We start from the raw sequence: 248577 nt of genomic DNA on the forward strand, positions 1-248577 counted from the left end.
TATGTTTAATACTTCATTGTCGTAGTTTATTACTTCATTTCTGTAGTTTATTACTTCATTCCAGTAATTTATTAGTGTGCGTGAACTAAAATCGTTTGAATTTTCTCTAAAATAGCCAACAATTTCCACAGTAGGAGAAAGTTGGTAAACCACACCATGCTCACTATATAAATCCCATAACCAAATGAAAACTCTCTATTACAAAAAAGAAAAATACAAACTTTTAAAATACAATAAATCATCAAAAAATGACACACCAACGCATCTCAATGGGATGAGCCACGATTCTGGCCACCATCCATTTGTTAGGCATGGGGAAAGCCCATTCAGCACCTGCACAAATGTCCGCATCAATAGTGCCTCAACTACGTCTCCAGAAACTCTTCATCCCCTCCTCCGATTTGATTTCTCATTCAGGTGTGAGTTAGAGGATTTTTCCCAACATTTTGTTTACCTATATACAAGAAACACATAACAACAACTCAGCATTTGAAACATAGTTTATATTACCTTATTAAAATAGTTTGTAACTTCATCATTTAGGTTCTTTAGTTCATTACAAACATCAAAATATGAATATAAAATAGGCCAGTTTATATTACTTCATTCCATGGGGTTATTACTTCACCAATTAAGTTATTTAGTTCATTCAATGTAATTTCTTATCAGTTAAAGATGTTACTTCATTATAATGTTTTATTACTTCATTTTTAGAGTCATTTACTTCACTATAATGTTTTATTACTTCATTTTAGTAATAAAATCTACTGTATAAACAGATTATTTATATTACTTCATTATCATAACTTATTACTTCATTATATGGATTCTATACTTCACATCAACTAGATTATAGTTAAATAGGAAAACAAATCAGTTGCATTACCTCATCACGGTAAATATGTAATTCATTTGAATATGCAAACAATGCAACGGTTAATTTTAATTCTAAAATCCTAAACTCATACAAAACAGTAAACATATAGTTCATATTTATAGACTATTACTTCATTATCATGTTTTATTACTTCATTTTGGTAATAAACCTTACTGTATAAACAAATCATTTATATTACTTCATTATCATAATTTATTACTTCATCTTATCAATTTACTACTTCATTAAAAGAATATGTAGTTCATTTTAATGTGCAAACAAGTCATCAGCTGAGTTAAATCCTAAAACCCTAAACTCATGCAACACAGTAAATAGATAGTTCATATTTAGTGTCTATTACTTCATTACAATGCTTTATTACCTCATTTTACGAATTTACTACTCCATAGGATAATATATTAGGGCTTTAACTTCATTTTATCAAATTACTACTTCATAACAAATAGTTTTTATACCTTATTCCTCAGTAATTTTTCTTTCAGTAGCTGCATCTTGTTATTTAGTTGTCTTCTTACAATGATATTTGAGTTCTATTTTGACTAAAATAAGAAACAAATTTAAGAATTAGATGAAGTAAATTAAGAATAAAAATCTAGAAGAATTTTACGTGCAGTCCTCCAGTGCACGACCCAAGTTCGCTGATTTCTTTGTTGGACTAAATATGTATAGCTCAACACCAAAGAGCAATAAGCCGAGAGCAATAATACCTTGTTTGTATAGATGTACCAAAATAGATGTTGGAGCTTAACTTAATAAAAATGATACAATGACATGAGATTTGACTGATACCTTCATTTTTCTGCTATTTTATTTAGAAACAAAAAGTACTCCACCATGAATTATTTAGAAACAGAATGTATGCAATTATTCAACGCAGACTGATTAGGGTTCCAGCCATTTTCGTCGCCCCACAATTTCTCGCGCATTTCTCCTCTCGAAAATTACCTTTTAATTTCGGTAACGGCAACGCCACATTTACCATCAGTTATCTCACAAATTCATGTGGACTCTCCCTGAATGACGCCTTCTCCGTCTCCAACAAATTGCGCATCAAATCGCGACACACTTCCGATGCAGTTTTGCAATTACTCAAAACCTACGGCTTCACAGATGCTCAAATCAGCGTCGATTTGTAGAAGAAGATCTGTCGATTTGTAGAGGAAATTCATCGATTTTGGAGAAGAAGATAAAGAGAGAATTGAAATTGAAGAAAACCACGTGAATTAAATGAAGGTTGCTGCGAAAATTTTACCATCAATGTATTTTGGCCAAAATACCCCTGGATTGAAGTAAATTATTTACCTAATGAAGGAGTGAAATTAATAAAGCATGCTCTAATCTCATCCATTAAAAACTAGATCCAAGAGCCTATATTTGGTCTCTAGTTCGGTCATTAAGAGAGGATTTGTGGATAATGGGACTCTCTCTCTCTATATATATATGGTCTTGTTAGGTTGAGATTATTTAGCTAAATTGAGAAATGAGATGCAATATGGACCACTTATTCAAAATATTTGTGAAATGTCAACAACATGTAGTTTATGTCAACAGAGGGGCATAATTGTAATTTTATTAATTTTTTTTAATTTTTTTTAATTTTTTTAATTTTTTTTTATTATTTAAAAAAAATTCAACTATATGTACAATTCATGTCAACTACACATCAAATGTCAACAACTTTATTCAATAAATATTATTTGACATGAATTGTACATGTAGTTGACATTATATTGTGCAGTTAACATGAATTGTATATGTAGTTGACATGGATTGTACACATAGTTGACATTATATGTGTGTAGTTGACATGAATTGTGTGTGGTTGACATGGATTGTACACATAGTTGACATTATATGTGTGTAGTTGACATGAATTGTGTGTGGTTGACATGGATTGTACACATAGTTGACATTATATGTGTGTAGTTGACATGAATTGTGTGTGTGGTTGACATGGATTGTACACATAGTTGACATTATATGTGTGTAGTTGACATGAATTGTACATGTAGTTGAAAAATAAAAAATAAAAAAAATAAAAAAATAAAAAACGAAAAAAAAAATAAAAAATAATTTTAAAAAATTAATAAAAAATTCAAATTAAAAATTAAAAAAAATATTTATTGAATAAAATTTACTATGATATTACCATTTTGCCCTTTCATAATTAATTAATCTAAAGATATGTTCCATGTGGAAAAATCTGGACCACTCATATAATAAAAATAAGTGGCTGATATTGCATCTCATTTACCAATTAGCATAAATAATCTCAATTGATCACAATCCTATATATATATATATATATATATATATATATATATAGGTGTGTGTTAAAATGACAACTCCTCTTAAAATGACAACGTGACAACGCTTATACAGCAATATTATTAACGCTACACAGCAATATTCAATACGGTAGACAGCAATCTATAGATTGCTGTATAGTGTGTCGGATATTGCTGTTCAAGAAAAATTGCTGTTTAAAGAACAGCAGATTGCTGCCCGTCTTTTTCCAGAATTTTTTTTTTGCCACGTGGCAGCTTATTATTCGTCCACGTGTACAAATGATTGGCTAGAAATGGTGGTATGGTGTTATTTTAAGGGGTGGTGGCACCCTAACATGCCCATATATATATATATATATATATATATATATATTATAGAGTTGTGATCAATGTCGAACCAATTTTAAAGACCGAACTAGAGACCAAATCTGGGCCATTAGATCTAGTTTTTTTGATGAGATGTGCTGCTGTGAAAATTTTTTTGTGCTTCATTACTAGTCCATTTTACTTCATTGTATAGGTTTATTACTTCATTCTGTACGTAATACCTTAAAACTACAACATGTTTTTACTTGCTTCCAGTAGGTTTTGAAATGATTCAACATATGCTTCATTCAAATTCATTGATGTGAGTTTTTGCTTGATTAACATTTAAATATGCAATTTATTCAAGTAAGTTTATTACTTCATTCAGAAACGTTATTACTTCATTCGATAAGATTTTTACTTCAGTAGGACTTCAAATGCTTCTACACATACTTCATTCCAATAATATAATATATTATTCCATGTGTTTATTAAACCATATTAGTGCCATGGCGGTGGTGATAGATATTGTAGAGAGAAAGAACGGCACGCGACGGCGAAACCACATTTACGTACTGGAATGAAGTAAAAACCTACTAGAATGAGAATGAAGTAAAAAACTACTAGAATGAAGTAATATATTCTGGACGAAGTTAAATCTTCGTAACATGTTAGTATGACTTATTTACCTTCGAATGAATTAAAATAGGCTCGTGATGAAGGCGAAAATAATTTATAAATTTCGGTATCTTATCCATAAAAAACTAGATCTAAAAGCCCTAATTTGGTAGGGTTCAGTGGTTCGGTCTTTAAGAGTGGATTTGTGGATAATGGGACTCTATATATATATATAGGGGTGCACTATGGTGCCACCATAGATAGGATAACACCATACCACCAATATAGTCGTTAGATCTCATTTATGGACGCCTAGGATTAAGTTTCGTGAAAAAACACGGGTTTGCAGTCTACTGTATTAGATATTGCAGTCGTGGTAAACTGCAATATTGTTGTGGTAAGACTGCAATATTCAATGAACAACACTGCAATCTGGTAACGCAAAATTAGAAATTTCCTATTTTACCCCTCCGTGTTTTTACACGTGGCAGCATGACAATCACACGATTTTCAGATCCAATGGCCTAAAATGGTGGTATGGTGTTACAATAAAGAGGGTTGTCATCTTAGTACGTCCATATATATATATATATATAAGGAGTGATCAAGGTTAAGTGTATAACTAGAGAATAAATCTCAGCCACACATCTTGTTACTCCAATTTAATCTTAAAGGTTAAACAAATTTTCAGATTTTTGTTAAAAATAATAGCCCAAGGGCATTTTTGGAAATTGAATATCAACATCTCAAACTCAAGCAACGATTTCTCCCAAATTCAAAGTGCAATTTCTTCCAAAATTCAAGCTTAGATTCCTCCAGAATTCAAGCGCCGATTTCTTCCAATCTTCACCAAATTTGTTCGCAAAATTAACGTGAATTGTGTTGCGTGATTTCTAAACCAAATTCAGCTTCCTGTCCAAATTCATTCACGTTTGATCGCGACGTCACTTCCCGGTCGAATCACGATGTTTGGAGTCGGGACTGACGGCGGGCATCATCCAATGGCCGAAGCAAGAAGGACAGGATGGCGTACCGGCGGCTGGCTCAAATGCCACAACCAAGCTTCGTCTCTGATTCGCAATGAGGCAGGAGACCAACACCGTGCGCTGCCGCTCACCGACGACGGTGACGGTGTCGACTAGGCCTGCGGTGAGGTCGAGAGAGAAATAGTGATAGAGTGAGAGAGAGGGCAGTCGGGGAAAGAGGAGGGAGACGCCCGCATCGCCACACGCCGGTGACTGCGGTGGTCCTCTGCGACCAGGCGAAAGAGAAAAGAGGCGTTGCTGTTGTGAGAGAGAGAGATAAAAGTTTGGGCACATTGTTCAGGGTTTAGGAATATACTTCACTATATGAACAATATACTTCACTGAAATGAAAAAACGGTACATTATAAGACATGCAAAATACACTTCACTATAATCATAATATACATCACTATATAAAAAATATACTTACTTCACTGAAATGAAAAAAAGGTACATTATAAGACATGCAGAATATACTTCACTATAAAACACAATATACATCACTATATGCTCAATATACTTCACTGAAATGAAAAAATTGTACACTGTAAATTATATTCTTCGCTGAAATATCAAACATCATATTTTTAGTTCACTTCTTACTTATTTTTAGTTCACTGTGTGCATATTTTAGTCCACTAAACGTGAGTTTTATTTCATTGTCAGCTTATTTTTAATTCACTTTTTACTGGTTTTTAGTTCAATGCGTACATGTTATGTACGTGAGTTTTATTTTGTTGCAAACTTGTTTTTTGTTCACTTCTTACATATGTATAGTTCACTGCGTACTTGTTTTAGTTCACTACTATAGTTGTTCACTTCGTACCAAAACTTATCAGATTACAATTTTAAGTTGTGAACTATATTTTAAATAATTAACAAGTATTCATACGTGAACTAAATAGATTGGACATAAAGTGAAGTATATTGAGCATAAAGTGAAGTAAATTGAACATGCCTTATAGTTTACTATTTTTTCACTACAGTGAAGTATATTATGCATATAGTGAAGTATAATAATTTTACAGTGAATTACAATGAAATAAATATGTTTTATAGTGATGCAAATATGCTCTACAGGAACTATATAGTCTAACATAATATTGAATTTAATTGAATATGATGAGCTTTATATTGAACTAAATGACGCATATTATGAACTATATCAGTTTCATACAAATGGTCATGAACGCTTGAAGTTTACAATCATTTTTCCACATCTATCTCCATGTTGTTGCTACATTCTCGATAATGTTTTGATGTTTTCGTCAAGATATTCAATGACTCATGGTTTGTTTCCAACAACATTAATGCGCTGCAATTCTTTGCTCTTAGCCTTTGGATATTTCCTTGCTGCCTATTTTAGGCAATACATTTCTAATCTTGTTCCCGCTCACCATAGTAACAATCATCATATACTTCACTGAAATAAGAAAACACAAAAAAATGTAAGACATACATCGTATACTTCACTCTAAGCATAAACTGAATCACTGCAAAGGTAAAACACTTCACTCTTAACATTTATTAGTTCACTTTAAGCTCTATACACTCTAATCATGAAATACTTCACTCTATGCACGTTTTTACTTCACTGAGATTAAAAAATAGTGCACAATAAGCATGGATCACAAACACTTCACTCTAACCATGGAATACTTCACTTAATGCACGTTTTACTTCACTGAGATGAAAAAATAGTGCACTTTAAGCAAGGATCACAAACACTTCACTCTAACCATGGAATACTTCACTCTATGCACGTTTTACTTCATTGAGATGAAAAAATAGTCCACTGTAAGCAAAGATCATAAACACTTCACTCTAAGCATGAAATACTTCACTCTATGCACGTTTTACTTCACTGAGATGAAAAAATAGTTCACTATAAGCAAGGATCACAAACACTTCACTCTAACCATGGAATACTTCACTCTAAGCAAGTTTTACTTCACTGAAATGGAAAAACAAAGCACTATAAGCATGGATCACAAACACTTCACTCTAACACTAGAATACTTCACTCTAAGCAAGTTTTACTTCACTGAAATGGAAAAACAAAACACTATAAGCATGGATCACAAACACTTCACTCTAACACTAGAATACTTCACTTTAATCATGTTTTACTTCATTGAAATGGAAAAACAAAGCACTATAAACAAGGATCACAAACATTTCACTCTAACACTAGAATACTTCACTCTAAGCAAGTTTTACTTCACTGAAATGGAAAAACAAATCACTATAAGCATGGATCACAAACACTTCACTCTAACACTAGAATACTTCATTTTAATCATGTTTTACTTCACTGAAATAGAAAAAAAAGCACTATAAGCATAGATGACAAACATTTCACTCTAACACTAGAATACTTCACTCTAAGCAAGTTTTACTTCACTGAAATGGAAAAACAAAGCACTATAAGCATGGATCACAAACACTTCACTCTAACACTAGAATACTTCACTTTAATCATGTTTTATTTCATTGAAATGGAAAAACAAAGCACTATAAGCATGGATCACAAACATTTCACTCTAACACTAGAATACTTCACTCTAAGCAAGTTTTACTTCACTGAAATGGAAAAACAAAACACTATAAGCATGGATCACAAACACTTCACTCTAACACTAGAATACTTCACTCTAAGCAAGTTTTACTTCACTGAAATGGAAAAACAAAGCACTATAAGCATGGATCACAAACACTTCACTCTAACACTAGAATACTTCACTTTAATCATGTTTTACGTCACTGAAATAGGAAAAAAAGCACTATAAGCATGGATGACAAACATTTCACTCTAACACTAGAATATTTCACTCTAAGCAAGTTTTACTTCACTGAAATGGAAAAACAAAACACTATAAGCATTGATCACAAACACTTCACTCTAACACTAGAATACTTCACTTTAATCATGTTTTACTTCATTGAAATGGAAAAACAAAGCACTATAAGCATGGATCACAAACACTTCACTCTAACACTAGAATACTTCATTTTAATCATGTTTTACTTCACTGAAATAGAAAAAAAAGCACTATAAGCATAGATGACAAACATTTCACTCTAACACTAGAATACTTCACTCTAAGCAAGTTTTACTTCACTGAAATGGAAAAACAAAACACTATAAGCATGGATCACAAACACTTCACTCTAACACTAGAATACTTCACTTTAATCATGTTTTATTTCATTGAAATGGAAAAACAAAGCACTATAAGCATGGATCACAAACATTTCACTCTAACACTAGAATACTTCACTCTAAGCAAGTTTTACTTCACTGAAATGGAAAAACAAAACACTATAAGCATGGATCACAAACACTTCACTCTAACACTAGAATACTTCACTCTAAGCAAGTTTTACTTCACTGAAATGGAAAAACAAAGCACTATAAGCATGGATCACAAACACTTCACTCTAACACTAGAATACTTCACTCTAATCATGTTTTACGTCACTGAAATGGAAAAACAAATCACTATAAGCATGGATCACAAACACTTCACTCTAACACTAGAATACTTCATTTTAATCATGTTTTACTTCACTGAAATGGAAAGAAAAGCACTATAAGCATGGATGACAAACATTTCACTCTAACACTAGAATATTTCACTCTAAGCAAGTTTTACTTCACTGAAATGGAAAAACAAAACACTAGAAGCATGGATCACAAACACTTCACTCTAACACTAGAATACTTCACTTTAATCATGTTTTACTTCATTGAAATGGAAAAACAAAGCACTATAAACAAGGATCACAAACATTTCACTCTAACACTAGAATACTTGACTCTAAGCAAGTTTTACTTCACTGAAATGGAAAAACAAAACACTATAAGCATGGATCACAAACACTTCACTCTAACACTAGAATACTTCACTTTAATCATGTTTTACTTCATTGAAATGGAAAAACAAAGCACTATAAGCATGGATCACAAACATTTCACTCTAACACTAGAATACTTCACTCTAAGCAAGTTTTACTTCACTGAAATGGAAAAACAAATCACTATAAGCATGGATCACAAACACTTCACTCTAACACTAGAATACTTCATTTTAATCATGTTTTACTTCACTGAAATGGAAAGAAAAGCACTATAAGCATGGATGACAAACATTTCACTCTAACACTAGAATATTTCACTCTAAGCAAGTTTTACTTCACTGAAATGGAAAAACAAAACACAATAAGCATGGATCACAAACACTTTACTCTAACCATGGAATACTTCACTCTATGCACGTTTTACTTCATTGAGATGAAAAAATAGTCCACTGTAAGCAAAGATCATAAACACTTCACTCTAAGCATGAAATACTTCACTCTATGCACGTTTTACTTCACTGAGATGAAAAAATAGTTCACTATAAGCAAGGATCACAAACACTTCACTCTAACCATGGAATACTTCACTCTAAGCAAGTTTTACTTCACTGAAATGGAAAAACAAAGCACTATAAGCATGGATCACAAACACTTCACTCTAACACTAGAATACTTCACTCGAATCAAGTTTTACTTCACTGAAATGGAAAAACAAAGCACTATAAGCATGGATCACAAACACTTCACTCTAACACTAGAATACTTCACTCTAAGCAAGTTTTACTTCACTGAAATGGAAAAACAAAACACTATAAGCATGGATCACAAACACTTCACTCTAACACTAGAATACTTCACTTTAATCATGTTTTACTTCATTGAAATGGAAAAACAAAGCACTATAAACAAGGATCACAAACATTTCACTCTAACACTAGAATACTTCACTCTAAGCAAGTTTTACTTCACTGAAATGGAAAAACAAATCACTATAAGCATGGATCACAAACACTTCACTCTAACACTAGAATACTTCATTTTAATCATGTTTTACTTCACTGAAATAGAAAAAAAAGCACTATAAGCATAGATGACAAACATTTCACTCTAACACTAGAATACTTCACTCTAAGCAAGTTTTACTTCACTGAAATGGAAAGAAAAGCACTATAAGCATGGATGACAAATATTTCACTCTAACACTAGAATATTTCACTCTAAGCAAGTTTTACTTCACTGAAATGGAAAAACAAAACACAATAAGCATGGATCACAAACACTTCACTCTAACCATGGAATACTTCACTCTATGCACGTTTTACTTCATTGAGATGAAAAAATAGTCCACTGTAAGCAAAGATCATAAACACTTCACTCTAAGCATGAAATACTTCACTCTATGCACGTTTTACTTCACTGAGATGAAAAAATAGTTCACTATAAGCAAGGATCACAAACACTTCACTCTAACCATGGAATACTTCACTCTAAGCAAGTTTTACTTCACTGAAATGGAAAAACAAAGCACTATAAGCATGGATGACAAACATTTCACTCTAACACTAGAATATTTCACTCTAAGCAAGTTTATTTCACTGAAATGGAAAAACAAAACATAATAAGCATGGATCACAAACACTCCACTCTAACCATGGAATACTTCACTCTATGCACGTTTTACTTCATTGAGATGAAAAAATAGTCCACTGTAAGCAAAGATCATAAACACTTCACTCTAAGCATGAAATACTTCACTCTATGCACGTTTTACTTCACTGAGATGAAAAAATAGTTCACTATAAGCAAGGATCACAAACACTTCACTCTAACCATGGAATACTTCACTCTAAGCAAGTTTTACTTCACTGAAATGGAAAAACAAAGCACTATAAGCATGGATCACAAACACTTCACTCTAACACTAGAATACTTTACTCTAATCAAGTTTTACTTCACTGAAATGGAAAAACAAAACACTATAAGCATGGATCTCAAACACTTCACTCTAACACTAGAATACTTCACTTTAATCATGTTTTATTTCATTGAAATGGAAAAACAAGGCACTATAAGCATGGATCACAAACATTTCACTCTAACACTAGAATACTTCACTCTAAGCAAGTTTTACTTCACTGAAATGGAAAAACAAAACACTATAAGCATGGATCACAAACACTTCACTCTAACACTAGAATACTTCACTCTAAGCAAGTTTTACTTCACTGAAATGGAAAAACAAAACACTAGAAGCATGGATCACAAACACTTCACTCTAACACTAGAATACTTCACTTTAATCATGTTTTACTTCATTGAAATGGAAAAACAAAGCACTATAAACAAGGATCACAAACATTTCACTCTAACACTAGAATACTTGACTCTAAGCAAGTTTTACTTCACTGAAATGGAAAAACAAAACACTATAAGCATGGATCACAAACACTTCACTCTAACACTAGAATACTTCACTTTAATCATGTTTTACTTCATTGAAATGGAAAAACAAAGCACTATAAGCATGGATCACAAACATTTCACTCTAACACTAGAATACTTCACTCTAAGCAAGTTTTACTTCACTGAAATGGAAAAACAAATCACTATAAGCATGGATCACAAACACTTCACTCTAACACTAGAATACTTCATTTTAATCATGTTTTACTTCACTGAAATGGAAAGAAAAGCACTATAAGCATGGATGACAAACATTTCACTCTAACACTAGAATATTTCACTCTAAGCAAGTTTTACTTCACTGAAATGGAAAAACAAAACACAATAAGCATGGATCACAAACACTTCACTCTAACCATGGAATACTTCACTCTATGCACGTTTTACTTCATTGAGATGAAAAAATAGTCCACTGTAAGCAAAGATCATAAACACTTCACTCTAAGCATGAAATACTTCACTCTATGCACGTTTTACTTCACTGAGATGAAAAAATAGTTCACTATAAGCAAGGATCACAAACACTTCACTCTAACCATGGAATACTTCACTCTAAGCAAGTTTTACTTCACTGAAATGGAAAAACAAAGCACTATAAGCATGGATCACAAACACTTCACTCTAACACTAGAATACTTCACTCTAATCAAGTTTTACTTCACTGAAATGGAAAAACAAAACACTATAAGCATGGATCACAAACACTTCACTCTAACACTAGAATACTTCACTCTAAGCAAGTTTTACTTCACTGAAATGGAAAAACAAAACACTATAAGCATGGATCACAAACACTTCACTCTAACACTAGAATACTTCACTTTAATCATGTTTTACTTCATTGAAATGGAAAAACAAAGCACTATAAACAAGGATCACAAACATTTCACTCTAACACTAGAATACTTCACTCTAAGCAAGTTTTACTTCACTGAAATGGAAAAACAAATCACTATAAGCATGGATCACAAACACTTCACTCTAACACTAGAATACTTCATTTTAATCATGTTTTACTTCACTGAAATAGAAAAAAAAGCACTATAAGCATAGATGACAAACATTTCACTCTAACACTAGAATACTTCACTCTAAGCAAGTTTTACTTCACTGAAATGGAAAAACAAAACACTATAAGCATGGATCACAAACACTTCACTCTAACACTAAAATACTTCACTTTAATCATGTTTTATTTCATTGAAATGGAAAAACAAAGCACTATAAGCATGGATCACAAACATTTCACTCTAACACTAGAATACTTCACTCTAAGCAAGTTTTACTTCACTGAAATGGAAAAACAAAACACTATAAGCATGGATCACAAACACTTCACTCTAACACTAGAATACTTCACTCTAAGCAAGTTTTACTTCACTGAAATGGAAAAACAAAGCACTATAAGCATGGATCACAAACACTTCACTCTAACACTAGAATACTTCACTCTAATCATGTTTTACGTCACTGAAATGGAAAAACAAATCACTATAAGCATGGATCACAAACACTTCACTCTAACACTAGAATACTTCATTTTAATCATGTTTTACTTCACTGAAATGGAAAGAAAAGCACTATAAGCATGGATGACAAACATTTCACTCTAACACTAGAATATTTCACTCTAAGCAAGTTTTACTTCACTGAAATGGAAAAACAAAACACTAGAAGCATGGATCACAAACACTTCACTCTAACACTAGAATACTTCACTTTAATCATGTTTTACTTCATTGAAATGGAAAAACAAAGCACTATAAACAAGGATCACAAACATTTCACTCTAACACTAGAATACTTGACTCTAAGCAAGTTTTACTTCACTGAAATGGAAAAACAAAACACTATAAGCATGGATCACAAACACTTCACTCTAACACTAGAATACTTCACTTTAATCATGTTTTACTTCATTGAAATGGAAAAACAAAGCACTATAAGCATGGATCACAAACATTTCACTCTAACACTAGAATACTTCACTCTAAGCAAGTTTTACTTCACTGAAATGGAAAAACAAATCACTATAAGCATGGATCACAAACACTTCACTCTAACACTAGAATACTTCATTTTAATCATGTTTTACTTCACTGAAATGGAAAGAAAAGCACTATAAGCATGGATGACAAACATTTCACTCTAACACTAGAATATTTCACTCTAAGCAAGTTTTACTTCACTGAAATGGAAAAACAAAACACAATAAGCATGGATCACAAACACTTCACTCTAACCATGGAATACTTCACTCTATGCACGTTTTACTTCATTGAGATGAAAAAATAGTCCACTGTAAGCAAAGATCATAAACACTTCACTCTAAGCATGAAATACTTCACTCTATGCACGTTTTACTTCACTGAGATGAAAAAATAGTTCACTATAAGCAAGGATCACAAACACTTCACTCTAACCATGGAATACTTCACTCTAAGCAAGTTTTACTTCACTGAAATGGAAAAACAAAGCACTATAAGCATGGATCACAAACACTTCACTCTAACACTAGAATACTTCACTCTAATCAAGTTTTACTTCACTGAAATGGAAAAACAAAACACTATAAGCATGGATCACAAACACTTCACTCTAACACTAGAATACTTCACTCTAAGCAAGTTTTACTTCACTGAAATGGAAAAACAAAACACTATAAGCATGGATCACAAACACTTCACTCTAACACTAGAATACTTCACTTTAATCATGTTTTACTTCATTGAAATGGAAAAACAAAGCACTATAAACAAGGATCACAAACATTTCACTCTAACACTAGAATACTTCACTCTAAGCAAGTTTTACTTCACTGAAATGGAAAAACAAATCACTATAAGCATGGATCACAAACACTTCACTCTAACACTAGAATACTTCATTTTAATCATGTTTTACTTCACTGAAATAGAAAAAAAAGCACTATAAGCATAGATGACAAACATTTCACTCTAACACTAGAATACTTCACTCTAAGCAAGTTTTACTTCACTGAAATGGAAAAACAAAACACTATAAGCATGGATCACAAACACTTCACTCTAACACTAGAATACTTCACTTTAATCATGTTTTATTTCATTGAAATGGAAAAACAAAGCACTATAAGCATGGATCACAAACATTTCACTCTAACACTAGAATACTTCACTCTAAGCAAGTTTTACTTCACTGAAATGGAAAAACAAAACACTATAAGCATGGATCACAAACACTTCACTCTAACACTAGAATACTTCACTCTAAGCAAGTTTTACTTCACTGAAATGGAAAAACAAAGCACTATAAGCATGGATCACAAACACTTCACTCTAACACTAGAATACTTCACTCTAATCATGTTTTACGTCACTGAAATGGAAAAACAAATCACTATAAGCATGGATCACAAACACTTCACTCTAACACTAGAATACTTCATTTTAATCATGTTTTACTTCACTGAAATGGAAAGAAAAGCACTATAAGCATGGATGACAAACATTTCACTCTAACACTAGAATATTTCACTCTAAGCAAGTTTTACTTCACTGAAATGGAAAAACAAAACACAATAAGCATGGATCACAAACACTTCACTCTAACACTAGAATACTTCACTTTAATCATGTTTTACTTCATTGAAATGGAAAAACAAAGCACTATAAGCATGGAACACAAACATTTCACTCTAACACTAGAATACTTCACTCTAAGCAAGTTTTACTTCACTGAAATGGAAAAACAAAACACTATAAGCATTGATCACAAACACTTCACTCTAACACTAGAATACTTCACTTTAATCATGTTTTACTTCATTGAAATGGAAAAACAAAGCACTATAAGCATGGATCACAAACATTTCACTCTAACACTAGAATACTTCACTCTAAGCAAGTTTTACTTCACTGAAATGGAAAAACAAATCACTATAAGCATGGATCACAAACACTTCACTCTAACACTAGAATACTTCATTTTAATCATGTTTTACTTCACTGAAATGGAAAGAAAAGCACTATAAGCATGGATGACAAATATTTCACTCTAACACTAGAATATTTCATTCTAAGCAAGTTTTACTTCACTGAAATGGAAAAACAAAACACAATAAGCATGGATCACAAACACTTCACTCTAACCATGGAATACTTCACTCTATGCACGTTTTACTTCATTGAGATGAAAAAATAGTCCACTGTAAGCAAAGATCATAAACACTTCACTCTAAGCATGAAATACTTCACTCTATGCACGTTTTACTTCACTGAGATGAAAAAATAGTTCACTATAAGCAAGGATCACAAACACTTCACTCTAACCATGGAATACTTCACTCTAAGCAAGTTTTACTTCACTGAAATGGAAAGAAAAGCACTATAAGCATGGATCACAAACACTTCACTCTAACACTAGAATACTTCACTCTAATCAAGTTTTACTTCACTGAAATGGAAAAACAAAACACTATAAGCATGGATCACAAACACTTCACTCTAACACTAGAATACTTCACTCTAAGCAAGTTTTACTTCACTGAAATGGAAAAACAAAACACTATAAGCATGGATCACAAACACTTCACTCTAACACTAGAATACTTCACTTTAATCATGTTTTACTTCATTGAAATGGAAAAACAAAGCACTATAAGCATAGATGACAAACATTTCACTCTAACACTAGAATACTTCACTCTAAGCAAGTTTTACTTCACTGAAATGGAAAAACAAAGCACTATAAGCATGGATCACAAACACTTCACTCTAACACTAGAATACTTCACTTTAATCATGTTTTATTTCATTGAAATGGAAAAACAAAGCACTATAAGCATGAATCACAAACATTTCACTCTAACATTAGAATACTTCACTCTAAGCAAGTTTTACTTCACTGAAATGGAAAAACAAAACACTATAAGCATGGATCACAAACACTTCACTCTAACACTAGAATACTTCACTCTAAGCAAGTTTTACTTCACTGAAATGGAAAAACAAAGCACTATAAGCATGGATCACAAACACTTCACTCTAACACTAGAATACTTCACTTTAATCATGTTTTACGTCACTGAAATAGGAAAAAAAGCACTATAAGCATGGATGACAAACATTTCACTCTAACACTAGAATATTTCACTCTAAGCAAGTTTTACTTCACTGAAATGGAAAAACAAAACACTATAAGCATTGATCACAAACACTTCACTCTAACACTAGAATACTTCACTTTAATCATGTTTTACTTCATTGAAATGGAAAAACAAAGCACTATAAGCATGGATCACAAACACTTCACTCTAACACTAGAATACTTCATTTTAATCATGTTTTACTTCACTGAAATGGAAAGAAAAGCACTATAAGCATGGATGACAAACATTTCACTCTAACACTAGAATATTTCACTCTAAGCAAGTTTTACTTCACTGAAATGGAAAAACAAAACACAATAAGCATGGATCACAAACACTTCACTCTAACACTAGAATACTTCACTTTAATCATGTTTTACTTCATTGAAATGGAAAAACAAAGCACTATAAGCATGGATCACAAACACTTCACTCTAACACTAGAATACTTCACTCTAATCAAGTTTTACTTCACTGAAATGGAAAAACAAAACACTATAAGCATGGATCACAAACACTTAACTCTAACATTAGAATACTTCATTTTAATCATGTTTTACTTCACTGAAATGGAAAGAAAAGCACTATAAGCATGGATGACAAACATTTCACTCTAACACTAGAATACTTCACTCTAAGCAAGTTTTACTTCACTGAAATGGAAAAACAAAGCACTATAAGCATGGATCACAAACACTTCACTCTAACACTAGAATACTTCACTTTAATCATGTTTTATTTCATTGAAATGGAAAAACAAAGCACTATAAGCATGGATCACAAACAATTCACTCTAACACTAGAATATTTCACTCTAAGCAAGTTTTTACTTCACTGAAATGGAAAAACAAATCACTATAAGCATGGATCACAAACACTTCACTCTAACACTAGAATACTTCACTTTAATCATGTTTTATTTCATTGAAATGGAAAAACAAAGCACTATAAGCATGGATCACAAACATTTCACTCTAACACTAGAATACTTCACTCTAAGCAAGTTTTACTTCACTGAAATGGAAAAACAAATCACTATAAGCATGGATCACAAACACTTCACTCTAACACTAGAATACTTCACTTTAATCATGTTTTATTTCATTGAAATGGAAAAACAAAGCACTATAAGCATGGATCACAAACATTTCACTCTAACACTAGAATACTTCACTCTAAGCAAGTTTTACTTCACTGAAATGGAAAAACAATACACTATAAGCATGGATCACAAACACTTCACTCTAACACTAGAATACTTCACTCTAAGCAAGTTTTACTTCACTGAAATGGAAAAACAAAGCACTATAAGCATGGATCACAAACACTTCACTCTAACACTAGAATACTTCACTTTAATCATGTTTTATTTCATTGAAATGGAAAAACAAAGCACTATAAGCATGGATCACAAACATTTCACTCTAACACTAGAATATTTCACTCTAAGCAAGTTTTTACTTCACTGAAATGGAAAAACAAATCACTATAAGCATGGATCACAAACACTTCACTCTAACACTAGAATACTTCACTTTAATCATGTTTTATTTCATTGAAATGGAAAAACAAAGCACTATAAGCATGGATCACAAACATTTCACTCTAACACTAGAATACTTCACTCTAAGCAAGTTTTACTTCACTGAAATGGAAAAACAAATCACTATAAGCATGGATCACAAACACTTCACTCTAACACTAGAATACTTCATTTTAATCATGTTTTACTTCACTGAAATGGAAAGAAAAGCACTATAAGCATGGATGACAAACATTTCACTCTAACACTAGAATACTTCACTTTAAGCAAGTTTTATTTCACTGAAATGGAAAAACAAAGCACTATAAGCATGGATCACAAACACTTCACTCTAACACTAGAATACTTCACTTTAATCATGTTTTACGTCACTGAAATGGAAAAAAAAAGCACTATAAGCATGGATGACAAACATTTCACTCTAACACTAGAATATTTCACTCTATGCAAGTTTTACTTCACTGAAATGGAAAAACAAAGCACTATAAGCATGGATCACAAACACTTCACTCTAACACTAGAATACTTCACTTTAATCATGTTTTACTTCACTTATATGGAAAAACAAAGCACTATAAGCATGGATGACAAACACTTCACTCTAACATTAGAATACTTCACTCTAAGCATGTTCAGATCAGAAACCCTAGATTCAATGATTCCTCATCCTATTTGCCGGTAAATAATTCAACTTAAGAATTAGAAGATGCTGTTCGATTTACGCAAACAGAAAAACCAGAGGAAAAAAAAGGAGAAATAGAATCAATGAAATAATAGTCGTTTAATTTAACGAAAAGCTTCGAAACTCAAAAATATCATTGAATGCTTGTTTATCAGAGTTTTACTGTATTAAAGAAATGGATTGAAATCGGAATGAGAAATATAAATCAGTTGAAGAAACCAGTTAAACAACTCACATTTTGAAAAAAAATTCTGATTTGAATCCACATGTTTGACGACAGATTGCAGCGACGGGAAGACGGCAGCGATTGCAGCGAAAAAATTTCGAGAATGAAAGAGAAGACGGGAAGAGGAGTGATGGCGGGAGATGAATTCTGCAAATGAGAAATTAATTCAAATGTTAACCCTATTTTTATTTGTGAAATGTCCATTATATCCCTGCCTTCTTATAGTGAAGTAAATTTGTGATAGAGTGAGGTGATTTCTCCTTCAAATTCAAAAATTACACGTGTTAATACTAGCTCTTGATTTTTTTGATCTTGTGGTTGTGATTTGTTCTCTAGTTATGTACTTAATGGGCACTTTCCCTATATCACTACTCTAATATATATATATATATATATATATATATATATATATATATATATATATATAGGGTCTTGTTAGGTTGAGATTATTTAGCTAAATTGAGAAATGAGATGCAATATGGGCCACTAATCCACAAGATTAACAAAATGTCAACAAATACCATATTATGTCAACAAGGGGGTATAATTGTCTTTTCATTAAATTGTGTTTGAAATCATTTTCTAAAATCTCTCTAAAACTCTAGCTGCAAAGTCTTCAAATCTTCAAATCTTCAACATTCAAATCTTCAAATCTTCAACATTCATATCTTCAAATCATCAACATTCAAATCTTCGAATCTTCAAATCTTCAACATTCAAATCTTCAAATCTCTTCAACATTCAAATCTTCAAATCTTCAAATCTTCAACATTCTTCAAATCTTCAACATTCAATAAAATAACACTTATTAAAATGCCAACAACTAAAAAATAACACTCACAATTCACATATCAATACGCAACAACTCGTATTAAAATGTCAACAACTAACAAATAACATTCACAATTCACATATCAATACCGAGAATATCGAATGTCAACAACTCGTATGAAAATGTCAACAACTAACAAATAACACTTACTATTCACATATCAATACCGAGAATATCGAATGTCAACAACTCGTATTAAAATGTCAACAACTAACAACAAACGTTATTTATGTCAACTAGGGGGTATAATTGTCATTTTCGCACGATGTCAACTACAGAGACATTATGTCAACTACGATGTCAACAACAAACGTTATTTATGTCAACTACGATGTCAACAACAAACTTTATTTATGTCAACTACGATGCCAACAACAAACTTTATTTATGTCAACTACGATGTCAACAACAAACTTTATTTATGTCAATTATTATGTCAACAATAACATTTTACAAATAATTAATGTAAAAAACAAATATTTTCATGTCAACGACGTATATTATTTATGTCAACAACAACGTTTTACATATAATTCATGTCAACAACAATGTTTTGCATATATGTGGTTGACATTATATGTGTGCTGTATATTTTCATGTCAACGACGTATATTATTTATGTCAACAACAACGTTTTACATATAATTCATGTCAACAACAATGTTTTGCATATATGTGGTTGACATTATATGTGTCCTGTTGACATGAATTAGTCAATTAATTGCAGGTGATTTTTGATTATGATAGAATTAAAAAAGTTGCAGCTGATTTTCGATTTCCCCCCAATTTGAAACCCTAACTAGTCAATTAATTAACAACATTTTCATTTTCCGATCAGAATCCGGGAACGTGATGGGGAGTATGACTGGAATCAACATCAGAATAGTCGTCGGAGTCCAAACAATCGGCGAAACACAGAAGATCTGGAGAAGCTTCCAAGCTCTCGGCGCCATAGCTTTCGCCTACTCCTACTCATTAATCCTAATCGAGATTCAGGTACTTGAATTTCAGCATTTCACCTTCTCCGATCCACGATTCAGTCATGAATTACTAAAAAATCATTGTTTAATTTGAATCAGGACACGATAAAATCGCCGCCGTCGGAGTACAAGATTAACTTCTCTCTTCATCGGAATCGCAGCTACGGAGGCCTCTCTCTTCAGATCTCGGTTCGTCGCAGCAGAAGCGAGCCTCCTCTCTGGCAGAAACGAGCTAGATCCGAAGGATTTCTCCAACAAAACGTGATTCAACGGCTTTGCCACGGCACCGACGGAGCTTGATGCCGCTGCGGTTGCGTTGAAACACTTCTGACAGAGATTATTAGCGTCGGAGGAGTTTCCAGCCATGCCGTACGACCTTGAACTCCGTCTCCTCCTTCTTTGTCCTCTGCGCCATTTTTAACTCAAAAAATTAAAATCTGAAAAACAAAGAACAAATTAATCCAGACAGAATCGTTGGCAGATTGATCTCTAGAGAGAGACACAGGGGCGTGTGGAGACCGGAGAGATAGAGGTGGAGAGAGTTGCGGGCTGGCTTTGGGAAGGGAGAAGAGAGTTGTTAGATAAAAAAAATTACCACCATGCCCTTTCATAATAAATTAATCTAAAAATATTTTTTGTGTGTCAAAATCTGGACGACTCATTTAATAAAAATGAGTGGCTGATATTGCATTTCATTTCTCAATTACTCTAAAAAATCTCAATTGATCATGGACCTATATATATATATATATATATATATATATATTAGAGTAGTGATATAGGGCAACTATCCCTTAAATGTATAACTAGAGAACAAATCTCAGTCACAAAATTAAAAAATCAAGGGCTGAGATTCAGCATAGGATTCAAAATTAATCCAAATTTTACTTCACTACAAGAGAGAATTAGTTCACCGCAACAATGTAGGGGTATAATAGACATTCAACAAATGAGTTAAGGTTAAAATCAATTACCCTATTATATTCATTTTCAAAATTTGTTTGAGCTTCTTCTTCTATTCTTCTTTACTCTCTAGAATTTAACCCAACGTCATTTCCTTAACCTCCATTCTTCGTTTCCTCCGCCTCCAGCTATCGTTTCTTCCATCTCCAACCGTTGAAGTGAATATTATCTACCAATTTACTCATTTTCATTGATTAATCTTCTAGCTATTTTTCTCAATTGTGTTTCTTAGTTCTTTATATACGTTTAAATTCACCGTCTCACGACCGCCAGACTCTCACGGCTGTCGCACCCCTTCAGCGTCGTCACCTCACCAGAGTCATTGTCGGTGTGCCATTGTTGCAGATTTGCCGCCGCGGCCACCGTCGGTTTGAGCTCGGAGTTTTCTAACTCCACCGCTGCCTATGTCCGCTCAAAGCTACATCATCTTCATCTCCTTCGCGCTGCCTCTGCTCACCGTGTTTTGTTTCTACTGCCGAGTCACCACCTTGGACAAATGCGTCTTGCCTTTGTTGCTTCATTAAAGACACAACTAACTTCATTATATCAATTTACTACTTCATCAAAAAGAATATGCAGTTTATTTTAATGTGCAAACAACACATCATTTAAAAATGTTACTTCATTATAATGTATTATTACTTCATTTTAAGAGTCATTTACTTCATTATAATGTTTTATTACTTCATTTTAGTAATAAAACCTACTGTATAAACAAATCGTTTATATTACTTCATTATCATAACTTATTAATTCATCATATGAATTCAATACTTCACAACAACTAGATTATAGTTAATAGGAAAATAGATCAGTTGCATTACTTCATCGCATAAAATATGTAGTTCATTTGAATATGCAAACAATGCAGCGGTTAATTTTAATTCTAAAATCCTAAACACATACAAAACAGTAAACATATAGTTCATATTTATAGACTATTACTTCATTACCATTTTTATTACTTCATTTTGGTAATAAACCTTACTGTATAAACAGATCATTTATATTACTACATTATCATAATTTATTACTCCATCTTATCAATTTACTACTTCATTAAAAAAATATGTAGTTCATTTTAATGTGCAAACAACACATCAGTTAAAGATGTTACTTCATTATAATATATTATTACTTCATTTTTAGAGTCATTTACTTTATTATAATGTTTTATTACTTCATTTTAATAATAAAATCTACTGTACAAATAGATCATTTATATTAATTCATTATCATAACTTATTATTTCATTATATGAATTCAATACTTCACAACAACTAGATTATAGTTAATAGGAAAATAGATCAGTTGCATTACTTCATCGCATAAAATATGTAGTTCATTTGAATATGCAAACAATGCGTCAGTTAATTTTAATTCTAAATCCTAAACTCATACAAAACAGTAAACATATAATTCATATTTATAGACTATTACTTCATTATCATTTTTAGTACTTCATTTTGGTTATAAACCTTACTGCATAAACAGATCATTTATATTACTTCAATATCATAATTTATTACTTCATCTTATCAATTTACTACTTCAATTTACTACTTCATTAAAAAGAATATGTAGTTCATTTTAATGTGCAAACAACACATCAGTTAAACATGTCACTTCATTATAATGTATTATTACTTCATTATTAGAGTCATTTACTTCATTATAATGTTTTATTACTTCATTTTAGTAATAAAACCTACCGTATAAACATATCATTTATATTATTTCATTATTATAATTTATTACTTCATTATATGAATTCAATACTTCACAACAACTAGGTTATAATTAATAGGAAAACAAATCAGTTGCATTACCTCATCACATAAAATATGTAGTTCATTTGAATAAAGCAGTTAAATAATTCGCACCTATAGTGTACCCAAAATAAGCATGCTGAACGAAAAAAAAAATTCAACAAAACAAAATTCATTAATAGTGAACTAAAACCATTGGAAAGTGAACTAAATACATGTAAGAAGTGAACTAAAACCACCACTTAGGACTATCAATTTTCTCTTGCATTTTCTTCAACATGAGCAGTCCTCACTTCGCCTCGTTACCCCAACAAACCTTTTGGAAGTCGTACAATGAAGACTCCATGCCACTCTTTCACCTTGACACCAAAATTAATCATAACTATCGACGATGATGAAGACGATGACAAGCCAGAGCTGCACCATCATAGCAAAGAGAAGGTAGACGAACCTAACGTGGAACTCATCTCAGATATCCAAGGACCTCAACATATGAAACTCATTATATTCACAATATACATCACTATATGCTCAATATACATCACTGAAAGCATATACTAGTTCACTATAGGCACAATTTACTCCACTGTAAGCATATACTAGTTCACTATATGCACAATATACTTCACTGTGAGCATATACTAGTTCACTATATGCACAATATACTTCACTGTGAGCATATACTAGTTCACTATATGCACAATATACATCACAATATTCACTTCACTATAAGAAATATTCACTTCACCATAAGAAATGTTTATTTCACTATAACAAATATTCACTTCAAATGGTCTCGGTTTAAGCCATATACCTATGCACCATTGTACTTCACTATAAGTCTTATTTATTTCACTATAAGATTTATTTACTTCATAGTGTCTCAGTATACGAGCTAACTGTTATACTTCACTTCATAATGTCTTAGTTACTGATATATGCCATACACCTAGGAACCGTTATACTTCACTGTGATTCAGATTTACTTCACTATAAGAAATATCCACTTCATACGAAGATGAATCAGATTCGAATTAGGCTTCTTATAGAATTGATACCGAGTCCATTTGATCAATTGAAGACATGTGGCCTGTGTGAAATAGCAAATTTGCAGATCGTGAAATTGACAGTTGACGATAGAGAAATCAGTTCTTGCGATGAAGAATTTGCACTTGATGATGGAGATTGTTGAACATGAGCGGAGCTATGTAGATTGTATAATTGGCTAGGGAGATCACATCAAATCAACGTGAGTGATGGAGATAGGGAAAATCTCAGCATGAGCGATAAAAATCTATAGAATCTGCGTGAGTATAGCGAATTTGCAGATTCTGAAATCGATAATTGACGATGGAGTAAATCAGTTCTTGCGATGAAGATTCTTCAATTGGCGATGGAGATTGTTAAGCATGAGTATGTGCAGTGGAGATTACAACAAATTAGTCGGGGAGCAGGAGGCGACGATGGCACAGGTGTAGAGATATTGCCAGTGCCTGCGAGAGGAGGTGAGCTGTACTCCGCGAGAGGCAGACCGGAGGAGGGGGCCACAGATAGGGAGGCAGCCGTGAGAGGCAGGCAAGCCGGAGGAGGGTGTCGCCGGAGAGGAGATGCAAGTGTGCTCCGCCACCTCCGTCGTGAGAGAAGGAGAGAGTGTCTGTCTGTGTGTGTAAGCGTGAATGGTGTGTGTATGTGAAAATATGAGAACAAAGTTGATTTCCTAAAATACCCCTATGCAATTTTGATTAACTAAAGCTATTTACTTATTTTAGTCATTGGATTAAGATAACATGTAGCTGAGATTTATTCTCTAGTTATACACTTAAAATTAGTTAGACCTTGATCACTCCTCTATATATATATATATATATTAAATATTTAAAGTTTATATATATTAGGTATATACCGAAGATTCGGTATACCACGGTATACCGCGGTATGGGATATTTGATACCGTTACCGTACTGAAAACTTTCGGTACGGTATCATACCGTATCGAAAACTACGGTATACCGAAAAATCGATATTTTTGGTATTTTTTCGGTATGATAAGTCCGGTATTTCGGTATGTCGGTATATTTTCCCACCCCTAAGCATATTTTGCCTCGCAAAATTTACAGTCACGTATTTTTACTACTCCTATATTAGGTTGTTTTGGTATTTTTATTCTATGGTAGAGACTAGAGACAGACAAAACATGAAAGACAAACTAATGAAGAAGCCGATGATATATTCTTGCGAATCTTCAATAGATCAAAAGTTGCCATATTCACGTAAATTCATGCTTTGTTTTATGTTTTATATACTTTAGGGATTCGAACCTTAATTAATTACTCCCTTACTACTATACAATGATACAGAGATTTAGTTATACTTATAAAAAGAAAACTTGATGAATAAGCAGTTACTGCTATGCTATAGGATTATAGGATGTAATCAATTGCTAATTAATTACCAATCTTAAATTAAAATCAATTTTCAACCATTAGATTAGAAGATCTTTTGGTTAATATGAGGTCAAGTGTAATATATTTTAAATTTAAATAATTATTAATTAAATAAAAAGGGTATTAATGTCAAATCCTATATGTAGTAATTATAACTAACTACTTTCTCTCTCCTCAAAATCATCTCAAATCTTTAAATTTACCTAACTCTCTCAATTTAAATTATTTTTTCGTAAAAAATATATCAAATTAAAGATAATTTAATAAGGATTCCAACGAGATCTCAATTGCATATGTTCCGACGATGTTCGGGTGATGAAATTTGATAAATTATATTTCAATTTTCGTACATGTTGATAAACAGCTATTTTCAACAAATGCAACAAAAAATCTCAATATATTGTAGGCAAAATCTCAATATTATGCATGTCCAATCTCAATAAAAATGTGTTGATATTCCAATGTCATATTGTTGATATTTGTAATACACAATGTTGATATAAAAAAACACTCACGAAAATTATCATATGATAACATAATGACGATATTACCCTTTTGTTGATATTTTGTCTACTATTTATTGAGATTTTGTGAGCTTTAATCTCATCCACTCATTTTAAAATCCAAGGATGGAGATTTAGTCTTGATTTTGAATTAGGGTGCTAAAAGTATTAGAATAGGACCCTACTGGTATATATTAAAATGAAACCAATTAATGCAATTTAAAATTAAAAATAAAAACTCCAGTTTCTATGATTTGACATGACACGTGCATAAATAATTAAGAATCATAAACTACATGATCATGAGGATGATAAATTTAAAAAATTAAATAAATTGATCGATTTTTAGAATGATGATTAATTTGTTTAAAATCTCGTTGGCTCATTAATGCGTCGACACTCATCTTTTTCAAGGTTGTTTGTGCGTGTGTTTATAAATAAATTGGCCTAATTAAGTGTCATTATCCCAAACTGGATTATTTGTTTAGTAGTCTCCTAATCATGTTAAAAGCAAACATACTTTACAAGAAAATGACACTTTGAAGCCATCTATTGAGTAATAATTCAAACTTTCTGCTAAAAGCCAACCCCCTCTGATTTTGTGTGTGCTTTCTCTCATTTTGATTAGTTTTACAACTATGAACTATTATATTAGTGCAATAAAATTTTTATCCGATAAACTATTGCTTAAGTTTTGGATACGTCAAAAAAAAGACAAAATTATCAAAACATTAAAAACTGGAGGGAGTACTTTTTTAATAGACAAATCGCTAGAAAAACTATTAATTCAATTAAACTATGGTATGTTATGCAAATTTAAAAGCAGCTTTTAAAACTATGAATTTTATATTTTATTTTATTCTTCTATGAAAAAATTATTCTGATTTTTCATTTGTAAATATGTTGTTGATTTGACGCACATGTAATTCAGATTGATGACGTAGTTGAGTTATTCGCAAAGTAGTATGTTGAGAAAATGACAAAATTAACACTAGGTCACGTTAGAATTTGACGCACTTCGTAGAATTTTTTGGATGCCACGTTAGATATAATTTCATCCAAATTATATCCTTCGGAAATTTAAGAAAAATGTTAAAATTCCCGATTGAGTGATGAACCAGAAATGACCAAAATTTACTATTTGCCTATTTTTGTAGTACTACCTTTGTCTATGAAAATTAGTCTTGGTAGTGAATGAGACGAATTTTAATGCAAAATTGATAAAATAAGATAAAAATAGAAAGAAAAATAAATTATTAAAGTTTTTTTTATATATATAGAAAAATGAAACTCAACCCGTTACAGAGGAAAAATTACTAGTTGTATAATTTTGATAATGGGCCAAAACAAATATGACTATTTTATGTGCAATGATCTATGATTTGATTGTGGAACATGTCATTTGCGTAGAAGCATCTATTTTTTTAGTAACCCTTAACGCATTGTATTATTGAATTAGAGCTACCATTGTTAAATTAAATCCTAACATTATTACTGTATGCAATGTTCAATCTATGGATATGGCCATATGGGTGACATAATCAACTAAATGTATAACTCTATATGACAGTAAACTCAGTTTAAATCCTGCCTAATTTCCTAAACATGGATGATGAAAGACATTGTCAAAACATTTTTACAAGTGAAATTTATACAATTAAGAATTTTTATTGTTTTATATACGTAACAGTCATCTCGAAAGAATAAAAATAATCCAGAAAACAGGGATTTTAACAACCTAATACTGCATTATGCTATAATAAACACACAGGTCAAACATTAATTAAACAATAAAACAGGGAAATTAAAAAAGGGTTTTGTAGCGTGTGACTGCATGAAGACGCGATCTTGCTTCCTTGTAGGGAGAAACGCTATTATACTACACGCAAGCCGCGGCGGGGGCGACGTGGCAGCAAAGCTCGGGATGAGGTGAGATTCCTCAGGATTACTTTGTTGGACGCGAGCGCAGAGAATCCGGCCGACAGCGGTGCTGACTTCTTTAAGGTGAAGGCACATCCGCAGCCGCCCGATTCTTTGATCGCTTCAAATCTACGCCTCTGATCTAATCATTAATCAGATTACGATTTAAACCTTGTTATTTACTCCAAACAAACGTTGGAATCTTTAATGTCTTAATATTATAGTGTTACTATTGTACCATGTTTAGTGGAGTAAATAATTTAGTATAATGTCAGAGAGATTATTATTTTGTGTGATCAATAGTACATTTCGGAAAATAATTTGTTAATGCATTGATAGATACTTATATAAGTGTGGGTTGGATCACAAATTTGTCATAGGTGCGGCTGCCTATATTATTTTGTATATTTAGCAATTATTATGTATATAATGGTATTTTGATTATATTTTTGGTTCAGATAGTAATTAAGGTAGTGGTGCTTTACTCTTCTTACGCCGAAGCTATATCTGGATTTGGAATTAGCATTTGATTATAGTCTATAAGAATAATAATCTTGAAGCTCATAAATCATAGTCATGCTAAATTATCTATAAAAAATTGGCTTATGAATTGGATGGATCTACTGCTTTTGCGGAAGCTAAGGCTCTTCTGCATTTGTCAGACGTTGTGGTATTTAAAATGTGTAAATTTATCTTTTAAATACATGCAATTTGTTATATTCGAAATCACAATAACTGATATGACCATGGTGTGGAAAGGAAAAAAAAAATAAATGACTATTATTTAATTAATAACAGTAAAATTTGGGGGAAAAAAAAGAGTTCAAAAGCTTTGAGCAAGTAGCAAGCCGGTACCTATTCTCTCGAAATATCGAAATTTCCCTTCGATATTTGGAAAATAAAAGATAGGACTATAGGTCTATTTAAATAAAATAAAAGATAGATGGAAGTACTATTTTTAACACTATAAATTTTTGTTTAAATTCTAAGAACAAATTAAAGCCTCTATGTTGATAAAAACGTTATTGAGCAAGCTTTGTGCAACGGGTTTAATTTATATAGTTTGGAATTTTTGTTGTATTTAGCGATAATGGGCATCATATTTACTGGTTTGAATAAACTGATTTTTCTAAACCCATCAAATAGACATTACAAAAAACTTTAAGTATTTTTTAAGGATAAAAAAATTGAAACGCAATTACTAGACTTGGAAATTTTTTTAAAATAACAATAATTAAGACGCAAAAGAAAGCGTTTTTAAATAAATGTTAAATTTACTTGATCTTTTATTTTTTTTTAGGATGATTTTGTTTGCGTTCTCTAATTTTTGTCGGACCACCAACAATAAGGATGCACTTTGCAGCGTTGGTGGTATATTATGAAACACAAATTAACGTCCTTAGATGCATTAAAAAACGTTCTTAACGGATTTTTTTTGTTATAGTGAGAGCTAGGATCTAATACTCCTAAATAAACCACATTAAAATGCAAGAATTAATTTTTTTCCACAGTACTCCAGAGATTAAAGATAAGATTATATGATTCTCCTTAAGAAACAAAATCCTTTTTGCCATATATTTTTTACTTTAACGATTTTTGTAGTAAAAGAAAAAAATATTAGCTTCCCTCGTCATAAACTTTTTAATTACTATAAGGTAACATTACATCCATAACTTACTTTATCATCTACTCCTTTAGTCCACCATTAAGCAATATAAGGTGACATTACATCCATAACTATTACTCACGTGAACACCTAATTATTGTATAACCATTCCTAATATGTGTATGTTTGTGACTTTCACTTTTTGTTGAAGGCACTTCGGAGTGAATGTTGGAGAAGGTTATGAAAAAAATATACTATTACTGTTTTAAAAATATGACGATTTTTGTCTTTTGTGAAGAAACTCAATGTGATCATCAGCTCATTGCTCTAGAATAGGTCTGAGTAAATGGTTTCTCGGTTATAGGTTAAATAACTGACATTAACAATGTTCGGATCGGTTTCAGTTTTATACTTTGAGTGAAGTCAGTTATAGGTTGAATTAGATTTAATTTAATTTCAATTTTGATTTTCAAGCACTGAATTACGCATTTTTTGTAACTTTTGTTGGATGCATTATAAACATATGCACATTCTATATGAATTTCAATTAATAGGTGGAAGCTTGGTCAATTCTTTTGGTCTTAATCTGTGACTAATTCTATTTTGATTATTGGACTTTGACCCCTTTTGTTTTGGTGTTTAATTTGATGTTCCCGCTAGACCTAGAATTGAATCACTCACGCCTTTTTTTAAATCGATATCAATTTAGATCGGTACCAGTTAATATAGCAACTGATCGGTTCCAACCGAGTTGGTTAGTAAAGTAACCGAATAAGAGTGTTTGTACCGATTAAATGAAACTTTGTGCGGTGAGCTTAAAGTAACAAATATAAAAGTTTGGCTTAATCAAGATTTGACTTTTTTTTTGTATTTTTATCTTTGCTCATTGATACACAAACTATTTTTTTTCAAAATAATTTTTTTTAATGTGTTATTTGAAAAAAAAAAGATTATTTTGAATGAGAATGAGTGAATGGTAACCAAATACAAAGTCTGAAGAAGAGAAAAAAGAAGCCGTGAAGGCCAAGCAACACTATTCATATTCATAACTCAAGCATTAAATTGGTTGAGACAAGAAATCCATTTAAGTAATGAAATAAAGTATTTGAGGCCTCAAAAATCAACTTTTGGAAAGCTGAAACCGCACTCAACGCTAATATGTGCTCACTACGAGTCTCATTCCCAATCAATCACTCATTCGATTCCTCTATAAATTCCCCAATCCCTCGCCTCTTCACCACCGCCGCAGCTCCCCAATTCCCTAATTTGTCAATTGCAATGGCGGAGGAGGAATTCCAGGAATCCGACGTCGTTTTCCGAGACTGCGACGAGGTCTCCGCCGCTTACGATCCACCGCCGAGGCGGAGGAGGACATCGCGATCGAGATCGAGATCTGCGCCGGTGAACATTCCAATGAACGCGTGGCGGCGATGCGCGGACGACGGCGGCGGGGAGGAGGGGGAGATGGTGCCGCCGCACGTGATTGTAGGGCGGCGCGTGGCGGGGAAGATGATGGCGCTGTCGATCTGCGGGATGATTCTGAGGAAGGGGAGGGATTTGAGTGAGTTCCGGAATTTGATCTTGCGGATGACTGGCTTTCTCGAAACGTGAACTCAAGCTTGGAGAAGAAGAAATATGTCAAATTAAAAATTACTAATTTTTTTTTATTTTTTTTCTGAATTAAATTAAGTTGCTTCTTAGTAGTATTTTTTTTTTCTTTTATTTTTCGCGGAAATGAATTTGAAAATTTATTCGCAGCGAGAAAACTAAATATCGGTACTAAAACGTACATATTCATTGTTATTATTGTGTTCTTGTTAATGTATATATTCATTGTTATTTATGGACTACTGTAAAACGTAAGTACATTGTCAATTCTTATTTTCACTAATTTATAACCTAAAGTGTCTAGGGTCGTGATTAAATTTGAGCATAGTATTAGTTATGTATTAGTTATGTATTAGTAGTTCATAACTAATACTATGCTCAAATTTGAATTAACATATAACAATCAACTAATAATATATTCAGGTGTTCAGTTTTTTAGATAAAATAGTAGCAATATATAATTTTTGATTAATTTGTGAGATTATTTAGTAAGAGTGAGTTGACTATAACTAATTATTACATGACTATCCATCATTAAGTTATGAGATTCAATCTCATGAATTAAATATTCTCTCCATCCACAAAAAATAGAGTAAGTGAGAAGTAGTGTTAATGGAATGATGTGTTAGGGCTGACAATTTTTGACATGACACGAACCCGCACGAAATTAATAGGTATGTGTCAAAGCTTATTGGTTCGACACGATAAGGACACGAAAACTTCGTGTCATGTTCGTGTTACACGTTTAGAAATAATATTAATATATTATAATATTATTATTATTTTATTTATTTTAAAATTTTAAAATTTAAAATTAAAATTTAAAATTTAATATTAGAAATAATATTTATATATTATAATATTATTAATTATAGTGTCGTTATTGTCTCGTGTCATATATGTGTTGTTATCGTGTCGTGTTGACCCGAAGTGGCTCGTGTCGTTAATGGGTCCGTGTCGTATTCGTGTCTGAGGGTAGCGGGTCGTGTTCGTGTTCGTGTTTGGAGTTTTCTTAACGGGTCGTGTTCGTGTTTATTGTTATCGTGTCGTGTCGTTATCGTGTCGACACGATAACGACACAACACGCCCGATTTGCCACCCCTATGTAGGGTTATTATTTGTTGAAAACTTTCCATAAATGAATGTGCTCTATTTTTTGTGGGCGGGAGGGGGGGTACGGTATAAATTTAATCATGAGATATAATCTTACAAACCGCACATTCTCGTATAGTGTTACTCTATTAGAGCAACGATCGGCTACCCGATCGACCTTCATGGGCTCCCATTGTGGAGAGGGAGCCCATCTCCACCCCAATTTGCCTCCACCCCAGCACCGAACAATAGCCTCAGCCAATACCTTATCGACTCCGCATCGGCCCTGCGATGGGCCTTTATTGCGAAGACTCGAGCCGATGGCGGAGCCAAATTTTTTTTTTTTTTTAAGTTAATATTTTGATTTTCTTCTCCTACTATAAATACCTTAATCTCCTCTTTTATAACACATCGAAAAATGAATTTATTATGTAATTTTATTTAGACATGTATGCTTTATTTAGTTTTTAAAATGAAATATGTTTTTTGCTGTATATTACATTGTCTTTTAATTTACATCAACAATTAAAAGTGAATAAAATAGTGATGATGTGGAAATGAGATGGGCCCTGAGATGGGTTCTGGGATGAGCTCTCGTTGCAGGGAGATAAGCTCTAAGATGGACCTGCTGACATGGCAGGAAAAAATGGAGATATGCTATGAGATGAGCTCCGAAGATAGGACACCATTGCTAATGCTCTTAGTTGTGAGTTATAGTCAGATAATAATTCAAAATCGAGCTCTAAATCAAAAGCAAAAATAATAATCCCTTTTACTTTACCATTTCTCCATTTTAACTATTTATTATCCATTTTATAAAATGAGTGCGCAAAAGTGACCGAGACTTCTAATAGTGGACGGAGAGAGTACTATTAATTCACTATTTGATATAGTTCTAGTTGTAAATTTTAAAGAGTCACTACTAATTTACAATCGAAAATATTCACACATTTACACGAAAAATTACCTTTTGCCTTAATGACTAAAAATAAAAATTCCAGCTATCGATGTCGGGCCAAGACACACGATGGGCCCGGTCATGACTATCCCATGATTGACCCATGCCCTCGTGGGCCGTATTATTAAATTGAAAAAAAAAAAAGTTCTGTTTATACACGAGTCAAACATGTGTTGACAGCCTTTGCTAGTAAGTAGACTATCAATTTGGTATCTGATTTAAGGAGATGGACTGTTTATTACTTAATTTTATACAATGAATTCAACGTCATATATATGAGACGCCAATAACAAACAAATTATAACAATGAACTGCGACATTTATAAAAATGGAATATTGAACTTATTATGAAAATACGCGGATAGTTAATTGATAAATTAGTAGGCTCACATTCAAAAGAGAAAAAAAAATCTCATGGATCTCTCTGCATGCCAAAACCCAACCTGAAGAACTCTTTTTCTTATTGATCTACCTTTGGCTCGTTTTTATCTTCTATTGTGTTATCGTGTGCAGAAGATTTAAAATTATTCCTCGCAGTTCAGAAGGAAATCCAAGTAATGAACTCAAAGAGTCAATCCGATGGAAGACTGACCTTCACAAATGCCTTAGATCGTATATCGATTTTTGGCACCTCTGTCGAGCCTCTTAGCATCAGCCTGCATCGGGAAAATCGTATCACTTGCTCTACCAACTAGAACATGCAAAACTAATATCGGAAGATGACTTACATGGAATATGAAACCGATTTGATCTTTGTAGTCCAAGAACTCCTTCCATTGTCTTCCTATGCACAACTGCAAAAGTAGAAGTCTCATACACTAACTATGATCACATGAATTATCTTTCAAAGTTTCCAATGAAAGATGATGAATGACTAAAGTACCCCTATACCATTCTATTATTATGAACATGAACTATTTTCATGTACCCTTCACACACAAAGAGAAATATACCTGAGCAGCTTCGTTGGTAGCATTCTTGGTCCATAACGCTATCTTATCCTGCCTAGCTCTGACATTTACAACAGCTCCACATATCTCATCACCATTATCAAATTGTTCTCCAATCAATGCCAACAACTACATCATTTAACAACAACATGTACCATCAATCGTGTGCTCGCTGGGACAAACACACATCACATAAATATATTACCGTGTAGAGCCAACAGGTATCAGATTTTCCCCTAGAGAAACTAACAGTCCACTTGCCACCATTGGCACAGACAGGGTCTTCCCATTTTGGCTCTATTTTCTCTTTGAAACAATGAAAGTCTGCTCCAACTGCTAGCTTGCTTGGATGATGGATGTTGTTGTAAAGTCTGCAATCAATAAACCAATAGAAAGTAAGACTCATGAAGTATTCTTTTGTACTTAGTGGAGATGTTCGGTTTGCAATATCATATCTCCGGATTAAATATGTACTATTGTGTTTGGTTCATGAGGTTGAATCTCACGACTCAATCCTAGATGGATAATCACATGATAATTAGTCATAGTCACTCATTTCAACTAAAATAATCTTATGCTCATCTTCGTGGAGTCAAAGGGAATACTCCTAAATTGGCCTTAACCTGTTCAGTTTCGTTAGGTTTCAAAACCACTAGTTATAATTAGGTAAAAGTTCCACTCTGATTAATGCACAAACTTTCATTTAAAGTAAAAAAATTGTTGCAAAACAAAAAATTTATCCAGTTGCCAAATTGCATTATACGATCTCAACAATTTTAATTTGACGATATTATTGAAATCACATAAATAAAATATTTACAAATCTCAGAGTTGACGAAAACGAAATTTGTAAGAAAACACAAATTGATGCAAATTAAAACGAAAAATACCGCCAGAAATCCTCGACGGAGGAGAAGGTGTAAACCGGACGAATGGAGCTTCCCCACGCAGCTTGTCTCGATTTGGCGGACGGATTATCGAACCAAAACGTCCACGAATTCTCCAGCGGATGCCGCGTCGGCGGCGCCACCACGCCGTCTACGATCTCCGCCTCCTTCACGTCGGATTCGTCTTCCTTCTTCATCGATCAATTTTCAATTTCTCTCTGATTTTCAATTTCTTCAATCAATTTTCGCAATTTTGTTATGTTGGTTACTATTTTATTGCCACGTTTGGTGTGATCGCTTCACTTTTCACTTTTTTCCTTGTTTATTTTTTGTATTTCAGTTTTTCTTGCCCATTTTATACGAAAGATTGCTCCACAAAATTGATTAAACTCCAAATTTTATTCCTTATATTTGCAACAAAAAACTTGTTGATCGTATACACATTTTCTCTTGATTTCAAACAATATATGGTTCTGAATTAAATTTAGATTAAAACTTAACGGTCAAGTGTATTTTGAACAAATTACTAACCTAGTTATAAATCTGATTAGTCTGATTAACCTAAATAATTTAATATTATAGTAAAATACTTTTACATTAAAGTAAACTAAATTTGATAAAATATTTTATTTATAATAAATATTAAATATTAAATATGTGAATATTTTATAAATTTTAATTCAATTTAAATTTTATTATAGGTAAAAGAATATTTATAAATATTTATATTTTCTATGGCATGTAAAAAATTTATTTTATGAAATATTTTTTGTCAGGTAATTTTATAAATTTTAATATTAAATTAATTAGATTAATCTAGTTAACTAAATTCAAAATTAAATCACTAATTTGGTCAAAATGCGTTTAACCAGTAAATATAATGAAAATGTTAATTCCGGATCAAAACATATTGTTTGAAATAAAAAGATAATATATTAAATGTATAACACCAAAATATTTTTCTCAAAAAATATAGGGGATCAAATTTGGACTTTAATCTAAAAAGTTCACTAAATACTAGTAGTACTAATTTACCAAAATTCGTCGAAAGAGATTTTCCTTCACAATTATCCAAATTTCTATATCAACTGACATTTTTTCTTATCTATGAACTTGGATGAAAAGGACTAGTCATAATAATTTTATTTTCACCGGATGATACCATTAATAGTTTTGTTCGCCACTATTTTTGTACTCCACACATTTTATACACAGTAATAATTTGCCAGCACGTGATAGGCAAATTAGTAATGCTATAAAATATTTAATGCGTATAATTATGAAAATTTGTCAAACCAAACTTTCGTATAGGGTACTTTTATTTTCTCAATGAAAAAGTAACATATCATTAACAAAAGTGGTTGAGACTAGTATAATTTAAATTAGGAGTACCGTCAGTTTAATTCTATCAAATCATAATCAATTAAAGAAACAATTTATATTTACAGATTTTCTTCTTTTTATGTTGGAAGTAGTTGCCTTGCTTATATTAGTATAGATTTTTTTTTTACTTTTTTTCCCACTTTGGCATTGAGTTTTTGCTTTTTGGTTTAATATTATTTTAGAATTTAGTGGACCAGTTTGTTATAGATTTTTTGCTTTATTGTGGATCAGTCTGCTAACCACTTTTTTGATTATTTGTGGCATACTTGGCTACTTGCTAAAAAACTGTGAAATATATGGGTAATCGATAGTTTTTATGTAATTTGCACGTGAATTTTAAATCATGATACTAAAGGAATAAATTTTACAAATATTTTTTCTTCTAATCATATTAATGCTTGACGTGGTCGTATTTACATCAAGATACGGAGAATCAAGAATGTGTAAAATATATACTCTTATTATGAGATTTGCATATAAATAGATGCAAATCGGGCATTTATGAAATAGAGATATACTAGTGTATTATAATTATACTAACAGTAATATAATAATTATAATAATAATTATATTCTCATGGAGTCTAGAAATTTGCCCTGAAGCCTCCTAGAAAAGAAGCCATTAACATACTCCTCCATTGACAAAGTTTTAAATATTGGCTTCTGATTAGCCAAGAGTGCTGGGGATGGGCCCACGTTTGCTTCAAAATTAGGGTTAAAAAACATTGCTATTGAAATTCTCTCTTTCTCTGAATTCACTGTTGCCCTATGCTCAATGCTCTTGTACAATCCATTGCTCAACACCTGCAAAACATGAAATGGGTTTATTAATGAACCAAGTAAATAAGATTGAAATAAAAACAAATAAAATATGTTCCAATGCTTAATAAATGTATCTTAGCGAATCTAGTCAATAAATAAAAAATAAATTGGACTGGAATTATTTTAATTCTTAATTAATGTGTATGAATGAGTCAAGTCAATAATTTAAGAATGACGCCAAATAGTATTGTTATACTTCTCAACTAAAATGGAGTAATATTATTCTCCCATTATATTAATTAGTTAGTTCAATTTCCATATTTTATGGAAATGAACAAAGCCTACTATTTTTTCGGGACTAGACAATACCCTCTTTCAGCTGGTTTGAAGCATATACATGCCACACATTTATATCCTTCTTGACCACAAAAATTATTTTAAAAAATAGTAGTATTTATGTTTTATTTCGAACTACCAAATTAAATCGCATTATTGATTAGAAATCAAATGAAGATGGTGCTAAAATTTTGGTGTGGTCAATCTCAATTATTAAGTGGTCCATATACCATTAATTATCAATAATAATCACATATTGGGATCACCTATATTTGCATGAGAATGGGCGACTTCCAAATAATAATGGCAAATTAAATTATGATGTTTTTTATATCATTCTTTTATATACATAGACAATATTACTTTATAAAAACCAGGCACGTTTTTAAAAATGTAGACATCTATTTTCTAACAAAAAGAATCACTATATATGTATCTATGACACGTAATTGCAATTTTCATAATATTAGTATAATATTCTCATGGATTAGTCAAGCCATCTTTGATTGAGTAATCAACTTTAAAGGTGGTCGTTGATAATTTATAGTAATTTAAGGCCGGGGTGATGAATATATACTCAGATGAAATAATCAAACCTTATATTTTATGTTATTGCCTAGAGTTAATGATAATGAAAGGAGATGAAAAAGCAAGAAAGCATTGACCTCAACAATGTCACCCAAATTGACCGCCAAAGCCTCCGGCAAGAACTTGACAGGCATCCAAACTCCATCTTTCTTGATTTGCAAACCTTCCACGCCGTTGACTTGGAGGAGGATGGTCACGCCACTCCCGTCCGAGTGTGGCATCAGCCCGATAACCTTGTCCGGCTCAGGGCAGGGCGGGTAGTAGTTCATCCTCACCGATTGCATCCCATCCTCAAACATCTCTTCAATCTCTTTCACGTCAATCTCCAGAGCTCCCGCGATCAATCCCAAAATCCATTTCGCCACCTTTTGCAGCTCCGTTATGAACCCCTCCAGGCTCTCCCTGTGCCACCACACCGCCTTAATAAAAATTCAGTGGTTCAGACATATATACTGAGCTTTGTTATTATTAATAAAAATTTATATATATTGACCTTATTTTTTCCTATTTAGTAAAAATTCAGTGGTCTGGACATATACTGACCTGAGAGGCTTGGGGAGCTCGGGGAAGAGATGAGGCTTTCTGCGACGGATGGGGTTGGTGATCATGTAGAAGCGATCGGTCCAATCCACCTTCTGATCGCCGCTATTCTGAAGCAAATTCTGGCCATAGCCCTCGAATTCTCCTGCCCTAATTTTGTACTTTAATCTCTCCTCCAATGGCATCGCGTAGAACTCATGAATTTCTCGCCTCAGCTTCTCCAGCAGCGAAGCGTCTAGGCCGTGATTCACTAGCTGCATTCAATGTCATGTATTTGGATTTAAAATTAATTAGTTTGTTTATTTAAAGGTTCGAGAATGTTCTAGAACCTGGAAAATGCCCCATTCTTTGCATGCGGAGTGAAATTTTTCGAGCTCCGAAGCCTTGGCTTCGGCGGCGGAGGAGAAGCTCTTCATGTCGATGATCGGAACGGAGAATTCTGACTGGATGGCGGGTTCTGGATCGATTACGTATTTTTGTGGGATTTCTTGGATTTTGGTTTTGATGAGTTCTTGGACGCTGATTTGCTGAGAAACTGCCATGTTTTATGAATGACAATTGATGCAATAGAAATGTGTTTGATTAAGGTTTTTCTATGTTTTTATTTATAGATGGGGAAGGGTGGGAGATGTGAATGCATTTACTCAATTTGATGGCTATATAACTCTATAACCTTTGGTGAAAATGAAATTTACAGCATAAGATTATTGAGGATATATCATATACGTGTCGAGCTTGTATGAATTGGGATTTCAAAAATGGTAGTACAATTAATTTGTGTTTATCTCGAGCAACCAGCACGGTTAGTGGCATTTTTGTTATTACAAATAGTTAAGTATTGTGTTTAGTGGTAAAATTGCAAATATGTCTTTGTAATATCGTATCGGTTTGGATGTGAAGCTTTACCCAACATGATTAAATTGTTTTTATCGTCTCAATTATAAATTTGGCCTTTTTTCATCGACTTCTTTAGGAAAATGTGCAAAAATATTTGTGGGTATTAAAAGTGGTAATAGATCTATTTTTTGAGAAACGTATAATTTAATTATTAAGTTTTCTTTTATGGTTAATTAAATTAACCATAAAATGTCCAACGGTCTGTTATTACTTAATTGTAAGGAGAAGCAAGATGATAAAAAGCGATTCAAATATCTCTTCTCTAATTTTGTTAACTTTTTATTCTAGTTAAGTTCTAACACTAGTTAAGTAGAGGGACACAAATACGACTGAGTTGCACGACCAAATTTTTTCATTTTTAAATTTCAAAAGATTTTATCAGTTGATGAAAAGCAACATTCAGTCTCCCAAATATACACATACTAATATACTATCCCATCAAATCTCTCTTGATTGAGTTAGTTGGTTTTATATTATTGGGAAATTATAAAGAAGAAAAAGCAGACGAAAAAGTCAACCAAAATACTAGTAATATACCACCATTGATAGTATATTATTTAAGGGATTAGATTTTTTCCATGAATTTTTAATTTGGAAAATAATATCGCAAACTTTATCAGAATTTATTTTTCCACTCAAACTAATATTTTGAACTTTATCAGCATCGGCGAAAAAAATCCAGCAAATGATATCATGATACAAGATCTTTTTCGTAACTTCTCGACAAATTCAAGAGCTTTAAGTTCGTCAATCTTTGAGGATAGTTTTTTGTGAAGTACACCCTCCAAAATTGTTTTTCAATCCATTAATATAGCTGGAAATTTTAGCTGGTGGGAAATAACAAACTCGGATAAAATTTGTGATAATATTTGTTAAGTTGAGAGTTCGTGGGAAAAAACTAACTTTTCAAAAGTTTCATGATATTAGAGACCAATATCCCATTGTTTAAAAGGTAATATCAAAACATATACCTAGCATAAAAAGTAAAAACAATGGCATTCAAAAATAAGATACAGATTTATAATCACTTTATTTCAAGTAAATTGGTTTATATTTTTTTATAAGAGATTCCAAATTAAATGAGTTAAATTCTTTGATGACAAAAATTTACACTTTTAATCCTTATTTTTTTATTTCATATTTTAACTATTCTCTTTTTATGTTCTTTCTTTAACTATAAATATTATCTACTAAACTTAGATCGTTTGTTATGGCAAAAGGCATAATATGGAATGTTGTAGATAAAATGCAGCATTTTAAGCATTGAACACATGCAATTTTCTTTTTCGACATTTCCATTCTTTCTCTATTTTCTTTATGTTTTATTTAGTATTCAAAAAATAAAAGTGTCCAAAAAGAAAAAGATTAAAGAAAAAAAAGTTGTAAAAGAAACGGTCTGTGCCTTCGATGCTTAAAATGCTGTGTTTTGTCTACGATGGATCCATTTTCATTCCCTCTGATTTATTACTAAATTTTTTCTCCACTTAAATTATTATACACTAAATTTGAAATTGCGTGTCGAAATGCATTAATTAACTTGTTATGAAATGAGTATTTCATTGAATGAGTTCTTCAAATAATATTATTAAGAGTGTTTTCATTGATATTCTCGCTTTCTCTTCGTGTTTGAACTGTGTGTATGAAGCTTCAAATTGAAATATTTCAACTTGAATAGACAACAATTGTACTTGTTCGCTTTGCAATCTAGGGTTTTTTTTTCATCTTTTTCTTTGTATGTTTTTTCTTTTTCCTTTCTTTCCTTTCTTTACGGTCATAAAGGGAATTTTGTAATTGTTAATTAAGAATGTTTCTCACTATTTAATCATTCAACGACTTATAACACTTACATTTTCTGCTTTGATTATGATTTCAACTTAATTGTTTTGTTCTAAATTTAGCAAAATATATGTAGATTAAATTTGTAAATTAGGTCTTTTTTTGTATAACTAAGAAAATAGTATGAGTAATCGGCAAATGATAATTAGTCGTCTAAATATTGAATTCTAGGTTGATATTAATTGGCTTTAATTATGAAAATGAAAATATAGACATAGCTGGCCTAGGCATCTCGCATTCAATTTCCTAATCAACATGTTTTCCAGTAACCTCTGCACATGCTTGCCGTCCATGACCAGATAAATAATAAATTCGGTTGTAGATTCATTAATTATATGTTAATTAGCTTCATATAATTACATTTTAATTAGAAAGAAAATCAAATGTAATATATAAAGTTAGTAAATATGGGAGTCATTATTTTGTAAAAATAAGTTGATGTACCTTCGTTTTTCATTGAGAAAGTTCATGTTTCAACAAACTAGGCACCTTTTTTTTTTGTTAAAGAAAATGGATAGTTGCTTCTAAAATTCCAATATTTGATTTTAAAAACGGTGTAGTTATGTGTCAAGCTTCAGTTTTATAGCAAAGTCGGCAACCTACCGATTTAATTTGGTGTATCATGCGGCTCGTGTGTTGTCCACATAACTAGGTCGTAGGGCTCCCAAAATTACTAATTTGAACAATTTAAGGAAATTGTAATTTACATGGTGGACAAGAAAACATCAAAATTGCTCATCAACAATGCGAATCAGACAATATATAAATCTAGTTTACTAAAAGTGGTAGGAGTATTAATTTTGGGGTGGAATCTAGAGCGATCAAAACCAAATGTGTTCGTGTTTAGAGCATCCGCAGCGGCGTCTCGCTGCGGTCTCGGTCTCGTCCCGGCGAGAGACCGCTGCGAGGCGGCGTTGTGGGTGCTCCATCTCGTCACTTAGCTCGAGGTTGAGGGACGGTTGGCGGGCTGTCTCGCCACGCACCAGCGCCACGTGGCGAGCTTTGGCGCAGTGTGATGTTGGATATTTTAGTGTAATTGGGTTAACTTGATTGATCAGTATTATCATAATGATACATCATATAAGTATGGAAGTGCGGAGTGCACGCTTATTTGAATTCATTATGATGGAGGGGGTCCGGGGGCAGCTCCCCCGAGTAGCGGGGTCTAAGGGGCAGAACCCCTGGCTGGGGTCCAGGCCAGCTTGGAAATTTTTTATTTCCAACGAAGTTGCTGTGTAAGAAATTCATCCGAAAATGTAATTTCTGAAAGTCAAAGGACTAGTTTGCAATTTCGGAAACCTTTTGAAAATTAGTTATTTTCGGTTTTCCCCCCAACAGATGCACTGGTTCATCTACAGATGCACTGGTTCATCTTGATAAATCTGGTCGATTCTTTTGGTTCTATATACTTCTCGAACATCAACATATAGAAGCTCTGATTTCTCTGAATTGTATCCGATCAAATATTTTGGTAGAACCACCGAAATTGATTTGATCTGAAAGTGATTTATCACGACTTTCAGATTATCCGTTTTTGTTCAATATTCAAAATCTCCCTAACACGTGACGCCCACTCACTGGCCCGCGAGTGGGTGTCGATTTTTTGCTATTTTAAAAATATTTTTTAAAAAATCTGAATTAAAAAAAAAATTGTAGTACCATTTTTTTCTGCCGTTTTTTTTACCCTTTCTTTGATTTTTTTTTTCTTTTTTTCCCACATTCATCTATAAATAATTTAAGGGTGCAAATTTTAATTTCTAGTATTTTAAATTGTTTTTTTTTATTTTTTTAGAATTTTAATTATGTGTTTTTTTTTTATTTTTTTAGAATTTTAAATTGTAATTTTCTTTTATTTAATGAAGTGTTTTTTATTAATTGAATATATTGGAAATAAAAATAAAAAATGAAAATTGAATGAATAGTACATGGATGAGATGGTTAAGAGATGAATGGATGCAAATGTTATTTCTTAGTTAAGAGATGGGGTAAAAAGTGGATTTCGATATCTAAGAGAAATACTTTTTGGTCGAATATATTTTTCAGGAAAGTAATGTCGTTGGAGATTATGATTCTTGAAATATAAGTCTATGTAATATGATTCCTAGATTACTTTTGTTTCAAATTACTAAGGTAAGTTGTTAAAATTTTAAAGTTATAGTATTAATAAATTACTCAGTTAATTAATTGGCATAAATTACTAACTTAATGAATTAATATAATAATTAGAGTAAGATTTGTAATTAAATTTAAATTGACAAAATATTAAGATAATTTATAATTTTGGTTTGCATACTAAGTTACTAATCAGGTACATAATAATATTCATTAAATTATTATTTTATTATTATGATATATAGTTTTGATAACATATTAGTAACAATAATATAACAATAAATCTGATTAATATTATAATTATAGGTATTTATTACTGTTATTATTCAATATGGTTCATAGTTTTAGAATTAGATTAAGATTTCCATAGTTATTAATAAAATTATTATTATTATTATTATTATTATTATTATTATTATTATTATATATTTAGAATTAAATAATTACGTTATAATTATCTTTATAAGGAGTACCGATTAACTATATAATAATAACACTAATAAATGATATAATAACAAAATTATTCCTAATGTAATTGGGTAAGATTAAAAAAAAGTGTATATTAAGAATCCTAAAACTGATAATGGATTCTGACCATTTGTCCTATCTGATTAAAATTCAAATAAACACTACATTATAAAATTTTAGACTACTTTTTAACATACTATCCTGGAAAAAAACCATGTTCTAAGCATTTCAAGTAACGTCAAAAAAACTTATTGGTGGCAAACCATTCACATGCTAGAAAGCTAAGTTTGTTTTCTTTTGAGTTCACAGCTAAGCGCTAATGTAGTATGCCAATTTTTCATGGGAATTCTACCCACTAGGCCACTACTAATGTATCCCTTGAAAAAAGAATTAGCATAAAATTTAAGACATTGATGTTTAGTACTTCTTCTATTCTTCGCTATTTGACACACTTATTTAAAATAAATAGAGAAAATAAAAAAAAATGAATAATATAAAGAGAATAAAATATGAATGAAAAAGTAAGTTAATCATTACCATATACTCCCTCCATCCAAAAATAGGAGTTCTATTTAGTAAAGACACGAGTTTTAAAAAATGTAAACAAAAGTGAGTTGAATAAGTTAGTGGAATATGAGGTTTACTTATATTAGTTTTATAACAAAATGTGAGTGGAATAAGTTGATAAAATGTGAGGTCTAATTACCATTTATAGTAAAAGTGAAATATGACTTTTATTGTGAGACAAACTGAAATGGCAAAACAAAACTGTTATTGTGGGATGGAGGGAGTATAAAATTATAACTCAAGGAACTTTCAAAACTGGAAAAACGACTCAACTATCAAAGAACACAGATACTAGCGGATTCAATTAAGAACAAGGGGTACCATTGTACCCCAAAATATGGAAGTATCCTAGCGGTGAATGCATCACCCTTCCACGTAGGGGTGGCGAAACGGGTTACCCGCGGGTATCCGCACCCGACAAGTCGGGTACCAGTACCCGATTTTAGCCAAATTTATTGTCCTAATACTTGCCCCGCGACATATCGGGATTACCCGATACCCGTGACGGGTATCCCGTGTTGTAACATATATACTAAAAAGCATTTTTCGAGTTTATTTTGAATTTGATAAATTGCTTGTATATTGTAAACACTCTTCATTTAATGAGAATAATAAATGTTTTCTTCATACTGTGTATTTTACTTTAATGGGTATTGACCGTATTTAATTATATATTAAATTATATAATTAAAGCGCCGGAAAGTAAAATCAGTCTATGTGATTAATTGCGCAATTATATGTTTCTACATGTTCAAGCATGAAATTGAATCGACCCACATAATCACCTAAATAGATTCTTTTGTGGATTTATTTAATTTGCAATTTCCGCTGTGCGATTATCCCCAACAACATCGTGGAACAGGTCATCACAGTAGGTGGCCCAACCGGTACCTTGTAGAAGTAAAACTTTTTCACAACCTAGATAGGCTTTGGCTACCTATCATGAAAGGTTGCAGTGTCCATCCGAAAAGTCGTCTTTACCTTGAGAATGACTAGTGACACTGGTGTGGTATAGCATTGAATGGATCTAAAGTATAGACACGTCTTTGTTGCTATCTACTGTAAGATGATGTCTTGGAGATTTAATATTTCCTAATCTTTGTAATAATATAGGACACACGTTATTTAATCATACGCTGCTTTGACTTATCAATAGGTGCGGGTTTTTCGTAACCCAATATTCCTGATATCTTGGGTAGTAGTAATTAATAACTAGTATGGTGTCAGTTTTATTATTACATTGAATCGTGTGCCTGCGTGGTTTGACTATATCCCCAAGAGGTGTTCGAGAGAAGTTCTATTATTCAGAAACCCGACCGGTTTGGATTTAATCCAAGAATAAATAGAAAAGGAAAAGTATATTTTGATATACATCTCGTACTAGACAAACTCTTGGAAATAAAAAGATATTAATTAATTTAAAGTCTATAGCAGACCACAAATTAATTAATGGATATAGAAAGTCTTAGACACGGGAAATAATATATTAAAGAGGTTAACCCGGATTGCTTGTAATCACGGATTGGATGGGCGGTCAATATTTCTTCTATAGTGGCACAAGAAATATTCCATTGGCCTTATATTAAATTATGGGTTATAATTTAATTAGTAAAGAAGGTCCAATAGGGGAGGCCCAATCCAAGCCCCATAGATCCCTAACCTAGCCCATCATAAACTCTATAAATAAAAATGTAAGGAGAGGAGACAAATATGTTATCACAAACCCTAGCCTCCACACTTGGCTTTCTTGTCTTCTCCTTCAAGATTCTTATAATTTTTAAGAGATTCCTCCCACAAGGAATTTGGATCTATAGAGTTAAGGGTCATAGGTTAGAAGATCTTTGGTCTTGCATTCACAATCAAGCTTCAAGATCTACACGTGGCGAAGTAGCAAGCCACTTCGATTCTTTGGAGAATCATTGTTGTAAGTATTCAACAACATAATTTAATTTAAATTATGTGATTAATTGCGCAATTATATGTTTCTACATGTTCAAGCATGAAATTTAATCGACCCACATAATCACCTAAATAGATTCTTTTGTGGATTTATTTAATTTGCAATTTCCGCTCTGCGATTATCCCCAACAACTGGTATCAGAGCCATTCTTTAGGCTCTGATTATGTGGATTTAATCTGGTTTTTTTTTCAAATGTTTATGGATCTGTGAAGAATATTTTAGATCCGTAAGTGAATATTCTAGATTTGCATTAGAATATTCTAGATCTATGAATTTTATTCTAGATCAGTAAAGAATATCTTGATCTACGAAAAGAATATTCCAAGATCTATAGAATATATTCTAGATCTTATTTTAATATAGTTGCAAGAAAGAATATTCTAGATCTATAAGAATACTCTAAATCTGAGAGAATATTCTAGATCTTTGAAATTTTATTCTAGATCCAAGAGAGAATATTCTAGATCAAGAATATTGTAGATCTGTGATAGTATATTCTAGATCTATATTGTTATGTTCTACATATGTGTTTTTAATTATGTAGATCTATGTTTGAAAAATGTGATGGATGATTGTTTTCATGCTTGCAATATTGCGTGATTGTTGAATCTTGTTGTTCTCGTTTTATTGTAAACCCACGGAGGTTAACCGTGGTAGATTAGGATTTGCTTTTCCCTTGTATTTTTCTTTTGTAAACAAATGTAATAGTTAGAATACAAAGAAATGTAATACAATGGAGCAAACAAGACGAAGACGAAGCCGACGAGGAGGAGGCCTAGGCGGCGGCCGAAACCCTAGCGGGCTCGGCCGCGCGCAGATCTGGTCGGCGACAGGCGGCGGCGGCGGCGGCAGGAGGCCAGGCGGCGGTGGCGGCTGCTTGGTGAAGCAGCGGCTGCGGCGCTGTAGTGGCGGCTCCAGGCTGGCGGCGTCGGCTGCGGCAGGGCAGGGGCGGTCGTCGGCAGGCGGCGGCTAGGCGGGCGGCGGCCGTGCAGGCGGCTTCGGCGGCGGCTGGAACCCCTAGGGTTTTCGGCCGCACGCAGATCGAGGCGGCGGCGCGGTGGCTGACGGCTGGCGGCAGCGGCGGCGGCTGCGGTTCCCGGAGCTTGCTCGGCGGGTGGGCAGTCCGATGAAGACGACGGCGGCGCGGATCCCTAGAAGGCTACGGCGGCTAGTTGCTTTTATTTTAGGGCAAAACCCTAATTAGGGTTTTAGATGGCCCGATTAATAGGCAAGGCCCAATGTGTGGTCTTGACCTAATTTTTATGCCCTAGATATTTGATTTATTCAAATGGGGTATATATTTTTTTTATTTAATCCTTTTTATCCGGAGTACCATGGTTCATGGAAAGGATAAATTGTGATTTATTTTAATTATTTGGTTTTAGACACTTAGTGGTTTAAAATCAAATGATCTATTTGATTATGTGTGATGTGACAAAGTGTGCAAAATTATTTGCTTATGTGATTTACATCTTATGTGAGTTAAATAATTATTTGCTTGCATGATAATCAAATGAAAACCATTTTATCTAAAATTGACTAAGCGATAATTACGAACAGTCTTGTTGTATATGGTCTCCATAAATGGTATTCAAATGTGAAGTAAATTAGATAACATTTCGACCTTTCTTTAGAGGAGTTATGTTATTAGTAATATTTACAGTTTTCATAAGATTTGAATAACTAAATGGTTCTTTTAAATGAAAGGCATATTTCTGAAGAAATATTGTATCCAGTGGGGGCGATATCATCATGAAGTGGCGTGCGACCTTTCTTTAGAGGAGTATTCAAAGCAAGATAAGATTCTTGAGGACTAGAATTATGGTACTAGCTTAGGCAATATTAGGCAGTCATGCCATTCTTATGGTCTCTGGACTATCTGTCGGTATTGTGACCAAGAAAAACTTTTTTTTAAATATCTAAATAATCCATGACATCTTTTGGTGCTTGTTTATTTAGCGTTTTAATAGCATATGTGATTCTCGAATGTTTTATGATTTTTACATTCTTTTATCATGTATGGTTGTGTGAGGGATACCTTTTATTTTTTCTCAGTCAATATCAATTATGTCGCTTTATCCATTATCTGTGATCTTGAAAGAAAACTCGAAGGCCAAAATTTAGTAGACTGGAAATGTAAATGGATACGATTCTCATTACTAAAAGCTTGAAATTTGTATTCACCAAATTTATGTCCTCCATTTCCTCGACAACGCTTCACAAAGAAAGTTTGAGAATGCATTTAATGCATATACTCAACAAGTTCTTTAAGGAAGAATGTCAAGCTACTTTCTTGGAAGTAGTAGGACAAGTCTTGGTTCATACCGATGTTAAAGGGATATCCAATGAGGACATTGTCCAGATTTTATTGGAAATCCAACAGAGATAGAATGTTTTGAAGAATCTTATGATTCGGTTACTCAAATAGTTCTATACTCAGTTCATCGACAATCGTAATAAGATGTGACTATAAGAAGGTTGTTACTGAAAAGTTGGAAACCTTCAGCATTATATTCACTTTATTACTGTTGGAGGAAGATAACATGATGGTTGACGAATTAATTAAAGCTACTGAAAGGCTTTAGTTTTGTCTCTGCGTGTTCAAATAGGAAATAGCAGGTTCCCTAGATCCAGCAAGTCCACCAGATCACTCGGTCTAGGAACTCGTGGGTCGCGAGGAATCCCGGTCGTCGGACAAACAGAGCACTTTTTCTTTCAAAAACCCTCAACCACTTTACTAAACCTAGTATAGGGAAGTAGGGATCGATCCCACAGAGAAGGATGCGTAATACTCATGTTCAAGGATTTGGGAGTGTTTTTGGTGTTGGCTGCTGCCACGCATTTTCTTGGGTTGAGGAAATCAAATTAACTTGACTTGGAAACTTTTAAAAATTCTTAAACTAACAGCTAGACCTAGGAAATAAAGCTACTGTGGGGACCATGTCTGAAAAAAAACAAGGTACGAATGAAAAGTTGGCAGAATAACTAACTCTCGTACTAACTGACAGTGACATCGTCTTCTACAACCAAAATTGCGTAAAACTTCTTAAGAAAAACAGCATAAGCAAAATTAAAACAGAGCAACTGACTTGAAATCAAATTAATGCATAATAAGCGAAGAACTTAACAGATCTGCATACCCTAGACGAAGTAAAATAGAAATCAAGAAGAAAAAACAGAATCTATAGAACAACTATCTTTCCACACGTCGAATCCAACCTCAGACGCTAAATCCACTCCGGATCCAAGCGTCCGACATGAACTCCAAACAACAGAAACCCTCCATCACGTCAGATTTAAGCCAGGAACTCCGAATACTCAAACAACCACAGATCTGTCACCAAATTCCACATCAAAACACCTCAACATCAAAATGAACAGAGATCGACATAACAATTGAAGAAATAAGCTAACAGCAGAGAGATCTATGCAAAATGACTTGAAATTTAACAGCTAAACGCAGATCCACGAACGATAAAACAATTAAACATCATCAACATCAAGGTCGACTCCCAAAGGTGAAGTTCGACGGTGAAAACAAGCAAACAACTGAAATTAAAGGTTATTGTATCTTCGCCCTCACTCGGACGGTGTTGCCAAACACGAGATTTTCTAGAAAGTACCCTACCGATCACGACTACCACAGATCCATTCCCAAGTGTGTGTGTAAAGTGTGTGAGCTAAGAAGAGTGAAAAAAACTGTGTCGAAGACTCCCTTTGCGTTGCATGCTCTTCTCTATATATAGGCGTTTGAGTGGGCCCAGCGAGGTATAGATAATGACTCTGTTGCCCTCAGTTGTAAACTCCTCTGTCACGCCAATTTTCCTTGTAAATCCTGCTCATTCCGTTCCTTTCTCTCGCTAGACCATCTCCTTCATTACTTCCTTGATCTAGTGATTTTCTTCACACACCTGGCTTAGGAAGCGTGTTAGACCCATCAAATTATAACATTTTTCGCACATTACCGATGCTTGAAATTAGCCTTATCAAACTGCTCACACTTAAACCATACTTGTCCTCAAGTATAAAGACAAGAAAATAAAAAGAATAAGGCAAATTTCAAGCAAGGTTATCTCTTGACCGACTCCTAGACCTAGACACAAGAAAAACTAAGAAAATATAAGAAAATCATACAAACACGTAAAACACATATACATGAGCTAGTTTCAATTTCAAGCATCTGTCCCCACAAGATTAAGGTCAATTCAATAGTTTGCACTCCTCCAAATAGGCCCTTTCCCTTCCTTTACCTAGCCAATCTGTCAGCTTGTCAAGATAGCTTTCTACTTACCCAATTGTTGGGTTCACTCGATCACTCATTCCTCACCAGGGATGTTAGGATCGATTCTCTCTTCAGTTAATGCTACACCACTGAAGCGTTGGGTTATGAGAGTTTCTCCTTCCTGGGTCAGGCTATTATCATTCCTGTTTTTAGACCATTTCCCCCCTCTGGACTTCGTCCAGCTTATTCCTCCTCTTTTCTATTATATATATTTTTTCTCTCTCTCTTTTTTTTTTTTTTTTTTTTTTCTGGACTTTGTCCAGCTTATTCCTCCATATCTCCTTCCTTCTGGACTTCGTCCAGCTTATAACGCCTTTCTCTGGACTTCGTCCAGCTTATACCTTCATAACCCAATTCCTAATTTTTTTCTCCTTCATAGCTCTTCTTCCCTAAGCATTCAGTGGTGGCCCTTAAACATGTGTTAGCTCAAAGTTATCTGAGGTTTATAACTCACTATATAGTAGGGCTTCACAACTAAGTAAGTAGAGGCATTCTCCGTCGTTCTCGCTTCATTCAAATTAACTAGGCTTATTTAAGGAAAAAGCTTCTAAGTTGAAATGCCTCCTATCTTCAATTACTTTCACTAAGGGGATCATGCCGTATTATATCCACTGGCTCATGTGACAACACTTAAGACTAACAGACTCTTAATATACGACACGGGTAATGCATTGACTCCTCTCCCCCTCCCACTTCACTCAAGCTTGTCCCTAAGCCATCGTCGTGAAGGGGGGAACAGAGAGATCAATGCAAAACAAAATAATAAAACTTTTCACACTTAGACTAAGCAATGGGCTAAGTGGAAGAAGAAACACAGAAAACATAGGAAAACAAACATAACAACAGAAAACACAAACTTCTCACACTTAGACCACGCAGTGGGCTAAGTGGGAGAAGATATAACAAATGTTAAACACATATATAACAGGTAAATAAAAAAAACGAAAAGAACGACAAATAAAAGTTACTTGGTCAAGAGATGATTGATCACTTCTGGGGCTGGCTCCCTCGAGAGCCAGACTGGGGTGGGATTCCGGGTCGGGTCACTTTCACTTTCTTCTTAGCTGGCTGCTCCAGCTCTCCTTCCTCTTGTGTTTTTTGTTCAGGTACTGGCTTTCTCACAATAGACTTTGATTTTGGTGGGGCTGGAACTTGCACGGGAATGGTCGGGGAGATCAACTGGAGCGACTGCTGTGGTCGCTTGACGGAGGGACTGCTCTGAGTGGGCTGCCTGACTTCACTGCTGGACCCAGGAGTTGTCCTCGACTGGGTCAAGGGGAGCATCTGCTGCATCCACTTCAACATTTTCATTGAAAGCTCCACCGCTTCCGTCATCCTATCATTCTTTTTGGCACACTTCACCGCCAAATCAGCAATATTTTCCCTCAGGGTCTGTACTTCCTCCCGATTCCCCATCAATTCCTTCCTTATCCCACCGAGCTCCTTTATCATCTCTCTCCTCATCATCTGCATCTCCTTTTTCACGTCCTGGACTTCCTTGCGCAGCTCTTCAACCTCTTCACTCGGCATGGCTTCCTCGGCTTCCTCCGGCTCTGCCTTCACCTTGTCTCCCAATGAATAGAAGAGAATTTTGGTGCCTTGAGTCTGCAGCAGCCCCTTGTTGAAGAAATAATCAACACTAAACACCTCTGGGGGTTCACACATGACTACTAGCGGAGCGGCCTTGGCAATTCTCATTTCTATATTTCTCTGGAGGTAAGCGCCGATGAGGTAGCAGGTGTACATATGACGCCCCGGGTTGCTTGTCATCTGGTGGCACGCCTGCGCCATCCAATATCCGAGGTGTACCTTAACACCCTTCGCCATGCACCATGTGAAGTAGAGATCGGTAGTAGTGAGAGCTGAATTCGCACTGCCCATCAAATTATAGCTGAGAAATGTTTGAGCAAAACGGAGGACCCGGTCTTCGATGTGGGAGGCTTTGGAGTAGCTGGATTTAAACGCCCCTGATTTAGAGTGCGTGACCAGCTCCCATGCTGTCTGTACTTTGAAACCAGGTGTGTTCTTTGGCATCCCGACCATCCTGTCGTTCCATGCCCCCTCTTCATCTTCTGCCTGGGTGAACAACTCCATCCGCAAAGACCACTCCCTAATGCTCAATTCGTACTCCTGATTGAAAAGCCTGAATGTGATAGAATCCGCGTCCAGGTCAGTGGTATTCTTCAAACGAAAAGTGGAGAAAAACTCCCTTGCTAAATCTACTGGTACCCTCTCCTGGCTGTGCTGCAGCAACCACTCAAACCCTATTGCTCGAATACAGGCGCGGAATTCTTTGTCACAAACGATCATTTTGAGCTCCCTTGAGCTGTACTGCTTCCCTGATTTCGCCATCTTCCCGGCGCTACACCTCTCCTTGTATACTGCGATCCTCTTTTGATCGTCGAACTGCCTCATCTCCTCTAGCAAACTTTTAGTCAGCCAAATTACCGGGCGTTCCAGAATCGGCTCTTCTGCAACCTCCTCAGAGTTATAGCTGGGCTCAGGGATGGGCTCGTCGTGCTCCTCGACAGAGGTTTCCTCGGTCACAGGGGAAAGGGTCTCCTCGACCTCCTGGACGGAGGGAGCTTTCCTTGACCGGGTGGATGTAGTCGCCAGCGCCTTTCCTTTTCTTGCCTTTCCCTTGGCCAAGCGCGCCTCTACCTCTGTTGCGTCAGGTATAAAGTCATCGACTTCATCAAGGAGGCTTCTCCTAGTGCGCCTCCTTTCTGCCCTCTCATCAACCTTGGGCTCACTTTCTTCCTGGTCATCAACCAGGTCCACGATCAGTTTCAGCCCTTCCTCGGGCTCTGGTACTTCCGTTGAATGTAGATCTGACTCCGCCAAAAGCTTTTCTGGGGTTTCCCCCTCTCCAACCAACATTGGGGTTGCCCCCTCGATATAAATGGGGTTTTCCCCCCTGACATCTCCTGGGGTTGCCCCCTCCTCCACGAACTGAGGGGTTGCACCCCTGAAATCAACCGGGGTCCCATCCCCCGTCTCCAGAATAGGGGTTTCCCCCTCAGCGATTCTCTCCAAAGTAGGGGTTTCCCCCTCAGTAGTCTTTTCAAACATAGGGATTTCCCCCTCAGCAGTCTTCTCAAACACAGGGGTTTCCCCCTCAGCAATTTCAACAGAAACAAGGGTTTCCCCCTCACGAACTTCAACAGAAATAGGGGTTTCCCCCTCACACATTTCCCTACCCTCAAGATTAGGGCTCTCAGTTTCTTTCCCTTCTGTCTCCACCAAGGTCTCGTCATGTGTCGGTTTACCATCCTCCGACTGTTTGTATAATGGCTCCTCTTCCTCCGCCTCTTGCGAAACGGTTTCTGCATGCGGTGGTGCAGCGACTCGCGATCCTTCCTCAGAGAAACTCGCCGATTGCGCAGCCGAATCTGCCGGAATTGTCAGTGACGGTGCAGTCGGCGCAGACGGCATTAGACTGACGGCGAATAGGGCATACACCTCCTTTGCTTTTTCTATACTTCCCACCTTCTGCGTCAACTCGGCCAACAAGGTTCCATCGGTGTAGATCTGAAAAAAAATGAAAAGAACTGGGCGATTTTTGGTTAGGGTTTCGTCCATTTTTAGAGAGAGAGAATGAATGAAGAGAGAAGGAAGAGCAAACACAAATTTCGTCTAATTAAGAATGACTGGAGAGAGAAGGACGACGGTTGCTTTTCTGGTGAAAAGATGGTGCGGTTGCAGGCGTGATGTAAGCAACCGTACGTCTCCCATAATTATCGGCCAGAATTTGAAATTCGAAATATCTTTTCCCTCCTTGACTCCTTCCTTCAGATTCTCCTCCTGGCTAATTCCCTCGACCATGCCCTACAAAATAAGGAAAATGAAGGTTCCAGACCCCTAGGTCGAGGTTAGGGCATAAAATATCGGTTCCCCTTGGAGTCTGGTGCCTCGAATATATATATATATATATATATATATATATATATATATATATATATATATATATATATATATATTTTAAAGGAAAACAATTAAACTATTTACATGTAGTATTCCCGAGATTCCCTGGTTCAGTTTTGAATTTTCAAAATCATTAACTTACTCCTTGACCCAGGAATTCATCGGAAATTACCTCCGTCTTTTTAGGCAATAATAGGGAGTGTGCGTAGTGGAATCTCGTCGACAACACACAACTCGGAATTATCCCTATAGACTTTCACTCTATGACCGTTTACAAGGAAAGGAACAGAGTTTGGAGCACTTCCCTAGATCTCCACTGCTCCATTTGCTCGGATGCCAACAATGGTGTATGGGCCGATCCATTTAGACTTCAGTTTCCCTGGCATTAGCTTAAGCCGAGACTGAAAAAGGAGCACCTTCTGTCCCACATGAAGTTCCTTGACCCGGAGGTTTTTATCATGCCATAACTTCGTTCTTTCTTTGTACCACATGGCAGACTCAAACGACTCCAGCCAAAGTTCCTCCAACTCTTGCAATTGTAACTTCCTCTCTTCTTCGCAAGCTATCGGCTTCATGTTCATCTCTTTCACTGCCCAGTACGCCTTGTGTTCAATACCCACAGGTAAGTAACACATCTTACCAAACACAAGTCTGTAAGGTGACATTCCAATAGGTGTTTTAAAACCAGTTCTGTAGGCCCACAATGCGTCCCCGAGTCTTTTGCTCCAGTCCTTCCTTGACGGATTAACTGTTTTCTCCAATATCGCCTTGATCTCGCGATTAGAATCTCTGCCTGGCCATTAGACTGAGGATGGTAAGGAGTTGACACTCGATGGTGTACATCATATTTTTTCATCAAAGTCTCGATGGTGCGATTACAGAAATGTTTTCCTTGGTCTGAGATGATGGCTCTAGGAACTCCGTATCTATTGAAAATATTATCCTTGAGAAATTTCGCCACCTCCTTCGATTCGCAAGTTGTGGTGGCCTTAGCTTCTATCCACTTAGATACATAATCCACTGCAACCAATATGTAAGTATTCCCACAGGATGACGGAAACGGTCCCATAAAGTCCATTCCCCACACATCAAAAATTTCGCACACGACCACTAGGATCAGAGGCATCTCATCTCTCCTTGAAATCCCCCCTGTCTGCTGGCATCTCTCACAACACTGGCAGAACTCGAAAGCATCCTTATTCAATGTTGGCCAATAAAATCCGCTGTGTAGAACCTTCCTCGCTGTTTTCCTTGGCCCAAAGTGGCCTCCACATGCTAACGTTTGGCAATGATTTAACACATCTCTTTGTTCCCATTCGGGAATGCAGCGCCTAATCACTTGATCTGAGCACATTTTCCACAGGTAAGGATCATCCCAAAAATAAAATTTGGATTCGCTTCTAATCTTCATCCTCTGGGCCCAGGAAACTTCTTCTGGAATTGGCATCTCTCCCGTGACCAAGTAGTTGGCTAGATCAGCAAACCACGGTTCTGCATTCAGCGTGCGCTTCCCCTTATCCGATTCCCCTAGACCGGTCAAGGCCAAAACTGCTTCCCAGTCAGGTGGTCTAGGAAATTTCTCCAAAAGGTACAAATGTTCCTCGGGAAAGGCATCGAGTATGGCCTCTTCTGTTTCTCCTTGGAAGATTCTGCTCAAATGATCTGCTACCCTATTCTCCGTTCCTCTTTTATCTCGTACTTCCCAATCAAACTCCTGTAAAAGTAACACCCAACGGATTAACCTTGGCTTCGACTCCTTCTTGGCCAGTAAGTACTTTATTGCTGCGTGATCTGTGAAGACTATAACCCTTGACCCAAGAAGGTAGGGTCGGAATTTTTCAAAGGAATACACGATGGCTAACATTTCCTTCTCCGTGGTGTCATAATTCTTCTGAGCTTGATTTAGTGTTTTGGAAGCATAGAAAATCACATAGCTTTTTCCATCAATTTTTTGTCCTAAGACGGCTCCCACAGCGAAATCGCTTGCATCACACATTATCTCGAAAGGATGGTTCCAGTCTGGTGCCCTGATTATTGGTGTTGATACTAACCTGTCCTTAAGCAGCTGGAATGCCCTCTCGCATCCTTCGTCAAAGACGAATTCCACATCATTTTGTAACAACCGAGTGAGTGGTTGAGCGATTTTTGCAAAATCCTTTATAAACCTCCTATAGAACCCTGCATGGCCTAGGAATCCTCTTACCTCTTTTTGGTTCGTGGGGTATGGTAGTTTTGATATCACATCCACCTTTGCCTTGTCTACCTGGATACCCCTCTCAGAAACCACATGACCCAGGACAATGCCTTCAGTCACCATGAAGTGGCACTTCTCGAAGTTCAACACTAAATGCTTTTCCTGGCATCTCTGCAACACTAGATCAAGGCTGGCTAAACAAGTATCAAATGAGTTCCCATAAACGGTGAAATCGTCCATGAATATCTCAATGCATACTTCCAACATATCCGAAAAAATGCTCATCATACATCGTTGAAATGTCCCCGATGCATTACACAATCCAAATGGCATTCTTCGGTATGCATATGTGCCAAAAGGGCACGTAAATGTGGTCTTCTCTTGATCCTCTAGATTAACGTAGATTTGGAAATAGCCGCTGTATCCGTCAAGAAAACAAAAATAATGTTTGCCTGACAATCTCTCCAACATCTGATCAATGAAAGGTAAAGGAAAATGATCCTTCTTTGTGGCTTCGTTCAACTTCCTGTAGTCGATGCACATCCTCTATCCTGTCACTAATCTGGTGGGTACCAATTCATTCTTCTCATTTTTGACAACTTGTATCCCAGACTTCTTTGGCACCATATGGACAGGGCTGGCCCACTCACTGTCAGGAATGGAGTAAATGATTCCTAGAGCAAGCAACTTCAATACTTCCTTCAGGACCTCCTCTCGCATGTTTGGGTTCAGCTTCCGTTGTGCATCTCGATGAGCCTTTGCACTTTCTTCTAAACGGATGTGGTGCATGCAAAGATCCGGACTTATTCCCACCAAACCTGAGAGAGTCCAGCCTATTGCCTTTTTGTTCCTTTTGATGACCTCCAGCAACTCCTTCTCTTGTTCCTTGGTCAAGTTGTTGTTGACTATTACTGGAAATGTCTCGTCCTCTTCCAAGTAAGCGTACTTAAGGCCTGGTGGAAGTGTTTTCAGCTCTTTTTTCGTTCCATTCGTCTCCTGGGGCAAGGGATTTTTTTCTGAAATTTCCGGTAAAGTTTCTTTCCCCGACCCAGGAGATTTTTCCAAGCTGGCCACATAAGCTGATCCCTTGGACCTAGCTGATTCCGGGCTTCTGCAGAATTCCATAATGGCCTCTGTGAGCTCTTCATCTGTCAATTCTTCTGTGTTCACTGCTGCACACCACCCCACAACTTCTTTGTCAATCGAATGGCTCAACTCCGAGTTGTCGATTTGTTCCTGTATCAATTCTGTCTCAAGATATTCTTGGACTAAAGGGTTAATAACATCAATAGCTTAGAGATTCTCAACATCTAAAGGCCTTTTCATCCCCTCATCTATGCTAAAGGTATATTTTTCTCCATTATAGTCCAAGCAAATTGTTCCATCAAACACATCGATAATGGTCTTAGCCGTACGCAAAAATGGCCTCCCTAAAAGTACCCCACTAGACTCAGCAGACTCACATGGCATGCTCAACTTTGATATCCCCTAAAGAGATGGGTAATGTGAACATACCTGGGTCGGTGCATTTCGAGGGCATCCTTCTTTTCTGTATCACAGCAGACACAGTTTCTCCAATCACAATCTTCCCATCTAGCTTGGTTTTCCCTGCAATAAACTCCTTGATGAACTTACTGAAGGCGGGCATTTTCAAGGCTTGCAAGAATGGCAAGTTGATTTCCAACTTGCTGAAAATCTCCATGAGATCCTTTGTATCATCCTTTTTCTTCTTCGCCCCCCCACGGTATGGAAATGGTTTTGCCCGCTTCACTGCATTTGTGGAAGTCCCAGCCTGGGTTTCATCAGCTCCCTTGTTTCCTTCCTTACTTACTTCTTCAGGTTCGGGGTCTAGGAAGAACGGGTCCCTTGATCGAGGTAGAGATCCCCCTAAATCTTCCTTCTGGAGGTCTCTCTGAACAATGATCTCCCTCGGTCCAGCGCCTTCCTCTTGCTGTTTCTGACTCTGTTTCCCTTCTTTAGCTTGCATAGGCACTTCCTCATCAGTTTCCAACGTCGGCCCTTCGTAACCCCGCCCAGATCTCAAAGTGATTTGACTAATGTTTGCTCGGTCTGGCGGTTTGACGGTAGCAGGAAGTTTGCCTTCATTCCCTCGCATCTCATTCAAGGAAACTGCGATCTGGGAAAGTTGTTTTGCCATCATGTCCATGGCGGCTTTATGTTCAGACTGAGCATCTTGTAACTTGTGCACCATGTCATTGTTGGAGTGTAGGTTACCTTGCATGAACTGCTGTGAATTTACCAGATCATGGACCATGTCATCCAAACTCCGCTGTGGTCTGAAGTGAAATTGACCAGAATTTTGTCCTTGACCTTGATTCTGTCGATAGTTGCCTTGATGATTGTTGTATTGGTTATTCGACCCCTGATTTCCCTGATGGTTATTGTACTGGCCACCCGACCCTTGATTCCCTTGATGGTTCTGTTGGGAATTCTGAAAGTTGCCTTGGTTATTCCTTTGGTGAGGTGGCACATAGGAGCTTCCTGGGTTGTTCTGACTTTTGTTCCCCCAATTAGCTTGGTCCTGATTCTTATACCCCAGCTGTAATTGTCCTTCTTGACCTTTCCCTGACCAGTTGGACTGCCTCTCCGGAGGGTGTGCTAAATTCGTGAGCTGCAAAGGAGGTGGCTGGCTTTGATCATGGTCAGTCCATCTAAAGTTTGGGTGAGTCCTCCATGGAGCGTCCCTCTGTCTTCCTTGATTCCAACTTCCATCGGGATTCCAACTTCCCATCGAATTTGCTTGAGCTTGGCACTCCCCTTCGCAGGGCTGACTGTAGTATGGTTGCAGTTGCCTTTCCTCTTGACCAGGGGATTTCTCAATTTCCACTGGAGCATGCGGATTGTATTTCTCGATTGCATTCAGCAAGGCCTTTTCCAGTTTATCGATCCTATCTTCCACCTTCTTGTCTTCTTGATCCATTACTGCATTAGCTGATCCTCTCCTCAATATGCTTCGCGGGTTATCATAGGCCTTCTTTGCCTCGATCAGCCTCCCCAAGGTTTCCCGAGCTTCGATTGCCTTATTCTTGGTAAAATTTCCCCCGCTCGAGGAGTTCATCAAGTCCTTCGATTCAGGGTTTGCACCTTCGTAGAACAGATAGTACGTCTCCGCTTCTATCATCCTGTGGTTTGGACAAGCATCCAGCAGCCCCTTGAAACGGGACCAATAAGAACTCAAAGACTCATCGTATTCTTGTTTGCACTCCTGAATCTCCTTCTTCAAGGCATTCGTCTTGTTGGATGGAAAAAAGTAATCCAGAGATTCCAGTTTAAAATCTTTCCACGTGTTGATCGAGTCCGGTGGAAGCCTCAGCAGCCAAGTGTTCGCCTCCCCTTTGAGAGCAAACGAAATTGCCCGAAGACGGTAGTCCTCTTCTGTTGCCTCGTTGGGTCGCTTCTGAATGCTGCATAGTTTACTGAACTCGTTCAAAAATTCATAGGGGCATTCGTTCCTACGCCCAGAGAAAGTAGGTAGAACTCCAAGTACATTCGTCTTGATGTCGATCGACCTCCGTCGTGGGTTCGAGACTATAGCATGAGCGGGTTCACCATCAAGATGTGCAGTGAGCGACCCTATTTCCGGATCGGGGTCTAGTAGATGAGCCATATCTGGGTCCTTCACCTCCTCGGTCTCGGAATGCTCTGGTTCGGTTGATGTCCCTGGGTTCTCCTCTGTCGATGAATTCCACTCCTTTTCACTCTCTGACTCGTACGGGAATGGATCCTCCGTTCTCAATCCTGATCTAGTGGTAATGGTAGATGTATATTCCTTGACTCGCCACTCGTACTGGCCACTCCCTGATCCAGATGAGCTTGCCCAACTTCCAGTTTGGAAGCCTGTTCTCATAAACTGTCAAGGGAAAAGGAAAATAACAGAAATTAAAATATTTACACCAAATCCTTAAATGAAATAACAACAAACGCCATCCATCCCCGGCAACGGCGCCACTTGAAAGGCTTTAGTTTTGTCTCTGCGTGTTCAAATAGGAAATAGCAGGTTCCCTAGATCCAGCAAGTCCACCAGATCACTCGGTCTAGGAACTCGTGGGTCGCGAGGAATCCCGGTCGTCGGACAAACAGAGCACTTTTTCTTTCAAAAACCCTCAACCACTTTACTAAACCTAGTATAGGGAAGTAGGGATCGATCCCACAGAGAAGGATGCGTAATACTCATGTTCAAGGATTTGGGAGTGTTTTTGGTGTTGGCTGCTGCCACGCATTTTCTTGGGTTGAGGAAATCAAATTAACTTGACTTGGAAACTTTTAAAAATTCTTAAACTAACAGCTAGACCTAGGAAATAAAGCTACTGTGGGGACCATGTCTGAAAAAAAACAAGGTACGAATGAAAAGTTGGCAGAATAACTAACTCTCGTACTAACTGACAGTGACATCGTCTTCTACAACCAAAATTGCGTAAAACTTCTTAAGAAAAACAGCATAAGCAAAATTAAAACAGAGCAACTGACTTGAAATCAAATTAATGCATACTAAGCGAAGAACTTAACAGATCTGCATACCCTAGACGAAGTAAAATAGAAATCAAGAAGAAAAAACAGAATCTATAGAACAACTATCTTTCCACACGTCGAATCCAACCTCAGACGCTAAATCCACTCCGGATCCAAGCGTCCGACATGAACTCCAAACAACAGAAACCCTCCATCACGTCAGATTTAAGCCAGGAACTCCGAATACTCAAACAACCACAGATCTGTCACCAAATTCCACATCAAAACACCTCAACATCAAAATGAACAGAGATCGACATAACAATTGAAGAAATAAGCTAACAGCAGAGAGATCTATGCAAAATGACTTGAAATTTAACAGCTAAACGCAGATCCACGAACGATAAAACAATTAAACATCATCAACATCAAGGTCGACTCCCAAAGGTGAAGTTCGACGGTGAAAACAAGCAAACAACTGAAATTAAAGGTTATTGTATCTTCGCCCTCACTCGGACGGTGTTGCCAAACACGAGATTTTCTAGAAAGTACCCTACCGATCACGACTACCCAGATCCATTCCCAAGTGTGTGTGTAAAGTGTGTGAGCTAAGAAGAGTGAAAAAAACTGTGTCGAAGACTCCCTTTGCGTTGCATGCTCTTCTCTATATATAGGCGTTTGAGTGGGCCCAGCGAGGTATAGATAATGACTTTGTTGCCCTCAGCTGTAAACTCCTCTGTCACGCCAATTTTTCTTGTAAATCCTGCTCATTCCGTTCCTTTCTCTCGCTAGACCATCTCCTTCATTACTTCCTTGATCTGGCGATTTTCTTCACACACCTGGCTTAGGAAGCGTGTTAGACCCAGCAAATTATAACATTTTTCGCACATTACCGATGCATGAAATTAGCCTTATCAGCTACATCTTTTCTATGTCTTAGTTTTATCAAACAGAAGACTATCAATGAAAAGAGAGAATAGTTGAATTGTCATTAATGTCTGCTAGAAAGCAAGAAAGACAAGAAATTTTTTTGGTGAAGAAGCTAAGAGGAGATGCATTATAAGTCGGATTGATCTCTTCATTAGAAGGACAATGACTTAGTTAGCAATGCAACTTCTAAAAGAGAGTTCCAAATCCAATTGGGCAGTTGTTGCAGTGGGAGCTATTTATTTATGCTCACTTTATTGTTTTGATTTGATAAGTAATATTTTGTTGGTACAATTCTGTTTAGAAAGAATTCAGTTTCAGTTTCTAAACTTGTATATGATTGAGCAATGTTCGATGTCATTTTATAATGCGTGCATTATTGAAAAATGTGATTCGAACATTTATCATATTACCATAGAAAAACATTATAGTATTTAATTTAAACAATATAAATGCAACAAAATTGAGCTTTACACAACCGTTCAACTTCTTAAACTATGAACGATAAAGTATTTGTGGCACTTAGACATAAGGCCAAGAAAGTACTTAGAGATTGTTCAAACTGATTTTATCTAACTCAAGTGAATTTAGTAGCTTGTTTGTTAAAAGCTTGAAAGTCAAGAAAGTCTAGTTGCACTATAAGTTAGAATCATTTGATTCAGAATACTTATAGAGATGCAACATAGAAAGACTAGCAAGTCTAATTGGTTTATACCATAAGAGACGAGCAATGAGTTAAGATCAGTAGTGGGAGTTAAATCCTAGTTGACTACTCCGAGCATTCTTCTAAAGAATGGGATTGTCATATAAGAAGATATCGAAGTCTCTCTATGATAAGTTCGATATATGAACAGTTTTACTCAATAACACCTTATCATTGATGGGATATACGTTGGAAACAACGAGTTATACCTTAAAGAAACTACCATGGCATCAGTACCTTCTACGACACACGAGTTGTGGACTAGAGGTAAGTCTAGTCCAACACATCTCAAGGTGTGGAGTCATTCCAACACATGTCTTGGAAAAGGTATCCAAGTAATTGGAGTTATGTACTGAGGTGTGTTTTAAGGTTATCCCAAATGATAGAAATGGTATAAGTTCTAAATTCTTCAGAACTAAAAGGTATTTGTTTATACGAATACTAGATTTGGATGAAGATTATGAGAAGAACTACAAGCCTAACAGACTTGATGATTCTCAAGATAATGAGAATATCGATTTTCCATCTTAACCAAGAAGTCATACCATTGGAAACCTGTGCACTAAGGAAAACAACGTTGTACCTATGATTGTAAGAGTCATGTCGTAGTGGGAGCGTTCTTTGCGAACATAATAAGTTCATGGGCCTAAGGGAGTCGTCAGACTCGGTCTTAGATCAACTTGAACCTAATCCCTATAACTACAAGGATACATTGGCTCATTCAGATAGACGTTGTACCTATGATTGTAAGAGTCATGTCGTAGTGGGAGCGTTCTTTGCGAACATGATAAGTTCATGGACCTAAGAGAGTTTTTAGACTCACTCTTAGATCAACTTGAACCTAATCCCTGTAACTACAAGAACGCATTGGCTTATTCCGATAATCGTTTTTTTTAAAAGACGATAGATTCAGAATAGTAATCATAGATACACAAAGAATGTCTACAAGACTTGCGACACTACCATAAACTGTTTAAGCCAGTGGGAGCTAGTGAATCGACAAGTGTAAACATGGATCTTAAAAGGCTAGAATAATGGTTAATGGGTTATGCCCAGAGAGAATCTTCTTCTTACCTGCCATTTTGCCTAAATCGATCTGTATTATATTGTCTATGGTAGCCTACATAAATTAGGATGTATGTGTTATGATTGTCAAGACAGTTCTCTTTGGTAGAAGTTTTGAGGAAATCATCTGCATAGAACATCTTAATGGTTATGTAATGAAGGGCAAGAAACACGTGATTTGGAAGCTTATGTAGATCATTAATGGTCTTAGGAAAGGATCTAAATCATAGAACATGTGTTTCATCATCGTTGTCAAATCTTTTGATTTTGACAAGTGCCCTTAAAATAGCCACAAGTACAAGAAAGTTGAAAGTGCACTATAATTGGTATTTTATTTTTTGGTACTCTACGATGATGACATCTATAAAAGTTGACAAACAACTAAGAGGGTTATCTAGCGTAGGAAACTGGTCGTCTACCCAGTTTAACGATGAAGGATTTGAGATAAACTAGTTACATTCTAATCATCTAAGTCCTTAGATTGCTAGAAAAGAATGTTATGTTTTCTTAACAAAATCCTACATCTATACAATACTTAGACACTTTTGCATTGAAAATTCCAAAGAAAATTTTTTCTCTAGATGGAATTATCTTGTCTCTAGTCAAGTGTTTTTGACACTGAATGAGATCAAGAAGAATGAGACAAGTTCCACAAGTGGAAGTCTCATGTATGCTATGATGTGTATTAAGTAAGATATTAGCTTTGCCGTTGGCATAGAAGTTTGATATCATGTTAACCATGGACAAGGACATTGGATTCGGTAAAGATCATACTATAGTACTTGAAGAAGACTAAACGGTATGCTCTAGTTTACCAGTCATCCATGTTATGTCCTTTAGGTTACATCGATTAGATTTAAATAATTGATCGATGTTCGAGCAAGTCATCCTCTGACTATGTGTTCCGTAAGGAGTTGAAAACTGAGTTATGAAGGAGTGTGATTACATCATAGACTCTAGCATGAAAATTACAAGTGTGGTTTCATCAGAAACTGCTAAGGTAGTTATTCAACTCGGTAATTTCCTAGTAGCTCTGACCGTGAATCCGAGTATGCAAATGAGTATTATATTTTATTATGATTACTCTAGCCTTGCGTCTAACTCAAGGGAAACACGACCTGATAAAGCTAAACAAACACATAGAGAGGAAGTATCATATCATTCGGGAGATTGTACAGAGATGAGACATATACGTAGTCAAAATTGCAATAGAAAACAATCTTGGTGATCCTTTCACGAAAGCCCTATCGGGCGGGACGTTTAATCGTCATATGAAAGGCATAGGTGTTAAGTGCATTAAAGACTCAGACCTGCTTTCTCTATAAGTGGGAGAAATTGAAGAAAATTGACAGTAGTATACTCGAAAGCATGTTTTGAGTATAAGTGCGAGATTGTTGGAACATATACTAAAAAGCATTTTTCGAGTTTATTTTGAATTTGATAAATTGTTTGTATATTGTAAACACTCTTCATTTAATGAGAATAATAAATGTTTTCTTCATACTGTGTATTTTACTTTAATGGGTATTGACCGTATTTAATTATATATTAAATTATATAATTAAAGCGCCGGAAAGTAAAATCAGTCTAAGTCTTCTACATTGAAGGTTGGGTCGTGGAACAGGTCATCACAGTAGGTGGCCCAACCGGTACCTTGTAGAAGTAAAACTTTTTCACAACCTAGATAGGCTTTGGCTACCTATCGTGAAAGGTTGCAGTGTCCATCCGAAAAGTCGTCTTTACCTTGAGAATGACTAGTGACATTGGTGTGGTATAGCATTGAATGGATCTAAAGTATAGACACGTCTTTGTTGCTATCTACTGTAAGATGATGTCTTGGAGATTTAATATTTCCTAATCTTTGTAATAATATAGGACACACATTATTTAATCATACGCTGCTTTGACTTATCAATAGGTGCGGATTTTTCGTAACCCAATATTCCTGATATCTTGGGTAGTAGTAATTAATAACTAGTATGGTGTCAGTTTTATTATTACATTGAATCGTGTGCCTGCGTGGTTTGACTATATCCCCAAGAGGTGTTCGAGAGAAGTTCTATTATTCGGAAACCCGGCCGGTTTGGATTTAATCCAAGAATAAATAGAAAAGGAAAAGTATATTTTGATATACATCTCGTACTAGACAAACTCTTGGAAATAAAAAGATATTAATTAATTTAAAGTCTATAGCAGACCACAAATTAATTAATGGATATAGAAAGTCTTAGACACGGGAAATAATATATTAAAGAGGTTAACCCGGATTGCTTGTAATCACGGATTGGATGGGCGGTCAATATTTCTTCTATAGTGGCACAAGAAATATTCCATTGGCCTCATATTAAATTATGGGTTATAATTTAATTAGTAAAGAAGGTCCAATAGGGGAGGCCCAATCTAAGCCCCATAGATCCCTAACCTAGCCCATCATAAACTCTATAAATAAGAATGTAAGGAGAGGAGACAAATATGTTATCACAAACCCTAGCCTCCACACTTGGCTTTCTTGTCTTCTCCTTCAAGATTCTTATAATTTCTAAGAGATTCCTCCCACAAGGAATTTGGATCTATAGAGTTAAGGGTCATAGGTTAGAAGATCTTTGGTCTTGCATTCACAATCAAGCTTCAAGATCTACACGTGGCGAAGTAGCAAGCCACTTCGATTCTTTGGAGAATCATTGTTGTAAGTATTCAACAACATAATTTAATTTAAATTATGTGATTAATTGCGCAATTATATGTTTCTACATGTTCAAGCATGAAATTTAATCGACCCACATAATCACCTAAATAGATTCTTTTGTGGATTTATTTAATGCAATTTCCGCTGTGCGATTATCCCCAACATCCCGTACCCGACATTGCGGGTACCCGTACCCGACCCGAAATCCTAATAAAAAAATTTGAAAACCATAATAACGGTCAATGTTCCCTAATTTACTTTATTAATATCGGTGGTAAACTTTGAATAGATTGAGAATAAAAGTGAAAGGACACTCCATAGCTAGTTCTGATGAGTTTCCCATTGTATGTTCGTTGGAATATAAAAATGTTTCAAAATAACTCTTAGATTATAAAGTATATTCCCACTATTGCATTTTATTTTCTTCACTCATTTTGGAAAATAATAATATAAATATTCTCTACATTATTATCTGTCTTACTTTATTTTTTCTCTATTCTAACTATTTATTTTTTATTTTTCAAAATGAGTGTGTATATGACTATTATTATTTACTTATTTACTTTTTTTCTCCACTTTAATTATTTGAAACGCCTCTATTAATTTGGAACGGAGAGAGTATTAGAAAATGGTATATGGCTAATACTAATAATAACGGGTATTATCGGGACTAACGGGTATACCCGCGCGGGTAATGGGTATACCCGCTACCCGCAAAACTCTAAAACACTCTACCCAATCCCGCCCCGTTTTCTGTTATCGTCGGATAGCGGGTACCCGATACCCGACGGGTAGCGGGTCAAGATGGGAATTACCTATTACCCGCTATCCATTTTGCCACCTCTACTTCCACGGCATTGACCCGAGATCGAATCCTCAAAAGTGCATTTCTTTACACTTATTATAGTTTCTAATAAGATTTGTTTAAATATAATTATTTATTAATTGTTTGCTCATTTACTTCATATACATATATTTGATTAAAGTATATATTATTTGTTTTCTCCTTACTTCATACTAGTACATAATAAAGCGGTTGAATATAATCTCTATTATGCTCATATTTTAGATTATATTGGAAATAATCAAATATGAACAATTTTATTTTTTGTTTAAATATTTCAAACTTTCTATAAACAAATATAAATTCTTTGTTATATAAATATGTAAGAATCCACAATTTAATAGTGAAAATTTTTCAAGTAATAACACTAAAAGTAATTTTTTTTATTTAATGAAATGACTTAATAGAACAAATGACATAATAGAAGAAAAAAGATTGATTTGATTTTATATTTTTTAGTCAATATAATTATTTATCGCATTTTCAATATGAAATTTTTGGATCCGTCATTAAATAGAGAGGATACTAATATAAGGAGACTATCTTTATAAAAATATTCAAATCAGTGGAGTGAATAAAAAAAGATTATAATTTTGCAATTCAACGAATTTTCTAGATCGAGCTCTTCTAAGCAGACAGAGTATATTACAAATTGTGAATTCCTGAAAATGACGTCCCTCAATGCACCAACAAATATCAATTGTAGATGTCCTCATCATTGACCAAAATTAAATCAAGGCTTAATAATATATTCGATGCCAAATTATCATTGCAAAAAACTTAATTCTTATAGAAACAAAAATCGAAACACAATTATTTGTATTTGAATTTTTCTTTAGAAAAACAAAAATTTAAGATACAAAAGAAAATGTTCTTAAATTAAAGATAAATTAACTTAATATTTTGCTCTTTTAGAATGCTTGCATTTACGTCCTCTAATTTTAATTGGGACATCAACAATATGGTTGGCTTTTTAAAGCGTTTATCATATATTTATAAATACAAGTTAGCATTCTTAATTACAATAAAAAAAATGTCTTAGCAAATTTTTTTTAGTGCATCTATATCATATACTCCCTATATACTTAAATCGATAAGTTAATTTGAACATGTAGCAGTTAGAATATTATTTTGGCTAAAATTTGTCGTAATAAAACTATGTTGTTTCATACAGTCATACTTTGATTAAAAACCTATGTGTGAAAACAACAATATTTTTGCTAAAACATTAAATAAAACAATACTAGTATATATGTTTAAGTAAAAAACAATATTTATTTGATATATAATATTTTAATATAGCAATCAAATCAATATTTCTAGAATCGACAATTAGTGTATATGGTTGAAAAATTTATGACCTTAATAAGCTAACTAGAAGAGATGAAGTCTCTGATGGGATTCTTTCAACGTCTCAATTGTGTAGGGGTCTCAAATATTTGTGTTTGATTTTAGAAGCATTTTAATTTAAAAATATTTTCCACAAAATTAGCGTGCACTTCTTTTGGCCCATCTGAATATAAAATGTGATGTTTGTGTTTGACAATCTTGAACTCTATACAATACCTCTATTAAGCACGTTTATAATCAAAAATACAATTAAATAGTTCAAATTGTTGACTTTTTGGTATCTATTTAATCGTCACGGATGATGAATAATTGAAAGTGGCGGTTGTCAAAGCAATCTAATTTTATATAGTTATTTGTCGCAATTATGCAAGAAAGTGATTTGAAAAGATATCCTTCATATTTATAACATGTTTTCTTTTGTTGAGAAATTTGGGACATTCATGAACACAAATAGATAAGGTTATCCATTTTACTCCATCCCAAATTTCAAGCTAACCAGGGTTTAAGTGTTTTATATATATATATATATAGTTAATTTAATTATTCTAGGTTATAATTCCATACCATTGGCGGCTAGAATGATTTTATAATATCTATGGACCGATTGAAAACGTACGGAGAATGAATGTACTGGAAAATAATTATTATTAAACCCAGTTTCTTAAAAATGAAAATATTATCACAAATGAAAAAACTATTGTTAAAATAAAATAAAATAAAATAAAACTGTTACTTATAAGTACTTAGAAAATCCTAAAAAAAATACCAGTTATTTATAAGCATATAGAAAATAGAAACTCAAAAGGAAATAAAATGAAAACTAGAAAGTTAAAAATAAATTCGAAAAAAAAATAGTAAATTTTCTTTTTCGTCCCTTAAATGATAGATGAACTAATCCATCGTCCATCATCGTGATTTCTAAACTCGATTCGCATGCACCGTGTGAATCAAGTCATTCTGCCCCAAAATGTTTTTTTAGCTCGTTTTCTGCATCATATACTTTCAAAATTATAAACTATAAAAAAGTTGAAAAATCAAACCGTGTTGGATTTGAACTTTCCTCGTTATCCATTTGACTTTTGTCTAATTGCAATTATTTTCGATAAGATTCTAGAGAGTTGGAATGTCTAACCAAATAAATTAGCAAGAGAATCAATTTTAACGAATAATCCATTTGCATGTACTATAATTTAATTGATCGACCCAATTGGATCGTTAGTTTGACTCTAAATTTGTTTATCACTAATATAGATGATTTATAATGAACTACTAATACACCGAACCATATATTACAAAAAATCATTAAAAATATAACGACACGTTATATCAATAAATAATGAAAAGTAGATTATAGAAAACGGAGGATAAAGTACATGAACATATGATAGTAGATTAGTAGTGTTTTAAATTTCATCTTCCCTATATGAATTTCCTTCTCGTTTTGAAAAACAATTTCCTTGGATCGCGAAATTAAGTAATTTCATAGTTGCACCAACGAAAATTATAGGTATTGAACTCGGCCCAATAAGAAAAGAGAACTGTTTTTGAGATATAAGGCCCATAAAGAATAGAGAAATCTCTCAATCTACCAAATGCAATGTAACCAAAAGAAGCCAAACCTACCAACAAACAACCTGCACCTAGAGAAATAATTCAAGAAATATTATTTCTTGGATGAGTCTCGGATAGCCACCATCTTCTCCGACCAATTAGGAAAAGAAAATTCTGGACACTGACCTTTAATCCAACAGCTAAGCCTCTGAAGTGATTATTTTGTCTCAAACTCTCAATCCAACTCAAACTATTGAATTTTTAATTTAAATATTATAGTAATTAATTTCAAATTCTTTGCTTAATAAAACTAAGTATTTGATATAAAATTATATTCAATTCCAAATTCAAATATTAACTAAAATTTAACATTAATTTTCATCTATATAAAAAAATATTTCTAAACATTATTAATCTCTATATTATTTGTCTATTGAGACTACAAAAAGTGTAAAGAAAGATAGTAGTAATTGAGAATTAAGAGAGAAACTACAAGAAAGATAGTAGCTTTCCTAAAACATGCGTGGGCTGAATTTGAAGCAATTAAGTTAGTTCATCTTATAATTGATAACAGTAAGAACGAATTTTGTGTTCATTTTGACTCCAAAACCATCAAATTGCCCTACAATTTGACTGAATTTATAATACTTTGGTTATATATTAAAAGTCAGCAATTTTTTAGATGCAATAATTGAATCAAATTGATGAATCGGTGAGCATGTGCGTATGTAATCCATCTGACCATATAATATTTTATATTATAGGATATTAATAGATTTGTAGATCATATTAACATTGCGAATTTAAAATAAGTTGCATATTGAATCCCAAAACATTCAATTTCATTTCCACTCTCCACGTGCACTATTCAGTCAATGTGTGACATCAATACAAAGAAGCACTCCTATACATATCCATACGCGTATACGGTATATCGTATATCTATATTAAATTACTCCCTCCGTCCCGCTTAAGATGAGACGTTTTCCTTTTTTGTTTGTCCCAACTAAAATGACACATTTCCTTTTTTGGTAACTTTATCTCTCCAATTAATACACTCAACCACTTTTTCTCACTCCTATTAAAATATTCATCTTTCTTTATCTCTATACTTTAATACTTACTCACACCTTCTCTCTCTCCAATTAAACACATTAACCAATAACTCCTAAAATCCCGTACCAACTAAGCAATGTGTCATTTTAGCCGGGACGGAGGGAGTACTATTAATCGTCATACTACGTATTCACCCACATATACACACGTACAAATTCAATTTTATCTAGTGCTTTATTTGGTATATTTAATAGTATTGTTTTTTATACCATGATCTATTTAATACTTTTATGTTACTGCTGCTGCTACTACTTTTTTATGACATGGTGCAGGGATGAATTATTTAGATATTAATTTTTATTATTTTTGAAAAAAAAAAGGTTCAAATCAAAAAATGGCGAGCAAGAGTTAGTTCAGCAACAATTTTCCAATAAAAAACAAACATACCAAGATCAACGAAAAAACTAAGCACCAATATTAAATCAAAAGTAAAAACAATCAAACGACTAAAGCTGACACCACAAGCAAAAAGCCACCGAGCAAGCAAGGCCAATAAAGAATTACATTAAACCGAGGGCAAAACGAACTTCATTAGTGGTCTTTGATTGCAACCTTAGCCTTATGCTTGATGTCATCATTCAGATATTAATGTCCATTCACAGTGGATAATTTTATCTATTTAAAGTATAATTTTCAAAATTGTGATAAACTTTTACTCCGTATTTCTGAATTTTCAATAATCATTGAATTTCGAAGAATCTATATGCATACATATATTATAAATTAATATTAATACTAAATTAATATACATACATATATTATAAATTAATAATATAAATAAATTAAAAAATATGAGTCTCATAAATTATGTACGTGAAGTAATGAGATGACTAGTAATATGCTTGTGATTATTTAAAAGAGAACCTAAATATCATAAATTGTGTAAGTGTATGACTAGTAATACGGTTATGGATATTTAAAATGGTCTAAATAGTAATTATATAATTTATTCATCCATTATCAAATACTCAAATAGTATAAGTTTTAATAAAAATAAAAAATGATTAAAAAATGCGATTAACGAGCTCATTAAGAGCATCCACAATAACGGACTAGTCGACGCCATGGCCACCGGCGTGCAGCTAGGGCGCTCGACTAGTCCGCTATTGCGTTAAAGCATCCGCGGCGGTTGGGAAAACCGCGTCCGTCCGTCCGTGCCAGCGGCAAGGACGAGCTCGTCCGCCGCTGCGAGTCGTCCGTGCCGCTGAGCAGCACACGTGGCGCTCTCTGATTCGCCAACGGCATAGCCGTTGCATATTCAAATTTTTTACTATTTTTTTTAAATTTTGAAATTAATTTTAAAAAAAGTTTTTAAATAAAAAAATATTTTCCCACTTCCCAAAAAATTATACTCCCTCCGCCCCACAAAAGATGTCACACTTGTGGGACGACACGAGATTTTATGAGGTTTTGTTTTGTGTGTTAAATGGAGAGAGAAAATATAATTTTTATATTCATGTAAGAGATAACTTTTTCCAAAAAGGAAAATGTGACATCTTTTGTGGGACGAACTAAAAAAGAAAGTGTGACATCTTTTGTGGGACGGAGGGAGTATCCGTTTTCTACCCACATTTAATTTATTTTTCAATTTTTTTCCCCCAAAATTCACATTTTCATCTATAAATACCCCCACTTCAACACAAAAAAATCACATTCTCATCTATTCTATCATCTACATTCTCTCATCTTTTTTCTCATATTCTCTCATCTAAATTCCCACCACACTAAACTACACAATGTCCGGCTTCGGCGATCACCCATCCGGCAATCGTGGTTGGAACCACGATTGGTTCAACTCCAACTCATTCCCTAGTCCGGAAACGCAATTTACGGCCCCTCCTCAAACCCAAGGTTCGCAAGTTGCAGGTGGCTACTCCCTTATCCGGTGGACGACCAAAATGCCTCCGGGTTTGGGTGGGCACCCGAACCCGGATCGGGAGGGAGCAGCAGCTCTACTCCCACTCCTACTTCTATTCCTACTCCTACTCCTCCTACTCGTGGCACCCGCACCCCGTACACTCCGGGTGAGATGATGGCGATGTTCAAAGCCTACTTGGCAGTCTCTGAAGATCCGGACGTTGGCACGAACCAAACCGAAGAAACGTATTGGTGGCGCATCACTCGTCTTTTACAATGAAACTCGGTCGGGGGGAACCATCTATCGCAATGATAGTATGGTGCGCAATTGCATCTTCAGATGCAACGAGGCAATTGGTAAGTTCCAGGGGTACTTCCAACAGGAAGAGCGGGCGGCGGGGAGCTGCAAGAGCGAGCTCGACATCATCAGTGCCGCCTTGGCGACCTACCAAAGCTTGGAGTTCAAAGCGTTCAAGTAACTCGCTTGTTGGCAGGAGGGGCGCCTTCATCCGAAGTATAGGGGCGGCGTAGTAGCATCCTCCTCCAGCTCCTATAGCAAACGGTCGAGGTCGATAGCCCTGTCCGACGGCGCCTCCGATGATGTGGCTACCCAGCTTGCCGGAACTAACTTGGGTAGCCCCGATGTTGGCTCGAGCAGTTCCCGTCGGTCGAAAGGAAAGAAGAAGGCGACGACCACCCGCCGTCGCGCCCCGACTCCATCCGCCCCCGCTCCCGCTCCCTTTGTGTCTCCTCCAGCCCCAAACAACTCGTTGTGGGCCCTCTTGGGTCAACTCTATATGAACGATTTGTCTAAGATGACTCCGGAGCAACTTGCAACACATGAGGGAATGATCTGGGGTCTCAAGAGGCAATTGGGGATAGAGGACTAGTCTTCCACGTATGTAATTTTTAATTTGCGGGATTTTAATTATGTATTTTTTTATTTTCTAGGATTTTAATTATGTTTATTTTTATTTTTTAAGATTTTAAATTATTTAACTTTTATTTTTTTAGGATTTTAATTATGTAATTTTTATTTTTTAATGTATTTTTATAATGTAAAAATGTTTTTAGTAATTGAAGTATTTAAATTAAATAGTGGAATGGTGGGACCCTTGAGCTTGTCCTTAGCTAAGAGCACGGATGTGAGTGTTGTGCTCTTAAAAGTGGGTCCGGGCCCACTTCCATGCTCATAGCGGATGGGGATGCTCTTAGGCTAGCCCGGCGGACGAAAAACCAATGCCCTAGAGCTAGGGCGTGGACTAACTGACTAGCCCGGCTAGCCGAATTTTATTTAATTTTTTTATTTATACTCTATATTTACAATTCATTGCACTTCTTTTATATATATATATATTTGATAAACACCAACAATTAAAATGAATTAATCGTATTTATTAATTTATTTGTTGGGCAAGGGCGTTGGCTAAGCTATTTCTAGCCTATTGCTAGGCTTTTGTTTGGTTAGGCTATTGCTAGGCTGTGGGAAGGGCATGATGATGTGAGAGAAGTTTTTGGTTAGACTATTGCTAGACTATTGGTTGCCTATGTCTATTGTGGATGCTTACCAAATACCATATAAAATAAGATTATTTATTAATGGATTAAAATTAAATAAAATAATACTATGTTCATTGGATTTTGACTAATGAAATATGCTTAGAGTCTAGAGGTACGTATGGAGAAAAATTGGCCTCTTATTGTCAATGGAGTACCTTAAACACCACTTTTTAAACTTTTAAACAAACAATCATAAGTATAACTGTAAGTCTAATCATAAGATTCATACGGTAACTGCGCGTGATATTTGATTGATTTCCACGGCGTAATATCGCCAATGTCCATTAGTTCTTTTCTAAAAATTAAAAGTTTCCTTTTCGTAATTTATCTATTTTTTCTCCTCTCATAATTTACCCATTTTTCTTTCATTTCTCTTTTACTTTATTTATTTTTTCTTCTTTTCTTTTAGGGCATCCGCAATGAGGCAGAAGATGCGACGGACGATGCATCGTCCGCCATTGTGGACGACGCGGACGATGGGTAACGGACGAAACGCATTTCGTTTTTTTTTTGAATTTTTTCAAAAAAATTTTCTTATTTAAACACTACTATTCACTGCCATTTCACACACTCCAATTTCACATCTCTTCAATTTCTCTTCAATTATTCTTCTCATCGTCTCAAAAATGAATCCCGACAACTACGATTTGAGTACATCGGATGGCTGCAGACGGGCCTTAACTCGAGCTTTGTTCGATGCCGTTAATGAAGCCAAGGCGGAATGCTTGGCACAAATGCAGCGGGAGCAGGCAGCGGCGGAGGAGGCGGCGGCGGCGGAGGCGCGGGTCCCTCGCCCGATACGATGTCGGACGTTTGTCCCCCGCGAGCATGACGTAGCGCACGAACGTTTGTTCGCAGATTATTTTGCCGAGAATCCAAGGTGGGGCCCGAATGTTTTTCACCGACGTTTTAGAATGAGCCGAGATCTTTTTCTCCGCATTGTGCACACGTTGGAGGGACGTGATGAGTACTTCCAGTATCGGGAAGACGGGATCGGCAGACCCGGACTTACGCCGTTGCAGAAGTGCACGGTTGCGATCCGCCAGTTGGCCTACGGCACAACAACGGATATGTTCGACAAGTACCTTCACGTTGGGGAGACAACTGGCCACGAATGTCTCAAGACTTTTTGTAAGTTAGTTGTGGAGGCTTTTGGCGACACATATTTGCGACGCCCGACTGCTGATGATTGCCAGAGTCTGATACGGATGCACGAGACGGTGCACGGCTTCCCTGGGATGCTAGGGAGCATCGACTGTATGCACTGGCAGTGGAAGAACTGCCCGATGGCCTGGAGAGGCCAATTTACTAGCGGCTACAAGGGCAGCTGATAAGGCTAATTTCATGCATCGGTTATAGGGGTGCGTTAAAATAACAACACTCTTAAAATGACACTGTGACACCACGCTAGACTGCAATATTATATATGCTAAACTGCAATAGTATATAGATTGCAGTCTAGCGTATTGGATATTGCAGTCGGGAAAAATTGCAGTCTAGTGTATTGGATATTGCAGTCCGTGAAAATTTACCCTTGAGCAATTTTTATGATTGCCACATGGCAGCTTATTATTCGTCCACATGTACAAATGATTGGCTAGGAATGGTGGTATGGTGTTACTTTAAGAGGTGTTGTCATTTTAACACAATCCTATATATATAGTGAAAAACATTACATTTTGCTGGGTCTAACACGATTTCTAAGCCAGATGTGTGACAGAATCGTTAGATCCAGGAGATGACCAGGAGGAAGCCGAACCCAAGATAGACGAGAGGGCAGAAAGGAGACGAACCAGGAGGAGTCTGCTCGATGAAGTTGATGACATAGTTCCTGATGCTGCGGAGGCAGAGGAACGTCGCCTGGCCAAGGAGAGGGCGAGAAAAGGAAAGGCGGCGGCGACCTCATCTACCCGGTCAAGGAAAGCTCCCTCCGTCAAGGAGGTTGAGGAGACCCTTTCCCCAGTGACCGAGGATCCCTCTGTCGAGGAACAAGACGAGCCTACCCCTGAGCCCAACTACGAATCTGAAGAAGCTGAAGAAGAGCCTATTCCAGGACGTCCGGAAGTCTGGCTGACTAAAGAGCTGCTAGAGGAGATGAGGCAGTTCGACGATCAGAAGAGGACCACGGTGTACAAGGAAAGATGTAGCGCCGGGAAGATGGCTAAGTCTGGGAAGCAGTACAGCCCCAGAGAGCTCAAAATGATTGCATGTGACAAGGACTTCCGCGCTTGTATCTATTCAATCGGATTTGAGTGGTTACTGAAGCACAACCAGGAGAGGGTGCCGGTGGACCTAGCAAGGGAGTTTTTCTCCACTGATCTTGACGCAGACTCCATAACATTCAGGCTTTTTAATGAAGAATATGAGATGAGCATCCGGGAATGGTCTTTGCGAATGAGATTGTTCACCCAAGCCGAGGATGATGAGGGGGCATGGAATGAGAGGATGATCGGTGTGCCGAAGAACACGCCGGGGTTCAAAGTGCAGACAGCATGGGAACTGATCACCCACTCCAAGGCGGGAACGTTTAAGTCCAGCTACTCCAAAGCCTCTCACATCGAAGACCGTATCCTCCGCTTTGCTCAGACGTTTATCAGCTACAACTTGATGGGAACCGCTAATTCAGCTCTTACAACTACCGACCTTTACTTCACTTGGTGCATGGCGAAGGGCGTGAAGGTGCACCTAGGTTATTGGCTGGCTCAGGCATGCCACCAAATGGCGAGCAACCCTGCACGTCATATGTATACCTGCCACCTCCTCGGCGCCTACCTCCAACGGAACATCGACATGAAGATTGCCAAGGCCGCTCCGTTGGTAGTCATGTGCGACCCCCCGGCAGAGCCTGAAGAAGCCGAGGAAGCCATGCCAAGTGAAGAGGTTGAAGAGCTACGTAAGGAAGTCCAGGATGTAAGGAAGGAGATGCAGTTGATGAGGAAGGAAATGGTGAAGGAACTTGGTGGGATCAGAAAGGAATTGAACGGGAATCGGGAGGAAGTGAAGACCCTGAGGGGCAATATTGCAGATTTGGCGGTGAAGTGCGCCAAACAAAATGAGCGAATGACGGAAGCGGTGGAGCTTTCAATGAAGATGTTGAAGTGGTTGCAGCAGACACTCCCCTTGACCCAGTCGAAGGTAACTCCTGGGTCCAGCAGTGAGGTCAAGCAGCCCACCCAGAGCAGTCCTTCCGTCAAGCGACCACAGCAATCGCTCAAGCAGCTGATCTCCCCACCCGTTCCCAAGCAAGTTTCAGCCCCAATCAAATCAAAGTCTCTAGTGAAGAAGCCAGTACCCGGACAGGAAGAAGAAGAGCTGGAGCAGCCAGCAAAGAAGAAAGTGAAGATGAACCGACCCGGAATCCCACCCCAGTCTGGCTCTAGAGGGAGCCAGCCCCAGAAGTGAATCACCCCCCATGACCAAGTAACTTTTATTTTTCTTGCTTTCAGTTATCTGTTTTTGTTTTGTTGCATATTTGTGTTTGTATTTTCTGTTTTGTTTGTGTCTTCTCCCACTTAGCCCACTGCGTGGTCTAAGTGTGAGAAGTTTGTATTTTCTGTTTTGTTTGTGTCTTCTCCCACTTAGCCCACTGTGTGGTCTAAGTGTGAGAAGTTTGTACTTGCTGTTTTGTTGTGTTTTTCTCCCACTTAGCCCAATGCTTGGTCAAAGTGTGAGAAGTTTTTGTTTTTATATAAACTGTTGTTGTTGTTGCATTGATCTCTCTGTTTTTCCCCTTCACGACGATGGCTTGGGGACAAGCTTAAGTGAAGTGGGTGGGGGAGAGGAGTCAATACATGAATTTGTCTGCATGATAAGAGTTTTTTTTTTAGGTCTAGTTTTGTTGTGTCGCATGAGCCAGTGAATATACTACGGCATGATCCCCTTAGTGAAAGTAATTGAAAATAGGAGGTATTTCAACTTAGAAGCCTTTTCCTTTAATAAGCCAAGTCAATCTGAGTGAAGCGAGAACGATAGAGGATGCCTTTACTTACTTAGTTGTGAAGCCCTACTATAATAGCGAGTTATAAGCCTTAAATAACTTCGAGCTAACACTTGTTAAAGGGCCGCCACTGAATGCTTAGGGAGAAGAGTTGTGAAGGAGAAAAAATAGGGGAATTGGGTTATGAAGGTATAAGCTGGACGAAGTCCAGGGTGAGGCGTTATAAGCTGGACGAAGTCCAGAAGAGAGGAGGAAAATGGAGGGATAAGCTGGACGAAGTCCAGAGGAAAAAAGAAAGAAGAAAAAATATATATAAAAAAAAGAGAAGAGAAGGAGGTATAAGCTGGACGAAGTCCAGGGGGAAGGTGTTTTAAGGGCAGAAGCAATAATAACATGACCCAGGAAAAGGAGGAACTCTCATAACCCGACGCTTCAGTGGTGTGACAATGACTTAAGAGAGAATCGATCCTAACATCCCTGGTGAGGAATGAGTGATCGAGTGAATCCAACAATTGGGTAAGTAAAAGGCTATCTTGACGAACTGACAGATTGGCTAGGTAGAGGAAGGGAAAGGGCCTATTTGGAGGAGTGCAGCCTGTTGGATTGACCTTAATCTTGTGGGGACGGTTGCCTAAAAGTTGAAGCTAGCTCATGCATATGTGTTACGTATTTATGTGTTTATATGTTTTTCTTTAAGTGTTTTAGTTTCAAATTGTGTCTAGGTCTAGGAGTCTGTCTAGAGTCTAAAGAGTCGGTCAGGGGATAACTTTGCTCGAAATTCGCCTTATTCTTTTCATGTCTTTATACTTGAGGATAAGTACAGTTTAAGTGTGAGCAGTTTGATAAGGCTAATTTCATGCATCGGTTATATAGTGAAAAACATTACATTTTGCTGGGTCTAACACGGTTTCTAAGCCAGGTGTGTGACAAAATCACTAGATCCAGGAGATGCTGGAGGAAATAGTCTAGCGAAGGAATGAAGTAGAAATGAGCAGAATCCAAGGAAAAAGAAGGCTTGAAGAAGGGAGTCAATAGCTGAGGGCAACAAAGTCTATCTATACCTCGCTGGGCCCCACTTCAACGCCTATAAATAGAGGAGCATGCAACACACAAGATATCACTCTTTTCGCTCACTCTTAGCTCACACACAACACACACTTGGGAAATGGAAGATCTGGGGTAGTTTCGGTTTCAAGGGGTAATTTCTTCAGAAAGTTTAGTCGTAACACCGTCCGCGTGAGGGCGAAGATGCAATCTCTTTATTTTCAGTTGGTTTTGCACTCTTTTCGTTCGAACTTCACTTTTGGAAGTCGATTTGGCTGTTGATGTTACTGATTATCTATGCACTTCTTTTAGTTTTCGTATTATTTGTGTTATTTCAAGTTGATTTACGTTGATCTTGCTGTTGAGAGTCTTTATTTCGGCAAGTTACATGTTGATCTCTGTTTTTGTTGCTCTGATGCTCGATCTGGGAATTTGGTTGTAGATCTGCGGTGTTGTTGTTGATCGGAGGTTGTTGGTTAAATTGAAGTTATGAAATGTTTCTTTGGGCTGGAGTATGTGTCGGACGCTTGGATCCGGAGTGGATTTAGCGTTCGAGGTTGGATCTGAATAGGGGAAGTCGAGTTATGCATGGATTTTGAGTTTTCCGCTTGCTGTCTGTTTTACTTCGTCTAGCATCCGTAGATCTGTTTAGTTCTAAATTGTTACTCATCAAAATTGTTTAAATCCAGTCTGCTCTGTTCTGATTTCGCTCATGCTGTTTTCTTCTGAGTTTTTACGCAATTTGGTTGGAGAAGATGATGTCGCTGTTAGTTAGTACCTTAGTTAGTTGTTTTTCCAGCTTTTCGTCCGTACTCTGCTTTTTCAGTTATGGTCCCCACCGTCAGTTTGTTTCCCAGATCTAGGTAATTAGAGTAGTTTCTTAGATCTAGTGATTGTTCGATTTAGCCTCCGTGCATGCTTTGTTGTTTCGCCTAGATCTAGCTGTTAGCGTAGCAGTTTAAAATTCCCAAGTTAAGTTTAATTTCCTCAACCCAAAAAAAATGCGTGGCAGCAGCCAACCCAAAAACAATCCCCAAATCTTTGAGCATGATTATTACGCATACATCTCTGTGGGATCGATCCCTACTTCCCTGTGCTAGGTTTAGTAAAGTGGTTGAGGGTTTTTTTTTAAGGAGTGCTATGTGTGTCCGACGACCAGGATTTTCCGACGACCAACGAGTTCCTAGACCGTGTGATCCAGCGGATTTGCTGGACCTAGGGAACCTGTTATTTTCTTTCTGTGCACACAGTGACTACCACCCATCTACTAGTCTGTCTAGCAGAACCTTCAAATGGCGCCGTTGCCGGGGAAGGATGGCGTTTATTGTTATTGTGTTTAAGGATTTGGTGTAAATATTTTAATTTCTGTTATTTTCTTTATCCTTGACAGTTTATGAACGCAGGCTTCCATTCTGGAAGTTGGGCGAGCTCATCTGGGTCAGGGAGCGGCCAATACAAGTGGCGAGTCAAGAAATCTACGTCTACCATCACCACCAGGTCAGGTTTAAGGACGAGAGACCCATTTCCGTTCGAATCAGAAAGTGAAAAGGAGTGGAACTCATCAGGAGAAGAGGACCCGAAGTCGTCCACCGAAACAGAGCAATCCGAGACTGAGGAAGAGGAGGACGTGAATATGGCACACGTAGTGGACCCCTATCCGGAAATAGGTTCGCTCACCGCGCATCTAGACGGCGAGCCGGCCCATGCCATAGTCTCAAACCTGCGTAGAAGGTCTATCGATATCAAGACAAATGTGCTCGGAGTTTTGCCCACATTCTCTGGACGAAGGAACGAATGTCCTTACGAATTCCTAAACGAGTTCAGTAAGTTGTGCAGCATTCAAAAGAGACCTAACGAGGCGACTGAGGAGGACTACCGTTTACGTGCAGTCCCGTTTGCCCTAAAAGGGGAAGCCAATACTTGGTTACTAAGGCTTCCACCAGACTCGATTAACACATGGAAAGATTTCAAGCTGGAATTCTTGGATTATTTTTCCCCTTCCAACAAGACGAATGCCTTGAAGAAGGAGATTCAGGAGTGCAAGCAGGAATATGATGAGTCTCTGAGTTCTTATTGGTCCTGGTTCAAGGGGTTGCTGGATGCTTGTCCGAACCACAGGATGATAGAAGCGGAGACCTACTATCTGTTCTTCGAAGGTGCAAATCCTGAATCAAAGGACTTGATGAATTCCTCGAGCGGGGGAAACTTTACCAAGAACAAAGCAAGTGAAGCCAGAGAAACTTTGGGAAGGCTGATCGAGGCGAAGAAAGCCTATGATAACCCGCGAAGCATATTGAGGAGAGGGTCAGCCAATGCAATAACGGAACAAGATGACAAGAAGGTGGAAGATAAGATCGATAAACTGGAGAAAGCATTGCTGAATGCAATTGAGAAATACAATCCACATGCTCCAGTAGAAATTGAGAAACCCCCTGGTTCAGAGGAAAGGCAACTTCAGCCGTATTACAGTCAGCCCTGCGAAGGGGAGTGCCAAGCTCAGGCAAATTCGATGGGAAGTTGGAATCCCGACGGAAGTTGGAACCAAGGAAGACAGAGGGATGCTCCATGGAGGACTCACCCAAACTTTAGGTGGACTGACCATGATCAAGGCCAGCCACCCCCACTTCAGCTCACGAATTATGCACACCCTCCGGAGAGGCAGTCCAACTGGTCAGGGAAAAGTCAAGAGGGGCAATTGCAACTGGGGTACAGGAATCAGGACCATACTAATTGGGGAAATAGGAATCAGAACAATCCAGGGAGCTCCTATGTGCCACCTCATCAGAGAAATAACCAGGGGAACTACCAGAATTCCCAACCGAGTCATCAAGGGAATCAAGGGTCTAGCAACCAATACAACAATTGGGAACTATCGTCAGAATCAAGGTCAAGGACCGAATTCTAATCAATTCAACTCCAGGCCACAAAGGAGTTTGGATGACATGGTCCATGACCTAGTAAATTCACAGCAGTTCATGCAGAATAACCTGCACTCCAACAATGACGTGGTGCACAAACTGCAAGACGCTCAGTCCGAACATAAAGCCGCCATGGATATGATGGCAAAGCAATTGTCCCAGATTGCAGTTTACCTGAATGAAATGCGGGGAAATGAAGGGAAACTTCCTGCAACTGTCAAACCACCAAACCGAGCAAACATTAGTCAAATCACCTTGAGATCTGGGCGGGGTTATGAAGGACCGACTTTGGAAATTGACGAGGAGGTACCTATGCAGGTTAGTGAAGGAAAAAAAAGTCAGATGCATCAAGGGGATAGCCCTAGACCCAGGGGAATCCTTGTTCAGGATAACCTCCAGAAGGGAGATTTAGGGGGATCCCTACCTCGACCAAGAGAACCATTCTTCCTAGACCCAGAACCTGAAGAAGTGAACAAGGAAGGAAACAAGGGAGTTGATGAAACCCAGGATGGGATTTCCACAAATGCAGTAAAGCGAACAAAGCCATTTCCATACCGAGGGGAAGCAAAGAAAAAGAAGGATGATACAGAGGATCTCATGGAGATTTTTAGCAAATTGGAAATCAACCTGCAATTCTTGCAAGCCCTAAAAATGCCTGCTTTCAGCAAGTTCATCAAGGAATTCATTGCAGGGAAGACCAAGCCAGACGGGAAGATTGTTATCGGGGAGAATGTGTCTGCTGTGATACAAAAGAGAAGGATGCCCTCAAAATGCACCGACCCAGGTATGTTCACATTACCCATCTCTCTAGGGGACATCATGGTCGAGCATGCTATGTGTGATCTAGGGGCGTCCATTAATGTTTTACAGCTTTCGATCTATAAGAAATTGACTGGAGTAAGGATGGTTGCTACCAAGGTAGTGATCCAGTTAGCAGATAGAACTTGCATTTGTCCTGAAGGGGTGTTGGAAAATGTCATAGTCAAAGTGCATGATTTTCTATATCCTGCTGATTTTTATGTGATCAAGATGAATGATAATGAGTCTGCTGAGTCTAGTGGCGTGCTTTTAGGGAGACCTTTTCTGCGTACTGCCAAGACCATTATCAATGTCTTCTATGGAACAATTTGCTTGGATTATAATGGGGAAAAATATACTTTTAGCATAGATGGGGGGATGGAAAGGCCTTTAAATGTTGAGAATCTCTATGCTATTGATGTTATTAACCCCCTGGTCCAAGAATATCTTGAGACGGAATTGATACAGGAACAAATTGACAACTCAGAGTTGAGCCATTCAATTGACAGAGAAGTTGTAGGATGGTGTGCAGCAATGAACACAACAGAATTGACAGATGAGGAACTCACGGAGGCCATCATGAAGTATTTAAATATTCAAATAATAGATAAAATGCTTAGGGCGGGCTATAGTCCGCCCCACTGCAGGTGGAATAGGAGGAGGATAAAATGCTGACGTGGCGATGCACAGGGCGTCGCTTAGAGCGTCCCATTGTGAATTTTATTGATTTTATTAAAACTTGCATTATTCACAAATAAGATTATTTTTTATGGACAAATGGACGTGGTACTTTTTAAATAATGTTATAGAAACGTTTTATCCACAAAAGATAAGATGCCCATTGTCAATAAATTTATAAGCCCAGGACTGTTTAAAACCATGTCGACCAGTTTTCTCTTTCAACTATTCATTAATCATAACGCTTATATTATAAATAATTAAGTAAAGAATTGAGATTTAGAATATTAATACGAAAAAATTTCAAAATTGAAAATACGAAATTACATGATGCTCTGTGTGGCGAATAGAGCACAACTGCACAATTGTGGAAATGAGTATTGAGTTATGCAATGGTTATATAAATAAAAATGTGTTAAATCGATGGTTAACCTATTCTCACTCTCTCTCTGCCATAACCAACCATCCCACACCACCAATCTGTGGGCCCAGTACTATTTTACAATAAAAAAAATCCCACCATTTTCAAACTCGCATCATCTCTCTCTCTCTCCCTCTCGCTATCTCCATTGAGATTCCGCTTTGGTGAGAGAGAGAATCGATAATTCGACTTCTCCAAACAATCATGCCTTCAGGCGCCAAGAAGCGTAAGGCTGCCAAAAGGAAGGGAACTCAGCCCAACACCAACAATTCCAATCCCTCCCCTGCTGCTTCTACGCATGGTATTTATTTCCATTAAATATTGTTTTCGATTTCTTTACTTGAACCTACACGCGTTCAATCATTGCTCCATCTCTTCTAGCTTTACACTTTCTATGCGTATCTTGTTTTGTGTTTTTTCGATTGCTTTCTCCATTAATCCGTCTCAATATATATTGTTTCCATTCAATTTTGTGTGTGCGCGTGTGTTTGGGGGTAGGGTAGATGGACAGGGATTTCTGAGCATTTTTCTGATTTTTATTGTTATGCTGCAAATGCTTTTCGGGGAAACTAATTTGGGAATAGTTTCGTGATTACATTGCTTGTGTCTTGAGACCACTGATTGCTTAGATTGGAATGTGCTATGAGAGTAGATCTTAGGTTGCATTTGTTTATTTGCATTGATTGATTTGAATCAACTTGGGTGAATTTCCTAGCTGTGAAGCACCAGAGCGATGTTGGCCCGGCTAGTTCAACCACTTCTCAGGATAAGGAGAAGGGGAACAGTGCTGTTCCAGTCGAAAGAGAATTCAAAAATGGGAGTGAATTAGGTGGCAAGTTTGACCACGATGAAACCGAGACGAAATCATATGATGGAGGGTCATCTGAGAGCTCAGGCACCAGCAGCAGCAGCTCAGATGATGAATCTCACGCTGACAAAATTGATGCTGTGCCTACCGTCGCAATTGTAGAGGCAAGTGAGGCCGTTGTGGATTGCGTGCCTCCTGTTGACTCGGATAAGGTTTCACTGTTGAGCGAAAGTTTGGGAGTGAACGCGAGCTCTCCGTTTGTATCTAAGGATAATGGCGAGAAAAAGGGCTCTGCAGAAGTATCCACTCCGTCTGTTGAGCATGTTGAGGCGGCTTCTGATCTGAAGACATCAGCAGAAGAAACTGATGAACGGTTAAGTCTGTCTTACAATGCCCCAATTGCTACCCATGATAATGGAGCGGATCTTGTGAAAGATTCAGGAGTCACTGAGGTGCTTATTCTGTGTTTGCAAATTCAACTTTGTTTTATGGTAAATTTTCCTTAATTTTTGCTCTTGTTTGATGTCTTTTTGCAGCCGTTGCTGGTTCCTCCTCCTCGTCCCGTGAAAACGACATCATGGAAGGGCTGTTGTGGACTATTTGAACTGTTTACGAGCTCGGATAGATAATTTACGGTTAGTTGACTGCTCATCGAATTCTTATACACAGTATGGCTTGAATTTTGATTCTTTTTTTTTACAATTATACTTTTATTAGTATAGTTGTTTTTTATCTCTCCATGAGTAATTCTACCGAAGAATTTTGCTAGGGACTGTGAACTGAAGTTGCTACATGTAGAATTAAGCTTCATTTTTTGCTCATTAAAAATTGAGTCTTGAAAACTCTAGCTTGATTTTCAAGAAAGTCTTCCTTATTAAGATCCCTTGTAATCTCTGTATAAAGAGATTAGGAGCAAATTTAATAGAAAGAGATTACAAGAAAATTATTCTTGCTCTATTAGATTTGATTCTCTCTCCACTGAGTTCTAAGGTAAAAGACCGATTAAATGAGCTTCTCTAAATCCTTTGCCACCCTAAGTTGATCTATGGATCGGTATAAAAGTCGGAAACCCCATCGAATTTCCAGTAAATAATTCCTGGCTATTTACTCGTGGTCCTAAATCCAGAACTAAGGTTTATTTGTTTCAGCTGATTGATGAATGGATGGCATGCATCAAATAAAAATACTTAAAGATTTCATTGGTAAATCGTGTGTTTGGATTTGATTTTGAAGTCATTATGAAGATGATGAATAGACCTTATGGCATCTAAAAACCACACACTTCTTATCTAAAACGCTATGCATGAATAGTTGGATTTGGAGAGCTTCTCTTGAAGGGGGCCATGAAAATAATGGACAGGCAATAATCTTCATGTCATGTATTGTTCATAATTGGCAAACACATGTTGCTTTCACTTCACATCGTGACAAAAATTGACAAGATTGTGAAAAGCCATCTAATCGTAAAGATGCAACGAAACAAAAACTCGATCACTCTCTCATTACATGTAAATTTGTTCATTTGGTTTATGTTTTCTGAATCCCATCATCTCACCATTGCAGTATAAAAGCATGACGAATACCCTTTTCCCTGTGCCTTGCTGGGTGAGATTTTTTCGTGAGCACGCCTCTTAGACTCTTTCGGATAGTAAAGAAGAAATAGCAGCGAGAAGGTGATTGCGACTTGTAAGTCTCACTAGTGTATAGGCATTATGCGAAAGGTAAGCTATAAACTAGTCTTCGTTTTTGCAGTGGATAGGCGAGTTTTCTCCTTGAGTTTCATGTAACGCAGTTTGGTATTGGTTGAGGAACCTCTGTAGTTGTGAAACTTGAAAAGGTTCGCTTTTCATTCTTGTTCGAGTCTGTGTAGTTGTCAGGTTTCTGACCTTGTTTCATCGTATGATCGTTGTTATTGATATGGTGATTGCTACATTATATTTATACATTTTGTTTTGAATTTTTGAATCTTTCGTTGCTCACTCTCGTAATAAGAAATAGTAGCATTAGTGTTAATAAATCGAATGAAGATAAATATACATCGGGTGTTCAATCTTGTTATATTTTGTTTTACAAAGTTTGATTTTTAGAATTCAAAGACAATAATACAAACCTTAAAAGGAATAATTACTAGATGGCTTACAAACCTTACAACAAGATGAATAACCCAAAAAAAGCTGATAAAATAATTTGCATCTTAGAAAATGAAATTATACGATTGACTCAAAGTCATAAACAGAAATTATTAGGGTCAAATTCTTGAGGTTGAAGCAGCTCCATGAATTGCAGCTATGTATAAGAGCTGAGTACCAGACAAAATAATCATGAAAGCCTCCATTGTTCTCTGCATATCAATACAAAAATAAATTCTTGAGCACAAAAACTAGTTGATTTTTCATTGGTAATTTAAAAAAAATGAAATAGTTGAATTGTGATTCAAAACTCACCAAACGTGAGTTTCTGATGTGCAGCTCAATCTCTTTGCATCCAAACCTTGAAAAAAATAAAAAAATGTTAAATGTCTAATGTTTATTTCCCAATAAATGCACACTTTTACTATTATTATTACCCCATGGCAAGGCATGTAATGGTCCAGGAAATGGTAGCGGCAGTGGCAGCGGCAGACAAGCTACCGGCATCCCAGTGGCGGAGGTGGTTGAGGCCCGAGATAGCAGCAGCAACGCCCACCACCCCAGCAAGCATGGCGAACGTCACAAAGAAGCCAGTCGCTGCGTTCCCCATCGGTAAGAAGATCGGTGAGAAATGTGCCGGGAGATCCAATCCAGGACCTGTTTGTACAAATCAAACATTCAGATGGCCATGCACCAAAATAGTTCCACAAACAGTACTACAATTATTTTGAGAGATTCAAATATAAGCATATGATGCATATAGTTATATACCAATGATGAAGCCATGATCAATAGCTCTATTGATGGCCCAGCTACCAATTCCCAACACTACAGCATACATGCAAAAATTGAGAAAAAGAAGAAGCCCTGCAACAGATCTAACGCCCATCCTATCCCAAATCGGACTGATTATTATATATAACAAGATCAAAGGAATATCAAGAAAATTTTGAGGCTTTTGTACATGTGATTTGTGCAGATTTGAAGGGTTTTATAAGTGCCATGAACGCTTAAATTAATATTGCGATAATTCTTTTCTTGTGAGGCTGAATGTTCTAGTTCTAGATTAAGATTTTTGGATAAAGTTGGAAGCTTTGTGTCAATGGAAGGAAAAGTTGAAGGCCGTGGATTCTTGCTTGCCTCACAATCTGCTACACCTCCCAACTTTTTATTTGAATATTGTTGTGAATCTATCTTTAGTTTCTCTTTTCTCCAAATCTTGCACTATAACCATAGTATCTAGCTGGATAATGTTGTAGTAATTCTGAAGCTTTACATAGATTTGTGAGTGTCGAGTTGAGCTTGATTCATTCGAAGTTTTGATTTTAGTCAAACTAGTAGTATTTCAATTAAAATGAGCATTTTGCCATTTTCAAAAAGGGTTATAAACCTTAAAAAAATATCTTCTGTATCATAAAAACAGAAATGATTTGTCAGAAGTATTTCTTATGACATAGTATAAACTAGTTAGATAATCAATATATTTACTATATAAGTACTACTCCACATCCTACTCAAAATATACTCCTACAATTAATCACTACTTAAATGCATAACTAAAGAATATGAATTTAGTTCACTATAATTAAGAGCGATTTATTCACTATAAAGATATTTTAGTTCACAACACGAATTTGAAAACACGGAATGAATTAAAATACCATTTCAGTGGAACTAAATATTTCACTATAAATTATAACGAACTAAATCACTCTTACAGTGAACTAAAATTATTTTTTGGTGAACTAAATTTGTATTCTCTAGTTATGCATTTAATATTAGTTATACTTTGATCATATCCCGGCGATATTATTCACTTATATTTAATTTGTTATGATTTCGATCTAAATAAAACTCAATTCATTTTGTTAGTGATTTAGTAAATTATTTACTATTTTAATTAAAAAAATATACAATTTTCTTGTGACTATTATTCCCTTGACTATATTCAGTTCATTTCTTCTCTTAGAATAAGTGGAGAGAAATAAAAATTTAAAGAGACTTGAATAAAATAAAATCACATATTTATTATTTTTATTTAAATTTATAAAAATATTGGTAAAATATATTGTGACTACTCACAACTGCATTTTTATAACGCCTTCGCCGGAAATGAGAGGATTTCTTCACAATGATTAGAAATGCTAAATTTTCGCGGCAAATTCAAAAGTTTTCCTTTATCCAGAAAAATTTATCCGATTCTAAAACGCCTTTGTTTTCATCAAAAATCCCCACAAAACCTAGCAATTCCATCAACTGGGGATTCAATCAATACCAAAAGTCCCCAAATGAAACGATTTCATCTCGAGATGTCTACTTACGAACAAAAATGATATCTTCCTGCGTGAACGACTTCAAATTGGACGAAGCCCTCAACCTGTTCGATGAAACGCCGCAAAGAGACTTAATCATGTGGAATCTGATGATCAAAGGCTGCATCAGCTGTGGAAGCCTCGATATGGCCCTGAAGTTGTTCGCTGAAATGCCTGAGAGGAACGTTGTATCTTGGACAACGATGATCAGCGCGTTTCTCAAGAACGGGATGGTCGAGCAGGCGAGAGGACTGTTCCAGGAGATGCCGGAGAGGGACACGGCTGCGTGGAACGCAATGATCCATGGGTTGTTTGTGAATGGGAGAGCAGAGGAGGCGAGTTCAATGTTTGAGTTAATGCCGGATAGGAATGTGATCTCGTGGACTACGATGATCAGCGGACTCGATCAGATGGGCAGGAATGAGGAGGCGCTCTCAATGTTCGTGAAGATGGTAGGGATCGGAGTGAAACTGACTTCAAGCACTTTATGCTCTGTTTTATCAAGCTGTGCTAAAACTGGGGAGCTCTGTTTAGGGATTCAACTCCATGGCCAAATTGCAAAGCTTGGATATGCTTTTGATACATATATTGTAGCATCATTGATCACATTTTACGCCAATTGCAAGAGAATTGAAGAATTTGTCAAGATTTACAATGAGAAATTGTTCAAGAATGTGGTGGTGTGGACCTCTGTTTTGACAGGGTACGGTGCCAACGATGAACATGAATCCGCATTGGAGGTTTTTCTAAAAATGATCCGATTAGGCGTACTTCCTAATCAATCAACCTTCACCAGCACCTTAAATTCAAGCAATGAGATTGAAACTCTTGATTTTGGGAGAGGGATTCATGGCGCGGCCGTTAAGCTAGGGTTTGAAACAGACGTGTTCGTGGGGAACGCCCTTGTGGTGCTGTACACCAAATGTGGGAGCATACACGATGGCATCCGCTCATTCAAAGCTATAGAAAAAAAGAATGTGGTTTCTTGGAACACGGTGATAGTTGGATGCGCACAACACGGGTGTGGGGAGTGGGCAGTCACGTTTCTGGGGCAGATGGTGAAGGCAGGGGTGAGGCCGGATGGGATCACCTTCACCGGGTTGCTTAGCGCGTGCAGCCACTCAGGGTTGTGGAGGAAGGGGAGGGGGTTGTTCGAGGGGCTGAGGAGGGGGAGCGGGGTTGAGGTGAAGCTCGAGCACTACGCATGTATGGTGGATATATTGTGTAGGAGTGGGGAGGTGGCGGAGGCGGAGGAGTTGGTGGAGGGGATGCCTGTAGAGGCGAATGTGTCAATATGGGTGGCGTTGTTGAGTGGGTGCAGAGGAGGGGAGGTGGAGGTGGCAGAGCGTGTGGCGGAGAGGATTTTGAGGTTGGATCCCGGGTGCACAGCGGGATACGTGCTTCTGTCGAATATTTACGCAGGTTGTGGGAGGTGGGAGGACGTTGCGAGGATGAGGACGAGGATGAAGGCGGCCGGAGCAGTCAAAGAAACTGCTGGGAGTACGTATTTAAACTAAAAGGGGATTCTTTTTAGAGAATTGTAAGTATAAATGTAGTATAGAGTAAAAATGTGACATCAAATTTATATTTATGAACAATTTTAACATCAAAATGAGTTTATGCAGAAAGTAAATACTAGTAGTAGCAAGGCTGATCGCCACGGAAAACTCCCCAGAGGTAGAGGCTGCCTTGGAATCTGGTGAAGAGCGGCGGAAGTGAAGAGCAGCAGCTCCGTCGGTCAGCGCCGCATCCTTGTGAATCAGATCAAACATGAGGGAGTCGTAGACCAGGAAATGCCCCGCCCACGCCGCGCGAATCAGAGGTTGTGCGTGTTGCTCAATTGGGTGGTGATTAGGGTGGCGGAGGCGCGTTTTCGTGCTTGATTTTTGTTGGAACTCTCCTCATCGGAAAAGTATGATGTTCTTTTCAATTGGCACTCAGAATCAGAAGAATTCTCCATTGTTTAATTTCCTCTAAGAATTTTGAATATAGAAGAAGATAACCTAGTTTTGACTCGACTTTCAAAGGAAAGTGATGTCCTTGGAATATGTCTACCGTCTACGTGTTTAATTAAGGCAACGGTAACCAGGATTTCATTTCGATAATCAAGAGCACCTTCTTTTCTTCTTTTTTTTAATTTCCGGTGTACTATAAGGTTTATCCCAACATTAAATCGTCATTTAAACCCATTAAATATATTCACATCTTTTTTAATTTGTATCAATATAATCAATCGTTTTTTAGATACTTTCCTAATAAATACTACAAGAGTCTAAATTAGCATTCTCATATACTACTAGTACAACTTACACCGTTTGAAGTGAAGTTTAAATCATAGAAAGTAACTTGGGATAAAATTACTACATTTATTTAATAAAATGTTATAAAATTTGGATAAATTTACTACATTTATAAAATAGAACACATATGGGCCGTGTTTGTTTGACGGGAAAGTAAAGTTGTTAAGGAAAATGATTTCCTGGATTATGATTTTCAGGAATATGATTTCTTGGATTATGGTTTTTAAAATTTATCATTCCTATGAATACGATTACTAGAAATATGAACCCCGAGGAATTAAAATACTGTGTTTGGAGATTTCAAAACTATAAATTTTTATTTCTTTGGAATAATCTAATAAATTGATAAAAATTATTAAATAAACTACTTTTAGTTGTACTATTAATTACTAATTAGAAATAACTGATGCAGTTGGAGAAGCAACGTGTCTTTTTAGAACCCTAATCTCTGCAAAACTCCAAAATCTGCACTTTTTGTTTCATTTGAATTGGAAAAAATTGAAACAACTAAGTGAGATATTATATAGACAACAATGTATGGAGAGCCCCAACAAGAAACAAAAGATATTAAACGCTAATTTGAAATCAACTAAAGATATCGATTGCGAGTTCAATTGACTTTGGGAAAACTTAATTTCTACAATATTAATAACAGATTATGAACACATAAGAAAAATAATTAAAGAAGTTTTAGAAAAAAGTTTGTACATTGAATACTAAATTTGTGTATATGTATATAATAGTCATCGAAACGGCGTTAGAAATACTAAGTTTGTACATTGAATACTAAATTTGCATGAGAATAATTTTCCTTGAGAACCATATTGAGGAAGAAAAGTTTAAGAATGATGAAGAAAAGTTTAAGAATGAAAAACCGTCGAAGAAGAAGAAGAATACGTAGTTCTACAATTTTGGTTTAGGGAAAAAGAATACTTGGGTTAGAGGGAGGAAAAAGAATCCCGGATTTTACATCAAATTTCCTTGATATTAGGAATATGATTACTTTCCCTATTTTATAAAAAATCATATCAAGCGTAGTAATTTAAAAATTAGGAACCAGATTACTTTCCTGATTTTCTTATTATCAAACCAAACACCGGAATTTAATAATTAGGATTCAGATTACTTTCTCATGGCACAATCCGTGCCAAACAAACATGGCCTTATATGGAGTATTTGTGATAAATTTTGAAAGTTGGGATAAAAATGATAAGACCAAAATGTTAGTAGTAGTAATAAATTCCATCATTAACACAATATCATTGATGTTATATTATTATACCTTCACAATTTCGATGGTGGTCAGTGGATAAAGAAATAGAAATGCAAATACAACTCAAGTATTCAAAAGTATTTACTGAAAAAGGCAAAATTAAGGAGATGATGGGGTATCATTAAAATAAAGACAAGTATGATGTGCTAAAACGATAAAAATGGGTTGGATACGATACGACCATAGGCCATAGCAATCTATTAAGATTAATGGGTTGGATACGATACGACCATAGGCCATAGCAATCTATTAAGATTAATTCGAGCTCCGTAAAAAACGAACAATAGATTTAAGGATAATAATCAATTAAATTATGAAGTTAGATCAAATTTTGGTTAGTTTTAGAATATTTGAAATTCAAATATTAAATCACGAAATTTTAATTTTTCTCCGTTGTACAATCCATGCACAAATCATAGTCTTTTAGCAATGTTAAAAACGAAAATATTTCAATAATATAAGAAAAGAAATACTAGTTAAAAAAATAAAAGAGTGTACAAGAAAAAATATTTATTTTAAAGAAATACTCCATGTCATTTCTAACCTCGTTAAAAATGATATTCTGTTCATTAATGGGACTATTAAAAAAATAGAAAGTTCATAAATTAAATTCCAATTTTAAAAGTTATAAGACAAATAAGATTAGACCAAACTTCACGATTTAATTGGCTATTATCCATAGATTCAAATACTGCATTGGTTTCCAAAAAATAAAAACTATTTCCATTTTAATCTAATTCCTAAAAATAAAGCGAAACTTTTTGGCATGAAGATTAAGAAAAAATGTGTTAGGTGAGTTAAGAGCATCCGCAATGGTCGGCTAGCCGATTCGTCGCGCTAGCCGAACCATTGCAATCGGCAAACACGAAATCGGCGAGCGGATCGGCGTGGGCTGGCCGATCGCTCGTCGCTGGCCGAAGCGCTGGCCGATCGGCTAGCCGCCATTGTGGCGGCCCGATCGGCCAGCGCCGATTTTTTTTTTTTTTTTTTTAAATCATATATAAACGCGATTTTCGTTTCATTTTCATTTGCACCACTTGTTTTAACGAGTTTTCTCTCTCTCTAACTTTCTGTACAATAGCATCATCGAGCGATGAGTAACGCGGGTGGTAGCGATAGTGGTAGTGGTGGGGATCCCGAGGAGTACGAACGGAGGATGAACGAGGCTATGGAGGCCTACATGAACCGCGGGATGGAGCGGTACATGCGTATGGTAGAACAGCAGGCGATACCTCGCCCTCCACGAGTTGTCCACCACCAAGCAGTGATTGATCGGGATCACGTAACTGCACATCAGCGGTTGTACGAGGACTACTTTGCAGAGTACCCGCGGTTTCCCGCCAACATGTTCCGGCGGCGTTTTAGAATGCGCAGGGAGTTGTTTATGCGCATCGTTGGGGCATTGGAGCGTCAATATCTGTGTTTCCGCTTCAGGCACGATGCGGCTGGCAGACCCGGCCACACCCCTATCCAAAAGTGCACGGCGGCAATCAGGCAGTTGGCCTACAGAGGCGCGGCAGACATGTGGGATGAGTACCTCCACATCGGTGAGTCGTCAGCCCTGAAATGTCTGAAGGAGTTCTGTGGGGGCGTGATCAGCATTTCCGGTGAGTAGTACCTTCAAAGCTCTACTCCCGAAGATTGTCAGAATTTGATGCAGATGCACGGGGAGAAGCATGGGTTCCCCGGGATGTTAGGCAGCATAGACTGTATGCATTGGGAGTGGAAGAACTGTCCGACTGCCTGGAAGGGGGCCTACACGACCGGCTACAAGTCAAAGAACCCCACGATAATCCTCGAGGCCATAGCTGATTACCGGCTGTGGATCTGGCATGCGTATTTTGGGGTAGCCGGGTCGAACAACGACCTCAACGTCCTGAACTCGTCTCCCCTCTTTAACGAGAAGTGTCAGGGCGTCGGTCCAGCCGTCTCTTTTGTGGCCAACGGCAACCGGCATGATATGGGCTACTACTTGGCGGATGGGATATACCCTCGGTGGCCGGTCTTTGTGAAGACGATCCGACAAACAAGTGATGAAAAGAAGGCTTACTTTGCGCAACGACAGGAGTCGGCGTGCAAGGACGTGGAGCGCGCATTTGGTGTGCTCCAGCCTCGATGGGCGGCAATTAAGGGCCCAACGCGTTTGTGGGATGTCGGATGCGTTTCCGAGATAATGTACGCCTGCATTATCCTGCACAACATGATCGTCGAAGACGAAGGCGTACAACTGACTAGTTGGGTCAGTGACGATGAAGCCGGTCCAAGCCACGGAACGGCCACCCCTAGTGTACGACAGGGGGTACCTCTCGATGAAGCCGACCGACTCAAGGAATTTGCCAACATGCGCCAAGTGGATGCTCATATTCAACTCCAAAAGGATATAATTGAAAAGTTGTGGGCACGGAGGATTGCACGGCGATAGTTTTTTTTTCTTTATTATGCATGTAATTTTTTTTTTATCTATGTAACTTTTTTAAATGCAATTAATGAATTTTCCCATATATGTGTCGTAAATTTAATTCCGTATTTTAATCTTAATTTTAATTCCGTAAATGTAGTATATTTTGAATTGTTTTTACTGCGACTGGCCTATGGCTGGCCTAAATCTGATGTGGCAGGTGGTTTTTTTAGTGTTGCTGACGTGGCGGGGAGAGAATGGCTGGCCTAAGCACCATTGCAGATGCTCTAAGTAAAGAGAGAATAAAGTGGAAAATGAAAAGAGAAAAAGATAAATGAGAGAAAAAAGTATAAAGTAGGTGTGAAAAAATGTGTTGACTTTTACTAGAAAGGGAAATGACTCTATTACCATGGAACATACCAAAATGGCAAAATGACTATTACTATGGAACGGAGGGAGTATTATAGAGCATTCAGTACTGGTATATAATATAATTGGTAACCGCCAACACAATTTTCCAGTTTTGCATACGCCAATGTTAAATAGGGTCAACAAAAGGGAAAATTAGAATGAATTGGATTCTAATAGATACAAAAAGGAATTATAAATAAATGAATGTCTTTGAATGAATATGTAGACAGGAAATTAGTAACAGAAAACTTATAGAGAAGTAATCTGTGTCGCAAGGTCTGTTCAAGTTGTTTTGTGCCCTCAAAAACGAAATATCAAGACATATAATTACAGTTCTTGATATTAGATACCAAGGGCATGAATCAAATAAACCTTAGTATTATTATAAATAATATTAAAAAAATAGTAGCAATCTCAGCCGAAAGATGGTGAATTTGTTTTTGTTAACCACAGGATATCAGTTAATTGACAACAAATTCGCTTGCATTTAAAATATGTCCTAATTAAAAAAATAAACTTGAGATATTGATAAGAGATCAGATGGTAGTGCATGAAAGTATTCATCATTCAAATGCAGATTATGTATCTATATGGGTAGATTATCATCATGTCTCTTATTGGAGTATATCTCAATGAATCAAAAAATAGAGGAAAAATTTATACAAAATTACAAGAGGAATCGGATTTAGAAGTGTCAATCACCACATTACAACTAAATTTTTAGATGCAAATTAAGCCTGAGGCGACGAAAATCAATAATCATATAATTAAAAAATTCTTAAATCAAACGCAGATCTAAAAAAATGACAAACTGTGAAAAGTTACGAGAGGCATCAGAATTTGAAAAGGTCAATCACCACGTTGCAACTAATGTTTAGATGCAAACTAAGCCTGGGGCGACAATTATCAATCATCATATTCCTCTCAAGAAAAATCCAAACAAATTCGAATAAATTGAAATAAAATTCGGAATAATAGAAACAGAAGTAGCTTTCGAAGCTGGACGGAGCTGAAAATCAGGACGGCGGCGGAAGGCTGTGCTGGCTTGTGCTTTGAGATCTGCTTTCCTCCGCCGCTGAGATATGGTAGAAATAAAATGCGAGAGGTTTATATAGAAATGATTTTGAATTGGGGTTTTAGGGTTTGAGTGTATAAGCTATTAGATCGCCGCAGATATAACGGTCGAACGTTTGAGTGCATTTTGTTTTACTTTATTTTTACTACTATATTTGGAAAGATAGATTTTATTTTATTATATAAATGGATTTAACTTTGAGTTTTTTTATAAGTTTTAATAATCATAATGATAATGATACACCCCAATGTGAGGAAATTGTTTAAAGGTTTATCATTTCTCTTTAATTCATCAAACTCCACTATTTCACTTATATTACATAGTAATTTATAACTTGGAATTACTCTTTCCGTCGCACCGGAGGAGTCTCATTTGAGACCGCACATATTATAAGAAAATGTAAATGAAAATTGATGAAAAAAAATAGTGGAATGCGAATTTAATTTACAACTTAGAAATACACTATCCGTCCCACTTTAAGAGTCTCATTTGAATCCGTCATGAATTTTAATAAATGTGAAAGAAAGTTGGTGCAAAAAATAGTGAAATGTGAGTCATACTTTTATGGAGTATATTAGTTTTATAGTAAAAAAATGTGAGTGAAATGAGGTTAGCGAGATGTTTGACTTATTACTACTCCCTCCGTCCCATAAAAGTTGATACAAAACTTTTGGGCACGGAGATTAAGAATTTATATTAAATTAATAGGAGAGATGAAAAAAGTAGGAAAGATAAGAGAGAGTAAAGTAAATGATGGAATAAAGTAAGAGTGATTAGATGTTTTGTCTTTTGTTAAAACAGGAAATGACTCAACTTTGTTGGGACGGACTAAAAAGGAATACGACTCAACTTTTATGGGACGGAGGGAGTATTTCTGAAATATTTTAAATGAGACTCCTAAATTGAGATTGACTAAAATAGAAACTACCTTTATGATTTTATTTGGAAATTCTTCTGTTTACTTTGACCGAATTCAAACAAAGTTTTTTTTTAACAAAAAAAAAACACAAGATACTCCGTTTAAATTTTCATATATTTTATTTCCAGGATGGGAGTCTTTTTTTTCCCATCAATTTAATATTTTTTTACAACTTTCTTACTTTTGAATTTCTAGAAATTCTTATATGGAGCCGATATATCTCTCACCATCAATTCACGCAAAAACACTTAAATGAAAATATTCTGGATATATATTCGTGAATTTTGAATAATCTAAAATATTTAAAACTTAAGGAACTTTTATAGGCTTCTAGCTTTCTTCAGATAGAGACACAAATATAGTTATCTATTTAAATTGAACTTTCACAATTTATTTAGTATTATGTTGATTTGCTTTTAAGTTTCACCATCATATTATTTTGGCCAAACTACTTTGATAATCCATAATATACCATAATATACATATATGTGCTGTGAGATACAACACTAGAATTCCTAAAAGTTTAGAACATTAAAAAATAAATGAGGCGAAATCATTTGTGTCGCAAATTTAACAATGAGGGTAACGAGTTGAAAAATAACTTCACAATCAAAGCTCATGCATACCAGATTTATTGTCAAGAAAATCGAAAAAGGGGATTGATGCTATTACAGTGTAAGGTTCAAATATAAAAGAAAGTAATTTTTAGTCAAAATTTCAAGAAAAAAAATGATATTTAGATAATTGATTTGAACAATACTGTCGCATCCAATCAAACTCAATACCAGACAGAGAAATTATACACACATACTAAAAAGAGAGAACAACATTGTCACCTCCAATCAAACTCACTACCAGAAAAACTATACACATATACTAAAAAGAGATGAACAACATCGAGGGAGGAGCAATGGTGGACTTTCAAATCAGAGGTGGCATAAATGATAGCCACGATGGTAATAAAAAAAAACAAGGTTCAAATTTAAGTATTTAAGAAAGTATTATATTGCTAACTCGACACTTAATTACTAACTAAATAATAATCATGAGATATTTAAATTAATGGCCTAGATCATCAATCCTAAAATGTAACAATAAAAAGTCAACAAAGAGTATTAAAGTTAATTTACAACATATTAGTTGTAACTAACTTTTGAAAAATTTCCCACAACTTTAAAACGCACATAACTTTCTCGATTTAAATTATTATTTCGGAAAACATATATCAAAATAAAGATAATTTCATAAGGATTCTAACGAGATCTCACTTGCATATGTTCCGACGTCAAAATCTGAAAATAAATTCAAATTTTTTTAATTTTTTTGTACAACACAAATATCGACACAATATATAAAAATATGACAATATAATACATGTAGAATATCAATATAAGCAATGTGTTAACATTCTCAAAGCATTATGTTAGATATTTTCAAAACACTATATTGACATTTTCATCTAAAACCCCAATTTGGTAGTTTTTTTTTTGTTTTTTTATTTAATTAATAAAAATAAAAATTACACGTGGCAAATTGCAGACCGCAAATTTTATAAAATCCTATGGTCTTAAATTAGTTGTAGTTAGTAATTAAATGATGAGTTAGCAATTGATCACCCCCTAAGTATATTTATGTTTTTTATACGCATATTATTTTTGTAATTTTATAGAGTTATGGAAAAATATTTATGCTATTATAAATTTAATTCAGTTTTGAAAATTTAGATCGAACGGAATTGAAATTTAAATTTCAATTTGGATGAGATCAAATAATAAATTTAGAGTTTTATCCCTGCCCCACCACCCACAAGCTACACCATCCCACGCACAGATAAAAGAAAAACAGAAATAAAAAAAGGGGCGAGTGAGGAAGATATACTCAAACTCAAGCTTAAATAGATAGAGGGCGAGGGAGAAGAGGGTTTCTGATAAATCTCGCAACCAGCTGCGGATGCTTCATCACACAACTACAATCCAATTCCAATAACTGCACCACTCACTCTATTTCGTGCTAGAGAGAGGGATTGATTGTTTTCTGCGTTGAGCCAAATTGGAGCAGAAGAAGAGGGGAAACTGACTGAACAAGGAGATAAGGCGAGGAGTAGCCCTAGATCTGTTGCCGGGAGGATGAGTACAACCAGGGGAAGCGGCGGCGCCGTGCAGCCCATTCCCGCGGGGGCAAGGAAGGTGGTGCTAAGCTTGAAGGAGATAGTTAACTGCTCCGACGCGGAGATCTACGCTGCTCTCAAGGACTGTAATATGGACCCTAACGAGGCAGTTGATCGTCTCATATGTCAGGGTATTTTCTTTACCCAGCCCTAATTTCTTTCTATGCAGTGTGTTTACTGTGAGTCACGCAAGGAAGAGATGCATTGGTGAGGATTTGAGATGTTTTAATTGAAAAGGAACACCTTTCTTACTTTTTAGTTAGTGAAGACATCGTGGCGCAAAAACCAGAAATCTTAATATTGTTTTGTGTCTGATAATTTTTTTTAAAAGTACTGGAGTAGGAGTTCTATATTAGGAAGAGATTCAAAGAAACGATTTTTACATTGTGTGGGTGTTTCGAAAAAAGTTTAGAGCTATATTGTGTTGAAAATCTGATAAGAACATTATTTTCAAAATGACGGCTTCCTCACTTCTTAACTAGATGATAGTTTCTGCAAAATTGACCATCTCAGGATTGGTACTGAACTTTATGTTTTTGTAAATTTATCATATGCATTGAACTGGGATTTTGCTGGTAAATGGTAGTAGTAATTAGCTGGAGGTGGTGTATGAAAGGCAACTTATGAGTTGATAAGAACAAGTTTGAGTGGAATATTTTTTTTCCGAAACCTTGGATACTGGTTTATTCACTTTTTGGCCATGTTATGCACAGATCTTTTTGGAGGTTCTGTTGTACTGGCCCGTTCTGGTACAGTATCATGCATCATGCCATTCTTTCTCGATATACAGTAGACATATTCGTTCTGGTTTTGTGGGGTTATTTTTTTGGAAAATGCATATACTATTAGTTGTAGCTCGTGTCTTTATTGACTGAATTGCTTTTCAATGGAGAATAAGTGTGTATACTTGTTTGCTGGCTCATCGGCTAAATGCAGCAGTATACTAACCTACTAATGGAATTGAAGCTGAAATCATTGTAATTATTTATTTGATTAAAATTTTCTCTGACATGTCTTTTACAATTGTGTAGTTCCTTTCCATGAGGTGAAGAGCAAACGAGAAAAGAAAAAAGAGGTTCGTTATTTATGGCATAGGTTCTGTATTGATAGCAGACTCTCCTTTTTTACAATACTATAAATGAAACAACTTTTATATTGGCATAATATCTTATTCATGAGGTCATGTGTCTGCTGGAATAATTTTATGACACGTTTATGGCTTGTGGTCTGCTACCTGGATTAATTGGTTTCTTTTTCTTGCATTACCCTTTATATGCATAATGGTTCTGCTTTAATGAGATACTGACCTAGTACGAAAACTTATGTTACAGCTTCGATATTATTTGAAACAAGCACAGTGACATCCTAATTTGTTTGTTACAACTGTTATGTTCCAGGGTAAAGATAGCTATGACTCGAGGTCGCATGGTGCTAATAGTTCAACTAGACGCAGCAGGAATGGCGCTGAGCGCCGTGGTGCTTCTGCAGCTTACAGTGCATCTGCAACATACAGTGCTTCTGGTATGGTAGCTTCGATTTAATTGCGTTTGGTCAATTAGAATGATCTTTGCAAATGTCTTTAAACAAGTTTTTTCTTATCAGAGTCAATGCATGGAAAGCCAACATATAAGAAAGACAATGGATCAGCTTCGTATAAAAGTAACTTTTCTTCAGCAGCTGGTGTTTCTGTAAATAATAGAAGCCAAGTACCTTCAGGCCTCAGGTTTGTTTTCACTGAATTCTTAGTTCTTACAGTTTGTCAAAAATCTGTACTTCAATGTTTAAATCAATGAATTGGTGTAAAGTCTGCTGCTTATTTGTGTTATCCTTGGTTTTCATTAGCCTTTCTAAGTTTATAGAGGCATGTCAAGGCCTGCTGTTATTACAATAGTACTCATATATTAACTTGCTCTTGAAGTTCAATGAAGAATGACATATCAGTGTTTTGGTTATTGCTTTTTCTGTGTTTCATAATAAACTTTTCTTAAGAATGGAATCCATGTTTCTATGTGGTCGGGATTCTTTAATACATACTACCCCCGTCCCATAACAATATGGACATTTTCCATTTTGGGCCATCTAAGCCCTTCTATTTTTGGTAACTTCTTTCTTAAGGTGGGCCCATTCTCCACTAACAATACTAAAATTACTTTTTCTTTCTATCTCTCTCTTTACCAATTGGGCATTAAAACCCACGGTGTCCCAAATGTCCATATTTTTATGGGATGGAGGGAGTATGTAATATAATGGGCCTTTTTTTGCCTTATATGTCTATGTTCTTTAGATCCTCATATTCTTTAATGTCATGAATAATAATGCATGTGTGTGATAGTGTTCAATTCAAATTTATGGATCCCTTGAAAGTATAATATTTAATCTTTCTGATGAAACCTTATTAATCTATCAGTGACAGTCATGAAGTAATTTATTTCTACCATACAGAAGCCTTGCTGTTATTAACGCTCTTTTCCTCTACTGATATGTTGTAGTGATAGTAGCGCTGCTGAGAGTAAGGGATCCTTGTTGGGAGCAGCTGATGGTATGCAATCTGTTGCAAAGACACCTTCTGGATACCAATCTGCCTGGGGGGGTGTTCCTGGTCAAGTTTCCATGGCTGATATTGTGAGGATGGGAAAGCCGCATAATAAAGCACCTCATGCTCCGAGTGCATCTCATCACCAATTTCAAGACGCCCCAGCAACTGAACCGTTTCCCCATTTAAGATCTACTTCAAATTATGCTTCTAAAGCTAATCAGGCAGAAGTTTCTTCAGTTCAGCATGCTCCCAATACTGATGAGTGGCCTGTAGAGAAGCCAGTTTCTACAAATGTTATTCCTGTCCCAGAATATACAGTTGATGGTGAGCTGTATCCAGATGCATCTGGTGTATCTGAAGAAATTGATAACCATTATGAGGAAGAAGTGGTTCAAGAAAGAGAAGATGATGATATTGGAAACTCTGGTGGAAATGATCTGAATTCTGTTCCTGTATCCGATAGGAAGATTCCAGAGAATGATTCAAGAAGTTCATCACTATTTGAGAATGAGCTGTATCAAAATATGGCTCCGTACCAGTCCAAGGATCCTGATTACGAGCTTCATGAAGGTATATTCTCTTTTGGATTTCATTTTTATTGAATTAAAGTATAACACCACCTAAAATTTGAAGAACGTTTAGTAGGCTACTTATCTTGTGAAACTAACATTTGATTCTGCTTTTGAAATTTTTTATGGTATTAATATTATTTATGATATATAAAAAGAAAATGACTTTAGAGCGTCAGTTTTTGAGGCTGGAAAATGTATGTTATAGATTGTTGGCTCCCGCACGGCAGTCACCTTGTCATACATGTGTATGGTTCAAAGAATCCTAGTCTTATGTTTATGTTGGTGCCTTGGTGGCTACCTCAGGTTCAAGTTGTCTATTGTTTGCAGGCGAAGAAGTTGGTGCTTCAGTGGCATCAGTCACCCGAAATATCCAACAGCTAAGTGTAGATAAGGATGATACAGAGTTTCCATCTGAAGAAGATACACCTTCGGTGGTAATTCCTGATCATTTGCAAGCTCAAGCAGCAGAATGTTCACACTTAAGCTTTGGTAGTTTTGGACCTAGCATGAACGCTTCATATCCTACTGGAGGTTTGACATCTGCGACCGTAAAAAGTAATTTGGATGAGGGGCATAATGAGACTGATACTTCATCAGCTGGGCATGCGGATACTAGGTACGATTATTAGTGATTTCCAGATATTGCTTATCTTCTTCAAAATTCTGAAATCTCTTGTTCCATTGCTGCAGACAGTCTGAATATTATATTGATGATTCTCTTAGAGATACATCTGATAGGTTCCATATCAATGGTCCTAATGGTGGCATTGCGGAGACATACGATGCACCTTCTGCTTCACAGCCAGAAGAATTAAAACCTGAGAGTACTGAAGTGGCTCATGGAAATCAATATCCTTTTCAGTCTGCGAATCCTAGTTATGCCTTAGATGATGCTCAAAGGCTGAATGCTGCTTTTAATGAGACAAGTCCTCAGATGCACAATCTTGCCCAATTTTCTAATGTCATGGTAATATATTTAGCCCCTTGCTTTAGTAAGAATATTATTTGATTTCTAAGATTGCACTGGAAATGGAAACAGTTGAATATATACCTGTTCTTACCTGAAGTGAGAATTTTCTAACAGCCTTCAAACTATATTCTCATCCGTTTTAGTCCAAAAAATGGGTATATTTCTATGTGATTGGAAATGGAAAGTGTAGAAGATCATCTTTGAGTGGGCATAATCACTTCCCTTCATGCACATGTCTTGGGAATGAGTAGGAAGAGGGGGATTAGGCTCAAATGATAGCCTCCTTACTTCTCACCTTATTTGGATAGCAGTTATTAGTACCAGTAAAAGGATAGTGCTCTTGATTTTTTGCGTTGATGCATGAATGTGATACATTAGTAACTTTTCTGTCCCCGAGTTGAGACAAACTTTGAAGAGTTACTCCTTGATCTTTAGATTCTTCACTCTAGTTTAACAACATATAATTTCTTATGCTGCTTTATTCCTATTTTTATTTGATCTCACATCTCTTTGGTGAGTGAATGTGTTCATTTATATGTGGATGTGAATTATTAAGGTCTTTGACTTTTGCTTATTCTTGTTTTGTAATTATTATTAGCAGCAGTCATACCCAAATTCACTGCAAAGCGCATTGTTGGCTGGAAATGTTCACTCTGCTAGAGATTCTGATCTTCAATACTCGCAGTTTCCTGTCTCGCATTCTATGGCTGCAAAATATGGGAACTCTGTTTCTTCTGTTGGTGCTTCAGCAATGTCTGAGGTACCCATCTTTCTTTGGTGCTGTATAAATTATGTTTCTCTCATGTATAATGTCTTCTTTATCTTTGTCTACTTATAAATGTAAACAATACTACCATATATATCACTTTTCACATATCTCTTTGCCTGGTGGCTGATTATGCTTATCGGGTGGTTCAGGCTTTGAAGAGTGCTAATTCATCATCTCAGCCTACTCCACAATCGCACTCAGGAACAAGTGTTGCCACTGGACCTCCTCTCCCCCAGCAACATATTGCTGTACATCCATATTCTCAGCCGACGCTTCCTCTGGGGCCATATGCCAACATGATTAGCTATCCCTTCATGCCTCAGAGCTATACATACATGCCTTCTGCTTTTCAGCAATCATTTGCTGGTAACAGCACGTATCATCAGTCCCTGGCCGCTCTACTCCCCCAGTATAAAAGTAGTGTTGCAGTTAGTAGTTTACCTCAGTCTGCAGCTGTCCCGTCTGGATATGGTGGCCTTGGGAATACTGCTACAGTCCCCGGAAATTATCAGATGAACCCTCCTGCCGCCTCATCTGGATCAGCTATTAACTATGAGGAAGTCTTGGCTCAGTACAAGGAAAGTAGTCACTTGCTCGCTCTTCAGCAGCAGCAGCAGCAGCAGCAGCAACAACAGCAGCAGGTAACCCTTCATTTATATGCTCTCCAATTGATTCCAGCTAATTTCTTTACGTCTCTGATAGAAGTCTTGTATTATAACGTCTGCCATTTTCCAGAATGAGTGGCTTCACGGGCAAGGTTCAAGAACCGTGCAAGCTGTTCCATCGAATGCTTATTACAATTATCAGGGACAAAGCCAGCAGCCTGGTGGTTTCAGGCAAGCTCAGCAGCAGTCGCAGAACTACGGAGCCCCTGGGTACCCGAATTTCTACCATTCGCAGGCTGGGATATCGCTCGACCAGCAACAGAACCCAAGAGACAGCACACTGGGTGCCCCTCAAGGACAGCCTAAGCAGTCCCAAATGTGGCCCAATGGTTACTAATCAGCTCTTGTGCTTCTTCAAGGAGCCTGCAACGAGTGCACAAGCAAACCCTCTCTAGGCGTCAAGATGACGGGCTGTGCCTGTGCACTTGCCTCGAAGGTCCACATGGCTTGCTCGTCCTCAGTTGATGTAACTTAAGAGAGATATGGCTGTTAACTTTTGTGTTAGTGGAGATGTGTTTTGCCTTTCCACTTGCACTTGATGATTTAGATCAACTTTTCTTTAGAGAGAGCTGCTGCTCAAGTTAAAGGTTTATTGTCTAACCATGTTTTTTTTCCTTTTTCTTGTTCTTTTTTCTCTTGCTTTTCTGTTGCATCACTGTATCATGGCTTTGTGTACAATAGGAACTGAGTTTTGGTTTATTGTCATGTCTTTATTTTAAGTCCAGGTAATTAATTTGAAATGCTTTTTTAGGTTCCTGTTTGATTGGCACTCACATGTGAAGCTATAATTGTTTCAAAGAACACCAATAAATAGAAAATTCAAATGTTTAATTGGCTAAATCTAGGCAATTTCCAAAGAACACTTTAGGCAAATTATGTGTTGCAACAATTTCGTGGTCACATTCAAGATGTTCATATTTTTGTCTCAATTAAAATGTATACTTTCTACATTTGTAAAGATATTTCTCTTTTCTCTCATTAAAATATTTAATTACTCCTAGTTTTTTGTTTCTATTTACTTTATTTAACAATTTTTTTTATAATTATGTGACTCAAGAATGTAGATATATTGAGTAGGAAAAAAAGGAATAGTAACTATGTGTTATGAAAATAGCATTTTGGAATGCTACAAGTTTTAATACGCACGATCGGTTAAAAAGATAGAATAAAAAAGCCCAATTACGTCTGCTTTCAAGCGTTTACAATTGAGGCCCATTTACATGGTTCTGGCCCATTTGTAACCGTTTTCCTGTGAATGACACTTCTCTCTTTTCATTCACCGCTAGCTCCAAATGGCACTTTACCCTCGTCTCTGCGTTCTCTCCTCCAACGCCCGTGTATATCTCTCTCTCTCTTCTTTCTCTCTCTCTCTCACACACACACACACACACACCAACAGCGTCTTTGATATTGAGATTTCCCGGTGATTATGTTCAGGTTGTAGTGACGCCGCTCTTGCAGGGAGTCTGGACTGGTTATGGACGGTAACTTTCTTCTGCTCCGATTTCTCTATTTCGCCGTTTTTTAATCAATTTATTCGTTTTCACATGTTAGTTTCCAGTGATCTGATCCAATTTTCAATAAGTTCGTATATACGAGAACCAGCGGCATGGCGATAAAATTGTGAGAGAAAAATATAGAAATAGAATCAATCATCAATGTGTGCCTAATTAATTAATTATTTTTATTATATAAGTTACCCGTAGGCCGTAGGAATCGCCATTAGTGCCAGCTGCATGCTCGGATTTCTATTGTTGATGTGAACTTTCTTAGCTTCTGCAGCTCGATGCTGTGAAATTTAGGCAGAGTGTGAATTGTTTATGCGCTTAGAATCGAAATGTCGCTTGAGCGTTGGATTTCTGTATTTAGGTTTTTGTGAATATACGATTTCAATGAGTGCGAAATACTTTTTTTTTCCTACCTTGGGCAGCTCGAGTATTCGTGTTGCTGATAGACCTCAAGGCCATGAAGGACGCTTGTTGAATAATAGCAGTCTTAATGGAATTAGGACTTTTTGTACTAACCAAGGTTAGTGGTCGCACTGGAGCTGCTACTATTGATTATAGATGTTCAGTTTTTTGTAGCACGGGTGATATACGTTTGCTAATATGGAATGCTCTATTTGTTTATGGTAGGGGGTGCTTTTATAGTATTTTGATAATTCAAAGTGATGGGAGTGATGTTGAGAGGAAGGGGTTATGTGGAGGATATACAGTTAGAAGAAAAGAAATCCTAAGGGATCAGAGATGAATAAGATATTGTCGTATTGATCACTAACCTTTAGAATATTAGAAGGCACAGTTACCGAAACACCCTCTGACTTGACGACGATTATGGTTGATTTTGAGGTTACAGTTTCAAAACCGAGTTCTCTTTGGATATGATGCTGATGTTCTTGAATCTGGTGTCCTTCTGAAAGCGTTCTTAATTCTACTTGCGATTAATGTAATTGACAATATTCTCCTGGTAATGGTTTCTTCTTTTTGTGCCAGATTTGGCTAGTAAGAAGTGTGTGCCATGCAGCTCCAAAGATTTGAGGCCTATGACTGAGGAGACAGCCAACATTTTGCTCAAAAGGGTATGGATGTTTATATTATAAGCTTTGTTTTATTTGCGTATTTTAATTGGTAATTTATGGCTCAGGTTCCTGGATGGAATCTAGTGAAGGAAAATGATTCATGGAAGCTGCATCAGTCCTGGAAAGTTAAGACTTTCGCCAAAGGAATGGACTTTCTCCGGCTCGTTGCTGATGTTGCAGAAGGTGAAGGTATACTTCTTAAACTTGTCTAGATTATTTTGGGTGGTTTCCTATATTCTAAAGTTCCTTCCCTACAAGTGTAAATGGACTTGGGTTGGGATGCCATTTATCAACCTCTTAATATACTTGAAGTTTTATAGATGAACTTCCTTGTATTGAAGTCCATTTGTGCACTTTAAACCAATTTCGAGCGATCTTGTATTTTCAATATTTCCCCTCCTTTGTAACTTAAATTAAAAATAACCTTAACCGTAAAAAAATTGTTGTTTGGTTTTTGGTTATGAAGAGTAGCCTCACATTGTAAGGAAGAGTTCTTTCTTTTCACCATTGAGATACACGCCGCCTGAATATGCACTTCTGCCTGAAAATTATTGTTATGTAAGTAAGGAATATGCACTCCTATATGTTTCTGTTTGGATAAGGAAAGCGAGACAAATATGCAGCTAATATTAGCATAGAAGTTTGGTTGGCTAGGGATTGATTCAAATTATCATCTGATTAGTGTTCTATATCTTTCTCAACATGTCTTTATTTGATACAGGCCATCACCCAGATCTTCACCTTGTCGGATGGAACAACATAAAGATTGATATTTGGACCCATGCAGTGGGTAAGATCACCTCGAATAAACTTTGCTCTCCATTCTTTTTGGTTACCATTGCAACGAAAGAATGAACTCCTTAACGTTCATTCAACCTGAAAATATATATCTATGAATTATCTGTAATGATACCTATCAAAAACCATTAGCTGATTCCATTAAGCTTTATCTTTGTATTTTTGCTCCATCAATTACCATGTCGCATTTGAGAATTACAGCAGTTTGATGTTTATTCGTAGCAAAACTCATCTTCTTCTGTACCATGTAGCTTTTCTTTGAATATCTGGAATCTAAACACCATTGATCTCCTTAATAAAGCTTACATGGATTTATTCTAATTATGGTACAAACACAAATCTAATCAGCATTGATCTTCTCATTGAATAATGAGATGTTCCTTATTTGATCGGACTAGCATGACTATTTCATTTTTGCCCTTTAGTTTGTGTATTTCAGTGAAGTTGTTTCACGAACAAACGCCTCTTGATGCACTCGATCTTTTTTTACGGTGCAGGTGGACTGACTGAGAATGATTTCATACTTGCTGCAAAGATCAATGGACTTAATCTTCACAACCTTCTAAGGATAACACCAACAGACAAGTAACAGCCCGACATTGATAGACATGCGTTCTTTATGTTTTTATTTTGGTTTTTGTGTTCCTGCACCCGGTCAAAGGTATGTTTTTGAACGGATGGATTATGGACATGGTTTTATCCAATGTCTGAATATGGTTCTATTGCAACTCCTCTTTTATTTTATGCTAAACAAAAAGTTTGTGTGATTTAAAATTAAATGCAGAAATAAATTTAGCAATCAAATCAGAAGAAAAGGTGTAACAAAAATAAAAGGCCAGGAACTTATATAGTGCTGGTACTCATTATCATTCTACAATCATCTAAAGTTATCCCAAACTTATTTATCACAAAATCAAAACTTTTGACATTTATATTTGTATTTTCGGGTAGGTTTTCAGGTATTTATCTTGAAAATTAGGACGGTCAATGCCTAATAAGTGATATGTTTACTGGTATAAAATACACGATGGGGCATCAACCCTAATTAAATGAAATTATAATTAAAGATTTAATGAACTCTAATTATAAACGACACTATACAAAGGCCAAACTAGGACGTCGGACCGCTTGGATGGTGAGGTTTGCGGCATCCTCATGTTGCAAGGGGGAGTTCATGGACGACTGACCATAAAATAGTTTATTTCTATTTTGGATAATATTTTTCTCTCTAATGAGGTAGACATCATTCTCCATTAATAATTCGTCAATTACTTTTCTTTCAGTTCTCTCATACTTTACTAATTATACATTAATCGATCATCTGACCGTTCAGTTTAAGGATCGATGTTCTCATCCCACTCAACCACATCAATTGTGTCTATTTTAATACACTACGAATGTATTTATCTCATTTTGGAATCTTGTTGGTTGACCTAACTAAAAGATCCGACACCGATTTGATTCAGAAGATGGATAAAACCCGGCCCGGTAGCGTAATTCGGACGCAGATGTGGGCCCGCGAGAACAAATGCTCAAATATACTTTCTCAATATATTGATATATATTATCAGCGTTCACTCATTCACTGAATTCAATTTCGCGGAAACAAAATGGTGAGAAATTTTCCTATCTATACTCGATTTCTTCATCTACTTCTCGATCACTTCTATTTCATTGTTCCAAGTTTTTTTTTTAATTTCTATCTTAATTTGGGTCGAATTGATTAAGGTTACGCAGTTACTCTTTCTCTCTGCATTCCGATTCAGTTAGTTTAAGCTTGTGTAGCAGCTGATTCCAGTGTTTTTTCTCTAATTTTCTTCTTCTTACTGTTAATTTGTTTTCTTATCGCATGGATTTTGATATCAAATTTAATTCTGGAGTAGGATATGATTTGTTTATGAAATTAGGGTTTTTGAGTTCTTAGGTGAAGCTAGATTAGTTTATGTTGAGAAATTGGTAGATAAAAGATTCCTTTTTTTTATTGTGTGTGTAGACTTTATTCAACATCTGTAATTGTACAGCTTTGCTTCGAGGTTTGTAAAATTTGAGCTCAGAAAATGTGTAGCTTCTAATGCCTTTAGTCTCAGTGATGATAGGGTTGGGCCTTATAAGTGTGCTTAAAATGAAATTAAAAGATCAGAATTCGTAAACCAGTAAAAGTATTTCGTGTTTGTGATCCGTTCTTGTCGTCCTTTGTGACTGGGGTGTCATCCACTTGAATCTGGTGAATGCGGGATTGTGTGCTGAATTATAATGCCCGAATATAGCTGGTTTTCCTGATTATAGCTTAACTATGACAATTGATTATCTGTTTCGTTGCAAATATGGCATATGATGCCCTACTGTTGTTGCTTAGTGGAGAAAATTGTACTCAGCAGAGTTTATTTATATGTTTTCAAAATTGTTAGTTATGGTGTCTTTGGAATACAAAAGGAAGCAATCACATTGATGTAAGAAATATCTAGTGTTGTAGCTGATAAATCTTAGAAAATGTCTCAATTGGTGGTTTAATATCACATAAAGCAACCTATATGTAGATGGGTATTGGTATGTGGACTCAGCAATGGACCCAAAGAAACCAGAAGGAGAGATGATCGGTTGCAGAATGTGGAATAAGAATGGAGTTGTGGAAATGAAAGACATAGATGAGGTTGGCATTGAGTTAGTTTCTCTAGACGCGAATGACCACCACTTGGTCTAGTGCCGAGACTTAGTGGCACTATTGTTGAGTGAGTACTGAGTATGCAAATGTTACTTATCTTTTTCTTGAACATTATTTGCATTAGTTTATTTGTTGTAGTTTGTTTGTAATCAAGAGGTGATGTCCGAGTTTTTGGTTTTGTTTTAATGATTTAATTGTATCTAGGCTGACCCGGAATTGGAAGCGATCAGACAAAGGAGAATACAGGAGCTAATGGCTCAACGTGGCGGGGTAGTTACTCCATTTTGTTCTATTTTACTTTTCAAAGTTTTTTTGTGCTCTTTGCTTGTTGTAGTTACGTATTTACTTATATACAGGGTAGTCATCAAGGTCCTGAGCAACAGAAAGCCCAGGAGGAAGCTAAAAGGTGGACTATCTCTTTCTTTATCTAATTTAACTGTAGTTTTTACTTTGAGTGTCTTAGAAGTTTTTTTGCAAAGCTTTTACTGATTCACTTAATATATTTTTTTACCTAGTGAGGCGGAGGAACAAAGACAACTGATGCTGACACGGATTTTGACATCTGAAGCACGTGCAAGACGTAAGTGGAACCTTCTGAGCTTAATCCAATTTTGTAACTTCTCATAAACTTCTCCCACACAAACTTCTCCAAACATATAAAGATGGACAGCAATAAAAGTGTAGAAACTAGAAACCATAGGTGCAAAAATGTGATGTTTTATCTATCATAGCTTAGATGTCAGTATTTAGATTCTCGTAGTGCAACCACCCACGTGCCTTACTCATGATGCATCTATTTGTGCAGTTGCTCGAATTGCGCTGGTAAAACCCGAGAAGGCCAGGGGAGTTGAGGATGTTATACTGAGAGCTGCCCAAACAGGTCAGATTGTTGAGAAGGTATCTTTGCTTCACTATGCTATCAATTTCTCAGGTTTCATTGTGTAGCTTTCTAAACGTTCAAAATGATTGCAAACGATTTCTTGCTTTCAACATAGGTATCTGAAGAGAGACTCATATCGCTGCTCGAACAAATCAACAATCAAACATCTAAAGAAACCAAAGTCACAGTAAGTAGTAGTAGTAGTTGATATTCAGTTGGCTTGCACTATCATTAGTTTTCAGTCTGTTGATTTTTCTACTGCTGCTTCCCAGATTCGGAGGCGTACGAGTGTTCTCGAGGACGATTAGACTATATGGGTTTGAGGTTTGTTTGATTTTATACTAAGCATGAATTAAAAGGGCATATTGTAAAATCCATCCTATGTTGTGTGGTTGGTTGGAATTGTTTTGAGTGTGATCGTCCAAATTTTAGCCCCTATTTGCGACTTGAATTTTAATAACTTCTATTTTTTTACTGGATACGGATAGTTATTGTATCGTGCAAGCATTGCTTGCTTGAAACAAAAATCCCAGTCATCTTGATGTGAAGTAAGGTTATTTTCTTAACGATGCTAGATTCTCGCATACACTCACTTCAACCTCAAGGGAATATGTCTATATCTTTGTGTTCTCATCTGCATATGACACTGAATGAGTCCTCAATATGATTATATTGTTTGTTTTGGGTTAAGTCCTTATAATTTTATTTTTGGGTTATTTAACACAAGGCCTCATACTAATGGAGTTGAGAAAATGTTTATATGACCAAAATCCTAACAAACCTCCCAACCAAGACAACACAGGTGAAGACCCTTTAACTAGAGCCACATTGGTGACCCAAACCTCAACAAATTGCTCCTCAAACCAAATACCACATAGGAGACCAAGACCAAGACATAGGTCACCAAGGTCTTGACCACGGTTGCACATATAGATGACTAAGACTATAAGCAAAGGTCCTTGACCAAGTTCAAACATGTCTTGCATATCGGGAACTTTATGTGCAAACCAGTCGAATAAGCTCGGTCAGATACCAATGCAAGGGTTCGACAATGCACACTTGAACTTATTCATTCATATTGTCTGATTTGTGTTAAACTCTCATAATTTTGTTTTTGGGTCATTTCCCAACCTCATACTAAAAAATTAGAAAAACACCACTTGTATTTCTTGCTTGCAATTTAACTCTTTCACTAGTGAAATTAGGGAAAAACTTCTATCTTTTGCGTACAGCTTTACTTTTTCACTAATATAAAAAGAGTTTACACCCTGTAATTTACTTTATCATCTTTTAACTTTGTACTTTTCATGTACGGCGATTGAGATTACAATTTACTTACAATAAAATAAAAATGAAATTTTATTGAATACATGCATGTCGGTTATTAAAACTAGTGTATGTGTGTAGAACATAGAAATTAATTTTATATGCCTGCAGGAGCTTAGCGCAGTTGGTTCCGGAGGAGCAGATATTGCTACAAGAAATTAATTTTATATGCAGATCGGAATCCCAATGAGTAGATCTGAATCCCATTGGTTAATTAAGATCGAATTTTCCAAACCAATGTCTCGGATAATGTTTTCTATTATTCTATCCCATTCCATTTCTCAAATTTTTATTTAGTTTTTGTTTTTATTTTAACTTGATTAAATAAATTTAAAGATGACTCAGATTCTTTATCTTTCAATGACAAAAGGTCAAACAAAATCTTCACTAATCCATTTTATCTTACGGAGTCATAAAAAATGAAACCATTTTTCTCTTTCAATCATTGCTACGTAACTACGGAGTACTACAATTAATTAATTTATACATTGAGAACGAAATTAAGTGAATGCAGAAACAATTTTATAATCAAACAAAATACTTACACATTTTAACATCAATTTATTGAATGAAGAAACAATTTATTAATTTAAAATTTTAATTTATTGCAATGCAGAAAAAATTAAGTAACGTAGAAACAATTTTATAATAAAATATTCACCTAAACTAGTGAAGCCAAGGTTCGATATCACGAAATTCTTTACGTATTCACTTTGCAAACAAAACAACGTCTAAAACTAATCAAATGCGACATGTTGTTAATGTTAACTAGATTAGCGAATACATATTCAGAATCGATTGACCTAAGTCGTCGCCGTCCTACTTATTTTTCATGTGAAAATGATTTTTGTAGTCCTATTTTAGAACATGTGCGTGAACAATGGGTTTTTAATTTTTTGGTATTCTCGATTGGTATTGACCTAATTCATATCATCGTTATTAAACCAGCGTGCAATGCGGAAGTCATATGTGTGCAAATTTGAATCTGACGAATTTACCAATTTCTAACCATTCTAGATCTAGAAATCACAATTACAAAAAGATGATTTAGACACAGAAGATGCCCGAAAATCTAATACCCAAAGTGAAATAAATACTCACTCACTCTATCCCATAAAAATCAAAACTGTTTTCATTTTGGTATATCCTATAAAAATTGTGCATTTTTATTTTTGATTACTTCTTTCTATTTAATAAGGTGATAACTAATTTTTTCTTTCTATCTCTATTCTACTTTGCTAGTTACTCCCCCCGTCCCAGATAATTTGGGACACTTTGACCCGGCACGGGTTTTAAGAAATGTAATAGAAAGTGAGTTGAAAAAGTTGGTGAGATGTGGGTCCTACTTTTAAAGTATTAGTTTTATAATAAAATGTGAGTAGGAATGAGTTAGTGGAATATGAGGTCCATTATCAAAAATGGTAAAAGTGAAATGAGACAAATTATGTGGGACGACCCGAAATGGAATATTGGGTCGAATTATCTGGGACAGAGGGAGTATGCATTAACATTCGTGTCATCCTAAAAGTTTTTATTTCAACAAGCCCTATAACAAAATCGAAGAATAGAAAATTTCAAAACCTAATTTTTCTGATGACATCGTCTAGTGAAGGAATCGAAGAGAGAGACCCAATGCATTTTGAAGAAAAAAATTGCAAACTTAAATTGATGCAGAACACTCCCTGCTGTGGTGGGAGCACAGCAGGGGATCCATCTCCTAAATTGATAGAGGCGAAGTGAAACTGAATCATGTCAAACTCGGTGTATTTCGATTTTTAAGTTTATGGCCAACTAATGAATTGATCGTTGAAATAGAGTCCTAATTAATGTTTCTATTTTGAGATGCAAACGTTCTTAAATGACACATAATTTTAGAAATAGTTGTTAATTAGAATACATAGAGAGAAAAATATAGTTAAATATTTTAATAAAAAAAGAGGGAAGATAAATTTATTTTCAAATATAAAAGATTAATATTTCAAATGAAATAAATTAAAAAGAAAAAAAAATGAACATATCAAATGAGTACATATTTTAGCACCGATCATGCAAGTTGTTACCAATTAAATATACATGGAGTGCAAGATAGTGGAGTACAACGCCTAACCAGCCACAGCTAAAATTTTGACAAGAATCTATGTGGTATAAATTACTTGTTTGATTAAATTAATAATCACAATAATGAGTAGACTACCTATGGGCCTACGTACCTAACCTCGTTTGGGATGAAAATTTCATAGATCTTCGTTACGTAAGTGTTCCCTCCGTCCGAAAATCCATTTGCGAATAGTAGTTCCGATTTATTTTTATTGTAAATAGTAATAATAAGGTTTTATTTTATACTAATTAATTCTACTCATATTTCATTTAAAACTAATATTTTATCCATTCCATAGAAATATACCATATTTCCTTTTTCATCTGTCCCATAAAAATAGTCTATATCTATTTATAATAACCTATTTTCTCCTTTTCTTTTACTTTATCATTTATAGATCCCACCATCTACTACACAATTTCAACTACTTGTTCTCTTTTTCTCTTACTTTACCAATTATACATTAAAACTCGTGTTAATTCTAAATGACCTATTTCTATGGGACTGATAGAATATATACAAGTGAGACCTCTGTTTCACTAACTTTTTTCCATCTATTTTTCTTAATGGAGTATTTCTAAATCCGTACCGCCAAGAAATGAGACGTCTAATGACGGAAGGAGGAACTACCAATTAATTCACACATGACAAAGACCTACACACAATATAGATAAAATCAAACATGAAATTATAAATAACTAAGAAGTTGTTGATTGATAATAAAAAAATGGAATCGACCAAAAGTTTAAAAATCGAATTCATACCCAACCGTTATATGAATCGAGTTTAATCAAAACACACACTTTTGAGCTCTAGCTTCTAATTTCTTCTAAAGTTAATAAATTGTGATTTTGTTTCGAATTAAAATGATCATGGTAATGGGATATTCGACATTATCATGGTAACTACATACCAAATATTCAAAGAACACGTGATTTAATTTTATTATACAGTTATTTTAACGATAATTACATTATTTTATGCAAGATGGTGTTTTTGATTTAAAATCAAACAATACTAAACAACGAATAATTGAATTATACCAACATATATATTTATTTGTGATATACTATGGTTGTTATAAAGACAATACCTGATTATCCATTTGTCTTTAATTTGCGATTAAATTAGTTATTAAAGTATTGGTAGATATACCTAGAAGCAACATCATCTCCAAAGTCCAAACAAATGCCAAAAGTTTATGGTGTAGTATTACTTAAATTTCAAGACCTTAATAAATTAACAATAATCTTTTGGCAAATGATGTATGCAAATTACAAACTATTGTTTACTAATTTTATGATACTTGCGACTGAATTTTCATAAGCAAACTTAGGATTCAAGTGTCCCATTAATCTATAACGTAACTCTCTTAATCCGACAAGATTATATTGTAAGTATCATCATGAAATAAACATTATAGTCGTTACAAGATTTTATTTTTCCAATTATACCCACCTAACAAAGATTGTTGCTTCATTTCCACTCATTGTCAACTAATCATTAAATGATAATTAGCTTCAAAAGGAGAGTTCTTAAGTCCTTCCCTACCTATGACTACATTCATAACTTAAACACGGCAGTTTAGATTCATGTACATATTTATCATCAAACGTGTATATCTGTTATACCATAATCATGCTGCATCGTGACATTATATTTGGCCTAATTGTGCAATCAAGCTTAAACATTAAAGCATTGTTTTAATTAGACAAAATAGATTAATAAATTCCTATTATGAAAAAGTTACTCTTACTCATACTAAATCTTTATCATACAAAAATATCACTTTCAAAGTAGTATTTACTAAAAACAGATATCTTACTAATATACGTTTCAAATTTGTCACAACAAAATAAGAAAATTTCCCGAAAATCAGATTTTATCCATTTTAGAAGAATGTCTTATTCAAATAAGAATATGGTGAAGAAAATAATTGAAGAAGTAAAATAGAAAAAAATGCATAATCATAAACCAAACTGCAACCACCATCTGCTTACGGTTGATTAGTTTGAGAGAGAGAGAGAGAGAGACATTTCGACCGAAGAAGTCGCCATTATCAATTCTTCAAGCAAACGAAGACGTCAATTTCTACCTACTGACTCCTGCTTTTGTTTTCCTGCAATTTTCTAAATTCGTTTGCTTCAGATCTCTGCATTCCCTCTCCCAATTTCTAGGGCATCCTTTCATATATATCGGCGCATTGTCCACTGTGTATCACTGATTCAGCCCTGTGTGTGGATGCACCTCAGCTCCGTGCATTCACTTGATCGATGAGATTTCTGTAGATTGGGGATTTGGTGCTTGATCGTTTCAATTTTCGATTCCTGAAATGGCTGTAGATGCTGGCCCTGTGACGCCTGGACAGGTGCGATTTCGATATCATGACTTCATTTATGCTTCGATTTAGTTGATTTAGAGTTCCTGAGAGAGTTGAAGATTTACTTGATTTTGGATTTGGATGTTCAGAGAAGTTTTATTTAGTGAGGTTCAAGATATTCCCTGCATGCTGTCTTAGCTGTAATGGTGACTCGGTTTTCTAGTTTGAAGCCTTGATTTGCCATTTTTTAAATTTAGCAGTTTAGTACTTGATAGCTTGGGTTTAACAGCGCCATTGACTTGAGTCTAGGTTTTAGGAGTTCTTTTATGCTGAATGATGTAAATCTACTTTGATTTTCTCTGCTTCGATTTATTCGAGTTTTTTGGCCTCTGAAGCTTTAGTTGACTCCTAGGTTGGTTTCATTTATTGAATGCAAAAATGGGGTAAAAGATTGATATGAGTATTAGCGATGGTGCTTGTCTGCTGTTATGCGTTTGTTTTCTGGATGAGCTTGTACATTCGCTGGGGACGATTCAACTTGTTTTGGGATGGTTTGAGGTATTCTATGATCTGGTTGATGTAATGATATAACTAGGATGAAAGAAAGTAGATCTTGTCTGATGCAAGTGTAATGTGAGAAATTTGATGACCTTTTTCACAAAATTTGAAAAGAGTATGAGGCAACGAAATTATTTCATCTAGCTTTATACTAGTTCATTTTTTCAGATAGTAATATGATTTGGTGGATTTCTACAATCTTGATTAGAAAAAAGGTTTCTAATATAAGCTTAATAATGCACTACATCAAAAGGTAGCAATAATTAAATTTAATGGCCCTGTTGCAGAGGAACTCTTATCTTTGAATATAAAATAAAGACTATATAAAGTGATTTTGCATTACAATTGAGGATGCTCTATTTCATAGGTTGTGCAACGATTTTTTGCCTCGTAAAGATGAGTCATTGGAAAATTGGAAATGTTATGCAACCTAAGCTTAATTAACAGTTTTTTTGGGACATGCCTAATGAGATCCTTTTTCATTCATAAACCGAAGTGATATCATTGGTGGGCTAGTTAGTCTGATCCATTGTTAGCTAGTATATTTGAGGATTGCCACTCCCTTTAACTATTCTTTTCGTTTGAAATCTTTACTTGTGATTTTCTAGGTGTCGTTTCTGCTTGGTGTAATCCCAATTTATATCTCATGGATCTATTCTGAGTGGTTGGAGCATAAGAAATCATCTTCTCCTTCTAAAGTGTAAGCTCCCTAATACTTCTCTTGTCAATACACTTAGGACCAACAGGGTGGTAGTAACCATTATTATCATCATATCTTCTTCTGTTAATCATCTTCTATGATGTATGACTTGCTTTTATGTCCAAAAGTCATTCAGATAATAACCTGGCTGAACTGGAAAGTGAAGCTATCAAAGAAGATGAGCGAGCACTATTAATGGAAGGCGGTCTCACTAAATCGGTGTCTACAAAAGTTTCTAGTCCATCCATTAAGACTAACATAATTAGGTATGTTTTCCTTGTGACTAGATGAGTAAACATAATTAGGTGACTTATTGAAATGTACATAATTTAATTGATGGATTCAGTCTTACCAGCTGTGTGTGATCTACAGGTTTCTAACCATGGACGATGCATTTTTACTTGAAAATCGGCTACTTTTAAGAGCAATGTGAGTTTTGTATGATGATTATTTTTTGATCTTGTGTTGTTTCATTTGTTAATGAAAAATAACTCATGCAGGGCTGAATTTGGGGGAATTTTGTTCTACTTTTATATATGCGATCGGACAGATATATTTTCAGATTCTACCAAGGTGCATTATCATTCTCTGTTATTATTGTTGATATATGTCAGAAATAGCTGATAGCAGTTATGCATACCTGTTCAAAGTTAAAGTTAGAAAATAGTAAACCTTACAAATATCTCATTCATATCTCCTGATACAATATAAAGATTAAAGACTGCAACGAGTATAACTTATTTTCTGTATGTTTTGCTATAATGTGAATAGAATGTTTCATGATTTTCTCATTTTTCTTTTGTTGGACAGAACTACAACCGCGATCTGTTTATTTTTCTGTATATCCTTCTCATCATAACTTCGGCAATGACTTCTCTTAAGAAGCACCATGATAAATCAGCTTTTTCTGGAAAAGCAATTCTATACCTTAATCGCCATCAGACTGAGGAGTGGAAAGGATGGATGCAGGCAAGTATTCTTTTTGTTTAATTTAGTGCTATACTCATGAGTAGGTTGTATAAGAAATAAAAATAGTCTTGTAGGTGCCCCATGACTTTTAGGTCTGACTTTCTCTTAGTTGATACTGGATGAATCTAACACTTATCAGATGCCAATCTCTTTCTGCTGGCTATGTGTCTGACAATGTACTATGTTTATTATAGGTGCTGTTTTTGATGTATCATTACTTTGCCGCAGCAGAGATATACAATGCAATTCGCATTTTTATTGCTGCATATGTTTGGATGACTGGCTTCGGAAACTTCTCTTATTATTATATTCGCAAAGATTTTAGTGTTGCTCGATTTGCTCAGGTGATGTTGCAATCTGTCATTGGTCTTTTGTTGTTTTTCTAACAATTGGTCTAATTTGACTGGGTTCTTAATGCAGATGATGTGGAGGCTCAACTTTTTTGTGGCATTTGCATGTATTGTTCTTAATAATGACTACATGCTGTACTATATCTGCCCAATGCATACCCTTTTCACTCTAATGGTGTACGGGGCTCTTGGTATTGGCCACAAGTATAATGAAATAAGATCAGTTATGGCTTTGAAGCTTTTGGTGTGCTTTCTGGTAGTTATCTTTGTATGGGAAGTTCCTGGAGTTTTTGAAGTTCTATGGAGTCCTTTCACCTTTCTTTTAGGTTTGTGATCCAGTTATTTTATGTTCCTTGAAAACCAATCTCATTCTGTCTTCTTTTAAGTGATATTCACATCTTCCTCTAAAGCTATTCAATGCCAGTTAGCTGTATTTGTTAACTGTGACAGTGCAATGATACCTTATTGTCATGTTGCTGACAGGATACAGTGATCCAGCAAAACCAGAACTTCCACGACTTCATGAGTGGCATTTTAGATCTGGACTTGATCGCTATATTTGGATCATCGGAATGATTTATGCCTATTTTCACCCAAATGTAATGCTCTATAATTGCAATTTTTGCTAATGTTCTATTTGCACGAATTAGGAACTAAGACCTTTTTGTCATTACAGGTTGAAAGGTTGATGGAGAAATTGGAGGAATCCGAGACCAAGAGGAGACGTACCATCAAGGGATCCATTATTACTGTTGCCTTAGTAGTAAGTCAATTTATTGATTCATGGTGTGTGGCATTTGATAATCTTCTTCAAGTTTTCTCATAACTAAAAGGCAAACATTGGGTTGTAGGTTGGCTACCTATGGTACGAATACATTTACAAGCTGGACAAAATTGCATATAACAAGCTGCATCCTTACACATCATGGATCCCCATAACGTATGTACCAAAGCATTGTTTCAATCTAACTAATGGCAGTTCTTGTAAATTTTGTTAGAGAAGAAAGATCTATTCTCATTTGCTTCAATCCATTTTTACAGTGTCTACATTTGTTTGCGGAATATCAGCCAGAACCTTCGGAACTTTTCCTTGACACTTTTTGCGTAAGTCATATTAAGATTTTCTTTAGATCTCGACAGTCAACAGATGTTGGCATATCACGTTACTTTTGCTGGATTAATATTTGATGCTTTCTTTCCAGGTGGCTTGGAAAAATTACTTTGGAGACCTATATTTCCCAGTTCCATATCTGGCTGAGGTGTGTGCTTATTTTTGTATTTAAATGCCATTTACATGGTGATACTCGAACACTTACCTTCAAATATACCCGTATATCTTGACAAATTGATAGTTCTTTATAAAATTCTGCTTGACTATGTTTGAGCAGTTTCGATGATATAGGAACTCAACGTGGCCAAACATAATGCGATTTACTACGGCTCACATGTTTCTCTTGATGTACTATAACAGATCTAATACGCCCAATGGACAGCCTAAATGGTTGCTATCCTTCATTCCAGATTATCCCATGCTTAACTTCATGCTGACAACTGCCATTTATATCTTGGTTAGTGACTTCGCCTAGCTTCGTGTTGAATCGATGTACTGCTACTAATCCAATTGGTGCTGCAGGTATCTTGCCGGATTTTTGAGCTCACCAATACACTCAAGTCAGCTTTTATACCCACAAGAGATGATAAGAAGCTGTTGCACAACTTTTTTGCTGCGGCTGTCATCTCCGTGTGTTTGTATTCCATTTCGTTCGTCCTGGTTCAGATTCCTCATTAATCAAGTAAGTTCTGTATCTGATTACTATAACATTAATGTTAGCTACTGATTGGCAAAAATGGACCTACTCTTTTTTCATTCCTGGCTGAGATTCGAAAAGCTCCAACCTATTAATTGGAATTCATGATCTGCGCTCGATGTTTTTGCACTATCCTGAAAGAAAGGGACTGACTGTTAGATACTAATATTATTTTTTAGACATTTCACATCTTTTGCTATTACTGTGTGATCTTTGATTTGAATATTGACTTGTTTGGTGCAGATTTGTGCATAAACAAGCTAAAGAAGGCGTGTTCAAGGCTCCGCCCAAAGGGAAATCTGGGACCTATAATTTCTTCTCTTGGGATTGGTTTGATGATTGCGATCGTTCATTCCCAGCAATTTTGAGAGATGTCGCTGCATTGCTGTTCTTGTCTCTAATTGAAGAAAGATAAAAATTTCTCTAAGTGTATTTTGTTACACGCACAACACACACATATATTCTTATTCTTTGATTTCTGTTATGCAAAAAAAGTGTTTATAGGGATTCAAACTGATGGCCTTAATGAATCCACATCTTAGAGCAAGAATAGTTCGCATTTTCATTTCATTAAATTGAGTAATTAATACATGTGAAGATTTTGTGCTGCGCTATTTCTCGCGAATTGCTTTATTTTCCGGGGACAAAGTTTGTAGCATAAGACCAAGCATTGTTGTTAACGGGGTCAGCCAGGTGGTCGGCGAGGTTCTCCAACGGCCCTTTTCCGGTGACGATTGCCTGAACAAAGAAACCGAACATTGAAAACATGGCGAGTCTACCGTTCTTGAGCTCCTTCACCTTTAGCTCAGCAAATGCTTCTGGGTCATCTGCTAGGCCCAACGGGTCGAAGCTTCCACCTGGGTACAATGGGTCCACCACTTCGCCGAGGGGCCCACCGGCAATTCTGTAGCCCTCAACTGCTCCCATGAGTAGCACTTGAGTAGCCCAGATGGCCAAGATGCTCTGAGCATGGACCAAATTTGGGTTGCCCAAATAATCAAGTCCGCCTATCCAATATAGTAGTATTAGTTATAATGAGAATGTGTTTGATCGAATAGTTTGATATCTATAATGAAATAAAATTAAATGGAAAGTATACCCTCGCTGAAGATTTGAGCGCCGGCCTTGAACCAGACTGCCTCTCCGAACTTGACGCCGTTGCGGGCCAAGAGCTCGGGGAAGACGCAGCCGAGGGCACCAAGCATGGCCCACCGGCTGTGGATGACCTCAAGCTCGCGGTTCTTGGCGAAAGTCTCGGGGTCAGCCGAAAGTCCGGCGGTATCCCAGCCGTAGTCGCCGGGGAATTCTCCGGTGAGATAGCTGGGGGCTTCGCCGGAGAATGGGCCTAAGTACTTAACACGGTCGGGGCCATACCAAGGGCTGCCGGAGGAGACAGCAGGCTTCTTGGTGGTGGTCTTCCTCATCGAGACTCTTCCGTTACCGGCTGTCTCTGAGGCGGCCGGAGAGAGCTTCACTGCCTGACCGGCGAAAGAAGAGGAAGAAAGAGCCATTGAAGTGGAAGCCATTGTATTGATTTGTAATTTGTATAGAGAGTTGGGATTGAGGATGGGAGAAATGTAGGTTAGTTGGTAGTTATATATAGAGGTAGTGACTAGTGATGTTGGTGATGATAGGGATATTCATATGAGAATATGTCTCTCTCTTTTGATTGGATGTGAAGATTTTATGTTGAGTTGGCATATTCTTAACCATCTACTTTTGAAATTTGACAAACACCCCAATTTCCCATCATGAAATCTATCCTTGATAGTAGTTTGGATGTTGTCATATTAGAGTTGAATCATCCAACGCCACACATCAATTTTTGAGGTAACGTTTCAAATATTTATTTTAATTAGTAATAAAATTTAACAGTGACAATAAAATAAAAATATAGTATTCTTTTGCAAAAATACTCTCGTAGTATTTTAATTTAGTAATAATAGTTATTTAAAGTTTTGAAATTTGAATTTGAAATATTTTTACAATAAGGGGTGAGCATTCAAATTCAACCCAAAATCGAACAAAAAAAATCTGAGAATTTCATAAAATGAAATCTAAACCAAATTATTCAAAAAATACTGAATTTTGAATTATTAAAACCAACCAAATTGAAATTTTTAAATTGCATGAAAATATTCAAAAACAAAAATATTAAAATCATTTTTATAGAAATATTGTAATACCAATTAATAGGAAAATAATCCGTATAACTAATATTAAGTGTATAACTAGAGAACAAATGTCAGTTTTTAGATCAAAACGATCTAGTTTATTACTATGTGAGTGTTTTAGTTCACACTATGAATTTGAAAGCAAATAGTGAACTAAAACACCATTATAGTGAAGTATTTACTCCGTGAAGTATGTAGTTAACTGTAATAGCGTTTTGGTTCATTCCTTCTTATAGTGAGCTAAATCACCCTTATAGTGAACCAAATCGCTCTTATAGTGAACTAAATTCGCGTTCTCTAGTTATGCATTTAAGTAGCAGTTTCCCTAGATCACTACTCCCAATTAACATATCTAAATAATTACTACAACCTTCATAAAATCTAAATTTAAACTCATATTTCCTTCGTCCCTGAAAATTTGTCATTAATTTTTATTTTTATCTATCTCCAAAAATTTGTCTAACTCTATTTTTACATTTTTCTAGTAGTGCCACATTTTATTAGTATAACACTAATACTAATACTAAAATATGTGACCTCTTTTTCATTAACTTTTTCAAGTCATTTTTTATTATATAAATTTTAAAATTCGTTTTAAATTAAATTGTGACAAATTATTAGAGATGAATGTTATTCTTCAACCTCAATAATATAATTAATCTATGTATCTATAAAACAATCATTCAACAGAATTGAACTTCTTTTATTTTTAGATAATAATAATAATAAATAAATAAATAATTAAAAAATCAATATTGAAAATCTAATTACGTCCACCGATGGCAGGAACGTGAAACCAGCTCTTTCCCTCTCAAATTAGGGATTTCAAATTGTTGCTGCGCTCCGTAAATCAATCAAATCAGCTTTGCAATCGTTGAATTTGGTTACCCGCGGATTCATTTCACTCTGCTTCAACACACTGATTCATCTTCATCATTCTTCCTTGCTCCTTCATTATACTTTTTCTCAAAAATCAGTTGTAAAACGGAGAGGAGGATAACAAAAAACTATATGAAACGAGAATCTGGAAGAAAAGAATTGAAAATTGGAAACCGACATTTTTTGATGTTAAAATTTTTGCAGAAACGGATTCAAGTTATCCAAACCAATTAAAATATCCCTTTGAAAACTCTGTAAATAAGGAAATTTTATAGTTAAACTGTGTTTGAGAATTAAATGGATAAAGTATCTAGAACTCAACTTTCCATATATATAAACTCAAGAGATTAATTAACTAACAAGCTACATAAATAAGGAAAGAAAATCAGATATTACTACATTTGCATTATATATTTCGATCAACATCATCTCATTTATATAAGCAAACATTCATCTCAAGAGCAAATTTAGGTTTATTACTAGTAATATGGCGTGCATTAATGGCTTCAACCCCTTCATCGTCTCAAAATTTCATCATCCAATCCCTTCAATTCCATTGATCGCAATTCCGATTCGACCTGCGTATCCGTTGATTAAAGAGTACGATACATGCCCCGAAAGTTTGAACGGCTTTAAATATAAGGTGACGGGGCAGATTGTTCTCAACGACGGGGAGGAGATGATTTCGCTCGCTGATCTCTGCGACGCGCTACACGCCATCTGGCAGCCGTCTCTCACTTGGCGGATTATCCCCGTGGGCGGCCAAGGCTACTGCTACTCCCTGCAATTTTCGAGCTATAAAGACTTAATGAAGGTAGCCATGAGCGGACCCAATAAATTATTTTTTTCTTTTTTTTCTTTTGATTGTATTCAAATTTAGCGTAAATTATAGCGTAAAAGTCTACAAATTATCTAAATTACTCAAATATATACTTTAAAACAAAATTTAGAAATCTCAGACCCTATCGATAAATATTTATGCGTCCGCCACTGTCCGCCACTGAAGGTAGCTTCTGCACCCGCGTACGCTCTGCGATGCGGCCGGATTAGGATCGTGCACGATCAACCCATGGTTGTCAACAGCACGGGCCCCACGGCCACTTTGGTTCGTTGGCGTCGCCCTCCGCCCTCGTGGCTCAAGGTCAACACTGACGGGTCATCATTTGGATCGTCATCGTCGTGTGGGGGTGTTTTTCGAGACCACGGAGGGAAGGCCATAGGCTGCTTCTCCAAGAACCTTGGAGAGGGGACTGCATTCGTGGCGGAACTCGCTGCGTGCATCAATGCGATCGGTATAGCGAGTGATAGAGGGTGGAAGAAATTGTGGCTGGAATCCGACTGCACGCGACTCGTTGATTTACTATATTCTCGATCTATGGACGTGCCTAAGAAGTATGAGGGGGCGTGGATGCGAGCGTTGGATCGTTTGCAACGCATGGAGTTTCGTGTTACACACATCTATCGGGAAGGGAATAGAGTTGCCGACGCGCTTGCAAGTCCGAACGTCCAGACGGAGCTCGTATCGGAGTTACTGTATCAAGACACAATTGGTTGTGTCAATCTTAGATTGCGGTAGTTAGTTTCAAAATCAACTCCAACTCCAACATTTGTCGGGGTTCTTGATAATCAATCATATATAGAAATTTTTTCACAATCGATATCACTACTAAACTTTCTTCTTGAATGTTAATATTGTGGCGTTTCTACAATTCTACTATAATTATTTACGTATGGCAAACATTTCTAGTTGAAATAATAATAATAATAATAATAATAATAATAATAATAATAATAATAATAATAATCCAGTAATATAATTGGACAAAATTCTAAGTTGATTATGAAACTAAGTTTAATATACTATGAAATTGAATATGTTTAACAATTAACACCTTTCTTACGTACATAAGCATGTGCTATGCTAAAAAACATGATCCAACAAAAATCTGCCAGCCTTGTAGCTAAGCCATGACACGAATCTTAGAGAGTGAAGCCAGCACTTGATCCATATTAGGCCGATTTTGGGGGTCCGGGGCAGTGCAGGAGAGGGCGAGACGGAGGAGTGCTTCCAACGCCTCGTGATTCTTGTCCGTGAGCTGAGGATGCGTGATCTGATCTAAGCCGTTGATTCCGAGCTCAAGTGCTTGATGAACTAGCTCTGATAGTGTGATTGCTGATCCTGATCCATCCTCTTGTAACATGAGGCCTGTTGGCCTCTTGTTGGTGATCATCTCCATCATCATAATCCCGTAGCTGAAAACATCTACTTTCGTCGTAACATTCCTCATGTATGCCACCTCTGATGCAAAATTAAACACGCAACTTTTTTTCAATTTTCAATTTTCAATTTTTCATCATCAACAATTACGAGTGAAGGTTGTTGTGATTATGAATTTACCTGGAGCCAAGTAGCCAATGGTGCCTTGAAAGGAAAAGGAAGCTGAGAGGTGGGCCCCCTCCCCGAGCATCCTAGCCGTGCCAAAATCGCTGACACGAGCCCTCATCCCTCCATCGAGAAGCACATTCGAAGGCTTCAAGTCACAATGCACGATTGGGAAATCATACCCTGAATGCAAATACACCAATCCCTCGCATACAGATACCAACGCCTCCACGCGCTCGCCTAAGCTCCAAGCACGTTGATGATTGCCGTGAATCATCTCCTCCAAGCTCCCATTCTCCATGAACTCGAGCACTAACGCCTTCATCTTGCCACTCTCCCACGCGTACCCAAGAACCTTCACAAGGTTCTTGTGCCGTAGTTGGCCTAATATGTTTGCTTCTCTGTAGAAGCATTTGTCGGATTCCTCTGCAAATTGCTCCAAATTCAGCCTTTTCACTGCTATTACCTTCCCATCTTGTAATCTGCCTTTGTAGACGCTGCTCAAATGAGTCGATCCGATCATGTTTTCGCTGCTGAACGAATCTGTAGCTATTTCCAGCTCTTTCGCTTCGAATCTCTTGAGACTCACTGCTGAAGCGATGGAGGGTTTGGGAGGGAGAGACTGTTTCTTCGTCTTCCTTTTCAAGGCGTAGAGCGTTGAGAGGAGAAGGATGAGTGTTGCAAAGGCCGAGGCTGAGGCCAGAGCTATCATTACCACTCTCTGTTTCTTCTTTTTCTTGCTTTTCTTGTTTGTACATTGTGGAAGAGGAGTTGTCCCGCAGAGAGATGGATTCCCTTCCAGATTGGCTATGCTTGTGAGGTTGGGAACGCGGCCTTCGAGTAGATTGAAGGAGAGATCGAGGTGTTTCAAGGTTGAGATATTGGAATATGATTGTGGGATTTCCCCTGTGAGCTTGTTATGTGAGAGATCAAGTGATGAGAGATGCTTTAAACTCCCAAGATTTTGAGGTAGATTGCCTTGTAACTGGTTTCTTGAGAGGTTTAGCCTCTCTAGCTGAGGGAGCATTGCGTCGTCTGCAATTTGGCCGGAGAGGTTGTTGCTTGAGAGGTCAAGTGTGATCAAGTTCTGGCAGCCTTTGATCGAGCGAGGGATGGCGTTTGAGAGTGCGTTGTTGGAGATGTCGATGGATTGGACCATTTGCAGGAGGCCTATCTCATCTGGGATTGCTCCTGTCAGGGAGTTGTGTGAGAGGTTGAGGTTGAGTTGTAGATTCTTGATTCCGGCAATGACCGGGCCCGGGATTGGGCCCGTGAGACGGTTGTCTGACAAGTCAAGATTCGTCAGACGGATCAGCAGGCCGAGGCTCGGGTGGATGGTGCCATTGAGGTTGTTGCCACTGAGGTCTAAGTTGGATAGATAGTTGATTTTGGAGAGAGAAGGTGGGATTGAGCCTATGAGTTGATTTCTCTGCAGTTGGAGATCAGTGAGGTGTTTGAGGAGAGAGATTTCTTGGGGGATTATTCCTTGGAGTTGGTTTTCATTCAATGCGAGGCCTTGAAGAAATGAGAGTCTAGAAAGTTCTGTTGGGATTAGGCCAGAGATTCTGTTTCTTGGAAGGTCTAAGTAAATGAGTGAGCTTAAATTGCCAATCTCTCTTGGGATTGGGCCGAAAATTCCCGAATCGATTGCTCTGAATGTATGGAGCCTTGAGAGCGATCCGATCCGGGGACTGATCGTCGTATTGAAGGCGTTTCGGCTCCAATCAAGCACCTCCAGCTTCGAGCAGTTGAAGAGGTCGCTGGGGATGTCTCCGGTGAGGGCATTGGAGCTCAAGGAGAGGAAGGTCAAGTTAGTTAGGCGCCCAAGCCCAAGTGGAACCCGCCCCGTGATCTGGTTTTTGGCCAATGAGATGGTGAGGAGGCGGGTACAGTTGGTGATGGAGGCGGGGATCGGGCCCTCTAGACCGTTGTTATTGGCCGTGAGGTTCATAAGGTTGTGGAGCAACCCGATCTCACGGGGGATGGGCCCCGTTAGCGAGTTGAAGCCAAGGGAGATGTAGGACAGGTTGCTCAGACGGGTTATGTTGGGAGGGACTACACCGCTCAAGTTGTTGGAGTGGAGCGTCAGCGTCTCTAGGGATGCTAGGGAGGCGATCTCCGGTGAAATCGGGCCAGAGAGCTCATTTTGGGAGAGGCCTAAGTGGATGAGTGACTTTAGTTGGTATAATGTGATCGGAATTGTCGATCTCAGCTTGTTTTCGTATAGGCGGAGGACTTGTAGGAGGGCTAGGCGCCCGAGCTCGGGTGGGATGGGGCCGGTGAGGTTGTTCGTGTAGAGGTTGAGGATGGCGAGCTTCGTGCATTGGCCGAGTTGGGGTGGGATCTCGTCGGAGAAGAGGTTTATATGGAGTTGGAGAATTTGTAAATTGAGCATAGATCCTATTTCTCGAGGGATTTTGCCGGTTAGGATGTTTTCACTGAGGTCAAAAACTTGCATTTGTGTCAATTCTCCTATGGAATTAGGTATTGAGCCCTCTAACTTGTTTTTATAAGCTAGAAACGTTTCTAAGTTAACAAGGTTGCCAATTTGTGGTGGGATTTTTCCTGTGAGGTTGTTGGTGTTTAGGCCTAGTGCTAGTAGCTCACTGCAGTTGCATAGGGCATCGGGGATGCTCCCGTTGAGGGCATTATTCCCGAGGTCCAGCAGCTGCAGGTTTCTTAAGCCTCCAAGCTCCGATGGGATGGGGCCCGAGACAGAGTTATGGTAGAGGATTAGCTGAGTGAGGTTCGCGCACGAGGCTAGTTGGGCGGGGATGGGGCCGGTGAACAAGTTTAGGGTTAAATCAAGTACCTCAAGACTCGAGAGATTCCCGAGAGACGGGGAGATCCGGCCTTGCAACTGCTTGTCCACCATGGAGATGGAGACGACATTGCCCGTGGAGGGGTTGCACGCCACTCCGGTCCAGTTGCAATAGTGGAGGGCGGTCTCATCCCAGTCAACGAGGGCACTCGTCGGGTCATCGGTGATCGAGTTCTTGAAGGCTTTCAAGGCTTGGAGTTCGGAGCTTTGGTGTAGTGAGAGAGCTCCGAGGAGGAAAGATGAGAGTAGAATGATCAGTTGAAAGAACATGTTTTCTTGGTTTCTTTAATCTTTATGGGATTCAAGGTATTTAAAGATATGATTTGGTAATATTGGACTTGGGTGTTGACTGTGGGAGTCAACGGTGGATTAGTTAGGTGTGCATTTTTCTGAGTTTGAGAATGAGTGAAACCAAACATGTAGGAGTATATATATTCTAGGACATGTATATGGTACTCCTACTTAGTACTACTATCGTTTACTGTGATTAAACAAAGTGTCGGTAGTGCTGGCAATAATGTGAACAGAATTTGGTATGGAAATTGTAAACAAAAAAAAATGCAGCAATGTGTACAGTACAGTAGCCGCATTTGTATCAAGTTAGGCAAGTTGATAGATAGTGGTAAATATGATGAGCTGGCCAAGTTGTAAGAGATTCTCATGCATGTATATAGATGTAGATATACATGGATTTTGGAAATCAAAATATGTTTTTGTAATTTGTCTGTCATTTTGCTTTGGCATTACTATATACATGTTACATCCTGTGCTAAACTATGAAAGCTGAATAGAAGTATGAGAATATGATGATTCGAATTAGTGGTGGATTTAAAATTTTTGATTTTACGGTACGATATATTATTACAGCCTTACAGGGTGTGTTATTCTTTTCAAGAAATCTTTTACTTCTACCAAATCACCTTATTTTTCAACTTTATTTTTCTACTTCTAGATACCATGATTAAGGGGTCAATTATTTTGACTTAGATGCATAAATTGAAATTTTCTATTCCAACCCAAGGAGGGTTGTAGAGTGGCATAGAACTCGTCCATCTTTAACATCAATAGATTTATAGAAAAAATAATCACGATTGTAAAATAACATCACGACCAAGATGGGGATAAAATGGTCGAAGAAAAAAATAATACTACAAAACCAGATAAACAAGCTGCAAGTTACCATTCTCTTCGTGGCTAATGTTATTGGTTTGATGGTATAACAGAAAATAGGATATACTATTTCATTCAAGCTGCTGTAAAATTTAGAAATTAATATGCGAAATTTCCGATGGAATTTAGCTTAAATTTACTAACGGAAGACATCTGTCGGAAAGAATTACCGATGAAATAAATGATAGCGGTAAGTACCAACCGATAATAGATTAACTTTAGCGACGGACTTTTTTTCCATCAGAGATTCCTTCGGAATATATGTCGTCGGTAACATTACCGACAAGCTTTTTACCAACGGAAAATTTCATTGGCAACACCGTTTACCGACGGAAAATTTTGTAGGTAAATGTGATGTTTTTGTAGTGTCATCAACATCTTTATACGTGTTCTCGGCATTTTTCAATCTAAAAGGAGAAATATCATATTCACAAGATATAAAAGTTGATAATTCAAATAAAAATATAGTAGTAGTAGTAGTATACAAGAAACTAAATTCATCCAAGTATTATTATCTCAAAATTCATCAAGTACAAGATAAGAGTGAATTAATATTGAGTAATGACAGAATACAAAAATTATTAAATATTTATTGTTGTTGAAGTAGTACGATTTTAAGCAAAATGGCTTAAGATTGTGAGCATTCTCAAAAATATGTTCATCTTCAACGCCACATTTATCCTCTGCCTTTGCTTCATTAGCCATGAGAGTTATACAATCATCACCAAGTTGCCCATAATAATAGCAACAATCTGACTCAGCCACTTGCCGGAAATTTGTCTTGGAACAAAACAAATAATAAATAAACTCCAAGCAAAGATTGCGAGTTACAATATCGTAGCAGGTGTCACTTATTTTGTTATTTGTTGGAACAATTTTGCGATTTGCAGCTTGCAATTCACCTACGAATACTCCACTCATAACCACCAATATAATTAGGATATGATTCATGATGTTCAATTCCGGATTACTTCCTCAAATTTGACTTCTTATATAACAATTCCTCAATTAATGCGTTTCAAAAATAAAATCACGAGGCAATCCGAATTAAGAAGAAATCATAGAATACATGAACGAAAATTAAAGAGGCAATCATGGTTATAGTTATAATTATATGTATCCATATTTTGTATTTACTCTCTCAATCTCAATCGTAGTAACAAAAATGTGGAAAACGTTGTGTAAAGATGATTTCTCCATCGGATCACCTATTTAAGAAATGCTTTCAACCCAAACAATGAAACAATTTCATCTTCTCATTTGCAAATCATTTTTCATATGAAAACAAAGCTGAGTCATGAATTCTGTAGTTTTTGTGTTTCACTTGCTATTTGTCACCACTTTCTCTCAAGCGCAAGCGCAGCTCAAAATAGGTTTCTACTCGAAGACATGCCCTAATGCGGAGTCCATTGTCAAATCCGTCGTGAAAGAAGCCACTCTCTCCTATCCACGAGCGCCGCCTATTCTTTTGCGTCTCCATTTCCACGACTGCTTCGTTGAGGTCTTAATTTTGTACTATTGGCATGCATTTGTAAGTTGATTTTAATTTTGGTCTAATTTTGTAGGGTTGCGACGGTTCCATCCTGATCGAAAACGGACCCGAGTCGGAGAATAAAGCTGCCGGACATCTAGGTATCAAAGGTTTTGATTATATTGCAAAAGCGAAGCAACTAATTGAGAAGGAGTGCCCCGGAGTTGTCTCGTGTTCCGACATCGTAGCCTTGGCCGCTAGAGATGCAGTTGCTCTCGTAAGTCACTTGAAAAAATACTAGAAATTATTTTCATTTTGATCCGTCTCTTAAAAATAATTTTTTTTTAAACAGGATCATTTTTAATTTGGTGAGACCTATTATCCACTTGCAATGTTTCAATCACTTTTTTTCTATCTTTTTTATACTTTACCAATTGTACATTAAGTCTGTATCGTTTCACAAGTTTTTATTTTCAAAAGACGGGGAGAGTCTAATATTGGCCACACATAAGGCTATTTATGTTCTTTTTCTATGAAAACAATTTTCCATATAGAAATTTATGTGTATGCATAGGTTGGAGGACCAGTTTATGAAGTTGAAACTGGAAGAAGAGATGGTAGAGTTTCAGACTCCAAGCTTGCTGTTTTTATGCCAAGAGTTGATGAGTCAGCTGATTCACTTAGAGCCAAATTCAAAAAGAAGGGTCTTTCAAATCAAGAACTTATCATACTCAGTGGTATAGTTATTTATTTTTGTCACAATTCATCTCTACGTAACAAATAATTAATATACGGTTGCACGTGTAGGGGCACATACGATTGGGACGGCCGCATGTTTCTTCATGCAAAAGAGACTATACTGTTATAACGCAACAAATAATTCCGACCCTGAGATCAATCCTAGCTTTCTACCGGAGTTGAAGCGGTTGTGCCCTAAGAACGGGGATGAAAATGTTAGGATCTCTATGGATCCAGTGACGGGAGACAGATTCGACAATCAACCCTTTCAAAATATCAAGAATGGATACGCCGTGTTAGCGTCTGATGCTAGATTCTACGATGATGGTCTGACTAAACCTGTGGTGGATTTCTACGCCAAAGGATCGCAATTTGGACAAGATTTTGCCAAGGCGCTTGTTAAAATGGGTCGGATTGACGTGAAGTCTGGGACAATTGGGGAGATTAGACGAATTTGTAATGCTTTCAATTAAGAATTTACACGAGCATAATCAAAAGAGATGAGAGAAGCATGAGACAATAATTGATAAAACTTTGCAACATTGCATTCAAAGTTTAACACTGAAAATACTTCTATTATTATTGTTATTTGGATTTGGCATGTGTTATTGCTGGATTGGGCTTTTTCCCCCTAATATATCATTGGGCCAGATTCATAATGTCATTGTTTGGACTATTGAGTTGTTCTCATTGTGAGATTTTCGTAATTTCTATGCCGAATTAGTTTTTTTATTTGAGTTCTCTAATTAGGGTGACTTTAAGATTCCGATCGTTTAATTTTCTGAGTAATTAAACTAATGTGAACAGATTTTAAGAATCAAATTAATTAATATACGTAATTAAGTTCTCAAACTTAATCAAACGTAAATTTATATACATGAAATGCGACAGTAAATTACTACTCCGTACTACAATTTTTTTGAGAAAAATATATCTGTCGATCTAAAAATACCTCATTATAAAAACTGGCATTGAATATGCAATTTTTACAGAATAAAAGGGCTATTTATAAATTTCGAATCAAAACTTTGAATAAAAGAAAAAAAATGGAAAATATGAATTAAACTACACAACTCTAGTTGAAAATGTAAGATTGAATAGGAGGCACAATATAATTATTAATTATAACAAAATAATTGACAGCTGTGGGATTTGAACCCACGCCCTTTCGGACCAGAGCCTAAATCTGGCGCCTTAGACCACTCGGCCAAACTGTCATGTATGTAGTTACTTAAGGTTTCATGGTATGGTCAATTAACGAATTATGCATGCAACTTTTGGTACATATCGGTAATATTTTATTTTATTTTTGTTTGACCACATGTGTATCGAATTTGTTTTTGGCGGAATCAAATTAATCCTGCTCGATCGGGTTTACGTTAAGACTGAAAGTCACTCATCAGGTGGCGGGGTTTAGACCCGTGACCCTTGGCTCCGAAATAGTATTTTATTTGAGATCACATGACACTTCTAAATCTTAGGTACCAATATTTAAACCTTAAAATTTGGAACAACAGGTATGGTGAGAGTATATATAGATTCATTCTTTTGTAAAGATGTGGGCAAGCAAAATGTCCCACATCATACACAGACGATTATTAATAACCGCTGAAAATCACGTAGCTATTAGTTTGGAAATTTCGTTTGTGCATGAAAAGTTCTATATGCCAAGTGAGACATAATATGTAGGAAAAATGAATCACAATATAGGTAAAAAAAAAATTAATACTAATAATAATAGCAAATTGCATGTAAAGTTATGAACCTTCAAAAATAGTTTGGTTTTTCCCGTGAACTTTAGATATTGCATGAAAAGTCATGAACTTTCCCGGACGGTGTAAATTTCTAATTCGAATTGTGGAATTAATGCTACTTTTATGTTGAATTCGATATGCGGAATTCGATTTGTATGCTGAAATCATTTGTGGAATTCGATTTGTATAATTTCGATTGTGTTAGTTGTATGTTTATAATAAGTTCGGAGTCGGATATTGCAGATATAGAAGAGAGACAATCAGAATTAGTGGAGTTGTCAAGTCATGCCCCCAACACGCCTAGGATAAGTTTGTATCAGAAATCTATCGAATCGAGTCGGATAGGAAATTTACATAGTCCGGTAAAAATACAATAAAGTTCATGACTTTTCATGCAATATTTAAATTTTACAAAAAAATCAAACTATTTTAAAAGTTCATGACTTTACAAGCAATTTTCCATAATAATACTAATAATAATAATAGAACATAAATGAAAAAGAATTAGTTCACGTTATTTTTGGAAGCTTAGTTCACATGATTTTTTGGAAGAGTATCCCATCAGTGACCTTCATGTATATATTAATAACAGCCGAAAATCATATAGACATTAGACTATCCTCAGACCTCATTAGTGTACTCAATCATGTAGATATAGTATAAAATTTAGACAATTCATATAAGTTGTGTGTATGTAGACTGATTCAAAGACTAAAATACAAGCAATTTGTATAAAAAACTCATAGTAATATTTGGATTTTAGAAGTTATGGAAATAACATCACAAGCAAGATGGGAAATAAAATGCAAATGCAAATTCAAATTCAAGATTACAGAGGAGTACTTCATTTTGAGTTACATTGCTACAGAAATAACATACTAATAAGAAATTTAAACATGGCATCATCAAAGACAAACTAGGCAATCATCAAACTTACTACACAATAAATATATTAAAACTACAAATATGGCAACAAATTTATAGGCAATCTTGCTAGCTGACCTGGCACAGTGGGCGTCGTCAATTAAGCTCTACTCGTTCAAGCTTCTTCACCTCCACACGGAGGGACTTCAGATAACGAACAGCTTCATCCAGCACTGCCACAGAGCTCATCCGGTTAGCACCAGGCACAATCCCTCTCAACGCCTTCACCATCTTCCTCACACTCTGCCGTTTCTTGCCGTTGCAGCGGGTCTCAGTTGACTTCTTGAACAGTGACCTGCTCCTCTTGGACACAGACTCAAAGTTCGAACATGAATCCGGGGAGCTGCACTCATAGGGAGCATTCGTTCGCGCTGTGCTCACTTCATCGCCAGATTCTTCCTCTTCTTCGTATTCCGTAGCGAGAAGAGCATCAATGTCATCCGAATCTTCTTTCAGTTGAGATGCTGTAGCTTCTCCTTCATCGTTAGCTTCCTTTAGACTGGCGGCCTCTTGGAAGAGAGCCGTCTCGGAACCAAAACCGGGATAGAACATTTTGGAGCTTATCTCTGGGTGGAGCATGATCTGGCTTCGGTTCTTGTTTTGGTCAAAGATAATGAAGTTTCTCGGGCAGGCATTGGTAGGTTGAATATCAATGTTGCCAAAAGGCATACATGGGTTGATAATGTTGGGGGCAACGAGCCCATCAAAGAGAGAGGGCATACGAGCATTTTGTGTGTGATAGCCCACATGATCAGCAAGCGGGGGCATCCAGTTTGGAGGCAAGTTTGGCTGGTGGCTATGCATGAAAGCTAGTTTAGAAAGTAGGTCTGGAACAAATAACAGTACACAGTTTGGGTTGGGTTTCGAATTTGGGCAGAGTATAGGGAAAGGAACAAATTCTTGACTAAAGGCTAATGGTAGAACTAAGTTGTATCCATCGAAGATAAATGGTGCAGACTATTTTTAACAAGTTCTCAGTTGATTTCAAACCAAATGATAACAAAGGTTGATCCCAATGGCCAGACTACGTAACAGGCTTAAGCAACTGACGGAAATACTCGGCCTGCAAGTAATAGATAAGCAAGAAAATAGTTTATAAGCCAATTAAGCAGAACATTGGCAGACTTAACCATGCAGGTTGTATGATTCATCTTGTGACATCGAGCAAAAGCAAAAAAACAAGCTCACAACGAAATTCACGTGCATAGATAAATACAATACTAAAACTCAATCATGAGACATTAAAGATAAATGATACACCGAAGATGCAAAATCAATCTAAAATATTGATCATAACGTTATCATATCATGTGAAACTGCAAAGGGAATTCTACACAAAATGATGTACAATACGAAAGAAGCACTAACCTGTCGAACTTGCATCAATTGGTAAAAAGCAATGCTTCCAATACTCATATTAATTTGTCCCAGTTGTTTTGCTTTCTGATTTTTCTTTCGATAAATAGCAATGCGCATTCTCACTTCCCCCACCACAACAAAATACAGCTAGTAGACAAGTCAACCAAAACAAGGCAGCTCAAGGAAACTTAACTGCAAGAAACAAACTCAAAAGAGGTTATCGGCATGAAGTAAATCAGATTACTCAAAAGAGGAAAACAACTAAATCAGCAGTGCATCCACAACAACTAAAAACATCCAAGGAAAGGAAATTTAAGGTTTATTGATCTCAATTAAGACTTAACCTTTTATGTTTACTACAAAAGCACATGAGACATCATGAACTAGAGCTTCAAACGAAGACACAGCATGCAAACAACTCTTCTGAAATCCAAAATCATGTTTCAGGCAAACCAAAATTTCAACGGGTTTAAAGATGCCACATATGACCACAACGAAGACACGTTTACGCATCATATGCACATTTATCAATTTATATAAAGCATTTAAGTATGCACAAATACAAAATATCAGTATGAAAACGGAGAAACTTACCAAATGCAAAGCAATTTATAGGATAACGAGAAAAAACATGACCAATCGCATACACTTCCCAAAATAATTCGGAGCCCACGGCATGTTGATCTACTTCTTCAGCTCAATAGGTTTAAATTGTATGGCACCTAACCCTCCTCTGGCACATGAGAAAACATAATCGAACACAAATCAATATCAGTTGTGGAATAGATATGTAAATACAAACATCATAACAATTGAATCGCAAAATCAACTAGAATTTGTTTAAAAGAATTCGGGAGATATAAAACAGTCAACAGTACTTCAGGCTTGAAACCATTGAATCTAAAATGTGAGAAAGAACTCATCACAATACTTAGATCTCAGGCTCAGAAACAAGAAACCAGAAACTTAACCACCGCAAAATCACATCGATAAAAAAGCCTAATTCTACATTAAAAGTTTATACAGTTCATAAAGGGGGAAAATCTGAAACATTTTAATATACAGGAACAAAATCAGATGAAAAGGTTACAGCTTGCAAGAATTAGAGGTTGATTAGCTAACATAAGCACCAATTAGAGACACCCATAACCCCAGATCGATTCAACCAATCACAATCCTAGAAAGTAGAAACCCCCAAATCCAAGTAAATCAAAAGGCTCACATATAGATTACAAACAACATACCCCAAAATCCAAAAAAAAAATCACCCAAAATTCAACAAATCAATTCATTCACAGTAACAATCAACAACCCTTAAAAACAAAATCACCAAAATCAAGGAGAAATCACATGAGCCGAGCTGAGCTGCGAAGATTACCCAAGAAAAAAAACAGAAATTAGAAAAACCCAGAGCAGAATCAGTTGTTCAGAAAGGATAATTAGCAAGCAGACTCAAGTGAGATGAGTATTTTTCTTGGGAGAGATGGGAGAAAAGTAGGGGTGGAGTGGCGTGTGAGGATTATTAAATGCAGTAAGTATGGGGATGAGTGAGAGTTGGGGGGTCAAAGTAGGAGAAGGAGGGCCGTGGGATGGGGGGTTTCCGTGCGATGCGGATGCGGCGGTGGCCGTCGGATGAGCAAGCACGCGTGATAAGAAAAAGGTAGGCGTCCAAGACTATGTGGTGTTTGACAAAATGCGTATCTATTGGAATTCGTAAAATTATTTAATTCCAACCTTTTGACATTTTTACTTTTTATTTTCCTTCGCTTGGTTTTACTTACTTACCCTTGCCCCATTCACCTCATGGTCTTCATAATTCTATGTGATTTAGTGATGGACGCATAAAAATACCCAATCTGTCTCGTTAGGCTATTTGCAATAGGACCGATAAATCCGCTCTGCGCATCGGCAGTTTTATCACCCCTATTGCAAGCCAACCGCCGATGAACCCGTCCTATGCATCAGGTGCGCCGATTATCTGCGGATTTCATGGGCAGAGTGATGGGCACTATTGCAATATCTTCAGGAGATAAAACTGATGATTTCTTCTTAGTTTTAAAAAAAAAATTCTACTATTTGTACTCTTTAAATACCATATTTTTCATTTTATTTATCATCCCTTCATTTCAATCTCTTCTCTATAAATATCATATTTTCTCTACTAATTTTTTTTCTTTGCAATTATTTAAAAATTAAGTATGTTTTGGTATTGCTTTTAATTTATTTTATTTTGCTATTTCATTTTATTTGATAACAAAAAAAAATTAAAAAAAAAAGTGGTGAAAATAGGGATAGACGGATTCTAAGGGCAGAATTTAAGGCGCTATTACATATGCTTGAGTTGAAAGATAAAATGCTAACGTGACAAGAGAAAAATAGAGAGAGGCGGATTTATAGGGCAATACTGTAAGTGCCCTTAGTTTTGTGCAGTACTCTGTATTTCTTTTAGTGTTGTCTCATATATAATTGAATCAATTTTTTATTTCAAAAAATCAACACATTTAATTTGTCTTATTTTATTATAGGGCAAATTGCCTAAGAAATCACAAACTTTGAGGAAAGTTTGGTTTTTCTCACAAACTATAAATGTTGCGCTTAAAGTCACGAACTTTATCAGATCGTGCAAATTTCCCTAACTACCCGACCTGACGACATATTTCCGTTAAAAACTTATCCCACGTGGTGTGACTTGGCAAAATTTCTGAACTCAGGTAATATAACATCTTTTTGGCTTATTTCAAAAGCGCAACCCCGATTCGATCGACGGAAAAAGTAATCGACAAGAGTGAAATCGTCGACTAACGGTTTAGGGATGAAATCGGCAACGTGTAAAGAAGATTCAATAAAAAAAAAAGCATAAAACGACACTGTATTGTGCCCAATCATAAATTTTGCCAAGTCACGCCTCCGGCATGCCACGTGGGATAAGTTTTTAACGGAAATATGTCATCAGGGCGGATAGTTTAGGAAGTTTGCACAATCCGATAAAGTTCGTGACTTTAGACGCAACTTTAATAGTTTGTGGAAAAAACTAAACTTTCCCAAAAATTTGTGACTTTTTAAGAAATTTGCTCTTTATTATACTATTATCTTTTATTTTGTTCTCTTTTACTTTATTTTTCTTATTCCAACTCTATCCCCTCAGCTTATCTCACTAAATATTTACTCCCTCCGTCCTAAAGAATATGCATTTTGTGTTCAATACGAGTGTTAATGCAAAATTGGGAAAATAAGAGAGAGGTAGAGAGAAAAAGTAATTAAAGTATTGTTAGTGGAGAATGGTTCTCACCTCATTAAAGTGAAAATAGTTTCTAAAATTGGAAAGTGCATATTCTTATGTGACAGATTCATAAAGAAAGATTGCATATTTTTGTAGGACAAGGAGGGTATTTTTTAATTTCTGTATCTAAAATAAATTCTTCAACACTAATGGGTTAGAAAGAATAGAATTTACTCTCTCAGTGCCAAGATAGTTAAGACATTTTTTTTTGCACGAGAATTAAGAAATTGAGGTGTTAAGGGCTATAGAGGAGAGAGTAAAATAGGAGAGAAAATAAAGTAAAAGATAGGAAAAAGAGAGTAAAATATGAGAGAAGATAAAGCTTTTGCCAATTGGGACAAAAAAAATCCAATACGACTCAACTATTTTGGGATAAATAATAAAGAAGTACGACTCAATTATCTTGGTACGAAAAGAGTACGTGCTATTAAATGGAGTAATATTCAGTATTCACAAATCACATGCTGATAATTTGAAATCATTTCAAAAACGAAGATTGTTTTCCAACATAAATAAGTATATTATGTACTATAAAATAAATAAGTTAAAATGTCTTTAACACTAAGCTAACATTATTGTTACACCCATATCAAGAAAGCATTCTGTAACGAAAAATTTAACGATTTTATATCTTTTAACTTTTCGTACGAAAAGGCAACTTGAATATTGTGTAAAAATAAATGCCAATAACTTAGGACTACTATAAAAATATGAAAAAGAAAGGTTCATATTGTAACTAGCCAAATTTTGCATAGTTCTATAGCATGAGGAGTGACCGAGTGAGGATTGATTAGTATTGATACGATTGATTATGGAATAAGTAAATTGAAATATAAATTAAATGGATATTATGGAATAAGTAAATTGAAATATAAATTAAATGGGTAGTGATAAAATGCAAACTTATATATTATACAAACTCAAAATTTCTCAACATAGCTTCAACACAGTTTCAATACAATATCAACACAGTGTAAAATTTCAAGATTTTAATGTCAACATAGTATCAACACAATATCAACACAACATCAATCATTGAATACCGTTGAAATTCAGTTGACATTTTTCTGTTGATGTTTTTTTGTGATCTGTTGACATTTTTCAATGGTCCAGATCATAGTTTTGAGTTTATACAATATTTAGAGTTTTCATTTGATCACGTCCCTAAATTAATATTATGAAATGTATAATCTTATTATCTATCCCCGCCATGAATTTTTTTAAATAAAACTGTATCATAATTTCGAATTATGGCTATTAACAATTGTAATTATATACTTATATTAATATGTCTACAGAACATACTTCGAGGAAAATAGCCAAATTTAAGTTACTTGTTAATTAAATAAAAAGTGCATTATGGTATATATTAGGATTTGACTAACTCCAAAATTGGTTTCTCGAGGTACACGCACTCACCCTGATTTTACGTAATTGTTGATTATATTTTACTAATATTCAAACCAAATAAAATTTCTTTTAGATAAAAGGTGGTCATTCAAACCTAGTAGTATTAAAATTTCACCAAACAACTAACCCCAGCTCAAACATTAAATAAATAAATCTTGAAATTTCTCGGTGTATTGTAACCTATATACATCACCTCATTTATAATTTATAGAAGTAATTTAATAAGGGCATTCACAATGGGACGGAGGATGCGACGCCCTAAGCCCTGCCCTATCCGCTGTCACATCAGCATTTTATCCTTCGTCCCTTCCACCTGCAATGGGGCGGACTATAACCCGCCCTAAGCCACGCCCTAAAGATTTTATCTATTATTTGAATATTTAAATACTTCAAAATTTGGAAGAAAAAAAACTTCATTTCATTAAAATTAAAACATTACACTACGAATGTGAAAAAACTACAAATTCTCAACGGCGGTTGCGGTTCAAAACTTCTTCAATCATGTCGGTCATGAGCTGAGTATGGTCTTGATGGCTGCGCATTGAGGTCTGTCGCTGTAGAACCTCACCGAAGCCCATTGGTAATCCTCGAGCGACAGGCGGGGTCGCCGTGCTGGAGCTAGATCCGGCTTCATCATCCACCCAATTGGTGACATGTCCAACTTCTTGTTCGACTATCATGTTATGCATGATGATGCACGCATACATGACGTCGGCGATGACTTCCTTGAACTAGAAACGAGCCGGACCTTTCACGATTGCCCACCGCGATTGGAGCACCCCAAAAGCCCGCTCCACATCCTTCCGCGCAGACTCCTGCTTTGCCGCAAACAATACTCTCCTGTCACCAATTGGGCAGCTGATCATCTTAAAAAAAAATAGGCCACCTTGGGTATATGTCATCGGCCAAGTGGTACCCCATATGATGTCTGCGGCCGTTGGCAGTGAACTCGATGGCCGGGCCGCGACCTCTGCACTGATCCGCGAAGAGGGTGGACGAGTTGAGGACGTTGATGTCGTTGTTCGACCCGGCTACACCGAAATAGGCATGCCAGATCTAGAGGTGGTGGTCAGCGACGGCTTCCAGGATCATCGTTGGGTGGCTGCCCTTGTAGCCACTAGTAAATTGGCCTCTCCACGCCGTCGGGCAGTTCTTCCACTGCCAGTGCATACAGTGGATGCTCCCTAGCATCCCAGAGAAGCCGTGCACCGTCTCGTGCATCCTCATCAGGCTCTGGCAATCATCAGCAGTCGGGCGTCGCAAATATGTGTCGCCAAAAGCCTCCACAACTACCTTACAAAAATTCTTTAGACATTCGCGGCCAGTTTTCTCTCCGACGTGAAGGTACTGGTCGAACATATCCGCTGTGGTGCCGTAGTCCAACTGCCGGATCGCAACTGTGCACTTCTGCAACGGCGTAAATCTGGGTCTGCCGATGTCGTCTTCCTGATACTGGAAGTACTCATCACGTCCCTCCAACGTGTGCACAATGTAGGGGTGAGCAAAATAACCGAAAACCGAATATCCGAACTGAACCAAACCGAAATTTTGAAATCCGGTTCGGTTATTTCGGTTTTTCGGTTTGGTTCGGTTTGGGAAAAAAAAAACCGAAAAACCAAAAAACCGAATTATATTTTAAATATATTATTATATATTTTTATCCTATTAATTTAGTATATTATATCATATATATAATATATATTCTTATAATATATTTTTATATAATAAATATTATATATATTATATTAATTTTATATTATATATATTTATATTCTATTAGTATATATAAAATAAAATAAATTAGATATATTAAAATATACTATTTTTTTCGGTTTTTCGGTTTTGTTTTGAAATTTCGGTTTTTTCGGTTTGATTCGGTTTTTTAAGTTCGGTTTTTGGTTTTTTGGTTTTTGGTTTTTCGGTTCGGTTCGGTTTCAATTTTAGCCTAAATTCGGTTTTTCGGGTTCGGTTCGGTTTGGGCGAAAAATCGAACCGAAACCCGAATGCACACCCCTAGCACAATGCGGAGAAAAAGATCTCGGCTCATTCTAAAACGACGATGAAAAACATTCGGGCCCCACCGTGGATGCTCGGCAAAATAATCTGCGAACAGACGTTCGTGAGCTACGTTGTGCTCATGGGGGACATACGTCCAACGTCGTATTGGCCGAGGGACCCGCGCCACCGCCGCCTCTGCCGCCTCTGCCTGCTCCCGCTGCATTTGTGCCAAGCATTCCGCCGCGGCTTCATTAACAGCATCGAACAAGGCTCGAGTCAAGGGCCGTCTGCAGCCATCTGATGTACTCAAATCGTAGTCGTCGGGATTCATTTTTGAGGAGATGAGAGAGAATAATTGAAGAGATGTGAAATTGGAGTGTGTGAAATGGTAGAGAATTGTGGTGTTTAAATAAGAACAAATTTTTGGAAAAAATTCAAAAAAAAAAAGGAAAACGCGTGAGCATCATCCGTCGCATCGTCCGCGATGCCACAGTGGCGAACGATGCGACGGACGATGAGCATCGTCCGTGCTTCGTCCGCGGACGATTGATCGGCGGACGATGGTTAAGCCATCGACCGCGAAGCCACAGTGGCGGACGATGCATCATTCGTCGCATCGTCCGCCCCATTATGGATGCTCTAAAAGTCGAGCTATCGAGAGCATACAAATGGTTTCAATGGAAACTTGCACATATAATGAGCTCCATTAACGTTAATTTAGTGGTATAATTATACCATACATATAAATTTTATTAATATTTCAAATCGGTACAAAAAAATTCACACAACATTATAAGAAAAGTTTCATTAATAATTCAAGTAAATGCATTGTTATAAAAAGTTTTATACAATAAACAAGAAGGAATGTATGAACTTAATCAGAACACTTGCGGAGCTTATGGGAGAACTTGCGTCGTACTCCCTCCGTTCCATAGTAATGGAGGCGAAACTTTTCGGCACGGAGATTAAGAAAAATTGTGTTAGGTGAGTTAAGTAAAGAGAGAATAAAATGAAAAATGAAAAAGGTAGAGAGATGAAGAGAGAAAAAAGTAAGAGAAATTAAAGTAGGTGTGGAAAAATGTGTTGACTTTTACTAAAAAGGGAAATGACTCTATTACTATGGAACGGACGAAAATGAAAAAACGCCCCTATTACTATGGAACGGAGGGAGTATGCAACAACGCCTTCGCCTTCAGGCCAACAAGCATGCTATCATACTCGTTGTTGCCATCGCCAAGCGACGTTGACATCATCAAGGGAGTTGATACGAACATACTGATGATGGCTCGAGACATGAGGACCTCGTCAAACCAAACTAATATTCTGTAAGAGATTGGTGCGAAGACTTGATACATGGATTAAAGTTTGGTGTTCAAACTTTTTATTATCATTGATGCATGGACTGATAGTCTAGAAGAGATGAGAAGTGGCTTGGAGTTTTCATATCCTCAAATTAGTAGGAATTGTTGAATGTGGTATTTTTTGCTGGTACGTTTTTACTTGCTTGTTTTTGTTTGTTGGGAGAAAGTAGCTGGGTGGTTGTGTGCGTGGCTTGGCGTGATAATGTAGCTAGTCTTATGTGATTTTTGCATTTTGGATCTGCATAGATTATATATAGATGTCGCTTCTCTTTTGTTTTTGTTTTTTTTGATGCTGTTGTGCTTGGTCGGTTGACAAACTCCTAACTCACTACTGATCTGGTTTGAGTACTTTTTTTTTCATAAAAAAATCCCACCACAAGACCAAGAAGGAATGGTACGTTGCTAAAAAAATGTATTTAGATTAGGTCAAATTAGTTATCTCTATTTTTTTTTTCCTTGTCTTAATTTAGTCCTTTAATCAATCATGTAATGAGTCAAGCATTATTATAAAACTCAATACCAGAGTTTCTATAATATACTCATGTAATTGTGTTGACATTTATACTTATGTGTGTTAATTGGTTAACAAGTAGCACATTAAATTAGTTAGTATTTGATTACACCCACAAATATGTAAGTCTCTCTAGTTACTTAACAAAATAGAATATGATAAACCTTAGTTAAATCTCTCATACTATTATAGAAGATAATAACATATATAAAACACTTTTAGTTGAATCTCTTTTTCATTTTTTCTTCAAAAACATTTCGAACCCCAACCCTAGGGACTCGAAATCTCGCACCCTTCCTCTCGGTCTACGTTTGGCCGGCCACCTCCATTAGTCTCTCTCGCCGATCACCGATCACAAGCCTATCATGGTCATTCAATATTTGAGGGGAAATGTGCATTTGAGAACTGAACATATTTATAAATAATCTGGAATGTCAACATACATTATCCCTAAAATATGTCACCTCCTTTGCCATGTAGTCATCTGGAAAATTGGCATTTTATCTAATAACATTATTACCATGCGTGAATATTTTAAAATCCGAGCTCCTAGATAACTTAAATTTTAATTTTTCTGAAACTATTTTAATAAAAGATTACGTAGCATAGCAACATCTGCTGAAGGGGCAACTATAGTTATAACGAACCGACCATGAATATTGTTTGATTGTTTTGTGAGTATTCATCAACTGGAGATCAATAGATAAATTGCTAATTTAAAACACAATAAAAATTAGCGGACCAAATTGATCTGGATCATTATAGACGACTCATCCAAATGAACTTTAAAAGGAAATACTACAGTTCAATTTTTCTTCAAAAGTTATGGTAAAAATATTTGGCATTCCTTCTAAAAGAAACCAACTAAATAGTTAAAATAGTACTACTATTAATATTTAAAAACCGAAAAGTAGAGAAAAGCATGCTTTGATAGCATTGTAAATGATTTCGGTGAGTGGTGAATTGTTGAAAATTGTAAAACCAAATATCACGCGGCTTCAACATTCAACCAATTCATTATTTATGGCTACCTATAAAAGTCAATCAACAATCAAACTCGTTACTGTCAAATCCAGTTAAAATAACCCCAATTTTACATATATGTATTGAAAAAATAAATATTTAAGCTAGTTTTTCGAACATAGTAATACTATATAACTACGCATCTCTCTTTATTTTGTTACTTCTATATGACAAGTAGATATTCACAATCACTAGCTAGAGACGTGCTTAAGATCATCACAACTTAAAAAGAAGTGGTGAAATTCATTGTCACGAGGCTTCTATAATATTATGCCCATTACACCATTTATATATGTCGAGATAAAGTTGGACTAAATTAATCTTGGGCCATAGTTTTTCTAAATAAATTCTTTGAATGATACTAGAACTTAACAATTTTAAAACAATATTTGTAGAAAAATGGTAAAATAAATTAAATTATCAATTTAAGTATTTACACAAAAAAGGGGGGCAAATTGATGTTATTATCCATATATAGTTATTGTTTTCCGATGCATTAACTAATTATATATTAGTGTAATTATATTAGATCAAGATAGACTAATTTGTGGAGATAATAAAACGATAAGTCGATAACCCATGCACAAAATAAAAGAAAATTATTTCACATTTTTCTAGATTTTTGAGACATCAGTGTCTAACGACCATTTATGTAGTTACTTATCTGATTGAAAAAAGAGGATATATATTGTGTTAATCTAATTAGTGAACCTAAATAGTTATAATTAGAAAATTAGGGAAATTTGGAGTGATATGAGTTGACGCGCATGCTAAGTGCACGCTTCTGTGGTGACAGCGCCAACCCAGTGTGATATCAACTTCTCCTCTTTCAAGGATCATTTTTTTTTTATCAAATCTATGGAGTATTACTTTTCTTTTTCTTGTTTTTATTCTTTCACGTGTGACAAGAATCAAGATTAATATATTAATTTCACTTTTTGCACAAATAATTACTCATCCTAACTTTAATCTGATGGTTGCTAACATGTTGTCAATTCTCATATTGACATATATATGGGCGATGGCTTGATAGTCTTATGCTTTGCATCATATTCTGAATTTTAGGAAAATTTTCTTTTCAGTGTAGAAAAAGTTATAATAGTGGACAACAAAGCATAACTCTGTGTCTGTGTATGTAAATCTAAAAAATTTATAACAGCGTCAAATTTATATATTTATTCGATCACAATGTCCAAAATTCAATTACAAGATTAAAAAAATACACCCAAAATGTATGTGCAACCACTTCTTTATTCCAAAACTATCATATAATACTAGGAAGATCTTTCCCGTGCGAGAGCGGATTCACATATCGAGATCTATATTATAAGATGATGATGATGAATTCCTTCCACCAACACTTAGAATCTTAGATTAATAGATTTTGATGCTCTGAGTCAACTCTCAGCCACTGACAACATTTTCATAACATAAATTTAAAAAAGTAGTAGTAGTAACAAAGAAATAGGTTATCTATACCATTTTCAATCAAAGTCTAACGTTTACACGTAGATAAGATAATTGCCACATCTCATTCGATATGGCTTTAAAATAGTTGAGCTAGGTCATAATCCTTATAACTATTTTCTACACCATTTAAAAAGTTTTGATACAAAATATTTAACTTTAAATATGTAGTTTTCCTTCCAATACCCCTTTTTCGTAATTTAAACCTACTAGATAGTTGTTACGATTATAAATTGAAGAGGAAGAGGAACGCAACGTAAGAGTGAGCTGGGATCGAGTGACACGTCACTTGATAAATGACAACAACTGGATCATCTTATCTAACAACCAAGAGAAAGAAAGAGGAGAGGAGAGGGGCTTGTGAGCTGGATATAAAGGATAGAATGAAACAACACGACCTCATTCATGCATATTGCGTGTATGCGTGAGATCTTGGGCTAGGATCCAGGATCCGTAGCATTTCTATCTTAGCTTAGTTTCGCATTTCATTATCGTACAATTCCTTACATAGGTTCTTATTTGATCATCTGAATCTGTCAAATTCTCTGTATTACATTCTGTAATTGGTGTCATTAGTTTATTACTTGTGCAATTGGTGTCATTATTTTATTACTGAACAAAATATAATTGTGTGAGAATTGCGGTATTGATATTGCTGATTTGGTGTTGCGGAGTGTAATTGTGAAGTTGAGCTTGCAAATACTCCCTCCGTCCGCCATTAGGAGTCTCATTCATGGGTGACGCGGGATTTAACAAATGTTAAGAAAAGTGGATGAAAAAACGTTAATTGAATAAGGATTTCACTTGTATATATTGGTTTTAAATGAAATGTGAATGAAATGAGTTAGTGGAAGATGGGACCCTATTCGCGGACGGAGGGAGTATAATGTAATCACTAAAATATTATCGACCAACATAATTTCTCTTTCAAGCCTGGAGCCCTGATATTATTGATAAAATAAAATATATTACAAATAAACTAACATGTATATAGTTCATAGAGAAAAAGAAAATAAAAAGAAGCACATAGATTGTATTAAAAAACCTGTAAGTATTTGTTTATGGAACATCTATTGCATCAGAAACCCTGATCCATCACAGGCAGAAATTATAAACTGAACAAAATATAGTACAGAATATTTAAAGAAGAAAATAGTAACAGCTAAAATGGTCTTCAATATGTAAGGAACTTTCTTTCATCAACCACTTCCATGTGTAGTTGCTATATACAACACCCAAAGCTGTTTAAAACTTAGGGCACAAAACACAGGTGAGTGTCGTAACCCCGGTTGCCTTCTAGAGCTTGTGATGGAGCTGCTATCATGCCCTGTCCCATTCAATTTCTTCCTCCCCTTAATTTACAACACTGTCTTCCCACAGTTCAGCGGCTGAGGGCTGTTCAGGCATGACATGGAGGGTGATGGTGCACAATGCAGTCTTTCATACCAGGCTCGCTCGAGAAATCTGCAATCGCGAAACCTCAAACCAACTGATGGCAAAGGTGGGGCTAGAAATTTAGTAAATTTGGGAGAGTGAAAAGAATTAAACAAGCGAACACAGCAAACAAATATAGTATCGAAACTAAATCTACGTGGCTAAATACACTCATTTAGCCCGAAAAATTGACATAGGGTCAATTTCAGCTCGAACTTCAACTATATCTACATTATTCAATCATGATAAATTCTTTCAGTGATAATCTTAGCTCCTTATGATTCTTGGCATCGGAAAGTTCAGTTGAAAGGCCAGATTTTACACGTGATATTTTGACCTGAATAAATTTAATGATATACTACTAGAAATTTAAGATTTTTCACGTCATTTATGTATCTTTTAAATAAAATAAAAACAAATCCATAAAACATCAATTTGGTGATTTGGAACATTTCAACTTTTCAATTTTAAAATTTTATACAGGAGGAAATGTCAATTGGAGTTTCTGACGTTGGAAATACTTCGAGCTAAAACTGTCACCAGTTCATTTATGAAAGCTTGAATAATGTAATAACTGAAGTTCAAGTTAAAACTGTCAGTAAATCAAATATAGCACGGCACAAATTATCATATAAAGTATATAAAACTATCATTTAAAGTCCGAATTTCTAAGGAAAATAAAAATTTGAGGGAGGAGAGCCGAACCTGACTCCGTGCATTGCTTTCATTCGTCCGGCGCTGTGGATGGACAGCCACAGATCGGTCACTAATGAAGGCTATTGTGGTCGATTCTCGTCGTGAATTGATCAGGGCCAGAGGCGGTAACTCTCTCATGACAAATAGGACAAAGGCCGAAGGGACTGACGAACCTGGACATCAGACAAATAGGTATCAAGAAAATCCAACAGGACTTTCAAATCGAGCAGTTTCCATATTAGATATACAGGACTGTAATGGAATGGGGAAGTTGGAAACAGTACCTATGAAATAATATAAAACCAGTAGAAGAGATGTATAAATGTCGCCTATCTGTTGCTCGTGCCAGTGATAAACTAGCTGCAGTAAGAATAAATTCGCTTGATTTGATTTCTCTGCTGAAATCTGAATCGGAGAAAATGTGTACGAAGAATAGTGAAAACTTACAGGTATGTTTGTTGCCATAGCGACAGCAGCACTTGATGTGAAACATATAACAGACACAATGGCCAAGCCAGCAACCTGTACATAGATGCAGGGCACGATAGAGATATTTTAGACAACAAAAATATTAATTGGCCAAACTTGATATTTCAGGCTAGATTGGAAAAAGGGTGATAATCTGGGACATAATACTTGAGCATTTTGGCTAAGATTAAATGACACAAAATAGTATGAAGTAGTTAACCTTCCACATTTCTGTTGAAGCTCGATCCGATCTAACTTTTCTCATTTTTAGGAACAATATAAGTCCTGAAACCAAAGATGATTGGTAAAGGAAAGCATGGATAAAGAAACATCAAGATAAGCTAAACTGAGGTATTCAAAGTACTAACACTGAGTTGAACTCCGTGGACTAAATACAATGAATGCTCATGGTATTTTATTGGGCTAATAGTAATTTATGACCTCGATGTTAGCATTTGTTTTGTTTATTACCTCAATTTTATTTTATTTTTAAACATACCTAACTTTGCAAATTTCACCGCACTCACCCGTAATTTTGTCCTGCTCCATATCCGATGCTGGAATATGATGCGAGATAAATTAAAAACTTTGCAAGGTTCAAGAGATTTCCAATGCAAATCATAGTTGAGGTCATTGATAAAAACGCCAAAACAGAGGTCATAAACTCCTATCATTGGAATTGTGGAACAAACTAGAGGTCATAAGCTACCATCGGGGATTGCTTATAGAACAAATTGGAGGCTATGAAGGAATGCTTATGGAACAAAAGATCTTTGGGCCCACGAGACTAGACACACATCTTAAGCTCCCTTGTTGAAGTTGTGTGACTCCAAGGCTCAAGGCACTAGACACATGAGTATCATAAGCCTTGCTTTAATAATTAGGACACTAATAAGGTAACCCATACGAGTACACCGCATGAAATTCAACAATTTTGTCATGGCACTTAAAAGTTGCTGAAGGAAAATATGAAAATTCACTAAGAGGGAAACAGGTATTCACCGTAGCAAGCCAAGGCTCCTCCGAGCAAAAGAACTGCTATTGCCATCAGATCTACATATACCTGCAAAAATGGTAACGAGCAGGCATAAAATTTTTGCTAGCTAGGCATAGGCATTACCGTATTAGCATTGTCTAAAGTTGATGTATCTTTTAACTCATAACAATGATGGTTATCCATTTGTGAAATTTCATGTATTCAAGATATTCTTAATTTTAAAATTCTAAAATATTGGTGAAAGTGTGAAACAAAATAACTAGATGAGACTAGAGAAGTAAGTAGTTAGATCTAATTTGAGAATAATTCTTTGGATTCAAACTCGCTAGAACCGAGGATAACGAAGAGGCAAGTATTCGTGCCTGAGCAACGACAGCTGAGTCAATAGGATTCTTCCCCATTCCAATCCATATAAGCACAGAAGCCACAACCATTATTGCAAAGATTAAGATAGAAACCTGCTCAAACAATTGTTATTAGATAAGAGACATGTATGATAATATTTTTTAAGATAAAGACAGTTGCAGAAGGATTAAGAAGTTGATATCATACCAGAATCACAACTTTTTGACGGCTTCCTATACGAATTGACATGAAGGAGAAACATCTAGACCGATTACTGGTGCTCGAGTCAGTTGTGTTTGTTTTCTCCAGCAAGGTATCTTGGGGGTTCCATCCATCATCTTCATCGTCATCATTTGAGTGATGGCAAAGGTCAACCCTGCAAGCCATCATATCAGCCCTTTAGCTTCAAACCATGATATTATTATTTTGAGTCAGCATTAAACACAAATGGGAATCTGAAAATCATTTACCCGTGAATTACAGACATAACTAAGATAGTAGGGTACACAAACTAAAAAAAGTATACTATCCTAATGTCTGAGATAGGAGTTTTATATCTAGGATAGTAGCCTGGCGCACAGCAAAAAGATTCTGTACCTTACTTCCTTTTTAATGGTTCCGATGTTGCAACTGAGATCTGTTTACCCCCAAATTAATGCTGACATGTCTGGAAACCATCTAAATACTTTGCCATGATATAGTAATCACTGAAAAATTTTGTAGTGAGTTGCTTGCATGAACTTTTGGGATTAAACTGATCTCAGTAAGTTCATAATCAAATTATAAATATAGAGTGGGCAGAACTTTTGTAGTGAACAAAACTAGAATTTGGCTAGAAGTTCAGTAACTTACAAGCTACTACTATTTCTAGTGCATATAATCATCTTATCTTAGTTCGAAATGGTATATTTAGAACTTAGAAGTACTGTCATATTCACCCTAGCAACACTCTAGTAGTGTACAGAGGGTGGCATAAAGGATCTTCATCTATGTAGCCTCTCCCCCTAGACATTTCAAATCTACTTTAAATATAAATATAGGTGCCTAACATATCAACAGACAAGATTGCTAGCATGTCTACAAGAAACCGCTTCATTATTCCTAATTTACAGAAAATAGAGATAAACACCTATTTATAGATAAAATCTACATTTATTTTACACACCAGAAACTAAATTTGTGGTGAGAGTACAAGATTGCAAAAGTGGGACGAATACTAAGGTCGTATACAATGGAAAATTTAATTTTTGATAACTAATTTGATAAAAAGAAAACATACCAAAATGACAATAGTAGAAGGAATGCTGCAACAAACAGAATTTTTGGGAAAGCTGTGGAAAAATCATATCGCTGAGGTGAGCAAATGTTGTACTATGATTATCAACATTGAATTTCTAAAATCGTAATATGCTTGTGCTCGGCATACCCATGACAATGAACCCACAGGACTGGGACCAACAAGTCCAACTCTTACAAGCAGCAACGAGAGTCAACACAAAATATAGGAAATTACCTGCCAGAGAACCAGAGAAATTTTATATTTTAAGAATCGACCATCGATCATAGGATAAAGGGGGAGCTTCTCAATTATAGGATTTGAGAATCTAAAAGCCATTGTCAGGAAGCACAAAATCAAGTTACATAAGGGTTAATAGTAGTTTGTGACCTTATATTTGGCAGGGATTTTATGACCTCATGGGAAACATGTCTAATGGGTGAGCCTAACTGGACTTCTTATGCATGACAAAATTAAACAAATTTGCAAAGTTTGGGATATTTTTATGAAAATAAAGTTTATAAGAAAAGGAATTTGATTAAGAAAATAAAACAATACAAGCCTGTGTGCATGCTGTCGTGTGTGTATCACAACTTGCATCAACTCAGGGGTTCTGTGTGATACAGTACTCAAAAGCCATAATTTTTCTCACCCAGATTAGAAGACCCGATCAGAAGATGAAAGACCTGGAACAAGAGCATAACTACATCAAATAAAAATTTAAATAAAAATGAATGCACGCTCAAGATCCAGTTTGGAAAATCAACAACAAAACAACATAGTCTTGAGCACTCATTATTGATCATTAGGGCCGAAGGCTCGAAAATAAATTATTCCAGAACGTGGCTAAGAATAATGCACTCTGGAAGTACCTTGGTATTGGTCTGAACAATTAATCATAAAATTACCTTTTGACGGTTCCAGCCAAGCAGTGGATTCCTTGAGTGAATCCTTATTAACTGAAAAAATGGGGAGAGATCAAATGAGATATAAAAAGCTACACGTAGACTGCTGAAAGGTTTTTATATATTACTAATGTTGATTTCAATTAGAGCTGTAGATCAGACAAAAATCAATGGTCCACATTGGTTTCGGTTCCCAGTTAACTCAGGGGAAAAGTATTTATTTGAACATAATATTCATAATTCATGTAGATCCATTTGTTTCTCACATTACATAATTTCTTTTAGCATTTGGCAATAAATCTACTCAACTGATACAAACATTTTTGAATTAACAATTTTACAAGAATTGACGAAAATATGAAAACTCGAAAATGTTCATTTTCTTTTTCCTTTAGGTCTTTATCTATTAGGGTGTGTTATCTTTGGTGGGAAAATGGTTAAATGCCTATATTTTACTTTTTTTCACATGTTTTGTAAAATGGAAAACTTTCCAGGACAACCCATTTTCTGTCATTTATACTCCAGTTCATGATAACATTATCATGGGGTATTAATATTGATATATTTTCCAATCTTTTCTTATCCCTCATTTTCTCATAATAAATTTACAACCAGAGAATGCACCCATGTAATCACTTGGATGAATCTACATTTACCATATGCAACCGATAAGAAAATAAACGTCATCAATGCTTAGACATTTTGAACTATTAGATTTATATCAACATGAAAGTATGAACAAGTGACGGATAAATATATGAAAATTCGACTACTAGTATGTCAAAAATGAAATAACACCTAGACATTTCCAATGGGATCTGAACTGCAATACGGATTCTAGGCTTCTAGCACAGAAATTACATTCTAACAGGAAAAGGCAGAGACCAACAGTCCTTCTAAGCTATTTCCAACAACTATCACATACTACGCCAGCACAACAGATAAGTTTCTGGGAAATTCTTCACCCAAGAGCCAAGATTAAGATCAAGGTAATATGATGCCATCTAAAACAAACCAGTACCACTGTATCAGCCCATGATTGAAAGGCTGCATTCCTAAGTCAAACTCAATGAAGCATAAAAGGATCTTAACTTAAGACTGGTGTTGATTAATAGAAACTCCATAGATATGTTCAAAGTTGCATTTAACATGATTCACTTTCTGCAGCTGCCAATAACCCTGACACTGTCTACTTATGCCTAAATCACTCTCCAATTGCTTATCTCACCACGCAATTCTCATTTATTACAGCCAAACTAAATTTCACTAAAGAGCAAAGCAATGATCCACAATTAAACACAGCAAAACATCAATCCTCTACCCGAAAAGTCCAAAACAAATAAAGAGAACTTCAAGAGGAAACCTCAAGAATGTCACATGGCATTCACTCTAAGAACCTACTTCCAATTGAACCAAATCTACACCTAAAACAACCAAATCCGAGCTAATCCAAACCAATTTCCTTCAATAATGCAATGCCGCCTCGATACATCCACCAAATACTACACAGAACAACCAAAAGAAAGCCAAGAATCACCTAATACAAAGCAATAAATGCCTGAATCAATAAAGCATTGTTGCAAATCCCCATTCATTAAATCAAACTAACACTCAACATCACTCAACGCAAGCATCTAAAACCTGTTAATCCGAAGCAATCGAACAACATGACAAAGGAAATTAAAAGTTGCTGCATAAACAACCTTTTTTCCAACTGAATCAAATTTTCCAACAAAAAATTTGCCAAAAACCAACTCTCACCAAAAAATACAATGTCACCTAATGCATAAATCATCAACTTCACAAAATTATAGATTTTTGAAAAAAAACAATAAAATTACCTGATAAAAAGCAATGAATGCAATAACGCCATCAACACAGGCAAGTCCCAGATTCACACCCACCACCGCCTCCGGATAGCAATTTCCATCTCTCACTTCCAACATTTTAATTTCCCCCCTCTCTCTCACCTCAATCACTTAATTAGAGATAATTCACACCGCAAAAGACAACGTATGAATAGAAATATATCTATAATGAATATACAAAACAGCGGCGATTATCGAGGAGTGTATCTTTAGATTCACAACTTTTTCGATGGTATCTTTGAATTCCTATGCTCTACAGATCTGATTCGGAATCCCTTACCTCTCTTTATATGTGTACACTATTTAATCAATGGGTTTATAAAATTAATCAGAATTTAAATTAATCGCGTACGAATATTAAATTAATAAATCTATGCTCCGATATATTAGTAGTACTACACTAGAAACAGATTTGACTTTAGCTAATAAAAGAGTCGTTCTAAACTGAAAGTAATCGTTTTAGCACTAAGGTGTCTGACACGTGTCTTGATTAGGGCTGGGTGCAGGCAGGGAGTGTTGTTCATCATATTCTATTATTTTATTACTATTACTGTAATTTTTTTTATGAATAAAATAATGGAGGTGAGGAACAATGCACCCTATTGTGCACCTCTCCATAGAGGATCTCATCCCGATGTTTGTCAATACTTCCTCCTCCTAACTAAATTGGTATACTAGGAGTACAAAACTTTTAGGCAATATTAACAAATTAAATAATAGTAGTACGTATTAAATAGGAGGGGAAGAAAAGTAGAGAAATAAGAGAGAGTAAAATAAGAGTGGTGGGATGTTATATAAATAAAAAAAACATGACTCAACTTTGTTGGAACGTCCCAAAAAAGAATACTCCATTTGTCCATCATTTAAAAAGTCCTTTTGACCTGATACGAGTTTTAAAAAATTAGTATTTTGACTTCGTGAAGAAAAGTAAACGCAAAAAGTGAGTGGAATGTGCGACTCATTTAAAGTATAGGTTTTATATTGGATCGTGAGTGTAAAAAGCTAATGGAATGTGGAGTCCGCATACTAAAAGTGGAATACAGTAAATAGTTCTAATCATGAACAACTTAAAATGGCAAAATGGTTCTTTAAATGGTGAACAGAGAGAGTACGACACAACTTATTGGGATAGGAGTAAAAATTGTGACATGAGATCTAGGGCTATCAATCATATCAACGGACTATTCAGATACCAAATTTTGTGGGCTATATATTTTCAACTCTACCGCTTCAAGTTCGAGTCAAAATGAAATGGAACATATATTAACATTGTTTAAGTTTTCTAAATATATTATTTATATTTTTAATGTGTAAATAAAATTCATAAAAGCAAGTTAATAAATTTCTAGAACTACTATTTATGCAAGTATACAAAATTGTAGTATTGTATTACAAAAGTTACCAATCCCACATAAAGGTATTTATTGCTAAAGCTGCAAAAATCAACTAAAAATCAATAAATTCGTTTGATTTTAGATTTTGAACATAAGATGGGTACAAGAGGAATCGTGAAGACGAAATATATGGGAATCACAATAAAGGGAGGGGGCAGCTCATAGCTTGTTATTGTTTAGGTCGCTTGTTTGGTGCATGGTTTTATACAAATATAATTTGGCCAATTATCATAAGGTGGATGAAGCATTATCCTATGGCGGTACTTAGAGTAATGGAATGTGTAGGGTAGGGGGTCATAAAAAAAAAGAAAAAAGTAATGGAATGTGCAGTTCTATCTCTCTCATTTTACTCACTGACACTGTAACCCATTTATGAAATAATAATAAAATTGATTATGAATTTACTATTGTGTTTTATCACTCAGCCCTCAAACTAAATACATAATGAATAATATAATTTACATATCTTAGAATTTTATACAGTGACTTCATATTTATGTACCTGCTAGATTATATATAATATATGTCGAACTAATTTCTAGTATCGAACTGTCGAACTCGTCATTGTTAGTTTGTTTTAGGTTATTGTAAAATATTATTTGTTTGTTTTAGGTCATTTTTTGTTTGTCTTAGGTCATTTTATAAAATTCAGATTTTATAAATATGGATGTCATTTTAGATTAGTTTAGGTCATGCCTACTATCATGATCTATTTAATAGGCTAAGAATGACCTCCGTCCTGTCTAAAAATTTGTCTACAATTCTACCGATTCACTAACTATACTTACATTATTCTCTCTCTTACTTTACCATTTTTTCCACTTTAACTATTTATTATTATTTTTATAAAACGAGGGCAGAAACGGAAGTGTGACTCCTAATGGGGGACATAGGGAGTATTATTTATCTCACTAATTTCTGATAAATTATTTTTAGATTGATATTTATATTCAATTTTAATTATATAATTGCATAACTTTTCTTAGTTATATGCGTAGGTGGACCTACGTGGGGTATGGGGTTTTTTTTTGGAACCCCATGCACATTTTGCTATTGACTATATTATGTAAAATTAGACATAATTTATTATGTAATTAGTTAGTTCAGTTGGCTGGATATTCAGTCATGCCATTGCCATCAGCTAATTGTGTGTTCGAATCCCTTGCTGGCATTTCTTGTTTAATTCTAATTCAATTATAATTCTAGCGTCTTTGTTTAATTCTAATTCTAATTCTAGGGTGTTTGGCGGATTTATCTTTTTTAATTGAGGAAAAAAATTGAAGCTATTAAATAAATTTAAAGAGTATTAATGTTGTGTTAAAATTAACCATATTTCTCTCCTCAAAATCATCTTAAAATTTTAAATTAACGTAACTATCTCAATATAATTATATTTTCATCTCCTATAATTTAAAATTAAAGGTAATTTCATAAGAATTCTAATGAGATCTCAATTGCATATGTTCTGCCGATGATTGGATGATAAAATTTTATAATTTTTATTTCAATTTTCGTATATGTTGATAAACAGATTTTATGTCAATAAATGAATCAAACAATCTCAATATAATTATATTTTCTGGTACTTGTGTTGAGATTCTCATGTCATGTTATCATGTTGATATAAAAAAATGGTGAAAATTATTATCTTTTTACTCTTTTGTTGATATTTTATCTACTAATATTTATTGAAATACGTAAGTTTAATTCTCTTCCACTCATTTTAGGATCTAATGGTGTAGGATATTAGTCTTAATTGTAGATTGGATACTTATGCATTTAAACATGACCCTCCGAGTATGTATGTTGAGGTATTCTAAAAATTAAATTTAATTACGTATAAAATATGTTTGGATGATACCATATAAATTAACTACTATATAGTTATGAATTTGCTGTGAAAAATAATGCATTTAATAAAATGTAATCTTTCCATATCCATGCTATACAAGCTTTGGATCAACAATTTATTTAGCTACATTTATCATAAATCTTTCCGTATCGATATGCTGTAAATTAAACATATCTGAACTTATTTGAACAGCTCACTATATAATATAAGAAAATGATAATTATATAAAGGTCCAAATTTATATTCGTTCTTTAGTTTTACTGACTCATTATAATATCTAACAATGATAAATAAACTAAAATCTTCAAGTTCCACGTCATCTAATATCCACCAATTTCGATATATTCTGCAAATCTCAAGTAATATAAAAAGATCAAATTAAGCTAACTTATGAATAGTCAATTGACTAAGAAAAACGCGGTAGCCTGCGCGCAAATCTTCCCAAACTACCCCTGTCCAGAAATTCAAAGTTTGAAACCCAAACACCATAAAACCCATCACTCAACAGCAAATACAACAAACACAAAATTCCAAGTCAAACCAACACGAATCACGATGTTTGCAATGAGAGAAAGAGAAGAAAAGTTCGCCACGGAGAAGAAGAAGTCGCCGTCCGCTTTTTCGTCACTATTCTTCAAGAGGCTGAAATCGAAGGACAGCAACGGCGGCGCCCGCTCGTGGCGCCGGAAGTCGAAGAGCTCCACCGGATTCCGTTGGAAGAGGAAATTCAATTTCAATTTGCGCGTTTGGTTCGTGGACAATGTTCTCTTCAAAATCGTATCGATTTTCGAAGCCGCGGTGCTCGTCACAAAGCTCTGTTTCTTCTACCTCTGCTGCGGCTGCCACTTCTGATTATTGTGAATCCGATTGATTGGTGAAGAGTGATTCGAAGACGGATTTTGGGGGAAATTTTGGATTCGGTCTATGAAATTGAGTTCTGGATTATTCCCATGGCCATGGCAAGGCTGATTTGGCGCTGGAAAAAAATTGCTTTTTTTTTATGAATGAAATATTTCTTTTAATTTGAATTGTTAATATTACTCCACTATTAACTATTTAGATTGGTTTGCACAAGATATTGATTTGATTCTCAATTGTACCAACACTAACACAAAATATTTTTCTATATGATACAGATACGATGAAATAAAATTAACATATGGTCATGTTTACAAACTTTAAAACGTCTAATTTATAATACGCATTATATAAATAATCACTGTGTATTAATACGATCATATTTATACTTTCACTGTGTTTGTATGTCTATGATGCTGATATAATGAAATTAGAATACAAACGACTCGTAATTAAAAGTATCTGTCATGAAACATTCTGTTGTACTTTAAACAAAGTTAGTGCTCCCTCTGGCCCTTAGATTTTATAACATTTTAATTAGACATGAATTTTAAGAAATATAATGCAAATTGGGTTGAAAAAAGTTAGTAGAATGTGTATCCTATTTTTAAATATTAATTTTGTAATATAATATGAGTGAGAATGAGTTAGTGGAATATGAGGTGCAGTATTAAAAATAGTAAAAAGTGAAATGTGACAAGTTTTTAAGATGGACGAAAATGCAAATATATGATAAATTTTTAGGAAATGAGGGAGTATGAACTATATGACACGTCATTTTGCACAAGTAGAGTACAAATAGTGAAATAGTAGGAGTATGATATGATCGATGTTGAGCACTTTTTTTAATGAAAATATGGTTAATTAGACTTTATGTTAAAATATGATAGAAGAATCTAAACTTTTTTTAAAAAAAGTTACAATTGGAAAACACAATTTTCAGCATCCAACAGATCATAAAATGTTGCAAATAGTTTGGGTAAGGATAATCCAATGCTCCAACTTAATTGCTTGAAATAATTGATCGATCACATTTTTTAATTTATAAGGATTAGTTGTTCTTTTCCCATACTTTACTTAAACATAGAGTAAATAAAACTAGATAAAGTCGTTTTCTCAATAAATATTCAAAGTAGCCCGAAAGTCCACGTCAAAATAAGTGTTGCTCAAATTGACTTAGAAAAATATGAAATTTCGAAGAAAATTTGAATAATACTTGAAGCGTGGGTATCAAATTGTGACGCAGTCATAATGGAAAATGTCTACTCAATTTCCACATCCCATTGAAAGTTAGTGGAATGACTGCAATCTAGAATATCATAGGAATTTCCAAGAAACAACCCACGAACCTATAAAAGTAGTGACAACTATAGGTGGGAATCTAAGCCGAATCGATCTATATTCTACTTATAATCATTTTTTCTAAAGTGATTCTCGATAAGTGAAAAGAGTAACGATAAACAACCAAAACAAGATCATATTAGTAATTTTGATGTGTTAATTAAATATTAAAATATTAAATATAGTTGGTTAACAAATTAAAAACACTTTATTAGTTTTTGGCCTCATTTTCAATTTTTTATTTTTATATTTGAATTATTTCTCTATTATTTTTCAAATTTGAATTAAAATATGCATTAATTATATTTTATGATTAAAATTTTTTTTAAAAATTATACACAAATACCATAATATTATGAACGTTCCCCATACTATATGTATGTCTATACTTTTTTAATTAAATGCATAAATAAATTATATTTTTTCTTAAATAAACTAATTTTTGGTTGTACAAAATTTGGTTGCATAGCTTTATTGAAGCGAAAAATACTGTAATTAAAGTTGGTCACAACAATGACGTAACATGTGTTTAATTAATTTCAAATTAATATAGAGCCTTCATTATACTTGTATTTAAAAGACAAATTTTCTAAATTTAAGTGTGTTCATTTTGAAAGAATTGTCCCATTCTTGGAAGAATTTGACCAATTCTTGCATTCACTTTCTATTAATTAATTATTGGGGCCTTATAATTAAGGTGGGGCCCACACTATTCATGCCAATTGAGGAATAATTGAATCTTGCAAAATAGGTAAGATCTGAGTGTACATTGAAAAGTGTACCAAGAAATGGACTTGGTTTTACACATTTGTCCCACCTTTTCACTTTTTCACATTTCCACTTGGAGGGATAAATTTGTCAATCTACAATTCTATTAAGTCAAAGTCTTTATTTTATGGAGTATAATATTTGGATCAATTCTTAGGCCAATTCTAGTATACTAAACAAGAGGGAACATATAAGATATGTGGCCAACTATGGCTCAAATCTTGACGGGCCCAAATTGGTAGAAATGAAATATGAGAAAGTGAACACGCCTTAACAATTAATGTGAAAAAAAATGAGTTATAAAACCCACATGCGCGCGCCGCACGTCTCACTGAAGCTGCAGCTGCGGCCACGAGACATGGCCTTTGACCTAATAATTGGTCTTTGAATGATCGTAGGACTTGGGACTTGGCTTTGTCATATAACGACTTAATTTTGTGGATTGATAAAATAGGACAAATTAAACAGCTCAAGTATGCCAATGGCCACATGGCCAACAACAAAATGGCCTGCCACGTGGATGTTACACCCCAGTAATGATGACACTTAATGTTTAATGATGACACTTAATGTTTGCTTTGACTCCAACAGCCTCTAATACATTGGACGCCAATAAATAGGATTGTCACTCCATGCATTCCTGACACCAACATACTCTCTACCTCATAGTCATACAAGAGCTCTCTCTACATTGTTCTTCTATTTAAACTTTGCCTTCGCCATAATCCAGTTCGCCGAAGCTTTATTGTTAGTGGTGCTGCTAAACCAGAGAGTAAGTTGTTTCATATTTGAAGACAACACGCCAAATCTGTGAGCACTACCGGGGCATAGGGATGAATGTTCGGTTATCGGTTCAATTTTTTGGTCAAACTGAACCAAACCGAAAAAGTGAAATTTTGTGAAAATGAAAACTGAATTAAATCATATTATCCAGAAAACCAAAATCTGAACTTAAAAAAATCAACCCAAAAAAAAAAAAAAAAAAAACTAAAATTGCATAAATATGTCAAGAAGTTTTGGAAATCCGAAATTGCACAATAATCTAAAAACAAAAAACAAAAAATTATTTTCTATAATTAACACAAATATTGTATCAACCAATTCACATTTTCAAACAGTGCTCCCTTAGTCCAGCCCTAAGTTGAACATTTCATTTTCGCATGAGATTTTATACAGTTTTATTTTGTGAATTAATTATAGATAAAAATGTTTTCCATTTAAAAAGTATGTCAAGAGTGGGACATACGAAAAAGAAAAATATGTCACTTAGAATGGGACGAATGAAATAAAATCTATTAGTATTAGAATTATTATTAATATAAATCAATACAAATAGAGTTTGTTTTTAGGTACTATAATATACTTCCTCGGTGTCTTTTGAGGTGAGGTAATGTGAATCTTATAGATTGAAGACTCATGAATTTGCCCCGGACTTATTCTTGTAAATAAACCCAACAAATAAACTAGATAAACCAAGAAATGGAACAAGGAAAATGGATAAAAGAATAGAGGATGGATTAGTGTTATGATTTAGGTGAAGAAAAAGAAAGAAATCCCAAAGGCACTTTCACATACAAACACCTAATGGCTCCACAAACTAGCAACACAAGAACTAGCAAGCATACCTTTACAATCAACCTTAGCCCGGCAAAAGATCGAATGCAACCCGAAGAAATTTGATAAGTCTTCAAAAGATGAAGAAGGTGAGCTCTCAAATATGGAGAAATTGTCTCTTACAAATATTCAAAAGCTGATGACAAAAACCCTAGACATGGGTATTTATACTAGAGGTTAAAAGTGCAAAACAAAAGAGGAAAAATGAGCAAAATTCGAAAATCGCACAAAACGCCTGGGTCGGGCGTTTTTCTTCTCCAGGCCGGGCAAATTCTCTGTGGTCGGGCGTTTTGCTTGTTGGACTGCGCGGCTTTTGTAAAACGACCATAACTTCCTCGTCCGGGCTCTGATTGAGGCGTGTAAGGTACTCACGCGAAGCTATTTTGACGATGAAGACAATGGTGGTCTTAGAAGCGAATTTGGACACCATCTTAATAGGCAAATTCTGATTTGAGTCAGACCTCCGCATCCGGCTTGGCTCCTTGCCATATCTCCACCTTCTTTTCGACCCCAATCAACCCATGGCCCTCGATGTCGTTGCATCCTATGATTGTGAATATCCGGATTCACAACATGAGGTGTGTCCTCCAAGAATTGTAGTGTTATGTTGATATTGTGTACACCATTCTTTTGTGCATTTGGTGTTTCATACACTCTTGTTGAGTTTAATAAAATTTCATTTGTATGTGTTATTATAAATTTATAATTGATTTTGGGGTTTCACTTATACATTATATATACTTCCTCCGTCCTTCATCAATTATTCACTTTTGTCATTTTCGTTCGTCGCTCATTAGTTTTCCATTTCATTTTTTACAATAAATGGTAAGTAGACTCTCACATTCCACTAATTCATTTCGCTCACATTTTATCATAAACTAATTTATAAAACTGAGACTCATATTCTGTTGGATATTTTAGTGTAATTGGATTAACTTGATTGATCAGTATTATCATAATGAGACATCATGTAAGTCTGGAGGTGCGGAGTGCACGCATTTGAATTCATTATAATGTTAGGGACGAAGCCCCTTAACAAATGGATGGGGGTCCGGGGGCAGCATCCCCGGGTAGCGGGGTCCAAGGGGCAGAGCCCCTGGCTGGGGTCGAGCTAAATGTAATTTCTGAAAGTCAAAGGACTAGTTTGCAATTTTGGAAACCTTTGAAAAACAGTTAATTTCGGTTATGAAATTAACAGATGCGCTGGTTCATATTGTTAAAAACTGATTAATTCTTGTTTGGTTCGAAGATTTTTTTTCTCAGAGATCAACATAAGAAAGTTCTGATTTTCTCTGAATTGTATCCGATCAAATATTTTGGTAGAACCACCGAAATTGATTTGATCTGAAAGTGATTTCATCACGACTTTCAGATTATCCGTTCTGTTTAGTATTTTGAATTTCCCTAACATATTCCACTTCCTAATTCAATCTTCTCTTCTTTTATATTTTTTAAAACTCGTGCCGAAATCAAAGTGAATAATTATTTGGGAACAAATAAAAAGTAATTGACTAATACCCCATCTAACATATAACATCAAGATTAAACACTCAATAGTACTGAGATTATATAATAGCATACACCTACATTATTTGATAAAATTATCATGGAAATACTTGGATTACAGACCTCAATCCTAAGACAGGAGTGATTTTATAATTTTGGAAGCCAGCTGAAGAAAAGAGGTGAGCCCACTCTTTCTCAGTTCTCTCTTTTCCGGTCAGCACAGTCATCATCAGCACATCAAAAAACAACTGAGTTTGAAAGGTATTATGCTCTTGCTTCTCACAATCCACAACCATATCCACAATTATCACCTTCCCACCATTCCCTATTGCTTCTTTGCATTTTTTCAATATTCTAACACAATCTTCTTCGCCCCAGTTATGTAGTATCGACTGCAAAAATGATTAAACCACTTAAAATTTCACATAAAATAAATGAATAAAATCAACAGTACCAATTTTCATAGTACCTACCTTGAGTATAACAGCATCACCAGGAGGAATGAACTCAAACATATCGCCACCCACAAACGTCATATTCTCAGATCCCTCAAGCCCATGAACCACTTGTGGAAGGTCGAGCACAACGCATTTCAAGCCCGGAAACGCGCCAGCCACCACCTTCGCCACCACCCCAGTGCCCCCACCAACATCCACCACACTCTCCAAACCCTCAAATACATGCTTGCATTCTTTCACAAGTATGCTGCTCACAAACCGCGAATCACTAGCCATTCCCTCATTGAACACTTTATTCCAACCCTCGTCTCTCCCTCCAAACTCCCATTGATTTACACCGTTTCTAGTGAAGAATGGAGTTGGGCATTCGTCGCTAAACCATTCGGCCATATGATGGAATGGATCCACCGTGATCGCATCAATCCCGAGGAGTGCGAGAGGGGCGAAGCTCAAGGGCTCGTCTCTCAGCAAGAGACGCGAAGCCCTTGTGAGCGAGTAGGCCTCTTCCTCTTCCTCGATCTTAACCTTGTCGAAGATGTTGAAATGGACTAGAATTCGCATCAGGCGAAAGAGGGCGTGGGATTTGGCTTTGTTGATGGAGAGGGCGTTGGCCAATTCACAAAGTGTGATAGGCTTGTTGTGTTTGTGGATGGCATCGGGTATGCCTAATTGAATAGCGGATTTAAGGGACATTGAGCTTATGTAGTTGTATATGAGATTCCAAACATGGGATTGAGCATCAAGAAGCTCTTGCCTGGAAGCATTGGGAACCACCATTTTTTTTTGGATGTGCAATAGACAATAGTTACATGTAATTGGTGTCCATTTATAGCAATAACTGCCTAAAATTTGCAGGCGGCGTCCTCCCTCTTAGATATTTTAAAATAAGAATTTGAACTAGTCAAAGAAGCTAGATCACCTAATTAATAACGGATCTGTATAAATAGTGGTGACCAAAATTGAAAGAGACATAGTATAAAAAATGGAAAAGAATTTGAAATCTGCCGTCCTGCGCCTTGCTACCGCCAAGTCGCTGCTTCTTACGCTTCACTAGTGAAGCTTTTTTTCTCCGCCAAATCTCATTCTCTATTAGCAACGTATCAATTACTCTATCCGTTCCATTGTAAATGAAAATTTTTTGAAATATAAAATTAAATTTGTTAACCTTTCATAAATTGAGATTAAATTTGCTAAACTTTAATCAATCATGAACACCTTTCAAAAGTGAGTTGCTTTCAAAGGGAAAAGAGCTTCCTCTCCAAAAAAAGTCTTCTGAAATAATTTTACCAAAGAAGAGCCCTTAAAGTTACTAATTTTCTAACAAAATAAAATTATACTACTGTCGTATCTTGGTGGTATTAACTCTAGTTTGTACATGAATGGAAAAACAAAAAAATGAGAATAACTTATATATTTCTCCTAGAGTTTTATTGTATGTTTGCAAAGGATCCATCAGAATTTCCAATTGCCTTAATGGTAGGACAACTAACCTGCCCTAAGTGTAGATGGGAACTTATTAGTGCTAGATTAATCTTGACTCATTTAGTAGTGAATCGAATTTAAGATTTGATTATATTCTAAAAATAGCGTTGAATGACATTTTGATAGTACTACAAAAAGGTCTAAAAGTGCTTTGACTATTATAAATGTAGTTCACTCTTTCCCTAAAGTGAATTAAACTATTTAAATAAAAGCAAATGCTATAAACACAACTCTGTTCCAATTTTATTTGATTTTTGAAATGCCAAACCATCGGAATTGAATAATTCGAAAAAATGTAATTAGTTGAATATTGTTTTAAAAAAGGAAGTAAAAGTAGAATAGGAGTAATAGAAAAAGCAACAAAAAAGTGAGACAATAAACCCCCCAAAAACGCAAACCAACCTTAACCCCTTAAATCCTTATTCATTTTCACACCTCACCTCACTTCACTCACATCGTTCGCATCGAATCGAATCGAAAATTTCCGCCGTTGCTGCCGCCATGCAATCCCTCAACTACACCGCGCTCCGCCCCTCCCCTCTCGAGCCTCTCCGCTACACCGGAGGTGCCAGGCTCCCCGCCAAAAAGAAGCTCCAATTCAAAGTTTCCGCCTCCGCGGCGCCGAAGCGGGAGACGGACCCGAAGAAGCGTGTTGTGATCACGGGAATGGGGCTGGTTTCGGTGTTCGGGAACGAGGTTGACGCCTACTACGAGAAGCTGCTCAGCGGCGACAGCGGAATTTCGCTGATTGACAGATTCGATGCGTCTAAGTTCCCCACGCGCTTCGGCGGTCAGATTCGGGGCTTCAATTCGGAGGGCTACATTGACGGGAAGAATGACCGGAGATTGGATGACTGCTTGAGGTATTGCATTGTCGCCGGTAAGAAGGCGCTCGATGGCGCAGATCTTGGCGGGGAGAAGATCAATAAGGTATATTTGTGCTTTTATTCTTTTCCTGAGCTGATTTCTAGGTTTTAGGATTTCGGTAAAATCGATGTGTTTCTGTTGAATTTGGTTTGGTTAATGTTAAGCTGTCGTTGTTTTTATTGGTGAGTAGTAATGCTGAGTGTTTCGTGTGTGGATCCATTGGCTATTTGCATTTGAGCTTTGTTTCGTGTTGTTCAGAAGCAACTCATTATTTAATTTGTAGTAGTATGCTTTTAACTTTGAATTTGGTTTTATATAATGTGATAATGATAATGTTTTTAGTAGTGATGAGTAATGCTGAGTGTTTCAGGGTGTCCGATGTTTAGTGTGTGTGTCGAATTATCTGTATTTGAATTTGAGCTTTGATTCGTGTTGTCAAGACTCAAGAAGCAACTAATTGTTTATAATTTAAAATTGTGCCTTTTTTTAGCTTGCTTTCTTGCTGATTTTTGAGGTTCTAAGATTTCCATAAATCAATATGTTTTTAATTGGACTTGGTTTGATAATGCGACGATGATGATGTTTTTATTACTGAGAAGTAATGCTGAGTGTTTCAGAATTCACGATGTTCAGGTGTGTGGATTCATTGGCTATTTGCATTTGAGCGTTGAATAGCTTTGTTAATAAGCAACTAATTATTTTTTTTATTAAAACAAAATTGGTTAATAGGTGTGTTTAACTTAAAAATCAGGTTTCATAATTCTTTTTTTTTTTTCATTTATATTGATTTTAATAACTTTGTTTATGATGTTTGTTCTTTTCTGAATTTGGTTTGATAATGTGATGATGATGGTGTTGGTTTAGTACGGGGTTATGATGCCGAGTTTTTGGAGTTTCCGATTTTATGCTTGTAGGTTCATCGGCTGTTTGCATTGAGCCTTGGTTCATGTTGTTTAGAAGCAACTAATTGTTTAATTTCTATGAAAATTTTAGGTGTCTAATTACTTCACTTCAGTTTTCAGTGTGCAAATATCTCCAAGAATGAGGGATTTTAAAATTCATTCTAACCTTTTATACCGATCTCAAAATTATTGGGATTGAGAAACTTCTCATTTGCCCCAACACTGTGTGTGAATGTCCTTTCATATTGCTGTGGCTGAGAGCCGGTAGATTTTGGAATACATTGTTGGCCTCTTTGAGATTTCCAAATTTTAATCTGTGTGGATTCTCTGGGCCTTGTATTGGACGTGGATTGGTGTTGAATGGGTTCTTAAGAAACAACTTTTTTTTGTATAATGTTTCCCCCCTTTTTGAATCGGTTTGTAACTTTGTACTTATGATTTTCGCCTAGTTCATTATGCTCTGATGCAGCATGCAAATCTTCCCAAAATGATTTTTTCATAATTCATTTTACCTTCAAATTGATCTTAATTCTTGGGATTAGTGGCATATGCTTCATTTGTATTATTGTTTGAGTCGTCATTGTTTTTGTGAATATCTTTTGGATCTGTGGGGACTTTCCTCGAAGCTGATTGTGCATGTTGTCATTGCAGATTGATAAGATCCGAGCTGGTGTTCTGGTCGGGACGGGAATGGGTGGTCTTCAAGTATTCTCTGATGGTGTTCAGGCTCTAATAGAGAAAGGCCACAGGAAAATAACTCCGTTTTTCATACCTTATGCTATAACAAACATGGCCTCTGCTTTGCTTGCTATTGATCTTGGCTTGATGGGACCCAACTATTCGATTTCCACTGCTTGTGCCACCTCGAATTATTGTTTCTATGCGGCAGCCAACCATATCCGTCGGGGGGAAGCTGATTTGATGATTGCTGGTGGAACTGAAGCTGCAATTATTCCTATCGGATTAGGTGGTTTTGTTGCTTGCAGAGCATTGTCGCAGAGAAACGACGACCCACAAACTGCTTCGAGGCCCTGGGACCAAGAGCGAGATGGTTTTGTTATGGGTGAAGGCGCTGGAGTTTTGGTATGGATCCGATTTCTTTGTTTCTCGTCTCTACAAACATGATTAGATAAGATAACCTTAAATTAGTGTTTTCTTCGATCTTTTTAAACAGGTGATGGAAAGTTTGGATCACGCGATGAAACGAGGGGCACCAATCATTGCTGAATATTTGGGTGGTGCAGTGAATTGTGATGCGTATCATATGACAGATCCTAGAGCTGATGGACTTGGAGTCTCGTCGTGTATTCACAAGGCACTTGAAGACTCGGGCGTTTCACCCGAAGAGGTACTTTTAGATTGTTATATCTCCGTATGATGCTCCGAGCTGCCACACCTGCACGTAGGAAGGAGTAAAACCATTTACCTTAATGTAATTGGATTCTCTAGAACTGTAGAGTGTGTTCATAGATTCGTGACCATCTGTTTCCTAGTTAATGGAGTAGTAATTTTTGAGACAGGAAACCCATTTCTTGCCTCTGCTATTGCACATACTAAATTCAAACTCGATATTAAAATATCATTTAGGGACCATTTCTTTTTATTAAATTCAACTTCGAGGGTGCTAAGGTTGCTGTAACCGGTCTAACATGAGCCTTTGCAGGTTAACTACATAAATGCACATGCCACTTCCACGATCGTGGGTGATCTTGCCGAACTAAATGCAATTAAGAAGGTGTTCAAGAACACTTCTGGGATCAAAATCAATGCAACTAAGGTTAATACTCTCTCTCTCTCTCTCTCACACACACACACACACATATGCACAAATGCTCTCTTATACTGATTTCTGCGTATTTATCTTCTTACAGTCGATGATAGGGCACTGTCTTGGTGCTGCTGGTGGTTTGGAAGCTATTGCAACTGTAAAAGCAATTACAACGGGGTGGCTTCATCCGACCATAAACCAATTTGTAAGTTGCAACAACACGTAAACGAATACTTGAAATGCAGTCTGTGCTCGAAAGAAAGGTCTCTCTCAGCTAACATTTCTCTCTTTCAAATTGCTTTCTTCTGCAGAACAAAGAGCCCTCTGTAGATTTTGACACTGTTGCAAATGAAAAACAGCAGCATGACATCAATGTTGGTAAGATCTTGTATACTAGTATCATCTAATTCATCATTGAACGAGATTTTACACTTGATGGTCTATGGTTTAGTGTTTAAGATCTGGTTTCTCACTTGCATTCTTTGCAGCAATCTCGAATTCCTTTGGATTTGGAGGTCACAACTCTGTTGTCGCGTTTTCTGCATTCAAACCATGATCTGGATCGAGCCTCCAACCGAGTTGCTTGCAGTCCGTCAGTGGCTTCCTCGTCTCACTGTACTAGTCTCTCTCCTACAGTATTTCGGGCCGGGCTTATACTAGCCTAAATGGGCAGTAAGCTCTGAGTTTTCGAGAATTAGTATTCCAAAGTGCGTTTAGTTTAACCTCTTCTTGAATACATAATTTTTGCTTCAATCTTGTAGCAACAGCTCTCTTTTGTAATTGTATGTACCTTTCTTCTTCAACAACTATTCAAACTTTCTCATGTTTCCGAGACCATTTTCACCCTTGTTTCCATTAAAATGCAGTTTTCTTTCCTTTTCCAAAATGATTGTGCATCTCAAACTCTCTATATTTTGTACACATATACCATCAATCTATGACCTCCAGATGTGCACATAAAAAAATAGAGAGTATTATGCAATTCTTGAATAATGAATAATGCATTAACTCGTAAAATTCAGGTCACAAAATTTAATGTTCTCATCGTCCAACTCGGGAAAAAAAAACTACTGGAATTCTAAAATAATAACGTAAAAAAAAAATCAAAAAGCTTGGAATAAGATTTCCAAATAAGCTTAGTGTATACTTTACAACACAGATTCGTGCAACCTTTTTCCGAAGGAACTCTTTTGAAAGAATTTATTTGTACCTAAAAGTGTAAAACTTATAATTCTCTGAGACTAACTTAATCTTCAATTATTCAAGATTATTTATTCACAATTATTTGAAATTAATTATCGTAATAGGAAGAGATTATCCAAATTCGTTTATGAGGTGTTGCCCTAAACAAATACAAAATCAAATCATGCAATCGAACAACATATTAATAGTGACTTTATTAAACGTATTTTAAAACCATTACAACACATTTTCCTAAAGACCATGTTCATGTAGGACAACTTTTACATAATCGTTTACTTTCTACTACTTATCTTCATTCTTCCTCTCTTGAACCCCATCTATGATAACATTTTTCCTTTTTTTTATTCTTTAAATTTCAACAATTTCTAATCCTCGAACTACCGACGATCTAGTCTTCGTCTAGATTAGTAAAAATTAAAGATATTTTGGCACATTTTTGACAAATTGATACTAATAAAAAAAATGAAGGGGGTTTAGTTTAAGCCTCTCCCCTCTCTCTAGTTACTACTATTATTTCGAAGAAACAACCATAATAAAAAGCTAAATATCGGATCAAATTCCGGCCCAAGAGAGGATGAAGAAATATTCAATCTGAGCCAGCAATTAGTGGGCCCAAGCCCAACCCTATTAATACACCCCTTTCTATCTACCCGCCAAAATGCTTACCTCTTTCCCGCCAAATCCCTCCCCCCAAAACGGAAGTTAGCAGCAATATTTCTATTGAAAATTTCTCAACTCTTCTCTATCTCACTCTGTAAATCATCGCCTGATCAAATTGAGGGCATTTTTCGACCGACCAAGGAGCTGAAGAAGATTCGCGATGGATCTCAGCGACGATATCAGGATGGCGCACAAGCGCACATTCCTCAAATTTTTCGAGCAAACTGTGAGTTTCGAAGGAAAGCGTGGTTCAATTTACTCGATTTTTACTCATTTTCTTGTTTTGGTGATTTGTATTGCTGAATTAAACATCTCCTGAAATGCTCGCTTCGCAGGATTACAACATTGAGCTGAAGAAATCTCTCGACTCGATGTTCAACCAAAACGGCCGCCGTTGCGTGATTAATCTCGCCCATTTCTACCACAACAGAGAAGGCACCGATCTGGCGCGCAGGTTCACAGCCTTCTCTGCTGATTTACTTTGTTGTTTGGAATTTTGGATGAATTTGTTGAATCCTAAGTGATTTTTGTAAATATTTCAGGCTTTTGCAAACTCCGAGTGAGTACATACAGCCGCTCTGTGATGCGGTGACGGATATGACCAGGAGCATGAATGCCAAGTATCTCAAGGAAGGAGAGCAGGTTTTGGTTGGTCTGGAGGGTCCTTTTGTTTCGAGAAGGGTGACGCCTAGAGATCTCTTGTCTGGCTTTATTGGCTCGATGGTTTGTGTTGAAGGCATTATTACTAAATGTAAGTGGTTAAATTTGTTTCATAATTATGATTGTATGAAGTGGCATTATATGAATTCGTATCTTCTTAAAGTTGCAAGGGTTTAGACTTTCAGAAGTTAGGGTTGGTTTATTGTTAAGGGGAATTAGCTCTTGCTAGTTCTTTTTATAGCATCGACTGTTGTATATGACTGAACTGATATAGAACTATAGTCAGAGAAAATCTCTATTGGGGGCTACATTTTCTAAATTGAGTTTGAGGTTTTAAAGAAGACTATTTTCTGGTATTGCACAGTGATTCATGCAAAATACTGCTAATTTGGTGAGTTTGAAAGAACGACAAAAGAAATAGTACTAGTAGTTTGTTTGGTGTGGGCTTAAGCCCCCCTTAGCTCCTATTGGGTCCGCAACTGATAGTGAAATGTGTTTTTACTATGTAGTAGCTGCAGTGTTATTTCTCCTAGTTCATATCTGTAATAGAGAATCTAATAATTGGAATTTCTTGTTTTATGTTTAGGTTCTCTTGTTAGGCCAAAGGTTGTAAAGAGTGTCCACTTTTGCCCTGCTACTGATAAATTCACAGTTCGGGAATACAGGGACATTACATCAAATATTGGCTTGCCCACTGGATCAGTGTATCCAACACGTGTATAATTTCTCTTGTTTCCTTCTCTATCTTCTAAGCATATTATGTTGAGGTAATTCTGATAAGTTCCAACTTGTTGCAGGATGACAGTGGCAACTTGTTGGTGACTGAGTTTGGTTTGTGCACCTATAAGGACCACCAGACACTATCTATGCAAGAGGTCCCAGAAAACTCAGCTCCTGGCCAACTTCCTCGAACAGTTGATATCATTGTAGAAGACGATTTGGTGGATTCTTGTAAGCCTGGGGATCGAGTGGCAATTGTTGGGATTTACAAGGCTCTTCCTGGGAAAAGCAAAGGCAGTGTGAATGGAGTATTCAGGTTATTTTATGTCTGCAGCAAACAGTTTCTAATAATCTGTTTCATCTTTGTAATCAATTTGTTATTTACAATGTTTGTTATTGATAATGCAGGACTGTCCTTATAGCCAACAATGTGTCTCTTCTTAACAAAATGTCGCAGAATTTGCAGTATTCAAGTGATGATATGAAAAATATTAGAAAGATTTCTGAAAGAAATGACACGTTTGATCTACTTGCTAATTCTCTAGCACCTTCAATATATGGGCATTCATGGATAAAGAAAGCTGTCATTCTGTTGATGCTTGGAGGAAGTGAGAAAAACTTGAAAAATGGAACTCACTTGAGAGGGTAAGGATGCTATTAGCTTTTCCTGTTTTTTTATGCTCGATTCTTTGAACATGGCTTCTTGTTCTTGTTACTTGCTCTAGATTCTTTCGAACTTATATGCTGTTTTCTTATATCTAGTGATATAAATATGATGATGGTTGGAGACCCTTCTGTTGCTAAGTCTCAGTTGTTGAGAGCCATCATGAATATTGCTCCTCTAGCCATATCTACCACCGGTCGAGGTTCTTCTGGGGTTGGATTGACAGCTGCGGTTACTTCTGATCAAGAAACTGGTAAATTATGGTCTTGGTTGAGGTTTAGGTATTAGATTTATGATTTTACTCATTTGATCATTCCGTAAATTCAGGGGAGCGAAGACTAGAAGCTGGTGCCATGGTTCTTGCTGATAGAGGAGTTGTTTGTATTGATGAATTTGACAAGATGAATGACCAAGATCGTGTAGCTATACATGAAGTGATGGAGCAGCAGACAGTAACAATTGCAAAAGCTGGTATTCATGCATCTTTAAATGCTAGGTGTAGTGTTGTGGCAGCTGCCAATCCAATATACGGAACTGTAAGTCAAAGATTTTGATAGTTCAAGGTCCGCTAATCCCTTTTATGTTACGTTATTAATGACATATTGACTATATGCACAGTATGATCGTTCGCTAACTCCAACAAAGAATATTGGACTTCCGGATTCTCTGCTTTCTCGTTTTGATCTGCTGTTCATTGTTTTGGATCAAATGGATCCTGGGATTGATCGCCAGATTTCAGAACACGTGCTAAGAATGCATCGTTACCGATCAGTAGCTGATGGAGGTCTGTGAAGTCCACTTTTCAATTAAATACAGAGGCCTAATGCTCAAATGAAATGTAGATGTATAACTATGTAAACAACCAGGTACAAGACTAGATGAGAGCTCAAGAAATGAGGTGGAGGATGATCCTGAGGCTGGTTCTACTGTTTTTGTCAAATACAACAGAATGTTACATGGGAGAAAATCTGACAGGAGTCGAAAACGTGATACACTCACCATCAATTTTCTCAAGAAGTATATTCATTATGCCAAAAACAGGATTCAGCCTGAGCTTACTGATGAGGTGAGCTTTCTTGAACATATAGATATTTGATAATTGATTCTATGACATCATGAAATTTATCAAACCTCGATACTCAATTCCCGTGGCGTTCTGAGTTTTCAATCAACAAATGATTCTTTCCTCCAGGCATCTGAACACATAGCAACTACCTATGCGGAGCTCAGAAATGCAAGTTCAAATACAAAGGTTGGTAAATTATTACACTTATCTGATTTAACTTTAGGAATTTAAGATGTGCCTGCAGTCGTCTAAATGAAATATGTGATATATTCTCTAGACGGGAGGGACACTTCCAATCACTGCAAGAACCTTGGAAACAATAATTCGTCTATCAACTGCCCATGCTAAACTGAAGCTGCGAAGACAGGTACTACAGTAGAATGCTGTTTCAGTTCATTCATTATCTCGATACTAGTTAGATGTGATTAGACATTTCTGTACATAATTATCGGCAAATTAGAAAAACCTTTTGATGATTTTTTGCGTTTCTTCACTTTAGAATTGCTATAATGTTTGATCTTGAAACAGGTGCTGAAGTCAGATGCTGAAGCTGCTCTTCAGGTTCTAAATTTTGCCATTTATCATCAAGAGTTGAGTGACATGGAGGCGCGGGAGAATGAAAGGCTGAGAGAAATGGAAAGAGACAGCACCATGGACACTGAGGCTGTTGATAACGATGGAGCTCGTAGGACTGGAAGGAAAAAGAGCAACAATGCTGGCTCTACTGCCACAACAGAGTATGTGAAAAATTTAACTCCCTAGTAATGTGGAGTTTAGTTTGTTGTCTTGTGCTTTAATTTTTTTTTCTCTAATTAATTTTCCATATATTATAATTTCATTAATTAAACTTCTTTCTATTTTCTTGAAGTGATACGGAAGCAATGGATGTAGATCATCAACCTCCAACAAATGAAGTCAACTTATCATCAGAGAGGTCTTTATCTGATGATTCTGATCAATATATTCATTCATAGATCCAAAAATGATTTTAACTAATGTTTCATTTCCTAGCATATCTGCGTATGTACTTCTAACACTTCTAACACTCGCTAGACTGACTCACTCACCCCGAATATTCTCCCTGCAAGCAGATTGGATGCATTTAGCGCTGCATTGGGGCGGTATAGACACGCCCAACACGTGGAACAAATGTCGATTGCTGATATTGAGGGCGTAGTAAACACTGGTGCAGGCGCCCCTTACTCTGTAGCAGAGGTCATGGCTCTTTTGGAGGTAACATTTTCACATTCAGTACAATAAACTTCGATTTGTCATTTCGACTTTGAGTGATATAACAGCAAAAATTCAATCCCTTCTGCAGATAATGCACGACAAGGGCAGCTTGATGATCGTCCGGGACACGAACGTTGTTTACTTCATGTGAAACATATCATCTCCCAACGCCCCCATCCACCAGCTCAGCTCCAAATATCGCTGTCCAGGGACGATGATGTTGTATTAGTCGTGGCTTACCTGAGATATCACTGACATTAATTCAAAACTTCTAATGTTATATTTCATTTCAAAACTTGTATTGGTGTACTAGAATGCGTAATCCATCACTTTTCACTTGCATTCATAGTTGAATTCTTATGTTATATTTCCAGTTCAAAACTTTACTGTTGCACTATAATGCGTAACTATCACTCTGGAAATTCGAGTACGGCCGAATTCTAATTATTTAAGAATATTATTATAGATACAAGGTGTATTCAGAAAATGTAGCTTTGTCCCACATCGAAACTTGAATAAGAATAAATGGGTATAAAAGGAGAAGAAGCATGTGATGCTGATGTGTTCGTAGAAAGGAGAGATGGTTGGCATCTCCCCCGACAGGGACGGGAACAGCCTTCGGGCTTTACCTGTTACCACACATCCGGTTAAGGCTTACCACTTCGGTGGATCTTATAACCCAATTTTTTTTTTATTTAATTTACAAACTACCAAATTCCTTTTCAACATCTCGTATTCTCGTGCCTCTATATAATCATTACTTTAATTAGATATAATAACTATCAATTAGTAATAAATATATAGCGACAAATTGAAATAGAAGTAATTGTATTTTGAAGAAAATAAGACAAAAATCGATAATATTCCACCAAATTTTGGATTTTCTTTTTACGCACAGAAGAACAAAGATGATTCGAGTTTTGAAATTGAAGAAGCCGAATCAATGTTAAAAACTTATAATGTTCTAAACTGTGCTAAAAATAACCTTGATTCACAATCACAAACATTATTGAAATTAGTTTCATCTATTCAGGCAAAGAAGCCTAAACAGTACTTACAGGCTATAGCAAAAGAGTGATTTCATCTCTGTGGCTATTTTTATCTTTATAACATGAATACAGCTACTTTGATGGGGTATATAATTAACTCATCTTATGTTCCTGAAATGAGAAATCATATCCAATGAAACCATCTCCTTTTCTATTCCAATTTCCAAAATGGTTTCCCATCTTTTATTCCAACCGGAGTTCAAAACAGGAGGAGAAACAGAGATTCATTACACGCTACATAGTTTTCAGTCCACATCAACGTCTCAATGTTTCCAAACCTAGCATGAAATGATACAGAAGCAGAAATCACACGACAAAAGACGATGAAACTAAAGACGTTTCTTGCTCGTTGCTGTTTCCCAAGCACCTAAAACATGTTCCACAATTTCCTTCACTCCAACACCATGTTTCACCTGCTTATACACAAATTTTTCATCATTATAAATACAACCAAAATATGCATATCCAAGTCCCAACTCAAATTATAAGGTTGTGTGTTACTATAGGTGATAACTTGGATGGATTAAATCATAATTACAGTGTTATTCTTAAATTATAGTCCAAACTTTGACCTTATGATGACATTTTACTCACGCTTACAAATATTACTAATATGCTTAGTATGTTTGTCTCCTTCGCTCACTTAATAACGCAATTCAAAATATTGCCAAAAGCTAATAAATCCTCATTTTTCTCTCGATGCTAATGATCAAGCATTTGTAATGGGTAAAAGAGACAACCAAACGATGAAGATATGAGTAATAAAGCTCGTCTACAACAAGAACGGCTATGGGAGACGGGATATGAAGAAAACCTGAGCAAAAACAAATGGACCACCATCCCTCATTCGGAGTGAATCACGTTCCATGACTGATAAATCAGCTCCCACTGCAGCTGCAATGTCAGTTTTGTTGATCACCTGCAACAAAACAGTAAATCAACCATAATATAGTCAGACAAGAGAAGCTAGAAGGAGGGAGAAACCTACTAGGAGGTCGGCTTGAGTGATGCCCGGCCCTCCTTTTCTTGGAATTTTATCACCAGCAGATACATCTATTATGTAGATTATGTAATCAGCCAGTTCTCGGCTGAAATTGGCAGCCAGATTATCTGAAACCAAAACAAAGGAAGGCAAAAAAAAAATCAAAAGCATTTCTCAACAGTTGATATCAAGTAGAAACCACTTATGTTCTAGTAATAGATTAAGAGAGGGGTATTTAATGGATTTGGACATGTAAAATGGAGTCTCGACACAATTTTTACTACCATGCCCTCATTTATTCACCAGAAGATCAAGAGAAAAAATAGTGCTCATTTGATCAAGAAGGTGGATTATAATTTTGGGACGGACCAAAAAGGAACAAAGAACTATAACTTTGTTACTATTGAAGGAGTAATTGCCTCAAATACATGACCTTTGGATTATTTCTGGTTTGGCACGTAAATTTTTTAACTTGTCCCGAAATACATGAACTTCACTTTTTAATGTATTTCTCACCAATTATATCCCAAATCGAAACTTACATGACAGCCGAAACCAAGATTGTTGTTTGGATTCGGAGTTAGTTAGGAAAAAAAATAAAAATAAAAATAAAAAGTGGAGTTTATGGCCAATGTATTTTGTAACAAATAATGTTCCTAAATTCTGTGCTAAACCAAAAACAGTCCAAAGTTCGTGTGTTTTGAGACAATTGACCCTACTATGGGAAAAATTCAGCAAACAATGTGATGATATTGAGTCGAGAATTACCTCCACCAGATTCACAAAGGAGTATATCTGCTTTGTACAAATTGGAGAGCTCCTCAAGAGGCCCCAAATTTATGCTGATGTCTTCTCTTATAGCTGCATGGGGGCACCCGCCTGTTTCTACAGCACGGATCCTTTCCTCGGGAAGAGCTCCATGCTTTATCAAGAACTCGCCGTCCTCTTTTGTGAATATATCGTTGGTTACCTGCAAGGATTCACATCACTTCCTATAAAGACTTCCATGAAGAACAGCAACGGCAACGACAAACATAAAATCGCAGGAGTCAGCCAAGGGTAATGCTGATCTCAACATTTTTTATGCACATTTGAATCATTTCACACACTAACAACATTTGTTCTTAGTTATATCAAACAAACACACATCTTACAAATTGGACCTTTGGCGGAAACTAGGTGGAACAACGAAGAATAATCTTTTTATATTTTCACTTTTCATGAATAATAGTACTAGTACATGATTGAGTTTTTATATCCATATTAAAAAATAAAGTTCAATTATTACCGTTCAAGCCTAAGGCTGCAATACAAGTGAGTCAAGCCGGCCCAAAAATAATCTCAGTCTCCAGATTGATCTCAAACTCACCATTAGCAGGTTCACAAGCTTTATCGAGCTTCAATGTATTAATAATTCAAATTTTAAATTTATATGTGATCCAGATATTGGCCTTTTTCGTAAGTGCAAAAAGTTCAAATTTTATTACTCCCTCCATCCACCAAGAGTGTGAACAATTGTGACTACTACTCTTGGTGGATGTTGGTAGATAGAGAGTACTTATTAATTTTCTTCGGATTCGGACAATATCCTGTTTAACTGACTGAAAATAGGTATTGAAGTTTAGATTAGTTCAATATTAAGAGGTACAAGTAGTTCATTCGAGCTGAGATGGCTTTGTTTCGAGATCAAGGTTGGCACTATCCGGACTAGTTTCGACTCGATTCCATTACAGCCCTTTCAGTGCTGTATTGAAGGCATTGACACATTGATAACATTGACACAACACCTTCATTATTTATTTACTTTGTTTGTTTTTGGGAGGCCTTAATTCTCTAAACAACAAAACAAATTTCATCAAATAATTCCCTCAAAATAATTCAACTTATCCTGCATCGTACAATAACTTTTGGTGGCAAAAATATCTTTCCCATTACAAAAACTCACCAATTATTCGGAAAAATATGCAGAAAAAAAAACCCCCAAAAATTATACTTACAGCTGCAAGACTGTATTTTTCCCTCAGAAATTCACACAAAGCTAACATCAACGCCGTCTTCCTGCATTAATAAAAAAAATTAAAACAAAAAATAATCTATTAGTACTAGTATATATTTTGGAAAATACTCCTATCTCTCTTTATTTTCTTTAAAAAGGCAATTTTTTATCTAAAAGAAAATGACATAAAAAATATAAATAAAAAGAAGAAGAGAAAGAAAAGAGAGAGACCCAGTGCCCACGGGGCCGCCAATTCCGACGGTGAAGGCTCTCTCGTTGAAATCGCGATTAAGGAGCGGCGGTGCTCGTCTAGTGAAGTAGCCAGGGGATTCGATTGGGTCGTGCGAGTGCGGCGCCAGTCCATCGTGGCTGTGGTACACCTTCCCATCCGGACCAATCCACGATTCTCTGTTGAAATTGCGGCAACATAAATAAATTCATAGCTTCAAATTGGGGGAAATTGATGAATTAGGTGAAAAATTGAAGTAGAGGCGCATTACTCCTTGTGGTCGTGGTGGTGGTGGTGGTGATGGTGGTGGTGGTCGTGGTCGTCCTCTCCGTGCATGTGATGATCGGTAGACGCCATTGAGATGTGTGGGTGTGGGTGTTGGTGTGAGTGTGCGAGCGCAGTCGGTTACTTGAGGTGATAATTATTAGCAAAGAACAAATGGAGATGTGAATTACAGTACTACTACTTTACTTTCTTGAAATAAGTGTCATCAAATATTTTGTTTCATTTTTCTTTCAACAAATACAAACATTTTGAAGCAAGCGATACAAATTTTAATACAAAATTAATAAAGTTAGTAAAAATAATTGGAAAGTAAGTGAGAGAAAAAGAATTTTAAAATAAAAAGATTTTAATGTTTCTATTTTTAAGGAACTGTTCCAAATGTAAATAGTTGCTATTTTTAAAAAGAGTGAATTACATATTTAGTACATATACTTATCACGACGCACATTTGCGGTCCATATACTTGTATTTATGCATGTTTTAAGGTTCTTTTCTTTTTTTGACATTTTTAGGATAAAAATACCCCAAATAAAGGAAGGGCAAGTTTATCCGTCCCATAAAAGTTGAGTCGTATTCCTTTTTCGTCCGTCCCAATAAAGTTGAGTCATTTCCTTTTTTAACTAAAGACAAAACATCTAATCACCCTTATTTTATTCCATCATTTACTTTACTCTCTCTTATTTTTCCTACTTTTTTCATCTCTCCTATTTATTTAATATAAATTCTTAATCTCCGTGTCCAAAAGTTTTGTCTCAACTTTTATGGGACGGAGGGAGTACTATTTTCTCTCCTTTTTCTTTCTTCTTTATTTTTTTCTCTTTCTTCTTTATGTAAATGACTTGTATAATTACAAGAAAAATTGAGATGACACATATTTGAAGAAGGAAATAAGACAAATCAAATGTTCAGCTAAGAAGTTTATTTTTATATTATTTTGTTAGAATTACGAAGAGAAATTTCTGATGTGAGAACCCATATAAGTCGCGGGCGCCGCCCACTTGCTAAATACACGACCAAAAGTACCATAATTTCATCCATTCCATTTATCGCTTATTATTCCTCACTTTACGAATGATCGATTAGATTCAGATATTCACTTGTTGAAATTCATCATTCAAATTTTTAATCTTTTATTTACGGGATCATTAATTATAATACTCCATATTTGAAGCATAATCACAAATACTCTAGTGTGATGAAGGAAAATGACGTGAAAATGTAAACTTTATAATGATATGATTAAATTTCTCAAAAAAATTAACAGAACACAAGGAAATAAGATTTAAAAATTCATAATTTTAGTTCTAATTTTATTATAGATAAAGGAAAAAGAAAGAAGGTGGGGGAAAGAGAGAAAATAGTGTACAAATTTGCCTTTTAGCACTTTTGGGGGTATTTTCGTCCAAAAAAGATCAAAAAGTGAAAAAAACCTTAAAACGTGCATAAGTACAAGTATATGGACCGCAAATGATATTTTGCAAGTATAGGAACTGCAAATGTTCATCGTGATAAGTATAGGTTCTAAATACGTAATTCACTCTTTTAAAAAATGGAGGGAGTATGTGCGAGATAAATAGGGGGATATGTTTTTAATGTTTTAAGGATATTGTCTTCTTTCTTAAAATGGATATCGTCAACGGGATATGGGCATATAATGTGATGTATTGACAATGAAATAATACTTGAATTGGGATATGGGCAAATAATGTGATGTATTGACAATGAAATAATACTTGAATTTATTAATGATAGAGAATATGTGAGTTCTGTAGTCAAATTCAAGTTCCATAGTCAAATATTATTAATGAAATATAGTAATATTTGTGTGTGTTTCTTTTTAAAATTTATTCACAAGACGAGCTTCAAGTGGTCTTGTATCTAAAAAATGTACATATTCTTATCCCTTCAAGATATGGTAAGTTCCTTAAAGCTCAATACAGAGCTAACAATGTGCTTGATATAGTGTTCATTATATATGTACAAATTTACAATGGTACTATCAGTCTATCATACTCCACTAGCTAGTACTCCCTCTCTGTCCCACTAGAAATGAAACGTTTTTCTTTTTGGATAGTCTCATTAAAAATGAAACGTTCCCAAAAAGGAAAACGTTTCTTAAAATAGAAATAATTTTATCTCTACTTTTCCATCTCTTACTTTACTCTCTCTTCTTTAACTCATAAAACAACACTACATAAAATCATGTGCCGAAAAGCAAACGTTTCATATTTATTGGGACGGAGGGAGTATTAAATTGCAAAACTTACATATCAATTAAGAATCAATTAAGAACCGCAATATTTAATTTGTATAGGAGAGACTAAGCAGTTAATTGCACAAACAGAGATTTTAATTAACAAAAAAATTGTATTCCATGATCATCAGTTTTGTACGTGGCTAGTAAATATTGTCCACGTGGTAAAGAAATTATACTATTCACGGACAAAAAAATAGGGAATCGAACATGTAACAAACCGAAAGCTGGTCCTATTAAATCATGTCTATATTAAAAATTGATGGAAATGTTGTGCATTATTTGACAATTAAACCTAAAAACATACTAGAAGGATAGAATAAGTTCAAGTCAGTTGAAATAGTTTATTGAGCACATTGGTTCTTGAAAAATGAGTGCCCAATGCATTGCTCTTCATAGGGAAGGAATCCTTGATTTGATCATCTTCCACTTGTTGAGATAATGTTATTGGCAATGGTATATCACTGTTTCCATAAGTACCAACAACGCCAGGTGGCATCCCCTGTCTTAAAATGTAATCCCATTTGTCTTGGAAAAGATAGAGAATTACCATGAAAGATAATTGAGCTGTGAAGATTATGGTGTAAAATCTTGTATTTGTTGAAGTTCTTATGTGGTAGGCTTGTAATCCAGTGTAGATATTCAAGACTCCAACCAAACATGTTATTGTGCCTAGTAACCAATGTAACAAGTACCATGCACTTCTAGCTCTAGTCCCCCTGCACAAAAATTGGAAAAGGAAAAAATTAGCAAAATAAAATGGTTTCTTTTTCTTTTCTTAAGTTAATTGTGATGAGCAATATGCAATAATGTGTCATCTTAGTGGTTAAAAAAAATACTTCTCCCACAAAATAATTTCAACTACATTTGGATTTAGGATATAAATTAGTTATACCTTTTAGGTCTTTTAAATCCGAGGATAAGTTGCATATAAATAGCAGCATAAAGAGCCAGCCCTAGTCTTTGATGTGTGTTGTTGAATGCATTCTCGAAGTTTCTGATTGATAAAATTGCTCCAACGGTTACAAGTAGAACCGAAAGTACCTGTCAATTATATGAAGTATAACTTTAATTAGCAATTAAAAAGTGAAATTGAAGAAAAAATAAGACACTAATTCATACAAGCAACATACAATGTCATGGAGTATAAAATAGTAATAGTAGTACTATTAATTTTTTAAACTGAAAGTGCAAGTGCAAGTGCAAGTGCAATGTAATTAATCGAATCACACTTCAAAATGTATTAAAAAAAAGGTAAGTATGTGTACCAAAATACTAGCCCTAGTGTATCTAATACTCCACTACTCATGGACTTTCAAGACACAATGGCCATGCTAAATAGTATTAAAAGAAAATCATGATTATGCTTTATGAAAATGCAGTAAAACCATAGACTATAAAGTAACACAATGATTTTGATCACAACCATCTGAAAAACTCATGATACTAGTAGTATATTGATTTTTTTCATTTCTTTGATGCATTTTAGTTTTTCTTCTTTTCCTATCTTCTCAATTTCTTGAAATAGAGTGACTATACCTGCAAAAGTGCATGAACATAGAACACTTTTTTGTGCCTAGAAGGTTGAAATTCACTTGTGCAACTGGAAACTCTCATCACCAATATTCCCAAAGGAATCAAGAATCCCATTGATGCCCACAGCAAGATTCCATGAACTACAATATTAAACACCCTCTGAGAATTTTCCTGCAAGATACATTTTTTAGAACCAGTTGAGCTACTCCGGCTACACCAAAAATAGAGTACTTACATCGTGTTCGTTGAGGCTGCCGGAAGCTTGATTTTTGTAAGCTGAAGATTCACATAAATGTGCAAGAAGTAGAGGAGCTATGGCAACACTAAAAATGCTTAAAGTAGACATCTTTTGTTTTCCTCCTTCAAGATTTTGAAGGGAGGTTTTGAGGTGTTTGGTGAATTTAATGCTGTCTTTTTGGATGATCTAAGGTTGTGGCAATAGATGGGACTAGATTGATTCTTTTATATTCGTTTTGTTTTGGTGAAAATGTTATTTTTCCAAGCTTGCAATGATGGTGTGTTTCTTTGATTATCTATCTTTATTCATTGAAAATGTTTGTTTTACTTTTTGACATGGATGCCTTTTTGTAAAGAAGTAATCAAATGGACTGTATTTATCTTCATGGTAATGATAGTCTTAATCTTTATTAGAGTGAATTAGGTTTAGACGAGTTAATGTTCTCTGACGAGAAACGTGTGTCTGTTTATCATTTATATTTAAGTTATTAAAATATCACCCTAAATCCCCAAGTCTATTTTTTATTCTTATGATCTACTGTCCTAATAATTATGTATCTGAAATCTGCATTGCTTTAATTTGAAGCTACATTTGGACAACAACGAAAACCACGCTCACAAGGAGTATTACTAGCTCTTAAATCTAATTATTTGTTTAATGTGGATGGAAAAGATTACTAGTAGAATATGAATTATATTTTAATATAAAATGAGAGTAAAATGAGCTAATGAAAATATATATTAATTGAATAATAAAATAGGAGTGAAATACGTGAAATGTGGGGTCTATTTATAAAAAATTAAAATAAGATGAAATATTTAATGATGAAAATGTTAAAATTGATAGTAATAAATTTCAACGATTATAAACTCTATCAATTTTGTCATAAGAGCTTCAATTAGATGACTGAATCCTAGCATGGTGCATTACCAAACAATAACTTGTAACTTTACTTAAAACTCCATTTTACAACCTTCAATTAAATATTATTCTCCACATCTAGATTACCTTGATATCATGATGCAACTTAATTTACTTAAAACTCCATTTTACACCCTTCGCCCAACTCTTAAATAGCAATTGTGCTTATTTAGTTTAGAAAAAAAAACTGAATTAAATGAAAGGGTTAGGTGTTAAACAGAAAGCTTGTTTCAGAGGTTGGGATATAATTGATAATATAATAAAAAGATTGTTTAGATTCAATCATCAAGCCTTTAAGTATCAATAATTCAGTCGGATTTTGTTTTGTTTGAATCAAAAACATTAAGAACTTATATGGTTTGCCTGACTCGATACGATATGTTTTGAGTTTAAAAAATCTTTTTCATGACAAAATTAGAAAACCAAGCACGAATATTTCAACATAAGACTACACCTAAAAATAATAAATTCCAGTGTTCAATTTCAATTTCAATCAATTGATCATTCCAAAGAAACATCAGACATCCAATTTCAAGCATATATTCAAATGTAAGTAGTCGGTAACTATTCTTGAATTAATCAGTAATAGGGCTCGAAAATACACAAGAATCACTTTCTAGATTGCCTGAAGCCACATAAGAACAAAAAATAACATAGACCAGAAAACAAGACGAGCATCATAAGAAGCAGAATTCTGAAATTAACAACATTCAATCCTATAGATAAAAGTCTAATGTTCAAGGCAAACAAGGTATAAGTCCACCAAAACTCAAAACTGATAACTTGCATAAATAGGTCAATCTCACCATCCAACACTCGTCGAAGCTCCTTACACAAATAAGTTGGGCCTGGTTGCCTTGTACGTGGTCTTGAGCTTCCTCGTTGGTGGCCTCACCTTCCTGTACATCAGGGGGAATTTGATCTTAGAGTTGTGAAACTGCTTTGTGCTCTCCCTCTTGCAAAGCTTGGCTGGGACAGTGGCTGTCTTGATGATCTGAATGCAGTGATGGCGGACCCTGTGGCGGGAAGCCATCTCGGTGTACATCTGCTCGACACCACCATTGAGGGTGGTGTCACGATACTCCTTGTACATGTTGTGGTACCCAGTCCTACTTTGGTATCTCAACCAGATCCCGTAGTTCTTGATTGTGGTTGGGTTCTTCTCAAAAATCTATGATGAAAGAAATGGCAAAGGATGCAAATTCAGTACAAGGTTTTGAGGGGCAAGAAACACGAACATGTCCTACGACAAGCACACAGCATAATGTTCTATACATAATGAACCATAACTAAGGCAATCACATAATATAAGAAAGTCTACTCAAGCAAGGGGGATATTTTAAGAACGCTAATTGCATACATTATAGTACTGTTTGATGTTTGATGCAAAACCAACTTAAACTGCGCATGTTGTGCATGTTGCGAAATCTGAAGAACAAGTTCTCACTAGTATTTTTTTTAGCTAAAATGAGCTGAAGCCTAAATGTCCAAACTGCATAGCACTGAAAAACAATTCAAAGACAAAAACGAATAACCAAACGAACAAAGCACGTTATCACATTCAACTTTCTGCTTAATAATTAAGTGACAACTTAATTCAATAAAAACATCTGTATTCAGATATAATAACCAAAAAGATGAGGTTTCAAATAATATACATACCTCATTGATAGCAAGAACCTGCCCGTTACTCTTCTTCACCTTCTTAAGCTTCCTCAGAAAGTACCTTCATAGATAAACACACACATTGAATCTAAATTCCAAAACAATTTTCTGAGTAGTAACCTAATAATTCAAATAATTGACCACAAAAAAAAATCATTTGTCTCATTTTCCAAATAATCAACTAGCAATTCATTTCTTCAATAACAAAGACGAACGAATATAGGTCATCTAGCTCCACACACAGAAGCATTATGAAACCGAAGCTCAAAATTACCAGAATTTGGACTTGGCGCGGACCTCGTTGGTCGCCCATAGCTTCATCCGGTAGATCTTGGGGTGCTCATCCGTCTCCGTCGGCAGAGCTCTTCCGACCACCTGGTATTGGTGGAACTGCAAAAACCGCCGCTCACAAAATCAAATCAGTACTCATCATTTCAACAAACAAATCGAAAACAGAAACAAGTGCATCAGCGATCAAATTCAGATAGAGCGAGAGCATACTTTGTATGTCACCATTTTTCCCGGTAGCTCAAATTTTCTCTCTCCTCAAAGCCTGCGGGCGGGGGCAGTATCTAGGGTTATACGGTTGAGATGGTGAAGAAGAGTGTTAAAATTAAACCCCTAACTTCATTTGGGCCTGTCTTCCTCATTTCTTTTTGGATTTGGGCTCTTATTGAATATGTCTACATATCATACATCAGTTTTCAACTTTTCCATTTAACTCTACTATTGCTACATGGACTCTAGTATTATAACAATTTGGTCTGTCCTTTAATTTGTCATAATATTCTCATCATTTGACACGTTATTAAAAATATCTCTCACAAACCACCGATTCCACCCTTCGAGGTACCTATAAATCAGTACGGAAAATGTTGATTGATGATACCTTTGGTCTAATAAAAAAAAAAAATACTCACAATTTAAGTAATTACTAGTACTATTATCAATTTTTAGGAATAAAATAAAATTATATAAAAGCAACAGTAATTTCTTGAAGTTTAGTCCCATTTAATTTGCACGCTGCAGGTATTCTTGTGTCATGATTTTGTCTCCTTTTGCTAGTAAGAGAATATGACTTTTAATTGACCTGTTATGGATTGTATCAATGGTGACAATTGGGATGGGTTAACGAGATCAATTAACTAATTTAACTATTTTTTTCTCTGTTGCTATTATAATTACTTTTTTTCCTTTCTATTTTAATACACTAGTATACTAAACTATCATGTTGATTGACACAGAGGAATATCAATTATTATAAAATATTCCCTCCGTTCATAGTAAGAGTTACATTTAGTATGAGCAAGAGTTACATTTAGTGTGAGCAGAAGTTTTAAGAAACTTAAAAAATAGTGGGTTGGAAAAGTTAGTGGAATATGGGGTGTATGTTTTTATATTGGTTTGTGAGTGAAGTGAGTTAGTGAAATGTGAAACCTATATACTAGGAGTATCATTTATGGTAAAGTGAAATGTGACTCTTATTGAGAGACGAACCGAATTAACAAAATGTGACTCTTATTGTGGGACGGAGAGAGTAATGAATAAATACAATTAGTTTTCTTTTCTATTGATTCATTATGATTTTCCATCTTGTTACCTTTGAGTACGAATTTTGTTATCTTGGTAAGATTGAGGATGTCGCTAAACTGAAATACCAATTAAAGAAGCAATGAACAAAACAAATTACTTTTTCATTTATATTGGTTTATTATGTTTTTTCATCTAGGAAACTTTGATTCTTGAGACCAGAATTTATTTTTGGTAAGACAATGGATTCCGTTAAAATTTATGTTAGTTTGCAATTGTAGATTCGTAAATTTGGATAACGATTTTTTTTTTTTTTTATTTGCTAATGATCAACACATGTTAGGGTGTCCACGATGGTGGCCCTCTTGAGTATGCCCAAGCCACCATTTCTTGGGCATGCCCAACAAACTTGGCCCTTGCCCTCAAAACTTGGCCACTACAATGGTGGCCCGGAGGGCCACCATTTTTTTTTTATATTTCAATAATTAAAAATTCTTTTATACATTTTTAGTATATTTTAATATTACTAGAATAAAAATCATATTCATATAAAAAATGCATATTTTAAAAATTACTAAAAATAATTGAAACCAAATTGTCGTCGTATTATAGATAGGGTAAAATTATACAACGACAATGTTTTAAATACAATAAAAAAAAATGACGCACACCGCCCGACTACTCGGTGTCGTCATCGTCATCCATCACATCATCGTCACCGCCTCCACCGCCGCCACTGCCACTTGCACCGACCCCACTGCCGCTGGCACCGCCCGTCTGCGACCCATCGGACCATCCCAACTAAAACCTCAGTCGAATAATGAGGTCGTAGTAGAATCTCCTGGTCTCTGGATCAGTTGACTTCTCTTACAAGGCTAAATTCTCCTGAAGTTGCTTCATCATCTGCACCTCTAGGGTATGAGCCAAAGCCGCCCGCGGTGTTGAGGGCATTGCTGTAGAGGTCGCAGCGGAGAACTGAGAGCTGGTTCTAGATTCCCGGATTGCGGCACGCTGGCCCTGCGGACGTGGGCGCCGAGAGAGTCTGGAGAGGGGCTCCTCCTCCGAAGCATCATCGTTCAGGTCGAAGGCGCGTGAGTCATTACTACTGCTGTAGTTGCCGACGCCCAGTCTAGTCCGCTTCGGCCCAGAGACAGGATCTTTGTCGATGAGGACCCTAAATTTCGGGCAGTCACGTAGAACGAGGTATTCGTCCCAGTAGGTAAACTTCGGCCACGATTCAGTATTGTACAACTGATACGACAACGCTCGTACGTCGGCTTCAGTGCGGCCGCTCTCAGCAAGGCGGAGTTGGGTCTCGTATGTGCCATTGAACCTCTTCAACGCTTTAGTAATCCTTCCGAACTTCTTCCGGACCTGGCTAGCTGTACGCTCGACGCTCCCATCTGGTTTGAATTCGTTGTACACATCGAGAACGCGATTCCAAAAGCAAACGTCGGTCTGATCCGTACCGACTATAGAATCGGTCGTGACCGCATACCAGGCTCTGGCTACAACAATGGATTCTTCATTGCTATAGTAGGTCGACCGCCGGCTTCCACCGCCACCGCCATCGCCATCGCCGCTGCCGCCGCCGCGTCCGCCGCCTCGGCCGCCACCTCCTCCGGTGCCCTACTCTCCTCGGTGGCCGGCGCTTCGACCACCGCCACCGCTTCGCCCCCCACCATTTCCGCCATTTCGCCCACCTCCGCCGCCGTTTCGCCCCCAACGCCTTGATTTCGCTCACGGCCGCCTTGAGTACCGGACACCGGGGTCTCTGGTGGTGTTCCCATCAATTGTTCCAACGTGAATCTATCAAATTCAGATAGAAGGGATTGGGTGTATTGGAATTGGGAGGATTGGAATTGCTGAGAAGGGTTGTTGATTGCGTCCATATTGGGTCGGTAGTCGCCGAACCCCGATTGGGGACGACCCACGTTCCTCTGCGGCTGAGAGGAGGACTGACCCCGGAGTTGGGGTGTCTGTTGCCACGGCGGCGGCAATTGTGAACTCCACAGGTGCGTTGTAGGGGGGGTCGGACTCGATCTCCACGGTTGGGAAGACGAAAATGCGCCAAATCCCGATTCTCCATAGCCGGGAGAATCATCTCCACCTTGCATTTTGTAGACTTTGAAAATGGTAGAGATTGAAATTTTAGGGTTTAGAATTGAGGAAGATAAAAAAAATGGAATGAATATAGTATTTATAAATATAATTTTCGAATTTACAAAAATAAAAATAAAAATAAAAATAAAAATCGGTGGGCAGGGCCGCGGCTCTTGGCCCTTGCAGTGGCGGGCCGAGCCGCGTGCCCAAGAGCCTCGGCCTGGCCGAGCGCTCGGCTCTCCCTCGTCCACCCCCCCGAGCCGCGTCCACCCCTCGCCTCAGTAGTGGGGGGTCGCGGGCTGCCCAAGCCCGGGCCGAGAGCCGCGGCCCTTCCACTGTGGACGCTCTTAGTTTTCACTGTATTGATTCATCTTGCTTTTTCATTTTATAAACTGAGACAAAGACTTCTTTGGGGTAAGATGATGGATATCATCTATTTATCAATTATAATGATGACGACGATGATGAAGTTATTTTGTTTATTTCTTTTAGTAGGACTTGGAATAGGAATATGTATAAGTATTGATTGATCATATTTGACACTTCATAGTGGTGGAGTAACTTTGAATATATTTGACTATTTAGCTTTTTCACAACCATGTATTTCACTATGCATATATCACTATATAACTGTCAATATTTCAATTGCTTTCATCAATCATATCATATGATCCCATAAATTAATAAAATACTTATCTTAAGATTAAGAAGATGGTGGAAAAATGAATATTGGATTTCCCTTTGAAATTTTTGATGGATGAATCTCTAGTCTCCAGTTTTCATTATTGGTCAAGCATAATGAAATGGAATATAGTAGCAAATAGATTAGAAAATTAAGTTCAAAGTTGGAATTTGACTTAAACGAAACTTAAAGCATTCAAATTTTTACGCCTTCGTTAAATACCTCTTTATGTCTGGAGTATTATCATCTCCAATCATGATAGTACAATTCAATTATTCAAACATATATGTTTAATCAAATCAAAATGTATAATTTTTTGAGTTTTCTAAATTAGGCTACAACTATATTTTATTCCAACAATGTTTCCAAAAGTATGTACATTTCGTCGTTCTCATTTGGCATATTCATGTTTAAAGCAAATGCAATTTGTTTTTGACTTCTAATGTCGTTTTCTTTTCTCTCTTATAATTATATTGATTAGCCAATAAAAATGAACGTGGGATCAAAGTCATTGTCTAACAACAAAGCTGAAATTCATTGGGCGCAAAGCATTCTTGGGAAGGAAACAAATTGGTTGTGCACAAATAAAATTTTACAACTAAAAAATTCATTGCATTTTCAGACATATGCAGAAAAAGTGAAATTTTGCAATTCGGCCAACGTCATGTAGCCAATATGCAATAATCTTGATTTCCCCAAATCATCACAAGCCAGAAAAAGGGACTGTTTTTAGCAACTGAGATATGAATTATATTTAAATTAATTATATTTATACAGATCACACTTGTATATATTGATTTGTCATAAAGTTGGTCCAATTGAAATTCGACGTATCTAATTGGTTTACTTAACTTAATTACTAGAGTTGGGGCCAAGCTACTTTGTAGCCATCTTACTTAGTATTTTTATTCAAACCCAGCTAGATAGGGTATAATTGAGGCGAGTAAATTAATCAGTTACTACAAATGTGGAGTAGTATATTTGAGCTCAACCAAAGTTTTAAAATCCAAGTAATTCAAATTAAGTAACTTATTAATCAAGTTGCGTCAAAAGACTTGCTTTAACAATAGAGATTATTAATTTGACTCCAAGTAAGGTTTCGATCTTAATCAAAATGATTCGAATCATGCATCAAGTTTGTGAAAAATTAGAAACTATGAGCTGTCAATTCTATAAAATTATAGTACTATCATAGATTTTAATTTAGATATGGTAGAATCTAAAAAAAAAGTCAATCAAACTTATCACTAACTTAATTATCAACGCGCACGTACTACAAGTCTAACTTTAGTCATTAGCTGGTGATACTCTATACATAAATTAACCTTATCATAGTAACAATGAACGTTCTAGAAAGAAAAAAAAATAAAATTACAATTTAATCTCTAAAAATATGAAATGTAGTGTCAAAGTAAGAAAAATATAGTGTCATTTCAAAGTAATTTTCGCCGTATCAAAATAAAATTTGTATTGTAACACTTGACGAATGTATTTTGCTGCAGTCAACAAACGACTTTTCAATTGCGAAGAACCAAAGAATAAGAAGCTTCATTTATCACAAATTAAATTGTCAACATTCAACAGTGAAGTCTCATTAGTTTATGCACAAATTGAATACTGTTATGATATCATCATCATCATCATCATCATCAATTCATCATCATATAATAAAATTGGTTGACAGATCATACAACATCAACTTTGCACTCTTCACAATAACTATGGGTTGGATTGATCCAGATTTAATTAATTTAGTAATGATATAACCACAACCCCCCCTTCTTTCAACTATTAATGATGAATAGTACTATGAAAATTATATCCGGAAGGTTTCTATACAAATAGGCACTAAAATAGTAGTAATATGGTTTAAGTCAGATTGATTTGATTACATCCGCTAATCTATATGCAAATTACAAACGCAACTTATGTAAGCATCACTTTTAATTTTATCAAATTGGTATAGCTGTACTGAATTATCAATATTCAAAGTCCAAAAACTTGGATGATATGATAGCATACCTCCATCGGTCAAAGGCCAATCCACATTTCAATAAATAGAGAATATTAATAGCAAATAATTAATAGCAAATAACAAGTACGGATTACGTATTAATTTATTACTATTTCCATTTCGCCTGCAATCGCAATTTAGGTACTTGACCCCCTAATTCTCCTTATTTGAGAACATTAAGTTATAACTCCATTTTTCGGTTGTTCTTTTTTTTTTTTATCACCACTTGGCAATAGCACGAGCTTTTAATTTAGCTAACAAGAATTGAAATTTTTGTCGTAATTTACCTTTTTTACTTTATTAAATTTATATTAAAATTCATACTGCAGTATCATTTCATAAAATTATTTTTTATGGTCTGATATAGTATGGAACTACCAAAAAAGCATTACATACTTTATGCTCCTTCCATCCTATTCTAAGTGAAGTATTTTATATTCAGTGTGAGAATGTATGTGAATTATTTTATAAATTATATAAAAGGAATAAAATAAGAGAACTAATAGAATATTGATATTTTAATTTTAGAAAATGTGTCAAAATAAAATAACAATCCAAAGTTCGCGTTGTCAGCCCAAGTCAAAAGGGTAAAAATATGGCAAATGTATTGACAAAAGAGCCAGTTAAAGGAACTGACACTGACACGAAATGAATAAATACCACAATAATTAATTTGCAAACAAAGTAGTAATTCCTAAAAAATGGTTGAATTCCATTGAATAAAAATTGAAAAATTAAATTAACAGCGGTCAACATAATGACAATTACAATAACAATAACAGACCCCCGCAACGAACACCCTGAATATTTGCCACCCAATCAAATCACCCAATTATTTCACCAATAAATAAATCAAACCGAAAACATAATTTTAAATATTTTTTTGTTTTTTTCCAAAGATAATTTTATCCCCCAGCACACCCACGTCCCTTAAAAATAAGGGCATTCCCGATGACTCAATACGAAGGCGGGAAGAATCCACTGCATCGCGGCAACAGGAAAACCCTGCAATCATCTTTCGGCACAATTGTTGGAACATAAGCGATCTCATCACAGCCGTCGGATCTATCCCTTTTGAAATCAATCAGCGAAGTGAATATCGCGATGAATAACATCAGATGATTGATCGCGTATCTCTGCCCCACACACTGGTGGGCCCCGGACCCGAACGCTAAAAAGTTCTTCTTATAAACCCGGTCCTCCTGCCTGTGCTCCATGAACCGGTCCGGGTCGAACTTCTCCGGTTCGGTGAATCCCTGGAAAGATGAGTCGAAGACAGATGGAAACACGATTGTGCCCTTCGGCACGGTGTAAGTCTCGGTCAATGGAAAGTCAACGCCGGCGATGTGCGGCACCATCGTCGCCGGCGCTCTGATCCTCACGACCTCACGCGCCACCGCTTCGGTGAACTTCATCTCTCGGAGCTGGTCGCCGCTGATCGCGGCGCCGCTCTCCGGCGACCAGTGCCGCGAGACCTCCTCCCTCACTCGTGCGAGTACCTGCGGATGCGAGTCGAGCAGCGCCACCGCCCAGAGCAGCGAGGAAGTGGAGGCGTCCTGCGCGGCGAAGAGGAAATCGAAGAGGTGACCGCCGATTTCGCGGTGGCTGCACTCGTCCTCCTCCTCCTTCTCCGCCGCCAACCGCAGATTCTCCTGCATCCAGAAATCGATCAAACACGACGGCTCCTCCTCTTTCGCCTCCATCCGCCGCTCACTCGCCGCCGCACAGGTTCCGAGCGTCTCAATCAGTCTCCCAACCGCAAGCCGCGCGTTGCGGAAGGCAAATCCAGGAAGATCGATCGGCAGCTTCATCAATCCAATGTTAAAAAAGTTGTAATCGACGTTAAACCGCTCCTGCGCGGATTCATCGAGATAAGGCCCGACGAAAACCGTCTGCGAGGTCTCGAGATTCATATCTCGGCACAAAATCCGGAGCGGCACCGATTTATCCGGCTGCGATTGACGCAGCCAGCGCGCCAAATGCTGGATTATAATCGTCTGCTGAATATGGGTGTAAATGGAGAGCGCTTTGGGAGTGAAATTAGGCGCGATTTGACGGCGGAGATCCTTGTGATCCTGGCCGAACATGTAAATCAGATTGTGCTCGCCGAAGAGCTTTTTACCGAAGGGGTGGCCGACGAGGTGAAAGGCGTCGGGGCGGACATTGGCGAAGATTTTGTGCGAGAGATCGGAGCTGTAGACGTAGAGGATGTAGCGGCCGATGATGTAGTTGGCGGAGATTCCGATGGAGGTGGATTTGGCGTAGGCGGATTGGCGGTTCCAGAAATTGGTGGGATCGGCGACGAGGGAGATGGCGTTGCCGACGAAGGGGAGGACGAGGGCGGGGCCGGGGAGGAAACGCTTCTTTTTGAGGTAGGAGAGCTGCTCGAGGAAGAGGAGGAGAGCGAGAATGGAGATTATGTGAGGGAAGAAGGGGGTTATCGAGCTCCAGGTGAGCTCCATTTTTAATTTCTCTCTCGCTCTACAAATGGTTAAGTGTTTGTTTCAAAATTGAATTAGTTGGCGAAATTAGCGATACAGAGGGGGAAAGTGGAACAGAGTTTGGAGGGGATTGTTTTTATAGTGTCTAGCGTTTTGGATAATCGGCCGTGCCTACTCCATATATTGTTTATTTATTTATAAACCCTAGTTTAATCAGGAAAGACGGCTATGGATTATAACAGTTAAATGAACTCGTTCATTTTTTAGTTGTATATTTGTGGCAAGGCTGAGCGGCCGAACGCGAGGAGATATCACGGCGCCATTGCAGCACTGCTAACGTGTAGTTCCACTCAAGGGTCAGCTATAAGGATATCGGTTGCGACTGCAGTCTTTAAAAATTATTTTTTCTTTAAAATTTAGATATTAATTTAGTTTTTAGGAAGTTTTGCTTATGTAATTTAGGAAGTTAATTTATTAATTTGAACATTTTACTGGTGTATACTGATGAATTTTGGTGTGAATCAACAATTGGTTAATCACATCATCACTTAATTTAAGGCAAGTATTAAACTTAGAGTGAACTACAAAAATGGTCCCTGGACTATGGGTTTATCTCGCCCATAGTCCCTAGACTTTAAAAATATCGCCAGTAGTCTCTGGACTAAGGGTTTATCTCGAAATTGGTCCTTTTGACTTTATTTTGTACGAAAACACCCTTTGATATTATTTTGGGGGGTTTGGGCAATTTGGTCTTTTTACACTTTTAACATTTTAAATCTGATATTATTTTAGTTATGTACTAACTTTGATATTATTTCAAAATTATCATTCTTCTTCCATTTTGTTATCCTTCACTGAATTTGTTTTTTTTTTTTTCAATATTAGATTTAATTTTATAAAATTAAATTTAATATTTGAATTTTTAAATATCAATAAATTTTTTTAATGAAAACTATTAATTCATGGACACTATAAATATTGATTAAAAAACTATTAATTTTTGTTATTTAATATAATATTCAATTGAATTGAAGAAGTACAGAAAAATAATATTAATCATGATGGAAAAATAAGAGTTATTCTATTTAGCCTCCATTCGGTTGTTATAATTGCTTGTGATTAAATATTATGAAGTTGACTAAAAATTTGATCCTACTTAAAATTTTATATAGGAGTATTTTTGTTGAAATTTTCTAGTAAATTTTGATTGTTTTCAAATTAATAAACAAAAATTATATTAGTCTTACATTAGATGCATATTTATTTCAGAATAAATTGTGTTATATAATTTATTTATTATTAAAGCTAATTAAATATTGATTAAAACTAAGGCGTTGTCATACCTTATTGATTACATAGTACTATACACTATCAAATATTGATTATAACTATTAATTTTTGCTATTTAATATTTTTATAATTAAAAAAATTTATTGATATTTAAAAATTAAAATTTAAAATTTTGTAAAATTAAATCTAATATTGAAATAAAGTAACAAAGTGAAGGATGACAAAAGGGAAAAGGGATGATAAATTTAAAATAATATCAAAGTTAGTACATAACTAAAATAATATCAGATTTAAAATGTTAAAAGTGTAAGAAGACCAAATTACCCAAACCCCCCAAAATAATATCAAAGGGTATTTTCGTACCAAAAAAAGCCAAAAGGACCAATTTCGAGATAAACCCTTAGTCCAGGGACTGCTGGCGATATTTTTAAAGTCCAGGGACTATGGACGAGATAAACCCATAGTCCAGGGACCATTTCTGTAGTTCACTCTTAAACTTATATAAGAGCATCCACAATAGCGGACTAGCGCACCGGCTAGTCGATTCGCGTTGCTAGCCGGTCGCCTAGCCGAACCATTGGAACCGGCCAACGGCATTTTGGCGAAAAAACAGGCGAGCGCAGGCCGATTTCCAGGCGCTGGCCGCTATTGTGGCGTGCTGATCGGCGAGCGATCGGCCAGCGCAATTTTTTATTTTTGGGTAGCCGGGTCGAACAACGACCTCAACGTCCTCAACTCGTCGCCCCTCTTCAACGAGAAGTGTCAGGGCATCGGTCCGGCCGTCTCATTTGTGGCCAACGGCAACCAGCATGATATGGGCTACTACTTGCGTATGGGATATACCCTAGGTGGCATGTCTTTGTAAAGACGATCAGGCACGCAAATGATGACAGGAAGGCCTACTTTGCGGAACGGCAGGAGTCGGCGTGCAAGGACGTGGAACGCGCATTTGGTGTGCTCCAGTCTCGATGGGCGACAATTAAAGGTCCAACGCGTTTGTGGGATGTCAAATGCATTGCTGATATAATGTACGCCTGCATTATCCTGCACAACATGATCGTCGAAGACGAAGGCGTACAACTGACTAATTGGGCCAATGACGATACTGATGCAGCCGGTCCAAGCCACGGCGTGGCCACCCCCAACGTACGAAGGGGGTACCTCACGATGAAGCCGGCCGTCTCCAGGCACATGCCGACATGCGTCAAGTTGATGCTCATATTCAACTCCAAAAGGGTATAATTGAAGAGTTGTGAGTACGGAAGATTGCACGGCGATAGTTTTTTTCTTTATTATGTAATTTTTTTTAAATGAATGTACCTTTTTTTAAATGAAATTAATGAAGTTTCCCGTATATGTCTCGTAAATTTAATTACGTAATTTATCGTAAATATAGTTGTTTTTGAATTATTTTTATTGCGGCTAGCCTTAGGTTAGCCTATTTGATTAAAATGATGATGTGACACGTGGATTTTTAGTGCTGATGACGTGGCAAGGAGAGATAGTGGCTAGCTTGTGGCTAGCCTATGGCTGGCCTAAAGCCATTATGGATGCTCTAATGTTGTTGTAGTATCTAGGGTAAAAATAGCGAGTGATCGTCAGTGTATAAACAAGGAGCAGCTCCTAATGAATGTTGGTGCATAGACACCGATAAGGAGCGACTACTACTTGTAAAGTGGAGAGTTACATGAATGTACTGAAATATACTAGAAAGAGAAGGATATGAGAATATGTACGTATGTGACAGTCACTGCATATTCAGAGAGCTTAATATATTTGATAGATGCCACTCATTCAACAAGGTACGCATGTGATAATCACTGTATATTCAATGAGAGATTAATAGATTTGATAGGGGCTACTCATCCAACTAAGAGCATCTTCTTTTCTGACGTCCATTTCATAAAGAACTCTAATGTTAAAAGTGCTTAGCTTAGGAAAATTTTGAGATGGGTGACCGACCCCCTTGAAGCATCGTATGGAGCGTGCGAGTGAAAACAAAATATATCGGAAAAATTTATATTGGCATGTTGGATAACCGTCAATCTAAGAGTGAGGTTGTTACACTTGTAATTTGATTAACATGTTTAATGTTCACATCGTTGATAAAATTTATGGTCCGAATTCACATAAATCAAATTAATATTTGAGATTACCTTTTAGTCTAACGAATATTAGGGCAGCAATATCTTATTTTTTAATTAAACTTTCGGTTGCGTCTTTCAATTATGAAACTTCAAAGTATAGTTTAGTAACGAAAACTCAAACAAGAAACATCTAGTCAATCACGATTAAAACATGATCACAAAATATAATTTTGATAGGGAACCATACGAGTTTAATGTAAAATTAGTCAAACAATAGAAGTAAGAAGATAAGAAAAATAATAGTTAGAATAATATTACTAATGAAAAATAGTAGGGCTGTCAAAATGAATATCGGGAATTGGATATCTGATATCCAAACCCGAAATATCGGGTAACTGAATATCCGATACTCGAATATTTGGGTTTCGGGATCGGGATCGGGTTCGGGTATAGGATTTTTGGATTATCGGATATCGGATACCCGATCGGTTATACCCGAATTTCCCGATTTTTCATCGGGATTATCCTAAATTCGAACTACTTTAAGTTTGTATCAAATTCGAACTACAAGTTTGAGTTTCTAAAAATTTGTAGTTAATTTTCTTATAATTTTAAAAAATTAAAATAAAAATCCATAATGGGATTGGATACCCCAGTCAGGTATCTGGCCATTTGGGTACCCGAAATCATTTTCGGATCGAGGTATCGAGTATTAGATTTTAGAAAATTTGGGATCGGGTATCCACGGGTACCCGATTTGACAGGCCTAAAATATAGAATTGATCTCATTAAATGGAAAATATATAGTACCATATATGAATAGAAACGATCTTGATATACAAACTAGAATGAACAAATATGTCTATTCTAGTGAAATAAGAAAGTACTCATTCGATCCCTAAAAATAGAAATTCTTTTTTATCTTATGGTTCGTTCCCTAAAAATAAAAATATTCTATTTTAGGCAATTTCCTTCTCTCCAATGAGGTGTAACCTATTTTTCACTAAAACACTTTTCTTTCTACCTGGCTTAGTTTATCAATTTCGCATTAAAACTTGTGTCATTTCAAAAATTCCTATTTTTTGGGACGGAAGGAGTATAAATTATTTTATATAGTTGTGAAAAAAATTAAATTGTTGCATTGTGTAATTTAGAAAGTCTGAATTAGTTTACTAACTAAATAATCTTACTCCTTATTTTAGGAAAAAAAAAACAGTGGCAATAGATAATCTTATTGATAATTTAAGATTTGAATTTTTATTTCATTTTCAAATCAGAAAGATGAGTTATATATACTTATGCTCTCTACGTCCACAGGACAATCAATAATCATGTTTTTTTTAAAAAATTAATAGTAATTTCGTTAAATAAACCTTATTTTCTATTAATTTCTCTTCCAATATTTTTCATTATTTTTCGTATTAAAAATTTATATCTTCCGCTAACAAGATTGATAGACGATAGTAGATGGATGGAGATGATAATTATAAAATGTGTTGAATGTGGTGCGAGTTGGCCAGACTCCCAGCTGGGCATGTGTTGGCTTCTTATTTTGTTCAGTTATATTTTTGTTCATATTGACGAATTTAGAATGAGGAATTTTTTTTTATTTTTTTTTATTTTATCATATATGCAGTCTTAAAAGTGGATTTGAAGTTAGATATAAGACTATACTATAATTAAGACTCCTATGCGTGACGCAATAAAAATTAGTACTACTACACAATTTATTATAGATTGACATTATATTAAAAACAGTTGTGTAAAGTTTCCAATATATGGAGACGTGGAAATGACATTTTGTTGATATGCCGTATGCACATATCTTCTTCTTATGATAGAGAGATTAAGATCGATAAGGAATACTCTTTGTTGTCGTGAAAATGTAACGTGTATATATATCTAAAAGACAAGCTAAATAATGACTAATATTCTATAAAATGTTGTGATTTTTTATAGTACTGGAGTAATATTTATTTACAGTATACTTTAAAGAATTAGCTATATACAATTGTTATTCAATCTTACAATCTTCGTATAAATTTTAAAATAGGGCGATTACAACACGTCAACACCATTAAATGTTTCAACCTTTTATTAACCGATTAGGAATAGAAAATTGCGCATGTGAAACCATTTTCTTAAGTTTGCTCATGAGATGTTGGTAGACATAATTTATGAAACTGAAATTTATCCATACGTGACACAATTATGAAATTTGAATTATAAGATCTCCTTTTGGTTGTAGGATATCCAGGAAGACAAATAACTTATGAATTGTGAATATATAGGATATCCACTTATAGTAATAATGTTAGTTACAAGTCATTCTCACATAATATGACAAAACTTGACCAAATAAACGACATCAACAATTTCCCTCAATAAAGGCCCTCCTTACTTGAAAAATAAGTAGTATGTATTACTACTATATATGTTGCATTTGAACATTGAGTTTTTTTGTTTTTTTTTAAAAATTTTGTGCTTAAGATAACTAATGCCTTAATACTATATGATTCAATTTTGTAATCAAAACACGTGATATGCATTGTGGTGCATAACCGTATCACGCATTCAATTCGATTTGACATTTTCTTATGTTTATCATTTTATTTCTTATGTTATATGAATATGTTTACTTCATAAGCTCTATTGCATGCTATGTTTACTTCCATGGACGAGCCAGAAATTCTCTATAAATAGGGCAAAATTCTATACAAAGAGATTTTAAGGTTTTGAGAATGGGCATTTATAAAGATATTTAAAAATAAAAATAAAAATATTGATCAAAATAGCACAAATAAATTCTTTTGAAGTGGGGCATTTGGCCCTTGTAGAGTGCATATAGATCCATCCATACTTCATGAGCTCTATTGCATAAGTTGTGGGTGGATTAAATATACTCAAAGTCTCAAACACAAAAGCGTGGGCCATCACATTTCCTAGTACTTTTCCCATCACATTTCCTAGTTAAAATGATAAAAACTAAGTAGATACACTTTTATATACTCGTTTCATCCTTTGAAAATAAAAATTTTGGAGAAGATATAAGTTTTAATATAAACTTGATAAAGTAGGAGAGAAATAAAAGAAAAAAATAATTGAAGTAATGTTAGTGAAATGTGAATGAAATGAGTGAAATAGTTACTCTACAGCTTATAGTAAAAGTGAAATAAAATTTTTATTATAATTTATAAAGGGAAAATTAAGTATTTACCCCAAAGATTGGGTTGATTATCAAATAACAAACATATTTTCAACTTTGACTTATTAGTACAATTATAAAGTCCTATATATTCTAGGTTAAGTGTCGAAAGTGTGTTCAAAATTTGACAAATAATCCTAAATTTGGATTTGAATATGTAATTTCCCCAGTTATAAATCTTGCAGTGAGACATTTAGGCGATTATGATGGAATATGAAAAAAGCGTGTTGTATGTGAAGATTGAGATCGCGATTGAATATACAAGAAATCGTGCTTATATGTCAAAATCGACCAAAATAACAATGCATATATAAGCAAAACTAATTGCAGTAAAATGATTCTCAAGCGACAATTCCATAATCAAATCCTAAAATGACATATTTTATTTCATCTGACGTTTACACTAAGTTTTCATAAACAACTAATTGAGTTCTTATTCTTAATCAACATATTTGCAAACTAGGTTTCGAAATATGTAATTGAGGAGGTTATACATGTACAAGTACGCTATACCAAGGCTTTTTAATCGAGAATCTTCAGTAATCTTAATTTTTTTGGTTGAATCTTTTAATTTTCTATATGAATATATTTATAAGCAGTGGCTGAGCGTTTTCTCAAATTGAATAACCATTACTCTATTCATTCCATAAAAATAGAATTTTGAGTAGTATGAAATACATAGAAAGAAAAATGAATAAAGTATTACTATTAATGAAAAATAAGCTCACCATTTAAGAGTGAAAATACTTGCCAAAAAAAGAAATTAATTAATTTTGTGTGACGGACCAAAATTGAAAAAGAAGACTATTTTATGGGACGGAGGAAGTTTTAAAATAAAACTATCCAATATATTGAAATTATTATTCAATTGATTATAGATTAATTACACCTAACAGAGTTAATACATTTAATTTGGTGTATTTTTCTATGCTTTATGCTAGGTGGACCTGACCCCACTTTGAATTGTTATTAGGTCATAGAATCATAGGACATAAATATTTAAGTAGTGGCTCCTGCTACGATGATGAAGGGTTCTTCTCAATGTTAGTATTATAATGTGAGTAATTAAAGAATATTTGTTCACCTACGTATAGCTTCATTATTATGACATTAATTTAATCGATATAATCTACTAGCATCAGCAATACAAAGATGCTTCAACAGAATGAAATTGATGCATTGTTTTTTTTTTTTTTTTGGAGAGAGAGAGTTAACTTAGGTGGATCTGTTTAACAAAGCCCAACATAATCGGGCTCAATTCAGTGAAAAACTTCAATTGGGCCGACCAAGCCTGAGCCCAATACAAAAACGAAAACAGTTTAATTTCCATTACTTCAAACTTGAATAACACATCACAAACAAAATATGGAAGCTTGGTTTACCTATGCTCCCAATTCCACATATTACAAACATAACACCCTCATTTCCAATCTACACCAACATCAAAACCATCAACAACATGAATCCCAACCCCCCAAACCTAGCCTTGCTCGACCCCGAAAGCTCAACTCTAACATCATCCACAACCGGGCCACACAACGAGCTCAGGTCATCCGTCCTCGTGTTGTAGTACACGCTGTAGAAGGCCACGCGCGTCCTCTCTGCCTTGGACGTGAAGTTCACATTCGCGGTCTGGAAGGTGGAGTTGGAGTCAGGAGTGTAATGTATGTTCTCAGCCTGATCACCGGCAAAAACCATCACCGCCAACGGCTGCTTGCAGGCATCTCCCCCCTGCCCCAACGAGAACGTCAGCCTATACGGCTTGTTAGGCTTGGTTTCCACCATCTGGGAGATTATCCCCTCCTTCCCTGATAGCAACTCCACTGCTCGTTTGCCCCCGGGGACGGTGAAGTGGTTGGAGTCCACATAGCGCACGGCTCTGTTCGACTCCACCATCCAACCCGGTAGAGAGGACGTCTCCTCATCGAGATTGGTCGGAAGGAGGACGCCCAACGACTCGTTCCTAAACATCCACGGCCCCTCCTCGAAATCGCCATTTACAACCGCGTTATCTGTGTATCAAAATGGTCATTTCCTACCACTTATTATTATTTTTTTTAAAAATGATGAAACAAACCTTTCGGCCTATCCGGCACAAACAGCTTCTTGATGGCAATATCGTCGATGATGGGGCCACATGTGGGGTCGTCCTCCATGCCGGGATTCCGAAACACGACCCGCGCCTCTGCCTCCGCCGCTTGAAAAGCCCAGGCGTAGGTGTCCCAGCCTTGGATGCTGTACAACGTCTGGAGGTCGATGGTCTGGGATGCTGGGGGCACCGACACGTTCAACGACTCGAGCTGGGCGCATGTGCGGGCGGCGCTGAACGTGACAGAGTAGAGGGCTCCCTTCTCAACCGCCACCTCCTGGCTGATCTCGGCGTCATTCCCCAGCCTCACTGCATGGGCCCCCTGCGGCACGATCAGGATCATGCCGCCCTGCTTCTGTCCTGACTCCACCACCTCCACCGTCCCATTGGTCTTCCACCCGGGGATCGAGACGGGGCCGTCAGAGATCCCCGCCTCCGAGGAGAACCCGCCTGTTGGCGGGGTTTCGAAGTCTCCATTCACTAGTTCCCCTGCAATTTTAAAATGAAGACACTATATTACATTTTTTTGTTTACAAATATGTTTCTAGTTTTATCTAATCCTACTTCATCAATTTATTCCACTTCCAGTTTTCACATTTGTTACAACTACAAATTCTCTATTTTACCTTCATTTATTACTTAGTTAAAGATTACAATGGTAAATTTTTTTTAAGATAATTAGAAAAAACTGTATAAAAGTAAAAAATAAAATATGCTCGAAAAAGCCCAACAAATGAATAGACCAATGATAAAAGACAAAAAAGTGAATTGCCCTTTAGCCAATTTCAAGAAACCGCGTCTGAGAAAAATAAATAAAGGAAAAGAGGCAAAATAGAACAAAAAAGGAATATAAGTTCATTTTCAACATTGGAGCCCAGCAGCCCAATAATCGATAAAATTGTTTTATTATCTAGATCTATCATATGCATTCACATTGACTATCGAAAATAACATAAAGATGGATACGTGTGCATTCACATTGAATATCGAATTACTCCATTACTTAAAAACTTGCTTTTTAAAGTTTCATCTACAATTGGGAATGTGAATAATTCGAATTCGAATTCTCAGTATAAATTTTTTGCTAAGTATTGGAGATATTAAAAGATAAAAGTACTGTTGACAATAATCCAGCAACTAAAAAAAGGAACAAAAAGCAAGCGCAGTGATGAGGATGAGGTTCTTTAATTTTCCTAACAACAATTATTCTATGTGTGTTTTTAAGCATAATCGAGATAAATCAAGAGAATAAGTATAATTTTATAAAAAAATCAATTACACATTAACCTCAAATAAAATACTACTCCTACTAAGTAATTGAGGGCTTAGGGTTTAAAGTATTGTCACTATTATGTTTGCCATGGTGTGACACATAGACATCGTTTTCCCAAATTATATAACATTGCCTAACATATTAATATCCCCAACAACTTGTGTATATGAACTTTGTAGTGGCACTATTCTAGTAGTGCTAAGCTAGTGAAATTCTTACAAAAACACACATCAGGAGTTGAAGTAGTAATTAGAGATATTTGATGAGCTAGAATTGAGTTAGTATTTTATAAGTTCACAATCACGATATATACATTCTTTGTACTCCGATTTTAAGCAATGTAAGAATGTGTAGGACAGAAATTACTAATCCACAATAAATGTGAGAGTTGGCGCAAGAAACGTAAAATGAATTGAATAATAGAATTATTTAAGTGTGGGTCCCACCGTCATTCATGTCGAAGGCGTTGAGCGAGGTGAATAATCATCAAACACATTCCCCTAAAAAACTTTTATGCCACCGCCTTTACAAATTTGGCTCAAACACACACAGCACTAGACTGGTTTGAGGCATTTTAACAAACAGATGCAAGGCATTTTTCATCCAAATGTGCAGATCTTGGATTAGAGAGAGATGGAGAGAGAGCGTACCATCTTCAACCAGAGCAGCAGCAGCAGCTGAGAAAGCGAATAGAAATGCAAGTAGAGAGAGGCGGAAGCATAATGTAGAGCTGGGAACCATGTTTTGAGCCGTTTCCCTTTCTCTCTCAATGCGTGTGTTGTAATTGTTGAAAGCAGAAGGAGTACAGTTTTGTATAGAGTGGGAAGAGAGAGACATGGAATGGAATAGACACAGCTATTGTCCTTTTATCCGAGATTCGAGCTGCTTGCTCGAGTGGGCCATTTTCAAAACTATATAAAAAACCACTGTAGAAGCAGGACTAATTTTGTCATTTTCATTCACCCGACAATACAAATCCCATTTACCTTACAAGTTTCGAGGTAATTATACCTTACATACAAAATATTTCACCAATATTTCAATTGAGTATAAAATGTTTTAGGTTAACAAATACAGTATCGTACAAAAAGTTTGATTAATGTTACGAATTAGTATAATTCGTCTAAAAATCACCAACATCGTTATTTTTTCTTATTTTTCATTCTTTCGACTCTAAAATTAGATACAAATATTAGCTGAAAGTTAAATGTGAATTCATTGCTTGATAAAATGCCCATATGGCAAAGCATAAGGTACTATTATTATTTAGAGAAATAATATCATATTTTTTAGGGCATAATTTTGAAGAAAAATAAGAAATAGTTATAGTGTTAGTGATTTTAGATGGAATGTACTAATTCGTAACACTAATCAAACCTTTTGTATGATATTTATTAACTTAAAACATTTTGTACTCAATTGAAACATTAGTAAAACATTTTGTATGTAAATTGTAATTACCCCTACAAGTTTCATTCATCTTTAGATAGTTTTATTTGGTAATGGACTCCCTATTCTACTAATTTTATCTAATCACATTTCATTATAAAACTAATAAGTACTTTCTCCGTCATATAATATGAGTCACTCTTATTATGGGCACGAGTTTTAAGAAATTTAAATAATACTCCCTCTGTTCTATAGTAATGGAGATGTTTCTTTTCGGCATGGAGATTATGAAAATTTGTGTTAGGTGAGTTAAGTAAAAGGAGAGTAACGTGGAAAATGAAAAAGATAAAGAGATGAAAAGGGAATAAACTAAGAGGGAATACAGTAGGTGTGGAAAAATGTGTTAATTTTTACTAAAAAGAGAAATGACTATGGAACGTACAAAAATGACAAAATGACTCTATTACTATGGAACGAAGGGAGTAGTGGGTTAGAAAAGTTAGTGGAATATGAGACACTTTTTTATATTGATTTTATAATAAAATGTGAGTGAAGTGGGTTAGTGAAACGTGTGATCTACTTACCATTTATAGTAAAAGTGAAGTGTGACTCTTATCACGCGTCGGACAAAAATGACAAAGTGTGACTATTATTGTGGGACGGAGGTAGTACTATATAAAAGTAGGATCCACCTTTCACTAACATTTTCTAATATATCTTCTATTACATTTCTTGAAATTCATGTTCGGTCAAATATGGTCTTATAATAGTTGACGGAGGGAGTACAATATTCATACACCCTCATTTCCTAAAAAATATGCACTTTGACTTCGATCGGCACTAGTATTAATGCAAAATTGGTAAAGTAAGAGAAAAATAAAGAGAAAAAGTAATTAAAGTATTGTTAGTCTAAAATGAGTCTCACCTCATAAGAGAGTGAAGAGTTTCTAAAATAAAAAAATGTATATTTTTGTGGGATAGACTAAAAAAAGAAAAAATAAATATTTTTATGGGACGAAGAGAATATAATTTTAAGATTAATTTTAGACTAACAAAACATTACTACTACTATTATTCATATGACCTTTTCTAACCCATTTTCTATTACACCCTTAAATTAAGTACAGTACTAAATTTTAATCCGTAATATGAAAATTGAAATTATAAATTTTAATACAACATGGGCGACAAATTAAATTGAGTTTTTTTCACACGCTATATGAGAATTGAATGTCATTCATATTCATATCCAAATAAAAAATAATAATTCACGCTCAATTCGTCCCATAAAAATAATGATACTTTCCTTTCTCATAAGAGTAGAGTATCACATTTCCACTCGTGGAAAGTTTTTCCAAATTCATTACTCATGTACATTAATCTATTTAAAACATATACTCCTACATTCCACCATTAATAAGAATATGGATATACTATCCACTAACAGTATTTTAATTGTCATTCTCTTCGTTTCTTTTATTTTACTAATTTATTTGACAATTAGAACTAAAACGACATCGTACATACCATGCAAGTACATACCATGCAAATAAATAATAGTACTCCATTCCACAAAAGATGTCACACTTTCCTTTTTAGTTTGTCCCACAAAAGATATCACATTTTCCTTTTTAGAAAAAGTTCTCTTTCACATAAATATAAAAATTATATTTTCTCTCTCCATTTAACATACAAAACAAAATTTTCTAAAATTCCATGCCATTCCAAAATGTGACATCTTTTATGGAATGGGGGGAGTACCATATACGAGCTTCCCAAATTTTGTAGTCTCATTTTTGTGCGAGTTGCCTTATAATATTATATTGTCTTCCAACATATTAGCACAACATAAAGTTTCACAGGCTAGATAAATTATTTGTAGATAAAACTTAAATTTTTAGGTCAAATTAAAAAATAATTTTAGTATATTTCATTCCAAAAATATAGTATATATTACTAGTATTAAACATAGGGATGTGATCAGGTCAATAAGTGAAATTCTGTCAAAAATCAAAGTAAATCTCAGTAATTGGATCTTGTGATGTAGTAACCATTAGAATAATGTCACATGTCATCTAATAATGTAGGTCGGCTAATAATGTAACACGTTTTAGTTGAATAATGTAAATTGTGTAGTCTAATAATATAACTTAACTAATAATATAATGCTTTTAATATAATAATGTAGCTCGAATATTATCATCAGAGCTTTCCAATCTAAGGATTGAATGACTGATATTTGTTTTGATTTTAATCAGATTTTCAGTTTTGATCATAGTGCACCCCATTAGACATATTTTTATATGAATATCATGAACTCTAATATGCCCCCTACACATCTCCGTGTTTTATGATTATAATTCGGGATTGTATGTGAAATGGGCTTGTGTTTGGCGGGCCCCACCGCCGCGTAGTGTTTTTTGGGATGCTACAAATCACGTTTATAACTTTATGCATTTTGATTTAAGTGGTCAGGAATAACATGATTACTTGACTTTTTTGTTACTATGAATAACAAAGAGTTTACTTATTATTTCATTTTTAAACAATTTTCGCACTGATCCTTCACCTATTAATAATGAATTACAAGTGTTTCCAAAATTGAAGATGGATTTAAAAATTGAGTACCAAATATATAAACTACCTATATTTTGTTGCAGGCCTGAAATTCCTTCAACACACCAACATTTCACGGATCAATTCTGTCTAGCAAATTTTGGTATCCATATCAGTTACTATAATTTAGAGATCATTTTCAGCCAGTGATAAATTCAAATAAATTAAAAGTTCACATATTGTGTGACAATGCATTATAAGTAACAAGACATAAATCGATATTTACAGACCGGTGTTTTTAAGATTCTCTAGTCCAAGCCCAAAATATACTAATGCCAGTACTAGTAGTAAAAAGTAACTTAAGAAAGTGGAGTATCATGAGATTTACATCTTATGTAACAAAATTTCAATAAACGGAATAGACACATTTAATACTATGCCAATGAGTCATAAATTATTGATGCTGATGCCTGTGTTTGAATGACAGGAAAATAAAATGGACTGTCGATTTGCCCTCAATAGTAAGCAATTTTCACTCATAAATCATAGTAAATGATGTTCTCTATTTATGGATGGGGCAAGGGGAGGCAACGTTATACTCCTTTTCAAGAAATCAGTGAAAAATCGATGAAAATTATGTGGAAAAATACTAGTAAAAAATATTTTTGGATATCTCGTTGATAGTAAGATGTATTTTTACCTATATATTAAAAACATGTTTGTTATTTTATGCTGGAATAAATAATTTAATGTGAAATAGAGGGTCGTACATTTTGCAATTAAATAATTAATGTAGGAATATTTATTGCCTTAACATTATGAATGTAATCAGTAATCATGATTTTCAATATAAAGCATATATAGTACTCCAATTTAGAGCACGGATGATTTCGTAGCCCATATTATCATAATAATGTCTTCTGTTAGGTTAATAGGTTCTATAGGTGATGTATTTAACATAATAAAAATTGCTAAAATGGACCAAGAAATAAATATTGGGCGATTTAGTCAATGAATAACTAGGCGTAGGATATATTTTGAATCATCATAATGCAATATGTTTTGATTGCTCAAATATTAATGATTCAAATTAATTTATTCATCTAATGATTGTCTCTCTATTTTTTGTTCAATTACAATGGCATACTAAGGTTAATTAATTAGTTGCAATTCATAAATACAAATATTCAACAAAATGGCTGTGCTTAGTAAAATAATCAACCAACTGTCGTGATTTTTGTTTCACAAAAAAATGTGGTCAAGGTTCAAATCGAAATTTATGCACTATTAATGCATATTGTTTTGTTGGTTTTTGATAATTATAAATATACTTTAAATATGATTTTGATTTTGAATTTGAATATGATCACTTATCTCACACCATATTACAAATAAATAAAATTGCACGGTTTAAACTCTTTCAACGAGATGACTTAACTGATAGAGTAACAATTATATTCCGTGATCAAAAGATCATCCATTTGGTTTCAAAGCTCTGGTAAAAATTAGGGTATAGTAACTTTAATACTCCCTCTATCTCTTAAACATAAATTTTTTTGAAACGGTACGAATTTTAATTTAAAATTGATAAAATAAGAAAGATAGAAAAAATTTATGTTAGTTGATCTCAATATAGAGAACAAATATTAAAAAAAAAATATTATTTTTAGAGAATGAAATAAAAAGAAGAGAATATTTATTTTTAATATTTTGAGAAAGAAGAAGTAAACTTGCTTTGTACTAGTACGATTCATTTAATTCAGATGATGTGACCCAACGTAACTAACATTGACATGGTTTGGTGATGTGAGTGGAGTCCACAATTGCTAAAATCACGGCCTCATTTCCAATTGGGCCGAACTAATCCAAAGATATAACGGGCCGAAGTTCCATGTATTCGTATTTCAAGAATTGAAAAGTACTCTTCATCCCAAAAATTACGTCTACACTGTGCCCTCTTGAGTATCAATTTTCTATATTTGATTACTCTACTCTCTAATCCAATCGCTAAATATTAGAATGATGATAATATTTGCAATACGATGATAAATAACACCCGTGTTTACATGAGGTTAAATGGTTAATCGGACTAGTTAATGTATCATAACATAATTAACTCACAAAATCATAAATTCAATCTCTTCATATATGCATGGATAGACTGACCTGAGTGAGCTATCATCATAAATTGTTACTAAAAAAATAGTAGTACTAAGTACCATGAAAAAAGTCGGATGCCAGTTCGCTATCATCATAAATTGTTAGTAAAATTTAAGACCAAAAAATAGTACTTAAGTACCATGAAAAAAGTCGGATGCCGTTCGGTACACCTGTGGTTTAACCCAAAAAAAAAGTCAAATGCCCACTTAATTCTCGTAATTAAAATAGAGAACACAGAAACTAAATCCAAAGAAATTAATTACAATTCGAACACAAACTATCAATTTAAGTTTACCCGTATCTCGTAAAACCATTACTCCCTTCGTCCCACTTTAGGAGTCCCGGTTTAGTTGTTTACCATTGTTGGATGTCCCATTTTAGAAGTCCCGATTGGAATATATATTTCATAAATGGTATTAGACCCACATTCCACTAATTTTTTTCCACTCACATTTTATTATAAAACTAATGTAAAAAAGTAAGGCCCATATTCCACTATCTTTATTAACCAACTTTCCTTAACATTTCTTAGAATAAATGCTGAACTCAACTGAAACTCTTAAGTAGGACGGAAGGAGTGTAAAGTTATAACTATAAATAATTTATCATATTTATCGAACTGAACTCAATAAAAAGCTTAAATCCAATTCACTGAACTTATAAAGGATGTGAGCTGTCTTCCATTCTCCAATCCTCTATATATCTAGGACAAACAAACCCTATTTTTATGTATTAATCTTTCATGGGTAAGAATACAAAGAAAATTAGAGTTTGCATTTTTCTTCTTCTACTTCTCTCATTGATGATCATCTCTTTTGCCATCTCCGATCAAAAGCTCCACTCCAACACAAAATCCAAAGCTATGCAAATCAAGAATCAAAGGCATGATTTCTTCAAAAATACTATGAAGAAAAAGAGGTCGAGGATGAGGATGAAGACAAGGACATTCTCCGCCATGCTCCCGAAGGGCCACGTACCTCCTTCCGGATCATCACATTGCCACAATGCTTACCCGAATTCGATCACCTTCTTTTGTGGCCGTCGCGGTTGAAAGATCGATTCTGTATTGACCTATACTACACTTATTAAAGGTTCCTAGCTAGTATTATTTATTTTCGAAAATTTTATTTATGATTATACAGGGCAACGTTTGTATTTACTGGAAAATTACAATCCGAGACCTAAATTATAGTATAAGATATTGCACTGACATATGAGTCCGCAGATATATATGTAAATTGAATTGTTGATTAATGATCGTTCTTGATAGAATAATTGAGTTGCACAACCTAAAATTATTCTTGATCTTACAATACTTTCATAAAAAATGTAACTGTATTTCTCTCATGTATTTAATACTAATATTTCTAGTAATGCATGAATCATGCATGTATAGATATGATTGACATGGTGATGAGTGGCATATAATTCTTTTTTTCATTTTTGAATATACTATATATATGTAGGTTTTGTTTTTATAAAAAGTACTACTACAGTAATACTTTTATTAAAAACAGTAATATTCTAAGTATCTATTAATTGATTTTCTTAATTCTTGTAAAAACATGATATCAAATGAAAGATCCCGTGTTGCTGCAAAGATAATATAGTTCTTTTTTTTTACTTTCTTCTTTTAAATTTAATGTCAACTTTTTCCGTGCAAAAACCCAATACAGCTCGTGATTAATATTTATAATGATGTGAAATATGAGACTTATTGCTTGAAGTTAGAGGGCATAAATAGTTATACGTAAGTATTAAGGGCTGAGTATCCATTAAGTTTAACCATACAATCAATTGGAATTAATAATGGAATAGACAATTCTCTTCACCATTTATCTTAAACGCAAATGTTGTACTACAACTTTGAATGACCCGATAAAATTATGTAGCCAAAAAACTCCCATTTGAGCAATTTTAGTCGTGTATCATTACCAAGCACAAAGAAAAAGGAAATGTAGACATCTATGGAAAAATAAATACTACTATTTCGGTAAGGTATCGCACTATATCGAAAATTTGATATTTTCGATATTTTCTCAATACGATAAGGCCGATAATTTGGTATTTCAGTACTTTTTCCCAGCCCTAACTCTATGGTCTATTGGAACATCCCCAATAAGACAATATTTAAAGAGTATTACCTAAATTGAGCGGGAAAAGAGATGAATTTTATAGCGCCTTAGTATTGGGTGAAAGAGTAGTGCCCAGACTTGCCATTTCAATGAGTCAAATGACTAACAATCTGAGCAATTTTATGACTTAGTTGGGTGGGGGAACTAAATAAAAAGCGAGCAATCTTGACAACTTTGGACTCTTCGGACAAATCTCCACAGGTAATTGGCCTCCTTTGTTATTTGTTAATGGTTTTCTAGTTAGCGTGTCTTGTTGCTTGATTTGTTGGTGTATTTTTGCTGAGCTATGGTTCTCATTGAAAGGGAGCAAACCATATCCCACATCGGAGAATGAACAAGAATTGCAAGCATATATAAGGGCTACCCCAACTCCATTAGTATGAGGCCTTTTGGGGAGTACCCCAAGAGCAAAACCGTGAGGGCTTTGCCCAAAGCGGACAATATCATACTAATGTGGAGTTTCGGGTGTGCACCACCGAGTCCCAACAGTCATTTATGCTTGTTGTTGGTTCTTTTGGTTTTAGTTGTTATTCTTGTTCAACTTTCATGCTTGCCATTCTATATATATTGACTCTGAGCATTTTATTTTCCGTAATAAAAGAAATCCGACATAAAAACTACAAATTTTTAGACATATATGCATTTTTTTTTCTCGACCAATAACTAAAAATAAGTAACTCTATTTGAGTTTTTTTATTTGACAGTGTAGTAAGAAGACACGACAAAGAAATGAACGTAATGACTTTCAAGACATATATACACTTCTTATTTAGTCATATTTCTATTTGGGTTGTCGCATATAATGAGTGATTTTTTTTTTTTGCAAAATTCAACACACTTAAGCTCTCTCACTTTACTCTCTCTTTTATTTTATAATCTCATACTTTATTTTTTCTCCTACTTTATTCTCTCATATTAATTTATCATCACTCCACTTAACTACTATATATGCAGTGGTATTCTTTAATTTTCGTGACAAAAAAAATACCTCAACACTAATAAGACGGAGGGCGTATCAAAAATAGCACATTGTCATTATTTGGAAAAAAACTTAAGAACTTGGACAATCAAGTAACAAGAAAAGTTGTTGTAATCGGGCTAACCTAACCCACTTGGTCTCATGGGCAATCATATCAACCTTTTCAAGCTAAAAAATGTTTGTCGCAACTTGCAATTACCCTCTTATTTAAACTCGACATTACTACCCAGCATAGCACACACTTGTCCTCTCATGATGGACAGTAAGCTGAAAACCACATACACTAACAAAAATAATTAACCCACTTAATGAATGTCTCATTCAGTATTTGCTATTATTATACAATGCTTCACGATAAAAAAGTGACACGCAATACTCGACTAGTACGACAATAGGAGTATATGTTAGTAGTATAACCTTTTTTTTATGGTTAAAATATGTATAGGGTAAAACTTGTACTACTGTGTAAAATTAAACATATTAAAAGTGAGCTGTTTATCATGGCAACTGCATAGGATGTGGTTTGAATCATTTATCTCTAAGATTTTATGTCTCGATCGTATTCCAATATTAGTACTATATATTATATATATAATAAATCATATTTAACATTTATCACATCATGTGAAATATCTATGTACTTTCTTCCAATATCTCTTCACACAATTGATCTCAATAGATATATTTTGTAAAATTTATTATTAACAGATTCATACTATTAAATTTCATTTCATTCAAGAAAATGATTAAATAAATTAAATAGTGAACTCTAATTAATAATCTTAAATTTATACTTTAACAACAAATTATAATTAAAGAAAAAATAATTTAAAACCCCCCTAAAAAGATTTTGTAAGTGATATTTTGATAATATTGTACCAATAATTATTGTTCTTTACTTAAAAAGAAAATAAATTGTTGTTTCCTTAATACCACCACCACCCTCCCTTTGTCTATAAATTCTCAAAAAGATTTTCACAAATCGAAACGCCCTCTCTCCTCTCCTATCCAAAGAGATGGTGGACATCCCCGTCGTAGATTTGTCAGACGCCATTAGTGCTAAGAAGCTAATAGTTGAAGCCTGTAAAGAGTTTGGATTTTTTAAGGTTATCAACCATGGAATCTCAAGGGAGCTGGTTGCCATGTTAGAATCCGAGGCTGTCAACTTCTTCGCACTACCCCAACATGAAAAGGACAGGTCCGGCCCTCCCAGCCCGTTCGGTTACGGTAACACTAGAATCGGGCCCAACGGTGACACAGGCTGGCTCGAATACCTCCTCCTCTCCGCCCACCCCAAACTCATGTTCCAAAAACCCCATTTTTCCACAATTTCAGAACCATTCTGGTAAACAGTATACTTTATCCAAAAAAAAAATATTCTTATGTTTTAATTTCCATTCTCTTAAATTAGTCTCATAATACTAAAAATGGAAAGTTTTCTATAACAAAACACTACATTACCATTTTGAACAACAATATTTTAGCCTTGAAAACTCTGTGTAATCTCATTTTGCATTAAAACTTGTGTCATATTATAACTAAATTGTGAGATGACCAGGCTTGTGATGGGAGAGTACACCTCAGCTGTGAGGCAACTACTGATGGGTGTTCTCGATGATATTTGTGAGGAGCTGGGAATCGGTACTGCTCTAAGCAGGCTGATCGGGGACGAGAGAAGTGATTCGTGTTTCCGGGTGAATCACTATCCGCCGTGCCCAGCATTGAATAAGATCGGATTTGGTGAGCATACAGACCCTCAGATCATGTCTGTTTTGAGATCATGCGATGCTCCGGGCTTCCAAATTTGTCTCAAGAATGGTTCCTGGGCTTCCGTCCAATCTGACCCTAACGCATTCTACTTCGCTGTTGGAGATACTCTCCAGGTAAACTCATATCTTGCTACTACTAGATGATGCAGAAACGTATAAAGAATGACTGACCTGATCATAGATAATTTGAAAAACCCTAATACGTTGAAAACGAAAAATATTCTTATTAATGAAAATCTCTTCAAAACAAAGACTTCGCTATATAAAATTGCATAAACGACCCAAAAGGAAATAAAACATAAACTAGAAAATTAAATTAAGTCGGGAAAAATAATAAATTGTCTTTTTTGTCCTTTAAACGATGTTGGATGACCAAAATTTCAAGTCATTCCGACACAAAACGTTTTCAGCGTCGCCAGTATTCATAGAATACTAAATATTTATAAAACTGAGGGGATTTCGTCTCTGTGTGGTGGCATGCAGGTTATGACCAATGGGAGGTTTAAGAGTGTGAAGCATAGAGTGGTGACTAATTGCATCAAATCAAGGTTATCAATGATATATTTTGGAGGGCCACCATTGACCGAAAAGATTAGACCAATATGCTCATTAATGGAGGAAGGCGAAGAGAGCATGTATAAGAAATTCACTTAGTCCGAATACAAAAAATCAGCTTACAAGTCAATACTGGGTGAAGATAGGTTGCAGCGATTTCACAAAAACAAGTGATGTTAGTTATTGACGTATTTAATAAATAAATTAATTACGTTAATAACCACTTTTAATGCTAAATTTTTAATTAATGCTGTTACAATTATAATTATCAAATTTAGAAATTGCATAAATACAAAGTGAACTTATCCTATTTTTTCTCCCACTTCAAAGATGATCTGGAAAAATAAGTTTACAATTTATTTTTTTTGAAAAAAAAAAAGATATACACATGCACAAAATGTCAACAATGTTAACCAGTAGTGCTTTAAAAGTGGTAAACAACATATTAGTACTAGGATGATGTAATTTACAAATTACATACTAGTACAAATTATAGCTTAATTTACCCATCTCTCATTTAAATACAAAAAGATTTATAAAATAATAAAGTATACTAGTATTTTTATAGTACAAATTTGATGGTCTCAATAATATTTTTCTAAGATATTACAATAATACTTAAAAAATAAAAAAAAGAGCTTAGTGATGTTGATAAGCTCAATTAATCATGTGAAGTATCATCGTCCAACTTGTTTTTACTTCCTCGGCTTTAAAGGACAAAGTACCCAAAACATACATCGAAATTACTTTAGAGAACAACCATCAGACGCTTTCAAAAAATGCATTCCTGGCAAAACGAATTATTTTCCCCTAATTCTAAAGCAGCCATTTCCCTTATTTTGGAAAATTGAAAATTTTACACAAGCAAATATATTTTACTACTATGTTTCATCACAATGTCACGAATATAACTAAAATATAGTATATCATGGAAATGGATTTGTAATAAATACACCATAAAATGTCATTTTTATTGGAGCAGAATAAATGGTTAGTCGGTTATCAGTTATGCCATAATACGATTTTGATTTGGTCCCAGATATTAATGATTATCAGTTATAAACGATAAGCAAAAGTAACGATAAAAATTGAATATTTAATTAAATATTAAAAATTATATTTTACTTTCAACTACCAATCAATTGGGTCGATCCATCAGCCCAAATATGAAATCTTAGCTTATAAACCGATAAAAAAAGGTTCAAATCCTAATTTATTTCCTCTATTTTTGCATAATAGCAGAATATCTTTGTTCATTGTATCAACGGTTAATGTGGGATGCAGTCAAAAGAAATAGAAAATGTTATAATAATTTGTTTAAAATTTCGATGACTATAAACCATGATGCATTTTTATCAACCTATAATGTTACTGAAGATGTACGACGCTATTACAGTATAGTTATGATAAACAAAAGTATCATATCCACGGATACTAATAATCTAATTTTAATTACTACTTGAACCTCTCATATTATCTAGACTACTAGATGTGAAAATTCATTACTAGCTAGGAGCATTAAAACTGAAAGTAACTATTTAGAAACTAAGAAAGCAAACAAAACCCTGATATCTTCAATTTAATAATGGAATTCAAAATGCATGCATTGATTTCATTAGTTTTCCATTAAATTAATCATTCGTTCAACACCTGTTATGACTCAAGTTTTTACTATGATCGTGATTCCGATTTTACCCTATTTTGGGTTTTAGATTTGATATATTTTGATCATTTATTACTTGAATGTAGCTTGATAATATCTATATCCTTATATTTTTGGATATTTTTATCCTATTACCATTTTTCGATTTTAGGGGCAAAATTATTTATTGATTATCTACTAGTTAGTATGTGAAATTCAAAGGGTACCTGAAATGATATTGAATACTAAAACGATCAAAATCAAATTTACAGAGAAGGTAGCCTATGAAGTACTAGTACTTAATATCGTTTCAAGTACCATCTGAATGACGTATATTAGTGGATATAATCAATGGACAATATTTCCCCTCAATTCAAAAAATACTAAAAGAACAAAAATGTCTAAAACAATGTAAACGTCCATAAAATGTGATTATCTATATGCACAAGAACTACCCATGATGTTAGAATTCACTAGCTACCAAAATAATGAAAATATTGTTTCAATTGTTCAGGAATATAATTTATAGCAGTTTATTCATTTTTTTTTAAAATGGAGATTTTTTGTCCTTTGTGCCCATGGCCCCAAAATGGCGAAATCTTACCCACGACCCTACATAAAATTTATCCTCCATAAATAGAATGAAGTATGAAATTCAAACAAAGGCGATTTAACATTTGTAGTTTGGAACTTGCATATTGGTGAAGGTACATGAACCTTTCGACAGGATCCTAAAGTTTTTATGGTGACTTGGCTTTTCACATTGATTTATACATAGACATAGTAGTAGTATTATTTCTTAATAATGCTATCAATCATTGTCTTTTAGTGGAGCTTACCATATCACTTCAACTTATATAAATAGACACAGCGTGCTTCAGAAATTATACTTTTTCACCTTCAAAATTTCCCAACATAGCCATCGAACTCTCGAGACAATTTCTTAGATATTTGATTTCAAAGATTCGTGGATTTCTTGAGTCTCTTCTTTTAAACTCAAATACTCCCTCCGTCCACAAAGAATATGCGCTTTGGGTTCGACACAAGTTTTAACACAAAATTGCTAAAGTAAGAGAGAGGTAGAGAGAAAAAGTAATTAAAGTATTGTTAGTGGAGAGTGAGACCTACCTCATTAGAGAGAAAATAGTTTCTAAAATTAAAAAATTATATATTCTTGTAGGACGGACTAAAATAAAAAGAATGCATATTCTTGTAGGACAGAGGAAGTATATAGTGTAACTCTTTAAACATGTATACACCCGTTTAGTCATAAGCAAGATGCTTTTTTGGATACAAGATTTTGAAAATAATAGTAGGTATTTAAAATGTTAAGTGAAAAGAGAATAACAAAGTTTTAAAGTGTGCATTTCCTTGTCTTATTTGAGAAATTAGTTTAGTGGAAAGAGTATAACAAAGATTTAGCGTATGTGTTTTAATGTCTTGTTGTAGCAAATGGTAAAATATATCAAGGATAACTACTTCAAGGTTAGATTAAGATATAATAATAACACAAGTCCTTAAAAAAATACTACTACTATAATTATAGTAGAAATTTGAGTAACTTAAAAAAAATACATAATGTGTTGTATTTCCAGCAAGTGCATTGAACTGGATGTGAAAACATTAGAGTAACAATCAATATTCATTATGATGTATTCCATTGTAGGCGACAAGATTAAAAAACTATCTTGGGCAAAATGCCACATAATCTCATAGTGAAGTTTGATTTGTAATTTTTTTCATTCAACTTTTATCTATGTGTAATAATAATAATAATAATTATGGTAAGAACTTAGACAAGTTAGATGGAGTATTAGTTAGTAGTATAAGCTTATCTTTCTACTTTAAATATTTTATAGTCTAATCCTCTCCATTAATTTTACCACTCTAAGTCTCTAACTATGTAGACACCTTAAATTGGTAAATTGAAATCACGTTTACCAACTTTTATCCCTCACACCCCCTCTAAAACCTTCTATTTAAGTATAATTTACAAAATGAAAGATAATTATATTCAGAAATATCCACATTTGATGATTCATGATAATAGTTTAGATAGCTAATTGAGCACAATGGGCCATATCATCAAATATGGCGGAACAAAATTTTGTGTAACACACTTTTATAAATCAAAATTTGTAAGAGATGTCAACTATTTAGTGGCATACATATTTGTTAATTATAAATCTATCAGTTTATGAGATTCAATTGGTATGAGATTGTCTAAAATTAAATTATTTTAATAATTAATTTAATTTGTTGCATTTGAGAGACAGATTCATAAGACAAATTTGATACTATAATGAAAAACCTATCACAATAATATGTATATCTTCGAGCGGGGAGTGTTATATTCCTAACTCATAACTTAATTGCTAACTACAACTAAATAATAGCCATTAGATATTCAAATTAAGGGCTTAGATCATTAATCCTTAAATGTCAATACGATCAACGAAAAACGTCAATAAGACCATAGGATTAATTCCAAAAAAATCAATAGGGGTATTAATGTCAATTAACTACATGTTTAGTTATAACTAACTTTTAAAAAAATCCCAAAACTTTAAATTCATATAACATATATCAAATTAAAGATAATTTCATAAGGATTCCAATGATATCCTACATGCATATGTTCCGACGTCAAAATTTGAAAAAAAAATTGAATTTTTTTATTTTTTTCGTACAAGCAGAAATGTCAACATACTATATAAAATATGTTAATATAATACATGTAGAATGTCAATATAAGCAATGGGTTAACATTCTTAAAGCATTGTGTTGACATTCTCAAAGGATTGTGTTGATATTTTCAAAACACTATATTGACATTTCATCCAAAATCCTAATTTGAAGTTTTTTTTTATCTTTTTATATTTTATTAATAAAAACGAAAATTACACGTGGCAAATTGTAGACTACACATTTTCTAAAATCCTATGGCCTTAAATTAGTTGTAGTTAGCAATTAAATGATGAATTAGCAATTGATCACTCCCCTCTTCGAGTAAATCTAACCTAATAACATATTATTATAAACTATTCATTCCATCTTATAATAATAGAACTTTGGAGATTGCATGAATTTTAATACTAAACCAGTAAAGTAAGAGATAGATAAAAAGAAAAAGTAATCAAATTTTTGCCAGTGAAAAATGAGATTCACTTTATAAAAGAGAAAAATATTACTAAAAATGGAAGTAAACTCATTTTGTGGGACAAATTAAAAATAAAAGAAAGCGAAGAATTTTTTTTTTTTTTAAACAAAGGGAGCGTAAAACTTGTCTAATTCACCAATGACCAATCCAACATCCCAACGGCGCCTACTTACACGAAATATAATTAAATGAAAATTCTTGACATGTTTATAGCAATCTCACACAGTTACCAATCATGTTATCGTAGAATCAACATAAAAGCAATTTGGTGAATACTTTTTGATGAAAGTAATTCAAGAAAAAAATCTAGTTTAGCATCCGAGGATCGATCTCGTGCTATATGCAAATATTAATGTATTAGCTAGGACCATATCATGTCATTTTTTCAATAAATAATCGAGACACAATGTGGGTGTAACCTTTTCATCGATGCATTAAAGAATAAATTTTATACTACTTTGATTTGTAGTATAAATTTTGTGGATAAATTTAGAAAACTATTTAAATAAGAAACAAAAAATGAAGAAATAATTTACATCAATTTTCCAAGATAAAGAAGGCTGCAAAAGCTCTATTCTCAGGGCCTAAGTGAGGCCTAATTAAGTAGATATTGGCCCATTTAATCCATCTAAATTCTAAACTGTATAATATGGGCCTTGTTGTAAAACCAGTAATACATTTGTTGTAGCCTATTTATTTTATTTTCCAACTTTATTAAATATGTCAGGTAACATCATGACCTCATATTTGTTGATTATGTTGTAGTTTGAGACGGTAGGAGTTTATGATGAAAAATATTACTATAAATATTCAACAATACTTATTTAAATTCGAAAAAAAATCTCAGTTTTCCATTTAATTAACCATTTAAATACAATAAAATCTTTTATTAAAGAATTAAACACTCACTGATTACACTCCAGATTCTTCCACCTCTTCACCGCATCAATATCACGAGCTGATTTTCCTCATTTTTTTATTAATGGTTTCAATTTCTCTCTCATTAATATTCGCCTGAAAAGCGAAGGAGAAGCACATGCTCGATCTCCGCACTCTCACTGCATAGAGTGTGACGATCGGAGATCAGAAATCACACGCATCTGCTTGGGTGCGTGTGTGTGTGTGTTTATGCGCTAGAGACGGCGGTATCAGCGACCGCGGAGCATTGTCCAATCGGCAATCGATCTACATCTCTTTAATGGCCGATGAGCCTATGCCTACGCGCTGGTCGTTTCAGGTAGCTCTTTTTTACTCTCTCAATTCCGCTTTTCTCAATGCTGCATCTACGATGGCGACGTTGTGTGTTTTAGTAATTTTGCGTTGACTTGTGCTTTGAATTATTGCTCCGGTGAATCATTCGCATTTTTTTTCAATTTCTGTATTGGTGGAGCTGAACGTAGGTGTACCTTAGGCTTCGATTGTTGTACTTACGAGCTTCGTTGCTCCTCTGATTTACATTTCATTGTGTTTTGAGTGTGAATGCGTGTGGTTTGCTTGTAGTCGCTGGAGTTATTCGGAAGTACTTGATGAATCATGAGTGCGTGGTGAATCGAATTAACCAGACTCAACTGCGAGTCTTCGAAATGAATTTTCGTCGAATTGTTGTTGTTTTCTTTGTCTGTCTCAATTCCTGCATTCAGGAGCTGAATGAGTGTACCCTATGCTTTCGATTGTTGTACGACAACGAGCTTCGCTGCTCCGCTGATTTACATTTCACTTGTTTTGGAGTGTGAATCTGTGTGTGTGGCTTGGCTGCTTGATAGTCATTGGAGTGATTCTGAAGTGCGGTAGTAGTTGATGGATCAATATGACCAGACTCAGTTCATGAATATTTATTGCTCTTCCTTGATATATGTACATGCATATACTGTATAGAAATGAGAATTATATGCTAATGACCCAACTTTATGTGTTTGCTGTGTGAGTTCCATTTGTAGGAGTGGTTAAAGGGTAGTACTGATGGTTATATAAAATTTATTTGTTGGGTGTACAATATAGGAATTTAAATTGTTTTATGATTCCAAGTTTGGGAGGAAGAGGGAGTCCGAGCAGAAAGATGCAACTGCAAATGGTCAAATTGTGCCTAATGGAGATCAATCAAATGGAACGACCAATGGAAGTACCAGTGTGAAGAACACGTCTGACTTGGCTATCTATGAGCAGTTCAGGATTCAGGTAATATGATTTTGATTGAACTGAATGAACTTTTTGGTCCTTGTTGTGATATTTTGACACGTCAGTTTTGATTCAGAATGGCGGGAATGTGGTACAATCTAATGGAGCATCTTTAGCACAAGATGATAAACCGTATGGCCTTTATCCCTCCCTTTTGCAAATTAATAAATGTTCACAACGTGCATAGCATGGGCAAGGATTATGGATTTCTCCAAACTAAGGATTCCACCCAATTTCAAACAACCAACCAACTTTCTTCCTTCCGAACGAGGTACTTTGACCATGCAGTCATTCTCTAAAAATTAATCTTCACTTTCAGGCAAAGATCTTTACTTCCTCCTTTTGAGTCAGCAGAAGTGCGTGCTTTGGCGGAGAGTTTATGTAGGTAATAAGGGATAAGCTATTTTCCCATTTGTGTTGCAGGATAACAGTATTAGTCTTAATCATTGATTTTTGGATACTCTCTTGTTATCATTTGCAGAGATATCATCCGTGGTAGTCCAGATATTAAATGGGAATCAATAAAAGGATTAGAGAATGCAAAACGGCTTTTGAAAGAAGCCGTTGTTATGCCTATAAAATATCCACAGTAAATCTTCCTCATTTCTTTGGAATGATTTACGGTTTTTTGAGCTCAATTGAACCTGTACTCATGTTATAGGTACTTTACTGGTCTTCTAACACCGTGGAAAGGAATTCTTCTTTTTGGCCCCCCTGGAACGGGAAAGGTTTGTGCTCTGCTTCAATCATTTCTTCATTCATTGCCTAGTGTCTTATTTTTATATTGATAATATTACTTTATTTTGTGATAAACTATGAGTGGTAAATATGTATCTTAAATCAAATTCCAGACTATGTTGGCAAAAGCTGTGGCAACTGAGTGCAAAACCACATTCTTCAACATTTCCGCATCGTCAATTGTTAGCAAATGGAGGGGTGAGATATTGGGTTTTATAAGTTTTGTGACATTCTTGTATGTTATTTACTTAGCTCACCATACCCATGTTATCGACTGCATTGGGTTGTTGCTATTGTATTATTGTGATTATCTTTAGTTACTTGTTATTTTCCTCTTAACTCTCAGTTGTAATTATGGGTGGATGTTCAGTTGACATTATACCACCTTCTTAGCTAATAGAAAATACACTTCCACGTCTCTCTCTATAAGTAATTTTCATTGAGCTTTGTGGTTTGGTCATTACTCTCTTGTTACAGTAATTTTGCTTCTTCATTGCCATCTTCCAGCATTTTCTCAAAATTGTAGTACTATGTGTTAGTCTCTGGTTTGGTAGGTCATTCAGTTTTACAAAATCGAAGACCATTTGCTGGCTTTTTACATAAGACAAGCATCACACATGTCTTTGGTGTTCCACTTATGAATCAATATCATGATATAGAAAGCATCTAATTGCAGGTGATTCTGAGAAACTGGTAAAAGTATTGTTTGAGCTTGCTAGGCATCATGCACCATCAACTATTTTCCTGGACGAAATTGATGCAATTATCAGCCAACGAGGTGAAGGACGCAGCGAACATGAAGCAAGCAGGCGTCTGAAGACTGAGCTGCTTATACAGGTGATAACTTGTTGGATAGTTGTTCAATCCAGAACACAAAAAATTGGATCAAACACCATAAGAGGAAGATATCTGTCTGATTTGGGAACAAACCAAAAAATTCATCTTCTGGATGGGTGAATGTGAACATTAATGTTTTGTTGTTAACTTGTTATAAACTCCCCTGATTAAGATCAAAATCTTGAACCCTTGTAAATTGATAACTCTGCACCATTAAGTTAAGTGAATATTTTCCATATGTACTTTTAGACATGTCTCATCCTAATGAATAATGATTCATATGGTAAAATTAGATAAAGAAGGTAATTTGGCTAAGCTTATTTTAGAGAGCTTATAAGCTCAGCAACTTAAGATTTTTCAAGAGCATAGAAGAGGTAATGTCTCAAGAGTTTATAAGTTGCTAGGGTGTTTGGATAATCGAGCTTATAAGTCGAGAGCAAGTTGTGAGTTAGAGAGAGAATCATAGTTAGAAAAAGAAAATGTAAGATGAGTTTGGAAGGTGTTGAGAAAAAAATTTGGAAATAACAGACATAACAAGGCTATTTTTAAATTGATTGTTGCTTATAAGATTATGAAAAAATAGATGGGGTTGAGGAATTCACGTTTTGAGGAGGTTATAAGTTGTTGGAGTTTATTTTTACAGCTTACTAGTCGTTTAAAAGCTTATAGAGTCTTGCGAAGTGTTGGGCAAAATATGATCCTTTACAGCTTAAAGCTATTTTAAGGAGCCTATAATCTTAACCAGGCACCCTCTAATATGCTCTGCCAATGCAGCTATATTTTCCACGGATACTAAAGTACTAATGTTTTTGTGGTAAACTGCAGATGGATGGCTTGACAAAGACAGATGAACTTGTATTTGTTCTGGCTGCAACCAATCTCCCATGGGAACTAGATGCAGCAATGCTTAGACGTCTGGAAAAGCGGGTGTGCTTTTAAAAAGCTTTGTGCCTCACTTTACAATTTGCTATAATTGCTTTCATTATTTTCTCCATTCTGTTGAAAACAATAAAAGATGCTTGAAAGCTGCAAAACAAAGTCAAATTAATAGCTTGATATACTTATATTGTATGTTGATTAGCTTTAATGTAAACGAATTGCTAAACGATAGGGAAACTGTACATTGTTTTCATGTTTAGATCCTGGTACCACTTCCGGAACCAGAAGCAAGACAAGCGATGTTTGAAGAATTACTGCCATCAAAATATGGCGAGGAACTTTCTTATGATTTATTAGTCGAGAAGACCGATGGTTATTCAGGGTCAGATCTTCGCCTTTTATGTAAGGAAGCTGCTATGCAACCATTGAGACGGCTAATGGCATCTCTTGAGGAGACACAAGCAGAACAGGGGCCTGAAGATGGTACGTTTTTACTGATGTCTTCCCCATTCACATGCCATTAAGGCACTTGGAACTGGTTACTTGTGATCAACGAGTATCGAGTTCTTTGATACCTGGTCAGTCTAGTTCATTATATGTGCATCATTAGGCAATTAACCCCCACCCACAAAAGAAAATTTGCATCTCATCTTCTTTACCTTTTTTTTTTATGTTGAATGAAGCACACTGGAAAACTGCAAAATCTGCGATTACTGATTGATGGAACAGTCAGATTTATTCTGTTACACTTAATAAAGAAATATTCAAGCATTTGATTCACCTTAGTCTGGTTTGATTTGTAGTAACTAGTTTCTCGTTCCATTTTTCTCTGCTACCGCTAAAAGTGTCGTTCATATGCAGAGATGCCTAAGGTTGGGCCAATCACACAGGGAGACATAGAAGTGGCATTGAGGAACACCAGACCTTCTGCTCATCTCCTTGCACATCGTTATGAGAAATTCAACGAAGACTATGGAAGCCAAATACTCCAATGAAGGCACACACATCTGTTCCTTACCTGTTATTTGTTTTTTGACATGCTGTGGTGTGTTATCATATGAACATTGAGGGCTTTAAATAACATCTGTTGTTTCCTGTTGAATGGTGAGCATTTTTTTAGCATTTCACGATTATGTTATTGTCGCGTCGATCCCAGATATATACTGTGGTACATGGTTAAATTACGCTGCTTAGTAGTACATTGTTATTTCATTGAATTATTTCATTCTAGATATGTTGGAAGTAATGCTATTGTGATACCGATCAATTTTCTTTAATATCAGTTCCCCTGTTCTGTTTAGTTGTTGATTAGTTGTTGTTCGAACTTCTACTTTTTGAAAAACTAATTAAAGAAAGTAGTATACATGTTTTATTGATGCTACATCTAATAACTAAACAAGGTGTATAATTTTACCATTCATGAAGCTAGGATGGTTTTGGTATGACTAGATAAATTTTCATATGAAGAGTTAATCAATTAGCTATACCTTCGGATAGTCCGAGATTGTAAACCATCGTCCCATCGGGCTTCAACAATCCAAAGTTTCTCTCAGATATTGGGCCGGGCTTCATATCCTCATTGAACAATGCAAACATGTACACCTCCAACCTTGTCTTAGGTCTCAATGGAGTCCCTTCACCTCTCCATTGTCTCCTCAACAAATTCCCATTGTAGATCGCAGCGTTATGAACGGTCGCCCCGACTTCACTTGGATCTCCGATTGAGGGCCATCCTGTTTCTGAAACCCGGACCTCAATCCCTCCATACCCCATCTTTGCCATGGCAAATATCACCGCATCGACTTGTGCATACAGCATATTGTCATAATGTAGCTTTGTATATGGATCAACCACTCCCGGGTTCGGGTTGAACAATGTGTAGTCCAGAGAGATCCTACTTGGGTCGCCGTTGTAAGCAAAATACGGGTACGCATTGATCCAAAATGGAGCCTTTGTAGCAGCCAAAAACTGCAAAAGTTGGGGCATGATCTGGTTCAGTTCGGGCCGGAATGCACCAGCTGATGGCGGGTAGGATTCTTGAAGAACCGCTAGCGAACTTGGAGATGAGACATGCATGAACCTGTTCAACCCAACCCGGACCAAGGCTGCATGGATGCTAACCATGGCCGGCACAAGGTATGATATGAGAGTGGTGTCACCACCGGTGAAGAGCTCATTACCAACAGCGATGCCAGTGATCCTCGTAGCCGGAACATAGGGTTTGATCCGGGTCATGACCCACTGAATAGCTTGGTTTGGATCCGCTAAAGTCGATAACATTTCGTTTTCGACCATCACGACTATTTCAATGCTGGAGTTGGCAAACGCTCCTAGAATTTGCGGGTTGGTGTCGTAGATTCGGGTTTTTGTTAGCCTGAGAGAGTGGAGGAGATCGATAACTCTTTCCGGTGGCGGCAAATTATTCCCGACCTGCCCATAGTTGATGCCAAAGGATTTGACTTCTCTTAAACCTGTATGTAATGTAATGGAGAAATCAATACAAAATCATTTCGTTTCAAATTTCCATATCTACATGGTCAATTTGAAACAAATTCATAATGAATAATTGAATATATATGGATTGAAGCCATAAGCAACAATCAAAATTATGAAATTTCTCTTTGAGTCACTATGCATGGAGAGAGAGTACCTGATAAAGTTAAAACAAATGCAAGAGTTTTTATCATGGTAATCATGCTAACAAGACCTCCCATGAGAGGGAGGTGTTCTTGATTTCTATCAAAAATCAAGACACCAAGAAATGTTTATGAAGAAAAAGTTATGCTGGAATTAATCAAATGTACATACGCAAGGGGATATATATACCATATACATATATGTGTGTATGCATAGATTGTATGTCGGCTAATTCCTTTCTTTGCTTGTTTGCCTTTTGATTTAAATTAATGACACAGTATTTGTTTCTTGGCTTTGGTACTCAGCTCAGATGCTTCAATTATTGCTTTTTTTATGATAGAATATATATATGTCCAACATTAAATATTGATGAATTTATTGTTTTATGGTATAAAGTATAAACACCATTGTCATTTAGATGAGCCAAATAGAATTTTTGCTTTGTTACTATATAAGATTTAGTTAGCTTGCATAATACAAAATGTATATTCGGGAGGGAGTTTGGCAACTGTAGTACCTAGTATTTTATGCACCATCAATTTTTTTTATTACTACCTACTTTTCAATTTTATCTAATTGAACTAGCACCTAGTTTGGTAACAACTGGGATCACCTATACAATTTCTTCATAAGCTGCAATGATATTATATTACATTCGTTCCACAATAGTCAAGCCGTATTTCCAGTTTGTGATTGTACTGTAATTGAGTCGTTTTTATTTTATAATAAAAGTAAAGACTAAATTTGGTCCTGAACATATGGTCATTTTACGTTTTTTGTCATAAACATTATCTTTTGGATTTTTTGGTCCTGAATATATGGAAATTTGATCATTTTGGTCCTCCGGCAACATTTCCGTTAAAAACTTGATTAATCCCGATTTTGACCAAATTAAACTTTTAATTCTAATTTTTTATTCCCTGATTAATTCCCTAATTAAAATTAGTAAATATTTATTTAAAATTAATATTTAATATCCAATATAAAAGCGGCGCCTCAATCCTCTGTTCTCCTCTGGCTAATCGCCCATCGGTCTCTCTCTCTCTCCATTTCACATCTTCATTTCCAAATCTGAAATTCGTAATTTAGTGAAGGAGCAGCAGCGCCTCAACCATTCCCATTTCTCTCTCCTGGGCAAAATCATTCCTAATTTCCCCGTTGCGCCGTTGCTCTTCCTCCTTTGCCGAGTGCCACCGGCATTCTCTCAACAAGGCAGCGCCACCATCACCTCTCCATCGTTTCCCCGTCTCCTGCGTGACTGTTTTGTTGCTGCCGCCTTCGATGCCCCACCCTGCTCGGCCAGCGAAGCCGACTGCTCCTCGGTGAAACAGCCGGTCCTCCCGGCTGCATGTACTCCCTTCGCGCGACACGTTTCTACGCCTGACGCTGATTTTCGCCAAGCCCATCATCACCGTCGCACCTCGTCGCCGCCTTCATAGCCGCTGTCGATCGGTTTCTCTCGGTGGGGCTGCTGTGCGTGCGTCTTGGAGTCGCAGTGGAGGCCGCGCGACAACCTTCGATGCCCCGCGTCGTCTTCAGTTCCACGCAGTGGAGTCTGAAATGTTGGACGGCGATTTGTTCTCCTCGGGAGGAATTAATGAGGGAATTATTTTAAATGGTTTTAATTAAAAAATTAATTAGGGAGTAAAAAATTAGAATTAAAAGTTTAATTTTGTCAAAATCGGGATTAATCCCGTAAACCGTTAGTTTTTAACGGAAATGTTGACGGAGGACCAAAATGATCAAATTTTCATATGTTCAGGAATAAAAATTCCAAAAGATAATGTTTAGGACCAAAAACGTAAAATGACCATATATTTAGGACCAATTTTGGCCTTTACTCTTGTAATAATAACTAACACACACATTCTATTGTATTGTTTCTTACCGTACAATATTTTGTTATATCTCTACTCAATACAATAAACATTTTTTTCTTAATTTTCATGTAAAAAAAATAAACTAACGTACAATTCTCGCCCCAATTCAAATCTGTGGACCAAACCTATAGAAATAATCATAGTGAGGAAGTACTATATTTACAGCGTAATTAATAATATATGAAAAAGGAGAAATTTAGTTGAAATAAGTAGATATATTAACTAAAAATCCTACGTGATTAGTAGTTGAATATGAATTGTAAATAAAGTAGATGTATTAATAATTTAATAGACACAAAACATTGAAAAAACAAAACTAATTTTTATGAGTAGAGAATAGAAATGGTAACTTTTTTAATAAACTCAATATTCCACGATTCCACCCTAAAGCCCATAACCACAAAATCCCCACTTACCTAAAAAACACAAAATGGCAAACCCAAAAACCCCAAAATATAAATTCACTAAAATATCCAAACCAGAAAAATAAAAGAAAAAAAATCCCCTCTCCCTCAAGAATTACTCGCCAATTAATTACAGTATAGAAAAAAATAAATAAATAAACACAGTATTATTTCCCCTAAAATTCAATCTCATCTTCTTCAAAATTCTCGATTTCAATTCAGTGCAAAAATCAAAACACACAACCAAAAAAAGACCTTCTTCGCTCCTATAATGAGGAAGAGCTCGAGCTTCCCTTGATAGATTCATCACTCTTTCTCTTATGTCTCACCCCACCTCCTCTACCTCCACCTCCAACCCCAGCAAGCGCTCCTCCTCCCCTTATTCCTCCGCCGCCGCAGCTCCAATTCTCTCCGCGATGAAGAAGGCCAAGTCGCACAATACTCCCCACGTCCACTTCTCCGACTCCCCCGCCCTCTCCCCGATGATCGAGGACGATCCCGCCGACTCGGCGCTCGAGGCCTCCTCCCCCTCCAGCGCCTTCGGCCGCACTGGCGCCGCTTCCGCCGGCGGCGTCACCTCTAATTTGTCGCGGAAGAAAGCCACCCTCCCGCAGCCAACGAAGAAGCTCGTAATTAAGCTCAATAAAGGTTTTATTTTTATTCAATTCGGGGTGGATTTTCTTTGGGGATTTCGATGCTGCTGATTGTGAAATTGTCTAATGTGTGTCGAGTCGGATGAATTTAGTGAGAGATTTGGAGTTTGGTATCCCGATTTTTATAGCTTATGCTTGTTTTGGGATTTTAGGGTTTTTATGTGTTTACCTGATCGGGATCGAATTGGCTTTTTTGGGGTGAATCAGTTAATTTTTTTGAAGCATTTCTGGTCCGATTGTAATGTGTTTGTATTGTGGGGAGATCTGGGATTTTTTTTAGCTTAAGAAATGAATTGAGTGTTTTTTTCTTTATCTCTTTAGTGTCCAGTCTTACTGAAATGCACTCTTGAAAAATGAAATTTATGAGTTATAGATTAGTGTCCAGATTTCTTCTTAGGTTTTTGGCGTTTATGATCTTAATTTAGTAGCTGGAGTATGTATCCTTTTTAAATACTTATATTGGGCTGAAATTTCTGATTGTTTTATCTTGTAATGTTTTTGAAGTAACTGACATGTAAGCAATAGGATAGGAATTCAACAATTATTGTGAAGTTTGATTAGAGAAATGTGAAATATGAGTTAACAAGATGCAAGCAGCTGAGATAGACAAAGGGCAGTCAGTTGTAATAATAAGATAAATTATTCATTAGAGTTCACCAGGGATGGCATTTGACCTTTTTACTAAATGCTGACTTTTTTTATTTTACTAATATGATGTAAATTATTTGCTTGAATTAGGCTTATTGAGTGCACTCATATATGTTTCTCGTCTAAAGAATTGATGTTTGAAATGCATGCTATCTTGGCAAGGCATAAATTGAAGCTGTATTCGTAAGGTGGGATGATTTATTACCACTGATTATATAATTTTGGGATGTTCATTTCACGCACATCTATTAATGAATGCTACCTCGATGTTAAGTACATATATTGTAATGAATAGTTGAGCACAAAGTGATTGATCCTCTTAAAAAAAAATAGTTGATCACAAAGTGAAGGATGTGAATCAGGACATACTTCCCTAAAATTGTAATTTGAATATGTAGTATGAGTGATCATGTATAACCGACAGTTGAAATGGAATCGTAAAGTTTGGAAATTGAAAGCAGATTGTATCTAAATCTATGTTAGTTTTTGGGTTTTTATTAATTCTTGATTTTTGTGTCTGCAGCCAAACCGATGCTACCGGCTAATTTTGAGGAAAATACATGGGCAACACTTGAGTCGGCAATCAGCGCTATATTTTTGAAACAGCCCAATCCATGTGACCTGGAGAAACTCTATCAGGTAAGCTTATGCTCTCTTTTCCCCCTTTATGGTACATTAAATGCTGACTGGGTAATTATCATCTTAAGGCGGTAAATGACCTTTGCCTTCACAAAATGGGGGGAAGTCTCTATCAACGGATCGAAAAGGCGTGCGAAAGCTACATATCCGCTTCCCTTCAATCTTTGGTTGGCCAAAGTGAAGACCTGGTGGTTTTCTTATCACTTGTCCAGAAGCGGTGGCAGGATTTTTGCGACCAGATGCTGATGATCCGGGGTATAGCTTTATATCTCGATAGAACATATGTGAAGCAAACATCGAATGTTTGCTCATTGTGGGACATGGGCTTGCAGCTTTTTCACAAACATCTTTCCCTAGCTTCAGAAGTGGAGCGCAAAACTGTATTTGGTCTTTTAAAAATGATTGAGAGTGAAAGGTATTTTGCAGCTTTCTGAAACTGTTCACACATTTTGTTTAATGATGGTCGTGCTTACAGCTTTCTCCTATAACTGCAGAGTTCTTCAATGGTTTTTAGAATTGTCTCTTTTTTATATCCATCGCCAAATTTTTTTTTAACACCAACATGTTTGTTTGTTCGTGAAGATTAGGCGAAGCAGTTGATAGAACTCTCCTTAATCATCTATTGAAGATGTTTACTGCATTGGGTATTTATCCAGAAAGCTTCGAGAAGCCATTCCTTGAAGGTACATCTGAGTTTTATGCAGCCGAAGGTGTCAAATACATGCAGCAAGCAGATGTTCCAGATTATTTAAAGCACGTAGAGGTACGAATTCATGCTGCACTTTATATTCCTTATGTCGTTCATCGCACATTTAGTCTTGCATCCTTTGTTGAGTTCAAGGCTTGCATCTTTTGGTATTTCGTGTTGTCTTCCTGAGCATTGTTAGCAACTTATTTGGCTATTTATGTTTTTCCAGATGAGATTGCAAGAAGAAAATGAAAGATGTCTAATTTACCTGGACTCAAGTACAAGAAAGCCACTCGTAGCAACTGCAGAAAGGCAGCTGCTCGTGCGTCATGTAACTGCCATTCTCGACAAGGTGGCTGTTGTGGATACAATTACAATCAATACTCACTTTCTTCCTAGTGCTTATGCATGAATGGCCTAGTAATTCCGATCTTCTTTGCAGGGTTTCATGATACTTATGGATGCGAAGCGTATTGAAGACCTTCAGAGGATGTATCTTCTCTTCTCTAGAGTTGACGCCCTCGAATCATTAAGGCAATCCCTGAATCAATACATCCGAATAACTGGTCAGAGTATTGTCATGGATGAGGAGAAGGACAGAGATATGGTATCGAGCTTATTGGAATTTAAAGCTAATCTTGATAGAATATGGGAAGAAAGCTTTTCCAAAAATGAAGCATTTAGCAACACCATCAAGGATGCATTTGAGCATCTCATTAATATCCGGCAGGTATGACCAGGAAAAATATATAAAAATTATTGTATCTTGCTTTCATATTCATTTCAACCAAATAATAAAATCATGTGAGTTTCATTTCATTTTCACTTATTGCATATGATGGTTCCCACCTTAACTTTCTTCAACTCTATAACACCATTTCAATGGGACCCACCACTTACACCTAAACAGTTTTCCAGTTGAGTAAGGGGGGCTGCAACTGTACTCTTATCGATAAAGTACCTAGCTCAAGTTGTTGACATTGGTCTTATTGTTAATATTTCTGTTTGGGTCATGAAATGGAATGATAAATTTAAAGCTACAGTAGCAATGTGCTGAGTGTGAATCACCTGCGGTTTGTTTCATCACTTCATGCATTAGGATTTAGGATATAATATATTTTGGTTTTACATTGGATTGGAAGCTGAACATCCATAGCCATTCAATTGTGTCTTACTGATCCGATCAATTTATCTTAGTAACTGCCTGATAATATGCTCTCTCCCAGAATCGGCCTGCTGAGCTTATCGCAAAGTTTGTTGACGAAAAGCTTCGTGCTGGAAACAAGGGTACCTCAGAAGAGGAATTGGAGGGTACACTTGATAAAGTGTTAGTCTTGTTCAGATATATACAGGTAGATGCAATCTTTAATTATGATCTGCATTCTGTCATTGTTCTTTTACTTCAAAAATCAAAATAAACAAATTTATGTTGCTAAGTTGTATTTCCTACTCCTTGCTTAGGGCAAGGATGTTTTTGAAGCTTTCTACAAGAAAGATCTTGCTAAAAGGCTCTTGTTGAGTAAAAGTGCTTCTATTGATGCAGAGAAGTCTATGATTACTAAGGTAAGCTTATCCTTTCAGTATATTCCCCAACTCCCACCAATTTATTTTATTTTTATTACCGGGCAAGTAAATTATTGTGATACTTTATTGCAGTTGAAAACTGAGTGCGGCAGTCAATTTACTAACAAACTCGAAGGAATGTTCAAGGTGCGTATTAGTTTTGGGTTTATAAGCTCAATGGCTAATGTGTTTACAACCAGAATTTCTGTATGTTAAATATTGAAATGCGTATTAGTTTTGGTTTCTTGATGCTATTTCCAAATAGTGATAACACTCCAGGCGATATGTTTGAATTACTTTTTCCACAATTCAGGACATCGAATTGTCTAAAGAGATTAACGAATCATTCAAGCAATCATCTCAAGCTCGGACAAAACTCCCGTCCGGGATCGAGATGAGTGTTCATGTCCTAACAACTGGGTAAGTCTCTATTTTGTTCCTCCCCTATATACATCAACCTTGCATAATATTCACTTGTTAAGGAATTTTTTTTTCCTGCAGGTACTGGCCGACATATCCACCCATGGATGTCAGGCTCCCACATGAGCTCAATGTTTACCAGGTTAGTTACCTTTTTGATTCAATTCAACATTAAAAAAATACCACTGCTCCGTAGAATAACCATCTCCTTTTTTGTGCCAATTTTTTTCTTCAGGATATTTTCAAGGAGTTTTACTTGAGCAAGCATAGTGGGAGGCGATTGATGTGGCAAAACTCGTTAGGTCATTGTGTTCTTAAAGCAGATTTCCCGAAGGGTAAAAAGGAACTCGCAGTTTCTCTGTTTCAGGTTTGTTTTGTAATTATTACAATTATAGCCGCTATATAAGTTTCTCCTCTTTGCCTTTAACGTATAATATCACGTGTGTTCTGTGACACAGACTGTTGTATTGATGCTGTTCAATGATGCACAAAATCTTTGCTTTCAAGATATAAAAGAATCTACGGGTATCGAGGATAAAGAGCTGAGGAGGACTTTGCAGTCCCTTGCATGTGGGAAGGTTCGCGTCCTCCAAAAAGTGAGTTTTCGTTCTTTTCTTCTTGACTGTTCAAAAATATTTCTCGTAGAGTAATAAAACTGCTCTTGCAGATTCCTAAAGGCAAAGATGTGGATGATGACGATTCCTTTGTCTTCAACGATCAATTTACTGCTCCACTGTATCGTATAAAGGTTGGGATTTGTTTCTTTCCTCATCGGCAAAATGATCTCTTGCGAATATCAGTCTTATTTAGTTTAGCAGATCGCATCGCTGACTGAGTCTGTAAGCAGGTAAATGCAATCCAGATGAAGGAAACAGTTGAGGAGAACACTAGCACAACGGAAAGGGTTTTCCAAGATCGTCAATATCAGGTCTGGTCAAAGAGATCTAATCTGTTTTTCTTGTGGAGATCATCTTGTTTTGGGCACTAATTTTGTTTGCACTTAACTATTCATGATCGTACAGGTCGATGCTGCTATCGTTCGTATAATGAAGACGAGAAAAGTGCTGAGCCACACCTTACTGATCACCGAACTCTTTCAGCAGGTAAAGAAAATGCTCAAACTCTACATATATACTGACTTAATGCTGTGTCTAATTATTGCTGGGGCAGACCATTCGGGCGGTTCATGTCCAAACTGACCCAAGCCCGGAAAATGGCAGTAGGAAAACTGACATTTTGTTTGAGAGGAGTCTGAACTGGAACCGAACCAAACCAAACCCATAACGAAAATGTTCTGTTAGGTTTGGTTCGGTCAGTTACAAGTGACACTTAACCTAGTTTTTAAAATGTTGAGTACTAATCTTTGCAACAACTATAAATTTATTTTACTATTGTGCTAGTCGAACTGTGAAATAAATAAAAAAAAGTTGCATTTAATTCCAGTGTATTTGGTTCCACCCAAATTTCCTGGCCATAAAACCGAACAAGGGCGTATTTGTTTGGGTTACAAATAAACTTTGAACCTCTAAATTCCAAATCAAATCTAACCAAATTGAAAGTTGTGATTTGGTTTCCTGGTTTGGGTTTTTGTTTTGCTCTCCCAGCATAAAAGGGAAGTACACTACATAGTATTGACATGTCATCTTTTGTTGATGATACAGCTGAAGTTTCCAATAAAACCGGGTGACCTGAAGAAGAGGATCGAGAGCCTCATTGATCGAGAGTACCTGGAACGTGACAAAAACAACCCACAAATATACAACTACCTTGCTTGAAAAAAGTCACCACAAGGTAAATCATCATTTTTCCTTGTATAAACGACATGGTCTGATCAACGTGTTAGAAGCTCATCTATCAAAGAAACCTTTGTACAGGAACTCAGCTGTCTTTCTCTCCTCCCTTTTTTTGTTATGCTCAATGTAAGTATATTTCCTTAAAAAGGTTGTCTTAAAGCTCCGTCCAAGATGAATGAATATTATCATTAAAATAGATTTATCATTTTCCTCAGTCTCTTCTATGTCCAGTTTCAGCATGCATTTATAAAATTTGTGGCTCTGCGCAGCAACCCACCTCTCGTCGGGGCTGTACTGTATAAAAACTCCGCTCTTGTAATGTTTACACTCCCCTAATGCCGTTTCTGTGGGGTACATTCACATCAACCCATTGGGAACCTCTTCCACAAACACGGGCTGAACAGAGCTTGCTCTGATACCACTTGTTGCCCGACCCCCATTTCATGAACGTTGCGTCAGAGAATTCAGTTCCACTTTATAAATTCATATGGCAGAAGCTAAGAGGACCAAAGAAATCAAAAGGTGCATGCTTTGAGTATATGGATTACAGTACAGTTACTGCAAGATCTCCTTCAACTATCGATCTTTTCATTTATTTTTATCTTAGGAATAAAGTATAGTGGGATTGAAATTCATAATTTCATGAGATCAAGTGTGATAGAATAGCAAAATTTGATAATAACAACCCTAGTTCAGATCAAACATGACATATTCCCCATCACTTTTGAAACGTCTAAACAATGTGTATGCTCGAATTTCTCCACCGTTGAGCGCTGTTGTTTTTACTGTTACATTTGACATCCAAAACATCGTCATTTTGGAGGTGAATAGAGAGAGAATGGAAGGAGATAGCCGCCATTTCTAGGTCCCAAAGAGCAAAAACAACACAAGCCAGAAAACAATCTTTCTGGGTGGAAATACAAAAACAAAGATTAAATAATCTAAACAACAGATTTTGCTTTTTTTAATCATCTCTATATCTACACCAGACTGATAAAAGAAGCAAAAGCCCATCATGATAATTGATTCATCATCGTTTCAGCATAAGGAAGATGCAGAAAAACGATCAGAGGTCATAAAGAAAGCAAAGAAAAATGAGTCCTTTGTCCAGCAACGGATTCTACTTGTTGTAAACCTCTGTACATCTATGTCAGACTGATGAAAAGAAGCAAAAGGCCATTCATCATCGTTCCAGCAAAACGAAGATGCAGAGAAACCAACATGGGTCATAAAGAAAGCGAAAGAATTGCAACGGAAGAGAAATAACAAAGAAAAATGAGTCATTTATCATTAGAAAAGTTTTAGTTTATGTTGTTAATGAGAAGCATGAAATAGCAACAACAATCAAGAATGTTGATACCAGCAATAGCCAAACATTCATGCAAAACTCTCACAGAAGCTTGTGTAATGGGCCAAGATCCATATCCGGATTCAAGGGCATATTTGTAATCTTGCTAATGCTCTGGAGACCGTCTTATACAAGACTCTCCCGAACTGAAATTACGAATTCGAAACCTCGATTACAAATAGTAGCATATGAACAAGAATATGCATGGAGAGTTTCTAAAGATACATTATCATGAAATTGATATAAGGCAAAAGTAAACAAGTATAGATATACATAACCTTTACACATATATATGATGTATATATTTATATAACAAAAGCAATCCATACAAAGCAATTCCCTCTAATTCATAGGCCCTCTTATAGTTATTCATGCAGCAGCACGAACATGACAAAACAAGAACATAAAGCGAAAAATGAAAAACAAACACCTTCTAAGCAAATAGAACCTGTGCACTTGACGGCGTTAGGTCAAAGAGGGTTCCAGGAGCGTCCACCATTTGCCACTGAACAGAAAATCTACATTTCTTTTCACATGTAGCACTCGGACCAAGCTTCACAATATGGCCAATGGCCACATGGAGATTCCGTCCAACGACATAAATCTTAGACTCCCAACTGCTGACACGGAATGGCTTGCATATCTGCTCAGGTAAAGCCGGACCCTCTACAATATCCCAAGTATCATCCCCTGAGTCATACACCTTCAATTTCGTCCGTTCATGCTCCGTCACTACAAACAAGCGACTGTGCATCACAACACTTGATCCTGTCCATCCCTCCCGGAGCCCAGCAGCCATATCCTCCCAATTATCAGTTGATGGGTCGTATATTTGACCTCTAGGGACGACATAGAAGGGCCAAAACCAGCCTTCTGTCACGAGAAGCTTCCCGTTTAGAACTGCCGCGTCGTACGAGGACATCATTGTCCCCATGCCAGCAACGGGCCGCCACATGCCTTTCTCAGGATCCAATACCTCGGCCGAATTAAGCTCAAACAAGTCCGTGCTATTACCTCCGGCAACATATATCATACCATCGATAACCCCGCTCGCGAAAAACGACCTGGCTGTGATCATCTGCTTCATGACCGTCCAACGGTTCCTACGCGCTTCGTACTTCAACACTAAATTAAGCGGACAGTCAACGTCGGAAACTACTCCCCCGCAAACAAAGAGAGCCCCCTCGTGTGGGATGGAAACGCACCGGAAACCCTGCGGGCACACCTTGTCCTTGCAAGGCATAGCCGGGATTGTGTGCCACGACAAGTGGGTGAGGTCTAGAACCTTCCACTCGATCTTCCCGGTACATTTGTGATAAGCAAATACAAAAAGCCATGGATCGTGAAACCCAAGCTCCTTCCTCAGGGTGAAAAATTGTTCTTTGCTTCCAAACAAAGAGTACCAACGCCTGGACACAGTCTTGCAAGCTGTGTGCTTATCGACCGGCAACCGAAGGAGGCACTGCAGAGCAATATCATCAGGAAGTCCGGGAATCAAAGGCTCCCCCCTCATAGATAGCTCGAACTGTAGTGCAGGGTCAAGCAAGGCAGAACATGTTGCAGCTAACTTAAACTTCGGAGACAAAGTCATCTGCGAATCCCCCAGCTTATGCACCGGAGACTGATGTGATGAAACTCGAACTCTTTGCATTTTTTCCTGAATATCACTATACAGAACCTAATGCTCAAGCATACTTTTTTTTGTCACAGTATATTTTACAAACACTCTAAATTATCATGGAGCAACGACAACGACAATAACGCTACACCAAAATCAATCACTATACACAACCTAATGCTTGAGGAACACTTCTTCCCTCACACTACAAATGTTCAAAATTGTCGGGAAACAACCACCACGACAGCATCAAATGGCAGTTAAATCTCAATTTCTCCACCTCTATGTTCTCCCACAATTCTGATTCACGATACCAAGCAAGCATCATCAAACTCTCCAATCCAACCTCATTTGCCTCAAACAAATAAAACAAAACTGATTCAATTTATTCACCAAAACCTCAGCCACTCCTTCACATCTCCACTTCACATCATCAAAGCTACAAACTTTTCAGCATCCAAGAATCACAAAAATCTTTACACGCAGCTGAGAAAGAAAAATGAATAAGAAAGCAACAAACATCATAAACAAAAACTGAACAATTCAAGATTCACAATAACAGCATACAAAATACTAGAAAAAATTAACAAAACTCCCAATTCACATCCAACACAGTATCATCAGCTCTAAATTCAAGAAACCCACAAACCAAAAAGTGCAAGATTTCAATAGTTCAGATGTCAAAAGCCAAAATAAGATAAAGTATAAAATAAACATATAAGGCACGGGCAAAGCAAAAAGTAGCTCAAGAAAGGAACTTCATTATTAGGGCAAACAAACAGTAACAACAAAAATTAAAATAAAAAAATTCAAAGGGCCCAAATGGAAAAAGGGAAAATCAAACTCACGGATTGCTTGTTGATCAAACAAGCAGTTTGATGCAGATTTCACGGCAGCGAATGATTTACTCGGAAAGATTACTTTTTTATGGAGATTTTTGGCGTTTTCAGCTGGGAAAACTGTTTGGTATTTATCATGGTTGAGTGTATTAAAAGAATGACATCTTCATTCGTGCAAGATCTAATGGTCCAGCTTCAATTAAATTATGCGACTTAACTACAAAATTAATTAATCAATTAATTGATTAAATAACTTAGATTAAAGAAGATTATATGCGGCAAACGCCATTTTTGATTTCATGATTCCAACGCGCGCGATTTCGGCGCGTTAAAGCGACGTTTGTATCAATGTGTTTGGCTTCTTCGTTTTCACATTTTGAATTCAGCCGGATTTTGTGGACTTGTTTGTTTAGAGTACATGGTTTTTACGAAGGTTTAAAAGTTTATGGATATTTATAGGAGAATCTTCAAGGGGATAAAAAATATAATTATCATATTTGTCTTTTTTTTCACAAGAATTATTATTTAAGGGAAAATATATTTGAGAATGTATTATATCATTTTTTTCATTTTGAAGAAGTATCTTTGTCTCTCTATTAATGGAAAGCTAAAATTTCTATAACTATTATATTTACTTTCTTTTCATAAAAAATCATTTTTCAAGGGGAATGTATTTGAGAAGGTATTATACCTGTATATTTTGAAATGCATCTTGTACTATCTTTTTATTTTAGAAAATAATTTACCTTTATATATATAATACATTTTTATCTTTGGAATGTGTTACTCCATCCGCCCAGCCCATTCAAGATGTACACATTGACTTTTTAGTTTAACCCATTTAAAATGTTCATTTTCTATATGTGGAAATAAATCTCCTTCTCCTTTCTCGTCATTAAAATATTCAACTACTCCCTCCGTCCGGCATTAAGAGTCCCGGTTGAGTTGGGTGCAGGTTTTAAGAAATGTTTGAGTGTGTAATAATTGGAGTGTGTGAGATAATGGAATGTGAGACCCATTTGCATTATTATTTGCTTTATTCTTTAGATGTGTTTTTACTTGTGTTTTTTAGTGTTTTATTTTATAATATTTTATTTCACTTTTTATAGAAATATCTAACCGAGACTCCTAATGCCGGACGGATGAAAAGGGTCAACCGGGACTCCTAATGCCGGACGGAGGGAGTACATTTTTTCTCGCTACTTATTCTACTTAAGCATTCCCAACAGTTTCCCTAAAACCTCCCTTATTTCTCCCTAACTTCTGCCACATCAGCGCCACATCAGCACCATAATTTATCCCCAGTTTTTAGCCAACTGCTCCAATGGTTTCTCCCTTATTTCTCCCTAACTCAACATTTCATTTTTACATCATCACTAATTTAATTGTTTTATTTTTGTATATCTCCTCGTCGGACCGAGAATGAGAAGACGATTCAGAATTCATTAAATATAGATGGAGAGAGAGAAAATAAATGAAGAGAGAAAAGGGATGAGGATGAGGATGAGGAGAGAATGAAGAGAGAAAAGGGATGAGGATGGGGAGAGAATGAAGAGAAGGTGTGTATTTATAGGGGGGAAATTATAAAAAAAAATATATATATATATTTATCGCCGAATTATCGCCCACAGTGGTCGGCGATAATCCGGCGATTTTTCGCCGGTTGGCGATAAAACGGGAGGAAAAATCGCCGACTTTTAGCCGGCACCATTGGAAGTGCTTTAGCAAGTCTTTCTAAAATCTCGTGCTACTCAAGAATATGAACATCTTGATTGAGATGGATAAAGTACTTTTTAATGATATATTTTTCTTTTTGAAAAGATAAATAGAAGATATACCATTTTTTTTATATACCTGACCCCTTTGAAGATGCTCTAATTGAACTAGATACTAGATCGAGTTTTTCTCTGCGATTGTATCTAGTTCAATTTCTTATAATCCATTTGTCCACTAAAATAATCCTGTTTGTGTACCGCAAAGAATAAATATGTAATATTTTTGTTAAAAAAGTATTTCACTTATATGCGAATACCAAAAAAAACATGACACACCTATAATAGTCCTTACATCCATAAAAATAGTCTCATATCTAAATTATAGCTAGTTAAAGTTTAATAGTATAATAATTCAAACCTTGCTTACTAATTCAAAGGTGTAAATAAAGTTCTAAATGCACCTTAAAAAACAAAAGGATTTACATAAAGAGATCCTAATTATGCTTATTAATGGATAGAAAATTGTACTACCCTTGTAAATTGTTTGCGCCATCTTTCACATGTCGATTCATTTGAATCGACCTTAATCTTCTAACAATTATTCCTATGGGCTGGTTTGATACCATCAATTAGCCCAGAAAAGAGCCTTGTTTATCAATTATTCCAATTTTTGATACACATTTGATTTTTCTCAAAGTTTGCTAAATTAAACTCGGCCCGCAAGAAGCCCGAGGAATTATGATGCCTCTCATCCAATGAAAATGGGAGGTTCAAGCTCGTGTTTTGGATGAAAGCCACAAGTAAATACAGGACAAACAACGCGAGGTTTGGATTTTATCTAAATTCATCTTTGTTGGACATCAAATTTTTCGGAGAGGTTTGATGCGAAGCTTCTTGGGGTGGCTTGTTTAGCAGATTTACACCATATATAGAACACAAATCTCTGAAGGGAACATCAACTTCATGGCTAGTCTTACTCAATACCGAGCAGAAATGAGGGAACAAAATATGGCTAAAAGAATATTAAGAAATAGTAACTATATAGAGAGGTCAGTCAGACTGCTAAATTTTTTGAGGAAATATATTAAAATACTTGCCAATTTTTATTTAAAAAATCAAACTTTTCTAAATATTTATAATAATCTAAAGTCGATAGTCTCAACCAAGAACGGATTTAGGTGGGGTCGGAGGGGTCGACCAACCCCACCATCCGCCCATGAGCATAGCCGGAATCGAGCTTTGGATCTCCACCGACCCCACGGATGCTCTGCTCTCACCCCAAAGGGTACGATACTGCGCCTCAAGAAGGAACTTGAACATCGGCGGATCTTTTTTTTGGGGGGGGGGTTGGTTGCGTGGAGTATAGAAATCTATTTGTTTTCAATAAATGTCATATAAAATGTAGTAGTCCAATGGTTTGGTTGTTAGATTTTTAACTAAGAGGTTTAGGATTTAACCCTCAACAAGAACATATTTTTTCATTCTTT

At 35.8% G+C, this 248577-nt stretch overlaps 27 protein-coding genes, 6 non-coding genes and 2 pseudogenes across 51 annotated transcripts; 15 read left to right on the top strand and 20 right to left on the bottom strand.

Annotated features, from left to right (window-relative positions):
* Window positions 1-31160: 31160 nt before the first annotated feature.
* LOC125197229 (protein S40-3 pseudogene) lies at window positions 31161-31880 on the top strand (annotated as a pseudogene).
* A 1354-nt stretch (window positions 31881-33234) lies between these two features.
* LOC125196986 (eukaryotic translation initiation factor 4E-2-like) lies at window positions 33235-35861 on the bottom strand. The gene is made up of 6 exons (XM_048095667.2): window positions 35554-35861; window positions 34869-35034; window positions 34667-34792; window positions 34442-34507; window positions 34306-34369; window positions 33235-33380 (listed from the first exon to the last, which is right to left on the bottom strand). Exons 1-5 carry the CDS (start codon window positions 35745-35747, stop codon window positions 34319-34321), a joined length of 603 nt encoding a protein of 200 aa, XP_047951624.1. The 5' UTR covers window positions 35748-35861; the 3' UTR covers window positions 33235-33380; window positions 34306-34318.
* A 1512-nt stretch (window positions 35862-37373) lies between these two features.
* On the bottom strand, window positions 37374-39744 carry LOC125193493 (protein SRG1-like). Its single transcript, XM_048091292.2, has 4 exons — window positions 39488-39744; window positions 39162-39412; window positions 38696-39020; window positions 37374-37736 (listed from the first exon to the last, which is right to left on the bottom strand). Exons 1-4 carry the CDS (start codon window positions 39698-39700, stop codon window positions 37500-37502), a joined length of 1026 nt encoding a protein of 341 aa, XP_047947249.1. The 5' UTR covers window positions 39701-39744; the 3' UTR covers window positions 37374-37499.
* Window positions 39745-85420: 45676 nt separating this feature from the next.
* Window positions 85421-88098, top strand: LOC125196269 (uncharacterized). Its single transcript, XM_048094718.2, has 4 exons — window positions 85421-85624; window positions 86039-86583; window positions 86668-86766; window positions 87695-88098. The coding sequence occupies exons 1-3, from the start codon at window positions 85528-85530 to the stop codon at window positions 86758-86760; spliced, it is 735 nt and encodes a 244-aa protein (XP_047950675.1). The 5' UTR covers window positions 85421-85527; the 3' UTR covers window positions 86761-86766; window positions 87695-88098.
* A 55-nt stretch (window positions 88099-88153) lies between these two features.
* LOC125196270 (membrane protein PM19L-like) lies at window positions 88154-89289 on the bottom strand. Its single transcript, XM_048094719.2, has 4 exons — window positions 89032-89289; window positions 88698-88917; window positions 88576-88621; window positions 88154-88472 (listed from the first exon to the last, which is right to left on the bottom strand). The coding sequence occupies exons 1-4, from the start codon at window positions 89147-89149 to the stop codon at window positions 88380-88382; spliced, it is 477 nt and encodes a 158-aa protein (XP_047950676.1). The 5' UTR covers window positions 89150-89289; the 3' UTR covers window positions 88154-88379.
* A 1078-nt stretch (window positions 89290-90367) lies between these two features.
* LOC125196676 (pentatricopeptide repeat-containing protein At5g46460, mitochondrial-like) lies at window positions 90368-92677 on the top strand. The gene is made up of 2 exons (XM_048095282.2): window positions 90368-92112; window positions 92198-92677. Exon 1 carries the CDS (start codon window positions 90392-90394, stop codon window positions 92087-92089), a length of 1698 nt encoding a protein of 565 aa, XP_047951239.1. The 5' UTR covers window positions 90368-90391; the 3' UTR covers window positions 92090-92112; window positions 92198-92677.
* A 4495-nt stretch (window positions 92678-97172) lies between these two features.
* LOC125197634 (small nucleolar RNA F1/F2/snoR5a) lies at window positions 97173-97315 on the bottom strand. Its single transcript, XR_007172167.1, has one exon. It is a non-coding gene; the product is annotated as a small nucleolar RNA F1/F2/snoR5a (small nucleolar RNA).
* A 169-nt stretch (window positions 97316-97484) lies between these two features.
* On the bottom strand, window positions 97485-97570 carry LOC125197603 (small nucleolar RNA Z195/SNORD33/SNORD32 family). Its single transcript, XR_007172139.1, has one exon. It is a non-coding gene; the product is annotated as a small nucleolar RNA Z195/SNORD33/SNORD32 family (small nucleolar RNA).
* A 60-nt stretch (window positions 97571-97630) lies between these two features.
* Window positions 97631-97721, bottom strand: LOC125197655 (small nucleolar RNA U31b). The gene has a single exon (XR_007172188.1). It is a non-coding gene; the product is annotated as a small nucleolar RNA U31b (small nucleolar RNA).
* A 63-nt stretch (window positions 97722-97784) lies between these two features.
* On the bottom strand, window positions 97785-97875 carry LOC125197653 (small nucleolar RNA U31b). Its single transcript, XR_007172186.2, has one exon. It is a non-coding gene; the product is annotated as a small nucleolar RNA U31b (small nucleolar RNA).
* A 2904-nt stretch (window positions 97876-100779) lies between these two features.
* On the top strand, window positions 100780-107346 carry LOC125193979 (uncharacterized). Of its 2 annotated transcripts, none has more exons than XM_048091954.2 (10): window positions 100780-101246; window positions 102147-102190; window positions 102513-102636; window positions 102718-102838; window positions 103605-104221; window positions 104551-104839; window positions 104914-105190; window positions 105792-105953; window positions 106112-106603; window positions 106698-107346. In XM_048091954.2, the coding sequence occupies exons 1-10, from the start codon at window positions 101075-101077 to the stop codon at window positions 106962-106964; spliced, it is 2565 nt and encodes an 854-aa protein (XP_047947911.1). In that variant the 5' UTR covers window positions 100780-101074; the 3' UTR covers window positions 106965-107346. The 2 variants fall into 2 exon arrangements, with proteins under 2 accessions (XP_047947911.1, XP_047947912.1); XM_048091955.2 differs by having other exon boundaries at window positions 100781-101246; window positions 105795-105953.
* Window positions 107347-107861: 515 nt separating this feature from the next.
* LOC125193980 (Transcriptional coactivator/pterin dehydratase) lies at window positions 107862-110731 on the top strand. Of its 4 annotated transcripts, none has more exons than XM_048091957.2 (7): window positions 107862-107964; window positions 108065-108111; window positions 108558-108655; window positions 109120-109205; window positions 109271-109388; window positions 109927-109995; window positions 110501-110731. In XM_048091957.2, the coding sequence occupies exons 1-7, from the start codon at window positions 107920-107922 to the stop codon at window positions 110590-110592; spliced, it is 555 nt and encodes a 184-aa protein (XP_047947914.2). In that variant the 5' UTR covers window positions 107862-107919; the 3' UTR covers window positions 110593-110731. The 4 variants fall into 4 exon arrangements, with proteins under 4 accessions (XP_047947914.2, XP_047947913.2, XP_088912624.1 ...); XM_048091956.2 differs by having other exon boundaries at window positions 107870-107964; window positions 109271-109394; XM_089056498.1 differs by lacking the exon at window positions 108558-108655 and having other exon boundaries at window positions 107892-107964; window positions 109271-109394.
* Window positions 110732-111532: 801 nt separating this feature from the next.
* Window positions 111533-115157, top strand: LOC125193981 (double-stranded DNA-binding family protein). 3 transcript variants are annotated; one of them, XM_089056499.1, is made up of 8 exons: window positions 111533-111616; window positions 112870-112935; window positions 113022-113071; window positions 113181-113245; window positions 113471-113562; window positions 113661-113732; window positions 113818-113869; window positions 114983-115157. In XM_089056499.1, exons 1-7 carry the CDS (start codon window positions 111614-111616, stop codon window positions 113851-113853), a joined length of 384 nt encoding a protein of 127 aa, XP_088912625.1. In that variant the 5' UTR covers window positions 111533-111613; the 3' UTR covers window positions 113854-113869; window positions 114983-115157. The 3 variants fall into 3 exon arrangements, with proteins under 3 accessions (XP_088912625.1, XP_047947915.1, XP_047947916.1); XM_048091958.2 differs by lacking the exon at window positions 114983-115157 and having other exon boundaries at window positions 111534-111616; window positions 113818-114111; XM_048091959.2 differs by lacking the exons at window positions 111533-111616; window positions 114983-115157 and adding an exon at window positions 111639-112732 and having other exon boundaries at window positions 113818-114111.
* Window positions 115158-118946: 3789 nt separating this feature from the next.
* Window positions 118947-124288, top strand: RWA3 (O-acetyltransferase family protein). The gene is made up of 16 exons (XM_048091829.2): window positions 118947-119337; window positions 120456-120547; window positions 120676-120813; window positions 120920-120976; window positions 121048-121120; window positions 121358-121516; window positions 121711-121860; window positions 121937-122192; window positions 122350-122465; window positions 122543-122629; window positions 122718-122806; window positions 122908-122970; window positions 123069-123125; window positions 123338-123434; window positions 123500-123659; window positions 123918-124288. The coding sequence occupies exons 1-15, from the start codon at window positions 119302-119304 to the stop codon at window positions 123653-123655; spliced, it is 1626 nt and encodes a 541-aa protein (XP_047947786.1). The 5' UTR covers window positions 118947-119301; the 3' UTR covers window positions 123656-123659; window positions 123918-124288.
* Window positions 124213-125250, bottom strand: LOC125193894 (chlorophyll a-b binding protein 3C, chloroplastic). Its single transcript, XM_048091830.2, has 2 exons — window positions 124774-125250; window positions 124213-124681 (listed from the first exon to the last, which is right to left on the bottom strand). The coding sequence occupies exons 1-2, from the start codon at window positions 125198-125200 to the stop codon at window positions 124305-124307; spliced, it is 804 nt and encodes a 267-aa protein (XP_047947787.1). The 5' UTR covers window positions 125201-125250; the 3' UTR covers window positions 124213-124304.
* Window positions 125251-128541: 3291 nt separating this feature from the next.
* FLS2 (Leucine-rich receptor-like protein kinase family protein) lies at window positions 128542-132362 on the bottom strand. Its single transcript, XM_048091026.2, has 2 exons — window positions 129126-132362; window positions 128542-129026 (listed from the first exon to the last, which is right to left on the bottom strand). Exons 1-2 carry the CDS (start codon window positions 132199-132201, stop codon window positions 128689-128691), a joined length of 3414 nt encoding a protein of 1137 aa, XP_047946983.1. The 5' UTR covers window positions 132202-132362; the 3' UTR covers window positions 128542-128688.
* A 2036-nt stretch (window positions 132363-134398) lies between these two features.
* On the top strand, window positions 134399-135822 carry LOC125195223 (peroxidase 43-like). Its single transcript, XM_048093404.2, has 4 exons — window positions 134399-134602; window positions 134667-134849; window positions 135147-135309; window positions 135380-135822. The coding sequence occupies exons 1-4, from the start codon at window positions 134399-134401 to the stop codon at window positions 135781-135783; spliced, it is 954 nt and encodes a 317-aa protein (XP_047949361.1). The 3' UTR covers window positions 135784-135822.
* Window positions 135823-136447: 625 nt separating this feature from the next.
* TRNAL-UAG (transfer RNA leucine (anticodon UAG)) lies at window positions 136448-136527 on the bottom strand. Its single transcript has one exon. It is a non-coding gene; the product is annotated as a tRNA-Leu (tRNA).
* A 1329-nt stretch (window positions 136528-137856) lies between these two features.
* On the bottom strand, window positions 137857-140886 carry LOC125195926 (transcription factor bHLH144-like). Its single transcript, XM_048094214.2, has 4 exons — window positions 140726-140886; window positions 139942-140080; window positions 139357-139539; window positions 137857-139051 (listed from the first exon to the last, which is right to left on the bottom strand). Exon 4 carries the CDS (start codon window positions 138790-138792, stop codon window positions 138085-138087), a length of 708 nt encoding a protein of 235 aa, XP_047950171.1. The 5' UTR covers window positions 138793-139051; window positions 139357-139539; window positions 139942-140080; window positions 140726-140886; the 3' UTR covers window positions 137857-138084.
* A 10524-nt stretch (window positions 140887-151410) lies between these two features.
* On the bottom strand, window positions 151411-158739 carry LOC125196533 (tobamovirus multiplication protein 1-like). 5 transcript variants are annotated; one of them, XM_048095089.2, is made up of 14 exons: window positions 158360-158739; window positions 156522-156572; window positions 156266-156299; window positions 155764-155850; window positions 155617-155668; window positions 154545-154713; window positions 154355-154450; window positions 153998-154058; window positions 153523-153552; window positions 153216-153280; window positions 152975-153049; window positions 152812-152887; window positions 152537-152700; window positions 151411-151861 (listed from the first exon to the last, which is right to left on the bottom strand). In XM_048095089.2, exons 1-14 carry the CDS (start codon window positions 158462-158464, stop codon window positions 151838-151840), a joined length of 1089 nt encoding a protein of 362 aa, XP_047951046.1. In that variant the 5' UTR covers window positions 158465-158739; the 3' UTR covers window positions 151411-151837. The 5 variants fall into 5 exon arrangements, with proteins under 5 accessions (XP_047951046.1, XP_047951047.1, XP_088913556.1 ...); XM_048095090.2 differs by having other exon boundaries at window positions 151411-151886; window positions 158360-158738; XM_089057430.1 differs by having other exon boundaries at window positions 156266-156316; window positions 158360-158403.
* Window positions 158740-162141: 3402 nt separating this feature from the next.
* LOC125197088 (uncharacterized) lies at window positions 162142-162667 on the top strand. Its single transcript, XM_048095790.2, has one exon. The coding sequence runs from the start codon at window positions 162188-162190 to the stop codon at window positions 162482-162484; it is 297 nt and encodes a 98-aa protein (XP_047951747.1). The 5' UTR covers window positions 162142-162187; the 3' UTR covers window positions 162485-162667.
* A 5088-nt stretch (window positions 162668-167755) lies between these two features.
* Window positions 167756-168954, bottom strand: LOC125191653 (flavonoid 8-O-methyltransferase 1-like). Its single transcript, XM_048089048.2, has 2 exons — window positions 168193-168954; window positions 167756-168111 (listed from the first exon to the last, which is right to left on the bottom strand). Exons 1-2 carry the CDS (start codon window positions 168952-168954, stop codon window positions 167818-167820), a joined length of 1056 nt encoding a protein of 351 aa, XP_047945005.1. The 3' UTR covers window positions 167756-167817.
* Window positions 168955-170056: 1102 nt separating this feature from the next.
* LOC125191920 (3-oxoacyl-[acyl-carrier-protein] synthase I, chloroplastic-like) lies at window positions 170057-174033 on the top strand. Its single transcript, XM_048089354.2, has 7 exons — window positions 170057-170589; window positions 172080-172511; window positions 172603-172776; window positions 173092-173205; window positions 173300-173401; window positions 173508-173574; window positions 173685-174033. The coding sequence occupies exons 1-7, from the start codon at window positions 170161-170163 to the stop codon at window positions 173750-173752; spliced, it is 1386 nt and encodes a 461-aa protein (XP_047945311.1). The 5' UTR covers window positions 170057-170160; the 3' UTR covers window positions 173753-174033.
* A 1063-nt stretch (window positions 174034-175096) lies between these two features.
* On the top strand, window positions 175097-179769 carry LOC125192047 (DNA replication licensing factor MCM3 homolog 2-like). The gene is made up of 16 exons (XM_048089499.2): window positions 175097-175285; window positions 175395-175513; window positions 175602-175810; window positions 176306-176436; window positions 176517-176755; window positions 176848-177084; window positions 177202-177356; window positions 177431-177639; window positions 177722-177887; window positions 177970-178169; window positions 178296-178355; window positions 178447-178536; window positions 178698-178906; window positions 179038-179103; window positions 179261-179402; window positions 179491-179769. The coding sequence occupies exons 1-16, from the start codon at window positions 175220-175222 to the stop codon at window positions 179551-179553; spliced, it is 2361 nt and encodes a 786-aa protein (XP_047945456.1). The 5' UTR covers window positions 175097-175219; the 3' UTR covers window positions 179554-179769.
* A 194-nt stretch (window positions 179770-179963) lies between these two features.
* Window positions 179964-180092, top strand: LOC125197636 (U6atac minor spliceosomal RNA). The gene has a single exon (XR_007172169.2). It is a non-coding gene; the product is annotated as a U6atac minor spliceosomal RNA (small nuclear RNA).
* A 519-nt stretch (window positions 180093-180611) lies between these two features.
* Window positions 180612-184106, bottom strand: UREG (urease accessory protein G). Its single transcript, XM_048089278.2, has 7 exons — window positions 183930-184106; window positions 183661-183837; window positions 183431-183491; window positions 182202-182403; window positions 181440-181561; window positions 181266-181370; window positions 180612-180864 (listed from the first exon to the last, which is right to left on the bottom strand). The coding sequence occupies exons 1-7, from the start codon at window positions 184013-184015 to the stop codon at window positions 180781-180783; spliced, it is 837 nt and encodes a 278-aa protein (XP_047945235.1). The 5' UTR covers window positions 184016-184106; the 3' UTR covers window positions 180612-180780.
* Window positions 184107-186425: 2319 nt separating this feature from the next.
* Window positions 186426-188575, bottom strand: LOC125197213 (cytochrome b561 domain-containing protein At4g18260-like). The gene is made up of 4 exons (XM_048095925.2): window positions 187969-188575; window positions 187737-187904; window positions 187093-187241; window positions 186426-186916 (listed from the first exon to the last, which is right to left on the bottom strand). Exons 1-4 carry the CDS (start codon window positions 188077-188079, stop codon window positions 186523-186525), a joined length of 822 nt encoding a protein of 273 aa, XP_047951882.1. The 5' UTR covers window positions 188080-188575; the 3' UTR covers window positions 186426-186522.
* Window positions 188576-189446: 871 nt separating this feature from the next.
* On the bottom strand, window positions 189447-191218 carry LOC125194368 (large ribosomal subunit protein eL20-like). Its single transcript, XM_048092549.2, has 4 exons — window positions 191059-191218; window positions 190832-190947; window positions 190555-190618; window positions 189447-190063 (listed from the first exon to the last, which is right to left on the bottom strand). The coding sequence occupies exons 1-4, from the start codon at window positions 191071-191073 to the stop codon at window positions 189722-189724; spliced, it is 537 nt and encodes a 178-aa protein (XP_047948506.1). The 5' UTR covers window positions 191074-191218; the 3' UTR covers window positions 189447-189721.
* Window positions 191219-197577: 6359 nt separating this feature from the next.
* On the bottom strand, window positions 197578-199540 carry CYP710A1 (cytochrome P450, family 710, subfamily A, polypeptide 1). The gene has a single exon (XM_048092548.2). The coding sequence runs from the start codon at window positions 199346-199348 to the stop codon at window positions 197843-197845; it is 1506 nt and encodes a 501-aa protein (XP_047948505.2). The 5' UTR covers window positions 199349-199540; the 3' UTR covers window positions 197578-197842.
* A 7674-nt stretch (window positions 199541-207214) lies between these two features.
* On the bottom strand, window positions 207215-210135 carry LOC125197281 (choice-of-anchor C domain protein, putative (Protein of unknown function, DUF642)). Its single transcript, XM_048096006.2, has 3 exons — window positions 209922-210135; window positions 207987-208487; window positions 207215-207921 (listed from the first exon to the last, which is right to left on the bottom strand). Exons 1-3 carry the CDS (start codon window positions 210106-210108, stop codon window positions 207341-207343), a joined length of 1269 nt encoding a protein of 422 aa, XP_047951963.1. The 5' UTR covers window positions 210109-210135; the 3' UTR covers window positions 207215-207340.
* Window positions 210136-219506: 9371 nt separating this feature from the next.
* Window positions 219507-220988, top strand: LOC125195225 (gibberellin 2-beta-dioxygenase pseudogene; annotated as a pseudogene).
* Window positions 220989-226517: 5529 nt separating this feature from the next.
* CCP1 (P-loop containing nucleoside triphosphate hydrolases superfamily protein) lies at window positions 226518-231545 on the top strand. Of its 2 annotated transcripts, none has more exons than XM_048093925.2 (11): window positions 226518-226853; window positions 227615-227791; window positions 227868-227923; window positions 228111-228176; window positions 228273-228380; window positions 228453-228519; window positions 228643-228727; window positions 229206-229366; window positions 230192-230293; window positions 230506-230728; window positions 231107-231545. In XM_048093925.2, exons 1-11 carry the CDS (start codon window positions 226815-226817, stop codon window positions 231238-231240), a joined length of 1218 nt encoding a protein of 405 aa, XP_047949882.1. In that variant the 5' UTR covers window positions 226518-226814; the 3' UTR covers window positions 231241-231545. The 2 variants fall into 2 exon arrangements, with proteins under 2 accessions (XP_047949882.1, XP_047949883.1); XM_048093926.2 differs by having other exon boundaries at window positions 227642-227791.
* A 46-nt stretch (window positions 231546-231591) lies between these two features.
* On the bottom strand, window positions 231592-233027 carry LOC125195737 (glucan endo-1,3-beta-glucosidase 11-like). The gene is made up of 2 exons (XM_048093927.2): window positions 232896-233027; window positions 231592-232716 (listed from the first exon to the last, which is right to left on the bottom strand). Exons 1-2 carry the CDS (start codon window positions 232957-232959, stop codon window positions 231719-231721), a joined length of 1062 nt encoding a protein of 353 aa, XP_047949884.1. The 5' UTR covers window positions 232960-233027; the 3' UTR covers window positions 231592-231718.
* A 2321-nt stretch (window positions 233028-235348) lies between these two features.
* On the top strand, window positions 235349-242333 carry LOC125196681 (cullin-4-like). 8 transcript variants are annotated; one of them, XR_007171923.2, is made up of 19 exons: window positions 235349-235814; window positions 236991-237106; window positions 237175-237521; window positions 237689-237869; window positions 238024-238146; window positions 238237-238524; window positions 239021-239146; window positions 239256-239357; window positions 239451-239504; window positions 239671-239777; window positions 239859-239919; window positions 240013-240144; window positions 240236-240373; window positions 240445-240525; window positions 240625-240705; window positions 240800-240880; window positions 241439-241568; window positions 241652-241696; window positions 241786-242333. XR_007171923.2 is itself a non-coding variant. In XM_048095293.2 (18 exons), exons 1-17 carry the CDS (start codon window positions 235487-235489, stop codon window positions 241550-241552), a joined length of 2460 nt encoding a protein of 819 aa, XP_047951250.1. In that variant the 5' UTR covers window positions 235349-235486; the 3' UTR covers window positions 241553-241568; window positions 241652-241784. The 8 variants fall into 8 exon arrangements, 2 of the variants coding, with proteins under 2 accessions (XP_047951250.1, XP_047951249.1); XR_007171922.2 differs by having other exon boundaries at window positions 241802-242333; XR_007171921.2 differs by having other exon boundaries at window positions 241840-242333.
* Window positions 242334-243188: 855 nt separating this feature from the next.
* LOC125196683 (Galactose oxidase/kelch repeat superfamily protein) lies at window positions 243189-245540 on the bottom strand. The gene is made up of 2 exons (XM_048095295.2): window positions 245385-245540; window positions 243189-245022 (listed from the first exon to the last, which is right to left on the bottom strand). Exon 2 carries the CDS (start codon window positions 244567-244569, stop codon window positions 243352-243354), a length of 1218 nt encoding a protein of 405 aa, XP_047951252.1. The 5' UTR covers window positions 244570-245022; window positions 245385-245540; the 3' UTR covers window positions 243189-243351.
* Window positions 245541-248577: the final 3037 nt, after the last annotated feature.

The sequence above is a fragment of the Salvia hispanica genome, chromosome 4 (genome assembly GCF_029641045.1).
Source record: "Salvia hispanica isolate PSC_SH4W2 chromosome 4, Shi_PSC_v1, whole genome shotgun sequence".
Lineage (NCBI taxonomy): Eukaryota > Viridiplantae > Streptophyta > Magnoliopsida > Lamiales > Lamiaceae > Salvia > Salvia hispanica.

What these genes read in the sequence shown, in the direction of transcription:
- LOC125196986 (XM_048095667.2), bottom strand. Translation starts at nt 35,747, where the DNA reads ATGAAGAAGGAAGACGAATCCGACGTGAAGGAGGCGGAGATCGTAGAC. An exon ending in TCCGTCGAGGATTTCTGGCG is followed by an intron (nt 35,035 to 35,553) that starts GTATTTTTCGTT and finishes TATTGATTGCAG; the next exon opens with ACTTTACAACAACATCCATC. An exon ending in ATACCTGTTGGCTCTACACG is followed by an intron (nt 34,793 to 34,868) that starts GTAATATATTTA and finishes TAAATGATGTAG; the next exon opens with TTGTTGGCATTGATTGGAGA.
- LOC125193493 (XM_048091292.2), bottom strand. Translation starts at nt 39,700, where the DNA reads ATGGCAGTTTCTCAGCAAATCAGCGTCCAAGAACTCATCAAAACCAAA. An exon ending in AAGAATGGGGCATTTTCCAG is followed by an intron (nt 39,413 to 39,487) that starts GTTCTAGAACAT and finishes CATTGAATGCAG; the next exon opens with CTAGTGAATCACGGCCTAGA. An exon ending in ATTTGGGTGACATTGTTGAG is followed by an intron (nt 37,737 to 38,695) that starts GTCAATGCTTTC and finishes CATGTTTTGCAG; the next exon opens with GTGTTGAGCAATGGATTGTA.
- LOC125196269 (XM_048094718.2), top strand. Translation starts at nt 85,528, where the DNA reads ATGCCTTCAGGCGCCAAGAAGCGTAAGGCTGCCAAAAGGAAGGGAACT. An exon ending in CCCTGCTGCTTCTACGCATG is followed by an intron (nt 85,625 to 86,038) that starts GTATTTATTTCC and finishes TGAATTTCCTAG; the next exon opens with CTGTGAAGCACCAGAGCGAT. An exon ending in AAGATTCAGGAGTCACTGAG is followed by an intron (nt 86,584 to 86,667) that starts GTGCTTATTCTG and finishes GTCTTTTTGCAG; the next exon opens with CCGTTGCTGGTTCCTCCTCC.
- LOC125196270 (XM_048094719.2), bottom strand. Translation starts at nt 89,149, where the DNA reads ATGGGCGTTAGATCTGTTGCAGGGCTTCTTCTTTTTCTCAATTTTTGC. An exon ending in TGATCATGGCTTCATCATTG is followed by an intron (nt 88,918 to 89,031) that starts GTATATAACTAT and finishes TTGTACAAACAG; the next exon opens with GTCCTGGATTGGATCTCCCG. An exon ending in ACATCAGAAACTCACGTTTG is followed by an intron (nt 88,473 to 88,575) that starts GTGAGTTTTGAA and finishes ATTGATATGCAG; the next exon opens with AGAACAATGGAGGCTTTCAT.
- LOC125196676 (XM_048095282.2), top strand. Translation starts at nt 90,392, where the DNA reads ATGATTAGAAATGCTAAATTTTCGCGGCAAATTCAAAAGTTTTCCTTT.
- LOC125193979 (XM_048091954.2), top strand. Translation starts at nt 101,075, where the DNA reads ATGAGTACAACCAGGGGAAGCGGCGGCGCCGTGCAGCCCATTCCCGCG. An exon ending in TGCAACATACAGTGCTTCTG is followed by an intron (nt 102,637 to 102,717) that starts GTATGGTAGCTT and finishes TTTTCTTATCAG; the next exon opens with AGTCAATGCATGGAAAGCCA. An exon ending in CCCAATTTTCTAATGTCATG is followed by an intron (nt 105,191 to 105,791) that starts GTAATATATTTA and finishes AATTATTATTAG; the next exon opens with CAGCAGTCATACCCAAATTC.
- LOC125193980 (XM_048091956.2), top strand. Translation starts at nt 107,920, where the DNA reads ATGGCACTTTACCCTCGTCTCTGCGTTCTCTCCTCCAACGCCCGT. An exon ending in GTCTGGACTGGTTATGGACG is followed by an intron (nt 108,112 to 108,557) that starts GTAACTTTCTTC and finishes TACCTTGGGCAG; the next exon opens with CTCGAGTATTCGTGTTGCTG. An exon ending in TATTTGGACCCATGCAGTGG is followed by an intron (nt 109,996 to 110,500) that starts GTAAGATCACCT and finishes TTTACGGTGCAG; the next exon opens with GTGGACTGACTGAGAATGAT.
- LOC125193981 (XM_089056499.1), top strand. An exon ending in TAATGGCTCAACGTGGCGGG is followed by an intron (nt 112,936 to 113,021) that starts GTAGTTACTCCA and finishes ACTTATATACAG; the next exon opens with GGTAGTCATCAAGGTCCTGA. An exon ending in ATCTGAAGCACGTGCAAGAC is followed by an intron (nt 113,246 to 113,470) that starts GTAAGTGGAACC and finishes CTATTTGTGCAG; the next exon opens with TTGCTCGAATTGCGCTGGTA.
- RWA3 (XM_048091829.2), top strand. Translation starts at nt 119,302, where the DNA reads ATGGCTGTAGATGCTGGCCCTGTGACGCCTGGACAG. An exon ending in ACATCATGGATCCCCATAAC is followed by an intron (nt 122,807 to 122,907) that starts GTATGTACCAAA and finishes CCATTTTTACAG; the next exon opens with TGTCTACATTTGTTTGCGGA. An exon ending in CAGTTCCATATCTGGCTGAG is followed by an intron (nt 123,126 to 123,337) that starts GTGTGTGCTTAT and finishes GTACTATAACAG; the next exon opens with ATCTAATACGCCCAATGGAC.
- LOC125193894 (XM_048091830.2), bottom strand. Translation starts at nt 125,200, where the DNA reads ATGGCTTCCACTTCAATGGCTCTTTCTTCCTCTTCTTTCGCCGGTCAG. An exon ending in CGCTCAAATCTTCAGCGAGG is followed by an intron (nt 124,682 to 124,773) that starts GTATACTTTCCA and finishes TATATTGGATAG; the next exon opens with GCGGACTTGATTATTTGGGC.
- FLS2 (XM_048091026.2), bottom strand. Translation starts at nt 132,201, where the DNA reads ATGTTCTTTCAACTGATCATTCTACTCTCATCTTTCCTCCTCGGAGCT. An exon ending in CATTGGCTACTTGGCTCCAG is followed by an intron (nt 129,027 to 129,125) that starts GTAAATTCATAA and finishes ATTTTGCATCAG; the next exon opens with AGGTGGCATACATGAGGAAT.
- LOC125195223 (XM_048093404.2), top strand. Translation starts at nt 134,399, where the DNA reads ATGAATTCTGTAGTTTTTGTGTTTCACTTGCTATTTGTCACCACTTTC. An exon ending in TCCACGACTGCTTCGTTGAG is followed by an intron (nt 134,603 to 134,666) that starts GTCTTAATTTTG and finishes CTAATTTTGTAG; the next exon opens with GGTTGCGACGGTTCCATCCT. An exon ending in CTAGAGATGCAGTTGCTCTC is followed by an intron (nt 134,850 to 135,146) that starts GTAAGTCACTTG and finishes GTGTATGCATAG; the next exon opens with GTTGGAGGACCAGTTTATGA.
- LOC125195926 (XM_048094214.2), bottom strand. Translation starts at nt 138,792, where the DNA reads ATGCATAGCCACCAGCCAAACTTGCCTCCAAACTGGATGCCCCCGCTT.
- LOC125196533 (XM_048095089.2), bottom strand. Translation starts at nt 158,464, where the DNA reads ATGTTGGAAGTGAGAGATGGAAATTGCTATCCGGAGGCGGTGGTGGGT. An exon ending in TTGGCTGGAACCGTCAAAAG is followed by an intron (nt 156,300 to 156,521) that starts GTAATTTTATGA and finishes CTCTTGTTCCAG; the next exon opens with GTCTTTCATCTTCTGATCGG. An exon ending in ACTCAGCTGTCGTTGCTCAG is followed by an intron (nt 154,059 to 154,354) that starts GCACGAATACTT and finishes CCATTTTTGCAG; the next exon opens with GTATATGTAGATCTGATGGC.
- LOC125197088 (XM_048095790.2), top strand. Translation starts at nt 162,188, where the DNA reads ATGTTTGCAATGAGAGAAAGAGAAGAAAAGTTCGCCACGGAGAAGAAG.
- LOC125191653 (XM_048089048.2), bottom strand. Translation starts at nt 168,954, where the DNA reads ATGGTGGTTCCCAATGCTTCCAGGCAAGAGCTTCTTGATGCTCAATCC. An exon ending in GTGATGCTGTTATACTCAAG is followed by an intron (nt 168,112 to 168,192) that starts GTAGGTACTATG and finishes TCATTTTTGCAG; the next exon opens with TCGATACTACATAACTGGGG.
- LOC125191920 (XM_048089354.2), top strand. Translation starts at nt 170,161, where the DNA reads ATGCAATCCCTCAACTACACCGCGCTCCGCCCCTCCCCTCTCGAGCCT. An exon ending in GTGAAGGCGCTGGAGTTTTG is followed by an intron (nt 172,512 to 172,602) that starts GTATGGATCCGA and finishes CTTTTTAAACAG; the next exon opens with GTGATGGAAAGTTTGGATCA. An exon ending in TCAAAATCAATGCAACTAAG is followed by an intron (nt 173,206 to 173,299) that starts GTTAATACTCTC and finishes ATCTTCTTACAG; the next exon opens with TCGATGATAGGGCACTGTCT.
- LOC125192047 (XM_048089499.2), top strand. Translation starts at nt 175,220, where the DNA reads ATGGATCTCAGCGACGATATCAGGATGGCGCACAAGCGCACATTCCTC. An exon ending in AACTGAAGCTGCGAAGACAG is followed by an intron (nt 178,537 to 178,697) that starts GTACTACAGTAG and finishes ATCTTGAAACAG; the next exon opens with GTGCTGAAGTCAGATGCTGA. An exon ending in AGGTCATGGCTCTTTTGGAG is followed by an intron (nt 179,403 to 179,490) that starts GTAACATTTTCA and finishes TCCCTTCTGCAG; the next exon opens with ATAATGCACGACAAGGGCAG.
- UREG (XM_048089278.2), bottom strand. Translation starts at nt 184,015, where the DNA reads ATGGCGTCTACCGATCATCACATGCACGGAGAGGACGACCACGACCAC. An exon ending in GGCGGCCCCGTGGGCACTGG is followed by an intron (nt 183,492 to 183,660) that starts GTCTCTCTCTTT and finishes TTATTAATGCAG; the next exon opens with GAAGACGGCGTTGATGTTAG. An exon ending in TCACTCAAGCCGACCTCCTA is followed by an intron (nt 181,371 to 181,439) that starts GTAGGTTTCTCC and finishes GTTTTGTTGCAG; the next exon opens with GTGATCAACAAAACTGACAT.
- LOC125197213 (XM_048095925.2), bottom strand. Translation starts at nt 188,079, where the DNA reads ATGTCTACTTTAAGCATTTTTAGTGTTGCCATAGCTCCTCTACTTCTT. An exon ending in GCAGCCTCAACGAACACGAT is followed by an intron (nt 187,905 to 187,968) that starts GTAAGTACTCTA and finishes TGTATCTTGCAG; the next exon opens with GAAAATTCTCAGAGGGTGTT. An exon ending in GGATTTAAAAGACCTAAAAG is followed by an intron (nt 186,917 to 187,092) that starts GTATAACTAATT and finishes ATTTTTGTGCAG; the next exon opens with GGGGACTAGAGCTAGAAGTG.
- LOC125194368 (XM_048092549.2), bottom strand. An exon ending in CGCGCCAAGTCCAAATTCTG is followed by an intron (nt 190,619 to 190,831) that starts GTAATTTTGAGC and finishes TTATCTATGAAG; the next exon opens with GTACTTTCTGAGGAAGCTTA. An exon ending in AGGTTCTTGCTATCAATGAG is followed by an intron (nt 190,064 to 190,554) that starts GTATGTATATTA and finishes CTTTCATCATAG; the next exon opens with ATTTTTGAGAAGAACCCAAC.
- CYP710A1 (XM_048092548.2), bottom strand. Translation starts at nt 199,348, where the DNA reads ATGGAGCTCACCTGGAGCTCGATAACCCCCTTCTTCCCTCACATAATC.
- LOC125197281 (XM_048096006.2), bottom strand. Translation starts at nt 210,108, where the DNA reads ATGTCTCTCTCTTCCCACTCTATACAAAACTGTACTCCTTCTGCTTTC. An exon ending in TGCTGCTCTGGTTGAAGATG is followed by an intron (nt 208,488 to 209,921) that starts GTACGCTCTCTC and finishes TTAAAATTGCAG; the next exon opens with GGGAACTAGTGAATGGAGAC. An exon ending in TGTGCCGGATAGGCCGAAAG is followed by an intron (nt 207,922 to 207,986) that starts GTTTGTTTCATC and finishes TTTGATACACAG; the next exon opens with ATAACGCGGTTGTAAATGGC.
- CCP1 (XM_048093925.2), top strand. Translation starts at nt 226,815, where the DNA reads ATGGCCGATGAGCCTATGCCTACGCGCTGGTCGTTTCAG. An exon ending in CTACGCGCTGGTCGTTTCAG is followed by an intron (nt 226,854 to 227,614) that starts GTAGCTCTTTTT and finishes TGTACAATATAG; the next exon opens with GAATTTAAATTGTTTTATGA. An exon ending in AGAACAGGGGCCTGAAGATG is followed by an intron (nt 230,729 to 231,106) that starts GTACGTTTTTAC and finishes GTTCATATGCAG; the next exon opens with AGATGCCTAAGGTTGGGCCA.
- LOC125195737 (XM_048093927.2), bottom strand. Translation starts at nt 232,959, where the DNA reads ATGGGAGGTCTTGTTAGCATGATTACCATGATAAAAACTCTTGCATTT. An exon ending in ATTTGTTTTAACTTTATCAG is followed by an intron (nt 232,717 to 232,895) that starts GTACTCTCTCTC and finishes CATTACATACAG; the next exon opens with GTTTAAGAGAAGTCAAATCC.
- LOC125196681 (XM_048095292.2), top strand. Translation starts at nt 235,487, where the DNA reads ATGTCTCACCCCACCTCCTCTACCTCCACCTCCAACCCCAGCAAGCGC. An exon ending in AAAATGATTGAGAGTGAAAG is followed by an intron (nt 237,522 to 237,688) that starts GTATTTTGCAGC and finishes TTGTTCGTGAAG; the next exon opens with ATTAGGCGAAGCAGTTGATA. An exon ending in AGGTTCGCGTCCTCCAAAAA is followed by an intron (nt 240,374 to 240,444) that starts GTGAGTTTTCGT and finishes CTGCTCTTGCAG; the next exon opens with ATTCCTAAAGGCAAAGATGT.
- LOC125196683 (XM_048095295.2), bottom strand. Translation starts at nt 244,569, where the DNA reads ATGCAAAGAGTTCGAGTTTCATCACATCAGTCTCCGGTGCATAAGCTG.